The sequence below is a fragment of the Cheilinus undulatus genome, linkage group 16, assembly GCF_018320785.1.
Source record: "Cheilinus undulatus linkage group 16, ASM1832078v1, whole genome shotgun sequence".
Classification (NCBI taxonomy): Eukaryota; Metazoa; Chordata; class Actinopteri; order Labriformes; family Labridae; genus Cheilinus; species Cheilinus undulatus.
Window position 1 is genome coordinate 31764256 of NC_054880.1, and position 283825 is coordinate 32048080.

The 283825-nt window shown below is 38.4% G+C and overlaps 5 protein-coding genes across 8 annotated transcripts; 4 read left to right on the forward strand and 1 right to left on the reverse strand.

Moving 5' to 3' along the window:
• Positions 1–11864: 11864 nt before the first annotated feature.
• On the forward strand, positions 11865–24566 carry parp10 (poly(ADP-ribose) polymerase family member 10). The gene is made up of 11 exons (XM_041809391.1): positions 11865–11962; positions 14534–14709; positions 15206–15448; positions 16040–16270; positions 17192–18204; positions 18896–19108; positions 20417–20543; positions 20620–21636; positions 22083–22216; positions 22287–22461; positions 22544–24566. The coding sequence occupies exons 2-11, from the start codon at positions 14535–14537 to the stop codon at positions 22840–22842; spliced, it is 3627 nt and encodes a 1208-aa protein (XP_041665325.1). The 5' UTR covers positions 11865–11962; position 14534; the 3' UTR covers positions 22843–24566.
• Positions 24567–27370: 2804 nt separating this feature from the next.
• cpsf1 (cleavage and polyadenylation specific factor 1) lies at positions 27371–47867 on the forward strand. The gene is made up of 38 exons (XM_041809946.1): positions 27371–27530; positions 29921–30086; positions 30177–30204; positions 30312–30445; positions 30537–30617; positions 30704–30855; positions 31878–32024; positions 32171–32310; positions 32423–32533; positions 32645–32738; positions 32827–32914; positions 34058–34207; positions 34464–34515; positions 34619–34692; positions 34790–34864; positions 35544–35624; positions 36181–36276; positions 36397–36612; positions 36771–36912; positions 38404–38582; positions 38783–38922; positions 39024–39204; positions 39303–39509; positions 39928–40017; positions 40103–40249; positions 40386–40538; positions 41185–41301; positions 41596–41686; positions 42592–42676; positions 44120–44261; positions 44365–44517; positions 44726–44902; positions 45181–45247; positions 45339–45386; positions 45463–45618; positions 46423–46552; positions 47435–47573; positions 47662–47867. Exons 2-38 carry the CDS (start codon positions 29943–29945, stop codon positions 47707–47709), a joined length of 4455 nt encoding a protein of 1484 aa, XP_041665880.1. The 5' UTR covers positions 27371–27530; positions 29921–29942; the 3' UTR covers positions 47710–47867.
• Positions 47868–49519: 1652 nt separating this feature from the next.
• adck5 (aarF domain containing kinase 5) lies at positions 49520–61955 on the reverse strand. Of its 3 annotated transcripts, none has more exons than XM_041808048.1 (15): positions 61838–61955; positions 59538–59629; positions 59306–59455; positions 58426–58501; positions 57211–57411; positions 56992–57132; positions 56570–56683; positions 56340–56471; positions 54956–55039; positions 54782–54863; positions 52841–52919; positions 52670–52761; positions 51115–51367; positions 50889–51005; positions 49521–50490 (listed from the first exon to the last, which is right to left on the reverse strand). In XM_041808048.1, the coding sequence occupies exons 1-15, from the start codon at positions 61859–61861 to the stop codon at positions 50388–50390; spliced, it is 1740 nt and encodes a 579-aa protein (XP_041663982.1). In that variant the 5' UTR covers positions 61862–61955; the 3' UTR covers positions 49521–50387. The 3 variants fall into 3 exon arrangements, with proteins under 3 accessions (XP_041663983.1, XP_041663982.1, XP_041663981.1); XM_041808047.1 differs by having other exon boundaries at positions 59538–59624; positions 61838–61902; XM_041808049.1 differs by lacking the exons at positions 59538–59629; positions 61838–61955 and having other exon boundaries at positions 49520–50490; positions 57211–57406; positions 59306–59353.
• Positions 61956–65461: 3506 nt separating this feature from the next.
• ctdp1 (CTD (carboxy-terminal domain, RNA polymerase II, polypeptide A) phosphatase, subunit 1) lies at positions 65462–168075 on the forward strand. Of its 2 annotated transcripts, XM_041809297.1 has the most exons (13): positions 65462–65947; positions 67431–67514; positions 69259–69352; positions 70747–70875; positions 74796–74946; positions 75804–75894; positions 78032–78198; positions 84320–85357; positions 92377–92518; positions 92652–92882; positions 98400–98553; positions 120300–120511; positions 164918–168075. In XM_041809297.1, exons 1-13 carry the CDS (start codon positions 65652–65654, stop codon positions 165093–165095), a joined length of 2967 nt encoding a protein of 988 aa, XP_041665231.1. In that variant the 5' UTR covers positions 65462–65651; the 3' UTR covers positions 165096–168075. The 2 variants fall into 2 exon arrangements, with proteins under 2 accessions (XP_041665231.1, XP_041665232.1); XM_041809298.1 differs by lacking the exon at positions 120300–120511 and having other exon boundaries at positions 164918–165080.
• A 49036-nt stretch (positions 168076–217111) lies between these two features.
• Positions 217112–277602, forward strand: kcng2 (potassium voltage-gated channel, subfamily G, member 2). Its single transcript, XM_041809354.1, has 3 exons — positions 217112–217524; positions 235436–236336; positions 275221–277602. Exons 2-3 carry the CDS (start codon positions 235548–235550, stop codon positions 276046–276048), a joined length of 1617 nt encoding a protein of 538 aa, XP_041665288.1. The 5' UTR covers positions 217112–217524; positions 235436–235547; the 3' UTR covers positions 276049–277602.
• Positions 277603–283825: the final 6223 nt, after the last annotated feature.

Consider the following 283825-nt stretch of genomic DNA (forward strand, 5'->3'; position numbering starts at 1 on the left):
TGGCATGCTATTATAAGCATAATATTAGCGTATAGCTCAATAGCTCACCACTGTGCCTGAGTTCACAGAGCCACTAGCATGGCTAATTTAGCTTCAGCTAAAGTAGAGCAAGCAAACTGTAGCTGCAAGTATGCACAAAGGTCCTCATTCACCATTAACTTCCTTTGTTTCTTCTTAAATGTGTTCTAAATACATCATGAACAAGTTTTAAACTGCAGAACCGTTCACACCAATGTTCTAAAATTGATGGATGCCATGTCTTCATAAGGCTGCAACATCCAAGAGCAGTGGTTCTCAGCTGGTTGGACACAGGACCCATCACCACCCCTTTATGAGAAACTGTAAGAAACTGTAAACTAACTGAAACTGAAACTGAAAATTAAACAACACAAATGTATTTAATGGTACATGTTGCAGTTTGGACCCTGGATGGAACAAAACATGATGAGGTAAAGAAACAGAGCAAGAAAGGCATGCAGTTACAGATGGGCATGCATTCACTTAATGTTTACTTAGATGAGATGGGAGATACAAACAGAACCTTGAAGAAGACCTGTGTTTGAAACCTTGCTGGATTTAAACCATTACCACCTGTTGTTGTCTGTCATATGAAAAACTCTTAATCCACAAACCTGGAATATCTGCTCTCAGATGTTGAAGTATGTCCTTTAGTGTTCTTGCATTTTCTTCTGAGCTTAGAGAACATTTAAACAGATTTTTTTAAAACCTGTTGAATGTCAGAATCTTTTTAAGGGTGTGTAAGCAGGTTTTAAGAACAAGTTTCATCAGAGAACGGTTGGTGAATGAGGCCCAAAGTTTTCGACCTGTGTAAAGCTGAATTCACATATTCCATCTTCATGGCCTATAACAAAATGGACAGTCAATAATGACCACATTTTCTAGGGTTGATTTTCTTCTTTTGGCAAGTACTGTGGTAGCCCCCCACTATTGTAGTTGTGTTCATTAGGAACAACAGAAATGTTTGAGGTACTTTTGTTACGAAAAACCCACCAGCTTAATAATCAAGATAAGGACAATTATTTATTTGCCAAAATCAAACATTTGATACAGCCTATAGGGTGCCTTATCATTATAATCAATCATGTACTATCCGTTGTTATGTACATTGTAATTTGTATTTTTCAATTAAAAAGTAGGAGTTAAGTGCCTTTAATTTTTGTTCAGGAATTAATTTTAACATTACACTGTTCTACTTTGTAATTAATGCTACAAACTTTTTAAGCATTTTTCACATGTATAAATGTTATAACTGTGTATAAAGTGTTAATTTGAAAAATAATATGCATGGTACAAAAAGTGAAACCATCTTAGTTATTTATCAGTAATAATGGTTTTGTTAATGCCACAAAATAAACTGTTTAATGACAGGACAGTCTCATGGCTCTGAAGCTTTTATGAAACACAACCACTACAAAATCATCAGTGTAAATGTAGCTCCTATAGTCTTAAATTTAACACTTTCTGGGTTTAAATCATTCTCAAGGGTTCCAAGTTGAAATAACACTTTGGAAAGTGTTAATAGTTTTTTCTCTTAAAGTGAGCATTTTTAACATTCATAGTGTTTTTTTGACACATTTAAGTGTTTCTTTTAACACAATATTGTGTTATTTCCTTTCACTTTGGGTGTGAATTTGAGATATTTATAACTTCATAAAAATTACCACCTCACATTGAATACCTGCAAAGTCAGGTGTCTAATGACAAAGATGGAGCAAAAAGACAAATTTAAAATTCACCCTGACTTATAAGTCTGTACTTCACCCATTAAAGGGGACATATTTTACTCTTTAAGACAAGTTTATTTTGGTCTCAGAGGTCCCCAAAACATGCCTGTGAAGTCTGTTGGTGAAAAAACACTCCAATATAGGATTTTTGCATGTCTAAAAAGACTTCTGTGTCAGACCTGCTGAGAATGACCTTTTTCTGTGTCTGTGGCTTTAAATGCTACTGAGCTGTCTGACTCCGCCCCTCTTTGGAAATGGGTGTGGCTTAATGGAAAGGGTTCTCCTGAGAGGAAGATCAGGAGTGGAGGGTGGAACTTTGTTCCATGCAGGAAGGGCCAACCAAACCAGGGGGCAGTGGTAACACTCCACATGACATCATGAGTGGAAATCTGAGAATGGCTTCAGCACACATTTTCTGAAAGGTGGAGAAAGAGATGGTGTGGGGGAATGGATTTTTCTGGTACTTGAGGGGATTGTGGACAGGCCAGGGGTACATATTTTGTAAGAAAAGCCTTAAAAATTGATTTTTGCATAACACGTCCCCTTTAAAGTAGGCCATCCCCTGCAACAGGCAGGAAGTGAACAATATAGTTGATAATTTCACCCATGGTGCAAAAGAGTCTAACATCAAAAAACAGCAACAATCCACCTGAAACATGAGCAAAGGAATTAAACAATGATCACAGTGCATCATGAGCAAAAAATCTGCACATGATGGGAAAACTTCACCTGAATGGATTAACACTGTCAATCAACTCAAACACTGAAGGTCATTCACTAGAATGGAGTTACAATTGCAGAGTTAAAGTCAACTCTAAAATGTAGAACACTAAGGATTCAACACTTCAATTTCTTTGTATGTTTTTGTCAGCGTTTGAAATTCAAAACTCCGTTCTCTGAACTTTTAGTACATTTCTGTGTAGCTAAGTAATAAAGACACCCTCATAATACAGCTATATTACTGTACTCATCAATCAAACCTTTCGTCTAAACTCTTGTTTTATTTTAAAGAAATCAGGATTTTTCTCCATGGAACCTATCGAACAGGTGGGTTGCCTCATGTGCCTTGAAACATTATGATTCATTTTCCTGTTCATTGTTTTATTGAGAGTAGGGTGAGGAGAAGAAACCACATCATTTGTGCAATAAATTTCTGATGCACCTGAGAGTAAGAACAGAGGTGAACTCCAGTTCTGCAGGAGACACTGTCACCCAGTGGCCAAAAAACATCAGCACTAACTTCTCTTGATCTGTTCATTGCGTGACTGTGATGATTTAACAATGTGTTCATTTTTAAACTCCAAATAATAGTGTTAACACTTTATGTTTTAAACATGTCCACAAAGTCTTTCAAACCCCTTCGTTTACCTTTCATCTGTGGCAGGTATAGCCATTTATCCATTTTAAAATGGATATGAACAGGATATTAGGGCTGAAGTAAACGCAATTGTTCAGGTTAAAATTTGGGCAAAAAAAATCCAGTTGTTGGGCTTAATTTTTCATCCCAGCGAATAAAAATAGTCATTTTTGCCTCTAAATGCTTACCGCAGAGCATTCAAAATGTGTGCATGTCTGTGATTTAACTTTAAACTGTCCAAACGGTTAATTTGACCAATTTCCAAAAATTCCTCTGAAAAAACGTATGCTCCTTACCATACCATTCAATATTTATGAGTTATAGCTGCATTACTAAAATCTTGCAAGCATTTGTTTTCTATACAGGTCAAATAATATTTAGCCTGGTAGTTTTCTACTTAGTAATTTTGTTATTTAGCTTGTGAACTAGTAAGCTAGTAAATTTTCTGCTTAGTTATTTAGCTTGTTGGCTAGTTTGGTAGTTACAGTTGCAAGAAAAAAGTATGTGAACCCTTTGGGATTTCTTGGATTTCTGCATCAATTGGTCATAAAATGGGTTCTGATCTTCATCTAAGTCACAACAATAGACAAACACAGTCTGCTTAAACTAATACCGTACAAAAATGATAAGTTTTTATGTTTTTATTGAACAAAACATGTAAACATTCACAGTGCAGAGTGGAAAAAGTATGTGAACCCCTAGGCTAATGACTTCTCCAAGAGCTAATTGGAGCCAGGAGTCAGCCAACCTGGAGTCCAGTCAAAATCAGTTTTGAATTTGCTGTTCTCAAGAAGCATTACCTGATGTGAACCATGCCTCGCACAAAAGAGCTCTCAGAAGACCTACGATCAAGAATTGTTGACTTGCATGAAGCTGGAAAGGGTTACAAAAGTATCTCTAAAAGCCTTGATGTTCATGTGTCCACGGTAAGACAGACTGTCTACAAATGGAGAAAGTTCAGCACTGTTGTTACTCTCCCTAGGCGTGGTCGTCCTGTAAAGATGACTGCAAGAGCACAGCGCAGAATGCTCAATGAGGTGAAGAAGAATCCTAGTGTGTCAACTAAAGACTTACAGAAATCTCTGGCACATGCTAACATTTGTGTTGACAAATCTACAATAAGTAAAACATTAAACAAGAATGGAGTTCATGGGAGGACACCACAGAGGAAGCCACGTTTTGAAGCCAAGTTTGCAAAAGAGCACCTGGATGTTCCACAGCACTACTGGCAAAATATTCTGTCCATAGATGAAACCAAAATTGAATTGTCTGGAAGGAACACACAACGCTATGTGTGGAGAAAAAAAGGCACAGCACACCGACATCAAAACCTCATCCCAACTGTGAAATATGGTGAAGGGGGCCATCATGGTTTGGGGCTGCTTTGCTGCCTCAGGGCCTGGACGGATTGCTGTCATTGACAGAAAAATGAATTCCCAAGTTTATCAAGACATCTTGCAGGAAAACTTAAGACCATCTGTTCACCAACTGAAGCTCAACAGAGGACGGGTGATGCAACAGGACAACGACCCAAAGCGTAGAAGTAAATCAACAACAGAATGGCTTCAACAGAAGAAAATACGCCTTCTGGAGTGGCCCAGTCAGAATCCTGACCTCAACTCGATTGAGATGCTGTGGCATGACCTCAAGAGAGTGATTCACACCAGACATCCCAAGAATATTGCTGAACTGAAACAGTTTTGTGAAGAGGAAAGGTCCAAAATTCCTGACCGTTGTGCAGGTCTGATCTGCAACTACAGGAAACGTTTGGTTGAGGTTATTGCTGCCAAAGGAGGGTCAACCAGCTATTAAATCCAAAGGTTCACATACTTTTTCCACCCTGCACTGTGAATGTTTACATGTTTTGTTCAATAAAAATATGAAAACATATCACTTTTGTGCGGTATTAGTTTAAGCAGACTGTGTTTGTGTATTTTTGTGACTTAGATGAAGATCTGAACACATTTTATGACCAATTGATGCAGAAATCCAAGAAATCCCAAAGGGTTCACATACTTTTTCTTGCAACTGTAGTTTTCTACTTAGTTATTTAGCTTGTCAGCTAGCTAGTTGTTTAGTTATTTAGTGAGTTAGTAAGTGCCCTCGCTTGGAAGAAACACTCTGTCAAGCCTTGCTCTACTTATTCAGGCAAAACAAAATCTCTTGTCACCAGGCTCTTTCCCTTCTGTAAAAACAGACAATTTTTTTTCTTTTTTTTTCTTTTTTTTTTTTTACCAATTCTTTACTTAACTCATCTATTATTTTATAAACTTGGCCTCAGCAAAAGAAAGAAAAAGACTGTATGAGAAAAACATAAAGTTGTACCTTGATGTTCATGTTAGCTAGCTAACATAACAGAACAGCAATGTCAGCATTACCTTATGTTGACTTTACTGGCAATGATGGTAAGTTTACTCATAAGTAACATGATAGCTCCTTAACATTACCGGATATCATCATGTATCATCGGTATTAAAGATGTTGTCTCTTACCCTTATCCATATGTATGTTTGTGAGTGCTTATTGGTTGAACTGCCTTTCTCCAAAGAGTTGAGTCCAAAGAAGGGGTTCTGGGTTCTGGGTTCAGAAATAGGATTAATAATATCACAGATTAATGCTGCGTACTAAGTGTTGTGTACTGACTGTATTTTGTGACTCCTTAAATGCTGCTGACATTAATATATCTGAAGGCACTGTTAAATCATAATAGACAGTTAGAAAGCAGCAAAAATGATTTTTAAAGTATTTTGATAGGGTTCAAAATAAATTCTCCAAAGGTCAATACTTTGATGCAATGGTTGTATGCGGGTTTGGTGGGCCCCAAGAGAATTTCAGGACTCAAACTTGGCCCCAGTGAACTTCAGTTTTGGAAAGGCTGCAATAAATACCAAGTTGCTCTTGTGAACACCCCTAGCACACAGTTTAAAGTAACAAAATTAAGGTCTGGGTGAAAGTTTGTCCAGTGATGGTTGCCATGAGAGGAAGCTCTCTGTCTGGTGGGTCAAGAGACCAATCAGAGATCCAGCAAAAGGTCAGTTATTTGAGCAGAGGAGAGTACAGAAAGGAACCTTTTCTTCTGTCTCAGAAAAGCACAGAGGAGTAGAAATTCCTCAGATGCTTTGGCTTGTTCTGATAAACATTCCCTCAGTTCTTGCATGAGGCTATTGGTGATGTTTTGCCACTGGATTCATTGGCTTATGCTCGCTATCCACATGTGGGATGAGGTAAGGAAGAAATGTGTGATAAAAGGTCAGTGCATGACCTTAACAAATATGCTACTCAAATGTATTTTTAAAGTGGAAACATTTACAACCGTGTTTAACACTTTCACAAAATGATGTCACTGAATAAATGAGTATTTTTCTGAGCTTTAGATTAAGAAAATTCTTTAGATGACCATTTGTAATAGTAAAAAGCTGTTTTTTTTTTTATGTTTTACTGTACTGTTTGACACTTTTGTTCCAGCTCAGTGAGATCGGATCCAGTGTTCACCAGTATGGAAACTGGCACCATACTGGGAAGAGGACAATTTGGCCTGAGTACAAGATGGAGATAAATTCGTCCTGTGGCTGGCAAGCAAACACAAAATCTGAATGTTTTCTGGCTGATAATATCAAGCCCATATGTGCAGCAGGATAGCCACCAAATGAACCTAAAGCTGATCTTTTCTGCATCTCATGTGAACATGATGTCAGTTTCAAAGATAATCTGATATGAACTCTTGAACTCTGGTCAGTCTGCTCTCTTGCCCATCAATAAAAGTCTGTTTGGGAGATTACTTTTCATTTAGCATTGGCAAATTAACAGATTGTTGTTGTTTCTTCTGTTATTCCCAGTCTTTACATAAATATTCCTATTTCCCTTTTGCTATCTTTTTTCTATAAACGGCTTAGATTTGGCCTCTGAAAGGGTCAGAGTCACTCAGCCTCAGCCTTTTTCTGACTGAAGTATGGTACCCTTAGGGAGGACACTGCCACCCAGTGGAAGAGAAAGTACATCCAAAATGAACATCATCTGTCTGAGGGATTGGCAACTTTGGTCACCACAAGGGCCACATTAAGCTTATTCCAAATGCCAGAGGCCCAATTTTTCACAAATCTTTAGAAGCCCTTAATTAGAAAATTATTTCTTCTCATTTAACAAAGGAACAAATATGTAGCCTTCAGCAGAATACTGCCATTCATATTTTAATACTCCACTGTAATGGTATTATGCTTAATGATTTCAAATGATAATCAGAATTAAAGCTTAATTAAACTTCTTCTTAAATGCAATGAATGGAGCATTTAACTGACTATTATTTTCTTTTTTAAAATGCATGTAGAAGTTAATATTAAAGTATTTTAGAGCCAAGAACTAAAGTTTTACCAGTAAACAGAGTTTATTACAGATATATTTCCATTTTTCCATTACTTATGAAAACTCAATTTTTCTTCCTTTTAACATTTTATGATATTTCGACTTGGCTTGCAGGCCAAAATGAGAGTACAGAGAGGACGCTTGGGCCCTGGCCTGATCCTACTTGTCCTTTATTTGATTGATGTGATGACTTAATATTAACTGAATTCATTGGTCAATGTTAAGACATGATTTCAAAGTCCGTCATGCCTGTTGTGATCTTCTTTACATCCAACAGACGTCTTAATTGTTGTATATCCATCCATTATTCATACCGCTTCTCATTTTCAGGATCAGGCTGGAGCTGATAATAGTTGTTATTGGATGAGAGATGGGGTACACTCCGGACTATTCATCAGCCAGTCAGAGGGCAGACGAATATACAACGAACCAGGCACATTTACGTTCATATTTAAAGTCTCTGTAAAGTGATTTTTAAAAAGTCTTTATTTTAAGTTTGTTGTATGACAGGCCACTGTGTTATGAACCACCAGGCCAAATTTCAGTCATGAAAAACATCTTGGAGTTTATAAAATTAAGCTTCAAAGTCATGAAAAATGAGGCAGTAAAATCTGCTCTAGGATGGTGTAGGTGTGTCAGTTGAATGAGCTGAAGCCACGCCCACTCAGGAGAAATACGATCATCTCTAATATATAATTGCCTCTGGTCAAAGTGCAACTGCCTGGCTGTATTCCAGAACAGAGAGACAGGATTACTGTTTTCTGGCACAAATACTATTATGGTACTTTTAAAGACTTGTAGGCTACCATGGCTGATAGATTTTAGAAATTACCACACAATAAACAAAAACAGCATGTATCTGGCTGTTAACTTTCAATGAAGGTAGTAATATCAGCTAACAACAGACTGAATTTATATTCTGTTTGCTCTGCTCAATTAAACCAAGCACAAAGTTTGATTTTCACTTTACAGGGACTTTAAGTGCAATTTAGAGTGAGCAGTTAACCAGACAAGAGTGGTTTTGGATTTTTGGAGCAAACTGGACAACCCAAAGAGAATGTACACATGCAGGGAGAATGTGGAAATGCCACAAAGAAACTTTTTTAATGTTTTTAAAACAAATTATCACAGATGAATAATAAATCAATCCTTTAAATAAACATCCTTTGAATACAAATGTGGATGATTTGAGAAAAAACAGCCTTGTTGGAAAGACATGTTCAAAAAGTGTAATGAGTAAAAAATAACACAATAAACTTTTCTTGCTTTAAGTCAAACAAGTTGAATACATCCCATTTTTGTTTACAGTTAAATGATTTAAAGTTATAAATAAATGATTTCCTATTTTAAGAGAGATAGCATGGCAGTAAATGCTATGAGGAGAATACATTAAGTTGTATTTATAGTTCTAGTTTTACTGACTGTAATTGTAACATTAAAAATTAAAAATGCCTCCTTTGGTTAAGTGATTATCCATGTGTAATATCACGACAGGGATATGAAAAGACAGTATGCTGATAAATGCAGGGATTCAGGACATCAAGACATGCTCAAATTAACAATAAGACTGCTTGGAACCGTGCTCTGATCCACTTTTATTTGAACATCACATTTACATTTATGCCTCTTTACAAGCCGCATGGTTCTTTAAAACCTATCAGACTTAACGTGACTCTAACTTCATGTATTTTAGATGTATGTTTAAAACATCACCATAGTGCAACAGTCTCTTCTCTTCTTAGACTTAAAAGAAAGGCAGAATCTGACTCCAAAATTAAAACCCAGTTTCAGTTTTAGCCTTTTAACCAGCCGCTGAATGTGGAGAGTGAAAGAGAAAGATTCAAATATTGAAGATGTCTGTAACATGAAACAAGCTCGATCTGTGAACCCTGTGCAGTAGAGATCGATGGCAGGCTCAGCAACTTAGATTTAGCATGTGACATGAGCATGACTTTTGTTTTGTTTGATTTAAAACAAGTCTTAGGTCATAGAAATTTTGATTTGTAATTACCTTTCAGGAAAGAGAGATATTGAGATATATAGTGTATCACTATTCAGCTAAAAAATATTGAGGTATGATATTTGGTCCATATCCCACAACCCTACTCAGAATGGCAGACTCTCAAATACACTGCTTCCAATGAAAACATTCATCATTTGAAAGTTTTTAACATATTTAAAGATAGAGTCAATATAATGAATACAGGGATGTCAGTTGAACTTGCAGCCATTGCAACTTGGGCATTCACACCATTTAATATCTTACAGCTCTGTGCTGCATACTGATCAACCATCTAAGTTCATGATAAAGCACTCACTGAGCTATAACAGCATTTAATTAATTACAGCTGTCTGTGCTGCTACCATCAGGCCCTCTTAAATCCACCTACTATTTTGTTTAAAGTAGTTAATCAAATATTTATCAAATTATGACTTTATGATATACAGCCAAATTCCTATCCATGCTCTTCAGCCATGCGAAATCTCTCTGAATGCTTGAAATAGTACATGCAATGACATTTTCAAAAATCCATGTAAGTCTTGACCTACAATATGAAATAGTATCTTAAACTTCCATGAGGGAAAGGTATCACCATGTAAGAGAGATATCATGCAGTAGCAGTTAGAAATTATTTTAATCTTTAGTAATGATTTTTTTTTATTGAGTGCTCATGTGACAGCTTATTTCAGTCATTTCAGATGTACAGTCATATATGACATTATAATGTGTGCTGTATGTAGATCAGGCTACTTGAGTAAATGTAGCCTTCTTCTCTCCTTTGCCATTAATTTGAGTGAGAACACCAAGGAAATATTAACGCTAAGAGTGACTTAATCACAAGGTCAGTTTGATGTTTTGGTATGATCTTTATTAGTAGAATTAAATATACATAATGTTGGACTTAGAATGTGAAGGAGCATAAATTTAAACAACATGCTTTGATGTCATGTTGTCAGGGAACTTGTTCAACACGATCAGCCCAATTTAAAATCTATTTTTCTATTAAATATTTTTTCATACATGACATGTATCACTGTGTTTTTACTGTGGCACATCAGAGAAATACGTTGCTTCAATTCACTGTTAAAAGGAATGAGATTTCATATGAAATCACTGTAGACCCGTTTTACCTGAAAACTGTAGTTTAGCTCAAAAGTGGGCATCTTGATACTCAAGCTCTGATCATTCAAAATAATTTCATTTTCCCCACATTTTAACATATAATTATTCAAAACACCTGTGGCCATTAGTAAAAATATAGATTGTGCATGACATAGGGTAATAATTTACCAAAAATCTGGCCCATTCTAGCTGAATTCAATTCACACTTCAGTGGATTAAACAATTCACTGTCGGCACCCTTCCGGCATTATGTTGTCAAAAATGTAATCATTCCTCATGAAATGATGATCTCTTTACCAAATTATAGATTTTAAAATCCCACAGGCCATGCATTTACTGGTTCCAGGTCACAGTGTACCATTTTTTTTTTACAATATTTATTTTAAACATTATGCACAATATATTGTATAAGGTGCATTGTATCAGACATTATAGCGAGGGAATACAACATATGCAAAAGAAAAGTGAAGGGGCAATAAATCAAAAACAGATATTCAATGGTAAATAAAAGGGTTTGAGGCAGATGGAATCCTAATCATTGAACAAATCTTTAATCAGCTGTGAATAGATTTCTTACTACTGATCATTTTAATGTAACTTTTACCTTCAGAGTTGAATGCAATGAAATGTGGGTGAGTTTTCTGCATTTTAGGTCTATGGATGTGGAATTCACCGAGTAAAAGCATAAGGTTAATTGTTTGTTGTAGTAATTTGTTTTTGTTATCTGGTAAAATAATATATTTTGATGTTAAATTTAATTTGCAATTATTTGCAATTATTTTCCTATTATTTGTCCAAAAAATAAATAAATAAATAAAAACAGCCTTTCAAAATGTTTCGATTACTGGACAGTCGAAGAATAAGGGAATTTTATTGTCCTCTGTCTTCTTGCAGAAATCACAAATGTTACTAATCTCAGCAAATCTTGAAATGTACGAATTAGTGGGATAAACATTTATTTATTTATTTATTTTGCAGTGGAAGATTCGTAGGCCAAAAGTTATATATTTTGCCAAGTGATATCTGGGAAATAAGCATTCCAGAAGAATTTCCCTCTTGAAGTTGTTTTACATTATGTTTACGTTGTTGTTTTACATTGTAAAAGTAACTTCTGTCTGTTTGTACATTTGTAGCTTCATATATATCCTATTGGCAGAGACAACTGGCCCTTTCAAATTATCCCATTTCACCTGGAATAGCATTTCCAACCTTTAGGAATTCTGTATATGCTCGGTGTACTAAAGCCTGTGTGTTCCCCTTTAACACGTGCAGCTGATGACGCCACCTTCTGTTCAACGAGCAGCACAACAAGGAAGTGAGCCACCAGCCCAACCTGTCTGTACACAACGAGCTTTGGACAAATGTTTTTGTTGTAAGGTAAGAAATGCAGCTAGAAACTGTCACCTAGTCTTTCGTGGAAACTGTTTTCTCGTTCTTTCGTCTATATAAAAAGGGTTCGTCTTAAACTACAGCTTCAGTGTATAAACGGTGCGCAACTGTGACAACTGGTTTCACTTTCTAGCCGAAGAAATGGCAGCACGAATTGATATGAACTTCAAGTAAACTACGCAGAAAAGATAAAACACGACACCGTAACTTCTCCCCACTTTAAGTTAAAGTTTCTCTGAGATAGTAAACCGACATACGTTATCGCTCTTCAGTCATTACACCGAAAAGAACAAGCTTCCTGTTGGTTAGCTTTTCAGTTACAGTGTATGTAGGCCATGATCAGTATTGTGGTATGCATCTACTTCTTTTAAGGAAACCAAATTAGCTTCAGTAGTTGTGCTGCAAAGTTGAACACAGTAGTTAAATGCACTATTTTGGAATAGGCAGGTGAGTAAAGTAAACATGTTTGAGCTAAAGTTAGCTAACACCTGTTAAACACCAGTACAAAAGGAAGTTCTGCCTTTATTTAAAAAAAAAAAAATACGCACATTTATGTTTCGTTTGCCCTACAACTAATCAATATAAAGCAAACTAATTGTAATAGGGGTTATACTAGTCCATTAAAATATAAACAAATCACTCTCTTTGTAGTGTATATTATGTTAGCAAAATATATAAGCAGTTTTTGTTAGAGTACACATCATAACATTATCTCTTAACCAGTGTGCTGAGAAATTGTTAACATCTTAGAAACTACTTGCTTATTGTTCTGGTTCATTGCCATTGTTTGATTAATAAAATAGTGTATTTTTTTTTTTTAATAAGTGATGGTCTGGAGTAGAGATAAACAATTTTGGAAAAAGGTGACATTGAAATCTCCTTTCTGTCTGTTTCACTATAAGAACAAAAGTAAATGAACATATTTTAAATGGATGCACTGAGTTTCTATAGGCTTAAATATGGTTGATTAAAATCTTAATCTAAAAGTAATAGTTTCACTATGATGGAATTAAAGTCTGTTTATCTGTTTATCTTATGTGTAACAAGTCTATGTAATATAAACGAGTGACAAAAAATATTGAACTTTTTCATGATATTCTAATTTTTTGAGATGCACTAGTATTAATCTAAGGGAAGCTGATAGCAGGCTTGAGTTTCCTCTGACTGCATGGGTAAAAACATTGCTTGTTTCCTAAAATAATTCTCTTATTTAGTGTTATGAATTCAGATGCTTGCAATGAATTTATTGTAGAGCTTGTATTACACTAACAGTCAAAGTTGCAGTTTCTTATGCAGGCCTAGTCTGGAATATTGGATATCTTGTGCCCCAAAATCTTTTGAAGTTATTACAGTTTTGTAACTGAGTTTACTGAGTTTTGCTACATATAATGTAAACAGAAAACATTTGTAAGTATCACAAGTAGTATCTTTTTCAGTTTGAGTTTTGAGAAATTGAGCCACAGTTTCTGGTAATTTGTTTAAATATTTTGGGAAAATAGTAGTGTCACTGATGATATGTAAGAACTTTATTTCAACAAACATTTCAGTACCAACAGCATTTTTTTTGGCCAGTGGCATGATTTAACTACTGTCTTTGACCTGTCATGGCAGACAAACATAAAAAAATGTGGAGATATTCAATTAAATGTAGAAAAAGCCCAAAGAAACATAAAATACCTTTATAGGGAGGCTTTGTATTTTTAAAATAGTTGTAGGCTATATTATTTTCCTGTCTCAAAACCTTGTAGCCCCACACATTATGTGGGCCAGTTAAGAACAGTGATTTTAGCTGTTCAGCTGAACTGATCCTAAATCTTTAAATACTTCTTATGATTTCTCTGGTGATGGTTGGGTAAACTATGTCGTTTGAGTTTTTTGTTGTCTTGCTGTCAGGTTCACCTGTTGCTCCTTTTATGGTTGGACTGGACTTGTGCTGATATCTGATATCAAATATGTTTATATCTCCACTCTCATTTTAGCCCATATTGAAAGAGATACTCGCATTTTTTCCATGTAAAGTCTACCAAGTTTCTCTTGTATTAAAATCATCCTGTTACTCTCAATGGGCTAGGCTGGACAGGCTAGTTACATATTTTATAAGCAGACAAAAAAACAAGATGTACAATGTTTGTTTCCAGCATGAATAATACATAATCTATATTCAGATATACCCATTCATTTGGTAATGGTTACATGTACATTATATGCAAAATGTATGTCTAACAGTAACAGTAAACTGAAGGTTCATCTGCCTTTTTCGGAGCTAAACAGCTCTGTATAGATTTTGGTAGCCAACCTGGAGTCTTGTTGGGTACCAAACCTGGGCTCTGTCTGCTTGGTGGTTGTCATTATTTAATTTGCTTATATCAAAATAATTACAATGCTGCATCAATGGATAGGCCATCCAATGGGTTTGAAATAAGAAAATGTGTGTAAGGCCTATAATTTGGGAATTTTATTTGATTTGAGATATTTGGATTTTGGGGTTTATAAACAAAAACAGGTAAAGTTGATGCTAATTTTGACAACAGTAGATTGTGTTTTTCTTTTTTTTTTAAGGATGTCTGTTGAGAGCCTGGAGGAGAGGACGGTGGAGGTGCTGGCACTCCCTAAAGAGGTTGATGAGGAGCTGCTCCTTCTGTATTTTGAGAATAAACGGCGCTCAGGAGGAGGCCCACTAAGTTCTGTGGAGAACAAGGGGGACAGAGTTATACTCGTGTTTGAAGATGCACAAGGTTAGTAGTAACATAGGGTATTTGTAATTTGTTGACCTTGACATGAGATGCATACAAATTCTTTTGTACCCCTTTTTTTACATTACTTTTAAATGGTGACAATTAAAGGGACATAAAAACTTCAACCACATGATTTAACCCTGTTCTGTCCTTAAATTCAGCAGGTTAGGGAGAAATTAAATGTTCAAACTCTTTAGCTCTTTGTAAAATGACCCAGACCCCTTATTGTTTGAGTAGCATTTAAAAATCACTTCTTCCTTCCTCCAGAATCTGATGCAGTAAAGTGTAAACCAGGCTGTGCTCAACAAAGAAAAACTTCACATTGAGTTGTTTGTTAGCTCTACTCCTATTCTACCATGTATCTCTGTAGTTTTTCCAAACTTGTGTATGTATAACTTGTTTTAGTAATAACAGTATGAAAAAGTTGACTTTGTCTTTGGAATTAATTAAGTATATTTTCTTTTACTTCTCTTTCTTCTTCTTTGAAATTTTGCAGCTGCAGCTGGAGTGCTGGCTAAAGGCCCCCATGTTTTGCATAATGTAGAGCTGAGTGTTAGAAAGCCAGCCACAAAGGACCCATGTTTACTGCTGCTCCGGGGTATCAACCCTAACACCAACCCTGAGATGATAGAGCTTTTCGTGGAGAATATGATTGGCCTGGAACTACCTGAGTACCGTCTGCATCCCTCTCCAGGAAGAGATCTCATCCTTATTTTTCTCAGCCAACCCTTCTCTAGAGGTAATTTTAGGCAGGAACACTAGTGTTACACATTTAACAATTTTATTGCAAAATGGATGTACAGTTTTCCTTGGCAGAGGAGGCTCTGATTAAAAGATTATCCCTGGGTTAGTCAAGCAGCATGCTTTCACTTTTCAGGGAGCGCATAGCTAGAAACCCCCCATATGGTTAGAAACATCTATGACAATGCGTATTTGATACAATAAAATTGGTTTAAAAGCAATTAATCCATAGTAGTATGTATCTGAAGATAAGGGTGCAACAAGCTTCATGCTATAAAAGAGGCGGCTGCGGCGGAGGCTTTGGCAGCAACATGGTGCATCAGCATTAATGCATCAGGCACTAGTGTGAAGTGCGTCATGATTTTGATAAACCCCTGTATTGTGAGAACGAGCTTTGATTGACTGTTGGAGCTAGGAGGCGATAATTAGCCATCAGCTGATCCCGGCTGACCACCATGTCATGCATAAACTAATGCTAGGCTGTATGTATGGTTTGTTTTAAAATGTACTTATACTGAAAAAGAAATCCCAGTGTTTCAAGTTGTCATTTTTTGTGATACTTTTAAAATTTAATTTTTTTTCTTTGCAGATTTCCAAAGCATCAGTGAAAGAATTTCCAAGAGGGCACTTGATGGGGCCAAGGTAACTCTTGAACAGGTGGAGCATACGGACTCCATCTTGGTGAAGAACCTGCGACCTGGCACCAGTACAGATCTGCTCACGTTATATTTTGAGAATAAGGGAGGTGAAAATAGCGTGGTGAGGGAGGTCACAAGGCTTTCAGAGGGTACAGCCAAGGTGTCCTTCACACATTATGAAGGTAAGTTTTGTATTATACTACAGCCATTGCTCTGTGTACAGGTATTTTGTAGTGTTGTTGATCAGTTTGGGTCCAAATCTTTACATTTGAGTACAAAGCATTTAAATTCTACATTTTGTGTTGGAACAGGGGTGTCCAAACTATGGCTTGGGGGCAAATGTGGTCTGTAGTCCATTTTTTTGGGGGGGCGTTAACAGATTCTTAGCCTGGCATTCCAGATAGACTGTTCATATATCCAATGCATGTCATATATTTTACATTCATTGTGGCAACCTCTCATACAACGTGCTTGGGAAGGGCAGGACTTTTCAAAAAATTGTTGGAGGGTGATTCGATAAGCGTTCTGTCTGTCACATACATCAGGGGCCAACCAGAGCAACAAGAAAAAAAATAAGGTAGTAGGAATGTGCATCTTCGTTAAGTAATGTAAGCTTAACAGTAAGGTAATGTTGTAGCTTCCAAATGATGGCGCTTGTTGTTGGATAAAACCCATGTCGAGGCAGATAAGGAGAAGTGCAAAAACATTTTCCAGCCAAGAAAAGTATTTAGTGTCATTCTTTACTCCTCTTTCAATAAAGAAATGCTGTCCATATCTGATAAAAGCTATCGCTAAAGCTACATGTGAGCTAAAAGCTTAACTGGCAGCAGTCATTGCTACTGGCTTACAGCCCCACTAAACCCAACCCCTAACTATTGCAGAGGAGCGAAAATATCTACAACTAGTACATCTAAACCCTGCTTACAGCTACCACCGTGTTTTCCTCAAATGAGGCTAAGTGGTTCTAAGATCTGGCAAAATTGTTTCAGGTTGGAGCTTTGCAAGATGCAGTGCAAAACTATCATTATTATCTGCATTTTCTTTGATAACCAAGCAAGTAGTTAACCTTTGATAAACATAATGTTTTTCTTTTTTTCCGTAAGCTCTCCACTGGGTTTTGGCTCAGCAGCACAAACTGGATGGAGCTGATCTTGATGTTATACCATTTTACGACTTTCTTCAACCTGCACAAAGCTTAATGTCACAAGACTCTGGAGTTGGAGCCCGAGATACAGCTGAGAGAAACGAAGAGGATCTGGCTGATGTTCCTATGGAAACCAGTTCTTCTACTGTTGTTGGTGCAAGCAGCCAGTCCTCCTCTATGATGGCTTCAGAGCCCAGTGTAGCAGCAGAAGAGGATGCAGTGGAAGTCATGGAGGATGAGATCCAGGAAGAAGTACTACCCATTCATATCACTATTGCTGATCCATTAAAACTAGATTTGTTTCTACTCAGCAGCTTAAAACAGGACATTGAAAGAGCTAATCCAGATGTCACCATCCAAATCAAAGACAATGGTGTTCACATCGAATGTGCTGACAGGCACAAGATCAAGCAGACAGAACATACAATCTCAGACTGCTTTGGCAACATGGCTGAGAGTCATTTGACTGTTGAGCCAGAGGAAGCTAGTTTCCTTGCAAGAAAAGATGTTAAAGGTCATCTAGAGAAAAAGATTAATCAAAATGGGTCACCCTCTGTTTACACGGTTTCAGGCTGTAATGTTTTGGTATGCTCTCTAAATCAGAACTCTGCAAACCAGGCTTGCATCTTTTTAAAATCTCAGCTGTGTCACTTCAGTATACCTGTGGCTGCAGAATTTGAGTGCATGTTCTACTGCAAGGAATGGACCGAGTTCCTGCAGTCTCTGACTTTTGCCACTGTAAAGGTGTCAGAACAAGATAAGAATATGAATGTGTTAACTCTGAAAGAGATGGAGAGCGAGAAGCAGGCTGAAATCCTGGGGTTTCTTACTACACCTATTGAAAGGGAGACAGTAATCCCCATGGAACCAGGCATGCTGAAATACATCCAGAACCATTGTCACCAGCTACTGGCTGACATGGACCAAGTGTCCATTTTTCCACTAGAAGGGGAGGACGTTTGTGGGTTAAGGGTAAGTGATGCATCAGTGTTACGTGACTTTTTAGGTCTTAGATTGTTATTATTGTATGAGCTTTCACAATGAACCCAGTAAAAAATAAAATTAATTTCACAACAAATTAAACTCTGACCAAGCAGCTTCACTTTTTACACTCTCCCCATCCATTTGACTGCAATCAGATAAAACTCAAGCTAGCTACAGTCAGAGATGTTTTTTCTAATTTATTTTTTTAAATGGTTGATTTATTTGTATTCAACAGAAACATACTGCAAATAGCTGTAGCTAAAGCTCTAAAAAGGATTTTAGATGTTAGTTTATGTATCACGCTTCTTAATATTTACACAAGTAGTTTTTTTTTTAAATATTGTGCATCACATCTTTTCAACTTTTGGTAGGGGCATAAGATTAAAAAAGACTTAATGCCCATAATAATATAATTATGATTCAACCATTCAAATGTTGCTTGCACAAATTTGAGCAAGCAAGCTTTTATTTTGAATAACTTCCTGTATTTTTTCATGATACACTATCCATTACAGAAAGAAAACATATCACAGCATCTCTTGATCCAAGTATTGTTTAGCTCTAACATATATAGCTATCTTTATTTTTTAAATATGTATGCCACGTTGAAAATTGTTTTGAAAATCCTTGAATTATCAAACATTTCATTATTTATCACTCTTGTAAATGTGCTCAATAGATCCATGGTCCTGCTATTGCATGTCAGATGGCTGAAGAGGTGCTGCAAGGTATCGTTTCCTCCATCTGCACCAAAACCATCACCATTAATGCTCCTGGAGTGACCCGTTTTATACCTGAAGAGGAATGCAAGAGCATCCTGAAGGAGATGGAGAAAAAGTTCCAGGTCTATATCAGCCTCAACTATGTGCCCTGGGAACCCCTGGCTCATCAGGTACTAAAATAACAGAACATAGCTCTAGTTTTCACATTTCTTTTTTCATCTACAGTGTGTATTTGATGCTGCAGCTTTGTTGTACCTCACTTCCTCTCAGTTGGCCAGCTGTACAAGATGTCATTCATATTAAAGAGCTGTGCACCTTGAAGCCTTGTACAGTAATAGCCTCAGGCTAAGTTAACAAGAACACACAAGGCAGAAGGAAAACACAGAGGTTTGCTGCAGTGCTGAACAAGACTTGCCTGATAAATGTTTAAGCATCACTGTCCTTACTGCTGCTTTGTTGTCAACTTCAGAACACATGGGACAAAACAAAGTTCTAAACAATGCACAATTGGTAGAGAATACAAATTCAGGTTTACAGGCAGCTTGAAGAAATAATGACTACCAGAGGAAAACATTAATACTCTATTTACTGTGTCGAGCTATGAAAGACACGGTTTGCTTTTCCCCCTTATATACTGGCACTTATTTTCCCAAAGCATGCCAAAATTGGAGATAAATGAGTGCATTTTCAGACTACACTGTTTGAATTAATGCCTGTTTATTGGCAAAATCAAACTTTGGTGTAATTTTGTCAAGAAGACAAGATCATGAAGAAAGAACTGGAAATCCTTAATTGTTGGTTGATAAAAAAATCACAATAATCTGACACCTTTGAATGCAAATTGTACTATATTTATAGTATATTTTTTATTGCCTTTATTCTTCATTTGCTTGTCTTGTTGACATTGGGCCTCTTCCAAAGATTTTTTATGAAAATTGTTTTTCAACAATATTGCAGTTCTACCAATAACCTGATATTCCTGAAGTCTTTTTAGCCAATACCAATTTGATAAACACACATTTTTTGCATAAAACACTCCAGTGCAAAGAGAGGCATTCAAGTTGAGCAGAAAGAGAAAGGGGGAAGTAGAAAGTCTGGCAGTCACTGAACATTTGGGGCTTCAATCATAAAGTTCAAGGTTTCATTATAGTCCTCCTTGAGTGTGCAGCACCTGAGCACCACCTTTATCTGATGGAACAATTGTATATTTATACTGTTATTTAAGGCCAGTATATGACATATATTGCCAATATGTATGGCCAATATATTGGCTGCAATTTTTGGCAGAAATTTTCTTATCTGCCGATATCAATATTTTACTATCTAAACTAACATCTGCTAATACCAATATCATACCGATAATATTTTGTATTCCTAAAGAAAAGTGTTCTGTTAAGATCACACTATACAGTCTTTTTGTCTGTTCTGATGGATCAAAATCAGCTGTGTTCAGTGAGACTTTCTATGTCTTGTTTCAGGACGTTTTTGAAACTGCATGGATGCTGATGTCCCACAAAAACTTCCAGAGAGCGTCTTCAGCTGGTTATCCACGCGAGTTAAAATGTGACGCTATGCAGACTGATCAGAATGGAGCAGGAGACAAAGGTAATATCTATATCTTAAATGATCTTCTGTATTGTTTTTCAGTGTGGTCTCTAACATTATCTCTGTCTCTGTGTAGGTCTTTTAGAGGAAGCAAAGAGAATTGTCTCAAGAATTGATGAAAGACTTGAGGAGGGGGTTACCAACTCTAACAGATCACCTGATGAGATTGATGAGGATCTGTACACAGCAGAGGACCCAACCACACATGCAGACCAGGATCCCAGTGTGATGGTTGTTGATTCTTCTCTTCCCTCAGCTGAGGGGAATGCTGCTGCTGCTGGTGGGTTACTGCAGCAGCATGATAATGCTGGCCTTTCCATGGACCTTGAAGAAGAGGCTCAACTGTCTCTAGCCATCCAGTACTCTATGGAGTCAAGCCATTGGTCCCTAGAGGATGAGGAGGAACAGCTACAAAGAGCCTTAGAGCTGTCCAAGACAATGACCCAACATGATGCTTCCCCACGCAGCACTGAAAAAAGCCCCCAAGGAGACAAGATAAAACCGAACATTTATACTGCTACACAGGAAGCCATCAAGGCAGCCAGCACCATGCAGCTCGTTGTTTTTGCAAGTTACAACTCTGACCTGATCAGGGTGGAAATAGCCTTTGGGAAGAAGGTTTCTCAGAGACAGTCAGAGGAGAGGATAGAGAACCGGGCTGTGAAGAACATGTCTGAATACCACAGAAATTGTTTGGAAATGATCAAGAGAAAGCATGGAGTTGATATTCAGGTTCAGGGCACCATTATCACTGTTTCAGGCTTCAAGGATTATGTGTACGGGGGAGTTTGGGATACAAAACTGCTGCTTGAAAAAATGCCCAACCACGTATCTGACCGGGAAATCCTCAAAGCAGTCCAGTGGGTGCATCACAACCCAAATTCTTCGGACACGACTCCATACTCACGAGATGCTAACGTGTTCATTGAGAACATTTGGAGAAAGAAGCTGACAAAGGTTGATATCTTGCTAGACAATCAGCCTCACACCATAGACTTTGAGAAGATGCAGGAATTCAACAAAGCCTCGGGGAAATCTGTGAAAGTTACCAGAAGGGTGCTGGATTTGGAAGACGTGGAGGAGAACGTACCAGGTAAAGAGAATTTTTTTTATGTGTGACATTTAGGCAGAACAAGGCCGACATGGGAGAGCTCCAGTGCGTTTGAAGTAATGCTACAGCAGTACAAAGTTACCAAAAAAATTAAAAAATCAAAGTAAATTTCCCCAGAACTTCCTATAAAACTCACCAAAATTTACAAACATATCCCCTAAATTTCTATAAAAATACTTGAAAACTTTTTATACTTGAAAAAAAATTCCTTGAAATATCAGAACATCAAGTTCTCCCAAAATTTTATGCAAATAACTTCAACTTCAACAGATATTCCAGACAATTATTTCTTCTATTAAAGTTTTCTAGATGATTGCTATGTTGTAGGAAAGCAAAAATTCAGTGTTCTCATACATACATGCAGGTTCTGAGGAGCTTTTAAAAATCACAACCCTACATCAATGATTAAAAAACTGTATCCTTTTCAGAAGAGGAATACTCTCTGCTATCAAACCTGCCCGAGGCAAGCAAAGTGGACGAGGAATCTGATGAATTTCAGAATGTGGTGAAGAGTTTCTACGAGACCATACAGGAATACCACAGCAAAATCAGAATCATCCAGGTAAAAAAATATGGACACACATATTTCATCAAATTATTCAGGGCATTAATTCATTTGAACATTTTCCCAGGTGGAGAAGCTCATGAATCGACTCTTGTACAATCAGTACAAGTTGAAGAAGGCGAGCGTACTACAGCGTGCCACATATCCGGTTGTTGAACGGACTCTTTACCATGGCACAAGTGAACAAAGCGTGAAAGAGATCTGTGTCCATGGATTCAACAGAAGCTTCTGTGGAAAGAATGGTATGTTTTAAATACAGTTTCTCTTTTTGTCTGACTCAGTTTGTGTCATCTTAGGTGTTGACATCTTATCTCCTCCATGCAGCCACCATCTATGGTCAAGGGGTGTACTTTGCTGTCAACTCTGCACTATCAGTCCAGGATCAGTATTCACCTCCAAATGCAGACGGACACAAGTTTGTTTTTGTGTCAAAGGTTCTTACAGGTGACTACACAAAGGGCTGCCATTCGATGAAAACAGCCCCACTGAAGGAGACCGGAGATATTCCTATCAGATACGACAGCGTGACAGACAACATCACCAAGCCATCGATGTTTGTCATCTTCAACGACACACAAGCTTTCCCAGAATATCTCATCACATGCCAGAGAATTCACAGATGAGGAAGCAGATTGGTCCTATGATAATGAACATTAAAAATGGAGAATAAGAGCTGCTGTAGTTTCGATATTCTTGCCTTAAAAAGTGCATTTGATTCAGAAAGGGCTAATGTGTTGTATAGTGTTCATTTGGTATTTTGATCAAAATATAGATCATTTGTTGTCTGGTTTATCAGTTGCTTCACTTCTTTATTGACATCGAGACTGGTTAGAGAGAATATTTTAAAGCTGAACTGGATGTGGCCATTGTAACTTTCTTAAAGCATGCCTTTTAGGCACCAAATAGCGCACCCCTATGTGTTGAATGTATTACTCCTTAGCTCCATCGTGACATTTTGCTTTCAGTAGCCATATGATAGCTGCTGGAATTTTTCAGCTTGCAAGCATAATTGATCTGCTGCACAAAGCTTGAGACAGGTATTACAGGTAATAATATCAATGTGAATATATCTATATGAGAGCTTAAATCTGACATTCATGCATTGTTGAATACCAGTCTGTTGAACTCAAATGATGTATTTATGGAAATACTGATCCGACTTTGGACTATATAATGTAATGTTCTGTGTTATTATTTGCTTCCTGGTTCTGTATATTGGGTTCTTTTTGAAGTAATTGCAATGTTCTGGTTCTGCTGGGGTTTTTTTTCTCTATCCATGTGCGAGGAGTCCTAAATGTAGCTCCTGCAGCTCCCTTGAATGTCAGAGTAGCACCAGATCCAAGTCTGATGCTCTACTATGAAGAAAATGTTGTTCAAGAGTGATTGCCAGGATGACTAAACTCTTTTTTTTAAGTGGAAATTATTTTCAGCTCACTATTTTAAAAGGGGCTTGTACTGTTCCTTTACATCCAATCCACACAAAATATTTTTTATGAATTATGTGGTGTTGTTAGATCCACTGCATACCTAAGAGGAAAACTTACTGTTGTCTACATTAAACATAATAACCTGAAAGTTTAGTCCTTCGTAGCATGTTTAATGCTTAAGCCTCATGATTGTCTTTTTCAAGTTCGATTGAGTTACTGCCAAGCAAAATTACAGCCCCTGATTGGAGAAGCTTCTAATCAATGAAGTATTTAACATAAAATCTTAAGGTTTTGTTTGGTTTTGATTATTTTTATTTTATGTTTTAATTTCTGTGAATGTGTTTACCAAAGACATTTAAACTTGGATTTTGCTATCAAACCTTTTTTTTTTGAAAATTAAATTAGGAATTTCAATTATTTGTAAAGCTCATTATAATTTGTAAGTGTTGATTTTATTTTTTCTATTTTAAAGTATAGTTTAATATGTTCAGTAATTTTCTAAGAATTTCTATGATGAAGATGAGTACAATAACAAAAGCAAAAGAAATCATGCCCAATTATTGTCATATAATTCTTCAGGATTACTTCTATTCAAGTCAAAAACAACAAGGATGATGACTACAATTTGGACTGACTGACAGCATTAGTTCATATTAATTACATGAATCAAACTGTCATCTTATAATCTCATACCATTGATAAAATAGTGGGTTATTATGGTGATTAATTGATCATAAATCCTGTAAGAAATCGGATGGCTTAACTTCCTTGGGCAGTAGTTACAATTTGAAAGAATGACTGTCTGGAGAATTAAAAACAAAAAAATAAAATCAGATTGGTAATTTGTTAAATATTTGTCACAAGTGAATTAAGTCTCAACTTTGCACACAAATACAATTACCGTAAATAATACCCTACCCTGTATCTTTTCGCTTTCTGTTTAGTGGTTGTAAAAAATTTGAGTGGTGCTTTTTCATTGGTTTTTCAAAGTATAAAAACAAATGATGGGTAAAATGAAAAACAAGGATTTTTTTTCCATTTGAATGTTGTAGCTCTTTTCATTAGAACTGTCAACAGAGGTGACAGGATTTCAAATGGCTTGATAAAGCCAATCATTTGGTGCTACATATTTCTGGGATGAGTAGCAGAGCCGAGTATGTGGGTTGTGCATCATGAAAAATCTCCCAAATCTTCTCTGCCAATGCCAGACAGCTTGTTTTGCTGTTGCGATAGACTCTTGTTTTGAGGTATCTTCACCCTGTCAGCATGTAGGAACTGTACCCTGTCTTTCACAGATTTGCTATCGAAGTTTGCAGGACGATATAGCTGACGACTCTGCCCAGAAAATCAGACCAGACTGCACGCAGCCAATCTCCAGTCTCATAGAGCTGTCTGGAGGCCTGTCATGACTGCCCTTCACTGTCAGGCCTGTTTGTGCTGGCAACACGTGAACTGGAACCTGAGTTTGTCGGGGAACGTTATGTTGATGAGTGATGAGTCCAGATTCTGCCTGTGGAAGCTGGATCTTAGGGTCCAAGTGTGGAGAAGACACGGAGAATGCTGTGCTGATTGCTGCACCGATAAGAGTAACATCTTTTGGTGGAGGCAGTGTGATGGTGTGAGGCGGCATCTCCCTCACTGGAAAAACGAGGCTTGTCATCAGTGGAGGCAATCTCAATACAGAGAGATATGAAGATGAGATTCTACAGCCAGAGGCAATCTCATATCTCTATAGTCTGGGACCAACCAGCTCTACTGCTCATCCCACAAATGCATGTTCCTTATAAATGTGGCACCATTTTAAAGGGGAATAAACAGGTTTTTAACAGGATAAAATGTATTGTTAAAAAGCATTGTTACAACAAAGAAATCTACCAAACACTAATTTCCTTAAGATTTGTGCTAAGTTTACAGTGGTATCTATGCCTGAATTTACAATGGCTAACATATTTAACTTGACTGACTTAATTTCAACCAAATCTGTTTCAATGACAGTGTATCATGGCATGCCATAGAGCAGCGTTACTCAACCCCAGACAGCCAAGGAGACAAATTGTTGAAAAATACCTTTGCAAAAGCCACAATCTAAGTGGTGAAAAGTGGCAAAAATGGGTTAAAGTGGCAATAAAAATAAGTTCAAGGGGGCAAAATGGTCAAAAAGTGGCAAAAAGGGGTGAAAAAGGGAAATGTAGGCATAAAATGCCAAAAACTGGGTGAAAAGTGACAAAATGGGGAGAAAAGGTGGCACAAAGGGCAGAAAGTGGCAAAATTTGGGTGAGAAGTAACACAAAAATAGGTTGCAGTTGGCAAAAATTGTCCAAAATGTGGCACAAACATGACAAAAATGTGTGAAAAGTGACTTAAATGGGCAAAAAGAAGCAAAGATGGGAGAATGGACGAAAAGCAGCAAAGAGTGGCAAAAATTAGGGGGAAACAAACTGATTAATGTGACTTGCAACGGATAATTTCTGTGGTCAAAGTTTCCCTTTTTTTTTAGGTTTTCTGGGGAATAATATTTTAAATTTCAAATTAAGCCATGAAAGAGCTACAAATCATCACAAAAGAGCCACATGTTGCAGTTACTAAGTCAAATACTAAGTCCAAATATTTCAAGGCAATAAGAGCAAATTTAGATATTTGAACTTATTTACACACAGTATATTAGAGGAAGGAAACTTCTGTCTTAGGTTTTAGACTTTACATGAAGAGTTTCAATAAGGAGAGACTACTAAATGAATCAAAGCAAAATATATTCAATCTAGAAATGTGTCATATAGGAGTATGGTCAGTGAATCTTGAGTGTCTCACCTCAGCTATATTTCGCCCCCCATGCAGTCCAAACTCTGGTGGTGCAGATGGTTTCTGGTATGTTGAAGAAGTACTTACAGTTTTTCTTTGAATTGTTGATTACTTTATAAAAACAGCACAATTAAACAACTCGAAAACATGCATTTCTTTGGTCGTACTAGAAGTGATTTGTAGCCTACACAGCAAAACTAGAGTGTTGAATGTTAGTGTAATTCTAACACTCAGAGAGTAATTTTAACTCCACTCAGAGTAAATGGCTTTCAGTGTTGGAGTTATTTGACATTGTTAATGCACCAGTGTTAGAAACTGAAAGAAAAACAAAAAAACAAAAAAAAAACAAACAAAAAAAATAAAACATTGTTTTAGAAAATGAGTACAACATAGAATCATACCATATGCGCAGGATATATTCAATCTGTATATAATCTATTTTTATATAATTTCCTGACCAAAAAAGTTGGTAACACCAGTGACGCTACCTAGAAATTCACATGAGATCAATGGATAATTTTATATTTTAATTTTTAGTAAACAAAAATGAAGAATTTCTGGACTTGTCCTGGGCATTTCTGCATCAGAAAGAGGTGCAGGAAGTCAAAATAATTGCCTGTTTTAACACCAGTGACATTAAGGGGAAATTTACTTTCATGATCTGTTTTATAATATGGAGTTTACATTTTGTTGTCATATGTTTTTAGGACAATATATCTGAAGTTCGTGTATATATTAGTTTTTTCCCGTGTGAAATATTTTGTCAAAGACTAGATAAAAAAAAAAAAAGCACGTTCCTGTAGAACTGACCAAAACTCTTCTTCTATTCAAACTAACCAACATGTGCAGTGCAGCTCTCACGGACATTTGAAACATGGGGGGCAGCAATGCGTCTCATAGTAACGAGGCTACCGGAAAAGAACAAACGAAGAAGACAGCAGCGGCACCAACACAAAAACTTAATGCTAGCTTACCTAGCTCATAGAAAGCTGGTTAAAGTAAGAAATACACAAAATATGAAACCTCAAATGTAAAACGAATACAGACCATCAAAGCGACAGACTCCGATAACGTCTTTGACATAGGTAGGTTGACAAGTTTAATTCAGAATCCGCTAAAACATGTCAGGTGCAGGCACTGCGCTGTTCCATTGATGCTAGTTGCCTCTTTAGCACGTTGCTAACTTGGCTAACGCTACCGGACTTCTCATGCCTTGGGTAGGTGTAGCTAACTAATGGCAGAGAGCCCCACAAGTCAGAACAAAATTACTGAATAGGTTGTACTATATGTGTGTTTAATTAATTCAGTGTGAGGCTGTGGTGATAGCGGGATTTATTATGCTGGTTGCTGGAGCCTAATGCTATATTCAGTACAATATGTCAGTAAGCGTTTGTTAATCTTTTTTCCTCATCACATTCATGATATGTTTATATAAAATAATGCATAGCTGGTTGTTTAATAATGTCAAAGAGAAAAAATGCATTATGTAGCTTGTAATTGTAGAGTAAGAGAACTATGCGTTAAGACATTACCTGAATTCATAATGCCACAGTTTACCAAAACCAAAACTGCTATATGTTGCCAAGATATCAAATACAAATGATTTAGAGTTGAGTCTTTCTCTAAACAACCATTTATATAGCGCAAATTCATCTTTTGTGATAGCATACAGACCCAACACTACGGGCATAGTTCTTAACAACGTTTAGCAAAGGTACAGTGGAAGGAAACCCTCATTTAACAGGCAGAAACCAGACTGATACTGAGGAGTCTACCAGAGCTGTGTCTGGAGTCGAGATGGGTAGAGAAAAACAAAAAGCTAAATTTATGGCTTCTCATGAATTAATCCAAAGATGCAAATATTGTTTATTCCACTTTCCAGAAAGTAACCAGGTTCTACAACCACAATTCCAGAAAAGTTGGGGCACTGTGTAGAATATAAATAAAAACAGAATGCAATGATTTGCAAATCTTATAAACCCATATTTTATTCACAATAAAACGTAGCATAATCAGATGCCACTGAGACATTTAACCTTGTTAAATAAAAGTGTTAGCCCCTAAGGTTTGATGGTAGCAACACATCAAAAAAGTAGAGACAGGACCATGTTTACCATTGTGTAGCACCTTCTCTTTTTTGACAACAGTCTGTAAACATCTGGGAAGTGAGAAGACCCGTTGCTGGATGCCTGGGAGAAGAATGTTGTCCCATTCTTGTCTGATGTCAGACTCTTTGAAGGATTTTACTTTTGATGATACTCTAAATGGTTTCTGTTGGTAAAAGTTTTTTCTACTTTGAAGCCATGCTGTTGTGATGGATGTGGTATGTGGTTAACTATTGTTTTGCTGAAATATGCAAGGCCTTCCCTGAAAGAGATGTTATCTGAATGGGAGCATATGTTGCTCTAAAACCTCAATATACTTTTTAGAATTGACAGTGCTTTTCAAGACGTGTAAATTGCCCATGCCGTAGGCACTAATGCAACACCATACCATCAGAGGTGCAGGTTTAAACTGTGCAAAATTGGATGGTTCCTTTCCTCTTTAGTCTGCTGGACAAAATGACTAGTTTCCAAAAACGAATCTCACATTTTAACTCAGACCACAGAACAGTTTTCCATTTTGCCTCAGTCCATTTTAAATTAACTTTAGCCCAGAGGAGATGGCAGTGTTTCTGGATCATGTTCATATACGGATTCTTCTTTGTGTGGCACAGCTTTTACTTGCATTTGTGGATGGCATGGCAAGCTGTGTTGACAGACAGTGATTTCTGGAAGTGTTCCTGAGCCCATGCAGGGATCTCTAGCACAGAACCATGCCTGTTTGTAATGCAGTGCTACCTGAAAGCCCGAAGATCAGCATACAATATTGACCTGTGACCTTGCTCCTTGTTCACAGAGAATTCTCCATATTCTTTGAATCTTTTGAGAATATCATGTACTGTAGAAGGTGGGATATTCAAAGTATTTTGTATGTTGTGGAAGATTTTTCTGAAAATGTTCCACAATTTAAGACACATCACAGATCTGCAAACTCTCTGCATCTTTGCTTCTTAGAGACTCTGTCTCTCTGAAATGCTCCTTTTACACCCAGTCATGTTACTGACCTGTTGCCAGTCAACCTTTATTGGTTTCAAATTCTCCAGTTGTTTGTCTTACTTTTCCAACCTTTTATTGCCCTGTTCTTACTTTTTTGATATGTGTTGTTGCCATCAAATTCAAAATGAGCTTATATTTTTCATTAAATGGTAAAATGTCTCAGATTCAACATCTGATATGTTGTTTATGCTCTATTGTGAATAATATATGGATTAATGAGATTTGCAAATCCTTGCATTCTGTTTTTATTTACATTTTACACAATGCCCCAACTTTTTGGGAATTGGAATTTAGTTCGGCTGTGTTTCTGTTAATGCATGTTTCTTCCTGAAACAGAGTGCTTTAAAGAGAGCTTGAATGAATGCTTTTTTTTTCAGATGCTGAGGGAGTCCTTCCAGGATGTATGCTGTATACAGACAAGCTCACACACCCACTGCGGTGGAGTTTTCTGTCTACTGCAACTTTATTTCCAGCAAGGAGAAGAACTTGGTTGTTGCTGGAACATCTCAGCTGTTTGTCTACAGGATTATCCATGATGTGGAGGTAATTCTACTCTTCATGAAGTTTTGAAATACAAGTAGCAATGAAAATCTTTCTGTAATGTGTGTAACACTTTTGTTTTTTTCATTTAAGAGTTCATCAAAGGCTGATAAGTCTTCAGGTACGTCTAGAAGTCATACTCAAAGCGCATACTCTATTGTCTCTAAATCATACAAACTTAAGACATATGCATATGTGGTCAAACATCACTTGTTTTGTCATCTACAGATTCCAAATCCCGTAAGGAGAAACTGGAGCAAGTGGCATCTTTTTCTCTTTTTGGCAATGTCATGTCTATGGCCAGTGTGCAGCTTGTAGGAGCCAGTAGAGATGCACTTCTTCTCAGTTTCAAAGATGCCAAGGTATCATTGTTTCAGCTGTGCACAAGATTTCTTTATAATTGTCTATAGTAACTGTCGATCGATCATTGGTGTTGTTTTTTTCTTTCACCAGCTATCTGTAGTGGAGTATGATCCAGGGACACATGACCTTAAGACCCTGTCTCTCCATTTCTTCGAGGAACCAGAGCTCAGGGTATTTAGAAACAGTCAAAGAGCATTTTTGTATTAAAAAAAGTTTCCACAAACAAGCCTATAAATTGCTTTTCTTCATTATTTCAGGATGGTTTTGTACAGAATGTTCATATTCCCATCGTCCGTGTTGATCCAGAGAATCGCTGTGCTGTAATGCTCGTATATGGCACCAAGCTTGTGGTGCTGCCATTCAGGAAAGACACTCTGGCTGATGAACAGGAGGGTGGAGTTGGAGAAGGGTATGCTTTTGTAGCCCTTTGTATATCATTATCTTTTGTTTGTTTGGGTTTTTTTTAAGATTTCATTTTGGCCTATTATGCCTTTATCGATAGAGGAGGACAGTAGAGAGAATCGGAAAGGGGGTGAGAGAGAGTGGGGTAGAGACGTGCAGGAAAGGAGCAGCAGGCTGGGGTTGAACCTGGGCTGCTGCGTACATGGTGTGCAACCTAAACACTTGTCCACCTGAGCTCCATAAGTTGTGTTGCTGGTTTAACTGGCTATAACTGGCTTTAGTGCAGCTTCACAGCTTCAAACAGAATGGTCCATGTTAGAATTGGTAAACAACGTACAATGCTGTCAATATTCTTCACTGAAATTATATTTGCTATTCAGTTACTTTACAGTATCATGCTGGTAACTACATTGTAATTTTAACCAATTAGTTTGTCTTTATTTATACTGCTCTAATTCTTAATGTTTTCTCAAGACATTTAACTTACAGAGGAAGTATAGAATGTACTCTATGCTATATTATTTACAAAGCCCCAACACTGATCCACCATAAACAACAAACTCGGTTTCAGGGGCAAGGAAACCCCCATTTTACCAAGCAAAAAGGGAAAAAAATACTCAAACAGAACAGGCTCATGTTGAACAGTCATCTGCTGAAGATGCACTCCAGCAGATGAAGGGATTGAGAGAGATGCTGAAGAAGAGAGACTGTTAAAAGACAGTTAAACAGGGCAACAATGATAAATGTTATCTGAAGGTGTGTCTTTTTTACTAAGTGAAAATCTTACCATATCACAATATCATTAAACTGTTAACCCTTCAGTCTAAAATCTGTTTGGGGGTTTATCTCAGGCGGTCATCATTATTAGGTAAACAAAAACAAGAGTTAGAAAAGCTTTAATTGACAAAAATGATCTGACACTGGACACTTTACTTTCTATGTGAACAGATTTTGTTTAAAAGATGTGACACACAAGTAAGCTTTACTGTTTTGTTGTGAGCACATCCATGTCTTTTTCTCAATCCACAGGCCTAAATCCAGCTTCCTGCCCAGCTACATCATTGATGTCCGCGAGCTGGACGAGAAGCTGCTGAACATAATTGACATGAAGTTCCTCCATGGCTACTACGAACCAACATTACTTATTCTGTTTGAACCCAACCAGACATGGCCTGGGTGAGTCCACCAACAATATTATCCACTGATTTTTACAAACTAGTACATTTTGGAATATGTTCCTACTGAAAGTATTGTTATAGCTTTCTGCAGAAATAGACCTTATTCCTTTTACTCTTGTCAACTTTTTTGGATTCTACTGACAGGCGTGTGGCTGTGCGCCAGGACACTTGCAGTATAGTTGCCATCTCCCTCAACATAATGCAGAAGGTTCATCCTGTCATCTGGTCTCTGAGTAATCTGCCCTTTGACTGTACACAGGTCATGGCTGTTCCTAAACCCATTGGTAAGCTCAGTGAAAACTCTCCTTTGGGACCACTTATGGACAATTGTTATTGTTCAGTTGCCAGTTAAAAATAATGTCTTTTGAATGTATTGATTAACACTCTGTCTTTCAGGTGGTGTTGTGGTATTTGCTGTGAATTCATTGCTGTATCTCAACCAGAGTGTTCCACCGTATGGAGTTTCTCTGAATTCTCAGACAGTTGGGACCACGGCATTCCCTTTGCGTAAGCATATTCATCCTAAAACGCACACCTGTTCTTGTTTCTTTGATGTGGATTTAACATACTTTGGGCTTCATAGCTTTTGTCAGTGAATTGTATTATTTGGTTTACCAGGTGTGCAGGATGAAGTGAAGATCACACTGGACTGTTCACAGTCTGACTTCATTGCCTACGACAAAATGGTCATCTCTTTGAAGGGAGGAGAAATGTGAGTGCGTACGGTCTCCATCAGAAGTTCACAAAAATAAACAAAGGTGGGAGTTCATGAATTTTCACTGGCTGTTGTTGTCTTGCAGTTACGTGTTGACCCTCATAACTGACGGCATGAGGAGCGTCCGGGCTTTCCACTTTGACAAAGCTGCCGCCAGTGTCCTCACAACTTGTGTAAGTTCTGTGTAAAGCTTTGAGCAAGGATGCATCTTTATTTAACAATTGATCTTTTATTTGTTTTAGTGGATAAACACAACAGCCTGGAGAGAGTAGGTTTTCACAGGGGTGGATTTTAAGCTTTGTGTCAGAGCTTAAAATTTGAAGTGACTGAAAGGTAAACAAATTACCATCAAATCAAAATGTATTTTGCAGGGAAATTAAGCCAATTTGAATTAAACACAGGATACTTGTACAGGATTGAAAGGTGGACGCTCAGTTAAGAAACCCCTGAACCCAATTATACTTTTGATATTGGCCCCAAAACTCAACTGTGTAGACCAGTTGGCAGCAAAAAGTCAAAGCATCACCAGAGATTTCAAGTGACCTGCCTGACCTACTTTCACTCATGTTTCAACCAATGAGCCCCACCGCACCTCGATAAGGCAGGATAGTAAGCTCAGGCATCCTAGACCCGGTCCTTCCTGCTAGCTCACACTACCTACACACACTTTTGGGGCTTCTTTACAATGACTTTTGGCCACACCGATCCAATCCAAGCCGTGCTGATTTACTTTATCATCACCAGATTGGCTGCACTGGGCTACTCTGGTACGCCCAGGTTGGTTCTGCTCTGGAGCAAGGTCTAAGCATGCCTGCCCCCTCCAAGTATGCCATTTCTTTACTTAAGTGCCACTTGTTTAAGTAGCAACTGCTGCACCAAACTTTAAAATACCAGCCAGATTACAAATAGAAGAAGAAACTTTGAAGTAGAAACAATGGGTGCTTCTTCTTCTGATTGAACAAAACAAAGCTGACTGAAGTGCAGGTATTTTAACATCATCGACTCAAAACACTGCATCATCGGCCTAGACGGGCCCTCAAACAGGTAGCTCGGTTGTGGTGGAAATGCAAATCCCCTGCCGTGGGGCTGCCATGCCGATTCAAACCAAGCCACTCAATGTAATAGAAAACCCCCATTTATTTGACACAATCTCTACCACATGGCCATTATTGCCTAAACAGCATCACTGCACACATTCAAGCTCAAGTTAGTGACAATGCTGATACTTTCTACGATACCACCTGGGGCCTATTCGTCTGGATAACCTAATGCAACTATTGCATTACCTGAAGCTACTCTTGGCTTTCTGTCTCCAGATGGTGACAATGGAACCTGGCTACCTTTTCCTGGGTTCCCGCCTTGGTAATTCACTGCTTTTGAAATACACTGAGAAACTTCAGGAGACGCCAGCAGAAGAAGGCAGTGAAAAGCTGGACAAAGATAAAGAAAAAGAGAAAGAGAAACAGGTAAGTTTGCTACTGCGTAAAAGAAGAGTTTTATTTTATTTTTTAGATGCACCTAACAGTATAAATACTGGTGAAATAAACATGTTAATTCTTAGCTTTTTACTTTGATGATTGTGAAGTTGTATTTAGTTGAGATAAATTGGTTTGTGTCTTGTATAGTAAGGTTATGCAGCATGTACAGTCTGTGGGATGATTTTAGTTTTATGTTACATCCTGTCCTCAAAATAACACACAACTGTGTAATAACTAATTTTAGGAAGAACCTCCAAGCAAAAAGAAGCGTGTGGAATCCTCCACCAACTGGACAGGTATGCTAATACAGTATATTATTTTGTATGCCAATCTCTCTCTCTCTGTGATGTTTCACAATGTATTCCAATTATTTATTTATTTTACTTTTTTGTTTTCTAGATGAAGTGGATGAGATAGAAGTGTATGGAAGTGAGGCCCAGTCAGGCACTCAGCTGGCCACCTACTCCTTTGAGGTAAGAAAAATTTAAGCCCAACGGCTTAATAGCTTTTTGTGGAAGTTATGGTCTTCAGGAAGTTTACTGAGGGGTATTTTCCTTCTTCTTCATACAGGTGTGTGATAGCATTCTCAACATTGGACCTTGTGCAAATGCATCCATGGGTGAGCCTGCCTTCCTTTCTGAAGAGGTAAATGCATTAAAACAGTTGTTAAGTAGTTCATTTGGCAATATCTGGTTCCATTTTTTATATGAGTTGGAATTAATGTTGGTTTTCATCATAAACAATTTAATAATGATGCAGTTAAGGGCAGAAATTAATGCATTAATTTTTAAAATTACATTAATTGCATGCTATTTTGTTTGCTGGTGTTGCATGTATCCATTTGGATACTTTTAATTAGCATCTTTCTTTTTTTCTGTGGTTCAGCTAAATTTATTTGTCAGAGGTTCCTTATTGTCTTTAGAGAAAGCAGATTTTTTTCTCAACAAGAGGTAAACTACCTACCTAAGCCCTCCTAAAAAGTGCAGCAGTCACATTAACTGGGGGTCAGTCATTCTGTACATGCACTCCTACACACTTTTAACAGTGGTACACATTATGTTTCACAGAAGAACTTTGAGGTTCTCAGTCATGATTTCAGGCCACACTGGGGTAGCAGTGCAGTACTTACTTAAAAAATTAAAGTGAAAGCATTTATCTGATTCTTAAACCAGGACTCTAGAATTCCAACTTAAAAGTAAGTGTAATGCAAAATGACTGAATTAAACATCAGCTTAAAAAATATGATTATTTAGTTTTCTCAAGTTCAGTCTGTTGAAGGCCCTTATTTAGAGATTTTTTGACTTGGCTCTCGTTGTACCCACAGTTTCAGAGCAACCCGGAGCCTGACCTGGAAGTTGTGGTGTGCTCTGGCTACGGCAAGAATGGTGCACTGTCCGTACTCCAAGTAAATACTCCCTCCTCTGTTATTTATTACATTAATGGATGTGCTTTCATGTTTTACTGAAGCTCTGAGCAGCAAGCAAGAAAAAAAAGTTTGAGTGATTCTTCTCATCAAAATAGTTGCCTCTCATGTGTCTGTGCATGTGTACAAAAGCTCTGATACATTGAAGATATTTGTTGAATGTTTTTCGCTTTTTATTTAGATTTTTTTTAGATCTAATTTAGACCAGACTTGACAGACAATGGAGCACTTTTTTTTCCACTTGCCTCTCAGTGCTTTTGCATGTATGTGTCAGTGTATTGTCAGTGTTCGTGCACCATAACAGTAACCTGTGGTAGTGAGGGCCGTCTGCCACAGGTCCAGTGATGGTGCGACAGTAAAGTCTGGGTTTACCAGGGCTGCCTCAGAGATCGATGGAGTGGCCTGTAAACAACCCAGACACAATCTTGTCAGCATATGCTTTTATAGCTTCATACATGGAAGTTTGTTTTGCCAGAAAATATACAGTGTTCTGTCTCCAGCTTTATCTTCTGTTTATTCACTGTCATTGTGTTCTCAGAGAAGCATCCGGCCCCAAGTAGTAACTACATTTGAGTTGCCGGGTTGCCACGACATGTGGACAGTCATCTCAAGTGAAGTAAAGGAAGACAAAAAAGTATGTTTTTTTGGTCTGACTCTCAGCTTTCAGTTTTCATTGAAATTAATGTTGATGTGGTCTGTCACTCATGCTCAAAGCTTTTGATTTTTTTTCATTAAGGTGTTTTGTCTTTTTCAGCCTGTAAAAAGCTCTGATTCAGAAGAAGGGACAGAAACAGAGACTGGTGAGGATGGTGAAGAGGAAGAAAAGGACAAAGAGGAGAAGGAGGAGGAGACAGAGAAAGAGAAAGAAAAAGAAAAAGAGGAGAAAGAGGCAGAGAAGACAGAGGCTCCCTTGGAGGATGATACAAAGAAGCATGGCTTTCTCATCCTGAGCAGGGAGGATTCAACAATGGTAAAACTGCACCTCAGTGCATATTTGATGTATGGCAGATAAAAATAATACAGTTATATAGTAAGAAAAAATTGTACTCTGAAAATTTAGAAAAATCTAAACTTACCATCCTTTTATTTAGATTTTACCTTCAAGATCTTTGTTGTGTTTTTATATAGATCCTTCAAACGGGTCAGGAGATCATGGAGTTGGACACCAGTGGTTTTGCTACGCAGGGTCCCACTGTGTTTGCTGGAAACATTGGTAACAACAAGTACATCATCCAGGTCTCACCTATGGGTATTCGACTGCTGGAAGGAGGTAAGATTGGGGAGGGGACACTTTTGGTCAATGTAGTTGCCAGTAATGTTATGCTGTGGACCGATTTTTTTTCCCCAGATCTTGGGGTCTAGATGTCTTTCAATACAAAGTTTTAGAATTAATACATGTGAAGAAAAAATGCTGTATAAGCTAGAGTGTAATATGCCATGGAACCTGATCAAACAGAGAAATTTTTTTTTGTGTGATATCATTTTAATGTAAATTGCTCATGCACCCTTTTCCTTGTAGCCACCAGATATAATGATAACGTCAGTTCATCTGGCAGAACACAGGGGCTTCTGCTTTTCCATGATTTGTGAAGTAGAGTCAGGACTGGGCAATATGAACCAATAATCGTATCTCAATATATTTTAGCTAAATGGCGATACACAGTACACAGGGCATTCAGACCCCTTCCCTTTTTTCAATTCTGTTATGTTGTAGCCTGTTGCTAAAGTCGAAAAAAATCTATTTTTATTGTCATTAAAGAGCTGGTTGCCCAGCCAAACTGAGCAATCAGAAGAGAAGGCCCTTCGTAAAAGAGGTGATCAAGAGACAATCAAGAGATCCTGTGTGGAGATGGACAAAGTTCCAGGAGGACAACTTTCACTGCAGCCCTCCACTAATTTGGGCACTAAATCAGACAAATTGATTGGATATCAACCTACCTTTTAAAAGAGATCTCGATCTCAATGGGACGTATCTGGTTAAATAAAGGTTAAATAAATAAAATAAATATGATTTGGAGAGGCACAAAGGCCAAGTGGGCTTTCATGTGTTTTGCATTGAAGAGAGGCTTCCGTCCAGCCCCTCTGTCATTAGTCCAGATCAGTGGAGAGCTGCAGTGATGGTTGTCTTTCTGTAACTTTGTCCCATCTGCAAACAGGACCTCTTGATTACAGAGTGACCATGGGGTTCATGGTCACCTTACGAAGGGCCTTCTCCCCTTATTGCTCAGTTTGGCAGGGTGACCAGCACTTGGAAAAGTCCTGGTTGAGTTCTGGTCTTCTATTTGAGAATTATGGAGGCTGCTGTGCTCCTGGGATCCTTCAGTGCAACAGAACTTTTTTCTAGCCTTGCCCATATCATTGCCTGTCAACAATCCTGTCTCTGACCCCATGGCTTGGTTTTTGCTCTGATATGCATTGTCAGCTGTGAGGCCTTCTAGAGAGAGCTGTGTGCCTTTGTGCCTATGTCTAATCAATTTAATTTAAGGTGGACTCCAATCAAGGTGTAGAAACATCTCAGCTTTGATCCTGAGAAATGGGAGGAAGCTTAACTAAATTTCAAGTGTTGTTATAAAGGGTCTGAATACTTTAAGCAGTGTGATCTTTCAGTTTCTTCTTTTTTACAAGGTTACAAAACTTCTAAATACTTTCTGAATATACTGTACATTTCCCTAAATGAGTTTTTAAAAATAGTACAATTTTCCTCTTTAACATGATGCCAACCTTTTTTATTGACAAGTACTTTCTGTATTTATGCCTCTAGTGACACAGCTCCACTTCATCCCTGTGGATCTGGGCTCTCCCATAGTGCACTGCTCTGTGGCGGACCCTTATGTGGTCATCATGACAGCAGAGGGAGTGGTCACCATGTTTGTGCTAAAGACAGACACATATATGGGGAAGACACATCGCTTGGCTCTGCAGAAGCCACAGATCTCTACAGTGAGTAAAGCATCTAAATTCTTTAAGACAAACACGCCCCCTGCTGGCAGAACAGAAGCTCTCATTCACATGTTCTCCTGTCTCAGCAGTGTCACAAAACATGCAGATCCGCAACATCATTAAGCTTACTCTTTAAGATTAAATGGCTGAAATTGATCTTATTGTGCTAAACTTGTTTAAAACTGCTTCTTATTCAACAGCAATCTCGTGTGATAGCATTGTGTGCATACCGTGATGTAAGCGGGATGTTCACCACAGAAAACAGAGTGAGCTGCTCAGTCAAAGAGGACACAATCATCAGGAGTCAGTCTGAAGCAGAGACCATCATTCAGGACCTCAGGTAAACAGAATATACATTCATAATGCTGCCTGTCTCTTATTTACAATTAGTCAGAGACTTACTGTATGCTTTCTTCATTGACTTTAAATGTGTGTCTATAGCAACGCAGTGGATGACGAGGAGGAAATGCTGTATGGAGACTCAAATGCTAGCACAGCATCAGCAAAGGAGGAATTGATCCGCAGCTCTGGATTACCGGCCCCCTCTGGAAGTGAGGGCAGCTTGAGCAAAGCAGAGCCCAGCCATTGGTGCATGATCACCAGAGAGAATGGTGTAATGGAGGTATGGGGACGTATTTACATCACAATAATACATCTGATAATAAAATGCCTTTTTCAGAACTTTCCTCCAGTCACTCTCCTTTTTGGTAAATATTACAGATTTACCAGCTGCCAGACTGGCGCTTAGTGTTCCTGGTGAAGAACTTCCCGGTTGGTCAGAGAGTGCTGGTGGACAGTTCATCCGGCCAATCAGCAGCGCAGGGAGAGGGTAAAAAGGAGGAAGTGGCCCGTCAAGGAGAGATGCCACTGGTTAGAGAGGTGGCTTTGGTTTCACTAGGAAACAACCAGAGCAGACCGTATTTACTGGTGAGTTTTATCTTCAAGAAGCTCCTTGCTTATTTTATTAATGTGTTTGTGGCTAACTGGATTAATCCCCTGAAACTGAAGGGGATTGTGTCTTGAACAATCTTATTTAAACTGAATTAAGTGCAATTATACACCAAAAGCATATCCAAAAAACAAGAAAATTGTGAAGTTGTACTGGCTTTATATATATGAAGAATCTAAAGATGTCTCAGAAAGTAATAATCAATCACACTAAGCAGAAATAGTGTTAAAGCACCATATTTAAAAGTGGGCAAAACTATCAAAAGCCAACTTATTAGATGAAAAATAGGTATTAGAAATGCATCCTATAAACATTGTTTTATGGCATAAAAATAATATTTAAAAATATGTTTAACCAGAAACAAGATAATATAAATTGTGGTTTCTTGTTTTCCAGGTCCATGTGGAACATGAACTGCTTATATATGAAGCTTTCCCCTACGATCAGCAGCAGCCACAGAACAACCTGAAAGTGCGCTTCAAAAAAGTAAGAATGTAGTCTGATTCTTTTGAAAACATCAAGTCTAGTTTGAATGAAGTGAATCTTTATCAGTTTTCTGTATTCTGCACAGGTGCCCCACAACATTAACTTCAGAGAAAAGAAATCAAAGCTGAAGAGGGATAAGAAGGCAGAGAGCAGTGCATCAGAGGACAGTTCAACTGTGAAAAGTAGGATTGCCAGATTCAGATACTTCGAGGACATCTCTGGGTACTCAGGGGTAAGACGGTTAAATTGATTTTAGAACATTTTTCCCTTTCATATTGTAGAACCAGCATTGTCTTTTTAGAATAATTTTTACATGCTTTCATGTACTCTGACCTACAAATTCTCCTGCCCTCTTGCTTATTGTACAGGTGTTCATCTGTGGGCCGTCTCCACACTGGATGCTGGTCACCTCTCGAGGAGCTTTGAGGCTTCATCCTATGAGCATTGATGGCTCCATTGAGTCTTTCTCACCTTTTCATAACATCAACTGCCCCAAAGGTTTCCTCTACTTCAACAAACAGGTACACAAAGAACTAATTGTCACTTGGGTTGTGAGAATGTGTTCTGTCTTGCATTGTGTGATGAGCCATTTTCACTTGTAGCATCAGCACGCCCCTCACACTGATATCAACAGAAGCATATAAGTTATCAATGGTGAAGCTACGATTTTAGCTAGCAAACATATCAAGAGAAATGAATGCTTTTCGACTATTTCAGAAGAGCTTAGTATGGATCTAATTCACTTGGGGACAGTATAATTCAGAATAGCAAAAGTATAATCAAAATACAGGCTCATACTTGTACAAGAAAAGCTAATTATGGCAATCAGCAGCAAGTAGAATCATTTACACTGCTACAAAAAACATTTTTGTGAAAGTTTTTGTAACTTTTCCTCTGAAAATATTTCCTTTATCTAACTTTTTGGAATGACTATACACCACAGTTTTTGGACTACCCACCAGTCAGTGTATAAAATGAATGAGTTTTGCTTCAACTACAAGGGGAATTAATGAGGTCCTTGCACTTTGATTTGCTATTTGCAGTATTTAAGCTTTTTAAAGTCACTTAAACAAGGCATCCTAAAAGAACCATTTCTAATTCCTGTGATTGTAATTCAGTTTCTCAAGTTTTTGTTTTGTATTTTTGTCTATGTGTTTCTTTGCACAGGGTGAGCTGAGGATCAGCGTTCTGCCCACCTATCTGTCCTATGATGCTCCTTGGCCAGTCCGAAAAATCCCGCTTAGATGCACCGTCCACTACGTTTCTTACCACGTCGAATCCAAGGCAAGGCTCCTCTCACTCAACCCACACAGCACCAGAGGCACTGAAGTAGCGACGTTACACAAATTCAAGCTGTGAAAACTCATTCCCTGGACCAACACACCTCCTCTTGCATAAAGTGATGCAAAATGAAAGCATATCGATCAAGCAGCTTTGAAAAAGTTTGGGATGAAAGCCTTCTGGCCTTAAAGTTTTCCTTACTGCAAGAGAGAAAAATCAATGAGGGTGACTTTGAAGGGATTAGACTTTGATGTGAAGTTTACTGTCTGCTTTTGGCTCTCTGTCTCTCCCTCTTAGGTGTATGCTGTGTGCACAAGTGTGAAAGAACCCTGCACGCGCATCCCCAGGATGACTGGAGAGGAGAAGGAGTACGAAACCATTGACCGAGGTCAGACTTGAATATAAACACATCATTAGTTCCACCACTTCCTCACCTTTAATGTCCTGCCAGACCTACCAAATGAACTCAAGTACCCACTTATCAATAGTTGCCTTCAGTTAACATCAATGATATAATGACACAACTAATTCAAATATCTATATATTTGATTTAGCTGTCTACTGTATTTAAGTTGTTTGAGGTACACAACACACTTTATATGGCAAAAAATGATCATGGTATGTTTTAGTTTATTAGAATTTTTTTGGAAAATTTCTTTACAGTCTATTTTATTTTCTTCAACTACAGATCTATAACTCTGCAAAGCAGATGGATACGCCCGTTTCTTTGTTTCTCACTGGCGAATCCATCTTACAAAGCTCCCATCTGAACCGTTTGGGCCTGGTTAGAAAGTGACAGGACCATCAGCGACTAGGGGCAGTGCTTTCAAGCGCAGCAGAGTCATGACATAAACAAGCAGCAGCAAGAGCTGGTGCAGTTATTAAGGAAGAGATTAGTGTGGATGCTGCTAAAGCGCCAGTTTTATCTGAACTTGACAACATTTCTTCGTTTAAAGAAGAACAAAGAATAGCAGTGAGTTGTTTACTTTTTAAAAATGACAAAAGTCGAGTACTTACATGACTATAGTCGCCATGTTTCATGTTATTCCTCAGTAGCAGCGCACGAACAGCTCGATAGCGGCTACGTCACGTGTTTTGTTGCTCTGATTGGCCGGTAAAGATGTGACAGACAGAACGTTCACCCAATCACACTCCGAGTTTTTTCTGCCTTTTTCTGAAATGTTTCCTGTTGAGGCTTTCCCAGATGGATGTGTGAAACAAATCCATCTGGTGTGTCAGGCTAAGATCTGTAGGTATATATAGTTTTATTGTTTCTCCTCTGTCACTCTGCAGATGAACGTTACATTAACCCTCAGCAAGAGAAGTTCTCCATCCAACTCATCTCTCCTGTCAGCTGGGAGGCCATCCCCAACACAAGGTAAAAGAAGGTTTTTTTTCAGTATCAGTTGCGCTCCTGGGAATCATGAGTAGACATTTCTAACTCAGTAAGAAAGTTTTGTTTTAACAGTGCCTATTAAAAGTATTGGTTTATCCTTTCATTGATTTTATAAGTCATTCATGGTCAATATAATTTGGCTTTTTTGACAAAAACAAAAAGCCCTCTGTAATGTCAATGTGAAAACAGATTTCTACAAAGTAATGTCAACTAAACAAAAAATATAAGGTAAAATAAGCACTTACATAAATGTTCACGCTCTTTCAAGTGATTGACCTAATTCAGCAGAGGTCCAGCCAATTGGTGCTAGTCGTCTCACAATTAGTGAAATGAGGATCACCTGAGTGCAGTGAATGTGTCTCAAGTGACTGTAGTATAAAAGACACCTGTGTCTGGAAGGTCCAGTCACTGGCTAATCAGTATTCCTGGCTACCATTACACCATGAAGGCAAAAGGACACTCAAAGCAACTCAGAGAAAAGATCCTTGAAAAGTATAAGCCTGGGGATGGATACAAAAAAACAATCTAAGTAACTCCAAGGAGTTTATTGATTGCTCTTGTTCTGTGATTGCAGCCAAAGATGCATCAACTAAATACTGACTTGAAGGGGGTGAATATTTATGCAGTCACTAATTTTACATAACATATTTTTATTTAATTGACATTACTTTTTAGAAATCTGTTTTAACTTGATAGCATTAAAAATGTGTTTTTGCTTGTTTTACTTGTTGAAAAAGCCAAATTTTATAGAATGTGATTGATTTATAAATCAACAAAATAAATGACAAAACAATAAAATTCAGTAAAATGGTAAAACATCCAAGGAGGTGGGTATATGAAGAATCAAGTTGAAAACAGTCTCACATGGCTTAATTCTCTAATTTGATTTTTTTTTTTTATGAGAGTGTAGAGTTTTTATAATATCAGAGTTTTTCAATTTCATTACAAATTGTGTAAACATGAAACAATATTTTTGAACATTGCCAACAAAATATGTTTTAAGTATATGCCATTTTTGTGGTTTCTATTGTGGCGATAATGTCACTCTGTATCATCACACCAGGAAAACTTATGAAACCTATGTCTTTCCTGAAATGTTTTACAGCTTTATCTAAAAAAAAGGGGTCATGTGGTTTAAAGAAAAAAAGAAATCAGAAGAAAGAGAGGTTTTTATCTTTAAAAACTTATCCCTGTTGGTCATCAGATTGGATGCAGGCATTTGTTTAATTTTTCAACCGGGGGGCTACAAAATGTTGTATACACACATAATGATTTATAAAAGCATTTATAAGTTGAGAGTATTTGGCCCCTCAGAATGTGTCTGTATATTTCTTCATCAGAAACATACAAAGTGAACTGTTTGGCTTATTTCAAGGTGTTTGAATGTGCCCAGACTTCACTCTGACCCCTTTCTGTCCCTTTAAGGATCGACCTGGAGGAGTGGGAACATGTAACCTGTATGAAGACGGTTGCACTAAGGAGTCAGGAGACCGTGTCTGGACTGAAGGGCTACGTGGCAGCAGGGACCTGCCTGATGCAGGGAGAGGAGGTCACCTGCAGGGGCAGAGTAAGCAGCACAGCAGCGTGTTTTTCTTTTCAATGCACTGAAAAGATACAACTTTGAAAGGAAATAACATCCTGATGACTTTTTATTTGATGCTTGTGTTAAGATATTGATCCTGGATGTGATTGAAGTGGTGCCAGAGCCAGGTCAGCCCCTCACCAAGAACAAGTTCAAAGTGCTGTATGAGAAAGAACAGAAGGGGCCCGTGACAGCCATGTGTCACTGCAACGGATACCTGGTGTCGGCCATTGGACAGAAGGTTTGAGCCTCACTCATGTTACAACTCTAAAAAAGCTGTGAAAAATGAAATTTACTCCTATGCGTAAGAACTGGGTTTAAGATTAGATCTGAAGAGTGAATGGGGTATATTTGTAACGAAGAAATAGAGCTAGATAAAGCCAAATTAATCCAATGCTACATGTAAATGCGCAGTAATAAAGAGTATGACCTACGCTGTGATTTTGTAGATCTTCTTGTGGGTCTTGAAGGACAACGACCTGACGGGCATGGCCTTCATCGACACTCAGCTCTACATCCACCAGATGATCAGCATCAAGAATTTCATCCTTGCTGCCGATCTTATGAAGAGCATCTCACTGCTCCGCTACCAGGAGGAGAGCAAGACGCTGTCGCTGGTCAGCAGGGTGAGAAAGCGGCACCACTGCAGCCTTTCAGTTACTGCAAGGATTGAATTGTTTCCTCTATCTGAGATTAGCGCTGGAGTGTTGTTATTGAGCACTGATTAGCTGAACTACACACACAAGTGCTTACTAATTAGGATTTACAAGCGAGTATTGATGATGTGCCTCCTGTGGGTATTTGAATCCAATCATGCTTATCTAAAGAGAGCAGCTTTAAAAGGAGATAATTCAGTTGCTATTTTTTTTAGTAAGGTGTGACTTTTTTCTTTTTTTGGCTACAGGATGCAAAGCCCCTGGAGGTTTACAGCGTTGAATTCATGGTAGACAACAACCAGCTTGGGTTCCTGGGTAATGTCTTTTATTCCATTTGAAAGAAACATTATTTTAGCATGAAACATCCTTCTGTTCTCATTCATCTATTTCCTGCTTTTACTTTTAGTGTCTGATCGGGACAAGAACCTCTATGTTTATATGTATCTGCCTGAAGGTATGTTATTATTGAACAGAAAGATGAAGTTGTTGTATGCGTATCCACTGATGTAATGTACTTTGTGTTGTTGCAGCTAAAGAGAGCTTTGGAGGAATGCGCCTGCTGAGGCGAGCAGACTTTAATGCTGGAGCGAACATTAACACTTTCTGGAGGATGCCGTGCAGAGGAGCGCTCGATGCTGGCAGCAAAAAGTCTCTGACCTGGGACAACAAGCACATCACATGGTTTGGTAAGTGAAATGATGTTCATCTTTTAACTGATTACAAAAGGATGCAGGGGAACTAAAGCACTGTCTTTTAATGTTTAAACAGTGGTAAATAAAGCCAACATATGAAGGTAACTGTTTTTTGTACAGAGCATTTTAATGGCATATACAGTACTTTAAAAAGTATTCACCGCCTTGGATGTTTTACACTTTTACTGATTTGATAAACCAATCATGGCCAATATAATTTGGCTTTCATGACAAAAGAAACACCAAAAAAAAATCTTAAATGTCAAAGCAAAAACAGAGTTCTACAGAGTTATGTCAATTAAATAAAAATATGTAAGAAAAAAAGGGATTGCATAAATATTCATCCCTTTTGATGTGACTTTCAACCAACATCCCTCAGAGTTTAGTTAAATCCATCATTAAGAAACTGAAGGAATATGGCAAGTGTAAATCTGACTAGATCAGGCCATTCTTTCAAACTACGTGTAAGAAGGAGGAGAAGACTAGAGGCCCCCAAGACACCTATGACTACTCTGAAGGAGTTACAAGCTTCAGCAACTTACAATAAATAAACAATACAGACTGTTTTATCTTTAAACAGATGGAAGCTGTAAATTATAAATTGCTTTTGCTCCTCTATCACCTTTAGTAAATGAACACATCCTCACTGCACTGTTAATTTTAATCTATGGTCATGAGATCGTTCAACTTCACAGATGGGATGTATTATATTGTGTATCTTCAGGAGGGATGTCTTTATGCCCTGTGGATGACTTTATCTTCCTGCAATGAAGAAAAACTCTTTTTCTGTTCCAACAGCAACTCTAGATGGAGGAGTTGGCTTGCTCCTTCCCATGCAGGAGAAAACCTACCGACGTTTGCTCATGTTGCAAAATGCTCTGAACACAATGCTGCCTCATCATGCCGGTCTGAACCCAAAGGCCTTCAGGTTTGTCTTTTACTGTATATTATAAGCTGTTGTGGACAGTTACAAGGTACTTGAGTGCTATACCTAAGTACATTTTTGAATATGTGGACTTTACTTTTGTAACATTTTGGGGAAATTGAGTAGTTTTACTCCACGTACTTGAAAGACAAATATCGTACTTTTGACTCCACTTAATTTTCTTTAAACTTTTTACTCACTACTTGTGTTATAAGTCAGCCAATGAATTTAATTAAACCTGATCTGGAAGAATAAACTGTGTTTGTAGAATTGAGGTCGTACAGGCTTTGATAGAGTAGGGAACTGGAGGGAGTCCAGTTTGTTTGACCCGTGTGAGTGCACTATTACACGCTTGGGCGCAGCACACTTCCTGACCCTGGCACGGAAGGAAAAGGTGGGCCAAAGCATGGCATTAATACAAATGGGGGAGCACCGGGGCAGGAATGTGTGCAAGACCTTTGGGAAAAGCAGGACTATTTTGGAAAGTACTGATTTATAATATTTACAAATTAAAATATCTCTAATAAACATTTTCACCCATTTTTTATTAACTAGTTGTAATTGAAGCAAATGGGAAGGTTAATGTGATGCATTAAATAATTTAAATGAAGCCCATTGAACAATCTTTATGGCAAAGAGTAACACTGTTAAAAGGACGCACTTCCAAATGCACACCAGGCAGCTGCTGCATGCCCAGCAAACACAAGGAGCTGGTTGTTTACTTTGTCCACCACTTATCCACCATGACTGTTCAGATAGGGGTCTGTTTTCTTATACTGTGATTTACACAGAAAATATGCGAAGTTGTGTGTTTGTGTCTCAAGTGGTGAGACTGTGACAGCTGAAACTGGCTGTTTAACTGACCCTTCGGTATCTTGTATCCAGGATGCTGCACAGTGACAGGCGAGGCTTACAGAACGCTGTGAGAAACATCTTGGATGGAGAACTCTTAAACAAGTACTTGTACCTCAGCACAATGGAGCGCAGTGAGCTGGCAAAGAAGATTGGTACCACTCAGGACATAGTAAGTGTAAAAACAGGGAACAAAGTGGAAGGACTTTAGTTTTCCTTTTTCTAATTGACTTCTCTTTTAATCTTCTCTTCATCTCTAGATCCTGGATGACCTTTTGGAGATCGACAGAGTCACAGCTCATTTCTGAGATCTACATTCCCGTGGCCCTGTGCACTGAAAGCTGTTTTATACTGAAAGAAAAAAAAATTTTGTTGTGGCTTTCTTAGTTGTTAAAAAGAGAGCAGTCATGTTTTCTTAGGATATTTTGTATAAAAACAAAAAAATCTGTAAAAGTAATTTACCCAAGCCTTGTGTTTGTGTGGTTATTGTTTTTTTAAAGACAGCTGGTCTTGCCTCAGGACCCACCACCAAGAACAACACATTAGTGAAAAAGACAGAATGAAACAAATGTTAAAAAGCACATCATTACAGAAGCCCTGGGAGGATGTGAATATATGAATTTTACAGAATTTTATACCACCATCACTATCAGCATTTTATTGATAAAATAAATTATTTTAAAATTAGGCTATTTTGACTTTATGTGTGCCCCTCTGGCAGTTTTCACTCCTCACAGTTTCACCTAGTATCCCTCCAACAGCGCTATATGATTGGCTAGATGTCACATGAGCCAGCCAATTGACATTGAGGCCTGGGTGGCAAAGACAGAGTGTACAGCATTACTTTTTTAACTCATGTTGACGGCTCGTGTTAAATTGCTTCTTTTCTTTCTTTTTTTTTAATCATGAATTTTTTCTATCACATTAGGTACATTTTATTTACTTAAACAAATGCATTTCATTTGTCAACATCTAAAACCTCTAGCAGATGGTGCTAATACACGTCAAAGGAGATGCGAAAAACTCACCTATAGAACTATACACACATGTATACACAATAATAGGTATGAAAGAACAGTACAAAAATACCACATCACTGTTTAGACGAGGTAAAAAAAAAAAAGTTCAACTTGTAAAATACAGATAAGGGTTAGGGTTAGGGTCATTAATTCATTTTCTTTTGTCTGTCACTCTACCTTATGGAGGATGGGGTCAATGCAAATGGCTTGTAATGTTGCTGTTGTGGAGTTTAAGATGTTTTGCCATACGGTGGTTAACATTTCCAGTTCTGATTGAGCATTTGTGTTCCGCCCGTCTTTCCTCTAAATGTCTTTTTGTTCTGCCAATGCTTTGTAGCCAGGACACTGCAGCTCTCACTGACATTAGGCTAATCTTCACTCTATTAATGCCTTGCTGTTATCAACCTTGTCATTAGTGCATATGAGCTCTGCGCCTCTGCACACCAATGGGAATGTGTGGTGATAGGCCAACAACACACAAAGGGGAGCATTAAAGTTGACTTTTGTCTCATTTAAACAGTTTCAGTGCATGCAACTTTTTGTGCTTTAGCAAAGCATCACACAGCCCACCTGCCGCAGAAACAGCCCCATATATTTAAACACGGTCGTGCTGCACTGGCAACTACAGTTGACAAAACAGCAATTAAACCGTGATTTCTCTGTGGATGATTCTAAATGCAACATGTGAAACATCTCCTTTGTTACATTGTTTAATACGAGCATGGGGAAGTGCTTTAAAGAGAGCTTAATTTGATCAGGATCGTGGAGCGGTACATCATTCAGCTCACAGTGATGTCATTCCCAGCGCCAACATCCAACTTCTGAGGTAAATGGAGTAGAAGCCTTGGATGATGACTCGGTGCAACATTTTGGGCTTTTATAGAAAATCTGTACATATTTATGATTATTTTATTATGGCACCAGTTTCGAACCAGTACACCCAGGAACTCTTCTGTGAGGTATCAATGGAGCAGCAATGTGGCATGCAAATCAACACAAACACTGACACACCACAAATTATAACACTAAGATGTATGTATTTTCACCAGAGGCTTCCTTGCATCACAGACTTCTTGCCAGGTTATTTCTTTGTTTCAGGCTCACATCCAAGAGCCACACTTGGGTATTGACTCTCCAGTTGGGAACCACTCTTTTAATAAAGACAGGACTGCTGATTAAAAAAAATGATAAATATTTTATTAACAATGACATTAAATTAAAACCCTTTCTCTGGGCTGCTATTTTAATACTCTTGAAACTGAAAATGGGACAACACAGCATCACTGTAATCCAAGCTGCACTGATAAGAGATGCAAAACAAAGGTTGTTTTCTTGTTTCCCTGTAGACTTGACAGGGTTTATTTATTGCCATTATTAAAGCTGCTGTTTTTTATTGAAGCACTGAAATTTCAAGGCAACCCATGGTGTACCATTAAATATTTTAAATGTTGGTTGTGACTCTGCAGGTATGCAGATTTACAGTATTGTCTGTACATCAGTTTGGCATTATGTATCACAGAGTTCCATTTATAAGTATTGCTCCAATAAAAAGAAATATCTGCTACAAAATATTGTAGGACACAATTCATGTTTCCTGATAGTTAATAATAAACTGGCCTAAAATCATTAAAATGTCAATATGTTTGCTGTACAACAGTTTGAAGTATTAAAATACCAAAAAGATATAAAAAAATTAATTTAAATTAAAAAAATGAAAACACGATATTGAGTTCCGAGCCTTTAGGAGTTTAGACTGAAGAATGTTTGGTGCTTTTGGGTCCTGCAGGTCAAAACATTCTCTCGTGAAGGAGATGTCATGTCTGCCCACTAGTGTCCTGGATAATTTGGTGTGAAGTGCTCACCCTCGAGTAGTCCCAGTAGCTGAAGCTTTTCGAGATGCTACAGGAGAGAACAGCTGTTGGGTTGCATTAGGGTGTGCTTGGAATAGCTCCTCATGCTCATGTGAGCTATCTCAGGTACTCGTACATTTCTGCATCCAGAGACAGAAGACCTGCGTACGATAGCATGCTCACGAACCAGCGGGTCAGAGTCATTGATGCCATTTCCCATCTGTAAAGCAGTTATAAACATAACAGAATCAGAACTTAGAACAGGTTCCTAAACCTGCTGGGTCCTAAAAAATACAGTGGAGGCATGAAAATGGATTGGAAAATAGATTACAAGTACACAGCAGAACTCCAACCAAATATCTCAAATACAACCCAATTTCCTGAAAAGGTGGGATACTGCATAGTATATAGATGTTTTTTTAGGGATGCCCTTTTTCCATAATTTCAACTTCAGTGCTAAACTGAAAGATTTTACAGATCATTTTTTAATATGACAGAATCAGATGCAGAGTCACAATGTATATAATGAATAATGTATAATATATAATCTTACATTGAGGAAGTATAAAGTGACTACCAATAGAAATGATGTTGAGTTGTTGGATATTGAATTTTTACCTTAAGGCCAGCTCAAACTTAAAGCTCTCCCATGTTAACTTGGCCCAGCTGAAGATCCAGAGTCTGGTTAGCATCCCGGTCCTCTCCACCTGAATCTTCCCCCAGCCTCGCACCGCACTAAAAATGAGACATGCATTGTTTATTCTGAGCTTTAAGGTGATTTTATCCACTGACAACACTGTTCACTCAGGGACTTCTTTGCCTATGCTTCACTGACCGAACTTACCTCTTGGCCATGACAAAGTAGCGATCCACTGGTGCTCCCAGAGTGATGTTGATGCTGCGGACTGTGTTGATGTTCCTGAAGACGAGCAGCATGGGTCGAGGCATTGCCTTCAGCACCTGCATGATGCTTTCAAAGCGCTGCATGGCCATTTCACGCATGTAGGCTGTCTCCTCCCTGCTGAGGATGTTGGACAGACCCAGCTCGCGCATATTGATGGGTCGCTGCAGCAGCATCTCACAGAAGAGGAAGTATTCTGTAGTTTATTAGAAAGTTGATTTAGTTATAATTTCCAAATTAATTTATGGATCTGCTCAACACAGAAGCTACAACTACATTCACACTGCAGGCAAAAGTGGTCCAAATCATTTTTTGCCCAAATCTGAGGCAGAATCTTATCTGATCTGAATTTTTATTACAGTGTTAAAAGCACATGTCACAAAACATCTATTTTTTTCTCAACCAAATTTAGGCCATGCTAACCTCCTATGACCCAGCATCCTCATATGAGGACATTACATTTTGGGTTCCATTAGGTTTGGCTTCATTACTTTTTATTTTGCTGAACTTTGACCCATCCTTCATCCTTCTTGACACAAAACTGTTTACAGTACAAAAACTCTTTTGATACGGTTGCAGATTCAGCAAGTTTATTAATACTAACAAGCAGCAACACCGCTTAACAGCAAGTACTGGTATGAGGACAATTTACTGGTGAAAAGGATGGAAATAAAGCTTGGGCAGATTTTGGAAAAATTCCAACTGTTTACAAGTAAAACTAAGTATAAATGCTTATTGCATGTGGCATAAATTAGTCTACATTGATTTTTATTTGTATGCATACATTTCCAAAAAATATCGTAGAAAAAATTGTAAAAATGTGTACCTTGAATGTTTCTCAATATGTAGGCATAAAAATCTAATCGGTTTAACATTTTTTCTTTCAGGATATTTTCAACTCTTTTGTTGCATCAGTCTGGTAGAATTGCCCTTTCTGTAATGCACAATGCTGTCTTTACTGTGTTATACAGTAAAATTAACCGACTATTCTCATATAAGGACATTTTTTTCAAACTACCTGTTGAAATACATTTTTGAATTTCCCTCAGGATCTCTTGGCTTTCCCTCCATCGTTATTATACTTATCAGGTCCTACTAAACCAAGATAACTAGAAGACATAAAAAATGCATGCTAAATAAAAGCTCAGGTCTCATAACTCAAGTGTTGTGACAGTTGCGCACTGGCAGGACCGGTGGAGAATATGCTCTCACTCAATGAAAAAAAAAACATGGCAGACAGCTGACATGTACAGTGAGTTGCCTGACTAAAACTATCAGATCTGTGCAAAACAAATCAGAATGAAACATTCAGGCTTGCAGTGTGAACACAGCATATTTTTCCTTGAAAACCAGATCCCTAATTTGTATCTTATTTAGGCTTAGATATAAAAGTGACCCAATTCTGATCAGAAAAGTTAAGATTCTATTTGTCCTCTGCTGCGCAAACTGTCATACTTCAGGGGTGATATTCAGCATGCCCTACGTAAAGAAAATGTACCTTTGACACCAAGTGCATTGGAGTACTTCTGCATTGCAGCGTCATCTCGCAGGACTATGGACCTCCACAGCTTACAAAGGGCAACTCTGTCACTAAGGTAAAGGTCACATTTACAGGTGAGTAAAAAGTAAAGTACAGTCTGGAGTTCAAACAGACTCAGGTGAATCTTACCGTTGACTGAGGTATTCATACAAGCCGTGGTCCAGGAGCACCAACTCTGCCTTCTTATCAGGACCTGGTCTCACAAGAACTGCAATTGAAAAAATATAGAGTAACATATAATGATAGGAATATCCTCTCCCTAATATCTGGTTCTGGATGCTATGAAATGGAAATGATCATCAACATGATGTATGAGGTGAGGTTTAAGCAGATATCCAACTCCTTTAATCTGACATAAAAATGACATTGTATTAGAAACTGCTTGATGCTTATTATCAAAGAATATAAATTCAAATTCATTGCCAATCAGGCTTAACATGATATGAGAATTTTAAAGTTACATATTGGTAAAAACAAACAATATCAATACCTGTGTGACACTAGTGCAAAATGAATTCAAGTTTTAGGTACCAGGTACTGTGCTTTTGTTTTCTTTTTGGTGACCAACAAATGCAGGCAAACTGTTGGTGACACATTGGTGCATTTTAGACAGTGCTCTCTCAGTTTTGTGCCAAATACTACAGATTATTGAAATGATTAAATTAAAATAATGGCGATTGCAAAGTTTTAAACACATGGTATAGAGAAAGTAAGAAAGTATTGAAATTTTTGACACCCTTATAGCTAACCAACCTTTGTATTTGGAATTTTGTAGCCAGCCTATGTGCAGTGATGGGGCTAGCTATACGTATTTTATTTAAATTTTAAAAAGCATCTTTAAGACTTGTGCTTATATCCCATCTGCTGATATTCCCAAACTGATTTTATCTGTTACTGATATGAACAGTGCTTTCAGAAAGTATTCAGATCTCCTTCTCTTTTTCAGTTTTGGTTTGTTGCAGCCTGATGCTCACTCTTTTGTTTGAATTCAGTTTTTCTTATTAATTAATACTCAGTACCCCATAATGGCAAAGTGAAAACAGAATTTTAGACATTTTGCAAGTTAATGAAAATTAAGGCCTCACAACTGACAATGTATATCAGAGCAAAACCATGAGGTCAAAACTGCTGTAGAGCTCAGAGACAGGATTTCAAAAAAATTCTGCTCATTTGTCCAGAACATTGGAGGGCTGCAGTGATGGTTGTCCTTCAGTAACTTTGTCCCATATCTGCACATAGGATCATTGGAGCTAGGTCAGTGACCATAAGGTTCTTGGTCACCTCTCTTACAAAGGTCCTTCTCCCCTGATTGCTCAGTTTGCCTGGGCCACCAGCTCTTGGAAGAATCCTGGTTGTGTCAAAATTTTTCCATTTGAGAATTATCAAGGCCACTGTGCTCTTGGGAACCTTCAGTGCAACAGAATTTTTTGCAGCCCTTCCAAAATCTCTCCCTTGCAACAACCCCATCTCTGAGCTCTGCAGGCAGCTCGTTTGATCACATGCTTTGGTTCAGCTGACATAGCCAGCTGGTCCCTCTTAAAACTATGTATTCTATACATGCGGATAGTTATATTTCAGTTTTGAAGCTAATATCTGCCAGTACCAACATAATGCCAATTAAACTGTGCATCCCTATTTCTAATTTCATGCTCACTGTGCAGCTTTAATAATTCATTGTATCCTTAAGATGGACACAGTCATTAAGCATCACTAAGTTAAATGTCTAAAATGTACAGCACTGCACAACTTGGGTAACCTGGCCATTAAAGCTATACATCATTAATTATACATCATATAAAATTATGATGCCAAATTCCTCTCCAACTGATTGGCCACAGATGTCAGGATTTTACTGTACCAGTTTCCTGCTACATAAAGTTAGGCTTCTTTCATCCTGTGAGGGAACACTGTTTGAGCTGAATGCTAACTTCAGCATACTGTCACAAGAAACATGCACGTTATTATTCATAATCATATTCAGCAGGTAGAAAGCAACAGTTTAAAATGTTAAATACTGATACCGTTCAATCTCATTATTACATAGTATTTTACACACACAATGATACAAACCGTTTCCAGGATGAGGGTCAGCATGGATGAAACCCGTGTAGAATATTTGCTCAGCAAATGTTCGGATCAGTTTATCTGCGGTCTAGAAAACAAATATTAGTCGAGATCTTTCAGAAAGTGATTATATTCGATTCCACTTTGAATATAGTCTGCTGTGTAGAGTGCTTAACTCACATCTTTCAAACTTAATCCTTGTCTTTTAATTTCTTCCACATTGTTGATTTTGCAACCATGGCAAAACTCTGCTGTCAACACCCTCTTTGAATTGAAGAAAAACAGAGACAGAAATGTCAGAGGTCCAGTTAATATGGCTCAACAGTGACAGCCCATTTTTTCAGTGGCTCTGGTCCCAGAGATAAGTTTCCCATTCAGATTCTCCTTGAAACCCTCTGAGCCCTAATCTATTTTTTTAACCATTTTGTCTTGCATGGACTTTTTGTTTTAAGAAGCTTGTAAAACATCAACCCTGTGGTGCACAGTCAAGCTCTGACCATCATTTTCTTCAGGACAACCTGGGATTTAAAAATATGCCTGCTGCAGTAATGTCACATGAATTTTTAAAAAGTTATGGGACTATATAGACAAAAGAAAAAACTAAACTAAATTTTAAAAACAAAGATTTTTATTCATTAAACACAGTAAACATTAATCACTACTTTTTGCAGAAACTTGTTCTCCTATCTCTTTGTGGCCAAATAATTGAAAAAAAAAATAATAATTGTGTCATAAAGTCTTCAAGATAATAACATTTTTACAAAAACAAGTCCTTATGCTTTTGGGAATTTGAGTCATTATTTAAAGCAGTTCCTGTCTGCAGCAACTTGCAGGAACAAATTATAGCCTCTATGTGTCTCTTTCTCTATTATGAATAATTCAAGCTCTCTCCTCCGGTTTATAAATCTGTGCACATGGGCTGTTTGGCAAAGCATGGTGTGATGATGAAACAGCCTGTCATTGGTTGTCACCCAGTCATAATGTATTCTGGGATATAAACTGGCAATATGGCAGCGAACTAACCTGCTAACTGCAAAAATGATTTAAAAATGGATTACGGTATTAATGTCCAATATCGGAGTTACTGGTGTGGATTTAATCCTTAAAGACAAAGTAAAATACCTGAAGTCTCAGGCTTGATAGAAAACATTCTGTAAGAGCTACAAATGCGTGAATAGCGTCATTAGAATGGCACACTGGAGGGCTTTCAGAGTAAACTCTATGGTTCAAAATTTATTAAACTCTGGATAAAACATCTCTTCTTGTTGTATATGACAACACTGTCCTTGTAGGGTTAACATTTATGAAAATACTCAAATAAATGTTATGAATCCTAGAACCAAGCCAATCAGCAACCCTGATAACCATTACAATAAAAATGTTATCTGATGTAAAAACAACACTGGAAACTAAGATTAGGGTTAAGGCATAAGACTGAATACATAGTCTTTTCCACAGTTTCACAATCCAAGCCTACCTTGGATGGTTGTGACATCATGGCTAATAATCAAGTCCTTTATAAAGAAAAATTTGATCTTTACTTTCCATATTTATCATAGCTCACCTTACTAGTTTGCTCCCAGAAAACTTTGGGTACAACAACAAAACTGAAGTGCTTCAGCTCCTTTGCACACCTCTCAGAATTTCTGGCCTCATTTTCAAAGTCCAGCTCCTGTGCCAATGTGCCTTTTAGGTCCTAAAGAAAGTAAAACAAAAATCAATATTGACCTGCCATCTTCCTCAGAAAGATATTTAAAGCAGGTTAAAAAATATATCTAATATCTGTTCTCTGACCTTAAGAACCCATCGGAATCCAAAACTGGGGTGCATGAACTTCACAATATCCAGCAGGATCTCCAATGTTCTGATGTCACCATCAAAACGATCCCTGAGGTCAATGTACTGCACCTATAAGGGACAGAATATCAAAAATCAAGGATGAAAGATTAAGCTGAAGAATCAAACCATTGTTGGCTTATTGGCCCCACATAAAAAAAACAGGTAAACCCAAGATTTGCAATGAAAAATGCTGTCATCAAATTAGACTCAGCCGACCACCACAATGGCAATCAACCATCAGCAATCACAAAATATTCTTACATATGCTCTAAGGTAAGTTACTGCGCCCATTCAGCATCTACATCATATCAATTTTCAGTCTTTCAGTGCTGTGCTTGATTTTACAAGCCAAAAACTGATGTTCATTTTCATCTTACCTTCACAGCAACAGGAGTCCCATCAAAAAGCTCTGCCTTGTGAACCTGGGCCAGGCTGGCAGCAGCGATGGGATCATAGTCAAATGCTTTAAAAAGCTGATCTGGCGTTTTGTTGAAGTCTTCTTGGAAGAGAGCATCCACCTTTCACAGAGAAAAAACAAAATCCTAAGATGTCCTGTCTCACAGGATCATGTGCTTTATTTGTGCTGCAGTCCTCACCTCTTTGTACCTCCTGTTCAAGGCTTTGTCTTCAAGTATTTGTAAGGTTCGGATGTACTCAGGGGGTAAGAGGTGGTTGAAGGAGCACAGACCTTGGCCTAGTTTGATGTATATTCCGCCATTCCTTATGGCTCCTTCCACCATGCACTCTGCTGCCCTCTGGTGGCATGCTGACATCTCAGTGAGGTAGGATGGGCTGTTCTAGCAGGGGAGGACAGCAGTGAGACATGATTGCTCTTATAATATTAGACCTTGCACACCCATAGAAGTGATAGAACAGAGCAGCAACAACAGCTCAAGATGTAACCTTTTTAAAATGTTTGTTTTAGCATTCAGTGCTCAGTGGACTGTCACAGAGAAAATTAGGCTGTGTCCATTTAACTTAAACATGGCTCACACCAGCCTTGACCTTTGTGTGTTTTCTGAAATACACTGTAGTCCTTCTACTGCTGCACTGAAACTGAAAGCCATGGCTCTTGACGCTTTATTTACCTTTGAAGTGGATGTTAATTATTCCGTGTTTTCTTTGGTTTCATATACAGACCTCCTCTACAGGATTTGTGAAGGTCTCTTCAGAGCTGCTTTTACAACTTGAAATTAGGACAAAAAAATTGTCTTTTTTTTTTTTTTTTTCAAAATAAACCCTGTTTTCCTCTGCATTGTTGAAAAACCCTGGTTGAGGCAACTTTATTATCAGTGCTGGATTACGGTGATAGGACAGTAAGAGAAAAATTATTATGCAGATTCAATGTAGCCTGAATAAAATGTCATGTGTTCACATGTGACATCAAGGAAATGAAAATTCAGCTTTTAAAGAGAAACTTGAAGAAATCCAGTTGTGAGGACGAGAATTTCTCCCGCTATTTCAGCAATATAAAATAGATATAACAGGTAGAATCATGACTGTTTTAACTTCATCACTCAAAATCTACTCCTCTTATACCACTTCTGTTAAAAACAGACTGTCATTTGTCTTTACACTATACAACAGAAAAGTATAAGGAATCAGATAGCTAAGGAGCTTTGGATTGAAAAATATGACATATATCTGTTCTTCTTTGGTAACTTGTTACTTTTCTGTCCTATCAAATGTGCATTAACATGCACATTTGCTAAGATGTTTACTTTTAATGTTTACTGAATTTTTATACAAACAAGCGCATAGTTCCTGTGCTGCTAATTTGGTTTAAAGTTACTTTACAATATGAAACTTACCTCATCAACACCATGAAGAGACACATTGGTAGTCCACCAGTAATCCACAGAGATGAAGATTCCCACAGAGAGAGATCTAAGGACACATAAATGAAGCGGTTGCTTCTACCTTAATGGTTTGAAATGTACTTAAAAGACATCAACTATAATCACTGTCAAAAAGATATCACGATCAACAGAGAGGTCAGCAAACACTGGGATTCTGCTAAATGTTCATTTGAGAGATGAAGCATTGTGCAAGTCAAAATATAGGCCTAAAGTATAATGTGCTTCAAGAGAATGAATTAGCTAAACTTTTACATGTTTGACTAAAATATAAAAACTGGAAAACTGTCAGTCTTTCTCATTAAAGGCCCTGCTTATTGAAATCCCTGGTGAACTGTGTCCTCTCATTACAAATACATATTTTGTTATGTGGCATTTTAAATGAGTGCATCAAGAGATGCCCCGATTGTGTTGAACCAATCATTAATAGCCAATTTCTATAAAAAACATGAAATCAGCTGATTGCATTGATAATGAATGCAGTTTGTGCAATTTAATTAAATATAAAGCGAAACTGCCAATCCATTATTATTGACCACATTTTGAACCAAGTGAAGCGACCTCTATTGTTGGCTTTAAAATAACCATGTCAACTTTGCTGCTGCTGCAGGTAAATGATGTTCCACTTGAGACAGCCATAGCTTAATAAACCATGGCAGGCATCAAGAATGACTTTTGTGGTCCTGATGAGTGACCTCTTTTGAACTTTAATAGCTCACGATGGCTGATGTTAGCTTTGACAAATGTCATAAACATAAACACTTAACCTAATTTCTCTTTACTTTGACCTAATTCTATGAGCATACATTTGAATTCATGAGGTGTAAAAACACACCTGAGGAAGCGACCAAATCCCTCTATCACAATCCTCATCTTTCTTCTTCCTTTTTGATCTGAAGCTGCATATTTGACTCCTACTGCCACAGGTACGCCGATGGAGAGGCCAGCGAGTGTCTTCCAAAACAACCCTCTGTGCTTAGCTTCCCTGGAAAGAGGAACAGAACGTCCATTACATCAAAGAAGAAGTATTGCTCATCTGTGATTTTAGCCTGGGTGTTGTATTATACCTCAGTGAGCTGAAGGATCTTGTTGTTTGTAGAGAAGGGCCCGAATGTGGACATCTTCTAAGCAGAGCCATGTGACGGAAACACAACCTTAACTGAGGAGAAAAAGACATCTGTAGACAGAACTAAAAACATGGGAAGTTAACCATGAACCAAACTATTTTGGAAGATGATCTTATCTGCATTAACTTTAAACTGATGTGACAATAAAGGGGGTTTAAGGACACTACTCTAACAACATATCCATTATCATCTGACAGATAGAACAGTTATTGTACTTGCCAAATCTTTAGTAGGAATTTTTCAACAGAATAGCATTGGATTTTTGCAGCTAATCTACCAGATAAACAGTATCAGTGAAGCTCTGAGCAAAACATTTTGAGCACAAGGTCTAATTACAGTGCAGAAATGACAACACCATTGTATCCCTCTGGCATCTCACTGGAAAATGAGTTGACTTTCCTGGTTCCATCTGATCTAATCTGAACTTCCACTCCATGAAGCACAGAGCCACAAATTGGATTCAAGCTAGGGCTGCTCAATCATGACAAAAATCATGATCACTATTATTTTCACTGATGTCAAGATTATGATTATTGAACACAATTACATATATATCACTTTCAGTGTGAATTTCCAATAGCTCAGTAACTGGCTGTGCTGAACATCACAAGAGCACTCTGCTCAACGTTTTAGGTTGTCTGTCCATCCATCTGAGCTATTTTTATTCACACAATATCTTGAGAATGCTTCAAGGAATTTTCTTCAAACTGTGCACAACTTTAAAATAATTCCAGGATGAACTGATTTAGTTTTGGAGGCCAAAGTAACTGGACCTCATGTTCATCATTTTTTTGTGAACCTAATATCTCAACAATGTTTTGGGGGAATTTCTTCAAACTGTGTCCACACTGACCCAAGCTAAATTGAATACATTATGGAGGTACATCAAGGTCAAAACTACCTCAGTCCTTCTTCTTGACCTACCACTGTAACTTTATCTTCTTGCAAATGTTTACCTAGCAGAGGCATCGAACCACCAGGCAGTAATTTTATTTATTTATTTATTTATTTTGGTTGTTGTCAATGCTGATCTGGGACAATGATATCTCTCATATCAATGATGAGCATTCCACACAGCTGGAATGCCCAGCAATCCATATACTCCTGCTTTCTAGCAGATGAAGGGAATGTTTTTAGTTTGCTGGGTTGTTTTTCAAAAGAACACTTTACATTGTCTTAGGTTTGATTGAAAATTAGATATTTCTCTCAGTGTTTGTTTTTCAAATGGTGGCAGATTTTGACAAATTTTTGCATTCACAAGTATTTCATTTCATACTCCATCTTCTGCAGGCAGTTATTGACGATGCTTTCCTTCCAAAATATTCTCACGTACATATTTTTGTGTACTTACCAAAGGCAGTCCAGGGTCTCAACCTTGCCTGTTTCTACATTTCTTATTTTACCAGTTTTAATGTTTATATTCAAGCCCTGTGCGAATATTCTTATAACTTCCCCAGGTAGGATGCTGTATCTTTTTGAATAGCAACCATTTATTGATTATTTTCATTAACGACTACAATCTTGATTAATAATATGAGCCTAGACAGTGTGGTTGAGATATGCCGAGTGAGTGTTTATGTTTGTATATGCCTGCTGGGAAGGAAGCAGAAGGTTATGGGGGGATTCTAGATCAAGGTCAGTATGGTCAGCTGGGGTACTTAGTTGTTTTTGTTCCTTGTCTGCATCTGAGGGACAAAATGTCTCCAGTGCAGACAAATTGATGTACAGATAGCAGTAGTGTCAGGGACCTATGTACTAAAATATCAAACAAACTCTGACTATCACACAGTGCTAAACCAGTCTCAAAAACATGCCTCTTGTGTGGGATTAGAAGGAACAGTTAGATGTTGGCTATTTTTTTCTGTCTAATCTAATCAGCAGTGGTAATTACCAGTAAGACATTCACTGACAGGTTTCTTATTTGGGACTGCTGCTCTCACCTGTCAAACCACTAAAACACAGTGACAACAGAAATGGTGAAACAGTCAACCGACCTTGACATTTTTATGTTTTAAATATCAAAACGTAACATTAATATATCCAGTTTTTCTATAACAAACACAAAATGAAGTTTAAAGTCTTAAACAGGCTCTTTACATCGTTAGTATCTGTGGCTAACATAACTGGCTAGTTATTGTTGACGCTAACTTGGCTAGCTGTTGGTCAGTTAGCTAACTTTAGCTGCCCCGACTAACGTTGTAAAACCCAACCCGAAAATGATTAAAAGCTCGTTTATTTACCACTCTGTTGGTCTCTCCCTGCATGTTGTCATGGATAAAACTGAATCTGGTCAAATGGATGTGTCACTCTCAGGGTGTCTTTCTCAATGTGATAAACTGCAAGTACCACCTACTTCTGAATCGGGGCGGGCGACTAACTAGGAAGAGAGAACCCATAACAAGAGGAGTACGTCCACTGACTTCCGTTTTCGCTTAAAGCTTACTGTTTAAGATCCGCTGTTTGTAACAGTAAAGTTTCGACTTTTTTCTCGTCATTTCGATTTTGCTCTCGAAATGATATACCTACTTTATTATCGAAATTTCAACTTTACTCTCTACATTTCGACTTTAATCTCTAAATGTCCGGCATTGTTTTTTTTTATTTAACCTTCATGTGTGTCCCTAATCACTAATCGTCATCTGTAGAAAGGAATCGCCCTTCGTGGTTTTATGGGACACTGTCAAAGGCAGTTTAGCCTAGATTTATGAAATTTGGTGTGTGGATGCAGCTCGGGAGATCTACAAAAAACAGTGGGACCATAACCTAACACTCCAGATGGATTTGTTTCACACATCCATCTAGTAAACCTCTCATAGACAGCGTTTGGGAAAGGGCAGAGCCTTTGAAAAAAAAACTCGGAGGGTGACTGGATGAATGTTCTGTCTGTCACATCCTTTTGGGCCAATCAGAGCAAAAAAAAACATGTGACATAGCTGCAATCAAGCTGCGCCCCCATGCCAAGGAGTAAACTCCATAGAGAACTGCATAACGCGAACCATGGCGACTGTAGACATGTCAGTACACGACTTTTGTCGTTTTTGAAAAGAAAACACCTCACTGCTGTTCTTTGGTCTTTTAACAAAGAAACGTCATCAAGTTATGATAAAACTGGCGCTTTAGCAGCATCCACGCTAATGTCTTCTGCCATAACTACACCGGCGTCTTGTTGCTGCTTGCTTACGTCACGATTCCACCGCGCCTTAACGCTGATTGGTTCTGTCACTTCCTAACCAGGCCCAAACGGTTCAGATGGGAGCTTTGCAAGACAGATTGGCTGGTGAGAAACACAGAAATGGGCGCATCCATCTGCTTTGCAAGGTTAGTGGGACCATGTTTCCATCTCAAACAGGAAATGTGCTATTTTGAATAAACCAGCTAAAATTGGGCCTGTCCAAGTGTCCTACTTGATCTTACTCAATTTTTACTTTTTCCTGGAGATATATGAGACCTTGATGATGAAAAGTTCTTTAGGACTTTGTCATTAGTTGAAAGGCGGTGGCGAGCCCTCGAATTTGCATATTATTGACAAACAGGGAGTTGCTTACACGTCAGCTGTGCATTGTCCAATTGGACTCAGACTTCCTGTATTTATGAAGGATCCATAGCTGCACACATTAATATAGACAGATTCATCATACATCATAGGGCCTCCTATGGCAAGGTTTATGGTGCAAGCTGCTGTTTTAAGACAATCCATCAACGTCAAATTAGTGCCAGAGAGGCCTAAAGCCGTTGATCTATGCCGGTGCAAAAATGGACTTTCCATCAGAGGGTGTGGCCTTGGCGGCGTGACCTACAAAACAAATGCCATGATGTCATGTATTTTTAAACCTTAATAACTATATTATTGTACGTATACATTATTGTGACTGAACCAATTTTGTGTGCTTTAAACAGTTCAGGCCAGAACACATAAATGCTTGAAATATAGAAAAATATATAGCGCCAACCTCTGGCAACAGAAAGTCACTGCTCCTAAAATTTACCTGGCAGATCCTTATTGGTTGGCAAAATCATGCTATAATTTGCTCAGGTAGTTCCCAAGACATTGACCTTACCCATTTTTGATGGCCAAAAGTATATGTTTTACTTGGTACAAAAATTCTCAGTGGTATATTGAGATGATTAATATGATTTTTGTGGGTGGACGTGGCTTATTGGCTCAGTGGCGTTCCCTACAAAATAAAAAAAAAGAGCCCTTGGCACACATAACATTGGATTTTGAAACTTAATGGACTTGTAGATCATCTCTTTACAAAAAAAAAAAACCTTGGACTCAAGACAGATTGGCCAGTGAGAAACAAGGAAACCGGCGTATCCATCTGCTTTGCAAGGTTACCAAAATGTATCAATTACAGTGAAATGAGAAAAATAATATATATAGATGCATGCCGGCTCAGGGCTTCCATTTCATCATAAACTTCTGACCACAATTTTTTCAAGGCATACATTCATGCCCCACTTTTAGGTCCTGACCCACTTGTTGAGAACCACTGGCTCAAGAAATGGCCTGCCATAGAATTTACCGTTTGATATTTCAAATTTCGGTTTTTAATCTACTGTCTGTGCAAGAATGTAAAAATATTTTAACCACCAAAATAAAATAAAATACAGTACAATAAAATAATAAAAAAAAAGATACCTCGTGTAGTAGGCTTAAAACAAGATTTTTTCCACATGTAATTAGGAGCTCTTTACTAAACTTTAAAGATAATTATCAAAATTCTGAGATAAAGATCTCAAATCGACAAGATATGGGTAAAAGAAATGCGCGCCATTAAGACGTGTTCTTGTAGTTGTATCAGTTGACATCAACTGGATGTTGTAACAAATAATCAACAGTACGTTATTATTTAGGGCACAAAAATATTCCACTTAACCTCGACGTTTGCTTTAAGCCGAGTGTGCTTTAAAATGCACTTTTCAAGGTAGCCTACTCTATTACAGTGGTTCTCAACTTGTCCTTAGGACCTCATCTCCTAAAAGAGAAATTGTTTTCCAGATTTCAATATTTCAACAAAACGAATTTATTTAACGATAAAAGATGCAGCTTGGACTCTAAATGGAACAAAACTTGACAGAAAAACAAATCAGCAGGATAACGCAAACATGTTTGATAAGTGCATCATTAGTCGAGGGAAGCCCTGGGGAAATACATATTTTTAAACACCACTTCACTATATGATAACATGTAAATTTGGGCAATGTTGTAGAAATACTTTGACATTACCTCATTATCACAGGAAAAAAACAACATTGTTTTCCCATGTTGAACCATAGGCTGTAATAGTAATTGTTCACACTATGTGGAGCACCCAAAGACAATTAAGGACGCCGCAAGAGAGGTTGTTAGGTTATTATCTCTGCCTTGCATCATATTACATCACAGGCCTCTGGGGTCCCCACCTCAAGCTTAATAGAAAGTCTCAGCAGAAGAGACAGTCAAATTTTGCCCCACATCAAAGGAAGTTAAATCAAAATATAGTTTATTAAAGTTTCTTGCTGTACATGCATAGCTGTCACTGTGGAGTTTTTTAAATTACAAATATCATGCTAGCAAAACTTATCCAATACGACACCAGAAACACAGAATAGCCTTCAAAAGAAAGGGTATAATGTGATCTCTGATAAACAAAATAGGCTGCGTAAGGAATGATCATATCAGAAACACTCGGTACACTCTCGTAAAATTTCACAACGCATGCAACGAGATGACTGTTGTAAAACTTAACCACGTGGTGATAATATTTTATTAGATGTTTTATTTTGAAACCTGTGGAAAATTGATGTCATCTTGCTGTTTGCATCGTCCACCGGATGCTGTAGCGGCTCCTGTCGCTGCGGTATTGCGCTTTCCTGTTTACGGGCGGGAAGAGCGAACCAAGCTGACTGTGGAAGCTTCAGTGATCGAATTGGCCGCACATTTCTTCTAATTTCCTCTGCAGTTGGGAGTTTACATATTTAAATGCTAGACGGGACACTGCGAGGTCTAGTGCACAGGTTATAAGCGGTCCATTTAGGAACATTAACGGGATTTTTGTTAGTACAGGGCAGATGGAGGATCCTCCTGCAGATTCTGGCGGTGGTGACGGCGGTGCAGCAGCTGAGGGCCCCGTGGTGCAGGTGGCAGATATCTGCTGGCCAACCGGGGCTCTCCCTCTGCGACTTCTGGAGTGGAAAGTCAAACCCGGGGCTCTTGTTAATGTGGACTCTGTGCTTGCACTGTGTGCCCCCATACCTCAGGAGAGGGGGTCAGAGGCTCCCAGGCTGCCTGAGAAGAAGGTGAAATCGGACCGAGCTGGAGTAGTTAAGGAGCTATGTTGTCAACTTGGACAAGTCATACACCCGGGGTAAGTCGCCGTTCCCGGTATAAGGCATGCTTGCTGCTTGGGTAAACTAAAAGAAGCATGTCATTTGTGGTTTTCGCACCACTTTGCTAGTCACTGACTTCTCCCGCAGTGCAACGTTAGCTAGCTAACAAGCTAACATTGCTATATGTTTAGGTAAGTTAAGGTTAGCTTATTTGCTAGCCGATGTTACGGTATAAAGAGTGACCGTGTTGACTAGGGACTTTTAGCCGAACGTGTTTGTTGTTGTCGTCAGACGCTGAAGACACTCTGAAGTGCCCAAACGATTACATGTAGTTTAGATTTGTACTAGTGACATCTGATATTTTTACGTTATAAGTATGATTCATAAAATCGATGTTTCAGCATTCTACGACAACCACTGACAGATTCGGCTGATAGTCACCAGTTAGCACGGTCACTTGTTAAACTGTAACACCATGCTCCATCTAACGCTCACAGTACTTGCTTGTTTCACTATCAAGTTAGTCAAAATAAACAAAAAACTCTTGACCAGTGTTTGCCGTATTTCAAAATAAGTTTGTATTTATACAAAAATGGCCTCTCAAGCCTGAAGTTTAAATAATAATAGCATGGCTACAAGAAGAAAAACACATTTCTGAGCTTTTATTTTGAAGGCGAAGTCGAGCAAAGCGTCATCTGTTTTGATTGTGTTGATGGTGTTGACGCACCTTACACTCGCGTGCACATAATGTGAACAAGCCATGAAGGTTGGCTGCACTGACAGAGAGCTGCTATGAGTTAAAAGTGTTCCTTTACGTTGCCGTTGACCTCTTAACATGAGCCTGTCGTTGTTCATCCTACGTCTAAATTCCCGGTTATAATAAAAGACAAAGAAAAGAAACGGGTATTTACCTGCAAGAACGCCAAAACGAGCGATGTCACCAGCAAACATTTAAGTTCTAGCTTTTGAGTTCCACTTATTTCAGGCGCTTATAATCAAACCACTCCGTAGAGTGTACATTTCTGGCATTTTAATTTAAAGGGCTCGTTCCACTTTATTGCTAACTTTAAATTACTTAAATGTATTAGAATGTCTGAAGCTGCTTGTTTTGACAGTAGAGTACCCCGAGCTGAAAATAACAACTGGACAGTGCGTTAAAATGTATTACTACTGAAACCGGAATTTGGGTGTTTGAAGGAGAGCATTTGCAAAGGGAAAGCCCCAAAGGACCACGTATTAAAAGTTAGTTTATAATAATGTTGTTAAAAAGGCCTGTCACAGGTACGTGTGTAGTATACATATAAAACAAATATGTTGAGTGCAACTTGTTCTTTTGGAAATGAACCAGCATTTACCGTTTACTCACAGCAATACCATGGAATAATCTGTGAGAACCAATCTCTCAGTCATTGACGTTACTTTAATACTTTTCACCAAAATCTGTCTGACAAAAAGACCCTGCCTGTCAAATTAAAGCACATAAAGTATCATCACTAACATCATTGTCTTTCCTGTTTTTAGGGGTGTGATCATCAGAATCGAGGAATGCAACCATCCTATTGTCATGAAGGGTTTATGTGCTGAATGTGGTCAGGATCTGACTCAGTAAGAAATTACAAAATGTTAATTTTTCCCACTAATTAATGTTTTCTTTTTCTCTTCTCTTTGGTGGATATGTTTGACACTTTTGTTCACATTGTAACCCATATGGTTTATTAAGCTACACAAATCAGCCAAAAGAATGTAGAAGTTAATGCTTGAAAATTCTTTAATATATTTGTATTTTCATATTATTATGATAGTAGAAAAAGCTTATGAACATTTAAAAATGCACTGTACAGTGCAATGAAACTCACCTATTGTGATCCAGATATTTGTGGTTGATTATTTTTCATTTAATACCATCAGGGGGCACTACAGGTCACAAAAAGAAAGCTGAATACAACTCAGCCATTTCTCTTGCCCTGCAGTCTTTCAGTCATTTTTTATGCTGTTTGTATTGAAGGGCTATTGATTGAAAGTAAAACTTGTGAAAGTGTAGGTGTTATTAAAGGAACTTTGTTAGGGATTTGTAAGTGACATTGGTACCTTAAAGGTAACATTGGTAGTATACACAATGTTAAACCTGGTTACTTTGATATTAACAAACAAGGTATATTTTTAAACTCAAATATATGTTTCACTTTTTTGATGACTGAAACTAGGTATTTTGGATGACTAATCACCATTATTTGGATGACTTTTCATAATTTGGATGATGAAATATGGTCCCATATACCTATGAAATTTCTCAGGCTGGTCCCAATAGAATAAACCTCTGTGGTGGTACTCTGAACCCTTTTAGAAAGATTTTACCTGGGAATTAACATCTGCAACCATCTATAAATATCTTATCTTAAATACCCTCAAAGAGTTTCTTTTGAAAACTTTTATCTGGTACTTATTTTGCCTAAAGCAAATTCTCAAAAATCTATCGTGTGCTTTTGCATATTCTATCTATGAAACAATAGGAGTTTTATTAGGATACCTGCAAGATAACACATAGGGATTCCTGTTGAAAACCAAAATAAGGCATTGATCTTTACTTCCAGGTCTTACCTTAGGTTATCAATTAATTTCCACTCCTCTGACTCGTTTTTAAAATATAAGATTAAATTTAGTTCTCAAAAACATATTAACCCTCTCTAGATATTTACCAGGAACTGGTAAGGAACTTTGTTTTTAAGTCTACTATGTTCGATCCAAAAATGCATTTCTCAGGCATTCTCTACTGTTTTTAAATGTTTCTGTTTTTACATTGGTAGTTGTCATTCTTATTTATGTTCAAACTTTTAACAAATAGTAAATTATCAGATGCTTTTATTAACTGTCAGAGTTAGCAATGGACCTGTGTCCATACCAGTCTTGTACTGGTACATTCCTAGTAAGAGCACAGTAGTGCTACCCTGTGGACCAGCACAATCTTCACCCTTAAACATGCATTATTTGCACTATCTAATGCCATTATTTTGGTTTTTATTTTGCTCTGTAGAAAAACTAGATTTAAGTTTTTTGCATCATGCACTTGAAATTACATTAAAACAAAAACATACAATGTTGATCTGATACTTCGTGGACTACTGTCCCATGTCTCTTTGGCCCTTCTATAGCAAACAAACCTACTCACAGTGTATTAGAGCTGCATAGATATCAACTATATGGTAATATAAGAAAACTGAATGTTAAAATATACCTTCAAATTTGGTAAAATATCATTCTGTGTTTTTTCCTGAATCAGATTGCGTAAGAGGATGTAATAAATACAAAGTACAAACTGTATGACTCCCACTCTATTTTCTTTACTTCTCAGGCTGCAGAGCACAAATGGGAACCAGCAAACTCTCATCTCCACGGCAACAGTCTCCATGGTGCACAGTGTCCCTGAGCTCATGGTCAGCTCAGAGGTGAGTCATATGATGGAGATACCTGCAAGACAAGGCTAGTAGGGCGATGTTACATTTCCCACTGTAAGATCACTGTGCGTTTTCCTCTTGGAAGCATAGTACCCCAGATAATGCTGATGTCTGTGTGGGTTATCACCATTTTCGTCCCAATAAATGCTGATGAATTTTCAAATTTCATTTTGGAAAATCCTCTTAAAGTGTTAGGACCAGATTTATTTCAGCTGAAACAGATTTAAGTAGTAAAAATATACGTGAAAAAATATAGTCTGTGTTTGGTAGAATATATTTCTTTGTTGTAACAATGCTTCATGGCAGTAAATCATAGACTACTGGAAAGACTGTTTACCTCCCCTTTAAATTGTGCCACATTTTTAAGGAACATGCATTTGAAGGATGAGCAGCAGAGTGGAGTGTGTGGGTGGGTCGTGCCCATAAAAAATTTGCCAGATCCTTTCTGCCAATGCAGAACAGCTTATTCTACCACTGACCTTTGTTTTGTGTTTCTTGGTGAATTGGATATTTGAAGTCTGAATTTCAGCTCTGTGGGGGCAAGCGATGTAATCTTGGAGGATAGAATTTGGTCCCAGACTGTGGAGATATGCCTCCAATGATGACAAGCCTCATTTTTTTCCGGAGAGGGAGATGCCACCCTATACCATCACACTGCCTCAACCAAAAGATGGTGTCTGTGCAGCAACAACATAGCAATGCATTGCATTCAGCATAGTGTTCTCTGCGTCTGCTCCACGCTTTGACCCTACGATCCAGCTGCCGTCAGCAGTATCTGGACTCATGACTGAATGTAACATTCTTCCACATGTTCAGATTCTAGTGGATGTGTTGCCACATAGTATTTGCTAATCCCATCCATACCCATCCATACCCATTTACATGCCACTGACGAAGCAAGTGTCTTTTCCTCCTACAGTCACATGTTAATGTGACTGTAGGAGGTGGAGATTGAATCGAGATCCAATCGAACAAGTTGATTAGTCTGGGGAAAAACACACAACTGTTTCCAAAGGCACACTACCAAATAAAATATGATTTTAAGCTGATCTGAAGAAAACAAAACATTAATCCCTTTACTGTGAGGCACTAAATGCACTTGTCAAGAAGGAAAATGGCCAGTACCATGTTGTACAACACAAAAATGGAGTTTATTAGATTTAACTTTGTTAAACACTTTTGTTAAAGACTCAGTTTCCTCCAAAGAAGTCAGTTCATGAAAAGTAGACTGATATCAGCAACAGAGCAACATGGGAAGCTACCAGAAGAGATGATGTTGTCAGTAATAAACAGCTGAATAAATATGAACTGTTCATTAAATAAGTGTGTGCTGGCTCCTTGATATTTTCTGACTTCCATTTCATTATTTTCATTCACTCACATAGCAAGCTGAACAGCTCGGCCGAGAAGACCAGCAGAGACTCCATCGAAACAAAAAGCTGGTCCTGATGGTGGACCTTGACCAGACTCTTATCCACACTACTGAACAGCACTGCCAACGAATGTCAAACAAGGTATTATTTCATTATATCTCTGTTTCAGACAATGGTTTTCAAAATTTAAACACTTTGATACTTTTGCAATACAACTACTTGAAATGATAATATTTTTATTATTAAATCTAAAAGTACCGAATCCGTGAAAATAAAACCAACAGCTTAAGCTGGCCAAAACAGAAGTGACAGAAAGAATAAAATGAGAGAAAAGGCAACAACATTTTATCAATTATTTATTATTTAATGGCATACAGCTTTAAAATGATGCAATGGGACTACATTTATAGACGGCAGGGCAGTAGATACTAGGGGTGTAAAGGTACGTGTAATTGTACTGTACCGTTTGGTACAGGCCTCTTGGTACGGTACAGACGTGCTCCGAACAGATACATAAGAACAAAGCTCATACACAGATGGAAAACCAGAGAACAACTCACTGTCACACTGTCCTTGCAGCCACACAGCCACAGTAAACGACAGCAACAGCCTCTTTAGCCACCAAGATGGGCTGTGAAAGTTCTCCCAAACTTTGTAGTAGGTTAACCTGACATGCCAGATGGATTGGTTTCACACATCCATCTAGGAAAGCTTCAATAGGAAACATTTGAGAAAAGGCAGAGGCTTTGAAAAAAACTTGGAGTGCGATTGGATGAACGTTCTCTCTGTCACATCTCTGCGGGTCAATCAGAGCCACAAAACACGTGACGTAGCTGCTATAGAGCTGCGCGTGCGCAGCTACGGAGGAATAAGGCAAAACATGGTGACTATAGACATGTAAGTACTTGACTGTTGTCATTTTTGAAAAGTAAACAACTCACTGCTGTTCTTTGTTCTTCTTTTAATGAAGAAATGTTGTCAAGTTCTGATATAACTGGCGCTTTAGCAGCATTCATGCTGGCCTCTTGCTCCTGCTTGTTTACATCATGACTCTGCTGCTCCTGAAAGCACTGCCCCTCGTCGCTGATTGGTCCTGTCACTTTCTAACCGGCCCAAACGGTTCAAATGGGAGCTTTGCAAGATGGATTCGCCAGTGAAAAACAAGGATATTGGCGTATCCATCTGCTTTGCAAGGTTAGTAGTAGCTGCCATTGGTTAAAAACGTAATCCAGTGCTGAAGTCCGTGTTGAAATCAGCAGGATAGACGTTTATTGGCATGCTTAACAAGGTAACTTACGATTGTAAGATGATGTGTTCAAGTTAGCTGGAAATTTTAGCGTGTAAAGAATGGGTATGAATATGTCATTATATCAATTAAAATAACCTAGTAATTTAAAAATATATTTATCAATATTTTAATTTATTGGAGACCTTTTGGAAGGAGGTTGCAGCATTATTAATAATTTAATTGGGATTTTTTTCAGCCTATTTATTTTAATACGATTTAACAAAAACAAAAAACAATCTTTTCCATACCAAAAACGTACTGTACCGAGAATGTACCGTACTGTGACTTTAAAACCGAGGTATGTACCGAACTAGAATTTTTCCATGCCGTTACACTCGTAGTAGATACTGCAACCAGTTATACACAAAAACAGTGATCAGCTACATCTTTTAACAAAAATAAATAACATAATATGGTGCCAAAAAAAGTTACAATAACATTGATTAAACAGAAACAACATGCAAATGCACATTAAATAATACATGGACTTTGCAATGAACATATACACTTAAATGTAGAAGAATCAGGAATAATATCACGATCACTGACCCTCCACAAGGTACATGATAAACCCCTCATCCACCCACCCACACCAAAGCCCAAACAGACAGACAGATGGAGACACACACGCACACAAACACACCATTTGTGCCTCACTGTGAAGGAGCAGAAGTAATCAGGTACAGGATAAAACCTGAACAGTCCTATCTAAGCTAGCAGTACACTGATTAACTGGAAGGCAAGCAGTGCACAGCATTGAACTGGGATGTGAAGGGTTCCCATGAATGAAAATATTCCTCCCTTGAGCCCCTGACAGTATACTTTATTTTCTCCAGTTTGAGAAAAAAAGACCTCCCCAAGCCTATTGGATTTTTAAAAAGTTTTATAAAGAAAGGGTGAAGTTAAGTTTAGCTCCCTTTTATTTTGGAGCTTATGGGATTTCAATCATAAGCCTTTACAAATAAGAAGAAAAAGTGTCATGAGAGGCATTAGCTAAAAAAATACACAAATCATTAAATACTCTCAATCTTTCATTGTATAAGGAAAGTTATGAAAGCTTTCCCCTGTTATGTTTACTACTGTTGATCATAAGAAAATATAATTTTCTTCACAAGGGTGAAGCAGATCTACACAAAAACTCACCAATCTCAAAATGCAGCTGATGGCCAAAACACTGAAGTCTAGTCCATCCATTCAGGCTCACAGCTTTGATTACATTAGTCCCGTTATCTATAATGAGTTTCTGAACAGCTCCATGACATAAGAGCATCTTTCAGATCTTGTGCAAGGAGCTCTCCTGTGAGGTCATTGTGGAAAAAAATCATTTGGATGCATGAACTTTTTAACCCCCAGTTGACGATGTTATGGACTGTTGGACTGAGATAAGGCTCTGTAGTTGTGGGTCACATTAGTGAGCTGCTGGGCCACCTTTACTCTTACTGACATGTACAACTCTGGTAAGGATTTTTCAGCCAACATTTTGCACTCAAATCATACTTTGGGTTGAGTGTCTTAATGAGATTTGTAGATCCTGACTTTCAAAACTCTCTGGGGTCATGTCATTGGCAACTTGTTGTAACTGCTGCTTTTATCTTGTGGCATATTTTACAGGGTACCATGATTTGTTCGATGTCTACTTTTTTAAATCTGAACCACTGCCAGATGACAGATCAAGTGCTGTTTGTCTTTACCCCTGTCTTGACACCGCTAACTTGCTTTGGCGGCTTATATATATTCCCCCGCTTTCCCATGCTTCTCCCTCCTGCTGACACAAAGACACACCTGCATGGATGCGAGTTTTCTGGATTGGCAGGGGAATGTGCTTTCTGCTGTAAGAGAGAGGCGTTCTGAGACAATGGGAGAAGCAAAACTCCAGAGAGAACTGGATGCTGACAGCTTATACTGTCCATGTAATTTATACTCAATGGTTGCAATATAGTAATTTTATACATCTCACGTGGCAACGACTGCAGTACAGTGAGTATACTCGATAAATCACCCACCCCTAATTGTGGGTTTATATTAGTTATCTTATGTCCAAGTGTGAAATATAAAATAATTTAATCAGCCAGTTAAGGGGGACCAGGAGGTCAACTTTTTCTAGCTCTGGTATTGAAACAGGTATTGTTTGATATAGATTAACATCATATTGAAATTTAAAATTCTGGTCTCCTGACAACTTTGTTTGAAATATTACATACAGTCAGCCTTAGAGTCTAATGCCAGACTTTCATAACCGAAGCTTACATTTATCCACAAATGGACCCAGTTCCTTTTGACACAGATGTTTGTTGTTTATGGACTAATGCATACTTCTCATTTTGCCTTAAATGAATCTTGATTTCATGTACAAAAGATAAATGCCTGATCTTAAGCTGTTCAGATAAGATCCCTTGTATAAAATATGATGCAACATTATACATAACAGTGAAACAACCAGTCTTAAAGAAACATGGGAGGTTCCCTCAAGAGATTTCTGGTAAACAAACAAAAGTAAGACAGTATTTATATTTAGGGTGAAACAACTTCTCTAATACATTTATTTCTTTTAATAACATTTTTTAGGCAACAAAACATTTTATATGGTCTATTTTAATACATCCCTCTTTGTATCCCTGACTACTTCTTCACAGCTTTTGTTGAATTATTGTGGTATTGACTATTTCAGCACTGTCAATGACAGGATCAAGGTGGGAAGCAATCTCACAGAACTTGTGCTATCAGCTTTTAAAGTCGATTGTTTCATATTTAAATCTCTCGCTCTTTCTTGCAGGGCATTTTCCACTTTCAGTTGGGGCGAGGAGAACCAATGCTTCATACACGACTACGCCCACACTGCAAGGAATTCTTGGAGAAAATTGCCAAACTCTATGAGTTACACGTCTTCACATTTGGGAGCCGCCTTTACGCACACACCATTGCTGGTAATTGACTTGTTGTTTTACAGAACTTTTTCAGATTCTAGACACTGAATATTTTAATCCACATAATTTCACTGAGTTCAAAGCGCAATACCATACTTAAGTTTTAATATTGTAGAAAATCTCTCGTCTGCTACTTGCACTTCCTGGTTTTATCCAGAAGAGGGAAGTGTCTGCTTATGTTTTTCTCTTCCAGCTGATGTTGGTTCTCTAGTGTGCATCTAATGCCTTCATGAGTCATGTTAAATTGTAGAGCATGTAAAGCCATCTAATGTTTTGTGTTGAATATTTTGGAAGGTACCCAATCCCACCTTATTAGCCCACGTTTAGCAGAATTTGGCTGATATCTGATTGGGGTCTGTTTTAGTTTAGAATTCAAAGTAGTGTAGGCAGTATTTTCATGCATATATACTTGATCTTGTATTATGTATGCTTTTTCTTTGGTATTCAGGCAGCAATCTGTCATTGTACTGTATATAATTGAGGCAGTCCTTTTCCAGTACTGTTCTGCCTCCATATGATGAATGTTTAATGCATTTTGAATTGGATTTTACTATTGCCCTTGCTCTGTGGAGGTCAGTATATTTTAGAGAAGTGCTGCAGCCATGAGCAGCTTCTCCTCTGGTTAAATATGACTGGGCTGCCAGTCTGGTCAAGCCAGGATATCTCTCTCTTTCTATTGAAGATTTAATCAGATGTATAAGTCTTTTGTGGTGCAGTAGAGAAGCATGAGACAGTTCACTTATTCTTTGGGGAAATGGTGAAAAAAGTTATTAGAATTGCAGAAGTTTAGGCATTCAAATACAGTTGGACTGTTATGTAAAAACATTAATTACAGTTTTATATTTTCCCTTTTTTAGGTTTTCTGGACCCAGAAAAGAAGCTTTTCTCTCATCGGATTCTTTCAAGAGATGAATGCATTGATCCTTTCTCCAAGACAGGAAATCTAAGGTGGGAATTGGCTTCTTTGTAAAGATGGCAGCTACATGAATTGTGTGCAGTTATGTTTGTAATGCACCTGTCCTCTGTATAAAGTAAATAGAGCCAGTCTCCTGTTAACAGCGCTCTGGGCTTCATTTTCACACTGTAAATACCTACTGAGCCACAGTTGCCCCTGGTAAAACATGTACGCCTAACTCTTGCAACATGTTACGCCAGTAACACCACATCAATCATTCCAGATTATGAACCGACATGGTGCTGTAAGCCAGTTTTTCTTCCTATCAGCCTTAAGGTGTTTTCCCAGTGCATCTCTGCCACAGCACTGTCATGAAGCTGTGCTGTCATTACACCTTCAGACATTCATACTGATTCCACGACCATGTGCTATTGGTTTCCCTGTATGTAGACTCATATGGGGTTGTAGTGTTGCAGTAAAGCAAGGGGGCACCGCCTCTCCATGTACATACAGTCACACATGCTGGCTCTGCTGATCCCATTGTCACCTTTGTAACACCTCTGTTACTATCTCTGAGGCTGGCACAGACGGAGATCACTTTGCTTCCACTTTATGCCTCTGCAGTGATAACAGTGAAGGTGAAACATTCTTAGGAAAAGGCACAGTGAATCAAGTTACTGTTTTGTCTTGTATACAGGAAACAACACCTACCTTTAAGCCTATTCACTCTGCAGTTTTAAGGCATGATATTTACCCTCTGTGTTGTTTCATCCTTGCTATGGCTCACAGAGGCTTAAAGGAGGAATGAAGTGATCATTCCTCTGTGCTGGCTTTAGAGTAAGAGAGGCAGTAGTGGTGTTAAAGCGGCAAAAAAGGGATCAACAAAGCCAGTGCTGGAGCACAGCGATGTGTGTCTAATGTGAATTAACATACATCTTTATTATTTCATGTATTAGATTCACTGTACATCCCATTAGACTTTGTAACAATGTAATGATGGGGCTGGTTGTACCATCTAAGGTAGAGCTGGGTGATATGGCCTAAAATAAGTATTGCAATATTTTTAGGTTATATTGCGAAACACAATATTTACTGTGTTCCAAATTCCAAATCTTTTTTTTTCCTAATCTATATAATTGGCAGACAATCGGATTTTTCATTCCCTTTGAAAAAATAACCACTGATGACAATGGCATTTTTTGCAAAATAACTTGAAATGCTTATTATTATGCAAAACAGAGTTTCAAAGCACTCAGTAGTATCTAAATTATAGAAAATCAGTAATTTTTCTTGAATCAAAGTTATTTCAATCAAAAACATCTTTACAGATCAAGTTACAAACTAGCATAGGAACCCTTAACAACTCTCTCATCCATTGAACCTGTAAGTCCATGTGTAGTTTATGCCTGTATTTATTATATCACTCGCCAACTTGCTCTGGCGGTTTGCTTACTTTTTATGCTCTCTCATGCTTTCCTCCATCACATTCTAACACAAAAAACTTGGTGCGTGGAGGAGAGTTTTCTGGATTTACGGGGAGTATGCTGTCTTCTGAGAGAGGCGTTTGGAGACTGTGGGAATGCAAATCTCTGCAGAGAATTGCACACTGATGGCTTAAAACTTACACGTTAATTTATACTTGATGGTGGCGGTATATATATTGTCATTTTATACATCTAGCCTGGCAAAGGCCACAATACATCAAGTATACTCGATATATCGCCCACTCCTAATCTGCAGTAGTGCTAGACAATGAATCACAAAATTCTCATTAGAAATGAAATGACCAATATTAATGATAACTGTGATATAATTCCCCCATGGTTATCATACTGTTCATATTTTCATTATCATTTAAACTAGTGATAACTGCGCTTAGCCCTATTTGACAGTTTGTTTAGATTTTCAAGGACTATATATGATTCATAACAGTAAAGATCTTTTCTCTCTCAGTGTTACTTATGTATTGTAGTATCATTTTGTTCTTAAATCAAAACTTTGAAAACGAATGTAAGGTGATGAGGTAACTTTTGTTTTAACTCAAAGTAGCCTAAATCAAATTACATGTCACTGTGTCAATACAGCAAAAAGACAACACATAGAAAAACGGCTTTTTATCTGTTAAAGTTTATACATTTGTCGTATACCTAAGCTGTTTCACAAGTGCCCTCTGCACAATTTCCCTGACAGGAATCTTTTCCCCTGCGGAGACTCAATGGTCTGCATAATTGACGACCGTGAAGATGTGTGGAAGTTTGCACCAAATCTCATCACTGTGAAGAAATACATTTACTTCCAGGGCACAGGAGACATCAACGCTCCCCCTGGATCACGAGAAGCTCAGATGGCAAAGAAAGGTACTGTGCCTACGCGTCTTTGATAACATTACCTGAAGTTTCTGCAATAGTAAAGATCAAGTGGACAACCAAGAATGCTGTATCCACTGATTAGTTTCTGTTACTGTGCGCTTTTCCCTGAGAGAGGTGCTTTCTGCTGTATTTAACAAGCAAGTCAGACCAGTTTAGTCACTGATCCTCAACTGCCCTTCTGAGGTCAAAGTTCTGGTACTGAATGCTACGCAGTCCTTAACTTAAACTAAATTAAAGTTACAGAGTGAACTTCCAAAATCATTCAAAATGCCTCTCCCTCTCCCTCAGCCTCAGCCCTTATAGAAAAACTGACCTGGAATAGGAAGGCTTTTCCTTCTATAAAAGCTTTGAGAGTTAGTACACCAAGTCTTTGATTATTAGTATTTTAATGTTATGATGGGGAGTGCACTCTTTATTTATCTTATCAGATTTATGTATTCTATGATGTGTTGGCAAATCTCAGCTATGTTCTTTTATTGATTTTGTAACTAAAATATGTCTATTTTGCACAATTATCACTTTTCTCTTCAAGGAAATTTGCACTCTGCAAATGTTTCTGCCGTAGAATTTTAACCTAAAACAGTTGGGCTGTGGTGCCCGGATGGCCGAGCGATCTAATGTGCTACCCATGTGCACAGGCGGCCCGGGTTCGAATCTGGCCTGTGGTCCTTTGCCGCATGTCTCTCCCCACTTTCATCCCATTTCCAACTCAACCCACTCTTCCTTCTCTGTCCAATAAAGGCACTAAAAAGCCCAAAAATATATCTTAATGAATAAATAAACAGTCAGGCTGTGAGTTGTATCTTTTTTTTCTGGGACGGCCAGTTATAGTTACATTTGATTAACTGTGTTCTTGATGTTTATAGACACCTGATAGATCATCCTGGGATATACTCAATTATTCCAATATGAAAACAGGAAAAAACCTTGAGTTTAAAATTATAAAGCAAACAGCTATGTTTTAATTTAATCATGACACAAGATATTGAGGAATGAAAGGTAGATTGTTGTTTTACAACAGCCTTTAAAAACTCCTCTGTGTTTCTCCAGGCATAGAAGATACTTGGGCAGGCAGCCCCAGTATAATTGCAGATTGTTTTTAATGTTTTAACAGGTCTATCCTGTGTTGAAATGCATTGATTTAGGTGTAGTTATGTGGTCAGTACTCATAAGATAAGGCTGCTAAAGTCAATACCAGGTTTGTTTTGATTAATACTGAGATCATAACTGTTGACCAGGGTTGCTCATTAAACTTTACTTGATCTGCATCACATATATTTATCAAATTCAAACATTAAAATTTTAAAATGTATAAAGATGATAATATAAAATTACAATAAATAGACAAAATAATTACTTTAATGGCCAAAATATCACAACAAACACTGAAACATTTACCTCAAGACAAAACCTGTGCATAAAACTCAACAATTAAAACTTTATTACCTGCCCAGCACTACAATAGGGTATTTAAAGTACAAAGCAATTTAACTGAAGCCAATACCTGTTTTTTTCATTACTACTTTTGGTGCAAGTCTCCCACTATGCCACTATAACTTTTTTTTCCTTATGTATGATCATGAAAACAGACAAGGTTTGTCCAACACATGAGTTTGTCGGTCCCATTTTTGATGAGGCAATTTTGTGTTCTTGATGCAGTCTTTACATTAATTGGATCAACAGGTTAACATTGGCTACTGATAGCTGTTCATGCCACATTATTTGCCAGTGGCTGATTCTGGCCAGTAGGCCCAGTGTCAGCCAAAGTGTATGTTAAACTGGTGCATCCCTAGTCTTTAAAATTATTGTCACTTGGACAAAAAGAAGTCTGTTGGTTCATCCCTCTAGTAAAACCGCTGATTGAGTTGTGGTGTTAAAACTGAGGCTTCTTATGCCTTCGTTAAACATTTTTTCTACAACTACTTGTTGCCAGTGCTGTCCTGACCACACTCTAATCAAAGGCTATCTGTTGTAATACCTGTCATCATCAATAAGTCTTTCACATGTGCCATTTATCTATTGTAATAAGAGAATATCAAATAACCTCCCAAAAGCAGGCATGTCTTTAACATACTGCTGTTAAATACTGTCAAAAAAAAACAAAAAACACACAGATAAAAACAAACAGCAGACAACAGCGAACAAAAAGCTTCAGAATGAAGAATCAGGAAAAATGTTATTAATACGTGAACAAGCTTAAGTCATTTTTATAAGTTGCTCCAGTTTCACAGCATGCAACTTTCAAAGAGAATCTTCTCAGGCTTTGTTTTATAATACCCATCATTATCATTGCAGGAAACAAGCTGCTAGGAGTCAGCCAATGTTTCTCCCTGGGGGGCTTTTTGCAGAATCCTCCCTATTTACACCCACACTCGGGCTGTCACATCAATTAGTGATAACTCCTAGTTGTACTGATCCCATGTTACAACATCTGCCAGGCTCAGTAGTGGCTCTTATTGTTGATAAATTCTTAAATAGAAAAGGAGAATTTTAACAACATGTGCTACAGTTGGCCTACAGCAGACATCTATCAAATGCCAATACAAAAACACATTATATAGAAAGTGTCAGAAAAATGAACAAATCCTGCTTTTGCTATAACTACATTGTAGATGGCATACACTTATAATAGCATAACTAGACTGTTGTCTTTTAACAACAGCATTTTTCTGAAGAGTTTTAGAAATTCCAAAGGACATACATTTTTAATCAAGAATATTTTTGGTATCACATTAGACCAGAAGAAAATTTGTATGCCCTCTAATTTGGCAGAAAAGGCACCATTCAATGACGCAGTGTTACAAAATAACTGATTTAGGCCACATAAGGAGTTGTAAAGGCATAACATGAGAAATAAGCTTTGAAATAGGCAGGATAAGCTGAAAGGACAATACATGCCTCACAGAAATGGAGCAGAATGCAGAATACTGCTTTTTGGCTCAAATTTGAGGAGTTAAGTTCATGTTAAAACCCGTGAAAGTCCAGCAGTCCACCCCTGGGTTGTGCTTGTGTTTTCAGTCATTTAACTAGCCATGTGGAGCTCTTCTGTATTCTCCTGATCACAATATTAAAACAAAAATAGTCTTTCTGCATCAGAAAATGGTCCTCATGATCCATATTCAGTGAAAGTTTTAATCCAAACATATTACATCTACACAGAGCCACAGATTGCTTTAAATGTACAAGAAAACTTTTCTTATTCAGTATTTTTTAGCTTGGAAGTGCTAAAATACATGTAGGTGAAGCAGTATTTCATAATGAAAGCACTGGGGCATTTTGACTGGCTAAATTGAAAAATAGTTTAAAAACTTGATGTTGATAATTAACGATTAACAGATTAATGGACACATGTCAAGCGCTGGTTACCCACACTTCACAGAGGTACAAGACAATGAAATAACAGCAGCAAGGAAACAAGCTTGCAGACTAGGATACAAAAAGTTAAATATTTACATTTGATCAGGTCAAGAATGTAAAACTTATTTTATGTAGAACTGTTACTGTCCTTGTAATCACAGTGAGATAGGCTCTTATTAATTTGCAGACTTCTAGATATTAAGATGCTTCAAACGTTTAACACCTAAAAATGATCCTTTGTTTTTGTCAGTGTACCAAGAACTGTTTGAAAGTTTAGCCCTCACTCCTAATTCACTGCAACTATGTTCTGATGGATGTTGTCTGCTGGCTTGTGACTGCTCAAGCGTGCCCTGCTTCCTCAGATAATTTGGCTTTTCTTCCTATCCATCTAGTCCTTTGGCTCTTAACGGTGCAGTACACTTCTTTGGACAAAGTAAACTTAGAATCACCTCTGCTTAGAAGTAATCAAAAACAGGAACACCCTCACAAAAAACAACTAATATTGCCTCAAAGGTTATAGGCCTCCCCACTCCCAATCTCACTCAGTTAAATGCCAAAGCCATCACATGCATCACAAACATAATAATACAAGATCTCACTCACCCACTAAAACCAAAAGTGTTCAACCAAATAAGCTCTTTGTATTTTAAATTCTGTTTTCTCCCCATGACAAATTCTTCTACTAAAAAGTGTTTGGAAATTTGTCACTATGTGGTTCATTATCACAGTGTCACACACCCAACATCATTTATACATCGTCAAACGTGTTGAAAAAAGCCTTAAGCTAATCAGGTTGTATTATTTCCAGTTGTGCAGTAAAGTTCAGAACATAGTATTTTTAAATGGGGATGCACAATATTGGATTTTTGTCCAGAGATTATATGCCAACACTGGCGCATATTAAAATGAAGGCACAAAAGTCCCAAAATAGACCTAAAAAAATAAAAAACAGAAATTCAGTTCCAAGTCAAATCCACATGTGGGAAATGGTAGATGACTCTAGTGGTGGGTGGTAAACTGGTGTCAGTGCCGTTAAAAGTACCTACCATCTATCTACCATGGAATGGATTTCTGCAACACCATCATCAGTAGGGTTCAGTAATGTAAAAAAGTATGGTAAAAAGGCAGTGGGTGAATTAAAGATGTCTTGTAATCATTAAATGATTTAAAGAAATATCTTAAAAAGAAGCAAATAGAACATACAAGTAAAGTTGTAATTATCTTAATGTAAGAGGCTCAAACATTTTGCATTTTGTCCCTTTCATTTAGATTTTTGGAGGGCGATGTCAGGGTCGCAGGGTACCAAAATGAAGCACTGGATTCTGCTATTTGATTCAGTCAGAGGGAATCAGATGTGTTTGTATTGGTACCATATTGATACTGGATTTCAATACTTATCCCTAGTCATCACCAGTTAAAACACATATTGAGCTTTAGTATACATGTGAGGCATGACAGTTGGCATAGCGGAGTGTTACATAACAGACAACAGCTAAGTCTTACCCCTGCCATTATGAGCAGCTTAGCAACTAACAGGATGTCACCTACTTGTGCCATTGTAATTGAGCGCAGTGCACAGGTTAAACATGTTCTTTCGTTCTAAGTTTGATGTCTGTTATAACAGCAACATACAGCAAGTGCACTCGCTTTACAAAACGTCTCTGTCGGCCTGTCTGGGGCTGTCACACGCGTTGAGTGTGGCGTTGAACCGTCTTGAGCCTAGTACTCTAGTGATGAATTTTGTTATGGCTTAAACGACTGTTTAAAGGTGTGTTTTAACACATTACTCACTTTTTTAAATTCCATAATGAGTCAAAGACAAAGCCTGTGGCTTTAAATGAGGTCAGAGAGGCAACTATAAACTCTGTAGCTAAGTAAACTCACTGGCATCTTCGCTAAAGCTAATTTAGATTTAAGAAAACGAAGCTATTTCCATCAAGTTCTTCAGAATACAAGTCTGTAGTTTCTATTTCTCTCAGATGCCTTTATTGTGAATGCCAGAATCAGGACATATGCTTTAGTCAGTAGAAGCTTAGGACACCTTAGAAGGGAAGAGATGAAACGTAAAACTATGGGTGCATTTAGAAAGAAGTGAACACAGAGAGACTCAAAAATTTATTTTTCTATGTTATGCTCAGACATGAGTGCAGTTTACCATCACAGGCCTTACAGGGAAAATGGGGGCTGTAACACCTAAATATGCCTTTAAATACATTCTCTTTGTAATTTTTCTGTATGGTGATATAACACTGTTACCATGAAGGACAAGATAAACACTGTGATAGAATATTTAGGTCATATTCCCCAGGCCTAGATGACACAGAAGCACTTTTATTAACAGCCAGTTGCTCAACACTAAGATGTACATGAAAAATTATATTAAAATACTTTTGGGTAAAATAATATTAGATAAAAATGCTCAATAAATAAAAGATTAAAATGCTAATTTCTCATTAAGCCTAAAATTTCAATTAGATTAAATCATGGTCAGTAAATACTCTGACTGTAAACACACCATTATTTATGGCCATGTGAAATTAAAAGAGTCATAAAATGTTATTTTTATATGAAGTAAAATGGATGTAATTGATGTTTTCTTAACCTAGGTCTTAAAAGCGTGATAAATTGCCCAACCCTATCTTGATTGATACCAGAATCCATTAATCTTTGCCCTTCTCACAGCTACTTCAACCATGGATTCTTGATCAATTGTCCTTGAATACTAAACAGTCACCTTGTCTTGTTCCTGCAGGAGGCCCGTCAAGTCGGTCAGCAGAGAGCACAGAGCCTGGGGGGACCCTTGGTCCTGATGAGCTGAGCAATGGCCCCAGGAAAAGGGCTAAAGACCAAAACATTTCAGAAAAGGAAGAGTCCACAACATCACAGCCTTCTCAGGGACTTTCCACAAATGAACGGACACATCCCACAGGGGTCGTTGCAGATGAATCAGGTAAAGGGTCAGAAACTGAAGCAGAGTCTGGGCTGGGGTCAAAGGACTCTCTGGTAGATGACAGAACAAATGTTAAGGATGAAGAAAGTAACAAAACACCATCGACAGGAGAGGCACAAGGCGGTGCACACTCATCAGTACCAAGCCACGACTCCAATAATTTGGACTTTGACCTTTCCAGTGACAGTGATAATGACTCTCTTACAGAAAAGCCGCCCTCTTTAGAGAGTGATAGTGAAATCAAGTCGACAAAATCTGGACAGGAGGGAGTCATGCAAGAATCTGGTGATGGTGCTGGTGTGAAGGAAGCAGACAGTAAAGATGGCTGTGAGGGAGAAAACAGCAGTGACATAGCAGAGCAGTCGGGAGTTCTTCTCCCTGACCCTGAGCTGGGAAACGGCTGCCCAGACCGGAGAGAACCGGAAACAGAATCCCAGAATAGCGAACAATCTGGGGTCACAATGGGGGAGGAGTTGCTGGACCAGAGTATGGAAGATGAAGAGGAGGAGGAAGAGGTCGATACTGACCAAGATGATCACCTGATCTACCTTGAGGAAGTGCTGGAAAGGATCCATGCAGAGTACTACGCACGATACCAGGCCTACCTGAAGAAGGAGGCATCTGAAACACCAGATATCCGTAAGATTGTCCCAGAGCTGAAAAGCAAGACACTGGAGGGCACAATGATAGTGTTCAGCGGCCTGTACCCGACAAACTACCCCATGGAGAGGACTCGGGAGTTTTACCATGCCAAAGCACTTGGGGCTAAAATAGGCAAGAATCTGGTTCTTAGCTCCAAAGATCCAAGTCGGACAACGCATCTCATCGCAGCAAGAGCTGGTAAGTACAGATACATGAATTAGAATACAGCACTGGTATCAATGTTATTTTTGACAACTAATTATTTAGCCACTATAGTGCCAAGATTTGGAAATATGCCATGGTGTGGACTAGGGATGGCACGATTACCCGTTTTCACGATTAATTGCGGTATTAAACTTTAAGATTAGTTAATCGTAATGTTTCCTAAATACTATCAATTTACAGAAAAAATTACGCCGGGAACCATATTGGTACATCAGTGCAACTCGGTCGGAATGAAAACAAAACACACAACCGCATGTCACCACGTGTCCCCGCCTTATGTTGCTTGCGTGCAGTTGCAGGCGGAGGCGTGTCACAGTCCCAAACAAACTACAGCATGGAAGAGGAAGAGCTGTATCCTACGAATAAACTGTTGAAGTCAGCCGTGTGGGATTTTTTTGGATACAAAAAAATGACCAGAGTGTCACCGTGGAAGATGGCCAGCCTAAATGTAAAACATGCCACAAAAAAGTTGCTGTGAAATCAGGCAATACTTCAGCACCTGCGGGATAACCACCTGGCATTGTACACCGACGTAAAGGTAAATAGTAACTGGGTTGAGTCATGTTAATGTAAGGGATGGGGATCAAAACCCAGTTCCATAAGGACCCGGTTCTGTGTTTTTGAGATACCCGAAATCAATAACATTTTAGCTTATCGATACTGCTATTGAGTCTCACAGGCTCTGTGATGTAACGTCATTTTAAGATAAGACTGGTGTAGAAACATACATCAGTTCTTTCAAGGGGAACATAAACTGGAAGTGTCATGCATCACATCAAACAAGAATGTACCTTAAACTGTGGAAAAAAGACGCTGCCCATGAGTTGCATGCCATCATATCCAGTGCTTGGAGTAACAGGCTCATATCCCTCGCTTCAGCTGCTTCAGGACAATTTTCTTCTTCAGCTGCTCAGATAAATGCTGATAAATGCTCCAAAACTTTGAGCAAGTCCTGTTTGTCAACAATATTAATCCAGTGTCGAAATCTGTGGTGGAATCGGCAGAATTGGAGTTAAGTAGCGAACTTTATGAGCTGAAGACAGAAAATATGATGCGTTCAGGTAACCTCAGTAAATTAGACGACTGTTTTATATATGTTATGATGTGTTCAAATGCCACATAAAAATGGGAAAATTTAGTTTTTAACGAGAAACTTTAATAAATACAGTTGTGAATATGAAGAATGTGTTTTTATTTTAGGGATATAAAATAGATGTGACTGACTGAATTGTAGCTTTTTAACACAAACACTACTCAGCTAAGAACACTCGAGTGGTCCATCCAAATGGGATTATTATCATTTTTCTTGTAATTTTTGGTAACTTTACAATGTTGATATATTATTTTGTTTTGAGAGCATCCTAAGATGGAAATAAATTAAAACACAAGACCTATAAGGAGTGTTCATGTGATTTTACTTAATCATGGTAGTGTGAAATTAATTAATGCAAAAATAATCGTGATAATCGTAAAATCGCAATTATTTCTCTGACAATAATCGCACCAAGAAAATCTGTAATTGTGAAATCCCTACTCTTAACTTGCTGAGTGAGGAGGCTGAACTGTCAGGAATACACGTCTCCTGAGCCAAAACTAAGATCCAGGCATTTGGGGATGCCTTAGATGCTGCCATTGAATCTGTGTCTATGAATTGTAAAAATGTGTGAAAGTTGTAGAGCAGTCCACCTACCTTGGCAGTGTAATTCATCAATCTGCAGACTTGGACTCACGCATGGGGCAGTGGGTTGGCTGAGCAAGACAGTGTGGCGTACCCAGTATTTGAGCATGCAGACAAAAATCAGTGTCTTTTGGTCCCTGGTCCTTCAAGTCTAACTATACTCTCGTGAGGCCTGGACGTTGACTGAAGGCCAGAGGTGCCGACTGGACTCCTTTATGACGGCGCATCTTTGGGTATCGTGGGCAAGATCTTGAGTTTAATGCTGGGCCTAATGCTGGGCCTGTCCAGCTTATCGCATACTAGGTGCCCAGGACCCTGTGGGCTGGTTCAGACGCCGGGGTGACCGCATGGGTTGTGGAGGGGGCAGCTGGGAGGATACCTAGAGAGATGGGGCATGGGCCTTGCACAGGCTTGTAGGCTGGCCATCAGGAGGCCAGAGCAATACAGGACCAAGGTTGTTGCCGCAAAGTCCCGAACCAGCATATAATGCTCTTATACCTGACCTGACAACAGTAAACAGGCAAACAACATTTTGGAATATCAACTCCCATCAACATTTTTGTTATTTGCCTGCATAAACTGATATCTGAATAAAAGTGCTGTTTAAATGAATTATTAATCCAGCCTTTAAACTTGTACCATAGGATATTGTGTGGTGAAATCCAATCAGAGTTAAGATTTTGCCATGACCTTAAACCGTCAGGAGTACTCAATCTGACCTCTTCTCCTAAGGATATTATATGCATATATAATCTGTCAGATGAGGATAGTGGGATTAGAGAAGGTTTTGAGATTGTAGTGCAACTAGTCCTGTTTGAGGTTGCACTATAGTGAAGTGGTTGTTCCTGGTTCAGTTCTGGCTTCTCTGTATGGAGTTTGCATGTTCTCCCTGTGCATGTGTGGCTTCTCTCCAGCACTCTAGCCTTCTTCCCGCAGCTCAGACACACTAATTAGGTTAATTACAGACTTTAAATTCCACATAGGTATTAATGTGAGTGTGCCTGCTTTTTTGTCTCTATGTCAGGCCTGTGATTGGCTGTCAACCACTCCAGGGTATATCCCCTGCTCACTAACAGCAAGCATCAGCTCCAGCACATGCAACCCCGAGCGGGACAAGCATTATTGATATCGGATGTATAATCCTGTTTGACACAGGTGTACTCATGCAGTTGAATTTTTTATGGTTATATATTTTAGAGGAGTGGTTTCTTCACTTATTCTTATTCTTATGCCCTTATTCTTTCATTAGAGCATTATCTTGCATTTATTTCAAATTCTCTGATTCTAGCCACAGTTAGTCTGTTATTGTGTGAGAAACATTCATAGATTTGAATTTAAGATTGACCTGTTGGCTAAGGCGTGCAGCTGCAAGGCACGTGTCTGGTTTGGATTTGTTTAAACAAGTATTTTAAAAAGACTGACTGGTGCTGAGTTCTGATGATTGAAAGTTGTATAAATATGTCTTCATGGAAATGTTTCTCATATTGTCTCCGTTGCTGGATATAATGGAGGTAATTTCAGTAGCTGGAACATTTTGTAATTAAGGAACGCAATCTTCTGCTAATGAGGCAGGATTCATGAGGGGTCATGCAAGGCTTGTTTAAATGCCAGTTACTGACATTTTGGCAGAGTTGTGGGTCTGAGTCTTGTCAAAACTTGGACCATGTAGAACAAATACGCTGTCTTCAAAATTAATAAATCTCAAATATTTAAAGGACTTGAACTAAAACAAGGGGATTGAGGCGGGGGAAGCTTCTGTTCATAGTTTTTTCTTTTCTCTGCATTTTAAAGTTAAAGATTCAAAGATTGGCAGATGTGGACCGATTTGCCTTCAAAGTTGTTATCATTTTGTGTCGGTTACCATTTCATTCAGCCAGTAGATCTGGACTCTGTTCTCCTTACATGTCACTTTCTTTTGTGCTTTTTTCACAAGCTTGCAGTCAAAAATCAATGTTTGCAGTTATAAATAATGGAAAGCTAATTTTCCCAAAGGGATGAATTAAGTTATTCTTTAAGATTGATCCCTGCAAAGGTCCTTGAAAATGCCCTCTTACTGTTTAAAGGCCCATTTGATTGACAGAAAACACAGCTCACCACAACAGTACACACTTCAAATTCAAAGCTGACTACAGATGCATTGTATGGATCTGGTTTTCCATTTCTTTGAACAGTATTATGCTGATGCTAAATGTAATGTATTAACTTGACTGATTTTTTGCAAATGATGTTAACATGATTTTACTGTGGCTGATGATCAGATGTTTTTTATTAAATACTCTTCACATACTATAGTCATAATAACGGATGTCAGTATAACTGTGTGGTTGTATATTTTTTGGCAGTTCATAAGATACAAAATTTCCTGCCTGAAGAGCAACTAAAGAAGATTCTAGTGTTTATTGAAACCAATTTTAGTTTACTGGTCGAAAACAAGCAGGAAAGTGAAAGTATTGCTGTGAGATACAGTCTTGCTGAGAGAGGCACTTGTCAACCTCTTATTTTGTTCCCTGGTAGGAGAGAAAAGTCATCCAAAGATAGGATCAGGGGGACATGCTCACATACAAGCTGGAAAGTATGACAGAAAATACAAAAATGACCATGTTATTGCACATTGAAAGAATTCTAAAGTATGTTTCCCTATTTTTATTTTTTTCATACATTTCAGGGAGAAAACTGTCGACTTGCTGAAGTTCAGTGTACCAGTCTTGTGGGTTTGTAGATCAAAAGAGTCAAAATTTATGAAAATGTTATCTTAAAACAAGTTTGTCTTGTAGTAATTAGATCAGAGGTTTACTGATTATGATTTGATTTGATTGGCCCATTTCCAGTTTTCAGTTTTTCCTTGTCTGAACTGAGGATAAAGATTTTGGATGACCCCCCCCCAAAAAAAAAAAAAAATCTGTTACTCGCATCTTACAGTTACTTTTTACCTCCTCTTTAATGGAATTTTATTTTTATTTTTATAAAAGAAACGTCCATCTTCAAACCTGCAGCAGGTCACATGACCATCTCTAAGTTTAATGATAACTAATCTCCACCAAAAAACTGTATCACAGCCTTTATTTCCTACATTAGTGTTCTTTTTTATTACTTAATTTATGGTGGGAATGATATTTTATGTTTGTTAGCCTAAATAAAACAAAATCTATTTAAATGATTCATTGATTTAGTTTCTGTGTATAGTTCACATGATAGAGAGAAATAATCTGTGGTTATTGGCTCTCTGTTCCTGCTCGTTGATGTAACTCAAAAATTAATGAAATCACAGAAAGAGCGACGTTGACAGCAGCTGTATTCTCTTTAACTCCTGACGGAATTATGAATAATCCAACAAATAACTCAGCTAGAGAAAAATCTTTTACCTGACTGCCAATTTTTATATCCGCTATAAATACTCTAATCACTCCCTGTAAAGCGATACCTCTGACTGAAGTTCAGTCTTACCAGTCATTCCCTCACACGCTGAGGTTTCGTCACATAAGATGAAAATATCACCGGAATATTTACTGATTTAGACATTAAGGTAGTGTATTGCGCAGTCCTCATGTGTTTGAGATAGGCACAGTGGTGCAAATCCATATTGATATGCACATCCTACATGATTGTATGGTGAAGAGGAACAAGTGTTTCACCTGAAATGTTTTAAGGCTTTGTCTCCTGAGTGTCTGAAGCTTAGTCACATAGTGCAGGGCTTTTTTCATCTGTGCCACAGTCTGTGCATGCAGCATGGCTCATGTGTATGCAGGGGTTCACTGCTGAGCAGGCCAATGGGATATTGGCTTTATGAAACGTAACATTTGTGGAGAAAATTAGACTATGGGGATAAAAAGCACCATGGTCTAGGTAATTGATGGAAAACACTGCATTTATTGAGAAGTGGGAGCACAAGATTTTCTTGAAGAGTTTTTCCAAGATGATTGTCCTAAATGATTGATCTTTCTACCTTTTTAGACTTTACTACATAGTACAATGAAAACATTGTTAAACAATGAAATATGGCTGTTATGATCAGTTCCTGAATACTGGGGCATCTCAGGCCTTGAGTTCCATCTTACTTCTTTGCTGACCTTGTGGTTGTGTTTTTGCATAAGGACTGACCAAAATATCCTACTGCTTTATTTGCCAGGTGATCGATCCTTCATTGTGAATACTTTATGTGGAAATGTTCCCCCTCTGAGTTCTGATACTGACTGTTGGCTGCCCTGATAGATATTAAGAAGAAGTATAAAGATTTAATGCATCTTTTGCCTCATAGTCTTGATTTTGATTATCATCATGGGTAAAAAAATATTTTGAGTTATATCAGTCATGCAGATTAGCACTATGTTAACAAGTCTAACAGCGGGAGCAGTAACATTTCCAACTGTACCTCTAGGAAACTGTATATTTTCTAAGTTTGTTTACGCAATGTAAACATCTTCCCTCCACTGCCCTCATCAACATTTACCAAGGCTAGAACCAAAGATATGCTACCAAAAAACATTCATTGAGTCTTTACCAGCCCCACTTTTTGTGGAGTTTGCACTTTTAAAGCATTGTTTCGTAGATTTTAGCACAGAAAAGTATCAGTATACTTACATTATCAATAAGTTAAAGCACATCTGAAAATGGACATAAGCGCTGGCCTGGCAGTAGGAGTGGTCCATAGCTTTTTCTTTAGCTAAGTGTAGCATATCAGGCATCTGTATTGCATGATCAATAAATGACATGGCGAGGTTTAATTATAAGCCCACCTCAGGTTTCCTTACCTCACCTGCACAAACTCACTTATGTACTTTCCTTGTGAAAGTTATGCTCATTACAATTGTAATTTTTCAACATTTTGTCTGTGTCAGTGGAGGTGGCATTTTAAAAAATCCTTTTAATGACCAACTCATCAAAAATCAAGAACTTGTTAGTGTACACTAACTGAATATTTGTCCATATAGTGGTAGTAGTCAAATGTAAGCAAGCATTGTGTTTTAAGGCAATTATGACTAAAATAACCTGGTTTAAGGAGGTTCAAGTCAGTCTTTGTGTACAACATCAATGAAGGTTATTCAAGAAGAAACACTCCTCTCTGTGGATTTAACTGGACAAAGCATGACTTTTTAGAGAATTACTGAACTGACAAATGAAAGGACAAATGCTCCAATAGCGCCAATTAAAAAAACAAATCTTCCTTTGTATTGCATTGAACTGGAAATGATTTCTACTATTATCTTGTCATTGATTGAAATTGTTCAGCTGATCCACATTGTTCGTATTGTCTAACAGCCTTCGATAGTGAAGTCAAAACCTGTTCACCTTTCCCTCTTTTGTTCTGGTTCCCCAGGCACAGAGAAGGTCCGCCAAGCACAAGGCTGCAAGCATCTCCATGTAGTCAACCCTGACTGGCTGTGGAGCTGTCTGGAGCGCTGGGAGAGGGTGGAGGAGCAGCTGTACCCCCTCAAAGAGGACTATTCCAGAACACCAAGGTAAGCCAACAGCTTACTGAGATGGTGTCTGACAAGCTTTCCAGAATCAGAAGATGTTAACATTAACCATGATAAATAAACATTTTTTTGAAGAAGGCTTGAGATTTGAGATTTCTTTCTTGTTTTTTTTTAGGAGTAATAGTCCAGCAGCATTTTCTGATAATCCCGGCTTCCTGCAGAAGCCTGTTTTCCAACCCTCAGCCATTCATCAAAGACCTCCAGCTCCAGCCCCTGAGGTCCGAACCTATGACCCTGTAACCGGGAAGTTGATCCGCAGGGGCCCTCAGGTGTCACGGTTATCACCCTACCTCCAAACATCAGGGTCTTTGTTGCTCTCTGATCAAAGGGAGCAGTCTTGTCTCAGGTGAGAACAACTTTAAAGCAGTGTGGTTTGAAATTGTATTCAAATATTGATGCACTGATATGAAGTCATACTCTATGTTTTAACATTTTAGCAGTTAACTAAGGGGATCTATAAACAGTACATATTGATTTTTGTATCTCTTTATAGGGCTGAATAATTCAATGAAATTTAGATTAAATCGCAATATGTCCCACTGCAATTTAAAATCACAGAGGGAGCAATATTTCTTTGACATTAAATGTGTGTCAAAGTACCAGTTTTAGACAATTTTCGAGGCAGATATGTTATGCTCTACACACCATGCAGACATTCAAATGTGATTTATTTTCTAGAATAATTTGCAAAAAAATTCAACTTTTATTGTTGTTTGTAAATGTTTATCTTAAAGACACAAAATCATCTTTCACTTCAATACAGAAATTCATATCAGATTTGCAATGAGTCAAAATAATTTTTAGAATTGTTCAGGCTTAGTTTAATCAACCAAATATTGCAGTCTTTATAATACAGAATGGTGTATTTCTTGTTTGTTAAAAAAAATACACAAGATGAGAAACCTAAAAATAAATTGCATATTAAATCACAATTGCAATAATGGGGAAAAATATTGCAATAAGTTTATATCCTCAAATCATTCAGCCTTATTTTCTTATTGAAAATCAGCTCTAATTGGTGCTATAAACTCAATCCAGTGTTCTATTAAAAACAAAAACAAATGTTGCACACAGACCTACTGGTGACCTGTTATGTTTTCTGTGGTGTGCTGCTGTCAGTACTTCAAATCACAGGTCGGAATTCAATAAAACGCACACCCTCCATATCAACCAAAACAAAATTTACACAAATTTCAATCCAGAAGTGAAAACCTTGCCAAATTAAAAAATTATACTTAAATCTAAAATTAAAAATTGTATTATACCTGAAAGTAAAATAAGAAATTTAAAGTGGAAAAAATTAAAAAGCCTTTGCAGAAGATCGAAAATGAACCTTCATACAATTTAAAGGAAAAAATATGTTATAGCCTGTACAAGAACAAAAGTTAAAGCGAAGAAAGCAGTGTTTTATAAAAAAAAAAAAAAGATTTAAGTACGTACAAGCTTATGTTAGTATTTTTCTAGTATATTAAAATCTGTGTGCATTGATAGTATGATGGCCACATGCAGTAGTAAAGCAGTAGTTCACAACTGGTCAGGCATCAGGACCCAAGACCTTCCCCTTGAGAGAAATCATGACCCAAATTTAAAAAAAAAAAAAAAAAGAAATAATAATAATTTTTTCATGAATGTTGGTTAATTGGTATTCTTGGATACCACTACACTATGAAGACAAAAGAACACTCCAAAAAAATGGTGACATTAGGACCCTAAATAGAAAAACTTATTAAACAAATAGATGGGACAAAACAAGCACGTTAGAAAAGCACATCATTACAGAAGGATGTGCATGCGTACATCCTATTTTACTCCATTTTCCCGAGATAGCATGGAAGTGTGGTAATTTCTCTTTTAATTTCCTTGTTAAGTTGGATAAACCAGCTTTCTTTCCCCAAAACAGGGAGATAAATAGGTAGAAATCTTGAGAAACATACTGAATTTTACTTTGAATCATAGGAAAACCCAACAAAAAATAGAAGTCTGAAATAACTGTATGTCCACCTAGTGCTTCCGTAGATGGAGTTTTTGTGATTTACAATACTCAACTTTCTATATTGTGAATGTCAAGAGATGCCTAAATGACAGTATGTAGTGGTCTGATAAACACCTTTGATTAATAAGGGCCTTTCTCTGCTTTGAACATGTGCAGGTGGCACAGCACCAGAACTTAGTAGATGCTAACCTTACCTTGTTTATTCTAGCACGTATATGAGGGCATGTCTGTGCTTTTAACCTGTGTCATGATGGTTAACTGTTTTGGTAAATTAAAAATTGCTAGGCTGTGTCCTGACATTTAGTCTTAAAAGAGACTGAGCTGTAGACATGTAGATAAAGAGGTGAAGTTATTTTATTCTCTATTGTTTCTCTATTGAATGTAGAATCAGTTACAACTTCTTAAATGGACTACTTTTTCCCCTTGGACTCATTTTCATGCATCTGCTCTCTTTAAACCATAACAGATGGTGGTGTAGTGCTGCACTACTTTCAGTTTAAAAGACTTACCCTCAATGCAGACATGCCTCAACTCCTCAGCTATCAACTGATGCACCATAAACCCAAACAACAGACCTGTTATTGAAGGGATTGTTTACAGTATTTGGTAGCAGGGGAATCCTGTCAAACACAGTGTATATGTATAGAAAGCCTCCAGACACCTGTTGTTATTTTTATTTTTATCTGTATGCTTTACCATAGAAAGGCCCAATAGAATTCAGGCCACTTTGATAGTACTAGGCAAAGAAGTCTTTCCGTGTGAAATTCTAATCTTCTGGGATGTTTTTTTAGTCATCCAGACATAAATATTTTATTTTCAGTCTTGTCCTCATTTAATTTCCACCTACACTTTGACTGGAAGGATTTGGCAGGTAAAGGAAAGCTTCACACCTCTTCAAAGTCACCTCTATGATCTTTGACTCTGTTTGTCATTCATCCATCAGTTACGGATGCTAATGAGGAGTTTGTACTCTGTTTGAGTGGGTGTGTGTCTGTGTTTGTGCCCTCTCTATGTGTATGTCTGTCATTGGGGTGTCAGAACGATCTTGACAGTTTTTCGTACCGTTTAAAAGGGATGAAAACGTTAGCCGTCTTTTTACAGGCGAGACATGGTGGTTAAATCATTAGAATTGAATAAGGAGATGATGATGATACTCTTAATTATTAATCACAAGCATGAAATTGTCCCATATAACTCATAGATTAGAGGCAGTGTGGTGTTTTCAGGGAGTTGCATTAACTAAAATTAAATCATCAAAGGAGATCTGTTTAATTAAGCACTGCCAACAGGAAATACGGAAACTTCCTCTTGCCAATTAAGTTCAACATCAAAAACTGTTTTAATTTTAGAGAGGAAGCTTATGTTCAATTCACTGTTGTTTTCCAGCTACAAACAAGCACTTTTTCACTTTGAGTTTTTGTGCAAGTTAACTGTGTTGTAAAATGAAATGTGCTGAAATCAGCAAGCACCAAGTTGGGAAATGAATGCAGCTAGCTGGCAAGTCATGAAGATTACTGCTGTATAACAAGAACAAAACAACAAGAAACATGAGGAACTAAAAAGCGCAGACGTCCACCATTAGCCCTATCTACCAATAGTGAAGAATGCTTAAAAAAAATTCCCAGATCCAGATGCTGATCCAGATCACTCCCCAAATCTAATCAGTTCTTCCTTAAGCCATTTCTGACATTTACTGAAAATTTCATCAAAATCTGTCCATAACTTTTTGAGTTATGTTGCTAACAAACTAAAAAACAAACCCTGCCGATCATATAACCTCCTTGGCAGAGGAAATTATGTCTTACCTCTTTTATAGATAATAACATGTGGTGTCTGATTATATGTGGTTATCCTGGCCATGGTAGTTCAGTCTATATCTAGAAGGCAGCTGGCCTTGGTTGAAAGTCTTGTAGACCTTTCATCTCTCCTCTGAAAGGCTGGCATTTTCTAGCTACATCTCCCAGGCTGTTTTAGAATTGAAGAAGCCTTTCAGAGAAGAGACAAGATGTCCTCAAGAATTTCACCCAAGTCCATTTTCTTAGCTTAGCACAAAAGCATTACAAGTTTGATGACGGAAGAAAGATTTCTCTTAAGTTTGTTTAAGTTTAAGTTTAAGTTGATAAATACAGCTTAATCCGAGGTATATGATACAGATATTAACTATGGTATTGATTAGGGATGCTGATGGTTAGCTGGCTAAATAGTTAAACTAAGATATCAGAACTACAGTAAGCATGATATTAATCTGCAAAGAGGAACACACTCTGGTGGAGCTAACCATTTACTTTAGCCACACTCTACTCAGCGTAACAGCTTCACATCATTTACCCACTGGCACAGTAACCTTGTGATGAGTTTGAATGTTTCCTGAGCATTTTTTTCCTCTTAAGACTTGTCTTTTAAACGCAATTTAAACACACATTTATCCAGATGAGAAAATAATTGTCCAGGAGCATCACTAGTACTTATTAAACATATATATGATTTATATGGATGTTCTGAAAAAAGAGGAACTAATGGGGTGCTTTTTATTATTGGAATAATATTAGTATTGGCGCATAATTGCTTGATAAGTAAATTATCAGTATCGCCAGGGTATGAAAATGTCTGCCAATGCCAGCTGAATGCACGGTTGATGATGGTTTCATACATGTTACCTTATGAAGTGAAACATTTTTGAGGCTTATTTGCAGAACCAGTAGACCTTTCTTGGCTGAAGTGTTTAATAAATTTTGTCCTGAAAGCATTTTCTACTGACTTAATTTTTATGTCTGAACAACATAAAATAGGGCTGCTTGATTATGGCAAAAATAACAATCACAAAGATATTGATTGGTATTCAGATCACAGTTATTAAACAATTCCTCTTCGATTGTAAAATATCTGAATCACATGCATTTATTTGACTTTAATTCTCTGATTACTTGGAAAACAAGAAATAAATGAACATGAGTGGTTAAAAAATCCCACATTTAAATTTAAACCCAAAATAACTATGTATAATAAAAAAATGTATAGTTTTAAGGCCAGAATATCAAAGCACATTCTGAACCATGACAAGTCCTACGGACAGAATGAGTTTGGCACGGTAATCTTTAATTTTGATTATCTTGTTTCCATGATCTTGGGAAACCAAAACTGTGATTGAAATTGACATTTTATGTAGTTTTAAGTATTTCTTTTAAGTATTTTAAACATAATGGAGCCTTTTCTTTGTGTTGCAGGAGTTGTACTCCTGCAACACTGTTAACCCATTAAATCTCTAAAAATTGCATCCCTGTTGTCTCTCTTCACCCACGTGATGGCTTCATTAACAGTTGGAAAGGAGGGTTTCACACACAAAAACATACTAAACCTCTGATTGCCACATAAACATGCTGTAGGAAGTGCTATCTTATCAGTGTGACCACAGAGCTGAGAACAACAAACCCAGACGGAGTTTAAATTCACTCTATATAGGAAGTTATTTTGCCCAAGATATAATTATCTCAGATTTTTTTTTTTAACATATACTCATTTTTTATGGGTGGAGATGACTTGCACCAAAATGGATGAGGCAAAGAGCTGAGCCAACATGAAGGAGATTTACTCTTTGGGCATCTGCTTTACCAGCTGAGTCAATCCATACACGCTTCACTTTTATCAGTATAACTCTTAACCAGAGCTTGTACCAAAGGATGCTAAAATGAAATACAAATTTATTGGGAGTGGTGTGTTCTTTTTTTCATAGATGAGAACAAGATGTCAATATCCATTTCATTTTAATCCCCTCTAATATCTTTTTTAAGTTAATTTTTTGTTTCACTCTGTCTTGTTGTCGTGGTTTACCTTCTTGATGTTTAAGCCTGTTATTTTGTTGTCATACATCAGGGGAACTTCACAGAGTCAGCAAGATGACACAGCAGGACCCAGCCAAGACGACGAGCAGCCGGGACCGTCACGTCGGAAACGACAGCCGAGCATGTCAGAAACTATGCCTCTGTACACTCTGTGCAAAGAAGACCTAGAGAGCATGGACAAAGAGGTAAGAAAGAGGGGAAGGGAGGTTATTCACTTTATGACATATTGTTTTCTTAATTTGAAAAAGTAAGAAAATAAATGTCAAAAGAGTTCTGGAAATTTATGTCAGCTGTGAGAGACAGGAAAATACCAGTGTCAGTGATACCAGTGTCAGTGATGCAATACATTGACTGTTCATTCATATGGACATCGTGTCTCCATCTCCCTCTGTTGTACAAAATGAAGCCAAACTATCTCCACAACGGACACCGACATATTGTGGTGGTGAAATAACTTGGCCTTTTGCACAGAAGGGACCTGATCTGGTGGGATAGAGCCTTGGCTCTCAGCTGGTGGGTTGGGACCCAAAAGGGGGTCGCAAAGCCATTCTCAGTGGGTCGCAGAAGAAGAAAAAATATGTTGCAATCAGTGTATGATGCGCTTTTATCTTGAAGGATTTGTCCTCATCTCTTAAGCCCAGTTCAGACTAAAGATTTGCAGTGTGACAAGTTGCAGATCTGCTTGAGACGGGCCACTCTGCCATGTTTTAAAAGCCTCCCAGTTCACACCACTGCAACTGAAGGAGACGATGCATCATTTTCATAGCAATGTCTCTCACAGTCAGTTTAAAGTCACTTTTTTTCTGAAGTCACTTCACAATGAACCTGTCTCTTCAAGAAGTGCAGTATTGCATAGCTCTGTCTGCAGCTGTGTGGAAGCGTTTGAAAGACAATTATCATCAGACTCCAGCTTCCTCATCTGCTCAGATGTCCTGTGAAAAGTGCCCCCAAACTTTGCAGTAGGATCTGTTGGTTAAAAAGTAATGCAAGGCTGAAGTCTATGTCAAAATCGGGAGGATAGACGTTAATTAGTTCACTTAACGAGCTCACTAATGGTTATATCATGATGCTTTCAAGGTCAGCTGGGAAATTAGAGGATTGGGGTGGGTATCAATATGTCAATAAAATAAATATCAGACTATGTGCATTATTTATTTATCTATATTTATACATGCATTCAGACCCTCTTTACTTTTTTCAATTTTGTCATGACGCAGCCTGATGCTACAGTAAAAAAAAGAAAGAAGAATTTCTCATTAATCTACACTCAGTACCCTTTATTGACCCTTAAGTCACCCTTAAATGAATTTCAACTGTGATGATGGCAGGCCCCTTAATTTAATTGAATCAAAGCAGTATTTTGTCAGACTTTGTGATATCTGCAAATTTTCTTTTGTTTAAAGAATCGATAGCATCTCATATAGTGATGATTTATACCCCTTATAATAACCAATTTTACTTCCAATTGTGGGTTAATAAAATGTTTTTTAACATTCAGTTTGACTTTTGCCATATTTTCCCATGGAGAAAAAAGGTTTATGACCTTTACTGCAGCTAGTCAGGAGGAGCGTGTATAAATATTTTGGCTTCACTCCCACACGGATGTTGCTTGGTCCATTTTAATAACTAGTCTAAAGACTAACCAACAGTTTTTGTTTTTTTTAAACCACTTGTTGTTTTGGCTCTCCTTTTACATCTACTGTACTTACTACTACAATAAAGCTTTCAGTAACATATACACTACACAATAAAAAGGCTCTTACCAGTAAACTACTGAAGGCTGCAGGATGAATTCACCAAGGTTTGCTGCCACTTGTTATATAGAAGAACTTTTAAAAAAAAGTTGCTTTGATATTTATGTTTTCTAACAAGACAGGACCTTAATAGCATTCGGCAGGTATTAATTGACAGTTCTTTGTATTTAGATCTATAGATGGTAGGGAAACAATTAGAGAAGCACATCCCTAAGTGTTGCTTTTATCTTACTTGCCATCTATTCAGATATTCAAACCCTTACATGCCTGTTCTCTGCTTCTTCTGTTTTTTTTTCATCCTTACAAAGCAGGTTTGGTGATTACAAACGTCTGGGAGCTCTGCACCTCCTGCTTGAATAGTACTCAGTAATGGAGTCTGAATACTGCTAAATCTATAGTAGGAGAAAATGTGCAAAAGCAGATACTTCAGATCTTTCAAGAGCCTCTCAGCAGGTTATTATTGCTACAAAAAGAGCCCTGGAGCATGTTCACATGGGATGAAACATGTGACTGGCTATGTCTGAAGTAAGGTCACATGTTGCTAGTGGTTATTTTTTCTTTTCTTAATGTAATAGGAGCATTTTTTTTTTGGAAACTGGTTTTGGTCACCCAGGCATTTCCTGCACAGTAAAATTCATCAAAGCCTTGGGCTTTCATGAAGAACGCTTTTCAAACAACAGATTTGTAGGAATTTGTCATTTCAAACAGTAACAACTGTACATAACACCAATGTGGTATTAACCTTGCGAAGCACCCTGTCATCGCTTCAGGGCCCAACTTTGGGAATCACTGCGTTATTATGAGCTATGGTGATTGTCAGATTTGTAGAAAGTGGCTGTGACAGGCCAAAGGCACCGTTAAACTTAAATTTGTGTTGGCACTTTACATCATGGCGTCTCAGCTTCTTGGAAGGACTAATTAAAAGACTCAAAGTGTTGTAGCTTAATTTCATGATTTTACAACCCACAGCTTTATTGTTGTGGTTCATTCCCTCACAGCATATCAAACGTGTTAAAACAGTGGGCTAGATTGTGTTCTTTTTTTATATGGCAAAAACATCACAATACTGCACAGTATGCTTGGCTTTTTTCAAATAAAGCAACCATTTTGTTTAGGTTATTACATGTTTTCTTTCTGTATCCATCAATTCAGGGTGATTACATGATGGATTATTCTTTAACGTTATTGTTACTACAGGTATGCCAAGCCAAGGATGTGCACCTGATTTTTAATGGTGTGGCGAGTATTCTTAAAGGAAGTAATAATACTAAAATTTATTGTAGGCACTGGGCATGTCAGATAGAATAAACCCAAACCCCTGGAAAGTAAACATGCTGAACACTAAACAGCTTACACATATGATTTATACATGAAGCAACATGCATGTATATATTGTGGTTCCTCTATTCAACAAGAACACAAAGAACAAGTTTCTTCTTTTTGGAGACAGTTAAATTTGATTTTGAGTATTCAGTTTTCCCTTCTGTCATGATGCCTTGCTCAAGGACACCTGTACTGTTCAGAAAGTGATCTAGCTCCAGGTACAGGTCTTATTGACTTCAACTGGCAACCTTCTGGTTCTCAACCCTACAGACTGAGCTACTGCCACCCCCGATTCTGTATTATTTTGTTCTATATGTGGTTTTCTCCATGTTAACCTTTAAACACATATTATAGATCCTGCAAGGCAGGGAATGGAATTTGATTTAGCCAAATGTAATTAAACGATCTGGATGTCAGTGTGATTGGTCATACTTGAAATGATGAACAGACTCCTGTTGATGAGATGCAAAACAGACTGCCCAATTATTAGCACAATTTGATTCATATGTTAAGTAACCCAGTAGCTGCAGGCAACAGCTTAATGGGAAAACTGCTGTGCTATGCCTTTCTGGGCTAGACTTCCTTTTCTGTCTTTCACAACACTGAGGCTACAAGTTTGAAAGAAAATGAAGGGCTGCATTCCATATCCTCTAAAAATACTGGTCAACAATATTTTTAAAGCCAGCAGCTCTTTGACATTAATTTTCCTATTTTGAATCCACGTCATCATGCTCTCTTTGAGAATGAAGCCTTGAAAAATTTTTGTTATTCATATGACCAACTCCTTCAGAGAGAAATATAATTGTTATTGAAGCTTTAAAAGTTAACACAGGTTTTTCTCATATTTTCTCATGATGTAGGAGTGTTGTCTTTCAAGAATGTATGTAGGGTATGAAGAATGTGGCTCCTCTGATATATGACAACAGAAGTCCAGCCACTCACTCTACAGGAGAGGAAATAGTCCTCCTAAAGGTAATTGTTTCAGGTCCAGCACAATTTGTCCTCGATATACAGCAGTCATGGCAAAAGCTGGGCATGTTTGAAAGATCATGTCTGTGTTTGTGCCCATTAGACATCATGATGACTGTTAGGGGAAGTAAAGTGGAGATTGTGGTTCTGTTATTAGTCTGGAAATGGTACATCATTTCAGCAGCAGGGTCAGGCCTTTTCTATGATTATGTCTGAGGCAGAGTGATCAGACTGGAAAATATTTCCTCTGGCTCCTTTACTGGAGAAAATGAGGTATTTTCATAGAATACGTTTTATAATTTATTCATTTCTTGAATGAATTCAAATGTTAACAATGTGGTGACAACTGGATGTTTTTTATTCAGTTTAAAATGAATGGATTAATTTCAGGTATTAGGGTTTTCCATCAGTGAAGAGCTTTAGCAAAAAAAAAACATGTTGCACTAAGATAAATGGATCTCAAATAGATTTATAGATAGATTTTTTTGGAAGAAATGTTGTTTGTTAAAATAATGGCAGTGTCCTAGCTGTATGATCTAGTATTAAAAGTAACTAAAATATTCACATTGATGCAATTAATATCATGATAATTGATCTGTTGTATACAAAGACAGACACCAGACTTTCCAATGCTTGATGGCCAATCAAGTATTAGGCAATGTTAGCTATGCTTCACAAGTTACTTTTTTTTTGTCTCTAAAATCGTGTGATGTAGGATAGATTGAATCTTGATTAAAGGTCAACTTCACACTATTGTAGCACTATCTTAGTTAAAGTTATTAATGAAGCTTTCAGTGCTTCTACCAAGCATTCAGTCCAAACCACCAGCACCACTTATTGTGCAAATGTGACATTTAGAATGATGGAGCATAAAGCTGAGTGAAGCGTGGGGTGTATTTGGTCATACTTTGTCTAATATGGTTGTTTTCGTTGTAAAAAAGAGACAATGACCCCTTTGTTGCTTCAGGCAAATCTCATTTATTTTATGTTGAAGGCTTAAAACACTTTCATTGTGTATTATATTTAAACAAAATGTCAGGAATTTTTGAATCTCATTAGAACTGTGTTGTTTTTGAGTTTTTGCATGGGTCAGAGAGTGAGACTCGTACTTGCACTTGACCCTACCCGAGTTAGGCCAAGCCCAGAGGTCGGTACAAGAACAGCAACTATGTAAATCATAGGCCTAACTCTTAAATGAAACTGAAGGTCAGCAGAGTGTTTTGGCTGCATTTTGGAATGACAGGATAAACTAGCATGTAACCACATGACTGGAGCTACGTTTTACCACATTAACCACAGACATGGATGTTAACCTGCAAGGGGGAGTGATGACTAGTGCTGTCAGAATTGCTAACCGTAGTCACAATCTTCAAACCAGCTGAATTTTGTTTACCCTCAGAGTAATGCATAATACATATTTTAGCTCAAACCAAAATAGACATCATTCACTTAACTGAAAAATGTGATGAAATGTTTGAAATAAATAACAAACAGGATGGAAGTCGGTGTATATTTGAAAATTGTTCTCTGTGTTTAGTTTAGTGATTTTTTTCTTACTTTTGAAACCATTGACAAGTCTTAGCTTAAATTTACTGACAAATTAGTCCAACTACACAATGATTTCTGCCAAAAATGAATATTCTCTGGTGTTTTGGCTGTTTTTTCACACACCAGCGGTGTTTTGGGTCCCAAAACAAAAAAAAACAAAAAAAACAAAAAAACAGAAAATTGTGATAGTGGGTTTCAGAGTGCAAACTTTTGAGCAGCTTTGATTCCATCATCATGTAAACTGCCAATATGCAGCTTCTTTTAAAACAGAGACTTAACACAAATGCCCTGTATGTTTCAAGCTAATTGCCATGCACCAATAGGCTCTTCTCACATGCGAATTATGAATCAAGATGCTTGATGTTGTGTGCATCATGTGGGTATCAGCCAGGTCTTGACATTGACTCCCAACAACTAGCCAAATGTGGGTGGATTTCGGCCATGGTGGGTAGCAGCGTGACTCTAACTAGCCACGATGGCGGGTGGAATTCATCAGTGTCACAACAAATGCTTCACTCTGACCATGCTTGGCTGTTAGCCGTTGTGATTTAGGCTTGTTACAGAGAGGCCGTTCAGCAGAAAAAGGCTCAAATTTCCCTCCAAAATAACTGGAAAGTGGCTGGTCTTTTCATCCATTTGTGCGTTTTTATGCAGCACCAAGGGCTTTGATGCTGTATGACACACACAAACGCGACACTCACACACATTTAATGACACACACGCTAACGTGCTGGTAACATAGACCGAAGGTTTCTATCTGTTTAGGGAAAATGTTTCAGAATCTTGGAGGATAAACTCAGATCTGAACTTTCTCCTTCTGCTTTAAAGTGCCTCTTTGTCCATGGAGTATCACTGTGTCTGTGCCGTTTGTGTGTGTGCTCCCACTGTGTGTCTCTGTCGCTCCTGTCTGAATACTCCATTTATATTCTTTCTTTGTTGAGGACAATCTAAACAAAAAAACCTCTGCAAATACGTGCATAATCGAAATTTTATTAAAACCTGTGATATGTTTGTATTATGATTTACCATATATCGATTATTAACTAAATATCCATATGGATATTGGCGAATGTGAATCTATGAATATCAGAATATCGGGATATCGGATATCAGCAAATATCCAATATTGTGCGTCCATAATTCAAGGAATAAGCTAAATTAGTAGATAAACTACAACAACAATGGTGGACTCACAAACTGTGTTTGTGCTGGCTCACTGATGTAATTAACTTAAAATGTACTTGCTTGTAGTGTAGTATCACTTGAAGTGTTCATGCCTTGGCTGTTTTTCTTTGTTTACACCTCATGCTCAATTGAAGGAAGAGTTTTTGCACATGCATGTGTTTTTCATTACAAATTCACACCACAGACTATTGTTCTGGTCTATAAGCAACAGCATTTTTAGTCATTTTTGCACATCAATTTGCAGAAAAATTGCAATCAAAATGTCTAATGGAACTTTTTGAAAATGTATGACAAGTTTTCATTGGATTAATTTGGGTTGACATGGCCTTACTGGCTAGGGACATCTCTAATTAAAAACAGTAAATATCATTGCTAAATCATTTTTCAGCATATCTAAACACATTTTAATCACTCAGTATCAAGTTATCAAAGAAGTCAGTGACAGTTTTGATGGTGGGCTAGGGAACTTCTATCTTCATACATCAAATTCATGGTAGGACTGTTTACGCCTCTGTTCTATAAAAAAAAAAGTTGTGTGGAGGGGTGTAACTGGAAGGAAGGGTCCTTTGTAGATACACCGTCTTTTAAATGTCATCCTTTTCTGGCTGCTATAGCTAAAGGGCAGCCTGTGACGTTCTTAAACACTCTACATCTGCAGGGCAAAGGGAGAGAACCAATCTTAATTGGCTGAGACAAGGTCCACGTGTGAGTCAGAGGGACAGTGTTGCATTTAAATGTCACCGGTAGTTACATGAAGGTAGGTGTGAGTTTACCTGGATCATCAGTCGTGGAGTTGTCCAGCACAGAATCACAGCAGTGTGCTAGCTGACCTTTCTTTGAAAGCACTGTACCTTTGATGTCAATGTGATGGCCAAGGAGGAGCTGGATTACTTTTCTACTAATTTAACTTACACTATGCACTGTGTTGAGTCTTCAGCCTTTTCCTCTATATTATTTGGTATGAACAGTTCCTCCTATATAACTCCTGTAGGAACAGACATGAACTAAAGCTGGCCACACGCTAGAGCCGAGTTGACTGTCTGGCGAACCATGGTCTAGATTGGACCCAGTTACCAGCCAGTCTGTACCCTTGCGCACCTGATATATCATTCTGATGAGCGCTTCTGTCTCAACCTGTGCAGCTTTTTCACATTTACAGTAATCTATTTTGACCTGCACAGCTTCTCATCTCAACAGTAGCTGCACAGGAAGGTAGAGACCCTGTGTTTTTAAATAAGAAAAGACAACAACAAAAAGACTTTTATTTGAGAATGGACAGACTTAAATGTTCATTCATCCCACGGACAGAATAATACTAAAATGCCTCATCTGTTTGAGTATGTCTGTGATCATTTTAGGGCTGCAGTAATGGATTTTTTTTTTTAGTCGAGTCGATTCATCGATTCTTCTGGCAATTAAACGAGTTCTCTAATAAGAAATATTGCATTTTTATATATTTTACAAAATGCAGTGAAGTTCTGATGACGGTTTACATTTCTTAAAGTTACAAGGGAAGGAAGTTAAATAATTACATTAAATTATGCCATATTTGGGATGTTAGGGATGCTCTTTCAGGAAATGTTTGGTGCCAGCACTTTATTTCTTTCAATGTAATTTATATTTTTTTTCCAATTTGCCATTAAAGTAAAGGGACACTTAATCATTTTAATATCCTCTACTTTATGCATGAATTTAATATTTCACATTCTAGCCAGGATAAAGCTTCATCATTCACACAGTGGTCTGATGATGTCTGAAAGGTGAACCATTAGATTACAGGAATATGGTCTATTTTTTCAAAGGGTGTTCACTTTTAATTTTTGCACATTTTTGTTTGTGAGTTCATCAACCATAAAAATATAACCTTTTAAGACCATCCACTGACATGGAGGACACATTTTAAGATAACGCTGCTTCTATGACCTGTTGAATCCTGACTATATGATGATGAACTTTAACCTACTTAGTCTCTGTCTCAGTCGCTGTCTGGGGCAATAGTGTGTTTCTATTCAATTGGTGTCAATTCATTATCAATACAAGTCTTATCAAATCCTTCAGGATGCTAAAACATTTTGAAAAATACGCTGTAATCAAGACGTCAGTGTGCTGAATTTTAGATCATTTATAATTAAATGTATAACGTGCAAATGCGGAAGAGAGAGAGAGAGAGAGAGAGAGGGAGAGAGAGAGAAAGAGAAAGTACCAAGACTGGACTTGAATCGTGAAGCCTGACTGTCTTCTGTGAAACCGTCGGGTCAATCGGAGAAGTTTTTGAAATCTCCTGAAGTCTGCTGACACAAACTAAGCACTGTCTCACACCAACGAGTCATGCAAGCAGCACGTAAACTCAGAGATCTGCATAGGTTCACCGGTGCAGGTATAGTGCCATATCTGCCAAGGAGCGACAGGTGGTGGATGCTTAAAAACATATGATTTTAACGCCTTGTATCATACATGTTATAGTAACAGCGAAAACAAGTGCATTGTGTCACATAAATAGCCATCCATGTGAAACACAGCACACCGTGCAACACATGGCGTGATGTCAAAGCTTACGGCATGGACGTATATGGATACATGACTGATTTAAGCAAAGCTTCGAGGCAGATAATTTGCCTCGAGGAATTTGGTGAATCGAATCACTCGGGTAATTCGAGGAATCGTTTCAGCCCTGGATCATTTATTGTGGTTATGTCAAACATCATGAGTCAAAGTACACGTCTTTGAGCGACCACACTTACTAACATCTGATCTGAGGACAGAAAATAAGTGGATTTATAGCCCAACATGATCAATGTTGCAATCATTCTCCACCAGCAATGTTCACTTAAAGTTGTTTTGGCCAAGCACCAAAAAAATGTCTAAAAGTTTTATGAGCGCCAGTGGCCCATCAGTTGGGTTGTGCCCCATGTGCGCTAGTAAAATGGGGAAAAATATTTTTAAGTGCCGGCCCCAAAAAGGAAAAGGAAAACTCTTTTGTTTCTTCTTGCATCGGGAAATGAAATATTCAGCATTATTACGTAAGCTTAGAGACTCGTAAGCATTAAAGGCAATATCTAGCTCAGCAGAAATGATCTACTTCACATCCATTAATAGTGCAAGAAATCAATAACTATAGTAATTATGAGCATAACTAGAGCTACCATTAAACTGCTCTTATTCCAGAATCTAGATAAGTGATCGACAACTTCTACGTCTTATGGCTCACAAATTGAATTTAACCTGAAGGAGTTAAGGCAACATAAGTACATGAGAAGTGATATATTATAGAGAGTAAGGTGAAGATTTAGACATGTGTGGCACTATAGGAGCCCTCTGAGACATGGCTCATTAAGTCTGGGATCATAGGAGAGCTAACACAGTCATCAGTCACACTGAGCCCGGCTCTCATTCCACCCTGCAGATATCGATCTTGCACATCCTTGGTGAGATATAATCTTTGGGAGTACTGAGGAGGACAAGGTTTTGTGAGAGTCTGCAGAATGTAGAGGCTGATTAGTGAATATATTATTAAGACCGATAGAGTATCACAGACAACTTTTATCTCTGTCTGTGGTCTACCCACCACTTGATAGAATAGTGCTGTTCTGCAGCTGATATTCAGATAAATAATGCTCTGAGGGTTAAAACTTGTCCCCAAGGAAGTCCGGGAACTGTAAGTTTAAATATGCTGTGTATTACTAGATTTAAAGACAAGCTAGAGTGCTCCAAGATTTCGTTTTTCTTTTAGCAACATATTTGAAGTCTTAAAAGATGTGGTTTATGTTTGAAACCCCATGCATGATGACACATATTGATAGATTTAGCAAGTTTTGTTCCTGTAGCAATGATATGGCTTAAACAGCTCTCCACACATAAACAGATTCTATTCACAAACCAACATGAGTCTGACTGTAAAAGCAGGGAGTGTAACAAATATCTTGACTTTTGAGTAAACAACCAATCAGGAAACTAGGCAGGAATAACCCATTATAGTTTCTGGATGTGTTTTTAAGGATTTAAAAAAGAAATAAAATAATAGATGAGAAAAAAATGATTTACTATGGTTGTTGTGCAGGCTCCGGTCATACTACTGAATATGTTTTACTATTTGAAATTAAAGTCAATTATTGCAGCTCAGACCGCAACATTCTCAGCCCCGATATGTAGGTGCACTCAGACTTGAACTGTATTCTCCCAGTGGTATAAATTACATTTTTTAATAAGACAAAGAAATGACCAATGATAAATGTGTATTTTAAGCTTTCAACTATGCAGTTTTATTTCTTTTTCTTATTTGGATATTTGAGTCATATTCTGATATCAAATCTAGACCCCCTCCTTTTTTCCATCACCCACCATGGCTTGCCTCGGTTTTTACAAAATGAAATAAAACTTTGCAGATAAAACTCAACCAGAACTGAAGTTTTGTTTTTGGTTACGAGAAGTGACAGGATGAAAACGATGGCCTAGGGCTGTCAGGCACTAAAAATCTTTGATTTTTTTTCCCCTTTGAGTGTCATATGTCCATCCCAATTCCAGCAGGAGAGAGGAGAGATGTCTAGAGGAACCTTAGGAGCAATCCCTCGTGCACACATGTGGGTGTGTGTGTGTGCATCAGTGAATAAGAGCTGACACAACAATAAGCTTTAATTAACAAGCTAACGATAGCCTGGTCAAGCACTGAGAGACAAATGTCTCAAATGGTTATAATATCAATAACCTTTAGAGGCTTCCCAGTATGAAGATTTATAAGAGCTGTTTGATTGGTTTAATCTGTCCTTCTACAGTGATGGAGTGTATGTCAGAGATAGTAGTAAAAGGATTCTTACAGGTATCCCCCATAAGTCTGAGTTAAAGCTCTTCTTTCTGAGGATATCAGTGTTGACATCAGTACAATCTTTAATTGTTTATTTATTAGTGAGGTTAAAAAATCTTTTACAAACACTGTGAAGCATTTGATTTTATGGGGTTTTTTGTATTGGTTTTATTTGTCTTAGTTTTGTTTTTTTATTAGTTTTAGTGTTTTTTTTATTTATTTATTTTTTTTTTTGATAGATATCAGGGCTGAGTGAACATCATACATTTTTAAAAACATTCAAAGAGCTACTCTTCACTTATCATTTTATCTGATGTTTGACTACATCTCCAGACATAAAACTACCACTGGGTGAAGTCTTAACAGATCATTTCAGGTAATTTTACATTCCCCGGGCTTGGGTGTAGGTGCCAGTCAGTACGGTTGTGTCAAAGGCTAAAACCAAGGATATTTTGTCTCTATTTTTTATTTTATTTTAGTTAGTTTTGTTCATGTATTATACAGTTTTAGTTTTTTTTTCTTTGCAAAGCTTGGCTTTTATTTAGTTTCATTTGGCTAAAAATATTTTTGAGTTTTAGTTTTTTCTCATTTTTTCCATATTCTTTTAATGCTTATTTGCATGTAACTTAAACCTGCTCAAGTTGACTCTCCTCCTGCAAGCGCACAAACACACTAACATTGCAAATCAGATAGATTTGCCAGCCTCCATCTTTGTCATCAGGCAAATCCATTTCGAAAAGATCCAATCCACACCATTTTTGCTGCACCAAACATGGTTCAGACCAATCAGTGTTATTTGAGAAGAATGAGGTGGTAGCTAAGGGCACGGTTTAGTTGGACTCAAAGATGTTGGGAATGGTTTCCGGCAGTGTAACAGCTAGCTTGGATGTAGCTATCGTGTAGCACCAGCTTTATCAGAACTGGACCATTTATCTTTATCAAATAAAGAGCAAAGACCAGCACTGAAAGCTTTGCATGGTGGCTGCTGTTATCGGATTTGTGCCACATTAGTTTTTTTTAAATGTTCTGTCCTTCCCAAACGCTCTCTATGGGAGCTTTCCCAGATTATTATGCAATATATCCATGCAATGGATATAACAATCTATTTGGTGTGTCAGGTTACAACACACACCAGTTTGTACCTCAAGCACAGGCTTTTCCTGCCTTTCTTTTTCTCTTTACATGGACACTGCATTGGTGGCGTAACTCATCAGCTACACAGATTTTCAAACACCACAACTCACATCTGAGCAGGTTCACTCATGATTCCATTATACCAAATGATCCACTTGACATCAGACATTAGTTTTGTTTCTTTTGCTGTAGTTAAGCTACTGCCATAACATAAAGGAAAGTGTTTTCCTAAACAGTAAGTAAAGTACCCCTAGCATAGGATGGTACAAAAGTCATAAATAAGATATGCCAGACAAATAGTTCTCCTTAAATTTTTGGGGCTTTATCATTAACATTAACTGAATCATTTGAAAAGCACACATATTTAGCTGTAATATTTAATAACATTTAAAATAATTGCATTTTTAGATGAGGATTAATAATAAACACTGGGTCTCATTCTTTGAAATTCACTTCTTACTGAGCCTACTTTTGAATAAGTATAATGCATAGCTCAGCATTGAAGTGGTGGATGTATTTAGGGGCCACTGCTGTCTCATATTTAACCAATTGTTCAGGACTGGTGTGGGCCAAAGACCCACGGGAGAATCTTTGTCTCAGTCTAGCCCTTGAAGCAGTTTAGTAGCAGGTCTTTCAAACTAAAGACTAACCAAAGAAGAAACAGCCCCCTTAATAAAAAAAAGAAAAAGAAAAAAAGATTTATAATAGTGATTATCATTTAGGCCAAAATGGTACAGCCCTAATATCATCTTACCTCAACAGCTATGGGCCGTTTGTGGTCAGTTTGTTAGCAAAGGGGGGAAAGAAGTACCTGAGCGATTGATTAATCATAACATTAACCAGCCTATTCATCAATTCTTAACATACAAGCTAGTTTCACCCCTTTTTAGCTATACAAAGTAATTGCATCATTTGCTTAATACAACACAGAATCTGGAAACTTAGACCTGATTTGTCTTTGTGCTATTTTTGCATCTACTGTATCAGGACTTACGCCAACAGTAACTTGTTTTATTAACTAATGACTTGATTCTCACATTCATACTTTTTTTCAATAAAATATCAGAATGTAATTCAGTGCCAATTTTGGAAATGCTATGGTGACATACTTTGCTTGTTTTGTCATTTTAAATCCAACTAAATTTAAAATCTGACCAAAAATATTCATGAGACGCTGCTGCATGTTTGTGTGTTTGTTCTATTGTTTGTTGGGTTTTTTTTGCATTTTTGCCACACGTTAAATACAACTTTAATAATTAGATTGTCATTAATATGAAATAACCCTCAGAGCTGCAGTTACTGTGACCTCATATGTTGCTTTGTGTGGGATGCTGCCTGTGGTCTGGAAAATGTCCATGCATTTGACAGCCACACTTTACATAACAGCAGAAAGTTGCATCATACCAACACAATGAGCAAAGTGTTGTTCCCAGACAAGCCGCTCAATCATGCAAACCAGACTTCACCGTCTGTCCCCAAACCTTGAGCACTATGAATACTCCCTCTGCTCCACTTTCAATTTGCACAGTCCTTGGCAGCCAAACAGAAATACCTCAATCACCTCACTGTGGAAAGATGTCCAGTTTTAATCTATGCTACAAAAAAAAGAGGTTATTTGGTGTTGAAATGTTTCTGAAGCATACAGATTAAAAAGTGCATCATTGATATAAAAACTCTGTGAAATCCAAGGTCTCTGAATGAACTCTGAAGTATTTTAATGTTTGAAGCTGTGCCATTCCAAAGTAATGTTTTCAGTTCAGCCTTATGTAACTACCCTCGACTAACCTCAGCTGCAGTCTTGCAAGTTTTTCTGATATGATGGTGAAAAGAGGCCATATCATCCTGTTTGCAGAGCTGCTTCAGTATTCTTGCTTTGAAAATATAGTTGTATTCACATTTCGGCTCATGTAGGAGAAGGTATGGATAGAGTTAAGATTTGTATTATTCCTAGAGGAACTCTGCAACTGTGCAGCATTTTGCCTTCAATGTGACCCTGAGCTAATGAGCGTATAAAAGCATAATTAGTAGAGTGGTGTGTAAGGTCTTCCCTCATCAGTTTCACCTGGTATTACTTCTTAACTTGTACTAACACATCTTGTCCTTGGTTTACCTCTCCTCTTGCACATTTGCATTCATTTTGTCCTCCTTTAGGCTGTAGGGGCTTTCCTCCATATATATTCTATCCTCTTTTGTACCTAAAAAAAATAACCCGTCAGCGGTCTAACTCCATTCAACAATCAGCTGTCTGTCCCGTTGCCACCTCTGACTTCCTTCTGCTGGTGAAGTCAAGAATTTTGGCAGAGAATGAAGCTTGTAATAAACCCCCTTCAGTGGGAATTTGCTATGTAAATTTCTCTCCATGCAGCCTTCAGTCAGCCAAAGACATAAGCTCCCATAAAAATAACACAGCAGTAGCAGAAATTGGTCAGGACAACGAGTTCTGATTGACTATCTGCATAGAAATGTGTCAAGCTCTCACTGCTGGTTCCTGCTTCACATTTTCTGCTCCTGATTTGTCTTAGCAGGTATATTGTTTCTCTGAGGAAATGTAAATGTACTGAGATGCTGGTGTTTTTCATTTAAAGTCAGTCCTGAAGTGAACCTATTTTCTTTAAAAACTCTGTTCTTCATTCTTTGATTTTCATTTAAACTTGGTGGCCTCCCTTGAATTTGAAACTTTGCAAATGTGTTTAATTAGATAAGATGGTAACAATAATGTATGTTCAATTATTACAGTTCTGTAGAAATTAACAGAGTACAGCTGTGCTGCCATTTTGACAGTCAGTAGTTTCTTGATGAAAATATTTTTGTTTATTTGTAAGGTAACTTTATTAGTTTTGATGATTTCCTGAAGATTTTTTGATCTTGTAAAAATGGCTTTGGTGAGGCTGTCCTGATAAAATAAGAACTATAAAATCTGGGATTTCACTAAAAACTGCTTTCCGGGGAGCAGGTGGCCTAGTGGTTAAAGGCGCTCCCCATGTACGCGGGCGGGCCAGGTTCCAATCCAGCCTGAGGCCCTTTACCGCATGTCTCTCCCCACTCTTGACCCTGTTTCCGACTCTATCCACTGTCCTCCTCTATCTAATAAAGGCACAAAAATGCCCAAAAGTAAATTTAAAAAAAAAAAAAAAAAAAAACTGCTTTCCTACTTTCTCCTTGTGAGTGCACACAGGTAACAGAACAGTTATCAACAAGATGTTGTAATGTTATACCACATCCAGGAGTAGCATTACCCATACACACTAATTTAGTAAAGTTCTCTAAGATTAAGCCCTTAAACACGTGCTCCTCACTCTTTGTTAATTATTTTACACAGTAGGGGATACAGGGGCAGCCAGTGACATGCACACATGAGCTTAATCACAGATACATTAATGAAGGGATGGGCAACTGGCAGCACAAGGGCCATATGCAGCCCCTGTCCTCACTCAGAGCAGCCCTCGAGATTTTTTGAAATATTAAAAACAAAAAACAAATGTATATATATTTATATATATATAGGGATGCACCGATCCACCTTTTCTGGTCCCGATACCGATTCTGATACCTGGGCTTTGGGTATCGACCGATACTGATCCGATACCAGTGTTAAAAGAATAACCTGCATGCCCTACTGTATGATAAGACTGGTAATTGTTTTGGGTAAAAGGCAAAAAATGAGTACATATAGATTACTGAAGTTGATATTTATTTAAACTATAAAGTGTTTGAATGTTTACCAGCAGTTTGGTAGAAGCAATGCTTCAGGACTTAGAGAAATTACTATTCAATTGTGAACTTTTATACCCTGTAGACTGGTAATGCAGCAAATAACAAAGAAAGTGCATCAGAGGTAACATTCCGGTATAAATTGATAAAACTGTATTACACAAGTGTTTTTAACTGCATACTGTAAACAAAGTAACAATTCTGTGAGAAAATAGGGCAAACAACCTTGTAAAAAAGGCTTAGAGCTGGTTGCCTGGATCGGCACCACGGATCGGCCCTTTCCTACCGATACCCGATCCAGGTTTGAGGGGCTGGATCAGGCCGATACCCGATACCAGGATCGGTATCGGTGCATCCCTATATATATATATATATATATATATATATATATATAATAGTAAAGCACATTATCATTTCTTGATTAAAAAATTTATTAGAAAATTTATTAGACCACCTGTCTCAGAGACCATCCAGCATCATGAAGTGCTTTGATGCGGACTCTTTCATTTTCAGTGAGCTTTCCGCGTTTTACCATTTTGAACAGGAATGAGGGATTTCAAACTGAATTCACCCAAATTTGAGCTGGCTCACTGGGCTTCTCTGAGAAGTCAGAAATTAATCAAGCATAACATTCAACCACTAAAACTAATTTTTCTCTTCAGGAATGCAAATAAATAAGTATAACTTGACATATTAATCAAGAAATGATAATGTGCTTTACTATTTTTTTCATTTTTTTTGTAAATCAATAAATTTGAAAATTCATGGATAATAATAATAATAATTAAATTTTAGCATTAAAAATATCATTTGAGTTAAAGAACTTCTACATATTGGTGTATTAACCATTGCAGAAACATAGAAAATGACACCCACGATCATTTGGATTATATTTAGGATGAAAGCTGATTGGCGCGTCTCATTTGATTGACAGATAGCTCAGCAGGCAGAGGCTCCATTTCTGTCAACCAGAATGCTAGCAAGCAGGCTGACAGGAAGTGGCGCTTACTGGGCGGGCCGTTAGGTTGATCCAAAGTTCAGTTGAGACTGCGATTTCGATATGGAAGCCTCCACGGATTGGCTTCAAGAGCCATTTGAGTCTGCCTATTGTAAGCAGATGACTGATGTCACACGGGTTTGTCCAATTCTTTCTACAGTCTATGATAGAAACACACCAAAAACTGCTGCTGGGATTGAAGTTACTCATGTCCGCCATCTCCTGGTGTAAAGTAGTAACAGCACAGACCTCCGCCATTAGCCCTATCTCCCAATAATACAGAATCCTTTAAAAAAATTCCTGGATCCAGACGCTGATCCGGATCAGTCCCAGAATCTAATCAGTTCTTCCTTATGCCATTTCTGACATTTCCTGAAAATTTCATGAAAATCCGTCCATGACTTTTTGAGTTATGTTGCTAACAAACTAACGAACAAACCCACCCAATCACATAACCTCCTTGGCGGAGGTAATGATAGTCAATCATTGCATTTGAACTGTGGTACAGCAGAATTTGAAAAAAATAAAAAAATAAAATAATGAAACTGGCCTGGACAAAAAGATGGAACCCTAGAAAAGACTAATAATTACACATATTATTCAGAAGTATAAGGACTGCAGCCAACCTCCCTGGACATGGCCACAAGAGGTCAATGGAAGACAACAGAAGAAGACTCCACTGTTGAAAGCAAATTATAAAAAAGCCAGTCTGGAATTTGCCGAAATGCATACTGACAAACATCAAAGCTTCTGGGAGAATGTCCTTTGGACAGATGAGACAAATCTGGAGATTTTCAGCAAGTCACATCAGCTCTATGTTCACAGATGCAAAATTTAAGCATGCAAAGAAAATAATGCTGTAGCTACTGTGAAACATGGAGGAGGTTTGGTTGTGTTCTAGGGTTACTTTGCTGCATCTGACACAGGGTGTCCTGAATCTGTGCAGCGTACATTGAAATCTCAAGATTATCAAGGCATTCTGGAGTGAAATGTTCTACCCAGTGTCAGAAAGCTTGGGTCCTCTAACAGGATAATGACCCAAAACACAGCTAAAAACACCCAAAAACGGCTACGAACAAAACACTGGACTATTCTGAAGTGGCCTTTTGTGAGGCCTGATCTAAATCCTTTAATAGAATTTAGAAGAAGGAGCTGAAAGATGCGGTCTGGAGAAGGCAGCCTTCAAAGTTGAGACAGCTGGAGCAGTTTGCTCATAAGGAGTGGGCCAAAATACCTGTGGACAGGTGCAAAAGTCCCACTGAGAGTTACGGATATGGCTTACTTGCAGTGATTGCCTCGAAAGGTTGTGCAACAGAGCAGCAAATTAAAGGTATGGTCATTTTGGTCCAGGTCAGTTTCATTAGTTTGCTTTTTTAGATGATTCTGTTGAACCACAATTCAAAAACAATGTCTAATTTTCATTAGTTTTTTTCTGTAAATTTAATTTTATCATAAGTTTCAAGTTATATCAGTGACCACTGTGTGTTTTTCTTTCTTTAACAGAAGGTTACCAACTCTTTTATCCACGTGTATATTGATCATGAGAGTATGATGAATGCAGCCAACTTTTTTATGAACACTAGGTTATTAAATCGGTGTATCTTATACACTGGATCTTATGGTAGTGTCACTGTTTTGGAGAATTGTCTCTAGACACAAATGTACACTGTAGGTATTTCCAGTTCTTTAACTACTTCATTGTTATTCATCCTAGAAATTTGGGAAAACTTTACCTGCAACCTTCAGGTTAGTTATCCTGTCAGGTATGAAGATTTCCTGTTTTTCACCATCTATACATAATAGTGATTTAATACTTTTCTGGAGTTGACTGACGTCTACCACTGTGAGGAAAATATCATTTTGTCGGGTAAAGTGATTACAGATTAGGCAACAGTCAAGATAAATGTATATTGTAGCTCTTTTAACACAAACCCACATTCAATCTCAGCAACTGCTTTTGCGACCAATTTAGGCATTTCTACACAAGTATTGACTATCCTGGGCTGATTTATATCAGTTGTGATAAGATTTATCCTGCAGAGCTTTCATACAAAGCAACACAGCAGCTGCAGCCATCATCAGTTCTCCAAAATTAAGCCTCTGCTGAGCTCCATGTGTGTAAGGGATGGCCCATCAATATCCACTAATGCATTAGATAGATAACTAATACTGTCCAGTACTAAATCAGTAGTAACAGATATAAAGTAACATCTAAGGTTTAACTGTTTGAACTTAATCAAATCCCTGTGTAATGGCTGCTCTTTTTCTAAATGTTGGCCTCAGCCTTTCTCTGGGTAACAGCTGTTCACTGCTCCAAATGTTAAAGCTATTCCTAATTGCTGTGTTGCATTTTTAAATAAATAACTGTTGCCTTCTTTTGCCACACGTTAAGCTTCTGAAGGTGGAAAAACTCTGGCTTGTTTGAGCCTGATATCAAGACATGATGAGTTTAAAACTGAATTTAAGAATAATCCAACCATTTTTCACATTTTTGGGTTGCAACAGGGTTAAGACCAACCACCAGTCATTTCTCTTAACCATACACAAAAAACTATTTAAAACTCTTTATTTCACCTCTCTTTTTTTTTTTTTTTTTTTTTTGCTCTTCCAATCTCTACATCTTCCATGTTCTTCCAAACAGAAATATCATAACTCCTTTTGTTGCAAGTACAGCAGTGTAGCAACTGAAGCTTTTAGCCAAAAATAAATTCTTTGCCCTGAAATCTCAGCTGTAGTGTATCATCTCAGAGTGATCAGACCAGTAGCCTGACTACTCAGAGAGGTTACCATGCTGTGCTAAGAAAACTTTTACCGGGGCCCTTTGTCTGGCCTTGAAGCATACTGAGGAAAAAGGAAGCCAAAGGAAGTTTTACACTAGACCATGACCAGTTTGGCTGTTTCTAGTTGAGCTAAGCTTTTAGTGATTGATTTCAGCTCTTGAAATCTGGATTTTTTGTCCCAGCTCAGTGGGCTTCAGCTCTCAAACGACTCTTCATTTGGTACATTTTTGTTTTATTCAGCCAAATTAAGCAGTCTTTTGACCTATGACTTTAAACAATTTGGGAAAATAATTAATTTGCAACTTTTTTTGTTTTTGTTTTATTTTTTTTCTCAGTTTTGCAGTCACAATTTAATCTGAGGTTATTTCAGTATCAGAATCAGCTTTAGTGGCAAACAAGGGACTTGACTCTGGTTAGCTTTGCTCTCAGTGTATAGGAATTAAACACTACATACAAAAAATAAACTGAAAAAATATTTCGAAAACTGAAGATTTAAATATGTACCAGCTCTTATTTAGTATATCCATGTCTGTGTACATTGATAGTATGGTTGTGAGATGTGCAAAGGGTGCAAGGATACTGACTGGAAATGATCAGAGTATAAAACATGCAAGGATGTAGGCAGATTTACATGAAGTAGATAAGATAATTTGATATAGTTGATCGGTGCAATGGGCATATGAAATGAGGCATTTTACCACAGAGTGCCTTCTTACATTATTTGAGATACAGTGAATAGATAAATGCATGTTAACTAAAAGTTTTCTTTAAAATAAAACAAAATCATACAATTCTTGGTTCCAGTTTGGTACACAAACTTAATGTTATCACTGAAATATCATTGAGTAATAGGTGTGCATGTGGCCAAGCAGTTTGTAGCAAAGATTATCCCTTTTTTCTGTTGTGAATTTGATATCAACAAAACAAGGGAAAACAGCGCTGAAACGAGAGCCGGGCCATTCAGCCTCCTAGAGCTGTGACAGTTTTGATGTTATTTCTAAGCATGAAAGCCAGTAAGAAAACAAAAAATTAAATGTTGTCTAAACATACCAAATCATTATCTAACATATATTATGTTGTTTTTTGATTAAAAAGGATTATTAGTTTGTATTCCATCAGGTTAGTTTGAGGTCTTAAACATCGTACTGCATAGCAGTGAAATTCTTCATCTTTTTGTCTTTTGTTACTGAAATGGCTCTCCTAATCAGGCCCCAAGATTACAGTACAATATGCAACCAATTATTTCTAGGAGAAAAAACACTTTCCAGGAATAATTAGATGCATACATGGAATTCTACAATGCATTAAGGTAATTATTTATGAGAATAGTTTCTCTTGTGTGAAACATAAAGGAGACATCAGTTTCATATTATCACAGTCATTAAATACCAAAATAAACTGTCATTCTTTGTCTCTGATTTAGTGGATGTCTTAAATTTGGTGGTCTGCAACTAACTAGCATTCATTTGCTGAAGGAAATGTAATGAATCTTATGCATGTGAGAGTATCTCGCATTTAGATTGCTAGGTTATTTTTGGTGGTATGTTATGGATATATGCTGAAAATTGTGCTACACAGATTAAAATCAAAACTAAAGAAGAGAGAGGAATTGGCTGTTTTTTTCCGTGAGTAATGTGTTGTGGTGGCACAGTACCAAGTCCTGTCTAAAGCTTTTTTTTTTTTTTTTTTTTTTTTTTTATAATTCACAAAAGCTCCTTTCTCTAATAAATAGGTGGACGACATCTTAGGCGAGGAGAGCGACAATGAAAGTGAGGGCAAAGGGAAGGAGAAGCCAGGCAATGAGGAGGTGGATGAAGAAGAGGAGCAGCAGCGGCAGCCAGGAGTTGGAGAGATAGCAGGAAGAGGGCCCGATCCTAAGGTGCTGGGCATGGAGGAAAGCATGCAGACACAGTTTCCGGCCAGACTGCAGGACAGTGTTCCAAGGTGAGGCACAGGACTTTATTGAAAAATCCACCTTTTTGTGTAATGTAATATTGCATTTCTTTTTTTTTCTTTTTTTTTGCTGCTTTAGTGACCCATTTTCACTGCTACGCTAGCCCGTCTTAGGTTAAATGTGATAATTGATTTTCTTCTTTATCTCTAAAGCCCAAATATGTACCATACAATTTGTTTAACCAACTTAAGTTTTAAAGTGATATAGAGAAACTCTTTGAGGCAGATGTATGGGTAAGGTTTATATATCAGTTTGCAGCTACTGTCTCATCTCATGAACTGAAATGCTATTAATTTTAGGGGAGAACAAACACACACTAGCTTCAAAAAAGTAATAATAAAATAATATAAATGTGTTCAAAAGGACTGAGTCGAGAGATAACACTGCAAGTTTTGATTCAGTTTGATTGCATGTTTGTTTTCTTTGTGAATCAATGATGCAAGTTCTCAAAGTACAACTCAAACATAATTAAAATTCACCACCAGACACTAAGAAATTAAGCCCAAACTCTTATTTGATCCAGCCTTTTTGTTATTCAAGCAAACAGCTTTGAATACTCTCTCCGGCAACCTTTTGTCAACAAACAGCATTCTTCTCCTCCAGTGTTGATTTTCTACATCTTGCATAAACACCTCCAGGTGAGAAGAGTTCTGACCTACATTGCAGTTGGCAAGAATTTATCCATTCAGAGATCTTGCAAATGTACTGTATATTTTCAGACCATACTTCATGCTGGCTGTAGTCATAACGCACCACTTAATCAGCGTGGACATGCTGAAGCCAGACAGTCTGGTCCGTTTCCATGGAGACCAATTTCAAACAGACAGCAGGCAGTCGAAGAGTTTCGATGAGAGCCTCATATTGCTGAAGGACAGGATTGAGTTCAGTCAGGCTAGTAGATTCAGTCTCTCCCTGAGGGTTATTCAGCCTTCTCCTTTTATCTTGTATTAGCGTGTGCTGTTTTCAATTTTACACTAAGAAAATGGTTTAATTTAGTTTAGAGTTCAGTAACAAACCTGTAACTGTACATCAAATAGTCATAGGGATGAGTCTAAAAACACCAGACCCACTCACAGCTGTCTGTGGCTGCATTCACTTTGCTCTTAAATGCAACTTGTACATCTAATCATTAGTTTTCTAACTGTTTTGGTGCAAAAGTGCAATATTTTGTGATGTTTTATGATCACTCAGTTTTTATAATAACAGTACTCATTAGGGATGTCCATGTTGCATGATTTTAATTGACCCTTCTTTGGTTTTTGTCCTCAGTTGTCAAATTTGCAACAGCATTTTGTCATTATCAATGACACTTAAAGTGTCTTTATCGTAGGGGTGGAAAAAAAATTGGATTCTCAGTTTTAAAAATCTATTTTTTAATGTAGAAGGTACAGACTGACACATCTCGGTCTTTACCATTCAGAAAGATACTGATATCACAGCTTCAGTAAACCAGTTGTATAGTAGGTATGGTGTCCTGTACAAAAAGAGGAAAATGCTCATCAGATGATTTCAGAAAAGGGAATTTGTGGGAGCAAATCATCTGGAAGCTGCAGCTCAGGGATACTCTGTATGCATGTGTACATGCATATACTTTGAAAATAATGTTGTCTAGATGCAGATGTTCGAGTAATCTAGTGATTCCAAAATGATGTGCTGATCCACAGTTTAGCTGCATTGAAAATATTATTAACGCAGTCAGTTTTTAAAGGTGTGCCTTAAGCTGAATGGTTTTTGGCAGACTTTGAAAGTGGAAAACATTATTCTTATTACCAGTGATTTTTTTATTTGTATGTGAATAAACCACTTCAGACATGTAAGCCGTAAGTAGCTAAAATGTTCCTTTTCCTCCCAGTCAATACCCGGCCTTGTGCATTATGTCGTTTTGGTCTATGAATGCCTTTTGTCAACTTATTTGTAAGACATCCTTGCTAGCATCAGAGTACTCTTGTTTCTTTATTGTTCATAAATGAATCAGATTTTGAAGATGCATCAAAAAGCACTCCTCCACAGTCACGCTGTTATTATTCCCAGGGTGATAGACACTCTATAATTTATTCCTCATGGGTGTAAAATTAAGCTTTTAGGCTTATGATTTGTCATTTGCACTGTCAAACAATTAGATAATATCAACATCTATTAAACTTAATGCACTGCATTATGTGACAGTTGAAAATAGTATACATGCAAGTTCAAATATATGCAAGTAGTGTTCATGAGGCTCATTTAGCTCGTAAAGTTTCTAGTTGCGTGACTATATGCCAGTTTTCAACCTCACAGCTGTTACTGTCCAGGCTTTAAAAAGATGATCCTTTCTTTACTGTGTTTTCCCCACCAGTCAGTATGAGTAGAAAACTCTTACTTATCTGGAACTTCTGGTTGTGGCCCAGTATCCATGACTACCTGGACTTCAGCAGGCAGCAAAGTAGTGATTTTCTTCCTCCCTGCACTCTTTGTGACACTTGAGTCTGTCTGTCACTTAGCACCTTTCCTTACTGTTAATGAGTCAAGCCTGAAATCACCGTCCACTGAGTTGTGAAGTCAGTGCAGTGGTGGAGTGGAGAGAGGCGCACGATTTGCCTGACTGCCACACAAGGGTGAGAGCATATGTAGGATTTTAAAAGACATAATGCTTCCTCTTCCTCCCTTTATGAGCAACAAAAAAATTGGAATTAAAGATTTACATTTTTCACTCCATTTTGGAGCTAAATGTTTCTGATATTTAACTAAGTCAAACTTCATAAAGTCTGAGTAACACACTTAGATGATGGAATTGGACACTGATTTACTCTTAAATGTATGCACCTCAACCAGTGGCAGCCTTGACTAGTCATTTTATGCATGACCCTGGCTTTGTCTTTAAAATCAAACAGCATAAATGCTATGCATAAAATAAGTTGTGTTGTTTCCCTTTCGGATACCACCATAAAGTGGGGGATAACGTGCACAACATTTTACTAAAATAAACTGTGAGGCATGTTAAAATGTTCATGTTTGCGCCATTCAACAAACAACTGCTTAGCTGCTTGCTAACGTTACCAAGGACAACCAGCACTCCAGCAGTAACTAGCTGAAGTGGGAATTATGGCCCTCATTTATCAGACTTTCATATAAACCAGTGCAGATTTGAGTGTAGAAATCATCTTACGACAAGGTCCATGTTTGATTTATGAAACCTGCGTATCTGACCAATCACAGCGTCATTTAAATAACACACCCTCAGATATTCATGGTTATGCCGGCCAGAGTTTACAACATGAAGATATGGAATACGGCAAAAATACTTGCTCCCTTTATTATGGATTCAGCCTTCATGTCAGAGAAGTAAAGACAATTTAAAAATGTGTTGTTTTCTGCCTAAAAGGTGGCATTTAAGTGAATAAGAAACACTGTGTGTGGAAGGGAATCACTGCTGAAGAACAGCATTGTTACAGTAAACTAATCTCAAACTGACTTATTTGGATATGAGGTGGAGAGCAAGAGGAACATTAGGAACTACAAATGCACCAGGAGAGCGCAGACCTCCGCCATTAGCCCTATCTCCCAATAGTAAAGAATCCTTTAAAAAAGACGATGATCTGGATCCCTCCCAAAATCTAATTAGTTCTTCCTTATGCTATTTCTGACATTTCCTGAAAATTTCATGAAAATCCATCCATAACTTTTTGAGTTATGTTGCTAACAAACAAACTAACAAACCCTGCCAATCACATAACCTCCTTGGCGGAGGTGAAAATCTGTTTTACCTGAAGTTTCAAGGCTGTGTCTCCTCTGAAACTCAGTCACAGTGCAGAGCATTCATTGTGCCACATATTTGAGGTGCTGTTTGCTGTGTGCAAAGCACAGCTCATACGCATGTACACTACGCGGGTTCACTGTCGAGCAGGCCAATGGGATGTCAGCTATTTAAAGGTGCAGTGTGTAATATTTAGCCTATTAGCATTTAGCAAAACAAGCTTGGTTAAAATGAAACATAACATTTATAAGTAGATTGATCTAAATTAGTGTTGACATCTGGTAACACATTTTTTAAATTTATGTTTTAAATTAACTCAGAATAAGCCTTTTATTCATACATAGGAAGGGTCCCCTCCAAGGATGCTGCCATCTTGGATTTTTGCATTTTGCCTGTTTCTATGGCACCATAGAAGGAACCAAATAACAGTTAAGCATGTATTGATTTTTAAACTTAACTGGTTCCCACAGTTATCACCAGAGAAATGAGCATCACACTCCAGAATTGACTTTTAGATGTTGATAGTCCCAATTTTACACACTGCACCTTTAATATCTGTAGTTGGTGGGGCAAATTAGACTATAATGGAGCGCCATCGTTTCAGTAATTGATAGGAAACACTGTGCCATATGTGAAAATTCATACTTTTTATAATCCGGGTGTGGCAGCTATATAAAAGGTGAAGTAGTCTACAGCTGCCTGTGTCTGCTATCCTGTATTACTGTAATTTCTTGTCTGACAGTGTCGGACTCTGACTGAATTGTTCAATTAGAGGTAATTGAAGATTTATAAAACAAGTCTTACAGCCTCTTCTTGAGTTAGACTGAGGGACCTCCATTCCCTTAAGAGCCAGCTTAATAGTTGACATTCTGTCAGTTGCCTTTCCTGGCTTCACCACTTTCGGATATTTGGCACAAAAAAGACTTACATCTGTTGCTAAGAAACTGTTTTGTTCAGAGAATTGCGGAGTATCTGCTCCTGCCTTTCTTTTATGTTTCTGTCGAAAGAAGCAACTTGCTTCTTTTTCTTCTCTTTTCATGCAATCTGCTGTAATTCATTTACAAACTGCACTATAATCCATTTACAATAGTACTGAAAATAAAGTCATTACTGCATCTGCTTTATTTATCATGGGAGTTTTTTAGATGCAGGTTATTGACTAACTGCATTTAAGTAATTATGTCTGGCTGAGGCACCACTGGCTGAGCAGTTGGGTTGCACCTCATGTACAGAGAAATAAAGCTCATTGAAGTTCAAGTTCAACCTGCTGCTCTTCTCCTGTGGATCAGTACTCACTCTCTTTCCCTGAGTCACACAAAAAAATTAATGTCATACCAAAGTATGGCCTCTATGTATTATCATATTCAGTTCTAGTTGAGAACATGGATATGTTGAGTCTTGTAGAGCAGAGTTGAAGCAGTTAAAAATCTTCTTTGGTAGAAAGTTAGCAGGGCAGCATGCAGTGTCTTGCAACTTTACACAGTAAATTAACTTTTAGCTGCAATGAGAGTACATGTCCAGGATTTGTAATTCTAAATTCACAATGTAGAGCTCTGTGTTGGACCTTTGCAAAGTTTAGCTCAGGAGTCATGGATGAAGAAATCATGTGAGGGCTGTAATGTTTATCATTTTTGTGTCACAAGGAGAAGAAAATCCAAATGGACCATATGATTTTGTGTTATCAGACATAGGAAGGCCATGAACATAGGCTGTGTTTTTTTTTAATAAATGCCTCTTTTGAAGAAATTTGCAACAAGATGATTCAGATTCATTGCTACTGAAATTCTTCTCAACCTTGAAAATCTTTTCACAGTGCTGTTTAAAGTCCAACAACTCTTTCCACTCAGATAATTATAGGCTGTCTTTTTCAAATCCTTTAAAGGATGATGGGCTTGCAGGAATCTGCATTTGAATAATTACATGTTGAATATTTTGTTCAAAGTCTTTTATTTTGAATCACTTTTCAGGCTCATTTTGCATTCAGTGCAGCTATGACGGAGTTAATGACAGGGTATGTGCTGATGATTTAAAAGCTTAAAAGATCTTGAATTTGATTTTTAAATTTTAAGGGACAGGCACCCATTCAGAGGTTTGAAACTGAGATTTGTATTTTTCCTGTTTTCTCCAAATAAATCAGAACTCACAGCCTATCTTGGTATACAAGTATCAACTTGTTTATATTTTAACAGTTCTGAAAACAACCTGTAAAAATCAGTCTACTTACTGTGTGCATGAAGGAATTTAAGGTGAATTACCGCAATTTCAAGTCCTCCTTTTATTGATTCCCTTGGTTGTCTTGTAGTTGTTATTATAAAGTCGTTTTCGTTCCTTTCCCCTATCTTGATTTGTTGAAGAATTTAAGATTGCATGATTACTGAGGAATACTCAGATTTCTTTTTCAGGGTCAGGTCTGAATGTGCCTTGAGTGGATAAATCCTTGGCATGACTGTCAGATAAAGAAAATGAGCCCACATGGGAATGGGATGTAATGTTGTGCGGAGACATTGCCGACGTGTTTTGAGCATAACCCCTTCCATTACTGTCTCCTCTAATCAGCTTCTCAGCAAAGGGATGAGTTTACAGACCTTTTACAGTCTAAATCAGCCTTGAACCGGTCTAACCTTGACATTCTTAGCATTTTGTCTTCTAGTTGTGCTCCTGCCCTCCACTTTGATTCATTTATTCAAATTAAAAACATCTCCATGCTTCAGAAAGGAAGAGAATACTGTATCTAGCAAGCTAGAATTTCAGTTCACATGTGGGGTGTTGGTAGTCATTAGCTGGATTGATGTGAATGATTAATGATGAGCAGTGGCACTCAGGGCTCTGACAGTTCAGATTTAACAAGGAAGTTTCAGGATGGTTGAAAAAGGTTGTATAATTCTTATCTCCAGCCAGTTTATAGAAACCTGACAATTCAGACAACAATCCAGGACATTGCTTTTGTGATTGCTTGGATGAAGGGATGTTGTTTTGTTTTATTTTAATGTATTTAAGTTTGGTTTTTTTAATTGATTACACTAAAATGTTGTTAAAACATTTAAGAATCAAGCAGAACTGTCTTAACTAAGGTCTTGTCATGTGTCTCAATTATCACTGGAAATGTAACTTAATTTTGAAGTCTTGAAGCAGAGGGCATTTTAAATTAAGTTATCCTTAAGGTTGTGAGCTGTGTGAATAATTGATATTGCTCCCTTGTAGAGACTAAAACACTGAATGCTTAATCTAACGAGGCGTATGTAGGCATGTTAATGGACGCTGACTCTAATTTTATCCCCTTACCTGTTTTTTTTTTTTTTTTTTTAAGATTCCCCTTCCTTCAGACTCTACTTGTCTACATTTTTAAAATTTTTTCTTACCTTGTAGCAGGGTGTCTGTCTTAAAAAGTATTAAAAATTGATAAATTAATTAAGCCTGAATTAAGGCTTTTTAAAAAGTAAAGTCCTAAATGCAAGACTGTAAGGTTTTAAATGTGGTTGTGTGTTTTATTTTTATAAGTAATTTAAAGGGGTTTTAGGCTTTAAGTGCTTAAAATCGGAGTTCAAGAGAATTGTAATTATCCTAAAATGGGTTATTATACCTTGTTTTTTTTTTCCAAGCCTAAAGTTATGCTTTCTTTACTTTGTAGCTTGAATTTCAATGCATGACTTGGAAATAGATACTTCTAGATTTTGGTATAACTACTCTTAATTTAAGACCTTCCTTTCAGCTACTTTATGGTATCAGTTTTTTTCCTCACAGTATAATCTCAAAATTTTCCTATAAATTTCCCTACAATAGCAAATACTACCAGCACTTTCTTTTCTTTGTCACATTTTTGTCATACTATCGGCATGACATATACATAACAGTGTAATAGGCCAGAAAGTGAAGATGTGATGGTCTTAAAATGTATGAAGAGGGTCTTGAAAAAGGTCTTAACAGTATTAAACTTATGACATTTTTTCTGTACACCATGTATAAACTCATGGCAGATTTATACAAATATTAAATAGATATATATTTCTCTTTTTAAAGGCATTTTTATCCCCTGTTGGCTGTTGTTATGTCTTAGTAATTTACTCTTTTTTGTTTTTTTATGAAGTATTGGTTGGAAATATTCTGTAAAATTGCAAAAGTATTTAGCAGATGTTGGGACATCATTTTAAAGTCTTTTATATTGCATCTATTGGCCAGTTGTACACAAGAAATGGACATAATGTTACAGTTGATAAGAAATAAGCTCCCTCCTGTTAAGAGCTATCAAAAGTTGTTGCTTATAAATACCTCTCCCATGTATAACACACTGGACCAGTTTTCAGAAATCTAATGGCCTTATCAGCACCATATTTTACTTTCATATTTCTCTTTAACGCAAACATTGTAACCTATAATTTTCCAGAAATACATACAGTATCCACTGGAGAGTGATATCTGTTTGTAAAGCTCAGCTCTCTTGATATTTGGTATCTCTGAAAACCATGCCATCTGAAAACAGTTGTTCAAAGTAGGAGTTCCTAAGTTTAGCTTTAATCTCTTGAGTTTCCTCTGGAAAGTAACTGTCTGAAATCCACATCAATTGTATTCCTCACACAAAACCTTATATCTAATTGCTGTAATGCACTTCTGCCTTTTGAAATGCAGGCAAAAGTGCGTACTGCTTCCTGTTCTCATGCTTGTAAAACTTAGTTTTGGGATCTATTGGCTGTGCATCCCACCATAGAGAAGCTGCAATACCTCTTTGTTGTTGTTATTGTTGCTTACTAGCAAAGAAAAGTCAAAGAGGCAATGTCATGTCATACACAACATTTTTTCTACTTTATTGGTCAAAACTTTGTGCTTTACACATGTAGAGACAGTGCAGTATTTTTCAGATACTGTACATGCGTGCAGTGTTGCTATTTCATTGTGTATGGCTGCTTTGTTTGAGACAGTATATTATCTTTTTTCTCTCACTGTCAGTCCAGAAATGATCAGATCTGTGACCCCAAACCATGACACATTCCAGACTCTGAGTTTTGTGCTTTTTACTTTAAAAGATCCTTATTTAGTGTGATGACTTTATGGGGCAAACCTCTCTACTCTGTTTTTAACAAAGGCTTGAGTCTGATTAGAGAGCTGAAGTCAGTTGAGGATTAGTGAGGCAAGCTTTAGGTGCCAACCAAGTGATGCACGTCCTCAGGATTTACTTCTTGCTTTAACAACACTTTACTACCAAGACTCAACAGTAAAATGTGTCCATGAATGTGTCTGCAGATGCACTCTTGTAAGGCCAGTCAGTGTCATAGTTGAGGGATTCATTTGATTGAGGGATGTTTGTTTGGAGGAGATTTCAGCCTAATCTTTTCCAAAGAACAACTTGTGTAGTTGTTGCTGTCATGTTGCTGTGTCTTTGGGAATAGTTAGACCCTGTAGAAAAACAGTTCCTTTAGCAAAGCACTCTGTCATTTAATAACCTGACTGGAAAACCACTCATACACAACGTTTGGAAAAGGGCAGAGCCTTTGGTCCTGTCGCTTTCTAACTGGGCCTAAACGGTTCAGACGGGAGCTTTGCAAGATGGATTCGCCCATGATAAAGCCCAGAAACAAGCGGATCCATCTGCTTTTCAAGGTTAATAATTTAATGGAGTTTGGTGCTGTAGAAGACTGCAGGCTTTTTCAGTCCAGACTTTCAGCTGAGGCAATGGCTACTTGCTGAAATTGCATTTATTTACGATAGAACATGAATCACAGAGTTATTTTTTCCATTTCATTAAAAATATGAGTTCATGTTGAATTTAACAGTGGCAACTAGGGGTGTAAAGATATATGTATTCGTACCATATCTGTTCGGTATGGGCCTCTCAGTATGGTACAGATGTATACCAAACAGATACATGTGGAACAAAGCTCAAACACAGATGGAAAACCAGAGAACAACTCACTGTCACCCTATGCTGGCAACTACACAACCACAGCAAACAACAGCAACAGCCTGAATATTCACTGATAAAAGTGTCCTGTTTAGGAACAAAAAAAACCTACTAATTAAAAAATGTATTTATATATTACTTTTTTTATTCATTGAAGACCTTTAGGAAGGATGTTGTAGCATTATTAGTAATGTAAATGTAATTTTTTTTCAGCCTGTTTTAATGCATTTTAATTTTTAAAAAGTTTTTAAAAATGCAGTTATTTTATGTGCTATTTTTCCATACCGTTACACCCCTCATGGCAACCATTAAATTCAAAATGAACTCCTCAACCTAAACATCAGGGAAGTGAGGAGACTGGTTGCTAGAGTTTTGGGAGTGGAATGTTGTCCCATTCTTGTCTGATGTAGGATTCTAGCTGCTCAATAGTCCTGGGTCTTCTTTGTCTGATTTTTTATTTAATTATGCCCAAAATGTTTTCTATTGGTGAAAGTCTGGATAGCAGGCATGCCAGTTCACCCAGACTCTTCTACTGGGAAGCCATGCTGTTGTGATGGATGCGGTATGTGGTTTAGCATTGTTGTGCTGAAATATGTAAGCTGCCAACACTGTAGGCACTAACACTGCTTATATTAGCCTTGGAATTGGTTTGGATTTTGGAACTGGGAATAACGTCAACCCCGATTCGAATGTGTTTCATTTGCCACATGCTCGTAACTTGGGGTAATCAGGGTTGCTCTGACTTACAGTCCAGAAGTACGAGTTCAGGGCGCATTTTTGATGATGTCAGCTGAGAATTTTCAAGCTCTGAGATCAAATGGAATGCAACATATCACAACCCCATACCATCAAAGATAAAGGCTTTTGAACTATGTAATGATGACAAGCTGGATGGTTCTTCTTCTCTTTAGTCACCAGGACATAGTGTCTGAGGTTTCCTAAAAGATTTTTAAATTCTATTCATCTGACCACAGAATAGTTTTACATTTTGCCTCAGTCCATTTTAAATGAGGTTTGGCTCTGTGAAGATGGTGGCGTTTCTGGATCGTGTTTACATATGGCTTCTTCTTTGCATGATTCAGCTTTATCTTGCATTTGTGGATGGCATGGCAAACTGTCTTGACAGACGATGATTTCTGAAAGAGTTCTTGAGCCCATGTAATGATTTCCAGTACAGGATCATGCCTGTTTTTAAAGAGTGTTGCCTGAGGGCCCGAAGATCATGAACATCCAATACTAACCTTCTACCTTGTGCCTTGCACACAGAAATTTCTTCAGAATCTCTGATTCTTTTGTTATTATGTAGATGATGGGATATTGAAAGTCTTTGCAAGTCTGTTGGTAAAAGAAGAGGGGATGCTACATAATAGTTAACATTAGAGCCCAACTGATTGATCGGCGGGCCAAATAATCAGGCAGATTATAGCGTATCACGGATTAATCAACATCGGCCTAATATGTAGCCGATATATTAACTTTTTTGCTGTGCGGAGATTCTGTCGTTCTGCTCCTGTGCGTCCCTGCTGGCCCCTCCCCCTCACACACCAGAGTGCAGCAGCTCTCCCCAACTCAGTGTTGCCAACTTAGCGACTTTGTCGCTATTTTAGTGAGTTTTCAGACCCCTCTAGCGATTCTTTTTCAAAAAAGCAACTAGCGACTTTTTCTGGTATTATTGAAGAGTTTTGGAGACTCTGACGTGAAAGCACGTATCGTTGTTGCTCTTCTCAGTGAGCAGTGGGTGCTGCCGTGGGCGCCTCTCCATCCCTAAGCACTCAGAGGCAGCCCAGTCCTCGCGCAGCAGTCCCTCTCAGCTGCAGTCGAACTCACTCGGCTGCAACAGAGAAGAGGAGTAAGACCAGAGAAACGGCAAGAGAAACTGCATTTTTTTACTCCATGGTAAGCTGTGACTTTATAAAATAATATAACACTACACTTTAGAGCCCCATGACAATAGTGTCCCCGCGGGAACACGCTGTTAGGGCACATCAAGGAGAGCATGCTAGTTTTTTTCACTGAGGTTTTAGAGAGCATATTACAGCTTTTTAACGTCATTTAAGTTGCATCTTTGTGAAATAAACAAAGATAAATGCAACTGTTAATTCACATGTCTACATTTGTGTTGATGTACAGTATATATCCTGTGTATATCAATGTTCTTATTTCATATATTGGCCGATATATCGGTTATCGGCCAATATATGTTGGATATCAGCCAATATATCAGTTATCGGCTCTTTTTAGCCCCCCGTATCAGTATCAGCATCGGCCCCAAAAATTCAATATCGGTCGGGCTCTAGTTAACATAGCTCTGTCCCTACTTTCTTGAGATGTGTTGCTGCAATCAAATTCAATATGAGGTAATATTTTCGTGAAATGGTAAAAAGACTCAGTTTCAACATCTGACATGTTATTTAGGTTTTACTGTGAATAAAATATGGGTTTATAAGATTCCTATTAATCTTGTACCAAGTCTGTGAAATCAGCAATAAAGTTTACATTATTCTCTGCGACCCTACCACCTTAATTTAATGATGACAGTGATAAACAGAATATTTCATGTTTTTTCACCTGGCTATGAGGTCAGTGGTAATTTGCAAGCTTAAATTAATAACCATCTTTCTATCATTAAACATTATCACTTCCGTCCAATATTTTCTCTTTTGATTGCTAACTGCATTACATCCAACAATTTCTATTACGACTCCATACAGCAATCAGACTCATTCACTGCACACACATCAGCTGCTATCAGTTCCCTCACTTTTAATTTCCTGTCTCCCTTAAAGTGATATGCATTCACTCAGGGTCTCCATGGCTTCTTTTTTTCCTGCACTGTGTACCTCTGGAGTGTGTTTATTTTGGAGCTAAAATGAAAGTGTGGAACTTGTCTGCTTGAGGTAGCGTGTTATTACAGCATTGCCAGAGCAGAGGTGATGGAGGAGGACAAATGGGTTTTATAATTTTCCATTCATGTCAGACAGCAAAGTGTGAAATTCAAAATGTTCTTCATTTCTGAGCCTCTCTATCTTAAAATTGTTTTGAACCTAAAGGTCATCTTTTTTCCTGTTTTGGCTAGTCTTTCAATGAAACTGTCTCTATTCGTTGTGATGTACTTTACACCTCTGTATCTAGATTTCCCTGATTTTGGTTGCTGAAGTCCAAGACAAGAATAATGCACTGATACACTTGGAATGTAAGGTGACTTGACATCGTTACAAACCAATTTGAATTCAGCTCCAATCCTCTGGTTCCTCAAAGTGAGGAACATAATGATTCAAAATCACTTATTTTTCTAACCACTCTGTGGGATTTCAAAACTGGCCCTTTGTGGATTTCAAGAGCTTCATCACTGACAACAAGCACGACAATCAAATTTACACAATGAGATTGTCATGCTGAGTGGGACAAACTTGACTGAAACTTGCTGCAGGTTTTAGTTTGACTTCCTATTTGTGCCATCACTAACAGTTACTTTTCATAATCCATTATTTTGTCATATTTCTTAATAAAAGATTACAAAATATACATTTTTTTCTTGTAATTCCAGTACAAACTTGATATTCTTTTGCATGGGTTAAATACACTACACAAGTGTTTCTTAAACAGTGCTTTGTTTTATGAAATGTTTAAACAGCACCTTTCAGGTGAGACAGGCGTCCCAGAGCTCAACTTGTCAAATTTCCTGAGGGGATGGTGATTAAGTTGTACTCTTTTATTAATCACAGGATAAAAGTACAGCATGGATGCAGAGCAAGAAGTGATGTCTTCTTTTTGACTGCACCTAAAAGCTTTAGTGAATGAAACAGCGCAGCAAAATGACCCAGACCTACCCTCAGACTCAGACATTACTTCCCTGCCTCCTTACCCTCACACCGTCACTCACTCAGTGTCCATCTTTCCTGTCGCTAGCTAGACAGAAGGATAATCCATGTTGTGAATTGATTTTTGACTGCACCAAAGGATAAAAGCTGATGATGCTCTACTTCTCTCACATTTTGAGGATTTATACTTTGATCCCCATGCTTTTTACCATCCTCCTCATAAAAAGTTTAGTTTTTGTGTCAGCCTGGGGTGGCTGTCTGCCAGTGGTTTGAGTGGGCCAAGGCTACGGATCATAAGAGAAGGGGGTTTTATTGTCACTCATTTTATCTTTTACAGCACAGTCAGGGATCTGTAGGCTGCTGGACAAGCCATTTTTGCTACTCATGATGAATCAAGCCCTGTCCTCCTTACTTGAAGTAATTTGATGTCTGTTGAAATATCTCTCTTATTCTTTATCTTTTGCTGCTGCTGAACCCCCAGACTTCCCTGAAGGATTACTGAAGTTTAAATGGCCTAAATTCACATCTCAAATACTCATCTGTCAGATGTAGTGAATTCCTTGTTGTTTTTTGCTTGTAAGCTTTGGTCTAGCAGGACTGAATGACATGAAATATATCAGTTTATTTAGATTATTTAATCAGATGGACACATAAAATTAATGAATTGTCACATTGTGTGGATTTGTCCAGTTCTGCTCTGTTGAACAAAGCAAGTGTAAGCGTGTTGAATGAATAATGATGACTTTTTATCAGGAGAGAAAGAATAATTACTGCCCTGCTTTGCAACTCTAGACTGAAACTCAACATTATCACTCATCAATATTAATATTTTTATTCTCGTTCATCCGGTTCAAGGCAAGGCTTCATGAGACTCAAAGAAAAGCTGAGAAGATGAGGGTCTTTGCAGAGACCACATTTCTCAATGACCTTTCACTGTCATTAATGTAAGCGCCTTTCACAGTAGGTGCTTATCAGCTTGTGCCTCTACAAATAGACATGGAGGCTGTTCTTGGAAAAAATGTTTTCTTCTAACAGAACATTGGAAAATGTTACATGTAATGGTGCATGTCCACTTTTTCTCAATGGATGTTCTTAATGCTGCTGTAGTATACCTGGCTGCAGCCACTGCTGTTGAACAAAAGAGAACATGGCATGGTATGGAACGTTTTCTGCCTCAGGCACTGTAACTGGCTATACAGCACGTCCTTATGTACTGACTTTTGCTGATTTAGCAGCATCTGTTTTCTAGCAGGCTCCTGTGAAGTATCAAAGCCTTTTACATCAGTGTTTCCACATAAGGGTTTTCCTTATGCATTCAGAAGTAGTCATGAGATTTCTTGGTCTCAAGGGCACTGTGCTATTTCTTTGTTCAAATGCCTTTAGTAGACACACTAACCTCCTTGGGAGGAAACAACAGTTCTCAGCATTTTTATTCAGGGAAAATGTTGAGATGTTAAGACATTTATTTGTTAAACTCAGTGATTGGGAAGTGCACTTCATGTTAAGTTTACAATACAATTTTTGTTCCTGCCATATGAGTTTGCACATTCGACCAACACAGTGATATCTTTTTTTTTAAAGTCCAGATTGAAATGTCTTCCTTGTTTGAATTTGCTGCAGGTATGACACTGATTTGCATTTGGTAGCCAAAGGGTGGATAAACACTCTGGTCAATACTCCTCAGTCTTCCTGGGATTGCCCTCAGAGCTATAAAAATACTGCCATCCATGCACCTGCTATTTTTAGGAATTTATAAACAGAGTTGGAAGCACTGAATATTAAAGTACTGTATGATTTTACTTTATAATGCTGTGTAATTCCTGCTGGCTATAGGTTTTGTACCAATTAAAGCCATGGGGCACTGGAACGTTATCTAAGTCTTAGATTTTATTGTAATGAAATGAGACTTGATTAGGGTTTTCAGTGCATTAATATTGATCTGAACATAAATGTGCTATCTATTTAAAATGTTATGGAGGCTTATTAAAGTTTGCTGCCGTATACTATTAAAGCTGCCAGTCATTCAAAGTACACAGCTTAATTCATCAAGCCTCCTGAAGTTCAGGATATTCTGGATTTCTTTGCTCTGATGTAAATTGGTTGGCTAATATTTCTTCTTGCACAAAGTCAATTTGAGTTTGAAGATATTACAAGCTGTGTAATTCAGTACACCTCTTTTATTAAGGAACCCTCACGTGTTGTAGCAGACTTTCTATTATGTATCTATTTTTCACCCTCCATTGCTTCCACGGTTTATTTGTCATTCTAACAATGCACGTCGAGGGAAGGATGCATTTCTCATAGCAAGTACAATCTGTGTTCTTGGCAGCTAACATTCCCTAGAGTAAAAACTGCATGTAACGTTAGGCAGTTTGTCAAGAATATGAAAAGATATCCCACTGGTTACAGAAAATTTAAGCGAAAAGAGAACAGTCATATCAAAACCAACAACAGACCGTCTGTTACTTACTGAACCTCATTTATACCCAAATCCATCTTATCCCCACATTTCAACTCTGCTTTCAGATGTATAGTGCTCCAAGAGAAGGCCAATTCATTATGCACACATCACTTGGCACAAAATGTTGGTCTTTCTGTGATAAAATGTAGAATGTTTTTTTTTCCTGGGGGGAATTTGATTTGGAAAATGTTTAATTTCTACTTTTCTTGACAGCTTAGGGTCTTCAGAGCAGTACTGGGTTATTTACACGTGTGCTGTAGTTTGTCATTTCTTTGCTTTGAGTCACTGAAACATAAATGTATCACTTTTTTAATGACCAAACTGATATTTATTATCTATGAATGAGCTTGGCTGGTACTTATGATATTTTATGTTTTGTCATAGCAGGCTTAGTGGTTCGTCATTTTTCCTAACTTGTTAATGTACTGTGACCTCCTACAGAGTACTACAGTAGAGGTCTACAGTGTGTAGACCCTGATAGCTATCCAGGCTCACATTAATCAAGTCAACTTTACTTGATAATTAAGTATATGCCACTTCCTTTTTTGAACAGAGCAGTATGAAAACCTTCCTAGGAGCAATGCAGAGTATCCTACAGTAAGGATGACTGAATTAAATAATTCATTTTTTTACATTTGTTAATTCATGTGAATTAATTGACACATCTGAACAGACTGACAGAAGGGATTAAGTCTATTCAATTGGCTGAACACTTCAAATAATTATACAGATTAAAGGCAATACATCTCAGAACACAGACTCAGCTGCATTATGCAACTGATGCATTTATTTTAGACTGGGAAGGAAGCAAGGTTCACCTCTGAACAGTTTCAGCTACCTTTGCCTGCTCATCATTTTACCAACCCAAACTGAAACATACTAATGTAATGTTTTGTCACCTAGCTTAGTTAGTTGACTTGCTTTTATCCTGTCTGTTTCAATACAAACTTCAACTTTTGGTTCCTATTCTGAAGTAGGAGGACTCACAAAAAAAAGCCTTTGCATTCATACATGGCTGCTTTGAGTAGTGGAGGGTGACTGCCCCACAACAGACGAGCTGTCATTTCAGCAGCAGACACCAGAATATTAAACCTCAGGTGATCAGTTTTGGTGATCTGCAACCTCTCCAAGGTTTCATTCTGGTCTACTGATGATGTATTTTAATGAAAACAGGCTGACTATGATTGGCTGCCGATTACTAAAGGCATCTGTAGTTATTAGTACTTGGTATAAAGTTATAAACACATTACTTATGGTAATACCTAAGCATTATCTTTATTTTAAATAGGTTAAACTGATGTAACACACTGAGTAAATGTAGCATCATGCTCCCTCCTCTTTTTTAACTTTTTCCTGTTGTTTAAAGCTGTGCTGACCTTTGACACACACATAATCTTACATTAGCCTTCAGTACAAAAAAACGACACTCTTTTCTTGTTAAAGTAACTCATTGTTACTTGGATTAGGAAAGTTATGATTAGTTGGTAAATTAAAAGCCTTCTTGTTACTGGGGAGAACTTGTAGCATTACCGCCCGCCTCGTAATTAAACTTCACGCTTCCACTCTGGCGAAGCACTGGACTGGAAGCACTGGGTGATTGCACCATTGTCTCATCTGGTCATTTTACTTCGGTCCCCAATAAAAACTGATGTGCAGAGACTTTTAAAAGGCAAATTCAGTCCACAATCTTTTCACTCTTCAAAGAGTTGTTCTTTGAAAAAGTTTCACTTCATTTCCAAAATCACCCAGTATGACGTCAGTAAGCTGGAAATGGCGTGCTCGTGTCTGCCAACCCTGGCAGTCTGTGATGCTTTATGCAAAACAACCACAGGGAAAAGAGAGGCAAAAGATCTGACAGCCTAACTGGATAGAGCTCCCTCTTTTTTCTTTGTTCAGTAGACAGTTTGTGTTTTACTCATGAGGTTGTTATTCTCTAGTGTGCTCATAGAGAGATTTCAGACAAACAAAGAAAAATTAGAGAAATCCCACAAAGTTGAAACTAAAAATTTAAAGAAAGATTTTATGTATGGGGGCTTACACTATTGATGCCTTCCTTGCCTCCTTTTCCTGCTGAATTCATGAAACTTAAAGCTACTTACCCAGTTACCCCTGTTCTCTCATTGTCATAATGTTTAATTAGCCTTTCAGGCTGGCATTCCTTCCTGGTACAGCAGTGCGGTTTATTATCTCTGGGCATTTTGAAGTCTAGGGGAAAAGAGCACACATACACCCCTCTGAAAGTGTCCATCAAAAAATGTTAAAGCTAGTTTAAGCTCCTGGGAGGAGTTTTTAATTATCAGGAAATACACTGGAATCAAAACCACTTCATCCATGTGAATACAAAAGCAAACAACATCACCAAAGATGAGTCACATTTTAAGTAATTTAATACCTGAACCTGCTGCCTTGGTGGTGTTTTAATGTGAGGAATTGCTGTCACACAAAACCAGCAGACATTTGTAGTTTAAGTGTGGGCAACGGTAAAGTTTGGTAAAACTTCAGGTCATGTAAGGTGAAGGACTGTTCTCATTTGACAACCCTGGCAAAGTGGTGGCTTTTTGTAGCCCATCAGTCTACACCAGTGATCATCAACAGGCGGCCAGGGGGCCACATCAGGCCCTGCAAAAGTCCCCGTCCGGCCCCCAACTTTTCCCTTAAGGTTCTTGGAGAATGGGATTCTCCTGCCTGAGAATAAAAACAAAAGACCTTTTTCTTCTGTTTGTTTTTCTCCAGTTAGGACATATTAGTGATGAACAACATGGCTGTCCTAGAAATATGTAGCTAAAATATTTCAATTGCTTATAGACGATAGAGACTGATCTTTCTGTCAATGCTTAAAAATGACTTACATTTCGAAAGAAAATACAAGTACTTATACTTTTTTTTTTTTTTTTTTTTTGACTAAAATATTTGTATTATTTTAGTTTATTTGAAAGTCAGGCCCACAAAGAGCCTGTAAAAACAAAATCTGGCACTTGTACAAATGAATTTGAACACCCCTGGTCAACAAAGTTGACTTGGGGTGTAGATAATACGAGCTGAAATGGATATAGGGATTTCTTTCCTGAGGGCTTATTCTTTCTGTAGGGTGAAAGTATCTTGTGTTAATTTCACAGAAGTTGCTCACTGGCGGCCTTAAGTCTGATTCATGCTATCATGTCGGATCTTACAGTAGCAAAGGTCCATGAAGCCCTGAACCCTACACAGAGGCACCTCCTCAAAAATGTAACATCGAATCAAAACACAAAAAACCATGTGGTTGGTCCACCAGGTAGCACCAGGTGAGTCACTGTGTACATCTACAGGCAAATTGTGTGAACTGAAGAGTGAGTTATTCCAACTAGTGGTGAGCTGAGTACAGAAAAATCCCCTATCCTCTGTCTCTGCTGATTCAGCAGCCCGACATTCATTCTGGTCTGATGCCTCCTCTCTGTTCTACTTTGTAATAACTGCAGAATAATCAACCACTGCTCAATATTTATCAGCTCCATACATTTGAGTTAAGTTGTGATGATTTCCTGTGAACAACAAGCAGGAGATGTAGAGCCAGGGCTGGGACCTGGCTTTAAAATCATAATGCTGAGTAGCACAGACAGTGTTGCAGAGTGACAGTTACACTACTGTTCATGTATGTAGTGCTCATGTATGCTTGTAGGCCACTATAGTGAAGCTAACTACAAGCTTGGCCAGTTGGTATGTTAAACATATGCTGTCATACTTTCTGAAAGCCTGTTGGAGTACATTTCATGATGAAGCTGTATGACTCCGCCTAGATGTAAGCACCACAACTGGCGGCCAATGCTGGGTTGGGTTTTGATAGTATGAAATGGCTTTTATGAGTAAAAATGAGCCCTCCTCTTTAGTTGATACGTTGTATGTCAATGCATCACAGTTGGTATTATGTCACCTATTTAACAGCCATTTAAATATCCATCAACTGAGGCTTTCAGCCTATATGGTCATGAGACACACTCCCTATGTTGCTCCGCTAAGCTGCTGTCAACTGTTTTCTGTTGGTGTCAGTTTGAAGGGAACCCTCACCACCCATCACAACTCAATTACCCATGTTGAATAATAGACTGGATGCCTTCACACTGTGAAAGAATCAACTTTATTCAAAAAACTGTTTATGCAGCGACAGTAAATTACCATACTTGACATTCATCACCTCATCAAATTGCACTGCTTCTGCCCCCTCACAGCTTTGCCAGTATGACTTCAGCTATTTTTTTCTTTTTTATGGCTCGTATAGAAGTGGCACTTAGAAAAATAAGAAAAAATGAGCTCTTAACATTGGGCTCACGATGTTATGTTTAAGAATTCATTACAAAAGGGGTTGTTAGAGACCGCTTTGCTTTGTCAAAACATCTAAGGCTTGGAAAAGGAATGGTTAAATATCATGTGTTATGATGATCTTAAACATTTTCCTTTTCAATAGGACCAAATTCTGTATACTGCGGAAACAGATGATTATCTGAATCCCTCTGCTTATCTTCCTCTTCTTCAAACATCAGAGCAGAAACAACTAGCTCAGGCTGGTTGGTCTCATCAGCCTTTGCTGTCTTTTGTTCAGCGTGTGCTTTAACAGAGATGAAAGGGAAAAATAAAAATACAGCCCATCTTGGCGTTCTCTGATTTGCATTGCCTCGCTTTCTTGTTTTGATCTTTTCTCCAACCTCAGTTTGGTTTCATTGTACTTCTTCAGGCTACAGTTGTTTGTAGAAGCAGCCATTTAGTCTGCCAAACTGTGCTTGCATTGAGGTTTAACAGAAAGCCTTGTGTACAGATGTATAATCTCATATAATGTGTGCTCTGGTCAGACGGCATTTAATCATTCAGTGTGAAATCTCAATTCCTTCACAGGGCCTATTATGTAATGGTAGTCTTAATTATTCATGTCTTGATCGGGTTATTTGTGGGGATTATACTTAAAACAGTGTAAAACCAATCATCTGTCTGCAGGAGTAGGTTAAATAGGAATCTTTTTGTCCTCAGTACTCTAACAACTGGCTTTTGCTAAGGTTTTTTTTTCTCCACCTAAGATATTGGATGAAGCAGCAAAAACCTGCACAGCTTGTCTTGTGTTTGTGTGTTTTTAAAATAAATTATAAAGAACTTGTTTTTTCAAAGTCCAGTAAAATATTAAGTCAAGAATGACTGATTCATTTCAAGTAGAACTTTATACAGATAAACAGCAGGAACCTCTGCCAGTAAACATTGGAGCTGAAAGCACGTTGGATGAACCACACAGTTGTGCTGCATGTTGTCTGTGCCTGCTGTGACTGCTTTCATCCCTGACTGAATATGTTTTGGCCTTAACGTGGCATTTTAGTCATTAAAGGCATCCTGAGATTTATGTAAACAAACAAACATTTATATATATATTTCTTATCCTTGCTCACCTGCTACCAGACATCATCACTGTCTTTGTTGCATTACTGCAGTTTAATTTTTTGATAGTTTAAAATGGCAATCATGCTTCTTTTAGACCTGATAGCAGCAGCACATCTCATAAAAGTAGGGACAGAGCAACAAAAGGATGGAAAAGAAAGTGGTTTTAATGAAAAACAGCTGGAGGGGCATTAGATTAGTTGGCAACAGGTCAGTAACATGACTGGGTGTAGGAGAAGCATTGTAGTGGGGCAGAGTCTCTCATAAGTAAAGATGGGCAGAGGTTTACCAAAGACTTTAAATATTCCACCATCGACTGTACGTAACATCATTATCTAAAGGTGCAAGAAAATCAACTGAGACTTTAAGCATTGTCATTTGGAATTAATAAGGATTCACTCTATACTAGCCATGCATTCATGCATTGTCCAAAGTAAGATGCAGCAGTGCACAAAAGATGAAAACATACTGAACACAGCCAGTTAAACTCGTTAACAGGGTTTTTCCTGCATTCAAAACCTTAGTGGCCTCCACCTTTAGAAAAAGAAAGCACACCTGTATTTGGCATAATTGGATGTCTGTTTTTAGAAAGAACAGCCTTTCCTAAAGTAGCATTTGATGAATTTGTCATTTCTAAGTTCAACTACAATTACACCTATATGCCAGTGTGGTATAGTAAGCATTGTAATAGTCAGTAGTCAGTATTGTAAGCAGTCAGTGAGCCGAGATGCACTGCCAAAATACCACTGAAGAAGAAAAGTGAACAGAGAAGTGAAAGTTTCTCAACAGAAGGCATCCATTTATCTCTGCAGAAATATATGTAAATATCTAGCCACCAAAGAAAAATCTCTTCCAACAATTTTGTCAAAAATTAAAACAAGCTATGCACATTTCCTAATGCATGTTTAGCCTGCTGTTCATTTTTGACATTTTCACTATCGTTTACTTTTAATAGAGTCTCCAGACTACAGTGATTTTCGTACTTCACTTAATGGCATTGTAATTATACAGAGCAACAGTAGAATTTTATTAAATGTCCTGTTTTTGTTTTGCACAAGTTCTTCTGATCATGTGCAAATGCTGTCTTTCTGTCTACCTGTCTTTCTTCCCCACCATCAGTTTTATTTGAATGTCATTATTTGATATTCATGGCCCTCAACACTTGGCTACAGCACTGCTGTGTGAACTACAACATACAAGAGAAATATCAAAAACACATATAACCGTGACAATAATTAGATGGGAATTTTAAAACTCACAGTATTTTGCAAAGAAGTAATAGAAATAGCTTAAGATTTTAAAATACTTGCCTAGGAATTAAGGCTGAACGATTTTGGAAAATAATGTAATTGCGATTTTTATCCCCAATATTGCAATTGCCATTTGTCATGCCATTATTCCTTTACTTTATTTTGTTCCTGAACAAGGGCTGAACAATTCTTTAAAAGTGTCTAATTCTGATGATTTTGTCTCATATTGCAAATTGAATATGAATTGTTGCATTGAAGGGGTTTTTGATAAGAAAAAAGTGAAAGAAATGAAGAAGGTAGGATTTTTTGTAGACTGTTCTAAAATTAATGGCACCTGAATGATTGTATGATATGCCATGCATAACATCTCTGCTGCAAAAAACAAGTTTAAAACTGGTATTTTGACAAAAAATTTCAGGCCAAAGAAATATTGCACCTTTTGCAATTTGAAAATTGCAGCAGGCCAAAATGTGATTAATCTAATTTTTGATCAGTTGCCCAGCCCTGCTGGAAATGAGTTTGAAAACAGTTTATGAAGGAAAAAGTTGAAAAATAATATCTTCAATATCTGCAATAAAAGAGTAGCTTTGAAAATTAATTCTGCTTAGAATTGCTTGCTCTGTAAAAGGAGATTTCAGCTTTGGTGCTTCAGCAAACTTTTCTTTGCCTTTACATTTCACCAGCTTTATGCTAACTCATAATGGAAATTGTCATTAATGAGCTAACACGTAGCATTGTGTTTGCAGTAAATTTCTTTTGACTTGACAATTCCATGTATAAAAGATTCTCTGATTGATCATTTATTTTACAATGTTTGATAAAAGCACCTCTGTTGTGTCATCAGACATTACTGCTTTCTCTTTTGTTAGTTAATGCTGGAAAGCCAACAGCTTTTAGATGCGCCACAGTCATTCTCAGGTAATAGTACCACATTTCAACCAGGTGTAGGTGAGAGAAAAAAATTAGTGATGGATTGTTGAATATTGGATATTTGATAATCATCCCCCATTTCTAACATGAACACGGGGAAAAAGGTCCAACCACCGCCTCCTTCTGAACCAAGAGTAACACTGAGTTAATATTGCTTGATGTTAACAAATTGCTATTAAACACTGAAATTCCTCACGATGTTCAGTCCATTTGAGAAGGTAGAGTTTGGTACGATTTACTCTTCATTTTCTAATAAAGCAGATCATGTGGGTGTAAAGGGAAATAAGGCTGTTATCTCTGTGCTTGTATTGTAAGTTAGACTCCATGAGCTTTCCAATTAGAATGCCAGCACCCCAGGGTCCTGTTGTGTATAATTGTTTTTAAGGATTGGCTGATGCCCTGAAGACTTTAATAATGGGGTTGTATTTCTCCAGTATATGCTCTGTTTAATCTATTTGCACTCATAATGCTTTTTCTCTCTAACTTATACAAAGATGTAGCTTTGATGATGAACCAGAGCTGTTTTTTTTTTTCCTTCATATTGCTCCTCTGCTGCAGGGCATGCTGATGCTTGTTGCAGATTAATTAGATGTCTACTGTTACAGCACAAATTTCTGCAGGTGTCTGACATTTAGGATGATAAAGAAAGGGAAAAAAAATATAATTGAATTTAGCCTGTCGGTTAAAACATTTTTCTCCCCCTGCACCCGATTTATATCTAAACACAGCTGTCTGCAGTATTTCTGTTCCTTTTTTTTGCAGCGTGCAGTCTGAGCTGCTTCTTTCTGGGTGGGTTCTGTGATTATGTGATTTGTCTGACACAAACACTCCTCTGCAGCCTTTGAGGGAACACGTTCCTTCCGACATGCTGTGTAGAGTTTGTGTTCAGACAAACAACTGTTGGATAGATGATTGGGAGTTTGTTGAAGCTTTCAAAAAGTCAGTTGCTGGATTAGTTTATGAGAATGTGTGCTGTGTTTACCTGTAGTTTCATGCTTCGAAAGGAGCATTCGCTACTGAACAGCAGGACTGCAGATGGGCACTAGTAGAGAAGTACTAAAGCCTTTCTTATGATGCCACTACTTCAGTAATTTTACATTGCTCACACAAGGTGCACTTCCTGTTTTAGCAGTTCTCAGACGGTCTAGCCTCTGGACCCCCATCATTACTTGAGTAATGTTTAATTACTCACACACTAAGAACAAGCTGTTTAAGGGCACAGTGGGTAAAATTGGGAATATTAGCCATATCAGGAGACTGAACATTAATTTAGACCAGTGGTTCTCAAGTGGTGGGTAAGTACCTAGAATTGTGTCACGGAGCTTTTTCCAGTGAGTCATAAACAGGTGCCCAGAAGAAGTTAGTGGCAAAGAGTCTATAATATATGGAAGCCCTGAGTGGACAAACATTATACATATTTTACTTTACATTTCAGTCTCCAATCTCATTTTCACTTGGGATAACAAAGCTGATTTTCCCAAGATAACAAAGTAATTCCTCACTAATTTACTAAAATTGTATGCTGTCCAGGGAAAAGGGAGTAAAAATAAAATGTATGCATGCACGATGCATGCTTTTGTATCAGTGCACTTTTCTACATGTTTGAGTTGTCCTGTGTCTTAGTTTAGTCATGTTTAAGACCCGAACTGCAACATTTCTCATAAATAAATTGAAGCAGTTGAAAATTTTAAAACATTTTGGTTGCAATTTCTGACAAGGAGGTAGTGGTGGGTCCTGATGCCAAACCAGTTACAAACCACTGATTTAGATAGGCCTTCTTAGAAATAATTTTTTTTGTACCAAGTTTGTTCTTCTGAATGCTACTAAAGCTAGATTTTACACACTGCACCTTTAAGCTGCAATATTTTGACTGATCTATTATTAAATGTTACTTGAACTCTCCTGGTTTGTCTCTCAGAATATACTTGGGATTAGAGCTGGACTGATAGTTCTTTTTGTAGTCGAGTACTCTATTGATTCTTCTGACTATTAATCGAGTAGTCTAATAAGAAATATTTTATTTTTAATCTGCCCCTTTTGCTTTTTCAGGAGATGTAGTACTAGACAAATGAGAAAAGAAGCTGGGTCCCTCAAATAAACTACTTCTACATTAAGAAATGGTATTTACAAGTTATCTAAAGAAAATATATTTTACAAAGTGCAATGAAGTTCTGATGGCACTTTACATTTCTTAAAGTTACAAGTACAGGAAGTTAAATAATTGCATAAGATTATGCCATATTTAGGGTTCCTCTCCCAGGAAATGTTTGGTGCCAACACTTAATTTCTTTCATTGTAGTTTATATTTATTTTCCAATTTGCCATTAAAGTAAAGGGACACTTAATCATTTCAATATCCTCTGCTTTATGCAGGAATGTAATATTTCACATTCTAGCAGGAATAGAGTTTTATTATTCACACAGTGGTCTGATGATGTCTGAAAGGTGAACCTTTAGATTACATTTTTCAACAGGTATTCACTTTTAATTTTTGCACATTTTTATTTTTGAGTTCATCCACCATAAAAATATAACCTTTTAAGGCCAATTCACTGACCTAGTGAACACATTTTAAGGGATAAAGCTGCTTCTATGACCTGTTGAATCCTGACTATATGATGATGAACTTTGACCTTCTTAGTCTCCCTCAGTCACTGTCTGCGGCAATAGCCTGTTTCTATTTAATTGGTGTTAATTTATTATCAATATAAGTCTTATCAAATCATTCAGGATGCTGTAACTTTTTCAAAAATACGCTGTAATCAAGACGTCAGTGCGCTGAATTGTAGATAATTTGTAATTAAATGTGTAATGTGTGCATGCAAAAGAGAGAGAGAGAGAGAGAGAGAGAGAGGGAAAGCACCAAAGCAGGACTTGAATCGTGAAGCCTGACTATCTTCTGTGAAACCGTCGGGTCAATCACAGAAGTCTGTAGACACAAACTGAGCGCTGTCTCACACCAGCGAGCCATGCAGGCAGCGCGTAAACTTGGCGACCTGCTTAGGTTCACCAGTGCAGGCATAGTGCCATATCTGCCATGGAGCCACAGCCAGTGGATGCATAAAAACACAGGACGTGTGCATCAGGCATGTTACATTATAATTACAGCGAACACAAGTGCATTGTGAACCACAAATAGCAGTCCGTGCAAAACAGCTATGTCCAAGCTTACAGTGTGGACGTATATGGATACATGACTGATATAAGCAAAGCCTTGGGGCAGATAATTTCCCTCAAGGATTTTTTTTAATCGAATCACTTGGATAATTCAAGGAATCATTTCAGCCCTACTTGGGATGAAATAATAAATAATAAGAAAATAATAAGCAGCAACATTTGAAGCAGTGATGAGCAGCACACCACAAAATAACATAGTTGGCAACTGGCAGGTCCGTGTCAGCCTTTTTTTTTTTTTATATAAACATAAAATTAGTGAGGTGCTTGTTCATAAGGTAGTGTGTGTTCTTATGAACTGAAAATACTACATCCATCCATCCATTTTCTATACCGCTTATCCCATTGAGGGTTGCGGGGAGCTGGCGCCTATCCCAGCTGTCACTGGGCCAGAGGCGGGGTACACCCTGGACTGGTCACCAGTCAACTGCTGGGCTGAAATTACTACATGTTGATTTTATTAATTACCTCCCCCAAGGAGGTTATGTGATCGGCAGGGTTTGTTAGTTAGTTAGTTTGTTTGGTGGTTAGCAACATAACTCAAAAAGTTATGGATGGATTTTGATGAAATTTTTTGCAAAGGTCAGATACTTCATAAGGAAGAACTGATTAGATTTTGGGAGTGATCCGGATCACCATCTGGATCCAGAAATGTTTTAAAGGATTCTTTACTATTGGGAGATAGGGCTAATGGTGGAGGTCTGTGCTCTCCGAGTGCTTTTCTAGTTTTATTTATTTATTTATTCTATGTAAAAAAGTATCACCATTTTTTTTTTTTTTTTTTCTTGATTTTATCATGATTGTTCATGATAAAACATTCTGATTTTGAAGACTGATTTCACCGACCAAATCCCAAACTTATTTAATATATAAAAAAATTTTAATGTGCAAAGTCTTTTCTTCTGCAACAGCATGTTGGTAAATGCATGAGAAGGATAATAAAACAATCTGTCATCTTATATTTGGCACCATCAGGTAGAGGGGGCCTGGCAGTTCTCCCAGAATATTTTTAGCATTAAACATTAGGGATGTAGGGGAGCAGGTGACCTAGTGTTTAAAGGTGCTCCCCATGTACGCGGGTGGCCCAGGTTCGAATCCAGCCTGAGGCCCTTTACCGCATGTCTCTCGCCCACTGTTGACCCTGTTTCTGACTCTATCCACTGTCCTCCTCTATCTAATAAAGGCACAAAAATGCCCAAAAATAATCTTAAAAAAAAAAAAAAAGAAAAAACATTAGGGATGTAACGGTATTGTAAATATCGCGGTATCTCTGTTTCAAAATACTCGCAATAATGCCGTGGCATGTGACAGTATTAAACAACAACTCGGAGTACTCCTGCTAGTCTCCCTAGTTAATATTTAATATGTGTTATGTACCTAGAACAAGGGGCTTTGGTTCACACTCCAGCATAGTAGGTGGCGGTAATGCACCTGAACGATGGTTGCCACCCACCATTAAACCACAAGAAGAAGAAGAAGAAGAAGAAGACTCCCGCCAGTGAGTAGTTTTTTCTGGCCGCTATTGAGTGGGCTGGTCTGAGAAGCAAACCACGTCTCCCATGATCCCCTGCACAGTGCAGGAAAAGCATGAGCAAAGGATGGCAGAAAACACAGAGGAGGAGCAGAGCGGAAAACTTAAACCAGGGGAACCTCCTGCGAAGTTTAAATCAGAAGTATGTACGCATTTTGGTTTTGCGGTAAACAAAAACAACCGAGGAGAAAACAGGACGGACATGAAAAAAAACTGTTTGCAGACACTGCCAGCCCACGATCATATACAAGTCGGAGAATACAAGTAATATGAGAAGCCACTTGATGAACCATCACCCGGAAAAGATTCTTGATGTGAAACCAAGAAGCAAACGAGCCCAAACATCAATTTGTGAGGCATTTCAACCAGGTTTTCCTCATGACAGCACGAGAGCTAAACTAAGAGTGAGTGAGTGAATAAGGGAGCTGACAAACAATGTCAGGATGTTGTGTTATTTATTTTTTGTTTGTTTTCAAGATTTGTGATTGCAGAAGCAAAGAGGGTGGGTCTTAAAATGTGACCCCATAACCTGTCTGATTGCACAAGTTCCAGTTTTTGTTATTACAATTTGAAAGACACTAAACTGAAAATGGCACTTAATTTTCCACACTGCAGCATTTTTTCAAGTCATCTTTTTTTTTTTTTTTTTGACAATAACGCATTAATACCATACTGTGGCCTTAATACCGTGATATCGTACCGTGAGATTTTGATATCGTTGCATCCCTATTAAACATTTTATCTCCCTGCATACTGATGTGTTTTATGGAACCAATTTTTGCATTTTCTGCACCACTTTGTAATTACCTACTTGTGCATCCTCTTTGGTGATTTTGAATCTAATTTAATGTTCATCAGGTACTTTTTTACAAAGTGACATTCATCTTAAACATGTGAACTATTGGCATATTTCATACAGCTGTAACTTTATACGAAAGTAAATGTTCATACATGAAGTTATATGACAGCTTTGTTCATTGACTGTTAAAAAAAATAACAAAAAGAGAAATTTTAGACCTAACCAGAATGGGATTAATTTCTGTGACACAACATGTGGTGAAGAAGTTACCAAATGGTATGTTTAGTGTAATCTTGACACTTTAAACCTGAAACCTCAAATAATAGCCAGAAAAATCAAATGTGTTGGAACTGAGATGTTTTTTTAACCTCCTACCAAAATCCAAAAAAAGAAAAAATTGCCATAAAACCTCTTTTTTGAATCACATTTAATGCATTAGAAATTTCTGGCACTCGACAGTCCATTGGAGGGCATTTTTATCATTTATCAGGTTGTATACAAGAGGTTATCAAGGAAATTACTGATCATGTTGGTTGGACAGAGGTCTCACAAAAGTGTGTTTTAATGTGCTTCAGTTGGCTTTAACAGGTTAAAGGGTTTGTTAAAGGGCATGGAGTAGTGTTATACTCAATCCTGATTGCTGCTCACTGACAATGGGAGGAGAGAGAGAGAGCTGCAGGCTTCAAGTTCTTTGGGTAGTGTATGTCTTCATAAATGCATTGAAATCAATTACCCTTTCTAAAAAATGCTTACTTAATTGTCAATGTCTGGACGTTGCTGAATCACGGCCTCCCTATTAAAAACTAAGAGACTGTGGTATTAAAACGTTTACTTGGTGATTCCATCTTCACACGAAAGGTAACACAGAAAAAACACCAGCAGTCTATTTATTTAGCACTCTGATCTTATCTCACCTTGACTCTAAGGAGGCAATTTAGGATGCTCTTTTGTGATTTTTCAGAAGTTGGTGCAGATTGCACAAATAAATATTTTTTGTCCCCAGAAGGTTCAGAAAACCATGGAGCATTTCTCTATAGGCCAGTCAGAGTTCTTTTTAAGGAATAGATCTTACATTTTGTTTCTAATTTTAGCTATGAATCCTCTCTGTTGGGAAGCAAAAGGGGAAGAGTGAGTGACCGTAGAGCTGCAAAGCTAGAACATGCAGTAGGGTGATTTCTGTGCTTTGGTAGATCTTTAGTACATTTTCTTCAAGATCTAAGATCATCCTGTCACACTCCTCCTAATTAAAGCACATTGTAAGACTAAACCCATCATGACAGTTTAAAAGATAATAATTTTGAATCCAATCTCTGTCATTTGGGAGGTTCAAACCATTTTCTGCACAGCCAGAGAAACATGAAGTGCACTTCCTGCTCATATGCAGTCATAAGAATCACAGTATATGTCACATTTCTTCTGCCAGGCTGCTGACACCATTGGCAGCCTGACCAGCAGTCAGAGTGTCAGAAGCCATCAGATTGGACTTGTATCACACTTTCTCCTGCTGTCCAGTATCACGCTGCTTTCTGCCCAGACTAGCTATCTCCTCCATCACTGTTACTTTTATGGTTTATGCTCCTTTTAAGACTCAGTTCAAAGGTTTTACACATAATTCAGTGGACCATGCCAAACACCAGTCTTCATTAAGAAAGTGCCCATGTTTGTCATGTTTACTCAGTGGCACAGACTTTAAAGCCATCCAGGCATTAGGATGTATTACTGTGCACTGCCGTGTGAAGGGGTTGTAAAGGATCACTTCAAAGCCATGTCTCGCTTCACAGAGTCAATCAATTTCGCCTGAAAGACATTTTGTCAAGTGACACCAAGCTGTCCTGTTAGTGTGACAATAAAGTTTGACACCTGAGTCCCAGCGGAGCATGCAGGAAGAAGGATTATGAAAGGAACGCAGGTTAAAAAGACACTGACAGCTATCCGCCTTGCTCGGCTGCCCCCTGAGAGCACAGAGAATCCAGCTGTATGTATTTCTCAGCAGAGATTGCAAAGACACTTCTCAATGAATGGTCCCCCACACTCCCTGTCCTTGATAAACAAAGCTCAGCAGTGCGAGAAAGAGGGCAAGCTGTAAGGAATAGGAATGCTTACTCAGGCTTTTCACATGTATGAAAAGAGGATGAAGGAGGAATATGTAAGTAGGAGCAACCAAAACTGCAAGTAATCTGACCCAGTTTTTTCCTTGCAGCTCGTGACAAAGCTGGTGATGCAAGCAGTTTTTCTATTTATGCTCTTGGTTTGGCTTGATCTCACTGTGAAGCAGGGAGGTGCATCTCAGGGGAAGGCAGGTCTGTTAATAACCATTGTTTATCGTCAGCCATACGCACAAGCATAAGTCATTTCCCCTCAGTATAGACGTTGTGTTTTTCTGTTGGGGAAAGTGTTTTTCTATGGATCTGAGGTCTTACCTAAGACTTTATCTTCATATTCTAAGCTTAAACACCACTTCATATAGCTTTTGTCCTCTTTAACTTGCCTGCCATTGATACACAGCTGTTATAAAGTCTCAATGTGATAAAAGGTCGTCTTTTTTTTTTTTTTTTAGTTTTTTTTATGTGCATGTGTTTTTTTGTTGTTGTCAACCTGCTCACCATACTTTCACTTTAGAAATCATGATTGACAAGATACCCAGAATAACAATCAGTATCCTCACAGTGCCTGCTGCTTTCAGCTATTCAGTTTATCTCTGCGGAAAGAACAATAGCGATCATATGAGTGCAATTTTGTTCCCGATCAAGACAAAGCCAAAGAAGATCCCCAAAATGTTGTCTAAAGCTGCAACTTCAAAAGCAACAGGGCTTGCTACAGCTTCTTGAAGATGTTTTGCCTTTCATCTGAAGAGCCTCTGACTGACTGGTGAAAAGTCCCTGGCCGAGATAAACCATGACTAAGCGGCTTCAAAGACAAGTGACTAAGGTAAAGGTCCTGAGGGCAGTCAGACTGAAAATAGCATTGTTTAAAACAACTTAAGAGGACTGTGATTGTGCAAGCCTGTTGCTATAAGTCTGTCACGCCAAACCCACAGCTCTCAGGCCACATATGGCTACTTGAAAAAAATAAACACCTGCGAGAAAATATTTTAAAAGGGAAACATTATCAGCAGAACTGATAACTGATTTTTCCCACATCTTGGGCTCTGCATTTTTCAAAACCTGGAAATCAATAACATATTAGCTTTGAATGCCCCTATGGAGTCTCATGTAGCATAGTGTAATACCTCCATTTATGTCAAACGTGAGTCCTTGTACATGGGAACACAACCTCCAAGCCTATCAGCTTTGTGCACCAAATTAAAACAAAATGTGGTATTTTTAACTCCATTACCTCTGGCTGTTGCTCTCTGTAGTGTTCAGATTGATATTAGCTGCTGCTGCGAAAGGATGATGTTCTCCTCCACTCAGAGCAGCTATGGTAAGCACGTCCCCTTAGATAAAAATACTGATCCAGTGTTTACACCTGTGTTAAAATTGGCTATTAAAGCTGAGTAGCAAATTAAGCATGTTGTTAAAGTTAGATTAGGGCGTGTTAACAGATCAGCTTAGTAAAAAGAAAATGTTGGTTTAGTTTGGCCTGCTTCAAGACTTCACATTTTGGTCGCCAGTTGCTGTTCTCAATAAAACCAAACTTGAGATAGCTGTCATCATATTTTCTCACTTTAGCTGGTTTGGGCCTAGCATCACTTGATCAAGTGGACACGCTTAAGTATTTATCCATTGTTGCTAGCTGGACCTGCACACCAAATGTGTCCTGAGCAAAAGTGACTGATACATGACGAGTGCTAGATTTACGTGATATCTCACAATCATATCTGAGTTTTTATTGGCCCAAAGCTGACTTTTGTGGGAATCATTGGTTTAGTATGGTTGTTTTATGGCGCTGTGGTCCCTATATGTATTTATTTGCATTTTCATGACATAGCATAAATTAAAAAATTTATTTTGAATTATTTTACGGACTCCAAGCTGTGGCTCGCTAACCCCCAGGGGTCCCCAGTGATAGGCCAACAACACAATAAGAGAAGCATTAAGACTGTACCTTTTGACTTATTTACAAAGTTTTTAGTGAATGCACTTTTTTGTGGAGATTTTACAAAGCATCACATGGCCAGTCTGCCTTGTGATGCTGACTACGCTAAGAGGGACCCATATTGAAACACGTTTACAGGGATTTTTCAGTAAATAATTCTAACACAAACGTGTGACACATCTCCTATATTCTCTTGTTTAATATGAGCATGGAGAAGTGTTTTAAAGAGCTGGATGAGGTGTATAATCTCTTCTAAAAACCTTGCCTTGTGGGCGTGTTTCAGTGAAGTCCAGCAGTTTTCTGGCTCTGTCACTTACTCTTACAAGCTCAAAGGAAATGGAACACATTTAGCTCAGGTGTATTATTCCCCAACTCCAGCATTGAACTTCCAAGATAAATATTCTTATTGACAATCAAATGTAGGATACTAATCACAAAGTTACAACTTCCCAAGATCATTTTTGTCTAACCTTCTTCCAAAAGCCAATTACATCCTGTTCCAGTCTGAAACATGCCTCTTATGTGAGGACCAGCCAAGCAACCCAATTTAACATGAAAAAGTCTCATTCTGAATGCCAGAAATCCAAATCTTAACCACCACTAATGCAACTACTGACTGAGAACCTAGGAGTGGTCTCTAAATAGAGCTCAATATTATGAGATAGATGGCAATTATGCTGGTCAGTAGACAGCTGCCAGCAATGGAGGTGTGAAGAGTTCCTCATTAGGAGCCACCTCGTCATACTGTGGCAATTAGTCAGTTTGGGAGGAATACTTTGAGCTCAGACACTGCTCAGCGCTATCCGCCCACAGCATGACTTGACGGGGAGAGCATGAATGGTGGGAGTATCAAAGTAGACTTGGTTTTAAGGCTGTTCTGCTGCTTTGCTCAACCTCACTGTAAGTGTTCAAAAGTCAATTTCAGTTCAATTATGATTTTATCTTTAGATTTTATTAGGGCTGTTTGCATTGATGCATTTATGATACAAAGTATGGTCTGAAAATATGCATTAAAGAATTGTAATTCCATCATTTATATACAATTATATCCTTTAAAGTGCACCTTAATTAGGCTGCTGTACTAACTTACAGTTGCGCCTTTATGATGTCACAGTAGTAAAAGAAAAAAACACCTCTGCACCTTTGAATGTCTAATTTCACAAAGATCAAAATCACAGGCAGCTCAGCGGACAAGTGAAAAGTTTGATTTTTTTACAGTTCCCTTTAGATATTTCTATTTTATTTTAGTCTTCATGTGTTCACAGTATAATGCACATTTAATTACAATTAGCCCAATTGATTTAAACCTTTTTCCTGTCGTGTCTTTACCTTGTCCTGTTTTACACTGACTTCAGTTTGCGAAGTTTAAAAATTCTGTTTAATGCCCAGTCAAACCACATCAAACCAATTTTCATGTCCCAGGAGGAATCCTTTTTCTGAGTCAAGTTAAACTTGGTGCTTGAGCTAAAATACAACACATTTTTAACTTCATACCCACTTTATGAATTAGAAGAGAGAGTTTAACATTTCACAACAAACTGCAGACTTCAAAAAAGACTAGATGGGATTATTAATTTAGTGCATACATGGATTTTTAATGCAACTAGTTTGGTTGATGTTAGGTTTTTGAACAAAGGCTTCTTTTTACCCCTAAAATAGCAAATGCGCAATAATATTTACTTGTGAGTGTAGTGCGTAGTGTAGTGCTAATCTTTTAAAACAGAATTGATTTTGCATAAAGCATGTTTTTGGGCAGTGGCATTCAATGTTAAACACATTCTGGCCTGAGTTTAATTTTAAGCCAACGCTCATTAATTTTGTATACATTGTCTGATCTTACCATAAGGTTGTCCCTTAAAATAACTCCTTATTAGCAAGTGTCTATAAACCAGACGGAGAGGATAAGCTTTTTCACATTAATATATTTCTTATTATTTAGTGCTATTATCTATCTACTTACTTTGCTATATATCTTAAGCTCAGAATACATTTTTTCAAGAATATCAAAAGTCAGGATTGGGGCATTTGAAATTGGTAGACTGTGACCATGTGAGAATAATCTGAGTAATGATTCAGTTGAGTTGCTTGAATGGAATTATATAATTCAGAGTGTCTGCATGTGGATGCCTGTAAATGTGTTGTCGCTTAATTTATCTAATCACTTATTCCAGCAATCAGTTTTTCAGTTTCCACAAAGTTTTGTTAGCCCTGCTTACATGACCCTAGTCAGTTCAACTGAACATCCATTTACTCATAATCATAAAACTTCCCAGTTAAAGCTCTGAATCAAAGGATTCTCTCTACTGAGTGTAATTTAGTGTTTTTGTGCAGTTATACTCCTAGAGTTAAATTGGTCTATTTCTAAATTTTCTTCTCTCCTTTTTTAGATATCATTTCTCGGTTCATTTTTCTTTTCTCACTTGCCATTCTGACTTTTTTGAGAGGTCTTTAATATTTTTCAGATATGACAGAAAATGCAGACAGTGTGAGCAAGAGGGTTGTTTGCATAACTCTTGTAGAGTGTAGAGATGGAAAACCTTAAAGCAGAAGCACAGCTCAAATATTTTATGAACAGAGACACTCAGAGCTTATGAATGAATTAAACTGCTTTGGAGTTGTTTCAAATTTACTTAAAAAAGCACTCATACAATAACCCTGTCTTTGGTATTTTATGACCACAGAGTTTGTCTTTTGAAAGGCTTTCTTTCCTTCCGGAGGAACAGGGTGACATTTGATGGTTGTTTATTTGTATACGTACTGTCACAAGGACAGACCTGAGGCCTCTCTTTAGTTGGATGGGGACTAATAACATATGTCCTACCTCTCTGATCCGTAAAAAGTCAAGACATCATTTTGTCCTTTGGAGTTGGCACTGGTTACAGAACCCACAAGCTCTGAGAGAAAGATGCATACAGCCTTGTCAAAACTGGTGCAGAGCAGAGAAGTTTCTTGTTTGAAAAGACACCTGGGGCCATAAATGTGATTCTGCTGCCTGTGGCTTAGCCGAAGATAGACCTGGTTTGATGCAGACATGGATGACTGGGGAGATATAAATGAAGCTGACAGTGAATCACACAGTTGACAGGCTGCATCACACCTCTGCCACACTTGTTGGTTTGGGATGTTACTGTTAGGATGCTATTTATCTTCATGTAGAGTTCATGGTCCAGAGAATCTTTCTGAGAGAAAACCCTGATTTACATGTATGCTGCTGTGTGAGCCATTGACCAAAAAAGTCTACTTGTTTATTTGAGATGACATTTAGATCATCAGTTTAGTATCGTTGGTTTCAAGTATTGACTGTTTGAAGCTTAAAGTAAGCCACAAGAGTAAAGCCTCATGTGTGATTAAAAATTAATCACAATCATCTAAATCATGTATTTATTCCTTTATAGGTCATAGCCAATGTCCAACACAGTGCCTATAAAGAGTATTCATGCCCTTAGATTTGAATTTTACTCTTTCATTGATTTCATAAATCCATCATGGTGAGTGTATTTTTGGCTTTTTTGGCAAAAAAATAATTGATGTCAAAGTGGAAACAGATTTCTACGATACAATGTCAAATAAAAAGTCAGTCAGTATTTAGTAGATGCATCTTTGGCTGCAATCACAGCAATGAGACTGTGGATAGGTGTCAGTCAGGCTTGCACCTCTGGACACTGCATTTTGACTCCATTGTAAAACAGGTCCAGTCCAGTCCCAAATTCTCTATTGGACTGAAGTCTGGGGTTTGACTCGGCTAGTCCAGAGCATTCACTTTGTTGACTTTAAACCATTTCTGTGTAGCTTTCGCTGTATGCTTTGGCTCATTGTCCTGCTGGAAATAAATCTTCTCACAAGCTGTAGTTTTCATGCAGACTGAATAAGATTGTCCTCCAGGAATTTGCTGTATTTTGCAGCATTCATTTTACCTTCTACTTTTTATAAGTCTTCAAGGACCAGTAGCTGAGAAGCATCCCCACAGCATGATGCTGCCACCACCGTGCTTCACAGAGGGGATGGTGGGTTTGTGGTGATGTCCAGTGTTTGGTATCTAGTCTGATGGCCAAGAAGCGTTTTTGTCTCATTAGACCAAAGAACTTTCTTCCACTTGACCATGGAGTCTCCAACATGCCTTTTGGTGAACTCTAGTCCAGATTTAATCTGAGTTTCCTTCAACAGTGGCTTTGTCTTTGCTACTCTCCCACAGAGCTTTGACTGGGGAAGAACCCGGCCAACAGTTGTTGTATGCAGAGTCTCTCCCATCTCAGTTGCTGAAGCTTGTAACTCCTTCCAAGTATTCATAGGTGTCTTGGTGACCTCTCTCACTAGTCTCCGTCTAACACCGTCACTCAGTTTGTGAGGACGGCCTGATGTAGGCAGATTTACACATGTGCCATATTCCTTCCATTTCTTGATGATGGATTCAGCTGTGATATTCAGTGCCTTGGATTTTTTTGTATCCACCCCCTGACTTATACTTTTCAGTAGCGTGTTGTGTGAGTTGCTTTGAGTGTTCTTTTGTCTTCATGGTGTAATGGTAGCCAGGAATACTGATTAACCAGTGACTGGACCTTCCAGACATTTGCGTCTACATATGTGAGAGCTTCTGATCATGACTTTGTTGATAATGCTTTGCCTGAGCTTAATATTCTCAAAAGCATCACATCTACATTTGTCAACATTTTTAAGTCTGAAAAGTTTGCAGCTTGTGAAATCTTAGTCATAGTATGACATGATTTGCACTTTATGCACTTTTGTTTCTTATTTCCTTGTAAAACTAAAATTTAGTTTTTTGAAGCAAAGCTATGCAGATCTCCTCCCCCACAGCATCGCTCGTCCTTTTATCCTCCTGTTCGTCAGTTTTGTTTGTAAGATCATAAAGTGAGGGACAGGAAGATAAAGCCTTTATAAAACAATCGTTTAACTCTTCTGCTTATCAGCTCACTGCACATGGAGCTGTTGGATGCATTGGGGACGGGGAGTGAAAATATCTCATCATCTGCATTTGACACATCTGCTGTAAATGATATGGGATTGTGGAGGATGTGTAGTGATATGATAAAAAAAAAATAGAGGTAAGCAGCATCACTGAATGGCATCCATTCTGCCCTTGTAAGCCTTTTTTGTCCCTGACAATAACTTGGCGGTAGAATCTATGGCAGTAGAATAGATTCAGCCTATACAAGCAAGATATTTGCTAAAGAAAGCAGCGAGTGTTGACGCGCTGTTTTTCGCCCTGCACACTAAGGACTGAAAAATCAGGTCTAATAACTTGTCTTTTCACACATTATGCACAATAGGAAATTGGGAGTGTCGGATGACTGGATGTACTTGGTTAGGCTGAGGCAAAGGGTCATGCTGTTGTACCCAATTATTTCAGGCACTTGCGTTCTCAATGCAGCCCCTCTAGGCTCTATCTGAAACAGTTTATGTGTCAGGGGAGCTTAACTAATCATTTCACATGGAAAAAGATTGAGCGGTGTTAGCGGATACTCCATTGGTCTGTTGTTTGGGTCGTTTTTCTTTTGTCAAGATGTGTAGTTGTTGACCGTCTGATACCAAATGAATCTATGCAAGTGGAGTGGGTATGTGTCCTAAAAGTCTAGTTCATTATTTAGTTCATTACCTCCATCCTCTCTATTCCGTGCTCTGCTTCCTCCTCTTTCACACTCCATTTGCCTTTTTGCTCTCTCTTTCCCTCAACTCCTCTTAGCAGAGTTGTCAGAAGTATTTTAAGTTTTTTCCTTTTTACATGGCCTCCTCCTTTTCCTTTTATTTCTCTGCCTTCCCTCTCACAATTCTGGATTGGGATGCCTTGGATAGAGTCTACAGCCCCTGAGTTCAGTAAGAGATTACTTCTTAAACAGCAGTGATAGTTTCCCTGCTTCACAGGATTAAGCTGTAGGCAAGCCTATTCTGTAAAGGGTCTCCCACGCTAAATCTTCCCTTAGGCAGCGCTCATGCTGCTGGACTTAAACTCACAGTTCTATAAAATGTATCTCAAGGGGCAGATGCAGTTTCCCTAACTTTAATTAGCCTTTTTATATCACTTATGTATCTCTAATTATGCTAAGAGGATTATGTAGCTGCAGGCTGTTTATCCACCAGCGTGTCCTCTTAACATCCCTGATTTAATCATACTCCCATGGTGCAAAGAGAAAACAACACCTCCAAGTAATCACCTCAGCATCTGTGTTTCTTATCAAAACACATCATACACCCCTTATTTCCAGCGCTAGACTGGGAAGAAAATTCAGCCAGGCATTTCTTTGCTCAAACCAGCCCTTTCCTGCTAGCCGAACACGACAGAAATGTTCACACTATCCCTTTGTCCCCTTTAATGAGTCTACCAGGTTATTCACCCAAACTCTTACAAAGCTGAGAAGTACCATAGACACATGTAATGGCTGACTCTGTTTACAACTTTGTTTTCACAGAGTCTGGTGTGGAAACCAGCACATATTTAGGTAGGGTCCATGTGTGATTTATGGAAATCACTTTTTTACATTCAGGTTATAACATCAGAACAAATCCCCACATTTAGGTTATAATCTGATCATAGTTTCATAGCAGTTTTCCCCGATGTGATGATGGATTGTCCTTTGCAGACATATCTCTGGCTTTACTGGCCAATATGAGTCCCAGTTATAACATTTAGAATAAAACAACTTTCATAAGATCCTTTTATAGCACGCGGACTATGTTAAAAACAGAAGAAAATAATTGGGATACATTCAATTAGTGAGCAAACCTGCTTGTGGAAGTGTTCCATTTTGCTTATTTTGGAAATCCTTGTCACCTTCATGTTTACCAATTTGGCTCGTGATCCTCGCCTTGGATAACTGGCTCTTCCCTCAATTTTTCAAGGAAACAATTTCAAACATAAACTGCAGTCCTCTAGAAGAGGATTAACAGTTTTGTGGTTACATTTTAAGCCCAATAACCCCTCAAGGCTTTTTAAGTTTGAGTCAGTAATAGGGATGCCCCAAGTGATAAGAAGCCAGTTATGATTGGCTGAAATTTATGAAAAAAACATGATGGAAATATATCAAACATAATGCTGGGAGTAACCAACCTGGTCATTACTCTGGTGTCTGTGGCTTCTGTTGCTGTTGATGCAACCATTGCTGCTTGTGCTGCACAGTTAATCTAATTTTAATCACTTGAGGCTGTGCAATTATGTAATCGCATGAAAGGATGCAATTATTTTTGTATTAAGTAGCACTTGAAAGGTTTACAGAAATACCTGCAAAAAGGCCTTTAAATTTGCAGTAGTGCTATTTTCTATTTTTGTGCTATTTAATATTTATATAATTTGAGCTGGGAAAGACACTTCAAAACGATCAAAAATGTCTTTATTTTCCTTAATAACCAGGCAAGAAGACTCATGATCCTATTTATGTATTATATTTTAATTGCAAATCACAATAGTGTCCAGTATAATTGCAACTGCACATTATTATCAAATCATGTTACACTTGTTTGCTGCTCAGTCCTCCACTTGAAGCAAATGTATTAAAATCCTCCATAATTTATGTTGAGTCCCTTCTGTTCAAAAAATATTGGTCAATGTTGCAATCAGCAGATTATGCGTGTTGGCTTGCTCATGTTAGTTGTTGATTTATCATATATTATAGACTGTATAGTTAGACTGAACAATATTTCGTTCGACAATCACAATGTAGCATAGAAGTCACATTGCAGGATGTGCAGGTAATCACATGACTTAAAACACAACATGCTGCCACTCCTCTGGTGTTGGATGTAAACAAAAACTACACATTTTCTTGTTTCCTTGACTAATCTACATCAAAATCCTCTGATATCACCATAAGAAGCCAAAGAACTGAGCGCTGTGCATGCAGTCTGTCCGGTGATGCTAGTGTCATCACAGATAAACCAGCGGATGCTTTTTTGCACCTGGTCGATTTTACACGAGTATATTCCCCTCTAAAAGTTATACCTTGTCCCAGTGCTCGTTGATAGATGGTCTGTTAACGACGCAGGGAATTCTGCACTGTGTGAGAATGACAGCTTTGTACACTGTGAACTTTTGTTTAATCATAAGTTGCAATAATGGGGCTGGTCAGGTCGGCTAAACGTGACTTTTACTGTCATTAAAATGGCTGATACATTTAAATAACACATTTGTGAGTTTAATTGCACAGTTTATGAAGAAATCAACCCCAACTCCTCTGTATGTGAGTGTGTGTTTGAAATCTGAAAATGACTTAACAAAAATTAAACAATTGTTGATGTAGAATTTAATCGGTGTGCAGAGACGGCACCCCATTTACCTGCGATTTAAATCACAAAGACAAATATTACTGTAATGTTGTTTTTCCTGATATGATTCCTCTATAGTGGATATACAATATTTTCAGTACATTTTGTTCACATATTCATGATCCCCAGCAGATGAAGCCTACAGTTTTGTGTCATCAGTAGTGTATTTGTTATACCACCTTAAATGTAAGTAAAGGTGTTTACTGCCAGAAGCTCCCTTTGGTGCTATGGCAGTTTTAACAGCATGTGACACCAACTGAAGTCCCTAATAGTTGGATTACATTTGAGGCCCATTTTAAAAGCTGACATGACTGAACGTGGTGGGAGTTGTGCTTCTGTGAGACTGTGGGTGGTTGGATTAATAGACAAGGATTTAGATTGGATGTAATGATGCGGTACAGGAAGCAATGGAGGAAGTCATCCTCTCCAACCCCCACTGTTTTAACTGTTAATACTTGGAGATGTGGGAGATGGATGGGGATGGTTGGGTAGTGAAATATAATCATACAGTTTTTACTCATCCTACCCATGTGGACAGATGTACACACCCACTTAAGTGTCTCACACCATGCAACCAGCCAGCCTAGAACCATATTACTGGTTGTGGAGCATTGGGAATTACTACTTTTTCCATGGTAACACAAAAAGCTTTATTTGTTTTGTCATTCCTTGCCCTCATTGCACAACATCACTGACCACTGACCTTAACCCTAATGATCTAACAATGTATCTTACTGTCAATTTAGAGGATCACAGTTTGCTGTTGTCACAAACACCTTCCCTCCCTCTCACAAACACCGCGCTGTCAGCTGGAGTCCACTGTAAATGTCTTGTCGTCGAGCCTCTCTGCTGATATTAGCCGACATCTGACCTTTAATGAGCACACAACCAGAGCCCTGCTGTTGTGGGAGGTTAGCGAGACTGTCTGACAGCGATGTGGTCTAATGAGAGGGACCCTCTCAGCAGAGTCTGTCAGTCCTCCATAAAAACCATAACAAAACCCCTACACACCTCATTAGCATCATGTTAATAGGCCGCTCTACGGCAGAAGAACATGGGAAGCTGGAGTATGGTGGAAAGAGGGGTTGCATGTTTACAGTTGTATCAAAAGATTCTCAGGTAATAGCACGTTTATTTGCATGGCTCTTTGAGACTCTTACTGCTAGATGCAGATGGCGATGCAAACATTAAAGCATACAGGTGCATATGATGATGGCAAACAGAAACATTAGAAGTCAAGGTACAAATAAAACTGCATAAAAACAACATAGGAGTAGACGGTTACGTAAAACAAGGGATATAACAGGCAAGTCGAGTTTAATTTATTTATAAAGCCCATTTTTTAAAAGCAGCTGAAGTGCAGTACAATGAATTAAAAACAAGCTTAAATTTAGTTAAAAGGTATATTATTATTATTATATATTATATATTATTATTTAACTTTGTTGTGATTTCTTACCCATCCTCCTCTCTCTGTAACCTTATAAACGTCTCCCGATCTCCATATCCATGGTTACAGATGTTCTGAATCCCTTATCAGCACAAAGCCCCTTGTGCTTTAACGTTTAAACAGCTTTACATCTCCCAGCCCCTCTCTTCAGTCATTAAGTGATTTTCTTTAGCTTGGCGTGAAAAGGCTGCACAGTGGATACAGTCTATATGAAGAACAATCTCTTGTTAGCTGCATTCTTAAAAGCATATGCTTTACTGAATAAGCAGTAGAGCAAATTATTCCTTTTCTTTCTCGGTTTTCTTGTTAAGTTGAAAGCACTGTTTACCAAATTGCTTTCATATTTTCAAAGAAACAACTGCCTCTGGTTTAATCATTTTAATTTTTCATTATTAAGAAGCAATTTACACATGCTGAGTTTTTGCTACTTGATGGAAATATCTACTAAGTTCAGAGACTGTGCTAACCATTACTAAACATTATTGGTGCTTCTGAGGACCCCTGAACAATTCTTAAAGCTCTTCCTTTGTAGTCCAAATATCACAACCCTCTTTTTAGCTAGAAAATTGCAAACAAGAGTGTGAACTACTGGTAAGGTTGTATTGATCAATTTTAGAACAGGCTCATTTCTAAAAGAAAAAAAAAATATTTTTTTTTGGGCCTTCTTATTCTTACATAATGTGATCTGTTAGGCCAGTGGTTCATGTGAAGTACTGTACTTGCTTTATGCGGTTTGTCTCGTCAGTCCACATAATAATAATATTTTCCCAATTGGAATCATCAAGATGTTTTTTTGTTTGTTTGTTTGTTTGTTTGTTTTTTTTTGCAAATGTAAGACGAGTCTTTGTGCTCTTTTTGATCAGCAGAGGTTTGGCTTTGGGACTCTCCCATGCATGCCATTTTTGCCCAGTCTCTTTCTTATTGTTGACCTCCTGGATGATCTATCAGTGTACTCTTGGGGTACTTTAGGTAGTCCAGCCACCATGGTGTTCCAAGTTTTCTCCCTTTGTGTATAATGGCTCTCACTGTGGTTCACTGAAGTCCTAAAGCCTTAGAAATGGCTTTGTAGTCCTTTCATTTTGTCTGACATGTTCTGTCTAAGTGATTTCCTGATTCAGCAGCTGTGGCAGTAATCAGGCCTGTGGCTAATTCATGATTTAAAAAGGGGAGGGGGAATTATTATTTCTCATAGGGCCAGGTAGGTTTGGGTGGCTTTTTCCCTTAATAAATAAAAGAATCATTAAAAACTTCATTTTGTATTTACTCAGGTTATCTTTGTCTACTATTAAAACTGGTTAGATGATTTGAAACATTTGTCTGACAAATATAAAAAATTTTGGCAACACATCCCCTCTGTCATTATTCACATTCCTGCTGGTCATGTGTCTAATGGATCTTTAGTGGCATTCATTATTAAGGACAAGTACAGCTAAAAGATAAAGGCCATGCAACCTCATGGACAGCCCTTGCTTATAGCATTTGTCCCACAGACAGCATGCTTGCCCTTCCCAGTGCTCAGTTTTAGACAAAAGGACAATTTCCTATATCTATTCTTTTGAAACAGAGTTACTAACAGATCACACCATCAGCTATCATCTACCAGTGACAAGTTCAAAAAGTGCTCTTTCTAAATCACCTTTTCGTGTTTCCCTAGGGGCCACAAACGCAAGCTTGATGACTCCAGGGAGGAGGAGGACGATGACAGGAAAGAGGTAGCAGTGGAATCTGCTGATGAGTCTTCTAGAGACTCCAACGAGGAAGAGGGTGGCAGCAGCTCGGAGGCAGATGAGATGGCAGCCGCCTTGGAGGCAGAATTAAATGACTTCATGTGACATAGAAGAAGAAGAAGAAGAAGGAAGAAGAAGAAGGAAGAAGAAGGAAGAAGAAGAAGAAGAAGAAGAAGAAGAAGAAGAAGAAGAAGAAGAAGGGACTCGGTCATAGAGATGAGTCCCAGTCACCCGAGCAAATGGTACATGAAGATCCTATTTTTCTGGTTCCGTGTCTGTGTGAGTTGGGTGTATGAGCCATGAGTGTGTGTTGTGATAAAAATGAATGTCCTGTACAGATTTAACTTTGTCGCTGTGTAAATAAAGGTTTAATTTTTTTGTAGCATTGATATTTGGCCTTTTTGGCTTAAAACAGTTTGACATTAACATTTTATTGTAAAATAACAAAAACCACAGGAGACATGGAATTTGATACTCTTTTGTTTTACTTTTTTCTATTTCAATTTTTTATATTGATGAGATGAAGCTTAATGAAATTTTTGTGGTCGTACATGCCAAAGAGTTTGGAAAAGGTATGCCAAGGCGTGTAGCTAATTGTTTTACTCTGGACTTCCAGTTTTACTTTTCTTTTGACCTGAGCAGTTTTTTCAGGTCATAAATGCAACCAGCGGATCTAGACGTTTGAATGTGATTTTTCAAGTCATTTATTCTCCTCATGGTGTTTGTACTTTTGATAACATAAGATTCTGATTCTGTTGGAACCAGCCCCTTGATGCACTATCACCTGAACTGAACCCAACATAAATCAAAGTTTGTCTTTTTTATGTGTTTAATAAGTGTTAGCTTACATTTACCCTTGTCAGCCTAGTTTTACTTTCTGTTTTATACAATTCAAAACAGCAGGCACTCTCACAAGGTCACAACCAATGTTCACTGCAGTTTCTAACTTGTAAAGACATTATTCACTCAGAAATGTGTATTGCTGTGTTGCACACAGATAATTGTTTTTGGCCCCATTTGTGAAGCAAAGATTGAATACATTTCTACCTCCAACCCAAGCATGGTATGGAGGGACCAGCAGGTTTCAGAAGAAAAAAACTGATGGGGCAATCGTTGGAAATGGAATAAAAGGGGTTGCAGAGTGTAACATCTCTCTCAAGAATAATTGTTTTCATGTTCACAGCCTGCACCTTTTAGCGCTGGCAGCAGCTTCAGAGAGCTTTTCACCAGCATTTATTGTTAGGTTACAAAAGATGACTTCTGCTTTCCTCTGTATTATCTAAAAAAGCCTGGCCTAGACTAAAAGATTTTTAAAATCCTAACTGATTTTATACATGCAAAACCCCACAAATGGTGGCAAATGACAGATTTAACCATTTTGATTTATAGTGTGTCCATTTAAGAAGATGACCACAACAATACGCCATACACTAACAAATTTATTCCCTATCAACCAGAGTCTCCACTCTAGAAACTCCAAATTTTGCGAAGTAGGTGTCAGACTTAATAACAACAATCTAAATGTGTCATCAAGTTGGTCTTCCATTTCTGACATCCATCAAACTAAATGCTTCAGTTTTACCATCATTGTCATGGCTGTGTTCGTTGTGCTTCCTCCTTCTGTCAGCTTACATCCTGATTGGCTGTTACAATTTAAAAAATCCTGCCCATGGCTTCTTGAATATCTTTTGTGTTCCCCTATTTAATAGGTTTCTGATTGTAAATATTTAACTTCAATAAGTAGATCTCAAATTGGAGCATTTCCAATCAGATTGGAGAGGGTAAAAACACTTTAAATACACCACAGGAAATTCTGGCAAGAAAATCTTTAAAACCATCCAATAATCAGGTCTTTGCTGACTTTGGTTGTAAGGGAGAAATCAGGCCAAAAATTAGCATGATTATCTAGTAGTGTGTGTCGGGCTTAATGTTTCTAAAAAGCTCTGCATGCTGAATATTTCCTTTACTCAAGGACATGTCACCAAGGAAACTATTTGTCTTGACCTGGCTTTAGCAGCAGCTGAAGATCTGGAAATTTAAATCCTGGACAAGATGTGTCAGATTAGTCTCACCTCTGCTGTTGTTGACAAAGCCAGTATCATAAGTCCTGTCCCTTCGTGATTTTACGCGGTCATTGAGGGAGAATTGGCATAGGTGAGGGGGACACTGTCTTAGAAGTTAAACTATTTTCAACTTAGAGCACAGTGAGTGCAGAAAAAAATTGCTCACCTGATGCTGAGAACACTGATAGCTGAAAAAACATTGTACAACATTAGCTTTGTATTAAGATGAGTGCTGCCAGCACCAAAAGAAATGGCTATGGACACAAGCCCTTATTTCAGGGTACTGTTATGAATGCTGTCAACAATTTAGAACAATTCATGGGCAGAAAGTTTCCTGTGGAAAGCAGCAGCCTACAAGGATTTTTAAGAATAACATGGGCATTTATTGGGAAGAGAAGAACCTGAGCAAAAAAGATTTTTTTTTAACCTGCCTGTCAAAAATAATGAATGCCTCATAGTCAAAAGTAGTCATAACAGCGGAGGGTTCACCAGCATCGAATCTGTTTGTTGCTCTTTGGTTCTTACCAGCGTGTTTGCAGAACATAACTACTCTGTGTGCGCTTCATTCACATCACACTTTACGGGATTTCATTTTTTAAGATCAAATGCCTCAATATCACTGTCTTTTTGAACCACTGTCATGCAAAGTTGCCTAGTGTGACTCATAGAGTACATAGTGTCAAGGTTGCTTTCATTCTGCTTGTATAAATGTTTTCCTATCTATTAAGAGTGAAACCCACAGCACTGAGTTTTTGTTTCTGTCTCTACTTCACAAGTGGGAAATCTGTAATATGCATTTAGTCTATAGAAGTAAAAAAGTGTCCAGAGGCAGAGATGTCTGGGTCTCTGCTGGATAAATTATTTACCCTCACCTTCACCTAAAACACCCAACAAAACATTAAGATGTTCCTTTCACAGTACGAGTTGTTTTGTTTGTGTTGGTGGTGGTGATATTTTATTAAAAATTTCTGTGAAACAGCTGACATGTAAAGTATTTGTAAAGTCTATTTCCTACTTGACCCCGAGAGAAAAGATAATTTCATTAAATAAAGATGTTTATAATGAACACAACAGTATTTGGTGTTGTTCTGTTTTTGCACATCACATTCATAAAATAAAACACACTCCTAGTACACAAGAAAACTCATTGTTCAGATGAAAACCCTGTGAGTAGTGCATGCCTCTGAGATTTTTTGTGCCAATTTTCAAAACTCTAAGTGTTTTAGCCCAGCTTCCTGTTTCATGGCTACAACATATTGCCATGGCAACCATGTCAGAGGCAGATCAGTAAGCTTGGCAGAGGTGACTACTCTGATGTGGGGACATAAAGGTGGGCAATAAGAGTTTTGAGTTGCAGCAAGACTGCCGAAATTGTAATTCTCTGCACCGTCATAGCCCCACCCTTCAATGAAAATTGACATATTAAATACTGGCATGTTATATGTTACACCAAATTATCTCAATGTAGGTCAAACTGCTTTTTGACAGTGCTCCATAAAACTGTCTAGGTGTGTACCAATTGTGCATTTTTGAGCATGTTCACTGCCCCCCCCAAAAAACTTGACTGATTTTCACTGGGCTTTTGAATCACTCTGTGCTTGAGCCCTAAAGAGGATGGCATTATTGATAGCTACATGGAACAGAAAGATGTCTCACACACTGCAGGGCTCCAAAAATATTATTTATTGCACCAACGTAGTGCAATACCTGCCCACCTAGGTTTGGATGTGCGTGTAGACTTTTTTCTTATTATTTCAACAATCCCCCCCATCCCTACCTGTCCACTCCCACCTTTATTCCACAAGAAGCCAAAGCTGAAGGCCCATGGGGTCAAGTCTGGCCACAATAGCAAATTTTTGCCCAGACTTGAAAAGGGCTGTGCCCACCCGATCCCCCATACCTGACTGAGCTTGAAAAGTTTTGCAAAAAAGAATGGAGTGGGGTTTTTTTAGGTCAAAAAGGCCAAATTATAATGACCATGATTTATTTATAAAATCAATAAAATGGTAAAGCGTCCAAGGGGATGAATACTTTTTATAGGCACTGTTATTGGGCCTGTAGTGGCATTTGTCCGAAAGGGGAAATCTGGCCAAGAATCTACTTGAATATCTTGTCATGTGTAGTGTCCCATATCAGAAAAAGTGAGGCGCCAGGACCCTTAAAAATATTTTGCTGTCCCAAATTACCATCAGTTCTAATTGATTTTATTAGCTATGTTCACTGGGACTAACCTTGCAAAGCAGATGATTTGCCCATTTCCGTGTTTCTAACTGACTAATCCATCTTGCAGAGCTCCAATCTGAACAGATTGTGCAGCACTTTTCTGGCATGGTGGAGTGGTAAAATAAGCAAGCAGCGACAAGAGGCTGGAGCGGAAGAGATTAGCATGGATGCTGCGATAGCGTTAGTTTTATCAGGACTTGAAAACATTTCTTCGTTTAAAGAAGAACAAAGAACAGCATTGAGTTCTTTTCAAAAATGACAAAAGTGGTGTACTGACACATCTGCATTCACCGTGGTTTGTGTTATGCAGTTCTCTATGGAGTGTACTCCTCTGTAGCACCGCACACCTATGACGTCATGTGTTTTGTTTCTCTGATTGGCCCGTAAAGAAGTGACAGACAGAACGTTTTCCAATCACCCCCCCAAGTTTTTTCTCAAAGGCTCTGCCCTTTCCCAAACACAGTCTATGGGAGGTTTTGCAGACCTATCTGGCCTGTCAGGTTACACTGGGGCTGGGTTTTTCCCACAACCTTACAAAGATCATTCAGAGGCCAAGATACTGTACATGATATTGCAACTTTTGATATTGAGAAGGTCTTACACAGAATTCATCACAACAGCTGTTCTTTATTGTGGAGAATCACAGCAAAGGCAACATTTAAGGGTTCCTACAGCTTAAAACACAAAAATATGATCCTCAGAGATCCTAGAGGGAAAGTTAGTATAATAATTTAATGTTAAAGCTATTGATAAATGCTTACACAAAATCATAATAGGCCCTTTGTTGTTTCGGTGATATAAAAATGTTCTGGTTTAACTTTGCAGTTTTCTCTGCGCACAACTTAGACACTGCATTTTCTGCAACAAATAAATGAGTGAGATTACATCACACATGGCTCACTCATTAAACAACTGCTTGAAGCCTTTGTTATTAAAGACACTGTACGGGTACAAGTCTTCACAAATGAAGCATAAAAGTGCTTTTGTGATCCTCTGATCCTGCTCAGAAGTTGAGGATAATTTAAACTTCAAAGTATCATTCAGTGTTATGGTTGGGAGTACACACACCAACCCAACAGCGAGCCTCGCTGTCGTTGCTCCTGGGTTGTTGTTTGTAGATGGAGATTGGTCGTATTGCTTTAGTATTAACCTTGTTTTTGCCAAGTTTGCATATTGTATAATTCATGTTCAACTTTCTGATGTTTGCAAAGCTCCAAAATGTGCCCATAACCTTGACGGTGCATAAAGTTTCTCATCCAAACTTATTTTTCTTTATTCAGAACATGAGCTGCTTGTGTTGCTTGGCTTTTAACACTGCCGCTAGGCTTTACAGTGAACTGCACTATCAGACATGTGTCTTTCAAAAGTGAAATCACAGCATTTGTGGCCATATTGATTCTGTAACATCTGCATTTGTGCACGTGTTTGCAGTGTATAGCCATTGGACTTTTTTTTAGCACATTTACATGCACATACATGTTAGGAATAAAGTCTGATCGGAATAAACATACATGATGTAAATACATCAATCTGTAGATTCAGAGCTTAAGAGGTCTATTTGTAATGATATTGCAGTTTGGAAGAGAGGGGTTGGTTACACTGATTTGGTGTCCATGTACAAACTTCTTACAAACATGTCTTCATATTTGGAGTAAACTGTTCTTGGAGTATGTCCTCTCTTCATCTGTTCATGTATGATCCAGCGGACATGAACTATCCCTGTATATCAACTGTAGGACAAGTTCTTGCTTACGAAGAACATCAGAAAAAGACTTGTTTGAAGTTCATGATGTGGGTTTTTGACCATTTTTGCCACTTGTAAGTTACTTTGTTGTCACTTTTCACCCATTTTTGCCACTTTCTGCCCTTTTCTTGCCACTTTCTCTCCCCATATTTGCCAGTTTTACACAGTTTTAGTGTGCCTGTCTGATTGCAAAGGCAGGACAATATTTTGGTTGCAGAGCATGACATGGTGCTAGTGCAAAAAAAGTGTGATCAAGCTTTAACTTAATGTTACTTTATCAATACCAAAGCTTATCAGTGGCTGCTGCCACTGTCCACTTTGTTGATAAGTAAATGCTAAACAGAGATAAATTTCATACAGGCTAAAGTACTTTTTTAAAAAGAGTTTAATTTGAAAAACAGCTTCTGTTGTTTTGTTTCTGGCAGATTACACTGGTGAGACAGCTCTGCTTGAGTCTAAACAGTGGCATACACGGACTTTTTCAAAGGCAGGGGCGAAAAGAAAAAAAGGGCTCATACAGCGCATTCTCGCCACTGAAGAGGGCACTTTAGACATGTTTATGTGTTATACAAATGGCACATTATATAGCCTCAAAACAGACTAACTAGACAGACTACTCAAGTTAGTTTGTAGTTAGGATCAGCATCCACAAGAACTGTGTAGATTCAACGCTGGACTGTGAAGAACACGGAAATAAATACATAAATCCCTAGGGGGTCTGGGGGTCTTACCCCAGATCATTTTCAATTAAGTAGATGCCATTTCCTGTATTCTGGTGGTAATGGTCTTCCGGAGTTTAGTGTGTTTTCTTTACCCAAGAGGGCACTTTATCATGTTTTAACCAGCCAAGAGGGCAATTAAGTGTTTTTTTTCACCCAAGAGGGCAGTTTAGTGTGTTTTGCCAATGAGGAGGGTACTTAAACGCGCCTTTTTGCCACCCAAGTGGCGGTTTATCATGTTTTACAATAGAAACACACCCAAAAATGCTGCTGGGATTGAAGTTACTCATGTCCACCATCTCCTGGTGTAAAGCCCTCAACCATTAGCCCTATCTCCCTATAGTACAGAGTCCTTTAAAAAATCCTGGATCCAGACAGTGATCCAGATCACTCCCAAAATCAGTTCTTCCTTATGCTATTTCTGACATTTCCTGAAAATTTCATTAAAATCCGTTCATGACTTTTTGAGTTATGTTGCTAACAAACAAATGAACAAACCCACCCAATCACATAACCTTCTTGGCGGAGGTAAAAATGTTTGTCAACAACCTTTTTTCCATGACAGAAACTAGACTAAGACTAACAAAAATAGATATTTGACGGCAAAAAGTAAGTTTAGTTTTTGTCAAGATGACCAAAACTAGACTAACATAAGGGAGGGGAAACTAAGACTGGCTAGAAACAGTACAATAAGGAGAGACTTACTTTGAGTTATTAATGACTTATTTTACACATTTTGATGATAGAAATATGCAAAGTCTTTGGTGTCGATGAGGGATGTAGACTTCTGAGAATCTGGATCTCAGGATGAGATGAGCAGAAAACCTGTAAGGGTCTGGGCTAGATGCTGATGAACAGAATGGTGGCTGGGGTGGAGGAGGGTTGCAGTGTCCACGCTGAAACGACTGTGAAAGAGAAGACAATAGATTTAAATTACGACAGGTGCATGATGATTGGTCAAACAAAGATTATGGCAGAATCTGATTGGCTTAGTATTTAAGAGCGTGAGCGCCCATAATCAGCTGATCACCAGAGTGAGAAGAGAGAATGAAAGGAAGAAGGGAGAGATATGAACAAGTGGTGACGATAAACGAGCAAAAAACAGTCATCCTGCTTGAACTTTAGCTGAGCTCCATATCTCTGGTGATAAAAACTCGGACCAAATGTAACTTTGTTACAGACTAAAATGATTGTACTGGACTGCTAGACATTCAAAATCCATTATATTCTCTGCAGTGCACATATGGTATGTCAATATTTTCATCAGTATATTTTAAATCAGTTAAAGTATTTAGTGCATTATTTTAGTGTTTTACATTTAGATTGATTTGAAATTTGGTTAACTAAATTAGTTTAAAGAGAAAAAAGTTGTAACTAAAGTAAAGATAAGGACTTTTTAGTGACTTAAACTGCACTAAAATAATTTCAGTTTTTGTCAACTAAAACTAAATTAAAATTCTAAAGGTTAGAACTGATTCAAATAAAACTAATGCTAAAAATATTTTAATCTAGAGACTAAGGCCAAGAGTAAGTTGACGATAGCTTAAAAGAAACAGGTAGACTTGTCTCCTGCAAACTTTGGTAAAGCAGCACACCTGGAAAAAACAGTAATCCTTCATTGAAGACATGGACAGGGTTTATTCGAGAGGCCATATGTATTCTTTCAAATAAACAAAATAAGGTTTACATCAAGCAGCAGCTTCCAGCCTTGAACAATGAAGCCAAGATGAAGGCCCAAAAACTGCAGTTCCTCAAGTGTACACTTGAGGCTCTGTCCAAAAACAAAGAAATCTACACATTCCAATATAAAATGCACAAATATATTCCAGCATCATAAAAAAAAAACCTGAAAAAAATCTTTTTTATTTTTGTTGCCTGTTTAAAATTGCAAACTCAATCTTCTGTAAATGGCATGATTATTCATTTAGTAATATAAACACAGCAGGTCAGACCATTATGCTTGGCCAGGTAGCTAGTTCTAGTGCTACTGATCCTAAATACATACCTTAATATTATTACTTTGTTCTTACAGGGGCCCGGGTGGGTTTCAGTGAAAGGGCAAGCACAAAAAAAAAACGAGAAGCATGCATAAGAGTTCATCATAACAGTATACATAACAGCATACATAACTGTAATGTGTCAGTTTGTTGGGAGCATCAATAGCTGAAGGATCAAAGCTCTTTTTGAAGTTTGCCCTTTTCCAGGTGAGGAACCTGTATCTGTGAAACACCACAGCCCAGGAGTGGAGCTCTGGGCTGTGGTGAGTGCTCTGTGTGTCCCACTCAAGCAGTGTTATCCCTGCAGAGCATGCACCATTCAACGGCATCGATATTAATATAGTCCAAGTGTGGCTGTACCTAGGGCAGACCCAGCTGATTGATTAAAAAAACAAGTCAAACCAAGATGGGCAGGTGTTGAGCTGAAATAAAGAATGTCAAAATAATAATTATTAAAAAAAAAAAATCTAACACACTGCAGGGCTCCCAAAGTCCAAATTATTTATTGTGCCAAGTAAATACAAATGCATTTTATAAATGATGATTTCGTTTATCAAGGGGAAAAAAGCCATCCTAACTAATCTGGCCCTATGTGAAAAAATAACGACACCCCTTTGTTAAATCATGAATGAACTGTGATTAACCACATTTTTGGAAAGCTGAGTTCAGTGTCATTAGCCACAGCCAGGCAGACCTCTTGAATTAAGAAATCACTTAAATAGAGCCTGTCTGACAAAGTGAAGTAGGCAAAAAGATCTGAAAAAGCAACACATCATGCCATGATCTAAAAAATGTCAAGAATATTTGAGAAACAAAGTCTTTGACATCCATCGGTCTGGAAAGGCTTACAAAACCATTCTAAGGCTTTGGGACTCCAGTGAATCATGGTTTAGCGCCATTATCCACAAATGGAGAAAACTTAGCACATTGGTGAACTCCAAGAGCGCATCAACAACTCATCCAGGAGGTTCCAAAAGAACCCAGAACAAAATCTAAAGACCAGCAGGCCTCCCTGGCCTCAGTTCAGGTTTGTGTTCATGATTCAAAAATAAGAAAGAGACTGGGCAAAAATGGCATCCATGGGAGAGTTCCGAGGCCAAAATCACTGCTGACTAAAAAGTACAGAAAGGCTTGTCTCACATTTACCAAAATCCTCCAAGACATTCTATAAAGTATTCTGTGGACTGATGAGACAAAAGTTGAGCTTTTACAAGGTGTGCGTCACTTTACATGTGGTGTAAAACTAACACAGCATTTCATAAAAAGAACATCAAACATCTGGACAGTCTGGACCCACATCTGATTGAGATGCTGTGGCATGACCTTAAACAGGCTGTTCATGCTTGACAACCCTCCAATATGGCTGAATTAAAACAATTCTGTAAAGAAGAGTGGGCCAAAATTCCTCCACAGTAATGTGAAATATTTATTGCCAGTTATTGTAAAAGCTTGCTTGCAGTTGTTGTCAGCGAGGGGAGGCAAAACCAGTTATTAGGTTTAGGGGGGAAAGACTTTCACATAGGGCCAGGTAGATTTGGAAGGCTTTTTACCCTTTATAAATGAAACGACAATTTGAAAAAACTTAATTTGCTACTAACTTGGGTTCTTTGTATCATATTAAAATTGGTTTGATGATTTGAAACATTTAAGGGATAAAAATATGAAATCCCTTACATCAGTGGTATGTGGAAATCTAATTTTTAACAACCTCACATCACTTTGTTTTTCTCCTTCTTTAATGTTGTTTCTCCCAATTTGGATATTTTTCATGAAATATCTTTAGGTGGTGGAATTTTTTAAAAATCTGGCTCCTGATCTCCAACCATCTGAGAACCACTGCTCTAGAGTTTCTGACCCTTTCTATTATCCTGTCTGAAAAAAGACAGCCCTAAATTAATCATTCTTTCACCGATGCAAGTCACATTAGGTTTTTTCTTCACTTATCATACTTGGCACGTATAACTTTTATAACTTTTATCTGCTAGCAAATAATCTTGTGATCCCTGCTATTAGTTGAAAATGTTTTTGCTGGTTTGGTCAGACTTTCAAAGATGAAGCTCTAAAAAGGCTTGTACAGGGGGTTCTGATAATTTTGTCATACCTATTTGAAGCTCTGTGTGTTAATTCCTAGTAAGATAGCTTCAGATAGATCCAGCTGCTTAGCAAGACTTTGATGTATGTGAGGCTGCAACTCATGCCTCCTTTCATCAGTCTTTCCTCAAAGATGTCCTATTCCACAGAAAAACGCATAAGCAGGAGCTCTCACTGGCATAATCCCAAGGATACACTTTCATATCTCTCATCCTCTTCGCCCAGTTTTCTTCTTTTGTCTTTGTCCTGAAGGTGGTCAGTCACGGATGTGATTGATTGGCCGTGGAGCCAATGAGGGGCTTTGTTCTGATTGGCACTTGAGGTCAGATCTCAGTGAGTAGTTCTGCTCAGGGTTGACAGACTGAGTCAGTGTGAAGAGAAAAACTGAAAAGTGAACTCGTAATGAACGCAGCTTTTCTTTGAAGCAAGAACTAGAGAGAAACCCTCAAGGATGTTTTAGCCATTACATTTATTTTTACTGGATCCTGCCTTATCATAAGTGTTAGATTTGAGGTTTTGGATTTGTTGTACTCCGGCATGACTCTGCAAGATGTAGGGATATTTTTATTGTCCTGACAGCTGAGGGTATGTGCAAAGCCAAGGGCAGAACAACACAAAACAAAAACCTATAGAGATCTTAATTAAAAACAGGAAAGATAAAAACAGAATAAAAGTGCAAATGTGTTTATGAGGTTGTTTATTGTCTCTGTTTCTCTGCGTGTGTGTGTGTGTAGTAAATGGTGCTGTTAGTAAGCTGCCCTCGGGTGATAAGAAATCTGCTCATCTCTCAGTGTGAATTGGGCACAGACTTCAAAAAACAGAGAGAAGGAGTTTTCTACCTTTGCTCTCTGCTCCCTACCACAGACCACCCACTCCTACCCACCCACTTGCACAAATCCCCTCAGGTTCAGTCACATACAGGTGCAATCTCATTTGCTGTGCTCTGAAAGGTCAGTGGAAACCAAGGTCAACAAAAGTTCAACACAGGTAGATGGGTGCCGCAGCTCAAATAATGGCATGGAGCGGGTTGCTGCTGATCATGTGACGGCTGTTTTAATGTGTTCTATATGTACTGTAGCACCCAGCTCACACAGAATTATCAAAGACCAGGAATACTGCAGTCATGTCACAGTTAAAAAAAAAAAAAACATAACTTCCTTGCCATAATATTTGTTGTTACTTTAAAAACACTGATGTGAAGTATGCAGCCCTTGGGGGCTCTTGGTCAAAACAATAACAAAATAAGAGGAATGGAGACCAGCTCTGCTCAGCTCCACTGTTTACTTCTTGTTTTGAACTGAGGACTTTGTTCAACAAAAACTGCACTCCGTACAGTTTATTAACCTTTCAGAAGGGATGCAACTATGCTACTTTTTCCAGACAGAGTATGAGTACATTTGGGTTCTCACCAATACCAAGTGCAGATATGAGTACTTAATAATACCGTAAATGTTCTTCATCCCTCCACTTAAGAATACTAAAGGTCACTTATTATGCAAAATACACTTTTTCAGGCATTTCTAGCAAAAATATGTGCCCCTTGCCTGTCCACAATCCCCCCGAGAATCTGAATAATCCAAAACCTGTTACTTGTTGGTACAGTAATAATTTTGAACAAAAGACGAAGGCAATGGATGACAGTTCAGGGGCAAAGTCTGTATGTTAACTTTGCAAGTTAACCTTGCAAAGCAGATGGATTCGGCCGTTTCTGTGTTTCTCACTGGTGAATCCACCTTGTAAAGCTCCCGTCTGAAGTGTTTGGGCTCGGTTAGAAAGTGACAGGACCAATCAGCGACGAGGGGCAGTTTTTTTGGGCGCAGCGGGGTCATGATGTAAGCAAGCAGCAACAAGAGGCCGGTGCAGTTATGACGGAAGAGATTAACGTGGATGCTGCTTAAGCACCAGTTTTATCAGAACTTGACGACATTTCTTTGTGAAAAGAAGAACAAAGAACAGCAGTGAGTTGTTTTCTTTTCAAAAAAAGACAAAAGTTGTGCACTCACATGTCTACAGTTGCCATGGTTCGCGTTATGCAGTTTTGTATGAAGTTTACTCCTTCAGCAGAGGGGCATGTTGGTAGCATCTATATCAAATGTTTTGTTGCTCTGATTGGCCTGTAAAGATGTGGCAGACAGAACTTTCATCCAATCTCCTCCAAGTTTTTTTCAAAGGCTTTGCCCTTTCCCATTGCTGTCTATGAGAGGTTTTCCAGATGGGTGTGTGAAACACATCCATCTGACATGTCAGGTTAGGAATAAGTATGATGTTAAGAAAAGTATTGTCTCCTCTTCTGTCCACAAGTACCACACCATGCTGTCTCGGAGTGAACTAGTCATGTGACACTGTATGTCATGTCCTGTGATGTGTAAATGTGGAAAAGGTGTTTCCACTGCACTTTTGCGATATATTTCTAGATCTAAACGTCTGAAAAACCTCCTCATGAGAGCTTAAAAACATTTTTGCAATATTCGAGAGGTTTTTGAAATTCCAGTGTTTCCATTACTAGTTTTTCATTGCCCTATTTAGATTTTACACATTTCCAAGGGTAATGGAATCACAGCTACTGATGAATTTCACAAAATGAAGGAGAAAAGCTGTTAAACATACATCCCCTGGTTTGTTTTGCAAGCTACTGGCAAATCATTCTGGGATCACAACCTCCATTTAGCTGAATACTCCAAAAATACAAGATTTTTGATGTTCAAACAGATCAACTTTATTATATTTTAAAATTTACACATATTCTGAATTTAATGCCTGAAAATTTTTCCAAAACCTTTTCATCTAACACACTGCAAGTGTCTGGGGACTGAAAACACAAATTATGCAAGTAAGGGGAATTCTTTCCCATGTTTGCTTGATGCCCATCTTCAGTTCCTCAGCTGTATGGGGTTTCCATTGTCATGTTTTGCATCTCATAATACGCCAAATATTTTCAATCAGAGACAGGTCTGGAATCCATACACGCCGGTCTGGTACCCCCATTTTTTACCTGTGAAGCCATGCCTCTAACTCATGCAAGATGAGGCTTGTCATTGTCTTGCTGAATTAAGAAGGGGCATTCTTTTAGAAGATGTCTGGATGTTAGCATATATTTCTCCAAAACATGTATGTACCTTTCAGTATTGATGGTGCCTTTACAGATGTGCAAGTTACCCATGCCATGGACACTAATAAACCCTCACACCATCACAGATGTTTGCTTTTGAACTTTGTGTAGCTAACAATCTGGATTGTCCTTTCCTTCTTGAGAGGTCGGTGGCTGATATTTGACTGCAGCTTTGCATGGTAGTGTCAGTTTATCACTGCATTAGTAAATGCAGCGACATACTGTTATAACTGACAATGGTTTTTCTAAGTGTTCCCGAACTCATGTTGGCATATTCTTCACAGAATGACTCTGGTTTGGATGATATTATAGACTGTTGATGGTGACATCTCTTTATTCCTTGCATTTGCATGGTGAAGAACTGAAACTGTTGGACTATTTGCCCACGCAGACTTTCCCAAACTGGAGCTCCTCATGCCATTGTTGATAATGAATGACTGAAAAAAAGGTACATAGTTCAATACATCAGATAGTTTAGTTCTTTTAGAATTTGCAGTTACAAAATTGTGCTGAAAGAGAAATGTATGTAAAGATGCTCTTGGAGGTCTTTTGGAAGACATGACCACTGATATCACTTTTCTTTGATCAAAAATCATGCGTTTGATTGTATATTTGTACTTCTTGAGTCATGTAGACCCATCTCAAAGAAGGTGATGAATAATAACTGAGTTCAGATCAAAGGATCACAACACCATTTACACCTTTGATTGCCACAGCGCCGACATGCAGCAGCTGTTACAGAACAGTATGTAGGGCAGCCTGGGGAGGTGGAAGGGACTGTAAATCGATGAACACTTCCATTAATAAGTGAAAAAAGGACTGATTACTCTGATTTTAGCAAGCAATTACAGGATCCTGTATCCACAGTTATTGAGTCTATCTGTTATATAAGGGTTATTTGTCTTTAAAATACACAGTCTTTGTCAAATATTACAGATTATAGTGTCATTCATCTTATTTTAAACACTTAATCCTGTTTAGGCGTATTGCTGTGCACTGTGAGCTTCAGCAGCAGCACCAGCTGTGTGAGCAGTGGCAGTTTGACTGCTTCTTAAATTATGATCCATGATCTGAATGAGACATGGTCCAGCTATAGAATCTTTCAAGATATTTTAACACTTTCACTGGAAAGTCCTTTGACTTTCTTTGAGCGTGATCACCAATCATCTCTTTTAAGTTAACGAGACAGACAACAGCATGAGCTCAAAGCTGCACAATTACACATCAACTTACATCTGATGGTGCTTGGGGGCATTATCAGAGTGAGTGTTGTGTTTCTTTTCTAAATTAGAATATGTTAAGACTGACCCAGACTGAGGCACACTTTTAAAGCAGGACAGTAAAGGTTGTACTAAACATAGTTTTTAAACGGTTTCTGAAATAAATGACAAAAAAGTTACAAAAAGTGCACCAGGTCAGGTCAACATCCTGCACATCTTTCCATTATAATGGAATTAAATCCCACTAAACACTGCTGGGGATCCATGCTGGTAATAAACTTAGACATCTTCAGGGTGCCTGATACAGGTGGTCTGGCAGCTGTGATACACGCCACCTGGACAGAGGTTGTTGTCTTTGCACTTTACCCCCCCCCCCTTCATCCCCCACTCTCAACAGTTCCTCTCTCTTCAGCTGTCTTCCCCAATAAAAACAAAATTGGCCCAGAAAATAACCCCCTTCTCCCCTCCTCATCCACAGCATCCTCAAAGTATGACTTTTCTCCAAACAAGATATATCCCATAATTCTGTGTTGCACAAAAAACATACATGCCATGGGACATTATAAAAAACAGATACAGACCTTTTAATGACTATAAGTGCCCCCTTTAAATTGACTGACCTAATTCAACATAGGTCCAGTCAATTGGTGCTTGTAGTGTTACATTTAGTGAAACAGGGATCCCCTGAGTGCAGTGAATTTTCTGAAGTGATTGCAGAAGAAAGACACCTGTGTCTGGAAGGTCCAGTTACCGGTTAATCAGTATTCCTGGCAACAAATTCATCATGAAGACAAAAAAAAAAAACCCAAGCAACTCAGAGAAAAGGTTATTGAAAAGTATATGTCAGCGGATGGATACATAAAAATTTCCATGACTAATTTATATAAAATCTAAGGCTAAGTAGGAATAAGATAAAAATAAAAGGGTCAAACATCCAAGGGGATAAATACTTTTGACAGGCACTGCATACTGGACATAATCCATATGGGATAAAATACAATGAAAGGAAAAACAACAATAAACAAAACAAGCAGACAAACAAAAAACATAACAATACACCATGATGCTTCTGAAAAACCCTTACAGCCTTCATTTGGCACTGAAGGACTCTGTGTCTTCTGCCAGATGGTAAGAGCCCATACTTGCAGTGGGAGCAGGAGCGGTCACATTACACTATCTGTGCTTGCCTGAGAACAGACTGGAGTTTATACATAACAATACATCCATTCAATAATTCTTTATCTACACCAGTGGTTCTCAACTGGTAGGGGTCTGAGGTCCAAAATGTTACAATGTTACAATGTTACAATGTCATTTAGCAGACGCTTTTCTTCTAATTCTTCTGTTCTTCATTTAATGAATTCAGAGGTTGAACAATATTAGAATTTCAGTTGTAGTTTCTCAGTAAGGGTGTGGGTCCTGAGGCTAAACCAGTTGAGAACCACTGATCTACATCACTTATCCTGTTAGGGGTCACAAGGGTGCTGGAGCCAATCCCAGCTGTAATTGGGTGAGAGATGGGGTTACACCCTGGAGTGGTTGCCAGTCAATTACAGGGCTGAAATATAGAGACAAACACTGTGACACACTCACACCTACGGGCAATTTAGTGACACCGAACAGCCTAATGAGCATGTCTTTGGATCTAGGGAGGAAGCCAGAGTTCCCACAGTAATACAACACTAAACAAGAAGAAAAAAAAGAAACAATCTCAAAAAACATAACCGTTTAGAAAATATTTACACATTGAATATTGTTAAATGTTGGATAACATTTGTTTGCAACCAGTGTTAATCCTACCAATTCCCGCAAGCTTTCTCATGATAATGTTTCCTTCCAGTGTGGTAAGTTATTTAGAGTTTGAGTTTGAAGTTATTTTGAGTAAAGCTGGTCAAAACTAGATAACAAGCAGTGTTTAGACTGGCGCAGCTGCTAACATGTAACTAGCAAGTTTCTCTTTGTTTGGAAGCAGAGGATCCTTTGCAGAATGCTCTCTATAACTCTGACATGATTGGAAGATGCTGGAGGACATGATTGAAAGACCTCGGTGACGGTGATACATAAGAATAGTTTTATTAAGAGGTAAAGTCTTCTGATGTGTACCTGCATGTCAAAAGATGTTCCATTAATAATGGCATGGGTGAATGCAATGAAGCTGGAGAGAGTCTGGACATTCAGAGATGGGAATGAAGGCTGTGTAAGGCTTTGAAGCTGTTCCATGTGGTCAGGCATGATAAGAGTGAAGATTGGGTCCTGAATAGTGATGAATACATGTACTCACTGTTGAGCCAGGATAAAAAAGATGCAGAAATAGAACAAAATCATTGTGAGGAGTTCAAGGCCGGAGCCATTTGTCAAACCCTGTAAAAGAAAGTCAAAATGGTGAGTCAGCTATTGAGTTTTTGTGCATGGGGATGTGTGAGGCCTGCATGAACGGATGCTTGGCAAAAATCTCTGCAAGAAATGTATTAACTGGACATTGTGTCCATCCTTTGTTAGTAAGCACTGTCTTCACAGTATTGTGGTGGTTTTCTTTGCAGAAAGAATGGCTGCGATGATGGCTGGGTACATTCTGGAAAAATTGGAGAGAAAAGTTACAAATCAGAATCTGGGCAGTCGTCTGAATAAGGCTGGCTACATAACTAGAGGATTTTCAAATCTTAACTGATTTTAAAACATGGCAGACCATAGACAACACAGACTTAAGAATGAGTTTTACAGGTTTTTACCATTATAATCCACCCTAAAACACTTCCTAGATCAGCCTTTCCCAAACTTCAATATGCCACGGCCCAATTTGAAGCCTGTAAACTTTTTGGGGCTCAGTAAACCCTCTTACAACCAAAACATGATGTTCTCATTGCCTTGTGATGATGAAACTTGTTGGAAGTGAGCTATGGAATTTGGTATATCAGTTTGGCACACCAGTTTCGTATATCAGACAAAATAAATGACAAAATGGTGACACGTAAGTTCAATCTTCAGGAGGATTTTTTTTAATTATTATTTCTTGGTTTTAGTTTAAAAATATCAACACATAATCAAGTATTACATGATAATCTTAAATGTAATTTTAATTGAAACATTTTTGCATTTTATTTTTTTTGTAATTAACCTCTAACGGCCCATATGCAGTACCTCAGCCCAGCCCACACTTTGTGAAGCACTACCCCAGACGATTCAGCCAGACCATGAGACCACAGTTTTTATGCTGGGTGTCAGAACAAGGCTTACACTCAGGGGTGCCTGTGGCTCAGTTGGATGTGTTGATTGTCTAGCGACCGGAGGTTGGGGGTCTCTCCCCAGCCTCCTCCAGTCATATGTTGATGTGTCCATGGGCAAGACACTCAGTTTTCCCACTGCTGCACAAGTTGCATGTACATATGTATGGGTATGTGTGAATGAGATTACCTAGTACTGATAGCCAATCTCCATAGCAACATTTGTGAATATGAAGTGAATGGGTAAGTGTGACCTGTGGGGAGAAAGTGTTTTGAATAGACAGGTGACTAGAAAAAGCACTGTACAAGCTCAAGTCCACAAAAGGGCGCTTTGTGCAGTTTTAGCTCTGTCTTTTATGCTTTGCCCAGCATTCAGCTATCATACAGAGATGGAATAGAGGTTGCAATTGCAAAGAGGACTGATACTGATGGCATAGTTGAGGTGCTTTACCAGCCGCAAGAGTATTTGATATTGTGTGCATGTGTGGGCTAAAAGAAATAAATGAAATTACTTAGGAAATCAGGAGGATTTTTCTCAGTCAGCACGGATGTTTGGAATGAGACGAGGTTGAGTACAAAGCCAAGAAATTCAAAGGATGCGCTGGCTTCTTTTATAATCTCTTCAGACTATCTTTATGAGAGAGGAACAGCGAGTCCTGGAAATTTGCAAGTCAAAATGTTGAGACTGTGTGATACCATTGAAGATGATTGATGGTGAGAAATGTTGGAATTTATACTTGTTTATAGGAATCCAGCAGAGAGACATTTGGCTAACAAGCCGATGTTTCCTGTCAGTATCATGCACTGTAAAAAAGTATGCTCACTCAGAAACAGCAAGCAAAGGTTCCAGTTGTGGCTTTTTTGTAGATTTGGCCATGTCTGAACTGGAAGAAGGGTTTGATCTCCTGTAGTCACATTTCGATGACAAGACCCTGAACCCAAAATTGCTCCCACTGCTGCATCAGCGTGAGAACACATATAAATAGGATTAATTAATATTGATGGACACTTTGCATAGCAGCCTGTGCTATCAGCATGTGGATGTGGTGTGATGTGGAGCGTGCAACCTGCAGTGTAAAAAGTACATTTGAGTAGATATAAAAGCATGATAAAAGCCCAGGCTTATGTGCCATTTTCCAGTGTTTGGTGGGACTTGTAGCTACCTGTCACTGTTGCTTGTGTTGGTAGGTGATATGATCCGTAGAGATGGTTGGAGTCTGCAGATTTCAGCTGTTTAGAGCCGAGGCTTTAGGCAGGGGAGAGCTGAGGGTTAACGCTTTGATTTTATTGGATGTTGCTCTACACAATACACATCTGAAGAGTATTTGCAATTAGAAAAGCACTCAGAGAGTGCAGACCTCAGTCATTAGACCTATCTCCTAATAGTGAAGAATCCTTTTGAAAACATTCCTGGATCCAGACAGTGATCCAGATCACTCCCGAAATCTGATTTGCCAATTACTCCCTCCCCGGTGGGGTGGAGACATGGTGAGGCAAAGCATTGGCTTCGCTATGTGTGGACTGTCATGGTGGAAGCATTGCCTGCTAGTCCAAACAGATGAACTGACAGTCTCACCCATGGTCTCAACGGATGACTGAAAGTCATGGCAGAGGGTGAATATTCCTCTATTCCTCCCAGCATTGTGAGTATTCTCGCTACAATTTGCTGTCTTTCTCTCTGTTACGCTCCAACTTGTCTCCTCGACCAGGCACGCGTCTTTCAAACTCTATAAACTCCAAAACTTTGAATAGAAACACACCAAAAAATGCTGCTGGGATTGAAGTTACTCATGTCTGCCATTTCCTGGTGTGAAGTGGTAACAGTGCAGACCTCCGCCCTTTAGCCCTATCTCCCAATAATAAAGAATCCTTTAAAAAAATTCCTGGATCCAGACAGTGATCCGGATCGGTCCCAAAATCTAATCAGTTCTTCCTTATGCCATTTCTGACATTTCCTGAAAATTTCATGAAAATCCGTCCATGACTTTTTGAGTTATGTTGCTAACAAACTAACAAACAAACTACCAAACTAACAAACAACCAAACCCACCTGATCACATAACCTTCTTGGCGGAGGTAATAATGTAGTCATACAACTCAGCATCTTGTTTCCCAGTAAAGGCTATGCTCCTTTTATTGCTACAGCTGTTTGCTTGATATTGTCATTCATTCACAGCTTCTTTAAAAGTACAGAAAATGTTAAAAAGTGACAGATCTTCAACAATGACAGAGAAAGCAGCTGTTTGTCAGCGGCCCAAAGACAAGGTGAAGACAGAGAGTGTCATGAGTGAAATAAAACAGACGAAAAATACTTTATTTTCAGACGGTTTCAGTACGGTTATGCTCCACAGGACTTCTAAACAAGCCCACATGTTGGAACAAATGGGCAAGAAGGTGCTGAATTTTGGCATCCAAAGCCTAGCTCCATGCTGTGCTCTGTGTCTCTGCTTCACCCTTGGTCACACCTCAGCTCTTACAAAGTCCAGACTCAGAGAGACTGTCTTCACTCACAGGTCTGCTATAACCCACTTTGTTAAGTCCTTTTGTCATCTTAAATAGATATACAAGCTTTTAGTGACAGTTGCAGACAGACAAAGAAGCAGAGGAGGGAAGAAAGCATTGCTATCTGGCTGATATGTTTTCATTGAGTTCATAACTGCACAGTGACTGCTCTGAGCCCCGCACCACTGCACAATGTTCGACTACCCAAAGTGTCTCATACACAGTGGCACAACAAAATCCAAAAATACACAGCAATCTCTAAAGATGCAGACATCCATGTCTTCTTTATCTGGGTGTGAGCAGCACTGGGCCAGTTACTTGAAAAAGTAATGCATTGCAAACAGGGTCCATGGCCAAAGTGAGGCCCTAAGCAGACCGTGCTATGAGGCCCCCCCAACACTACTGAGGTGTCAAATAAACCTGTCATAAAAAGTAGGAAATTTATGTTTAGTACATTATTTCTTTGTTGTTATACTTCTTCTGGGTAATAAATCTTATATCTGGAAAGCCTGTATATTTCCCTTTTAAATGGTGCCACATGTGTAAGGAACATGCATTTGTGAGATGAGCAGCAGAGCTGAGTATGTGGGTTGCACTCGTGAAAAATATGCCGAATCTTCTCTATCAAAACCAAACAGCTTACTCTGCTGTTGACTCTGTTTGGTGTTGTTTGGCGGATTGGATGATTGAAGACTGAAGAAAAAGAAATATTGGCAAACTGACAATTTATTAATTCAACCAACAGGAGCCTCAATAGTGTGTGGAAGAACCATAGACAGCAACAACAGCCTGGTCATTAAATCTTGTCCACTCCCAAATTCTGGAGGTAGTCTGTGATAAACCCTCTGTTGGAGCGAGCATTTTCATCTTGGAGGATATAGTTGTGGAGATATGTGATTCTCCACAACTATTCTGGTCACAGAATCACATCTTGATATATCTCTGCATTGAGATTGCCAATCAGGCACCTGACTGTCAGCACATGGGGGTACCAGAAAATCAAAACAAGAGTCAACAGCAACAACAGAATAAGCTGTTTGGCATTGGCAGAGAAGATTTGGCAAATTTTCAATGGGCGCAACCCACATACTCAGCTCTGCTGCTCACCCCACAAATGCATCTTCCCTACACATGTTGCACCATTTAAAAGGGGAATAAACAGGCTTTCCAGCAGTATATATATATATCAGGTGGTGGACAAAGTCATCTTGTTCCAAACATGCAGTTCTTCTTACAAAGAGCTGCATCTTCAAATAGACAGTTACTGTTACATAAACCTCCCTGTTTCACATTTTGCATCATCAGTCTTCAAGGATTTGTCATGAAACAGACAACTTCTTTTGACTGCAGGCTAGATCCTATTTCTTGGGAATAACTCTTTTCTGCGGTCTAAGTTCAACTCTGTTGTTTGCTGTCATATTACTGCTTTCAACATGTCTCTTAAAAGATTTGAAGTCAATACAAGATACTTGTGTCCTACAGAAAGGATAAGCGCTCTGCAAAGATGTCCTCAAACCCTGTTAACTCCTTACTAATTGCCTCCTCAAGGCTAACACATGCTGACCAATGGGTAGCAAGAGGCCAACACTACTCTGCCAGGGTTGTCCAATGGGAACCCCCCTTCTTGGATGTTTCTTTCAGGTAGTCCCACAACACTTTCAGACTTACCTACCTTACCACATGGCCATCACAGCCCAAACAGCACTGCCAACTTTAACAGTCCCAGGCACTGTACAGGCAAGGTCCAAGGTTGTGACAATGCTGATACTACCTAAGCATAACTCATAATTACAGCTCAAACAAGACAACTACTCCTTATGGAAACCGTTTTCTGCCATTTTAAAAAAGAAATGTTAAAGGATGGCAATTCTAGAAAAAAAAAAGAAAAGTAGGTAATAATGAGATAAAAAGTTGAAATTATGAGATAAAAAGTCATCTAATAATGTTAACTATTTATCTCACAATTATGGCTTTTTATCTAATCATTTTGACTTTTTATCTGATAATTTTGACTTTTTGCCACACAAGTAGGCCTTTTATCTCATAATTTCAACCTTTTATCTCACAATTATGACTTTTTATCTCATAATTATGACTTCTTATCTCACAATTATGACTTTTCGCCATACATTACTTTTTATCTCATAATTTTGATATCTAAAAACGATGACTTTTTAACCTCACAATTATGACTCAACTCACAATTTTAACTTATCTTATAATTTTCCCTTTTAATCTTAAAATTATGACTTTTTATCTCATAACTATCTATCTCATAATTATGTCTTTTTTCTCAGAATTTTCAACCTTTTTTCTCAGAATTTTGACTTTTTATCTCATAACTTTGACTTTTCACATTACAATTACAACTTAGGATTCTTTTTTTGTTTTTGTTTTGTTTCTTTAGAATTGCCTAATTTTCATATTTTTCTTTTTAAAGTGGCAGAAGTGGGCTTCCATAATTCCTAGCATCAACATTACAAAAAAAACTGCAAAAAGTACACATGAAAAAAAATGAGGCAAGAGAGAGCTTAGGGGGAGGGTGGGGGAGCAGAGCAGGCCTGGACCTGGTGTGTAGCCAAAGAGTTCAGACTTGATGGTAAATAAAGGTACAAAGTTCTTTAAACTATATGGTCACTAATGACAGAAGAATTCTTAATTTAACAAAGGTGAATGTAATATTTTATTCATTTTTAAGCTGTTATGCCTTTGTTCATACATGTCAATGACAAACCTAACTGTGGAGTACTATTGGAATATATGATTAAAGAAAAATATTATATCTTATGTACTGGCTCTCTTTCCTTATGGATGGAGCCATGGGTTTATGTTTATTAAAATGTTGAACATGTATTTAAATAAAGAACGTCAGATCCCAGCTCACAGGTCGCTCAGAACTGAATGATGGACTGAATTCTTTTACTTGGTGTGAACTGCTGTACTCTAAACTGTTTACTCAGATCAGTCATCCCAGACTCATGTTTATACCAGGTCTAAACACGATCTAAGTGGTTCCATCCTTAGTCAGTAGCTGTTTAACGAAGCTTAGCGAAAAGACCGGAAACAGATGAGGGGAAACAGCTTGCCTGGCTCTTCCCAAAGGTGCAGAGAGGGAAGTCTTGTGTAAGCGCCTCCATATTGTGGTAGCTACTCTGTTTAATCTAATTTCTCCTGCTGTTAGAAAACCAATCCAATGTTGTTTAACCGATAAGGTCTATGAATTTAACAAAGAAAAAGAAAATGACAAACTCAGCCATGCTAACATAATGCCTTGCTATAGTAGCATTCTGCCCATGTAATGAAGAGGTCTTAATTCCTGTTAGAGTGGTAACTGTGTCAGATTAGATGATCACAGAGCTCTAAATACTACACAAAAATACCAGACCAATCATCATGACTGCTGGGGTGACTGTATTTGTTTGTCCTTTAAAACAATATAATGAATGATGCTAGCTTCATGCTAATCCTGGCAACTGGGTTACTCACCGGGTTGCTTAAGCATGTCCACTATTTCTCACCAACATCTCTCTTTTTTCCCTTTCAGTCCATCATGGTTTTCCCTCTGTGACCCAGCATAGAGACAGAGATGTTATTGCCAGAGCTGGGTGAATGTTTTCCCTGTCCCATAATTCCACCCTGAAGCCCCAACTTTATCATTCTTTGGTTGCTTGGCCTTTTGATTTATTTACGCTTGTGATTTTTTGCACACACACGGTTCTGTGTTCTCATCAGTCATCGCTGACATGATGGGACGATCGTAAAGGGCAGAAAGAGAAATCAAACATGCTAGACTTTGTGTCTGGGGATTTTAATGCACCCCGGATTTGGTTTGATTGTTGCTCACTGCGACACACAACATGGGATAAAACAACCGAATGGCTGACAGACCCTGAACCCTACAATGTTCAATGTACCTTAAAACTGGATATTTTATTCTTTTATTGATTTTATAGATCAATTATGGTCAATATAATTTGCCTTTTTTGACAACAAAAGACATAAACCTCGGGATCTCTCCTACTCAAAACTTTCAAATGAAGTTTCTTTGCTCTCTCTTTCAGCCTGCTGACTCTCCATCTGTTTAAGTTCTTCAGTGTACTCCAGTTTTTTACAAATATCTTCTTGTATCCACAGTAAACAGCACATCATCATCATTTATTATCTTAGTTTTAGCTTGGTGTGGTGTTGCTGATCAGAGGATAACAGTGCATGGCGGAAAAAGACAAAATGCCAAAAGCAAAAGTAAATTAGTGCCTGACACGGAGGAGGTTTTTGGGAGAAACGAAGTGCTTTGTAGGTTTTCGACAGCGTACAGGCAAGCCAACATATTTTCTTGGCCCATTTTTTTCGTAAAACATGTTAAACTACGCGGATAAAACATTCCCATCTACATCCACTACGCTACAGATCTCTCTGAGCTCGTAATAACCACAGGATCAACTTTCACAGAAATCACTGGAAGCTAATGCCACTACTCTAGCCAAGAACCTCATACGACCCAACTTCAAAAATCACGAAATATCCCTTTAACCTCATTCTGTGTGACTTCTGTCACAGTCTGTCTTGATTTCACTTGTACAGTGAGCACTATGGTGGTGGCTGACCTAGAGACACATATGGCTGACCATAGCACATGGATTGTGATCATTTCTTGTGTAATGTAAAGCTGACCAAACCACAACAGTAACAGAGTCAGTTTGAAATTTCACAGCGGTCTCAGGCTTAAGCAAATTCCCTCTTAGGTCTGAGGTCTCTTTGCGTAAAACATGAGTTATATCAATAATATCTGAGACTCCATAAAGTTAGCAGCTGTATCTCCCCAAATAGCAAACATTTGCCTTCTTTCCTTGAATGCTTTGATAAATTGTTGTCACAAAAGGGAAATAAATGATGAGTCTGTAACAAATCATAAGAGTGATTTCTCCCTCTATCCAGATCCTATGCCTCTCATAGGGAAATCCAGCTATTATCAGCCAATAGATCTCTGGTTCTGAGTCATTAGAGACTGAGAATATTAATCAAAATCCCACACCTCAGCTAATTTCCGTTCCTCCAGAAATACAGCCCTCACTAATACCCGTGGTATTTTTGTCCATTGCCATGAACGCCAGTTGATTTTTCCATCTTCTTTTTGAAAACATTAAAGACCCTTAAAGATGATGTTTTTATTCTGGCAGACTTATTCATGGCTCTGTGGGCTATTATGTGCTGTTTATGTAATAGGGATTTTCAAGACACCACTGGAGCTTTGCAAAAGCTTGACAGACCTTCTAAGAGAGAGAGAAATATCTATCATAGCATTTTTATTTATTTATTAATGAGTCACTGAATTTTATTCTACGAAAACATGAATGATGTTTATGATTGGATCTGTTATTTCAGCTGTTTATAGGGAAACTTGAGAGGGAATTTCTTCATTATGCCCCAGAAGCTAGAGAGGACCTCTCTGTGTATCTGCATTAGCAAAGACTATTGTAATTAAAACTGCTGAGCTCATTTGATTCAAGTCATAAAACTCATTTTCATTTTATGCCTTGACAACAATCAATGGCTTCGGCTTTCAGATTTCTCAAAAAGACTACACTTTCTGCAACAGATGGAGCTGAATGTTATGTTTATTCTTGAATAAACAGATATGAAGAAGCAGGGCGTAGGAGGCAAGACAAAAACAATGGCAACAGCAAGTGCACACTTCCTATCAACTATCCAAAGAAAGCCTTCTGTGTAAAGGCTCAATCATACTTGTTGTTCCCAAAGAGAAACATTCTTTTCAATATCCCCAAGCATGAAGCTCGTCCCTGGTAGCTGTCTAAGAGCATTAATGGCTGCTGTGTTATTTGTGGCAGTGAAATGTTACTGTGTTTGCTGATCTGGAAAACTGGGTTGCTTGACGGCTTTATCATGAGCCAATTGTGTCTTCAGCTTCTCTCTGCTGCTGAAGGATATGAGGCTCAGTCCGGGATCACTGACTTACGGCTTTTTCACAGGCTTTTACACATCACTTCCAGGTGACCTTTAGATCCAGGATATATATGGGGCACCAACCATACCGGGGGCTTTAATACTACAGTAGCATCTGCACCTATGTATGATACTCTTCTCTCGATGTTCCCATCCTTCAAAGATGAAGAGTTTGACAGTGAAGGATTACTGAATAAGAACACTTGTTTTCTAAGCCCTGCGATTGACTGGCGACCAGTCCAGGGTGTACCCTGCCTCTCGCCCAGTGACAGCTGGGATAGGCTCCAGCCACCCTGCGACCCCGAACGGGATAAGCGGTGTAGAAAACGGATGTAGGAATGGCATTTGTTTTCTAAATTAATGTTAATTGTGCCTCCATGACTTTCCTGGTGTCAGAGGAGTTCATGTCAACAGTACATGAGTTATGCTTTAACCATAAAAACAGATTTTGTCTTTAAATGTCAAGGTCAGATTAAACAACCACTTTGTCTGTAAGAGCTACACTATATGGACAAAAGTATTTGGCCACCTGACCATTACACCAACAAGGTCTGCAATGACAGCCTATTCAACATGTACTTTATTATGGATTTGGCTTCCCTTTCATAGTTATAACAGCCTCAATTTTTCTTGGATGGCTTTCCAGAAGATTTTGGAGCCTTTCTGTGGGAATTTTTGTCCATTAATCTATTAATTTAGAGCATTTATGAGGTCAGGCACTGATAGGGAGAGGGCCTGGCTCGCAATCTCCGTTCCAGTTCATCCCTAACGTGCTCAGTGGGGTTGAGGCCACAGTGCTGTGTGGGCCAGTCAAGTTTCTCCACACTACACTCATCAAACCATGTCTTTATAGTCCCTGCTTTTGTGTCTTAGTCCACTGAAGCATTAAGATTGGCCTTTACTGAAAATAAGGGGCCTAGCCCAAACCCTGAAAAACAGCCCCATACTGTTATCCCTCCTCCACTAAACTTCAGTTTACCCAATGCAGTTAGGCATGTAACGTTCTCCCAGCACCGCCAAACCCAGACTCGCCCATCTGACTGCCAAACAGAACATATGTCCACTGCTCCACAGTCCAGTGCCGTTGCACTTCACTCCACTCTATCCGGCATTTGACTTGGTGATGTGAGGCTTGCAGCTGCTTGGCCATTGAATCCCATTCCATGAAGTTCCTGCCACACTGTTTTTGTGGTGACATTAATTCAGCAGAGCATTGGTGACTTTTACCCGCCATACACCTTAGCAGTCGTTGACCCCACTCTGTGATCTTAAATGGTCTTCTGCTTTGTGGCTGAGTTGCTGTTGTTCCTAAATGCTTCCACTTTCTAATAATGTCACTCATAGTTGACTGTGGCATATCCAGCATGGATGAAATTTTACAAACCGCAAAGGTGGCATCCATCACAGTACCGCACTTGAAGTCATTGTTCCAGGAATTAATATTTGAAGACCAAGAGACACATTTATCTTTCAGGAATTATCAATAGCAATTTTCAATTTAAAACATTATTATGAAATTAAAATTATCTGTATTTTCACATATTTGTTATGTTTTTCTTTTATTTTAATCTGTGGAATGAAGAGCCATTCTTAATGTTCCAAACAGAGCACAGTTGGATGACCCTTCTGGCATTTGCCCAAATTTCAGACTTATAGGCAGAGTACTGATGGGATAGAAAAACATTAAAGAAGGAAAAATCAAACATGCAAGCCTCTCGGTTGGGAACTGTCCCAGAAGTGGTCTTGATTGTGGTTCACCATGACACAGTACACACAAACAATTTCTGGCTGTTTTTGCTGAGCATAAAGGCCCTGAACTCTTCAGCTATGTGACTATAACTATAATCATGTTGATGACTTGAAGTCTGACCTGATATTAGTCGTCAAGCATCAGCAGGAATCCCTCATTCATAACAAAGTGAATGACTTAATCTGAATAAAAATGTTCAGACAGAGAAGTTTGCATTTTATTTTCATTCATTCGTCACCAAAAGGAGCAGCCAGGAATCCACCAAACGATCCATCCACCTGATTGAATAAAAACACAACTCTGTGAGTTCGTTAAAAATTACATATCTGTGCCATTTTGATATACAGTCCTCATAAAGCCAGTGGCCTCAGGCTTCAGTGGGAGCCACAGTTCACTTTCTCATGTCACAGTGTAAGATAGAAAAGTGCAGACCAGGGTTAATTAAACAGAGAGGGGCTTCACTGCAGCAGAGGCTGCTCTTTACCACGTTATTATTACTCCAGCATCTCAAACCACCCAGACCAGGTTACCTGAATGTCTGCAGGGCTTGTTTGCTTTTAAAGAGCACTGACTCTTAAGTACACAGTATCAAACCTGCAGTTTCCTTACAAAAGATCTATATCAATTTACTTGATAAAAACAAACTGCATTAGTGGACTTTTTTGACAATCCAGCCTTCAGAGATTCCACAGGTGAAACATAGAGAGAAGAGGACAAACACTTAGCAGAGTTTTTTTCTGCTTTTAGCGCCAACAGGAATAACTGCACATCTTCTTTTTCAGTGAAGCTCAGTGTATTTCTGAAAGCACTGCAGGCTCAAGGTCATTTGCCATGACATCATCTCTGTAGAAAGTGTTAAATAAAAAGGAAATGAGTGTTCAGCTGTGTTTGCAGATCTGTGAGATTTAACAGTGGTGTGTTGAGCTGAATGTGAATGTCAGCGTGCTAAAGTTTGCATGGAGGCAATGCTAATACAATGATGTTACAGGCAGATGAGTTAACCATGTATCTTGTTTTCTTGAGGTAATCTTGAGGTAATTTTTCATTGTGATTAATTGAACAAATTTCATAGTTAACTCATAGTTAACCAAACATTCCTTAACATTGTTTCTTATGTTGCCTCTGGGAGGAGGGGAGGGCAGAGTGTGTGTGTTAGATGGATAGGAAAAAAGAGAGGAACTTCTTTTGTGCTCTGCTCACGCGCAAACAAGTGCTTGTAAAACATCTTTTTTTAACACCTGGCAGTAACACTGTATACTCTGGTAAAATTTTGGGAAGGTATGATGGTATTAAAAAATGTATTCTATCTTAGAGGAGATCAAGTCTCCAGTGAGAGCATACATGAAGACAAGAGAGCCTTTTAGCGTTTTATTTAAAATAATGGCGCTTGAAGAAAGTTTAAAGGTGCAGCCGGTGGATGTGAATTATTTCTATTAGAACCTCATCCTCCACAGTATCAATGTGCAGCCACCCATTTAGCAGACACTGTTGAAAGTTTGTTGCTTGCAGAGATGTCTTAGCATCTCTGTTGTAAACAATCCAGCGTGGTCTGCCTTTGGCTAGGGGAGCAGCTCTCTCAGTTCATGTTGACAGTAAGTACACATAACTGAAATCACATCTGGCATGATCTTAAAGCTGAATCTGCCATCCATCTCTGCTCACTTGTGATGCATCACTAGAGCTCCACTTCCTCATCTACAGGATGGTCAAGGGTAATACAGAACATGTTATTAACATGTTAACTTTGACTTCCTAGTTTTAAAGCGTGCAAACCCTTTCTAAATTGGCTCTACAGATATATCAGCACTGCAACACAGAAGATCAGTGGATAGCCAGAAATCTGATGGGCCACCTCTGAAATATTCAAATCTTTTGTTGTATATGTATGCACTTTGTCAAAGTTGAAACTTAGAAGTCCTAAGTAATGATATTTGTGTTGATTTAAGACATCCTGGTTACCTTTTCATAAAGGTTTTGAATTTATGTGCAGAGAAGAATTTAAATTCAGCCTCTGAGAAGGAACTGCAGTCTCTCTGTTTCCTAAGCTCATTAGTAATTAAAATTTGAGTGGGTGGGTATGCTATGATAATGAGGTCTTCGCTGACTGGCTACCTGCATGTTGATGCAGGGATGCAGGGATCCAGAATGGTGCAGAGGAGCCGGCTGCTGGGAAGCAAATTCAAACAAAAACGGCTGGCTCCAAAAGCCATGCACCACACATATGACATGGAAGCTGACCCCAAATCCAAGGAGAAAAAGCCAGTATGTGGGCTGTTTCAAAAAGCTCTGAGAGACTTTCTTCATTTTTCCATATCTCTTTTTGGGGGTGCAAACATCTTTGGGCACACAGCTTTAAAAGGTATAACAAAGACTAGTATTAGAGTGCAGCACTAGCAACGTTTAGCCCTGATTCAGTGGTGACAGAAACCTTCCCTTAAGGGTGAGGAATGCCAACAGCTCTCTGCTGTAGCTGCACAGAGGTTGGAAAAGGGCAAATAGGAGGCGCAGGGGTGTGAAAAAATTTAATATTTGGAGTAAATGCACAAGCTTGTGGGTCATGGGAAATTATACTTTAGGGGTAATTGTCCTATTTTGGAAGGTATCCAGTTACAAACAAATAAACTTGAGAAATGTGTTTTCTTCGTGTTCTTTTAGACAGTGATGGTTAAGGATGAAATGTTGGAAGGTCACCAAAGCATTTTATCTTGCAGTGAACACTGATCATTTTGTAAACTATGTTCAAAGCCCTCATTATTATTTGTTTAGATCTTTTATCCAAAATCACAACCATACATATCCTGCAGTAACCCAAGGAAGCCAAAAGAATGTTAATGAAGGTGCATGTATTTTAGAATTTTATTGTAGTGCATCATCAGCTTGTGACAACATGTCAGACTGGACCATAATTGTGAGCTGGCTGGTGAACAATCAAACTGTGACCCCTGATTGGCCTTACCTGAAGAGGTGGTGGCTATATCAGTCTGAAATGTTAACATTCCTTAGGTTAAGCTGGTAAAGGTCCGAGGAATGCTATCCAATAATGATATTTTGCAGCTGAAGATCAGTGACTGGAAGGTATCTCCACATGCTGAATCTATCTTCTATCCTGGTCACCATATACACGCATACCTGTGAGCATTTGTACAAGAAAATCCTATGGGCCATGGAGAATGCCATGAGATTGCAGGTTAGGGGTCATCAAGTTATGAGAAAACTTTGCATAATAAGCTGGGGTTAAATGTCAACAGAGCACCACTGGTTTTACAATTTGTCCTCAGTGGGCTTTCAGAGTCTGTGGGAATCCATCAAACACATCAGTCCACCAAAAACCATAAATGTCAACATCATGCTGGCTGGACAAAAACAAACAGCAAAGTCAGTGGGATTTATCTTCTCTGTATGATGTCTGCCTAAAACTTCCTGATTTCAGGTGTGTTACACCAGTCCACATTAAAGTTTTGACCAACCACCACTGGTGTCCCTGGAGTTACACTGGCAGTGTGGCAAAGAATAAATAAATATATTCTATGAAATCTAATTACTTTAACTTCCCTCGGGTGGTGGATGAAGCTGCAGCAAACAGCTGGAAGGCATCAGCACAGCACTTGCTAAGGATAATAGAGGCTGCTCTAATAATTCTAGTTTAACTAGAATTTAGAGGGAAGCACATCGCCAAGGAGGGGATGAATTAGCCATCGATGGTGAAACTTGATTTTTTCTTTGACACAACATGACATCAGAACCGTAACCCTTTATGGGGCAAGGAACCATATATGGTCACTTCAGTTGACTTCCTTCATAGCTTCCCCACAACTCCCCACGACGGCTGACGTCACACGGGGTTTGTTCAATTCTTTCTTCAGTCTATGGTGCCAAACAAATGGTCGCAAAGTCATAATCAAACATGATAAGTTGATTAACTCACACATTATTAAGGGGAACAGTAGTGCTAAAAGTCATGATAGGATTTGTGTGAGGGGGAATTCTAGCAATTACTGAATTTTTAGTGTGAAAAATGGAGGAGGCATATTTGGACATTCAGCCAGTTAGTGGTGTAAAATGCTAAAAAAAAGTCATTATAATGCAGGGTAACAGTAGTCCATGGTGTAGTCTATAGTCGTTGCCACAGGCTTATAAATTATTAAAGAGTGGTCCGGGGTAAATTCTACTACTTCAGAAATTTTCAGGGTATAAATACTGAAATAGCTGTCATTTTTTGGTTATTATTATAACTTTTTAACAGTCTTATCATACCTATGTGGTTTATATCAGTGTTAATTTTACCCTGATTTATGCTTAAACTAATTTTGACACTAAATTTTTGTGATTTTTTTCATGTTTTCTTTTAGAGAAATAACAAAAAATAAGTTGTATAAATAGTGAAAATAGTTTATATCAGTTTTAATTTTACCCTAATTTATGCTTAAACTAATTTTGACACTAAATTTTTGTTATTTTTTTCATGTTTTCTTTTAGAGAAATAACAAAAAATAAGTGGTAAAAATAGTGAAAAATATGGGATTTTAATCAGTTTTACAATAATACAACAGTTTTATTTTACTTAGCATTTCTTTTTTTTTAACTTCATAACTGCTAAACTTCACTTAGTTATTCAACATTTGTGATTATTATAGGCCTTCTGTTGGAATCATAAGATGACGCTGGATATATCACTGTACTCTGAAGCCTGTCTTGCCTTGCCTCTAAAAGACGTCAGACTCATGCATAGGGGAGTCCACCAATGATATTCTAGGGCTTGAATTTTAAATTTTCAAGTATTTTGATGAGTGCCCAATAAAGGGTTAATTGACAATGACAAGAGCAGGCAGAAGACCCCTAACATTGGTTGACTGGGAGCAAGCTGGTTGCTTTATGGGTGGAGCCTAGAGGTGGAAAGTCATCTACACACACAAAGTTTTTACACTCACTAAGGGAAATTCAAGTAACAAGTACAGGTAAAATGCACCACTTAGGGAAAAGCACTAGGTTAGCCCTGCTAGCCCTGGAGTTGGCTAGACTGTGTCTGGGGTTAGCTTAGCACCATAACACTGGAAAAATGTGACACAGGGCCTCCCCAAAACTATATTGGGGGATGGGCTTAAACTCAGCCACTCCAGAATACTCAGCTTGTTGTCTTAAACCATTTCTGTGTGGGCTTATCATATCATGAGCCGCTGTTAGACAAATAAATGCATTTCAGTTCTATTCAGTTGCAGCAGGCTTTAGTGGCATAGAAAAGAACAGCTAACACAAACACTCAGCCAAAAATCTTGAACCCTTACTCCTAATGCAGTCATTTACTAGAGTCTGAGATTTCATCTTTCCTCCACAAAGAAAGTCTAATCCAAAGATGAAGTCCTTTAACTCTTTTTTTTTTCTAAACTAACCAGTGTATTAAAAGGCATCAATAGGATTGGTGTTGATATCTGCCTTATTTTATCTTGTGAAAATTCAATTATCTCACTTGTAATCTATTTTTCTTTCTGCAAAAATCAGTGTTGAGAACTCTGTGTGAGAACTGCAAAGACAGATATTTTTTCCAGTGTATAGATTTCCTCTCAATTAGCTCTTCAGCTGCCAGGGAAGTGTGTGAAACAGAATAATTCAGCCAGGTTGTCAGCGGTCAGAGGTTCAGTGAGAGCTCCAGCTGCTGTTGAGTCTGCTCTGTGAAGCTGGCAGGGCTCCTCCTTTGTGCTCACCGTCTGACAAGAGATGTCAGATTCTGCTCGCAGTTCCTTTTTCATCCCTGACTCATGGGACTGTTGCAAGCTGAAGACGTGCTGGTAGAACAGCTGATGTAAACTGCACAGTAAGTGCTGTGTTTCTCCGCTCCTCAGATGCAGGAGCTGTTTTGTATCCTGGTGGACGATTTGACATTTTCCGCTCCTGCTTGTTTCCCTCCAAATCAAATCAAAACATGATCAAATCTAATTCAAATTCCTTTCTACTTCCCCACAAATCAAATCACACGCATGTTACTGCGCACGTGCACTAAATACACACTAATGCACATTCAGACTTCATTAAGACAGCCTTGAGGGTTTTCTGTCTCTGAGGTGGATGGATGAATTGTTTCATCTCCTGTCAGCTCAGCTCCAGGCTTAGTTAAGATGTGATTTTTTTTTGTTCTTAAGTAGATGTGATGTAAAAGATGTGACTAAAGAAAAAAAGATGTCACAGTAGGATGGCAGTTGGTGTGGGAATTACTTCCCCCTCTTTCCCTCTCTTCTCTTCAATATTGCACCACAGCAGCCGAGCACTTGTCAACCCGATGTGGCCAATAAAGAAAGAAAGACCTGTGTTCTGAGGAGATAAGATACCAAAAAGAAAACTCGCCAGGAGGCTCTACATTATTTACTTTTTTCAAAACTCTCATCTCTGTACTCCAAACGAAACTATCGACAACACTAAGGCTACTGTGATGTGGAGAACATTTCTATCTCCTTGTAATCCATCTTTTCCTTCACCAGCAAACCTCAGAACTACACAGACAACCACATTTTTTATTTTGCATCATTTTCAGCAATGTACTCCTCTTGAATTATATGAATTAACTAAGAAAATCAAGACAGAGAGCTACCATCAGTTCTCTTATTTGTGAAGACACTATTTGAACAATCTTTTTTTTTATGATGGAAGGACGATGATGATGTCTATAGGCAATGCTGCAAGATTTATGGACAAGCAAGCATTCATGCTTGTCTGGTTTAATGTGAAGATGTCTGTTTAAAATGCATCATGCACCTTTGTATACTGCACACTTCTGGACAAACCAAGAAATCAAGTATGCAGAGGCTACAAGTAGCCTATAATGATACGCTGAAGTTACAATTTATTTTTAAAAGAAGGCATGTGGGAGACTCCATGGTCAAGTGGAAGAAAGTTCTTTGGTGTTTTTTAGCCATCAGACACCAAACACTGCACATCACCCCAAACACATCCTCCCCACTGTGAGGCACAGAGGTGGCAGCATCATGCTGTGGGGATGCTTCTCTGGAAGGCTTGTAAAGGTAGAGGGTAAAATAAATATGGCAAAACATAGGAAAATCCTGGAGGACAATCTTATTCAGTCTGCACGAGAACTGCAGCTTGGGAGAAGAGTTATTTTGCAACAAGACAATGACCTTAAACATACAACGAAAGCTACACAGAGATGGTTAAAAGACAACAGAGGGAATTTTTTAGTAGCCGAGTCACAGCCCAGACCTGTATGCAGTAGAGAATTTGTGGCTGGACTTGAAATAGGCTGTTCACGTCTGATCCCCATGCAGCCTAACAGAGCTTTAGCAGTTTAGCAATGACAAATGGAGTAAAATTGCAGTGTCCAGGTCTGAAGGCCTGATTGAGACCTATCCACAAAGACCCAGTGCTGTGATTGCAGGAGTTATACTCTACATGATGCATTAAACTAAAATCTATCAGCTGAATTGATTCCCCCAGGAACAAAATCACATTGGCCTTGATTGTCATCAGTATCTGTTAGATACATGTCACTATCATGGAAACACTGGTACAGAAGACTTTTAAAGTGTAAACACATTTTTATAGTTTTTTTTTGTATACCACATTGAAATAATGAACATTTGTTGTGCCTTTATAAAAACATGTGCATTGTGCTTTCCTTTTTTGTGTTCTGTTGTCTCTTTATCTCAAGTTTGTATCAAAGTTTTAACTCAACTGAGCCAAGTTGAATTGATTTCAAAAGAATGAATTACAAAGAAAGATTTTTTTCTCTGGTCTGGGAATGAATAATTCTTCTTTAAAAGATCTTTCATGATCATGAAAGTGAGGCAACACTTAAATTCTTTCACTGGTGGTGGCACGGGGTTGAAGCAGAATCTTAAGACTTCTAATATTCCAACAAAAAACATCCTGCTGTATTTCAAAGCATCCCCATGATCCAAATATTGTATATAACATTACATCCATAAAGATCCAGGAATTGCCTTAAATATACAAATATTAGATTTATTTTTGCTAGCTGTAGTGAGTGCAGTTATGAGCACAGTCTTAAGGGGAAAGCGTGCAATTTTAGGGTAACTATTTCTCCATTCTAAGGTTTGGAGGGTAATACAATAATTCAGTATCCCTGGGTAGTTAAAAACAGCCATGGTTTTGCTTTAATTACCATCATGAAGATGATGCTGTGTAATGAGCTCATGCTGAGAAATGCTTTAGAGTATGTGTCTGTTTCCACCACTGCCTGCTTTTGAAGATGTTATTTCAGTGATAACAGAACTCCTGTACATGATATAGGCCTCAGTTGTCAAATAACAAACATGTTGAAAAAATGACTTACTACTAGACTAATTCACACACAGCATATTCATGACACCACACAACGGTCTTCACCAAAATCTAACTGTTAAATGTGCCCCACTGGCCACAACTCACTGCAATGTAAGCTTGAAACTTTTCACTTTTCTTTCAAGGGATGAATCAGATTGCAGAAATGATCTGAAGTGTATTCTTTATAATCATACATACTGCAGCAGAAACACAAGGAACAATGAAAACCATCAAGAGTTTGAAAAAAACGTTTCAGCTTATATTAACCCTGTTTAAAGGTTTACGTAGATGAAATAGACCGGTACTTGTTGGTTATTTTAAGCTCTTACTTCGTCTTTAACTCCTTGTAACTTTCTTGGAGGGTGAAGTTAAAACCGAATGAAGCTCGCCATTGTTGTGCAATGTTAAAATGAAAAATACTTATGGCTTTAGCTTTATTTTGTACAAGACAGACAATTTTTCAGATACTGCATAATGTCTGATCTATCTAACTTTTTTCACTAAATTTTAATTCTTTTTTTTTCATCATTTTTTCACTTTTCATTTTTTTTTTTCTTTTTTTTTTGGGTAATTTTTGGTGATCTTTTTCACCTTTTCTTGTCCATTTTATTGTCTTTTTTTTCTTTTTTGTGGTCATTTTTCGCTATCTTTTCTTGTTATTCTTTTTATCACTTTTTTGTCAACTTCTTTCTGATCATTTCTTTTCTGGCTTTTTTATCTTCATTTTTTGCCAGTCCTTTTGTAATTTTTTTTGTCTTTTTCATTATTTTTGTCATTTTTAAAAATTCATCATTCTTTGTCTTTTTTGTCATTTAAAAAAAAATCATCATTTTCTTGTCAATGTTTTCATTAATATTTTCTACATTATTTTTTTCCGTTCTTTTTTTTCCCTTTTTTAATTTTTTGGTCATTTTTGTCAGTCTTTTTGTCATTTTCTTGTCATTTTTTGTCATTTTGGTCATTTTTTTCATTATTTTTCATGATTTTTTTGTCATTTAAAAAAAAATTGTCGTATTCTTGTCCTTTTATTCATCATCAGCTCTTAGCCAATGATGTACATTCCTTTATTTATTGCTTTAGGTTCTTTAAGAAATTTACTTTTCATGCAAGAACTTTTTAGGGCTTCATTCTACTTTTCCAAGGTGGAGTCTCCAGAAAATAAAGAAATAAAAAACGCAGTTAATCTCTTGCTAAAATGTTTTTTTGCGTAGTCTTGTCTCAGTTCTGATTTGTTCTATTAGTTATTGCTTGTTTTGCTAAAATATAAAATTCAATAAAATTAGATTGGCCTCTCTTTACATCTGTCACCAGGTTTTACAAATTTTAAACCAATAAAAAGTGTCAAAAAAGTTTCTTATTTTACCATTTAGAGTTAAATTGTTTATAAAACTGCTTTTCCACTTCCCTAAAAAGTGATGATTTTGGAAATAGGCCGTTGTGGCCCTACAGTAGTAATATCTCATTGAGCCTGGGGAGCCCTTGGAATCCCCCAGGAAGAGCTGGAGAGTGTGTCTTTGGAGAGAGATGTTTGAATCGATTTGCTTAACCTGCTGCCACCTCAGCCCAACCCGGATAAGCAGAAGATGGATGGATGGATGGATCCATGCATGCATGCCATGTTTTAAAATGTAAAAACTCTGTGTGACTGAGGGGTCACAATCTGGAAAGGCTGAGAGTATCGACTTCTTGTGCTCATGTGCTTTTTTGAATTTACTCTCTTGCCAACAGGACATTGTCATGTTTTATTTGTTACAAACCACAATTTGTCATTCCCTATAAAATCAGAGTACTCAGTGCTCCCTAGGTTTAACATTTAGTATAGTTTTTTTAATCCATTTACCCTTTGTATCCTTTTATGAGACTAATCTGTATTGTTCTTAGTCTGTTTATTCATTTGTCAGCCTAATTTGTATCAGTCTTTATTTTCAGTCTTGTGTTTTTAGCTTACATACCAGTGCTGTCTGTGCCACTGTGTTTTTATCCATGTTTTTATGTATAAGCAGCTCTGATCCAATTGCCCCCTGAGGGATTAATAAAGTTGTCTGAAACTGAATTGAATTTAAAGTGACATTGGTGCAACCCTCTATTTGATGTTAAGCTAACACAGTTAACACAGACCCAGTTCAATCCTGCTAGCCTGTATGGAGGTTTTAATAGTTAATGCAGTCATACCTTTTTGCCTCATGCAGAAATGTCCAGCACATCTTTGTATGATCATTATTTTTCTCATGTTTTTGGAGTCGTGGGAATGCATTAGCAAAATTTTACTTTAATCCACCTTCAACATACTTCACAGTGTCCTGTGTATAACCTGTGTGCTCAAAGGAACAATGAATGGAGAGAAGTTTAATAGGCAGGCTGGAGTTTAGTCATTTTAAGAATAAAGACTCAACAACCCAGTCTGCAGGATCACCTTCCTGTTATAGGGAATGATCAGAGCTCACAATCTGATTGGTTTAGTTTATATTATGCCCAAAAACACACCTAACAGATCTTTGTACCCAGATTGTATGCTGATCACAAGCACTATGGATAGACATACTCCATACCACTTGGCTCCACAGGCTTTAGACACTGTGCCTTACACCATCAAAATAATGCCCTACGAGCTTCCCCGCTTTTGTTTGGGTGCAGCTTTGAATTTTGCATATGAAAGAAACACGATTATTTTCGTAAACATATACAACCTTTGCTGCAGAGAGGGATTCAGCACCTTTTTCTTTGTGCTTCTGTAAAGCTATGAGGTCTGGCCCTTTGATGATACTGTCAAACCCACCCTTTGTTCAAAATGAGTGACATTTAAGAAGTCTATAAAAGTGAGAAGAAGTGCTCACAATGAAATGCATTGATGTAATTTATTCATCTCTAAAGTGCCTTTTCTCTGAATCGATTGACCATTATGACTCATTATCTCATAATGATTGCCGGATGTTGGAGAGCTTCGCCTTTCCACAAGGGGGGAGGAGGAGAAATATGTCTTTTCACTTAAAGGAAAAATTCGTGACAAAGGAAAATTGCTGCAGGGTTACTGGATGGGAACAAATGCCATTCAATGGTGACATTTGGCTTTTATCCCCTCTGAACAAGCATTTATTTTACAGCTTTATTCCTGCTCACATCCCCGTTAGCCGTTGCCCCAGCGACTACTAGTCTCGCTATGGTGTTCAGAATGAAACAGTAATGGAACAGCCCTCTTCCATTATGTTTGACAAATTATCTACATGTCTGTTTGTATTTAGATCTCTGTCTCTCCTTTCGGCTGCACTGGACCATCCAAATGTGTTCTGTGAGCCTGGGAATGGAAATAAAAGTGCACTGTAAGGTAGATTACACAGACAAGTCTGTGTCTTGCCAAGAATCTGATGAGAAGATGTCTTTGTTATCAGTTTGCTAACTATGACACAACTGTCAACAGCAGGTAAGGTTAAAAACATAATTTTATCAGGTGGACTGTTACTGTTATATGCTTTATACAACAACAGTTTTATATGTATTTGCTATCTACCTCCTCTCTTGATACATGAACACCAAACATGAGTCAACTTCTAGGAGCACCGCCCCTCATCTTTGTCGTTTTTGTCGTCAGCTAGTCTGTCACCTCCTCCTCCCTCATACTTTCCCTGCAGAGGCTGACAGCCCTGGACTGATCAAACCCCTGGCGATAGTAATAAAAATACATTGTTGAAGCAGTATTGACAGACTTTATTTACATCTCAAGTAATATGGAGGTAAAACTGCTTCCCTGATCACTGGAAAGTTTGCATGTCGTTAATACTGTAGCACAGTAACCACTTGCTTTTGCAGACAGTATTTTTCTATTTTATTGAACCTTGCTGTCTCTGCTCTTGTCTGTAAATTTGAAACTTTACACAATATTGACAATTTGCATGGCAAGGGGGTGATTTTTCTGCAATAACTTCATAATGGCTCATCATCTCTGTGCATCAGTATGTCTGTGTGCACCAGGATGCACCAGTGGAGATACTATAGACCTGAAATGCAATAAGGAGAGCATTAAAGCTTGGATATTATGAACATGATGGTGCCTTTTTGACTCATTTACACAGGTTTAGTGCAAGCAATATTTGTGGGGTGCTTTTACAAAGCATCACACTGTTCAGTTGCAGTGGAGCTGACAGATATTAGGTAAAGTCGACAATCTTGCAACCAGAAGATTGAGGTTTTTAACCCCAGCTCTTGCATACATACCTAGATACCTACTACTGCAACAGAGAACGTGTAAGGGTGCATATGAATGAGATTAGTTAATACTTGGGGAGGTTTAGGGTATGGGTTTGGCTCAAATAAACTCAACTAGATATCAACAAAATAGTGGCCTCCTTGTGTGATACCATATTTGTAGTTTACATCCCACACATAAGGCAGGTATACACAAACTGAGCTCTGCAGTGTGACCTCAAGAGGTACTCTTCAGTAACAGCATATTTACAAGTATGCTCATGGTGCAGATGAACACAAACATGATTCTGGCCTCACTTCTAAACAGTCTGGTAGTTCTTCGAAAAAATAAACAAGAAGAAACACAGGAAAACTAGAGCTCCTGTTTGATTGTTCTTTTATTGGCTCTTCTTCCATAACTGACTTTATCTGAGTTCAAATTCAGTTTATATTCTTTGACATAAACATACTTTTTTTCCCTTCTTTTTGACCTAAAACCAGATCCATGTAGTCTAAAGCACTTAACTGGACAACATTTTTTTTTCCTCAGACACTGAGCCCATTCTTCGTGCCCAAGCTGTGAGCTCACACATGGGGTATTGACAGAAAGATACACATCAAAATCTAGTGTCATGAATGTTGAAGCCCCCCTGGCCCTGGGTCATGACGAGCTCTTTCACACAGTAAGCATCTCATTATAACAGCAGGTCATAACCATAAAGCTAAACCTGGGATTAGGTGATTTATTATTTACTCTGTGTAGGAAGGCTAGACGTGTAGTCTCAGATAGAGCTGCTGTGCCCTTGAAAAAGAACAGTATGTCTTGGGAAAATCAATCAACATCTTTATTTGGTAAAACCTTTACAAACTTCAACAGATAAGACAACTAATATCAATCTGTCAGCAGTGAAATGATTTGCTAAAAACTAAGGGATGAATTGTAAGAACATTTGCCATCACTAACAGCTGAAATAGAGTGTATTTGTAAATCAAAATGACCTGATGACAAAAAAGTGAAAAATTGTTATGTGCTTTTTGTGATATGCTTCATAAGACAGACCAGAAGCAACCACAATGGCAAAGTACACATATGAGGAGTTTAGTCTCAGCTAGAGCTACCATTTCAGCTGTTCATGAATCTCTGACTGCTCATGCCACTGCTTTTTTTCCTTCAGTCTGCTTTGAATTCTGACCAATAGTGTTTTATTGTTGGAGCTGAATGAGAAATGAGAAGTAGCTCTAAATGTCTACTGCAAAGAATGGAATCTGAAATAGTTATGCAAGCTTTAATCTAAACCTAAACAGAGAATAGAAAAGGGCCAGGGACTGAACCTTGAGGCACTATTGGAAAGGAGATGGGTACTGAGAGCCCCAAGTGGCCAAAATAGAACTTAAAATTCCCTAGCAGGGACCACACCATCAACTGAATGTGACTTGACAATTATTTATTGATGATTTGGAATAAATCTAATGAGACTTTTGCTGGCGATAGTTTGGGGAAGCCTAGGGAATCTGCCATAGCTCCCAGGCACAGCAAATTCCCTTTAAAGGACCCTATGGATAAGGAGAGAAATAGAGGAAAGGGGTGGGAGGGAGGGGTGTGGAATATGACAACAAGAGGGGAGGAGATGGGCAGGTTTGAGTTTATAGAAGTGCAGGAAGAGGCGGGGTTTAGGTGTGGCCCTGCTCCTGAAACTTTGCTAGGGCAATTCCATTTGTAAAACTGTTGTCAGACAACCCCCATGCACTGAATTCAGTATAGCATGGTGGTACAAGCATCATGATATGGGGATGTTTTTCTCATACTATGGTGGTGGGCCTATGTATGGCATACCAGGAATCATGAATCAGTTTAAATACAACAAAATTCTTGAAGAGGTCATGCTGCCTAATGCTGAAGAGAAAATGGTCTTGAAATGGTTGTTTCAACAAGTCAGCAACCCCAAACACACCAGTCTTGGTTCCAAACCAACAAGGTTGACATAGAGTGGTCAGCCCAATCCCCGAACTTTAATCCAATAGAAAACTTGTGGGGCGACACCAAAAATGCTGTTTCTGAGGCAAAACCAAGAAAAACAGAGGGATTGTGGAAATCATTCATGGGCTGGGATACCTGGTCACAGGGACCAGAAGTTAGTCAACTCCATGAAACACAGATGTAAAGCAGTTCTCAGAAACAGTGCTTATCCAAATTGAAATAAAAGCGATCATAAGGATTCTGAGCTTTACTCACTTTTTTAAACACATTGCTATTATTTTGAACACAACTGTACATGTACTTGGGTTTTCCTTTTCATTGATGTACTTCAACTTGGCTGTTGTGAATCTAACATAAGTGAAGCCTGTTGTGTTGTTTTCTATGCTTATAAATCAAGGTTCTGAATGAGAGAGACGTTTATTTTCATAAAGTAGTTTGATTTTGTAAGGTAGGGGTAGGACTAGATGAGCTTTTGGCTTCATTTTGCCCCTACTGGGATGGAATTTGTGCTTTTCCAAATGTTTAATGCATGATGCACTGACTTTCAAGATAATGTTGCAATTTCTGCAAACGGTTTCTTCAATCAAATCTAAGCTGCAGAATAAACTTGCCATAGTAGCTGCTATCGCTGCTAGGTAATATTGGAACCAGTTGGTGAATCAAACTAATGCAGAGTCAGTCAAAAGAAGAGCATAACAACTCATCCAGTACAGAAAAAAATGACAGCTACATTTGAGCTAATTGCCACTGTAGCCATCATATACTGGCTCGGTACATCTAAACTCTGCCTTTACCTATCACACACTCATGAGAAAAAACTTTTTTTCATTAAGAAGAGCTTTCAGTGCTGTTCTTTGCTCTTCTTGTAAAAATGAAATGGTTCCAGTTGTGATTGCCTCTGTGCTGTAGCTACATCCAAGCTAACACTACACTGGTAGCAGCTGGATACTAGCTTACCATATCTATAGTCTCTTGGCACACTGGCACAATCCCTTCAGATCAGAACTTCGCAATATGGATCTGCTTGACACACGTGGAATCTGGCAGCTCCATTATAACTGCTTTATATGGTAAATGTTGAATATAAGGAACAGATTAGAATGAGTAAATGGGAGACAAAAAGGTGAGAAATCATTGGTAATTCAATGAAAACAGCCTGGCTGATAATTTTTCAGCTTCATGGAAAATGATCCAAGACAAAGGGAACACTATTTTTATGTGCATGAGCAGTAACTACCATCATCAGCCAACTGCAAATCCTGCCTGGCCTCATATTATTCATCTCTTCCTCCAGGACAGTCCTAGGCTCGAGGACACAAGGCTAGAAGATGTTGCAATCGTAGTCTCAGGTTTAGCTGTTGGTTTCTCATCATGTATGTTCTTCAGGCGATGAGAGATAAGAAAACCAGGGAGATGATGAAGTCAATATTTATTATGTTTCACATGGCTGAAGTGGCTTATTCAGAGCAGGGTTATTCATCAATGTCAGACACGTGCAGAGAAGCTAATAGCTGTGTCACTAGTTATCTCACTGACTGTACATGCCTCATGTAAATGTTATTTGTTGTTTTTTGTCTGTCATGAATATGCATGTCTGAGAAAGCTTTCCATGTAACAGCTAAAAACCTAAAATAGCTTCCTGACCTAGAACGGTTTAATTAAATATGATTTTACACAACAACAACAAACTTCCATTTTCCTTTCATCAAGAGAACTGAAAGTGAAGTTCATACACTGGCACAGGAAAATCTCCACTCTGGGCGGTGAGAGAGAATACATTCAAGGTAACTGATGACAGATTAATAAAGTCTGTCGGTGCAATGAGAGACCTGGGAGGATTTCTTACCTTGATGTGAGCTTGAATTAACTGTAAAAAACACACCAGTTAAAGTGAGAGACACAAACAAAAAGAGGAATTGACTTGCAGATTTAATAATTCCCAGGGGAGACTACTAAAGTGTTCTTTTTTGGCTGACATTGAAGTTTCCCCAACTCCATTAAGAAGTCCCATTAACTTTTCTAAATAAAAAGGGTGTCTCACTTTCAAATCTCTATTGCATTTCTCCACCAAAGTCATATCAGTGGTTTATTTTGACTCAAAGACGGCCATTTTTCAAACAGAACTGCCTTGCAGATAGAGCAGGATGAAACATCTTTCTTGGTGGATGATTTTGAAATGAAGGCTGATACTGTCTGCAGTTCCTCTTCAAAGTCAGGAGAGGAGTGGCACTATAAAGAGAAGTATCATTCCCTTGGAAAATAAAGTAATATGCATCATACAATATGAACTGGTTTGTTTACATGGTTGCTCATTTCCACTCATGCTAAAACAAAAGGGCTTTCAGATCAGATGTAGTGCTGCATGCTGCTGTCAAACCCATTCATTGTGCATTTGTTGTGCACAGGTGCTGCATGTGCAACCTGTGGGCACTGAGCAGAAGTTACAAAAAACAAATCTAACTAGAAAAGCACTCAGAGAGCGCAGACCTCCGCCATCAGCCCTATCTCCCAATAGTGAAGAATCCTTTAAAAACATTCCTGGATCCAGACGGTGATCTGGAACAGTCCTAAAATCTAATCAGTTCTTCCTTATGCCATTTCTGACTTTTTCTGAAAATTTCATGAAAATCCAACCATGACTTTTTGAGTTATGTTGCTAACAAAAGAACAAACAAACAAACAAACAAACAAACCCGATCACATAACCTCCTTGGCGCAGGTAAAAATCTCAGGCAGTGCTCTGTGATGATACCTTGATGTTCCCACAGGGGTGAAGGATTTGCTCCTTCTCTCTGACAAGTGGACAAATAAGTTGCACATCAATAGAACAAAAATAAAAAAAGACATTTTTGAATACAACCACTGTGATGATTGAGTGGTTTTAAGGTTGGCCGCTAGGGTCAGTATTAGTTCATGTTGAGCAATATAAGACAGGTTGACAATAAAGCAGGAACTAGAAGAAGCAGAGCAATGTTTAAGATATGGAGACAAACAAACACCTGCATGAAGAAACAACAGACTAAGCCATTGTTTGCACAATAACCAAACAAAACAATGACCACTACTTCCTGACCTTTATTTTGGTCGCCTAGAATCTCCAAGAAGTTTAGGCCTCTCTCAGATGCCTGCTCTGCAGACCACTGATGTCAGACACCACCACTGTCAGGACAGAAATACATGCAAAAACTTTGAAAATAAAATTGAATTAAACCTCTTATTAGAGTTAGGACACTAAAAGTTAAAAAACCTTGGCCTGCAAAAACCTTATGACATAATGTTTAATATAGCAACTAACAGTCTGCTGACAAGAAAACAGCTTGTCTTTCATGAAAACACTAAAACAACTAATGTAGCTAAAGAAACTATGTAAGCTTATATCACTGAAGCTAACATTGCTAACATAGCTACCTAGCTAAGTTACCTACTAAGCTTACAGACAGGTACCATATGTTAAGCATATCCAAAGCTAACTAAGGTCTATTTTAGCCTCTGATATGTTTGCATAAGCTAACGTAGCTAATGTAGCTTAAACTATAGCTATTGTTGCTACATTGAATAACTACATAGTTATCATAGCTAGTTTTGCTGTGGCTACTGTATGTAGCCATGTAGCTAAAGCTAACAGAGCCATCTTCTGCTTAACTACTTCTTAAACAGGAAATAGGTTGTGCCATCGAATGATGCCACTTCAGTCCTGTGGTGCATCTCACAGTAGTGGTGTGAGAATCTTGTGCAGAAGACTTAAACATGTGGATGCTACTCCCTTACTCTTTGCTTAACTCCTGCAGTGAGCAGGGTGCACTCCCCATGCTAGGTGAAATGCAGTGATTCCCAACCTGAAGTCTGGGAATGTTATTCACAAGCCTCCACTGTTTACACTATGATAGCCAACATGCTGAGCTTACACTACTTACCTGAGCTGCACATGCCTATCACCTCAACATTTTATCTTGTTGCTCTGATTGGTCCATAAAGTATACTGAACATTCATCCAATCACCTCTGAGGATTTTTTGAAAAGTCCTGCCCTTCCTCAGCACTTTCTATGTGAGCTTTCCCAGATGAATGTGAAATAGATCCTGTGCAATGCATATATAAACCAGTCTGTCTGGCTTGTCGGGTTGACAGCGAATGTTACACATAAATACTAAAATATTTCAAAACATGTTCAGTTAAGCTACTGAGTTATAACCCAACAAAAAAGTTTGGAACAACATAGTAGCATGGATTTAGGTAGACAGATTTTACTCATTATCTTATATCATTTAGAACAGAATTAGTGTTTCCATTTACTCTCTCTAATAAGTATTGGACACTATCCCTCATGCCTTTGTTGTTAGTCAATGAAAATTATGAGCTGTAAGATTAGTAATAAGGTTGTGATGTGTTCATTTGTCACTCCAAGTCTGCTCCATGTGAAGAATGTGGGCCATGTGGGACAACCCCTAGACCAGATGGGATGAACTGTAAGAATTTTAAAGACCAAGCAAGTTCAGAGTGAAACAGTCAAAAGATGGACACAGCACTTCTCTGTTTTAGTACCACTACTAATTTAACGATGCCACATTACATCCAACATTTGGTGTTTGCTGTTGCATTGCATCTTAAGTAATAAAGGTGTTTGTGTAATTAAACAACCTGGTTTGAGATTCAAACTCTTGTACTTTTTGCACAACTTAGAAAAATGTGCTCAAACCCGCATGCAGTGTCCTGTGAGTCTCTAAAAGGAGCCTACTGCTACATGTTTGATATTTACGATTCGAGGTTAGATTGCCTCGGACAGAAAACCCACAACCAATGATAATGAGCAGACAGGGTAATGTCACCGGCTGGAGGTTTTGTGGTTTTAAAGTCCACAAAATTAGCTCAACTATACCATCATCTCAGCCAGGATTTCACTTACATACTTTTCCTCATTCTTTGAATTTTTGCTGCAACTGTAGCTCACCCAATAATAGGCTGCTGTGGATTTCGACTGTCCCTCATGTTTGATGTCATATCTCTCAATGGGAGTTTCTTTGAGATCTCATGCATGGGGAATCTTCATTATGATCTTGCTGCTACAGGTGGCAGGCGTGTGGTCTCACAGTGTGGCTGAGTTTTCTAGTGCAGTGGTTCTCACGTGGTCTAGAGTCTGGACTCACCACCACTTTCTCATCAACAAATTGTGACCCAAGTTTCCTAAACTTTTCAATCCTAACCAAATGTTTCAAATGAAAATCAGGCAGTTTGAAACTGAGGTAGAACAAAAGACGTGATGAAACTAAGAGATGGAGACGTGTCCTACAAAATAAAAGCCCATCAAAGACTTTTGCCACATATTTTTTCCAGGCACATCGGCGGCCGACTGAAAATGGCTACACAACCCACTTTTGGGTCCTATCCTACCAGTTAGAACCAAGTTTCTAGTGTGTGCATTCAGAATATTATAAGATGAGAAATCACTTGAAACTCTCCCATGTTTTTAAAGTTGAATACAATTTTAAAAATCATCTGTTGTGAGGCCAGCCTAACCTGGCTCTTGGAGGGAGCTAATACTCTGGTTTGATAATGTTATTTCTAAAACACACCTATGTAGGATCAAGCATGTCATACTTGTTCGGTTGATTTGTGACTCTTAATTGTCTGTATGTGTGATTGGAGTGTTTGTCGTTGCAACCCTGAACAGGAATAAAGGTACTGATCATGGATGGGTGGATGGATGTTTAGGTTTTGTTTATTCTTTAAACTTTCTTCTGAAAGCCTTAGTTATGAAGAAGGAAGACTCAAGCGCTAGAACATAATTTACAAAGAAAGATATACCTTTAATAAATGCTTATCACCTTTTGATTAGAAATGATATTTTATATTTTTCCAGACAATAAAGTCATTTTATTTCTGCTGGGCTCATTTCTAGCTTGTGTGTTAAGAGAGAGAAGCTCAAAAACAATAGAGCAGCATTTCTAGGACTGCTTTGATTTGAGTTCCCTGCTCAAGGACCTTAAACATGTGTTGGAGGGATTATTTCTCTGCAGACCATAAGACCACTTAAAAATTCACTGGCTCTTGGTACTAATTATAAATAATCTATTATCATTATTTATAAATCTGACAGTCTTTTTATGTCACTTTATTGGCAGTTATTACTCTGAGCTTTTAGGGGGCATTTAGCAAACCAGATACGCTGCAAACGAAGGCTTCTACTGCCATCACCACTGTTTACTTTGGCATCAATCAGACTGCTGCAATCATTGTCTCTCTGCTGTCTCTCATTGTGAGTACACTCAGCAGATCTGACATTATGTTGACAGACCAGGCTGAAATTACAGCGAGAGTCCAGCTAGTGTGATAGGCTGTCAGCTGGTCTGCAAAGACACACCTACTGTACGACCTGGGTGTGCCTCTGACCACAGTATCAACCCTCACTCATTTGCAGAGGTGGTTTTAGTCATTTGAAATCCAGGCAAAGAGCAACATTGGACTCTGCTCCATGATGGGAATGCAGTCAAAGCAAGAGAAGGAAAATATCTGGAGGTACTTCTTTTCAGAGACCGAAGCCACAAAACTACAACATACCCAACTGTAAAAGAAACACACAAATGCCTAGCAGTACAGTTCATCACCTTTCACTGAAGTAACAAAGGAGTGAAAGTCTTCATCTTCAGGGTTTAACATGGCTCCAGGCAAGATGTAACAACAATAATGACTAAACAATATCACCACCACAGTTGTTAAATCCCTTTTTCTGTCACAAATCAGGGATCTTTACATTTATTTTAAGCTATTTTACCACAAAGTCAGCCCCCCATGTGACTGGTTTGATATTTCCATATACAGTGCCTACAAAAAGTATTTACCCCTCACATGTTTTAACCTTTCCTTACTTTTCTAAATCAATCATAGTCAATATAATTTGACTTTTATATTGAAAAAAAATCTAAAATCAAATCAAATCAAAACAAAAAAACAAACAAACGAAACTAAAAACAAAAACAAACTCATATGTCAAAGTGAAAACAGATTTCTGAAAAGTAAAGCCAACTTAACAAAAATATGTAAGGTAAAATATTCCACTGCATAAATATTTATCCCTTTTAAAGGGACTGACCTATTTCAACAGAGGTAGAGCCAACTGGTGCCTGTAGTCCCACAAATGATGAAACAGAGATCACCTGAGTGCAGTAAATGTGTCTGAAGTGATTGTAGTATAAAGGCACCTGTGTCTGGAAGGTCCGTCATTAGTTAGTCAGTATTCCTGGCTACCATTGCACCAGGAAGACCAAAGAACGCTCCAAGCAACTCAAAAAAAGGTTGTTGAAAAGTATAAGTCAGGGGATACAAAAAAATTCCAAGTCACTGAACACCCCTTGAAGTTCAATTAGATGATCAAGAAATGGAAGGAATATGGCACATGTGTAAATCTGCCTAGATCAGGCCGTCCTCACAAAGTGAGTCACCATGCAAGAAGAAGAAGAATAGTGAGAGAGGCCCCAGAAACACCTATGACTACTCTGAAGGAGTTTCAAGCTTCAGCAGCTGAGATGGGAGAGACCCTGCAATTGCATGAGTTCTTCAACAGTCAAAGCTTTATGGTAGAGTGGCACAGAGAAAGCCACTGTTGAAGAAAACTTGGATTAAATCTCTAGTACAGTTTGCCAAAAGGCATGTGGGAGACTGTGGTCAAGTGGGAGAAAGTTATTTGGTCCGGTGAGACCAAAACGATGCTTTCTGGCCATCAGACAAGATTCTGTGTTTGGCAGACACTGAACACAGCGCATCATCACAAACACATCATCCCTACTGTGAAGCACAGTGGTGGCAGCATCATGCTGTTGGGATGTATCTCGGCAGCTGACCCTGGGAGGCTTGTAAAGGTGGAGGGTAAAATGAGTGAGGCAAAATATTGGAAAATCCTGAAGGACAATTTTATACAGTCTGCACTAGAACTACGGAGGGGAGAAAATGATTCAAAGCATACAGCTAAAGCTACACAGAAATGGTTTAAAGACAATGGTGAATGTTCTGGCTGGACTTGAAAATGGGCTGTTCGAGCCTGATCCCAGTGCAACCTGACAGAGCTTGAGCAGTTCTGCAAAGAAGAATGAAGAATAATTGCAGTGTCCAGATGTGCAAACCTGATAGAGACCTATCCACACAGACTCAATGCTGTGATTGCAGCCAAAGATGCATGTATTAAACACTGACTTGAAGGGGTGACTATTTATGCAGTCACTCATTTTACTTTACATATTTCTACTCAATTGACATCACTTTGTAGAAATCTGTTTTCACTTTGACATTAAATCAAATGTATTGGTCAAAAAAGCCAAATTACGTTGACCATGATAGATTTATTATGTCAATAAAACATCCAAGGGGGTGAACATTTTTATAGAAACTGATCTACCTTGGTATAATTTGGGTGATACAAAGAATTCATGAGGCTGTTTGAGGGATTACACCTTAGTAGAGCAGAAAGAGACCCTTGCCAGGTAAATTTTCGGACAATCAAACAGTTTAATGCTATTTTATGCACCGGGACACACTTTTTTTCTTCCTGAATACTGGTTATGATTACTGGAATAACTTTTGATACATAGACTACCTCTGAGTCACACATTTGCTTATTCCCTGGTGCCCCTTGGTGTGAGGTCTGGGCAGTTGCCTACATTTGCCTAATGGTTAAACCACCTTTGCTCATTTGCCATCATGGCTCTCAGTGTGCAGACACTTTCCAGTGTCCTGTTGGTTTGGAAATATGTGAAAAGATTGTATTTGAGTGCAAAATGATGACCAAAGCGTCCCAGATACGAATTTGTGGTCTGTATCAGATTTAAGTTGACTAATATTGAGACTGGGCTGAGCTTCGACCTATATTAGCGTCAATCATTTTCACTAAAAATCATTGAGAGAAGCATTTTTTGTGCCAGCTGACACAAATGATGAGGACAATATGGTTGCTGACGGCAAGGAACATTGAGAGTCCGTTCTTTGTCCTCGCGGTGAGCAGACATGTATACAAACACTCCCCCTGACGCTGTGAAATTGTACTGAGGCACTTGGTGGTTTCCCAGAGACAGTTGGGCAGAGCGCAGCGCGCAGCGGAGCTCCGGACGCACCTGAACAGTGAGAGCGAGCGAGAGTGACCATCAGAGAGCAGGAAACAGCCTCCAACCTGCTCACGGCCACACACACTCCTCTGCAAACATCTGCCACGTCGTCTGTGGCACAGAGAGGAGCAGTCTGACGGAGTCTTCACTGCTGTGGAGTTCCATGCCTACCTCTCTCGCTTCTACCACGCACAGCACTGTTTGGCGTTTAACCGCGAGACGTTTTTAAGGCGACTTTCTTTAAAACTCCGCGTGACATGTGAGTGCTACAAATGGAGCTCAGAGTGAATTGTTCGACGATGTCCCAGAGCATCTGCGCGGAAAACTTAAAGACATGCTGCAGATCCACAGTTGTGAGCGCGTGAGCGAGCCGAAGCAGATGGACACAACAACACAGTGGGTAAGTCTGGCGAGTACAGTTGTTTGTTTCACATCGCAGCTTCGATTCAGCCACAAAAATGGAAACTGTCGAATAAGTTTGGAGCCACATCATTATGAATAACTACACATTTGATCCTAGTCGAAGTTATCACGATATTTGCCAAATTTTGCCCATGTTTCATCAATGTGACAAACTTTTCATTTATGTGATCTCGTTCTGTGGTGTTAGAAATCAAATGGTTCTCAATGAATGCTCTGTCCTATAATGCCTTTAGAAACATTATATACATTATCTAATTCATTTCATACTGCAGTATGATGAAAATTATCATGAAATTAACATGAAAATCAGCAGGACGTTGTTCCAAATAAATGCAGCTCATTTATATAGGGTTAAATATAGGCGATCAACATTTGAATCTTACAATCATGACTGCATTATTGAAGACTTTCAATCTAATCTACGTCAGGCCAGCATTTTATCAGAAAATGATGTGATGTGAAGTGCTGTTTTTGTTCAAATAAAGTCACATGAATGATCTATATTTTTTGAAAGGATCTTTATTAGTTTTATTTGCTAGACATTTTGGTAACACTTCCCATGCCCCCATCTCTATAATAAATTATAACTGTAAGTATACTTATAACTATGGTGGTGGACGCTTATGACTTTTTTTAATGCTTTCAAACAGTAATCATAACTAATTGTAATGCCAGAGTCTATAATGACTTATAATATCTTATATTGCATTTAGTTATAAGTCATTATGGACACTGGCATTATAATTTCTTATTCTTACTGTTATAAGGCATTATAAATAGTCATGAATGCTAATAACAATGGTTTTACAGCATTGAAGGTGCATTATAAGACATTATAAGAATACTTAAAATATGCTATAATGCATAATGGAGCTGAGGCATGGAAAGTATTACTGATATGTCTTATGATCTGGAATAAACCAAGCATCTACTTCTAGATTTGCAACAATTAAGTTGAGGGTAGATCATGTGACTGCATGCTAGAGGTTTAAATGTTACATTTTTACATGCTCAGTGAGAATTAGTTTTATTATTATTATTTCTGTCTCAGAGTCAAACTTCTGCAATGACTTTATTGTTATAATGCTAAAATAGTGAATTTTTGTGCAGCCCTTAATCCTGCTTTGAATGTGTGGTCTGATTTGTATATGGAAATCTTATTGTGTAAAAGAGCTCCTGACATCACATGCTCCCGATATGACGACTTCCAATGAGTGCTGCTCTACTGCTGCAGAAATGATAGTCCCTATTATTTTGATAGAGAATGAGATCATGATAATTCACCCAGTAACTCACTGATTACACAACATCAGCATCACATGCATTTATTAAACTCTCTAACACTTTGACAAAGAAGTATCATAAACATTGATATGTTAAGAATAAGAATAAATAAACAAAAATAATTGATTTCATGGCCAAACATCACAATTAAGTCTGAAACATTTCCCACATGACTAAACCTTTGGACAGAATGAGCGTAACTCAGCATGTGTCACAGTAGTTTTTAATCATGATTATCTTGTTTTCATGATCATTGGAAGCAAAAATTGTGACTGGAATTGAAAATCAATAAATTTCCCAGCACTGCTTTTGACTTCCAAGCTGTTCAAGTCCCTGGTGCATTCTCCATGATTTATCCTATTTTTCAGAATTTGAATAAAGATGTCACAACATAAGATGCGAACCCTTAAAACACCCACCTTCCCCCTTTTACTCTCTCCTATTGATTGTCCATATATACATGTCAGTGCCTTCCCGTGTGGGATCATTAACCTGTTAATGTGAGGAGACAAATGCTCCTGTCTCCCCTTCACAATATATCCTCCCATCAAAGTACACACTGGTGGGCCCTTAGAACCATTGAGAACAGACTAATGAGAACAGATGCACAAAATATGACAGCCTGCGCTGTGTCGTGGCGTAAGTCAGCATCAGATTTACCCTGCAGCCAAATAAACTGCAGCTCTTTTCACTCATTAGTCCCCTTGCTCTGGAGCTGCAGATGAGTTAATGGACCCAAAGTGTTTTTGGGCAGAGGCACCTGCTCATAATGAGAAGGTGAAACAGGGAAAAAGAGAGGGGAGATGTGGCACAGCTTCATGTGCTTGTAAGCAGGCGGCTGTTGTTCTTTTTCTATTTTCCTGTGATCTCTCAACTCTGTGTCCTAATGGCTGCACTTCCATACAAACATCACATTTCCCGCTCTCAGTCTCACCATCAAATAGATGCTTTTCCTTTTAGCAATTTACTCATCCCATTATCTCCTCCTCCCTGTCTCATGCTTTGTGAAATCCAGCCCTTTGAATTGCCTGATTGACGCTGACAGTCAGGCTCAGCCTGCAGGTTTAATTTTCAATAAGAGATTTTTAGGGTTCTCATGAAATTTCAGAAAGCAGCACTGATGTAAATGGTGATAGACTGGCAATGAAGTTATGGAGTCTCAAGCTGTGGCACTGGATGATTTTGTATTTTGGTTGGACGCATTCAAAACAGAGTGGGCTAGCTATTCCCAGAGAAAGAAGTGACTGAAAGAACTTTTAGTTGGATTAAGAAACGGTCAGATAAAGTGAGCATCAGTAACAGCTAGAAAATATGAAAAAGAAACAGCAGGAGTTCTGTTCATTTATTGAAGATGAGACACAGGGACTTAAGGTGAAAGAGCACTCTTTATTTCACACTTCCAGGCAAAAGTAATCCCTTCTTTCAACTCTTGGTGGTGAATGTTCCCGGAGTGGTTGGCTGCACACTAGATGATTTTCTCACAGATCAAATGTGACTTCACTGAAAAACAAATATGGATGCTGAAAGCAGTGTGCTTTCTGTTTCATTGGTTTTCTTTTTCAATATTCCACTGAGCTGAGGTCAAAGTTCACTGACATGTATGTGAGCTGTTAAAGGACCTTACATCTGCTGCTCAGTTTCCTGGCCCTCATTGGCTGTTAAGGTTTTAACAGACAGAGCTACTGGTACTCCAAATATTAAATATGTTTTATATGTAGGATTCATAATTTAAAAGGCTCCAAATCAATCAAAAGCTGTCCAATAATGGTATCGATATTACACATTACACTGTAAACCCTGATAGTGACTTGACCCTGACTTTTGTGCTTCTCTGTTAGAGTTTTTGGTATTATAGGTGAAGGCCAAGGTATAATAAGGACTAAGGATGTTCACAGGCATATTTTTCCACATTTGGCTAAATGCTCATTTAAATTGTGTTTAACTAGCCGGTCTGGAGAAGGTACTTAGAAAACAGTACTATCTCACAGGGCCATCATGTCAGCAGCTATTATGTGAGCCTGATTTGTACAGTGTGGCTAACATTAGCAGCCAGCCGTCGTTCCTCTTTGCAGATTAATATGGTGCTTTGATATGTGGCATCTTTTCACTTCCATTGAGAAGTTATATGTGAATTCAGTCTTCAACAGCCTACATACCGCTTTATTTGCATATACTTCTTTAAAAACTGTCATACCACGCTGTTCCTACTACAGGCTAACTGCTAAGCTTGTCATATTTACGTCCAGTGTAGTGCCCAGACAGGAAAGCAGCGGCCATTAACTGATTTTACAGTGGCCTCTAGTGACAGGAGGTTCATTACGGTTTAAAAGAGCATTATAGACTGGGATTTTAAGCCCATGTTTGTAAAAAATGATGATGAGCACAGGCTAAATTGATAAATGAATTTAACAGCTTAATTGCGTCCGTAATAAGGACTAGAATGTTGTAAGAAGTTTGCAGCTTTGTAATAATGTGCAAATCCTAAAATAGTGTGTTTATCTTTGCACACATGTGGGCAGAGCATGGCAAACTTTTTCTTATTTTGGCTGTTCTTGATAGAGCAGTAGAGAGGAGAAACCAAGCATCCAACTAAAGTAACTTGTACTCAAGAAACCACACTGTGCTGTTAGACCAAACAGTTGAAAAAGAATTAGTTGTGTTAACTTAAAAATCCAAAATAGCTATTTCAGCTAAATTTTTCTGAATTAAAAGAACACGTTTTTATTTTAAAGCTGTTTTTTGTGTTCCCAGAATGCCTTTGAGCATGAGACACTTTTGCACCATGAGTGAAGTTACTGACTCAGTTAGAGAAGTCACTCTGTGGGGGGCAACCACTATGCATGATGGATGGTACTGAGCATGATGGACGCAGTAGGTCAGAGTGCACCTTTCAGCCATTGTTACTTGTAGTCACTTAATCTGGCTTACCTTCAGCGGCATAAATGCTCAAAACTGAAGTGTTGGATAGGAAGAGGGAAAAATCATTGTCAATGAAAAACATGAAGCTTTATGAAAACACTTAAACATATGGTTTTGAGTTGGATTTAAACAGAATTAGGCTTCATCGTTTTCAATATGGCAGGATCCTTAAAACTTTTTAACCTAAACATTACTGACAATAAGAGCAAGTGATGCTAACAGCACAGCCAACTAACACAGCAGAGACGACGCGTGGAGAAAATACCAACAGCGGTTTTGCTGTGCTCAAATTGTCTGCTGTTGAAAACGTACTCAGGATGTAATAAAGTACATCTAAAAATATTGATTCGCTGAGATTCTGAATCAATTTAAAATCATCGAGATTAATATTCAAAATTCTTGTGTGAAGGGATTTTTTCCAGGCACCTTTAGTATTCATAGTTTTAAGAAACAGCTAGATGTTTCCTGCGGGGCTCCAGCAAAACCTCCTCAGATTCACACCTGGTTTGCTTCCTGGTCAGGGCCTTTTTGTGAGGAGTTTGCATGCTCTCCCTGTGCATGTGTGGGTTCTCTCCAGGTCCTCCAGCTTCCTCCCACCAACAAAAACATGCTTGTTAGGCTAATTAGTAACTCTACGCTGGCAGTAGGTGTGAGGTGCCCGGTTGTTTGTGTCCATATGTCAGCCCTGCGATTGACAGGCGACCAATGTGTACCCCGCCTCTTGCCCAATAACAGCTGGGATTGGCTCCAGCTCCCCTGCGACCCCAAATGGAATAAGTGTGTAGAAAATGAATGGATGGTCCAGTTTGTGTTGTTCTCTCAGTTGTTCTCGAACAGTGGCTACTATTTTGGCAATGGAGATTTTTAAGTAGATTGATATGATCCATTGAGAGCTGAAATTTCTTTCAAACTCTGTTACACTGCTAATACTTCATTGCTTGTTTGTGCATTTTGTTTATTAGCAAGTTTTCTATCCAAGTTGTTCTATCTTTTAACCATGGATGGAAAAAGTGTATTTGTCACTGGCTTGAGTTTTAATGGCACCCAACCTGCACTTCAAATGATCAAATCTTGTGCTTACTCCAGTCAGAATGGCATCCTGTGAACTTGTTAACATAGATATCAAGGGATTACAGTGTCCATCTCTAATATTTTCTATAGATCCAGCTCAAACATGAATGCATTTACCCCTACTTCTCTTTTTCTTTTTAGAGAATTGTCACTGATTTGAAAATTATTTGGGGCTGCATGGTGGTGCATCGGTTAGCACTGTTGCCTTACAGCAAGAAGGTTTCTGGTATGGTAAACTAAACCATAATCATGGTTGTGTCACATCATTAAAAGTATATTTATTGCAACAGTGATATCTCTTTTTCGAAGGCAATGAGCCACGATATCTAGCAGAAGATGCAGAAGACAGTTCAGCCTCAGACGTGAATGAAACTCCTCATCCTTGTGTTTTCTTCTCTCATGAAAGGCATCTTAACTTGCTTTTTTAATTGGTCACAGGAGCACTTTCAAATGAACGGGCTTCATCGATTGCACAGAAATTGCATAAGAGAAATGGCTACTGTAATGAGAAGTCACAGCAAGCAGCCGCATGTTAATTTCATTGTGAGCCAAATAACCTGAAAGGGTTGGCTGGGAGGACTTGGTTTACTGTAGAAGTGTTATTCCCTCTTCCCTAACCCAGGGGTTCTCAGATGTTTCAGCCAAAAGGTGGTTGAGGCATAGTTGAACACGGCCATGCACATTCAAGAATAGCAAAAATGCAGACTTACAGTCTAAGGATTTTCTAATCTTTATTTTGATTTCAGTATAAATCACACCAAATGACCATGTTTTTATTTTACATTTAACTTATTCAATGCAAATATTCTTTGTTTTTTGGAAGGCATCTGGCAACCCCTATCCCAAGGGGGTCCCAACCCGCATGCTAAGAACCACTGCACTAAGCTGATTGATTTCGGAACAGTTCCGTAATTCTGTTTAGCATTTAGGAAATACATTGCATCATTTCAAACACTAGGTTTCAGATTATCTGTTGGCATTTAAAGAAACTCTTATGTTCTAAATTCCCAGTCATACGCTTGCAATGCTTTTACAGTAGGTAAATTTGTGGTAAGGAAAAAATCCTGCCAACCCTATTAGCCTATTTATAATTCATATTGTAAGAGGTAGATGTTTATCTTTGGCAATTTTCATTAATGGCATTACAGTTTGAATCATTAATGATGAAGCATTCCAAAAAATATGTGCTTCCTGTGACTCAGAATTTAAAATTTGCCTTGCGTGTCTTCCCCTCAGACTCCTATGATTAAGTTGTGAGAAGTACTTTTTCTATGATGAGTCAAGAAGGAGAGAGAGAGAGAGAGATCTGGCGTCATACTAGGTTATAAAACAGTTTTCTCTCTGCTAATTGCTGCTCTGCCTCCTTGGGCAAAGAACATAATTGTCCTTGTATTTTTGGGCACAGATTGTCACCAATAAAAAAAATCCCATTGAGAAGGTGCAATCAGTCTGACTTAGCAGCAGGTCAGGTGATGGTTCAGCGTCATTCAAGATGTCTTTGTCCCAAAATAGACTTCTGCTTGAGGCCGGCTATCAGATGAAGATTGAGGGGATGTGGGAAGGCAGATGTATCAGTGATGCATGGGCTGCAGATTTATGCAGACAGGCATGTAAATTATATTTGCATGAGCAACTAGTGGTAAAAGAACAAGGCATAGTCTGAAAGTGCTTCATCTTTTTGAGGTCATAGTGGTGAAGAAGGACAAAAGAAAGACTTGCATTTGAAGTGCATCCTAAAAAGCTTCTTTCATCTTTCATCAGCGTAGAAGAAGGAAGAGATTTGGTATTTGGTAGTGCTTTAATTGACTAATTTATCCCACATTCAGATTATTATCTGAAACACATGCACAAATGCCTTTAAGGTCACAGGAAAGAGCCTCTTATGTTGAGGATAAAGGGAAAATGGATGTCCTCACCAGCTGTACTCGACCAGCCTAATGAAGATAAGAGGGATGTGAAGTGCTTGAAATGAAAGCCATTTTTTACTCAAAATCACATGTAATAGATACATGATGAATTAACAGTTTTTACAACATCAAAAAATGTGTTTCTTTGCTAAAGCTTTGCTTGTGTTTACTTTCAAGTCCCTTCTTGGTGTTAATGTGAAGGCAAAACTAAACAAAAGAAGTACTATCGTTTGTTGGGTAATTTTCCATTCTTTCTAAAAACATAACTGACTTATATTTCAAGTTAAATAAACTGATCTTGTGTCTTAAGAAATCAGGTTTTTTTGGTCAATCTTGATGAGATTTACGTTCAAAATTGCCCTTTTTTTCACTTAAGCTAGTACAGCAGGGCAGCAGCTGAATACTACTCACTTTAGCGTCTTTCTGCTTTCACAGTGTTGGAAACTGGAGACTGAATGGTACACAGAGCCCTGAGCAATGTCATCCCCCCTCCCTTTCTGCCCAAACATAGACACGCCAACCACAGCGCTAATGTTGGAAGAATGGTGAAGAGGAAATATCCTCCCTTTAGTTTGTGCTGTTTTGTACGGGGAGGGGTCACATTGCTACAAGAGACTCGCAAAACATCTTCTATGCCAAGACAAGCCTTCAGTGTGCCTCTTTGCTCAGGTTTTAAAAAGAAAAGTGGTCCAGGTGTTTGCTAACGCACTAGCAGGCCCCGTACATACCGGACAAGCATATCGTAATGATCAGAAACCTATATCAAAGCAGACCGGAAGCAGAGTGAAAACATCTTTTCTGTCATGGAAAGCTTTCAGTTTTGCTCTCTGCGTGTGTTTTAACAAAGAGACAATGTCAAGTTCAGACAAAACTGCTGCTGCAGCTAAGTCCAAGCTAAGAACTCAACTAGCAGGCCTTGTGCACAATAACTCACAACAACTAACCCTTTTCCTGTTACTGTACTAATTATATACTCATTAATAGGTTGGCAGAAGAGTCACCACATTGTTTTATGTTGCTTTAATAAATAGCAAAAGTGCTACTGTGGCTAATTTTTCACTAATTGCTCCACTAGCAGGCCTTGTATACAAGCATTCACACAAGTAACCCCTCCCTCTTGACTATCACATAGGCTACTCATGCTGAAACAGGTCAGCAGAAGAGCGAGAAAACCTTATCTGTCATGGAAAGCTGTCAGTGGTGCTCTCTGCGCTATTTTTTTTTTTCAAGAAATGTCCAATTTTGACAAAAGTGCAGCTGTAGCTAATTGTATTCTTTATGTCATGCAGAAACGTGGTCCAGTTCTTGTAAAAAGGACACATTGCTAATATCTGAGGTATTTCCAGCAGTGGAGGCAGCCATTGCAGTCCAACTAAACCCCACCCATAGCATAACTGTATGTATAACTCTGTTTACCACAGTGGAGGTAGCTATCACAGACAGCCTTCAGTTCAAGCAAACCCAACTCTGTATGGTATGACTCTGAAAGTAGGATCACTCAGTCAGTCACTCAGACATAGACAGAGCCATTTGTAGTGCTGACCTCAGCAGTCAGCCAAAAAGACATCAGATGATGTAAGTCTGTTGCTCCAGCCTGAAACTGCCCTAACTTATTTGTTCCAGTATTTAGAGCTGATACAGGCTGATTTTTATACACAGAAATACAGATATTATACATGATACAGATATCATGCCAATGATATCGTGCATCCCTGCTTATTTCAATAAAAAAATCTCCCTGACAGTCCAGAGGACAAGCCAAAAGAAATCTGCACCTATCAAACATTTCAGTTTTTTGTGTTTCTCTTAGCCATTTTTATGAGTTGTTCTCTCTGCAGCAGTTATTTTTTCTGGGGTTAAGCTAATTTTGCAACTTTCTGTAAAGTAGGTGTTCCTTTTTTCTAAATAGAAGAAAATAAGGTGCAACTGTGGCTCAGTAGGTAGGGTCAGTTGTCTCAGATTGGAAGGTCATGAGTAATGATCCGCATCTCCTGCAGTCACATGTTGATGTGTCCCTGGGAAAGAGACCCTGTGGCGTGAAAATGTGTATGGATGTGTTTGGATGGGATTTTTCACATTTGCTAATACCAACGGCCAAGCTTTGTCATTGGTTTGTAAATGTGGAGTGAATGGGTTGGTGTGACCTGCACTGTAAAAGCACTGGGAGTTGTCAGGTGACTAGAAAAGCACTATACAAGCTCAGGTCCATTTACTATTTACTACAAACTGCTTGAGAACACCTCTTTAAATCTCACTACATTTTCAGCCTTAACTGGGTTTCTTACAAAACTCCTGAAAAGTGTTAAAATGATCCCATTAACCAGGGGTTGTTGCGTGTAAGTCTGCCATTTTGTGTGCAGTCTTTCATAGATCCTGTGTTAAACCTGGAATTTTACATACTATAACTAAGGGCTGAAAGATTTGGGAAAATAATGTAATTCCTCTGTTTTCCCCCATTATTGCGATCGCGATTTGAAGTTCCTCAGCTTATGTATTTTCCAACAAACAAAAGCGATAAATCATTCTATGTTAAAACCAACTCAATAATAGATTAAACAAGGGCTGAACAGTTTTGAAAATGTATCATATTGTGATGATTTTGACCCATATAGCAGATTGGATATGAATTGTTGTATTGAAGGGGATGATGATTTTTATGCCATTCTCATATTTAATAACAGAAAACTAAAAACTGAAGAAAATAGGATCTTTGTAGAGTATACTAAAGAATGGCAATGAATGCTTGATATGTAATGCGTAAGATCTCGGCTGCTGCAAAAAGTTATAAATCAGTTTCAGGCTTAAGAAATATGGCACCTTCTGCAATTTGAAAATTGCAGCAGGCCATATTGCGATTTAATCTAATTTTTCGATTAATTGCCCAGCCCTGCTATAGCTACTGGAAAGCTGTCTTCTACCTTTAAGTCATAATTTTAAACCACACTGGTTTGGCAGGGCAGCAGTCATTTAAATAGTAGATCTGAAAGTCATGATCAGAAAAACATGTATTTGCATTTGTTTGACTCCCAAATCAGAGCTGAGAATGGCTTCACTTTGTCAATTTGTACTTAAAAATGTGTTTTTTTACATGCAAAATAACAGAATTATAAGCATGTGATTAAGAGTGAGTAACTTTTAAAAATCAGCTTTGTCCATTAAAGCATTTAACCATTTGACAGCTCTAGTTTTAAGTGAATTACTGGTGTGTGGGAGAGACAGAGAATCTGCAGCTGGGGATGGTTGTTCTATATATCCATGCCTGTTTGTGCAAATGAGCATGTGCATCTATTTGTGGCAAAGGGGTTGGCAAAAAATGTATTTGCACCAGGATATGTCACTCTACTGGTATGGGCTTTGCAGATTTTTATGCTGATATATATTTTACACTCTCCTGCTGCGCTTGTTAAAACCTAACAACCTATGGCAACCTTACACTGACCATTTTTAAGCAACTTCACCATCCCTGGCATAGTTACAGTGTTAAACTGAAATAATGGAGTTAAGTGAGCCAGTTACTTTAACTATGCACTGTTCAAGTTGTCCTAAGTCTGTCTTTTTCTTTTCTTTAGCTTATTTTAACTACAAATGTGCTTTCTTTTGGCATCAAGCTAGAAGCAGCACACGGAATAGAGAGTAAACATGGATTTGAAATACCATGCATGACATACACAGGATCCTATGGGTCCTGTGTAAAGAAAGACTAAGGTGTAGTGGAGGGAAATGCTTTGTTGGCAGCCTGCTAGTTTGCTTTGCAAAACTAAGTTACTTAAAAGCTCAACAACCCTTAGACAAAGCAAATAACTGCTCTCATAAGGATAGTTGTGGTGAAAACTGCCCTGATTACACAAGTAGCACAATGGGAAATGATCTCATCAGTCTTAGAAAAAAATACCCAGACTCAGGCCTGGTGTTCTTGCTAATCCCGAGAAAACTGTCAACAAGCAAAAGTTAAAATCATGCTCTCTAAACAAGAAATTTAGCCTGCCAAACCTTTTCTCTGATGAAGACTAAACATAACTGTTAAGGGTTCTTTAAACGCATCATGATCTGCTGAAACAACCTTAATGCTATTAATCATTTGAACTTTAATGTGAGACTTCAATAGGCCATATTTGACTTGTTGCCATTCTCCTCCTATATAATTGAATTAATTCTCGTGGTGCCTCTGAAGCCACCTCTGGGTGCAGTGTCATGCTCAATAAACTGCTGCTGTCTGAGGCATTTTGCAGAGTTGTTGTAGAGGTGCTGCACTCTGCCCCTCTCCCTGGAGAGAGTGGCCTGTCTCTAAAATGATTGGCCTCACAGCAGAGGAGCAAACTCCGAGGATAGCTAGAGGGACCCTACTATTAATTTGTTGTGATGATGTGGTGAGCCTCCTTACATCATCGCCACAGCTTCAGGACCAGTACAGTCATCCTTAGTGACTAAAGGATCAGTGGCATGTTGCTACATTTTCATCCTGTGTTTTCTGGATGGTGGTTCCAGATGGCAATGTTTAATAAAACAAAAAATGTCTCAGCTTGTTAAGACAGCTTGGCTTCACAAACATATAATAAGGTGTAAATGTCTTTTTTTTAAAGAAGATGTGAAAATCATTAATCTTATCTGACTGACACATTTTACTGTTTGGTTAGGGAGTGATAAAGTTGGTGATTCATAGAAGAGCAGGGAAATGCAAACCACTGTCATGATGCCAGAATCTTCAAAAGTAGCCTGTTTCTTCATCATTGTTTCTTCTGATTTATCTTGTTTTTGGCTGTGTTTCCAATTCAACAGTAACCGAACCCTGGGGCTCAAGTGCATCTACAGACTTTTCTCATCCAGTCTCCTGTAGACCAAGATCAAAGCAGTCCAGAGCTTAATCAGTTCGAACCGTTAGCACAGGCAGTGACTGCTGAGACAGCTGATGTCAAATGAAGGGGCAGGGACGATGGCCTGAGCTATACAGCCGATATGGCAGAGCTTGTCTGGCTACAAGAAATGTGGTCCAGTTCTGATAAAACCGTCACTATTATATAGCTGCATCCAAGCTAAACACAAATACGGGTCACAGTAGAACTAATACTCCACCCATAGCTTCTGCCCCATTCCTCAAATGATGCTGATTGGTCTGAACCGTCTCTGGCTCAGCACAAATGTTGATTGGAACTTTGCAAGATGGATTTGCCTGATGACAGTCTGGCAGATCCGTCTGCTGTCCAGCACCTTCCAAAAAGTTCCAAGAGGGTCTGGCTGCAGCCCTCAAGCAGACCTCTACACTGGGGCGTTCAGCTGGAGACCTCTACGGTGGGGCGTGACATACATTGCCCAAGCCTACGCTGGGGCGTGCAGCGTGTTAGCTGTTGTTAGCATGACCTAGCTGTTGTTAGCATGACTACACCGCTGTGCTTATGACACATTAGCATAGCCCCGTACGCTGGGGCTTCGGCGCTTCGCTGGGGCTATATTTGGGCGTGCAACAGCACACCCCAACCCCTACGCTGGGGCCCCAGCGTAGAGGTCCGCCGGCTCGGCCAATATATTTAATGCCCCAGCGTAGAGGTCCATGGCTTGGGCAATGTACATCACGCCCCAGCGGAGAGGTTTCGCCCCAGTGGAGAGGTCTCCAGCTGAACGCCCCAACATAGAGGTTTGCCCGAGGGCTGCAGCCAGTTGCCTCTCGAAAGTTCAGCCTTTGTCTCATCAGCCCACATAATATTTTCCTTAAAGTCTTAGGGATCATCAAGATGTAGTTTTTTTTTTTTTTCTCCAAATGTGAGACAAGTGTCTCAATGTGTTTGCCATTTTTGCCCCCCCCCCCCCCCCCATGGATGCCATTTCTTCCCGTCTTTTTCTTATTGTTGAATCATGACCACAAACCTTAACTGAGTCAAGTGAGGTCTGCCAGTTTTTAGATGTTGATCTGGATTCTTTTGTGACCTCCTGGATGAGTCGACATTTTGATAGGCTGGCTACTCCTGGGAAGGTTCACCACTGTTTAGGGGTGGGACAAAAAGTCGATACAGCATAGCATCGCATATTTTGTCTGGTGATATATCGTATCATCTCGTCCATCAAGTATCGACTTTTTTTTCAAATTAATTACTAATATGAACTGAAGTCTATGATAATGGAAAATTAAAATCAATTGTTTGTCCAGGGAGGTCAACAGAGGTGACAGTCATAGAGCAGGAGAAAGTTAGTACAACAAACGTGCCAGCACCAGGGGAAGGATATTAGAATGAAAGCAGGGAATGAATGAGATGGACATGACACGAGGTTAGCAGGAAGTGCTACATGAAAATAAAATACTGTGGAAATATGACAAACATGAGGGCAAGACTAATGCTAAATCAGCGAAATAGTTGGAAAAAGTGCTATAGATCGCGATATATTGCGATATATCGCAATATATCGTATCGCAATACTCACTGTATTGCAAAATGTTTAAAAATCACAATAATATTGAATCGTGACTCAAGTATCGTGATGATATTGTATCGCGGAGCCACTAGTGATTCCCACCCCTACTACCGTTTCAAGTTTTCTCCATTTGTGGATAATGGCTCTCATGGCTCTCTAATGGTAGTTCACTGGAGTCCCAAAGCCTTAAAATGACTTTGTTACCTTTTCCAGACTGGCGGATTTCAGTGACCGTTTCTCATCTATTCAGGGTGTGGCTACTGAAATTGAACTCCAAAGAATGTGATTAATCAGTTATTTTATGATTTATGTTTGAGGATCTGAAACATTAGTTTGACATTGTGCACACATATTTCTCCTTTTGTTTTTTTCTGGGAAAATGTACATTACAGCAGTTAATATACACATTAAAATGTGTCAGCTTAGTAATTTTTTATGATCAGACCTTCATTGGCAAGTCATAAAATATGATATTGATGATATTGTGTGGTGTTGCTTTAAATAATCATCTTTCACAAGCAGCCAGAACTTTGCAGCGTTGATGGTAGATGTCCAATAGATGTTGCATTTGACCTCCTGAGTCTGAGACCAAAACAAAACTTTTCTTTGGCCATGTTTTCTCTGTTCCTCAGCTCACCCTTTCTCCCTCTGTATCACTGTGTGCAGCCCTTTTTTGGACTGATCTATTAAAGTTCAAACACTCAGCCTTTCTCAGATCATTTAATATGTCTCCTTGTGTCCCTTATGTTTGTTGTTTTCTGGTGCCACTGCTCCTCTCAGAGAGGATTAAAAGGATGCAAGGGAGAGACACAAGGACAGAAGAGGCCAGTTTACCTAATAAGAAATCTGTTACAGAATCAGTTTTACAAACGTCAACTACTGATGACCTGCACAGCTGATTCACCTAAATCCCACTTTACAAAGGTTTTTGGTGAAAGTGAAAAAAGTCACTTGCGGATTTTTTTTTTTAACCACACACTTCAAACTCATTGTCCACTTCAACACAGAATTTAAAGGAAACTTTTAATTTGGTATAGGATTGTACATTGTGGAGAGAAACTGGCTGGTCGCACCATTAAGTCAGCAATCCATACAGAAGTTGCACTTTTGATCTTCAGAATAAAGACAATTTTTCATGTTGACAGGAACGCCTGGTGTGAATTATACATTGTTAGAGAGGCTGCGTGTTCATATGAAATGAAAAATGAATAAACCATTACCACATACATTAAACATTTAACATTTGTTTACTTCACATGTGTGCTTTATAACATTTGATACTTGACTTTCATTTACACTGCCCTTTGATGCTGGGATCAGACCAAAATTGGGTTGATGTTCTGAAGTATCTGACACAATCAATGTCTTATTTAAGATTCTATAATTGAATACTTCTTTGTTGAAATGGTTTCTTCTTGGTCATGCTGAAAAAGGGTTTGCATTGCTGTGTTAAGTTTTTAGACTAACAAGAAGAAACAAGTAGGATCAGCACCAGTCTTCCTATAAGGAAAGCCTAAGGCAGGGAGACAAGCAGGAATAAACCCCAGAGCAGAGCAGGCATCAGTGACAACAGGATGACATTGATTAAGTTAGGCGCAGAATAAAGGAGAAGCTGGGGTGGAGGAAGGTTGCAAGAGCAGCTTGCAGAGAGAGCCACAAAGGGTGGCCAGGCAAGGGCAATTTAAATAGGGCAGCATGAGAGCGATTAGCCAATAGTGTGCTTGGAGCAAATCAGCTGGCTGCCAGCTAATTAGGGCTTGCATGAGATCAGCTGCCCTCAATAATAGTAATGCTTGGCCTGCCTGAACTAACACTATATGTTTGTTTTAATAGCTGACAAGGCAAATGGACAATCAATTCCAGGTTTTTGGGTATGCCAATTAGATTTCAAGGGGCCGTGTTTGGTCCTAGCTGTCTTAGCTCTTGGAATATTGTTGGTACTGCTATTTGCTGTCGTAACCCATCAGGGAGTTAGAAAACAAGATGTTATCATTTGGGTGGCAAATATGTTTACCATGTATGGTGTCGTCTCAATTTAGTCACAAAAAACACATCAATAAATCCTTTGCGTCAAGATGTTTGTTTACAGGATTAGCATGATAGCACCGCGTGATGCTGAAACAATGGAGTAACATACATACATACATACATACATACATACATACATACATACATACATTCAATGTGGACCAAAATGTTTTGTTTTAGAATTTGCTGGGGGCCAATCATAATTGGACCATGGGCCACATTTGGTCTACGGGCCATAGTATTGACAGCCCTGCCTTAAGTCATAGTGTTGTTTAATCATTAAAAATTCATGGCAACATAGAGTCTTACCCCGAATTTCTATATACAGCATGCACGATGCGCACCGAAGTGCCGACCGAAAGGCGAGCAACCTCACCCACTGGACGGAGTCTAGAGCTCTGCGCCGTGGCGCGCAAGCCCTGATCAGCAGGAAGAGATCACTGCAAGTTCACGCAGGAATAGCATGTCAACAGCGGACTATTTTACCTTTTGGGGTTAATTTATCATCCTTTCCAGTATAAGTCCATGATGTTATTGCGCCCTCCATTGAGTGAGTACATTCGGAAGTTAAAAGGTTCATTTTTGCTTAAAGGATCTGTGGTTTTATGCAAAATTCTTTGGCTAAATATCCCTAAAAGTTAACTTTTCCTCGTCAATGGCGCCACTGTAGCTCTGTGACCCACTGACCTCTTGGTGACCCTTTGCTCTCGCTGCAGGATGAGATGTAATGTTGATATAGTGATGATTTACGATCGGGAGTCTGTGCATTGTGTTTTATTTTGAAAGAACTGGATGTTCTTCGCTTGTGACTTCCATGGCGGGTGCTTTCTGAACGACAGTGAATTTACGAGGTTTGGCAGCGGCCGGCACTGAAATAAACCTGCAGCGTATCTGAAGCGAAGTGGAGCGAAGTGCCACTCCAGGCACACGCCGCTGCCGGTCTGGAGCGCCAGCTATGGAAATGCTCTGATAGACTAGAGAGGGAGCAGTATGATTCGCCGGCGTTCCGCAGCGTGCATGCTGTATATGGAAATTGGGGGTTATGATTACATTTAGGGATGCACCAATCCACCTTTTCTGGTCCTGATACCGATTCTGATACCTGGGCTTTGGGTATCGACTGATATCGATACTGATCCGATACCAGTTTTAAAAGGATAACCTGCATGCCCTGCTGTATGATAAGACTGGTAATTGTTTTGGGTAAAAGGCAAAAAACGAGTAAGTATAGATTACTGAAGTTGATATTTATTTAAACTATAAAGTGTTTAAATGTTCACCAGCAGTTTGGTAAAAGCAATGCTTCAGAACTTAAAGAAATTACTATTCAGTTGTAAACTTTTATACCCTGTAGACTGGTAATGCAGCAAATAACAAAGAAAGTGCATCAGAAGTAACATTCCAGTATATATTGACAAAACTGTATTACACAAGTGTTTTTAACCACATACTGTAAACAAAGTAACAATTCTGTAAGAAAATAGTGCAAACAACCTTGTAAAAAAGGCTTAGAGCTGGTTGCCTGGATCGGCACCACGGATCGGCCCTTTCCCACCGATACCCGATCCAGGTTTGAGGGGCTGGATCAGGCCGATACCCAATACCAGGATCGATATCGGTGCATCCCTAATTACATTGTGCAACCTGGGTTCAATTCTCACTTTTAACACTTTGCTGGATGTCATATCTCACTCTCTCATCCTTCCTTCTCTAGCCACTGTCCTCTCCTCTGAATGAAGGGGAGGAAACCTAAAAATTAAAACCTTCATTTTTTACAGTAATATGTAGCTCAGCATCTTGAAACACTTCAGTGAAGTTCATGAACTCTGCCTTTACCACATTGAGACTTCATGAAAGGGTTACTGTGTAAGTTTGGAGGATGATGTTTGACCTGTAGCTTGTATTACAGGCATATTGCATCATTCCAAACGCTTACAGTTTTTGACTTTGAGCGCCAAAATAAATCATTTGTCAAAAGAAATTTGAAAATATTAAAAACAACATTCAGGAAATTGATCAGAAACATAGAGTGACTCTAAAAGGTCTGCACAACCCTGTTCAAATGCCATATTTGTGTGATGGAAAATAAGGCACAGATTTTACTTGAGAACCTTTTCCACCTTCAATTTAACTTGTAACGAAATCAAATTGTTAAAATGACCAGGATCTTCCAGAAGAAACCATTGACTGGATGTTTTGTTCAAAAAAGACTGTGTCATTCGTGTTTTCATAAAAAAAGACACTCATTAAAAGTAACTTGTCTTTTTTGTCCAACAGAGTCGTGCTTTGTTGCTGAATGGGTGACAAACTACCAGTCACCTCACAAACCTTGTGAAGCTTTCTTCCATCGCACCGTGCAGAACAGGGTCTACCCAGCAGAGACGCAGGGATGTACCAGGAAGTGGCATTCCTAGCTGGGAGCACTGAGCACCAGTTCACTCCCTATCGCTTCAATCGTGTGGAAAACCCGCTGGAGGTCACCTCCAAGAAGGGTCTGTTCTACAAGCGAGCCCAGCTTTTACTTCAGCCCCAGCCTCGGCAGCAGGATGGAGATGAGATCGGCCTGGCCGATGGGGCAGCCATTATCAATGTAGGTGGCATCAAGTACCGCATTCCCTGGTCCACGTTGGATGAGTTCCCCCTGACACGACTGGGCAAACTGCGCAGCTGTAGCAACGAGGCCGAGATCATGGATGTGTGCGACGACTATGACGGCAGTCGAAATGAGTATTTCTTCGACAGAAGCCCGTCTGCTTTCCGCACCATTGTCACTTTCTTGGCAGCAGGAAAATTACGGCTGCTGAGGGAGATGTGCGCCCTGTCTTTCCAGGAGGAGCTGCTGTACTGGGGGGTGGAGGAGAACAACCTGGACTGGTGCTGCCTAAGGAAGCTGCGGCTCAGGCAGGAGGAGTACAAGGAGCAGCAGAGGCTAGAGGAGGAGGAGGCCGAGCTCACCTCTCCGCATTCCTGTGAAGAAAGCCAGCAGCTTCCTGGAGTGATGGTGCAGGAGGAGACCCGTACAGGAGGGTGCATGCGAAGACTGCGGGACATGGTGGAGAATCCCCACTCTGGACTGCCAGGGAAGATCTTCGCCTGTCTGTCAGTGATATTTGTAGCAATCACTGCTGTGACGCTGTGTGTCAGCACCATGCCTGACCTCAGAGAGGAGGAGGAGAGGGTAAGTTCACTCACTCTCTTCACTGATCTTCAGAAAAAAACTTTTCCATTCATTTTCTCATCCTTTTGTTCAGTCTCTGGGATGATCTTACAGTTACTGCACTTTATTCAGCAAACACAGTAGCAGAAGAATCATTTATTATCCACTTTCACTTTGACAGAAGTTTCAAAGCAAGTCAACTCTGATAAGACAGGATCGAATTACTACTTTTATAGAAGTTAAATAATATCTAATTTTCTTTCTCCTATTGGCTCTCTGTGGCTGCCAACTTTAAAAAACAAGTCCAGGACATGATCAGATTTTGAAAATAAACACTATAGTTGTGGCGTTACACAACACACATAACTATGAACTAAAGGAACCGCGGTCCCAGGATTCCTTTTCCCTGCTACAGCCTCAGGGATGTGAATGCTTTACAGCTGCTACAGTAGGATTCAGATTATGTTGATGCAGCAGCCCACATACAGAGTCTTCCTGGGCTTTATTGTAAATCATCGTGACAGAGGGGAAGGCTCAGGGACATTGAGGCTTCCACTCTTTTCACCTGAATACCAGATTATTGTGAAGCTCCTCTCGCTGTTCCTGCAGCATTAAAGTCCTTCATTGCAATCCAAATCCTTGCTCTCCCAGATGTATGAAGCAACTGACGGTGAAAAACAACACCAAGATGAGGAAAAGGCTGTTTATTCTTAAAATGAATAATGTTTTTGGTGTTGAGCTTCGGTTCTGCAAAATCCTCCAGATATTCTCCCCATTCTGTTGATTTGACTTGACCTGCTTCCAAAAATGAATGTGAAATAAGCTCAAATGAATATGAAATAGGTTCTCATTTGTTATGTAACGATGCAATGATTATGCAAATTATAACCATGAAGCCTCAATCCGTACAGTATAGGGCTTGTTTACCCAAACCTTATCTAGACCAGCTGACCGGTAAACAAATTAAGTGCTGCAATGGAATTCATTCATTCATATTTTGTGGATGATTTTTTACAGTAATGCTTCAGATTCATGCTAAATACTTGCATATGCCCTTCAATGTTCCGTGCTACAGATTACATGCATATGCACATCTAAAGAGGTCCTTGGCAATGTGGTTGTCAAAGTACCAGTTTTTAAAATCTTAGTTAAACAGCAAAAAAGCTATTTTGAAATGGAGGCAACAAAAATAAAGTCATAGGCACCCAATATGTAATGTTACAAAGCAGATAGACTGGCTAGATTTCATCAGGCAGATCCATCTTGCAAGGCTTTAATCTGAAACGGTTGTGCCCAGTCTGGGACTGGACCAGCATAATTTAAAGGAGAATGAGGCGGTAGATATGGGCGGGGTTTAGTTGTACTGAAAACTGGCAGTAATGGTTTCCTCTGGTGAAGTGAATAGCTTGGATATAGCTATAGTGTAGCTTCAGTTTTACCAGAACTGGACCAGCAAAGAAATGCACTGAAAGCTTTTTGGTGCTTTCGATATTTAACTCTTCTCCCAACCTGCTAAGGTTTGGTTGTACTGTAAATTGGTATATACAGTGGTTGCTGCTGTAGGGATTGGCTCAAATGTTGCTACAGCACCATTTTTATCTGACCTAGGTGGCACTGCTTTACTAAAACAGATGCAAAGAACCACACTGAAAGCCTTTCTTGGCCGATAAGATGTTTTGCTGTTCTGACAGCTGTCCTCGGCATGAGTTATAGCCACCAACAAGCTCCACAGTCCATAAGCTACGACAGCACCTGCCTGCCAAGACTTGAGTTACTTACCGGAACTGCGCTTCCCTTCTTCCTCGTTTTGTCTTGTCATTCTGATTGGCCTTGAATAAGTGTGAAAGACAGAAGGTTCATCCAGTCCTCTTTTGGGAGTTATTTTTAGAAGTCCTGCCCTTTTAATGGGAGGTTTCTCAGACAAATGTGAAATATGTCCTATGCAATGGTCTATCCGGCTTGTCAGGTTACCCTTTATTGGGTAAATATATAAAAACAGTGTTAAAATGCAGGCACACCTGCACACTGTGGATGTCTGAATTGTTAATATACATTACATTAAAGAGTAACTAAAGACCACCCTTTTTCAGATGCAAACTTATAAGTATTGGTCATTTAGAGTCTAAATCTTGACAGTGTAGCAGGACTGAAAACCAGCAAATACAAATTTTTATCTGACCGGGTGCTAGACAGACAGCTAAGTCTGTCATTAAATATCTGAGGGAAGCAATACATTTGAAGCCTTAAGTTATGCTGGCCACACAATAGATGACTTTCAAATCCTAAAGACATGGATTGAGCTGGGCAGCACTATTGTTTTGGCTGAGAGTCCCCTGGTGACCCTATCTACTGGGGACTTTCAACCAATTAAAACAGAGAGAGCACTCAAAGATGCCTCTTTGTATAGTTTATTTTTCATTAAATGCATGTCTCATGAGCATATTTTAACATTGTAATGAAAAACAAAATCATAGAAGGTATCCATGAGGACAGCTATTTAGGCATTAGGCTTTTGTTTGCTTTAAGATCGCTGTCTGAATGTGGAGACACTGTTTAAATTTGGTAGGCTATGAGCTTTAACTACATAAAGACCTCAGGAGGCAGGAAGCACAGATTCTCTTCAGTCTGCTCTTTACAAGATTCTCTGCTTGGTCTGTGAGAGCCCTGGAGGTGACTCAACTCGTTTGACAGTTACTGACATTTGTGTTAAGTAGGCTTATTCTGTTATTCTTTCTGTTACTTTTATGGCTCTGAAATTCACTGTACAAACTAAAGTGCATTTTATCAGCACTAGTACTCCGGCTGTAGTGAGTGATGTAATAGTAGGATGACCATACGTCCTGATTTAACAGGGACCGTCCTGTCATCAGACTCCGTCCTGTGCATTGACAAAAATCTGTGAAACACTAAAAATGATCTATAACAAACCCTGTCCCAATTTTACCCAGTTGAGTTACCAGAGCAATGCACCATGGATACAAGACTGCCTGTGTTTGTCTGTTTGGGCCAATCAGTGTTGTTGCCAAGGCTGCTGATATTCAGCCAATAGAAAAACATCATTTACACCAAATCAAAGCTCATTACTGATTTTTAGATACATGTGACTGGACCTGCTGTGAAACGTCAGGTAGACTAGCTGTTATGCCAAAACAGGAAGTCAGTTTTTAAACACAGAGCTCTGGGAAAGTTACAACTTTGTTCAAAGAGTACCAGGTAATAAATATGCTGAAAAATTTCCGTTTTCAGTTACAAGGGTGGAAGTAGCACTGTTACTTCAGTGAAGCAAACATTAGAGACAACCAACTTAACGGAACAAGTATGGTCTAATACACTCAAGAGACCCTTAAATGTTGTTTACTGGTAGTATTTAGTTAAACTGTGGGAATAAAAGTTGAGTTGTATTTGGGAGATATGATTTTTCATCTGCTGAGGAACTGTCCATGGTGCTGAAAGGCACACTGGTGAGTAAATCACATTATACCATGAGCTCAAACATGTAGATTTGTGATGAAATAAAAACTTTTACTTATTTTAAGGGTTAAATTTGTGGTCAAAATGCATACAAAAGGAGTACACTCCAAACAACAAAAGATTTCCAGGTTTACAACAAAGAGTACAAAAAAACTGAACAGTCACCTCACAAAAATGCTCATCTTTTAAGCCTCTTTTATTCTGGGCAGTGGCAGCAAATAGACCAAGAGCTGAAGAAGACACATTGTTTGTTCTCATACTTCTCTTTAAGTGAGACTGACCTAAAAAAAAACAAAAAAACGAAAGTATGTAATGAATGAAAATACATAAAATTTAATAAATAAACAAATAAAGTTTTGGTTAATCTTTGGAGGCTTGCTTTTTCATCTACTTGGGTATACTTTTCATGGTGCTGAAAGGTCTACTAATTAAAAATCACATCATACCATGAACTCATACATGAGGGTTATGCAACAAAATTAAGATGTCACCATGAAAATATATGCCATGGTCATCGTATGACTACCAGGGGTCAACAGAATCTAGGTGAAAGGGGCATATTCCCACCTAGCAGTGTGATTTGACATGTTTCAGTCAATAAATCAATGTGTTTATATATTGGGACAAGGACAGTAATTCATGTTAATACCCTATCAAGCTGTAACCAAAGCTCAATGCAACTGTGCATGTGAATGTACTGATTAGAGATTGGTAATCAAGGCTTAACATAAAGACTCAAAGTAAGGGAACTATCTAGAATGGGTCTATAAACTTAAGATAGATGCCATAACACCAAAGAACAAAGTTTGTGTCATATAAATAAAGGAACACATAAATAAACTGTTGGCCACCGTACTAATCTCAGGGACTGACGCTGTAGACCAGCAGTACTCAATCTTTTTCTACCCATCCACCCCTTTTTGTTTTAAAAATGCTTTTGGGAGAGCCACAATCCAAAAGTGAGGATGCAGAGTAGATCCATAGATCAATCAGTTCATAGTTGAAATAATATTAAGATTGTAGATGATAGATTAAAATTAAATTAAGATGGTGGATTATTGTGTGGTTAAATGGAATGTAATAGGTTACAGAGAAAATGATTTGTCGCTGATAATAAGAATATATATTTTTATTTATATACTGTAAGTTCCACCTGACCTTAAGACCTTTTCATTTGTCAGAATGTGCTAAGTTTGAGCTATGAGATGCCTTTTTTAAAGAGCAGATGAATTATGGTTGGCTATTTGGGTATTTATTCCTCACATTTGGACATTAACTGTAGCTCATTGGCTCTGTTTTACTTGCTTTTGATTTTTCACACTCATTATTAATGCTTTTTGCCAAAGGGTAAGGTATGTCATATTGATCTTTGCCTTGGGCCTCCGAATAACTAAAACCAGCCCTGCCTCACACCTGCAGCTATCCCAGACAGTATTCCACCTGCCTCATTATGTAGCTTTGGTTTTCTGTTTCTGCTCATTTGACAGTATTTATTATCAATGGCACATTAAAGGTCAAATAAAACACTCATGTGTGGACAAGTTTCACTAGCTATTATGTCCTCTCAAAATCTAGGCTGACACCTTGTAAATGATTATCATGCCATTATCATGGAAATCATATGCATAAAGGAGGAATCAGTTGTTTTTTCAGTGTTCATAATGAGGTTAAAAATGACTAAATGCTGCAGAAAAGTTGTTTCATTCATTTTAAGTTGCTTTAGATTACAGGAGGGCACACTGAGGAACCTGTCACTTATTAGATATATTGATTGATGGACTGGAGAGACATTAATGAACATAAGCATTAAAGGCACATGTCAACATGCTGGAGTTAGCAAAACTGCTAATTTACATCCGTAGTTACTTGACAGGGACAACATATTAAGAGACAGATCAACAATAATAGTGTGAAAACATGCAGTAACAGGGACAGTCTAAACTGTGCTGAAAAAAGTGACCTGTCTAAATGCATGTTATAAATTTGCTATTTTAGCATGCAGAGTTTAAACCCCAGTGGCCAGTTGTTTTGTTGGTGTGTGAGTGTATAGTAGGCCAACCAGGTTTTTATTTGGTTGACCACAGGTTGAAAAAAATAATGATAAACTCTTATAAATAATTTCAAACAAACGTATTTTTGAAAGAAAACCACATGTAGGCCAATTTCTACTTAGCATTTTAAAATTAATTTTTATTTTTGACAGCAATGTGTCACTATTTATGTGGGTTTTTGTTCTTTCTAAAGAAACACTTAAATTGATGAAGACGCTTGTAATATTTATTTAAATTCACTGTTGTCCAATGAGTGTAAATGAGGCTGTATAAAACCCTGATATAAATTCTTAATTCCTCCTATTCGTTACCTGTGGCTTGTTTTGAGAGTAAGCCATGTCTGCTCAAAAATAGTTTTACCATAAGGCACTTGTTTTCTTGTTTTTGTCAAAAAAGTACAAACAAACAAAATAACCGAGTAGCAATGAATGTTTTAATTCAGTAGTTCTTAAGTGGTTACCACCTTTACCTTTGAGGAAACAATCGCGACCCAAATTTCCTCCAAAAATATCAACAATGCACGTTTGGTAAATACAAATGTTGAACTTAAGCTCTTGGAGGAACAGAATCTATGACAGGAAAAAGACACAGGACAAGACGTTTTACACCCCCATCTACCTATTTTCCAGAGATCTTGAGAAATCACTTTATTGTCTTGGTAAAAGCAACTTTTTATTGCAAGAAAAGGAGATAGATGAGTCTAAATGTTAATGAAACATTTACATTTACCCATTATCCCAATAAAACAGAGTAAAGTTAAAGGTATGGATACATGTTCTTTGCCACCATTTTTTTTCCAGACACAGGGTCGCAACTTTTTTCATGAGCCAGGAAAAACTGCCCAGTGACCCACTTTTGGGTCCCGACCCACCAGTTGAGAACCACTGTTTTAATTGACACCATGTGGAAAACTTCCTGTTATTGGTTCATTAAAGTTAGGGGTTTTCGTAAGCTTCAGCCCTACCATGTCCACAGGAACAAAAACCGGGGGTCAATAGTCTGTGCCATACCATGTTTGGTTTCTCTTCAGGCTATAAAAAAAGGAAACCCAGGCTCCTTTATTGCTTAAAGCTGTTTCTCACCCACCTTTTTTGATTATTTTTACACTTTCACGGGTTAATAAAAGGGAATTCCCTAAACATCTGATAGTATGCCAAGGCTACAACTTTTCAGTTTAAATGAAAACAAACAGACAGACATGCTCACAACTAACAGTCTCAGGTTGCTAATTAGGTCTGAAAGAGAGTGAAAGCTTGGCTCATCCACTTGTTGCTGCCATGAGCTTTCATCTCTAAGAAGGAGAAATATCTCTACCTCATGCTTTTGTTCCCACTAACTACACATGTTGTCACCAGCCGTGACAAGCTGAGCAGAAAAGCGTATTAAAGCTGACGATGTCTTCCTCCACAGCCTATTCATGTCCTCTTTTGCCTTGGAGACTTCAGAAGACCTCAGAGATGTGGCTCCAGAATGTCTTTGTGTTGCACTAATTCACATCTTGGATGACATCAGCAGACCAGAGTATGATTAAAGAAAAACCCCACAGTTTCCTCTGGCTAAGATATGTCTTCATCAGTAGCGGGGGGGGGGGGGGGGGTTATTAGCACCAAGTTCTTCAAAGGGAAAATCAATCAGAACAACAAAGCGACTGCAGGCTGAGTAAAGACCAGCTGCAACATAAGCTCATTTTCTATCTTTAATTAAGTCTCATATGTCTTTACTGGCCTCTATGAATCTGCAGCTTTAAATATATAAATGTTGACAGAAACAGGTGCCACATTTGAAAACAATGAAACCTCACTGTGGACCTGTTAACTACCCAGACACACCTTTACAAAGATCTACTTATCCCTCCCTAGATCTCATGGGTCGTAGTCACAAAGCTCCCTGAGTACAAAGGGTTGCTTCTAGTGATGAAACTCCAAGAACAATTCTTAGAATCAGGACATTTTCTAGGGGTTTTCCCTGAAAGTTAAGATTCTTGTAAAGATAAAAAAGTTATTAAGAAAGCTTCAGTCCTTAAGAGAGCTACTAAGGTGAAAACTTTTAAGAGTAGTGCGGATGACTTTTGGGAGACTTGAGTTTCTGAAGCAGAGTAGAAAAAAGGAGAAATGTTATCAAACTACTAAAAGAATAATATTCTTATTTAATCATTAACAGACAAAAGTTGATTAGTTAGACATTTTCAGTCAATTTCAGGCTCTTTATATGCCGATGCAGGAGTCAGAATGTGATAAGGCTTAAGGTTGGCTGCTTACGAGACAACTCTAAGGCTGGCCACACTCAAGACAATTTTAACTTAGGGTTCAATATACCCCCCTGAAAAATAAGTCAAATATGTTTTATATTTATGATTCTAGGCCTGACTGTCTCTGACAGGATACCAGCAATACAGTATGTGTTGAGAGTGAACAGACCGGGTAGCATCACCAACTGGATGCAGCAGGATTTTATGGCACACAAACATAAACACAACTGCCTTTCTGGATTTTTGCTGCATCTGTAAAGCACACCAGATGGCCAGCCTAGGATTTTAATCGTTCTCCATGTTTTTTTTATGTTTTTTGTTTTTTGTTTTTTAGTTATTTTTGATCATGCAAGTTTCTGAGAAATCTTGTGTGTGAGGAATCTTCACTGTGGGATTGTTCCCATACATGGCTAGTGTATGGTCTCAGTATTGCCGAGTCTTCCTGTGTTTTTGTGTTCAAAGAATTATACAATGAAAATTTAGAAACTGTCCTTAAATTCTCTGGTTTCTCACACTTTTAAGATTGTATAAGATTTGACTTTTTTTAGCCAGCCGTAGCTTAAAAAAAAAAAAAAAAAAAAGGAATTACGATTATCATAAATCTCTGAACACACACTAGATGACTCTAAGACCACTCCTGCCATAGCACTGATTTCACAGTGACCATTCCTCAGATATGAGATCACACTGAAACTGGCATGATCAAATGTGACCTATGAAGGAAAACAAATATGGAGGACGACAAATGTCATTGTCCCTATTATTGCCCATCTTGCACAAGACATTATAAAGGCTCTTGTGTTGTCACCATGACTCCACAGGCTGGTCTTCATTTCAGTATACCACTTGGTTCAAAGCACATTTGTGTTTATCTTTTCACCCATTGGCTAATGTTGATAATCCATTGAAAACAGATTTAGAACATGCTTGATACTTACAGTCAAACATGGATGAGGCTGTGATGTAATCATAATGACACCACACATTTGAAGATTATCTGAGGAATGATCTGTTGCGAAAAGCCTAAAATCAGGCCTTTCACCTGTAGTCTTTGGAGAGGGGCTCATGCTGCAGACAGCTTCTCTCACTGACCATTCATCAATGTATCTCAGAACGGAAATATAAAACTAAATCCTTTGAAATAAAATGTGACTAAACTTCTGTTAAAGGTTAACCTTGCCAAGCCGATGGATTGGCCAGTCTTCATGTCTGTCATCAGGCAAATCCATCTTGCAAAGCTCTGATCTGCAGCGTTTGTGGCGAACAAGTTGTAGTTTGGACCAATCAGCATCATTTGAGGAGAACAAGAGTAGCTATGGGCGGGTTAAGTTGTACTCTGAGCGGAAAGCAACTTCTGTGTTACTCATGGTTAGCTTGGTGGAGTATAGCAGCAGTTTTATTGCAACTGGACCACATTTATTTATACAATAAAGAGCAAGAAACAGTACTGGAAGCTATTCATGGCAGAAAAGATGTTCCTGCCCTTCTGCTGACCTGCTTCCGCATGAGTTTACGAGTTACGAGGGAAGGGGGGCTGGGGAGTGTAGTTTTGATCTGTATATACAATGGGAGCTGGTGGTGATGAATATGACAGACAGAACATTCAATCCCCTTCCAGAAATTTTTAAATAGTCCTGCCCTTCCCAAATGCCTTGATGGCAAGCTTTCCCAGATGAATGTGAAATATCCACGCAATGGATATGAAACAGTTCATCTTTGCGTGTCAGGTCAGTTTAAGTTTAGGGTAAGGGTTAAGATAATGGTTAGGAAAACAACAATTAAAAGTTGAAAACCTGACTTGTAAAACCTGATTATGAAATGTTAATTTAGCAGAGTAAACAGTGTGGTTACGGGATAAAGCTCAACCTCCATGAAAAAAATTTTAAACAATAAATATAGGTCACGTAACTACCATCGCAAGGTAGCTAATGCTAAATTGTAGCTTAATTATCTTTAGCTACATAGCTAAAGCTTACTTAGCTACATTGGCTTAGGTATTAACATTATGTAACCAGCGTAGCCATGTTGATTTTAGATAAGCTATCCAAGCTTAAATGAGCCAGCATTCATTTAACTACTTCTTAAACCGATCTATACATAACTTAATTCCTGATTAGACCCCTGATTTGATCTTTTTCTCTGTTTTATTCAGGAATTGTTGCTTACTCTGTAATGTTTGTAATGTGCTTATTTCATGAATATTAGACTTTATTCAATTTTGTTTAATAAAAAACTACATTAATTCTAATTGGAAATGTGTTGCACTGGCAAACTGTGGCAGACATTGTCAGATGAATGTGTGTGAGATCTGTGTGAGTGGCCATCAGAGATCAGCAGTCTGCAGCCAGACTGTCTAAAATCCCCCAAACAGGACAAAAACTGAATAGTGTAGTCAGCCTAAAGAAGTCTGATGACTTTTCCTTCCTTTGGACCAACACAGCATCACACCTAGTGATGGGATCAACCCTGCATTCTCATTTTGCCTTCTCTCTTGTTTTAAGCGAAGTAGGAAACTACTTTAAGGAAACTACTTTGAAGAATCTCCACGTTTTTGTACTCTGGTGTAGTTAGAATCTGATCCCGATGGTTATATTCATAAACACAAAGATTAATAAGACTAATAAGGAGGTTGTATCACCTTTGGAAGATTTACAAACAAAGGGAGCCAAACCACAGTCTTCTTTCTCTTCACATAGTCTTAACTGCCATTAAGAGAGGGTAAATTAAAACAAAGTGGTAACTGCAGATAACAAGTGGGGAAAAAACATTGCTTTGCATGAAAAGAATCATGAGTGCACTTACAGCCTCAGGCTGTGTTTCTGTGTGCTTGTAAATGAATAAAGCATAACAAAAGAGCAAAGTGAACTTTCTCACGATGGTTGAATACAAAAAAAGTGTGAAAGCACTCATGTCAGCTGTTATAATCCAGCAGTCATGGTATGTAACACTGTGCCAGTGGAGTGTCTCCTCTGTTCATTGCCATGTTAGGAGTTTGTCCGAGCTGATATGTGCTCTGTGAGTGGGCCTTGCTTTCTGTATTGTCTTTATTCATGGTTATGTCAAGCCAAGCATTTAAAAAGCAGAACAGTTTCATGAATCCAGCTCAACTTGGTGAATTGCTAACGCTAATTACCACATCTCTTTCAGTGGAGTCCACCCACTCATCCCCCTCCATTACACAGCTGCCTAATATCCATTAGCTTTGATAGCCAGTCATTTACATCTGCTCAGATCTCCCTATGCTTATGAAAGTAATGAAATTAACATTTACTCAGATACCAATTTATACATTCTCATATATTGTCTGTCTGACATGTTCAATGTTATGGAAGTTTCAGTTATGACTCCAGTGTTACTGAATGCAGCAGTACTCCTGAGTTCTTGTCTCTGATATCATACTAGTACAATTGCATTTTTTAAGCCTCCAATTTAACATTTAATGAAACTAAAAGCATTAACCTTTATATTGAGTTAAACTTGAAGTAATAGCCTACTTTTTGGCTTGTACCAAGCAGTAAAAAGAACATGTACCATTAGAGGTGCTGGAAAACATTGATTCACATCAGAATCACAAATTTTGAAAAAAAAAAAACCCTTTTCAACAGCAACCAGTCTGTTTTTTTTTTGTGCACCAAGCAAGGTACTGAAGAGGATCCATGATCTGCTGCTGCTCCAACACCAGTGGCCTAAACAGTCGGGCTTTTGGAGGTCTGCACCCTGGCACTTCAGGTCCTCACTTAGTGCTTTTAGTCCTGATCTGGACTTTGCTGATGATGCTGTGATCCTTGCGGAGACTGTAGATGTCCTAGTGGGGGACCCCTGGACTGTGATGTTTTTGGGATGAACACGTTTACTGTTACATCCTTACTAAATATCAATTATGTTTGATACTTGGAATCCTAGCTGCCTCCACCTGCCTGCAACAGCCAGGGAGAACAAGCAGAGTCCAGCCTGATGTTGTGAGCTTTAAAAGCTCACAAACATAGCAGGGAATGTACACAAAACTGCCCTGAGCCAAGACAAGTTTTGAAAAAGAAGACCAGCCTGTGTAATTATGGCAACAACAAGAGTGCTCGGCCAAGTAAATACACTGATCATCCTCCACTTTTGTGTTTTGTTCATCTAAAGTCATGTTTGAAGATGTGAGCTTATGGTTTGTGGTCACAGTCTGGCCAAATTGTCCACTGTTTTGTTTATAATGTTGAAATTCATCTGAAACGTTCCTTAATTCACAGATCTTCCATTTTTTAAAAATCTATATTGATTTAGGAATATTTTGTCCAAAAATCTACTTCCAAAATCCTTTCCTATCCACTTTTCTTTGACCACAACAAAAATGCCACAAGGTCAAGGAAAGGTGTAAGTAAGAGGACAGGTAAGGAGAACCACCGTAGCTGTGTTTACATGGACCACTTGTAATCGGAATAAGTGCCTGATCTGAATGATGGCTCCTCTGTCTGCCTCTAAACTCTTCCACCATAGGCAACTAGTGTTTTCAGTGGTTAGATGCAGTGAAACTTTGACAAAATGAAGGCCAGACAATTAATCTCAAATTAGATTAAATCGTAATATGACTGCAATTTTCAAATTACAGACAGAACAATATTTCTCTGACCAGAAATATGTCATACCAGTTTGATACAGTTTTTGTAAGGAGAAATTTTATGCTGTACACATTATGCAAACATTCAAGTGTCTTTTTTATACTAAAAATCATACTTTTCTTGTTAATGTATATGTTTTTCTTGATCAGAACCAGAACAAAATAAAAATGATCATCCCCTTTAGTATAGCAATTAATTTCAAATTTGCTATATCAGCCAAAATTGCAATTAGATGTTTCTTTTAAAATGGTTCACCCCTCGCTAATTCATCTAATATTGTGCTGAGTATAATATAGAATTATTAATTGTTTGTATTTATTGAACAATGCAAAAAATGAGGAACCTAAAAATAATTGCATATTGAATTACAATCCCAATATTGGTAAGGAAAAATTGAAATTAGATTATTTTTGTAAATTGTTCAGCCAACAAAATAATCAAACGTGGTTTGAAAAAATATCAGCTGCAATCGGGGGCCTAGATGGCCTAGTGGTTTAGTGGTGGTAAGGCAGGGGTTCTCAACCTTTTCAGCCCTCAACCCCAAAATAAAGGTGCCAGAGACCAGGGACCCCCACTGTACCTGAAGGTGGTTGAACACAGGCATGCACAATTAAGAATAGTCACGTGCAGACAAGGCCGTCTATAAGGGGGAATAAATGGGAGAGCTTTCTGGCACCCAGCCAAACTGGGGGCCCATGGAGGACAACAAAACCATGGTCCATTCTCCGTGTTGTTTAATGCCACAAATGCAACATGATGAACACAATGTAACACCTCAGGGAGAAATAACTTTTACAAACTTCTCCTTAGAATGAGCAACTTCTGACAACACCAGTCAGGTTTAATATCTTTTCATTTGAACTGTCTCAATAAGTAAGCTACAGTTCAATTATTTTTATGTCATATTTGTTTACTGTATTTGTGTGTTAAAATGATCTTTTTTTATCTCTATATTAATTTTTTCTCTTTTTTTTCAAGATGTTTACTATTTTCAAAGTCTACAGTTTCTTGTGTATTCCAGCTGCTGCACTGTGAAGCACTTGAACTGCAGATAGAAAGACTTCACCTCTATAAATGAATTATTTCTTTATCTTGCTTTTATTAAATTGAATGGAAAAATAGCTAATGATCATGCTTCAGCCACTTTAAATGAAGGTGCCGCAAAGAACTGTGGGTCATGTTTATCCTATGCAAAAGCAGATGATAAAGGAAGCAGAGAAGCTCTTTACCCTGTCATTTAGGGAATTATAACAGCCCTTATCATGGCTGACACTCAGATACTTCTGGGTCATTTCACTCTGTTAGGAACCTTCCTAAGGGACCCAGTGTGTTGCCAGCCTAACTCTGCTGTCTGCTTTGTTGATAGGCAGTTAGCATAGAATCAGTTACAGCTGCCTGCTGGGGGAGAAAACAAGCTGTGTGGGCTGTCAGAGAACCAAAACAGCAAAATTGGTGTCCAGAAAACCGAGAAAATGAAAAAAGAGACGGTAGCACAGTTTTCAGAGTAGAGGGGAGCAGAGTCAGGTGCTGATGATTCTCTATTAGTCTGTCAGTATGAGGGATCCCATTTACATACAAAGTCGAGGAAGCCATTAAAAACACTCCAAGCACTCAACATTTTTATTTGCCAGTAAATTTAATATTTTTATGAAGTTGTCAGAGACGTGGATTCCAGTCTAAATTAAATTGCACTGTGAAACAGGAGGGCAGAGCAACCTAAATCCAGGAAGTGGACAGGTTTATGAACTCAGTCTTCTGTGCTGGAGTAGGGAGTTTGGTCAGAAACTGGAGTTTTTAAAAAGCTGACTGCAAAAGAAAGCACTTAGTCTGGCTGTCTAATCTAATGTGGCTTTTAGAAAGGCATTCAGTGGCTGGGAGACCTTTCTGTTCCTCCCTCTCTGCACAAACACCAGAGAAAAAGAAGCTATAATGCATTTCACATTTCATGGTCCTTCTTCCACACCCTCTGAATGAATAGAGGATTAAATATCAAGTGTTTTTGATTATCTCTTCAGAATTGCAAACTCTGTTCACATAAGCATCTTGAAAACTGTGTTCTTGTCCCATTTATAACTCGAAAGAGCCCGACTGTGGATCTAACCTTTCCCTGACTCTGCTCGTGCCCCAGAGCTCTCTACACTCCATTCTTATGTAAATCCTTGCCACTTTAAAGTACGACCCTACCCCGGTAATATATCACCATGGATGAAAGCTGCAGCTGAGAGTGTGGAGAGGTAGAAGACAAATACGTGCAAAAGCAGAAGGAAAATAGAGAGAATTTTGTCTGTGCCGAAAATATGAGGTGCAGATCACTCACGCTTGGTCTGTGTGTAAAAATACTGCTGCTCAGACAGAATACTTTGCTATCTATCATGGTGCAGAAGATTTATGTTTCTCAGCCAATGTTTGCTGGATAATTTTTGCTGAGTAGGGGAGTGATTTCTTTCTAAGCACAAAGTGTAAATCACCACAAGAATATTGCCATGAAAGTTAGTCCTTCAGAATCCCCCTTCACTGTCCACTTCATAATATCGAAGATGATATAAAGAGAAAACTACCTGTGTATTTGTTTGGAAATATACCACTATATAGAGTTGTTCTTCAAGCTGCTTTGCAAAAGTACTTTCTGCTTTACATAAGGCTGAGGCTTTGCCATTTTGGAATAGTACTGTAAAGGAATTTTAGCTGGTTATAAACAGTGAGTGTTGGTGATATGGAGGCCCCTGAGCAAGGCTTAATCTGAGGTCTTACCTATGTAACAGTGGCAAGTGAGCACAATCTTTGGGGCATCCTTTTCCAAGTACCCCGTAAGGTTAGTTTGACCAGTGTGAGTGCTCTGTACTGCACTGTAGCATGGTACACCTCCCCTGTCCTGGCATGGTTGCTGGGATTCAGCACAGTGCAATTGAAAAATGCATGCACACAAGTACAGTAGAGGTCAGATTCTTTCCTGAGCCTGAGTTCGGATCAACATGGGCTGGACTCACAATTGGATCAAATCCTTTCATTGTCATTGACAACAAAATTACAAAGAAGGGGTGATATTGCTTAGGCCTCGTCCACACGGTAACGAAAACGATATATTGCCGTTTCGTTTTGAAAAAGTTTTCCGTAAAGACTGGACCATTTCAGGAAATATCCTTGTAAGCACAGAACCACTGAAACAACTGAAAACGCTGTAGTGCATATGCTAAGTCTGTACGTGGCGCTGTAATGCTGCCACGGAAATGCACCAAAAGAGAGAAGAAGATCACAGAAAACTGACACAAACTTTCTTCTAGTCTGCCCTTCTGGTTGTTCGCCGTGGTGGATTTAAGAACATATGGTGTATGCATTTCACGGTGGTGGTAAAGGAGTATCAGATTTTACTGTAAAAGCCATAACAAGCTCAGTAGCTTCTGCAGCACGAACACAACCCTGTAATCAGCCATTGTTGTTTTGGCCGGACCCATGCAGGTGTCTTAAGAGAGCTACGCTATGTGTGATGTAATTGTTTGAAGAAAGATGCGGTTGGTCATCCACATGGAGATGAAACGGTAGTCCTTAATGGATTTGTGCACTCTGGGACCCCTTTTCAAAAAGTATCGTTTACAGTCACCCAAAATGCCGTTTCCATGTGTATGAAACGCAGATACGACAGAAAACTTTTGCATATACTCCTGAATTCGTCTCCGTGTGGACGGGGCCTTAGTGGTTAGATCATCCCCCACACCAGTCCGGCCTATGGCTTTATTCCATGTCAGTCTCTGCTTTGTCATTCTTGTTTCTGACTCTGTCAGCTTTCCAATCCCTCCAAAATAAATCTTTAAAAAACAAACCTAAAAAACAGAGAAGCCACATGGGGCATACAGTAAAATAAACTAATTTAAAATAAGAATAGCTATACCTAGCACATTAAAAAACATACCATAAAGTTAAAAATCGAACACTACATACCCAGATCTTTCGGCCTAAATGTACAGTACAAAGTGCTGTTTGCAGTGCAGCATTTCTGGAACCGGGCCAGGTCAGGACCCCCATCCCTCCCCTCAGGCCCTGAACAGGTTGGGCTTGAGAGAAGTCAAAGGCTTATCTGAACAACTGAGGAGCTAAGGGGAGCTCGACTCCCCTGAAAAGAACGTGAGCTACAATGAAAACCTCATGTGAGATGTTTAGGGGAGCTCTAAAAAGTTTGTCATCATGAAGGCTATTTTTTATCTTATACACATTAAGTTTCCTGAAATATTAAACCAATAGTATAAATATCTCAATTTTGTTTGTTCACTTGTTTGTTACATAATAGATTACAATTTTCGACCATCTGTCCCCAAAAATCAACGAAAATTCTGCGTCTTCCTGCCGGGGTTCATTAGTACGTGGCAGCGCTTCACTGAAATAAGGCCCAGAATTACATGTGAACTTATCAGTGTAATGGCGTTTTCTTGGAGGGATTTTGACAGTATAACAATGTGCTTCCTGGAAATGTCAGTTTTTTTTTTTTGTTTTTTTTTTTGCTTGGATTTTCTCTGATTTAACTTGTTGCGCGATAGTTATTATTGTGCCTAAATGGCAGGTTACTGACGGCAGTAACTCCCTGATGCAGAGGCAGCAGAATGACTGTTAACTCTGATGTTGACAGCGCTGCACGTACTGTATATATGTACATGCAGTGCATGTGACTTAGAACGCCATGGTGTACATCTGAAAATGGGGCATAACCGTACAAACTACTTTACCATTCAAACAACTCAGTGTTGCAGTTCAAAACTGAAGTTATGAAAGCCCACTTAGTCCAAAATTGTTGGGTTCAAATCAGGACTGATCCTGTACAGTAACTAGGACAGGCCAAGCCAGGCTGGAGAGAATTAGCTATGGCAGAGAGAACATTTGGGCCTGATCTAAGCTCTCAACTTCAGGTGTGCAGCATGGATGTGATGTATATAATCAATTTGACTGTTCTAGAGGCCTTTACACACTCCAGGTCATTTAAATGCGTGACTGACGATTAAAAACTGCCAGCTGCTTCCTCCTCACATGCTCTTTTTTTTTGGTAAAAACCAGACTGGAATTTGCCCAAAAGCATTGAGTGAAGTTAAAAAGTAGTGAGCTGTTCGGCCTCCACTCTAAAACTTTTGAAATTAAGGGGAATTTATAAATTGGCCTGGTTTTAGAGACAGAAGGGTCCAGTAGCAAATAGAAAAAGACCTATTGTTTACATACTTTATTATATTTTAACAATAAGTGCTTGAAATTATTTGCCTTGTCTTTACTTAAGTTTTTGTTTTGAAGCTGAATCACAGCCATGACTCTGAGTCAGAGACATAGTCAGGCTCCTTTTTCTTTCTCACTGAGTTTTTCATTAATGCCTTTAGACAGTTGTGTTTTGCATTTTTCCAGTGTGGACTGTGCATCTGAGTTGTTTTGAACTCTTCATGCCTCGTGCGGAAGAAAAACGTTTAATGCAGCAGTTAGTAATTATTGATAAAGGTCTGGAGAAGCTGAAAAAGCTGGTGTCTACATTCGTTTGTGTTTAACCATGAGAGCAAGAGCTGTAGCAAACAACTATTTTTATATTTTTGAAAGTTTACTAAAACTTTAACATGCCAGAGCGTTCTCTCTGGGTGTTTAAGGGTGTTTATTATTTGTGTCTTGAGACAACTACAGTTATGAACTTGGTACTTCACAAACAGACTGACTGATTGACAGATGTAACTCTGATGGACAGTAGCATGCCTTATAAAAGGTTTGTTTCAGGGTGTTTTACTTCTTCTTAAGCAAGTTTTAACCACAGTAACTTTCCTTTGACTTGATAATATGTTTGGTAGTTTTTTCACATCTTTAGCACATAGAAAATGATGTAAAGGAAAAAAATGGATTGCTGATATCTCAGGGTTAAGCATTTCAGGGTGTAATTTTTACTCTTTTCTGAGAGAAATGGTCTTAAGTGTTGGAGTTAATGGGTCAGTGTCAATCCACCAGGGTTGGTTCCACTCTGTAGAGTCAACTGATCTAAGTTATGCCAACTGTGATTTAAAGTCTGGTGTTTGTGTGGGCAAAGTCTTACATCATGCCATTGGACAGCATGTTTTGTTGTGTTTGCCTGTTTCCTGTTGTACAGTCATCCATGCTGGGGTTCTTTTGCTCATGTTTCCATTTTATTGTTGTTTTTGATGTGAGATGCATTCGCACCATGAGTGAAGTTATACACTAAGTTAGGGTTCCCACCTGTGACTTTGGGTGCTTCTGAAGGACACATAGCGCGTATTCCTAATTAGCATATGTTGCTCCTATGAAGATGACTCCTTGCTTTGTTGTTGTCAGAGGAGACCCACCTTACCACAGCTTTTCTAGAGCACTGGTCATCAACTGAAGGCCCAGGGGCCACATCAGGCCAAAGTGCTGAGGGAAAAAAATATTGCCATATTCAGGGTATCTTTTCTTTATCTCCTTTTATAATCCCTACAGATATTTAAGATAGATAAGTGACATTGAAACATTTCTTTCAATGATTTGCTTAATATTTGATCAATTTAACAAAGCTCTAACTATTGATAACCATTATTATCAAATAAGATGCATGGCAAACTGACTAATAACACCATTCTTGACAAATATGTGACTGTAGTTGGAAAAATGTCGTTCAAATATCTCAATTGCCCCCTTGTGGCTTGCTGCAGTATAGGGATTGAACTGTGTGATTTAGGAGTTCACTGTTAAAGGCTAAAAATAAGGTCTATTTAAAAGAAAATACAATTATTTAGACAAAAAATGTTTCTTTTATTTAATTCATATAACACGCCGGCCCTCACAGTATCTGCATTGACATGAGCTGGCCCCTGTACAAATGTAGTTGATGACCCCTGTTCTAGAGTAACTGCAGCTCTGTCATACTGTGAAATATTTAACACCTAAAAGTGTAGTTTAAGTTTTTTTAGTGTGGACCAATATAGTTATTTTTGAAGGGTTAAATTTAGCTCTTTATGAGTTTTATTAACACTGTCAATTTTGCTGTGGATTTTATTTTATTGTAGAGGTGTGATTTTATTTGAGCAACCTGGTTGGAGATCTATTCTCTTATCCTTGCACATGAAGAAAGATTATATTTTACTGTACAGCTCCTCAGTAGCTACTTCTGCTAGAGTGCAATATTGTTGTACTTTTTCCACCTCTGACTGGAGGTGAATAGACTTTGGCATTTCACTTTTGATTACAATTCACTGCAACCGCCATAATGCAGTGTGTCAATCCTTTCAACCCGCCCGTCTTTCCCTCATGTGTTTTAGCAGGCTCATGCATTGCAGTTGACAAACAAAAAGCTTAAAAAAAGTATGTAAAATGGTTGAAAATGTATTTCGTCACCCCCTTTGGTTATGTACTGTTAACCGAAAATGCTTCAGTTGAACCTGCTCTAATTGCTCCTCCCTGCAGAGCTGCAAGCACACCCAGCTGAACAGCCTCTCGACACATGAAGAGGGAATGTCATTGACTTTAAGTATTAGAAAATCTCTCTTTTGTTACCATAGAAGCTTTTGCATTGGTAAACATTGCAGCTGGAGCTTTCTCTCTGCCAATGAATCAATGCCCTGTAATGCCCAATGTTTTTTCAAAGATTTCTTTTAGTCAAAGCACCAACAAAGCACTTTGCTGGATAAGCTGAGGCCTGTTGAATAATGGTCACCTGGGGACAGGGAAGGTGCAGTTGTTGAAATCTGATGGAAACATGGAGAGGTTTTTGAGTCTCAAGTGATTAGAGTTGTGTCTAAATGCCCTGCCATGAGGAATAATGATCGATATATTTTCAATGAATCATTTTCAGCTTTGGGTGACTTTAGCTCAGTAAGTCGAGTTGGTAGTCCCTCAACCGGAAGGGTTAGAACCAGTGGGGTTCGATGACTAGCTCCTGCAGTCACTTGTCAATGTGTCCTCTGGCAAGACACTTAACCCCAAATTGCTCTCACTGCTGTTTCAGTGGCGTGTGAATGTGTATGAATGCAAACGAAAGGTCGATGCTGAAGTCACCGTTACATAGCGACCTTTGCCATTGACGCAGGAGCTTTGAGTGAATTGGAGTGAGTGGGTAGGTGTGATGTAGAAAGCACTTTGGATTTCAGATGACAAGAAAAGCACCACAAAGCTCAAGTCCAAGTATATTCCCATTAAAGTCGGCCTGGAAACACAATAAACAATTTGATATCTAAACTGATTATTAAAAACATGGAAGACCATAGGATAAGTGAAAATAAGATAATGTTATGATGCTGTTTGAAGGGATTAATGTGGTGTTAGTTTATGGCTGTAGGTCTGGTTCGTATTCAGAGGAAGTTGGGCCAGGACAGATGTCACACGATGGATGTGGTGGCCCTGACTGATCAGCCTTTATGGGCTGCACCTGTGGATGTGGTTGCTCATCTTAACCCAAGCAAACAACGAGAGTGGGCTAGCTGCAGGAAACTGCTGACATTGGTCCAAGAGACAGCTGGTCGCAGTATTAGCAGAGCTTTTTGGCAGTAAGTGGTCCGCACACACAGGGAGTTTTACAAGGGAAAATTTAATACGTAAGAAGCATCTCATAGGTAGAGGCACTAGGTTAAGGGTAGCCCTAGCCCTGGAGTTAGGTGACAACTGTAGCTGGGGTTAGTGTAGCAGCGTAACAATTGGGGGCTCGTCCTGGATGTGGAGTGTAGCCTTTGAAGTGTTATTTTGTGGTTTGTTTGGTCCCATCAGCTGATCAAGTGTGAATTTATTCAGTTGGTTAGCTTTGTTAAGGTAGGCATGGAAAATATTGCAATTTTGGATTGGGATTAAGATATAATACATAAATGGTATCATGACTCTAGTTCAGTGGTTTTCAACCTTTTGTTGCCCGAGGCACACCTAAGATCAAGCCAAAACTTCAATGCACACAAAATCCATATTGAAACGAAATTGCCTATTTAAAACATGTTGTAGTAAATCCAGTGTATAGCATTCGTTTAGGCAGGCCACGGAGTCAAGCACTGCTATATAATTGAGATCAGCTGACGCAAGCCCTCATCCGCTGACGGCCAGCTGATTTGCTTTTAAGCACACTGTTGGCTTACTGCACTCATGCTGCCATATTTAAACTGCTCTAACCTGGCTACCCTTCGCTACTCCAACTCCAAGCCACTTTTACAACCGTCCCCCACCCTAGCTCCTCCTTCCCAGAGCAGCCACATATGAATAATTGGAATAAGTGCAAATTTACAACTGCTAACAAAGAAAAATCATTTATGAGCGCAAATCATATAAGTTTCTTGATGAAGTGGTCTTGACTGAACTTAGTTTATTGTATAGTTGCATTAATCATTTATGATTGTAGAAATTCTTAACCTGGCATGCCAGATGGATTTGTTTCACACAGCCATCTGGTAAACCACTCATAGACAGCATTTGGGAAAGGGCAGAGCCCTTGAAAAAAACCCAGAGGGTGATTGGATGAACCTTCCGTCTGTCACATCTTTACCGGCCAATCAGAGCAACAAAATACATGACGCAGCCGCTACCGAGCTGCGCCCCTACCAAAGGAGTAAACTACATAGAAAACTGCATAACGTGAACCATGATGACTGTAGACATGTCAGTACACAGCTTTTGTTGTTTTTGAAAAGAAAACAACTCAGTGCTGTTCTTCGTTCTTCTTTTAGCAAAGAAATGTTGTCAAGTTCTGATAAAACTGGCATTTTAGCAGCATCCACGCTAATGTCTTCTGCCATAATTGCACCGGCCTCTTGTTGCTGCTTGTTTACGTCATGACTCCACCGTGCCCAAAAAAGTGCCGCCCCTCATTGCCGATTGGTTCTTTCACTTTCTAACCGGCCCCAAACGGCTCAGACGGGAGCTTTGCAAGATGGCTTCGCCAATGAAAAACAAGGAAACAGGCATATCCATCTGTTTTGCAAGGTTAACAAATTGCTATGCCACACCAAGACTCGGCTCAAGGCACATAAGTGTGTCTTGGCATACCGTTTGAGAACCACTGATGTAGTTGCTTGGTTATCAAGGAAAATGCAGGTAATATTGGTAGTTTGAACGTGTGATATTCTCAACTCAAAACATACAAATATTAAGTAGCATTAGAAAACCCTTTTTAAAGTTTTTACAGTACTGTCTCAAAATAACTTAATATTTTCTAACTTTTTCCCCTTTTTGAAAATAAAGGTGCATCTACAAAGTGCAAAAGTGACCATTGTAAACTTAAAAGCATTTCTGCAGACATGCTGAAAACCTTTAAGTACATGTTAATACAAAACATAATTGCACAGCCTTTTAGGTGGTTATGTAATTGCACAGCCTGACATCACGATTGTGATTGCTGTTAAAATAATTGTGCAGAACTAGTGCTCTGTAATTTTAAATCTCAAACATGATATGTAGGATTCAAGACACCACACACCCAATGATTCTTTTTTTTACCAGTAATTGGATGAAACAAGCCTTATATTGGTCCACAGACTTTACTTAGGAGCACAACAACTGAGCCACCCTTGCCTTCAGAAATATTTGAAAACAAATCTTGCTGAGACTCAGTTGTTGACATCATCACAGTAAACTAATAACACACTTCAGCTGTAAGGAAGCAACACTAGGCATAACTACTGAACCCCTTTAAAAATACACCACTCCCCTACCGCCTCTGCCTTCTGTTAATCGGATATAATGATGCATTAGTAGAACTGCACGCTTGTCAAGCTTCAGCCATCAATTTCAGTGATACTTTAGATTAGGTTGCATCAAATGAAACTATAATGACCCCCATGGGGAATATGTGCTGTCAAAGCAGCAGTGAACATGATATAAATAACAGTGTATGAGCTTACAGTGTGCACACACTGTGGTTCTATTGTACAGAGAGGAGTGGATGACCAGCTATTCATCCTTACTATTATCTGGTGTATAGAAGGACCAGTGCATTAATGTGCTCAGAGGTGGACATATGTTATACAAGTAGCACAGAGCTAAATGCAGGTGACACATACATTAATGTGCGTTTGTGGCTTAGGAGGGGGAGCATTATACTAATATTAGACTGAAAACAGCAAAACATCCAGGTTTGCAGGTTGAAAGAGATAAAATATCCTGGTCCGGGGAGAACAGAAAGCAGCCATTAAGGCCATAAACCTCCTCTGGCCTCCCCAAAGAACCGACCGCAATAAATACATATTGACAAGCAACCAAACTACTTGAGTTGAAGCCAATGTGCTGTGTTTCTGAGTTATAGCAGTGGTCGCAGGCCATTGATAAACATATAAATTTCCTACATTATAAAGGGAGATTGATTACCCTCTGTGATGGCAGAGGATAAGATCTTCTCATCTTGCCAAAGACGGTGTTTATTGAAATCTTTATAAAGTTCCAGAAATTATGTGATTATTGAATCTGGGTTTGAGCAGAATTATCTGAGCTTCTGCTCCATAATCATGCAGACAACCCCCCAGACACTCTGAGGACATTCATTTAACCAGTACTCACAGCCAAGTTTGGATTATTATTATTTGGTTATTGTAAGAAATGATTGGATGCGTAACAGGTCACTAATCTATTAGCTTAGGGGATTCACTGGTCTTATTGTTATAATTTGTGTGAAATTACTAGTGCAAGCTCCAGATACCTCCCTGAGGCATGTTTCTCTGTACCGTCCGGCCCTTCACACAAATGGCGTCTCCACTTCCACACTCATCCATGTTTTATTTTTTTTAATTCTTTTATGGTTTAAAACTAATATTCAATGTCACAGGGGTAATGTTGAATAAATATCACATATTGTGGGTGAAAACTCCTGAAAATTTAGAAACTAAACTTAACTGAAGTGTATTTTCTGACAGAAGACAGGCATGAGTCTCTGTGCTGACAGTGAAATGTAGAAGGCTAAATAAGCACTAATGGTCATCGCATCTATTGCTAACTGTGTGTGTTGCTCTCCCAGCATGCACCAGGTGAGTGACAGGGTATTTTGGACAGGTTGTCCAAACATTTCCTTATTCATACATATTCCTTATTGGGCGATCCAACCAGAGTTTCCACTCCACGTAAACTGCAACAAAAACAGACCAAAATTCTTACAGTGGGAACCTTGAAACAACTTATCAGATATTTAAATATACAGTGCTTAACAAATTTATTAGACCATCCTAACCCTAACCAAAGTAAGATTTATGCCACAGCTGCCCTAAATTAACAGCATTTCTAATTACCAAAATCATTTTTTAGGTTTCTGCGATTGGTAATACACCAATATGTAGAAGCTCTTTAACCCAAATGATATTTTTAATGCTAAAATATAATTATTATTGTTATCCATGGATTTTCAAATTTACTGATTTACAAAAAAAAAAAAACTGAAAAAATAGTAAAGCACATTTTTATTTCTTGATTAATATGTCAAATTATAGTTATTTACTTGCATTCCTGAACAGAAAAAAATAGTTTTAGTGGTTGAATGTTATGCTTGATTAATTTCTGACTTCTCAGAGAAGCCCAGTGAGCCGGCTCAAATTTGGGTGAATTCGGTTTGAAATCCCTCATTCCTGTTCAAAATGGTAAAACGCGGAGAGCTCACTGAAAATGAAAGAGTCCGCATTAAAGCACTTCATGATGCTGGATGGTCTCTGAGACAAATATGACAGGTGGTCTAATAAATTTGTTAAGCACTGTAGACACTCTACCATTCAGAGAAATATATGAGATCATTTTGAATCTAATGGCAGCCACACATCTCAGAAAGTAGGGACTGTGTAGCCTCCCCTCTTCTGTTAACAACATTTTGTAAACATCTGGGGAGTCAGGAGTTACTGCAGTTTTTTGTTGGCCCATTCTTGTCTGATAAGATTCTCGCTGCTCAACAGTCCTGGGTCTTCTTTGCTGTTTTTTTTTTGTTCAATGATGCACAAAATGTTCCCACTGGTGAAAGGTCTGGACTGCAGGCAGGTCCGGTCAGCACCTGGACTCTTCTACTGTGAAGCCATCCTGTTGTGATGTGGTTTAGCATTGTCTTGCTGAGTAATGCAAGGCCTTCTCTGAAAGAGATGTTGTCTGGATGGGAGCCAATATAGCTCCACAGCCTCTATATACCTTTCAGCATTGATAGTGCTTTTCCGATATGTGAGCTGCCCACGCCATAGGCATTAATGCAACACCATCTCATCAGAGATGCAGGCTTTTGATAACAAGCCGGATGGTCCTTCTCCTCTTTAGTCTGCAGGACATGGTATCAGTGGTTTCCATAAAGAATTTTAAAATTTTTGACTCATCTGATCACAGAACAGTTTTCCATTTTGCCTCAGTCCATTTTAAATGAGCTTTGGCCCAGAGAATACTCCAACATTTCTGGATTGTGCCTACTTGGCTTTTTTCTATTATACAGCTTTGACTTTCATTTGTGGATGGCACGGTGAACTGTGTTGAGAGACAATGATTTCTGGAAGTGTTCCTGTGGCCATGCGTTGATTTCCAGTTCAGAATCCTGCCTGTTTTTAATGCAGTGCCCCCTGAGGCCCTGAAGATCACCAGCAAGCAATACTGACCTTTAACCTTGTCTCTTGTGTACAGAGATTTCTCCTGATTCTCTGAATCTTCTGATGATATTTTGTACTGTAAAGGGTGAGGTATTCAAAGTTTTCCAATTTTACGTTTGGGAACATTTTCAGATTGTTGAACCTCTACCCATTTTTATTTCTGAGAGTCCCGCCTCTCTAGAATGCTCCCCAGTCATGCTACTGACCCAATTAACCAAATTAGTCGCAAAAGTGCTCCTCGAGCTTGTTTTCATAATTGCCCGTTATCTTTCCAGCTTTCTGTTGCCCTGCCCAACTTTCTTGAGATGTGTAGCTGCCATCAAATTGAAAATGAGCTATCTGTAAATGTTGGGGAAGTAAGACGACTAGTTACTGGAGTTTTGGGAGAGGAACACTGTCCCATTCTTGTCTGACAGGCTAAAGAGTCCACTTCCATGGTTTCCAAAGATAATCTCAAATTTTGACTCATCTGACCAAAGAACAGTTTTCCTCATTCAATTTAAAAGGCACAGAGAAAACGGTTGCATTTCTGGATTGTGTTCACACATGGCTTCTTCTTTGCATGAAACAGCTTTAACTTGACTTTGTGGAAGGCATTGTTGACAGAGATTGATTTCTGGAAGCGTTCCTGAGCCTTTGCAGTGACTTCCAGTACAGAATTGTGTCTGTTTTTAATGCAGTGAACAGAAAAAAATATTTCGCACACTGCAGGACTGAAAAAGTGTGAGTTATGTATTGCACCAAAGTAATAACATTTTGAGCTCAAAGGGTCAAAATAATTCAAAATAAACCAGTATTTTTTATTCATGGTCAAATGTCTTAGTTTAAACACGACTTGTTATTTATGCTCTATTGTGAATAGAATACGGGTTTAAGAGATTTACAGTTCTTTTTATTCACATTTTTACACAGCAACTCAACTTTTTGGGGAATTTGGCCTTGACTTGAGCCTAAATTATTACTGGCTGTATATAGAGCTCTGCAGTACTGGTCAGTCTAAAGCAGTTATTCTTTTACAATCACTCCACATAGAGAATAGTCCAGTCTAGACAGTACATTTTTCTTTTTAAGATTCGATTTAAGATTTATTAAATTTTGTTGAAATTTATACATAGTCTAGCTTTGCTTCATATGTCAGAACTTAAAACTGTAAAGTTTCTCAGAGACGCTCAAAGAAACAGAGAATCAGAGGTTGTACATAGTTGATCCAGGCATAAAACAAAAGGGGATTTGCCTTTGCTCTATTAGCTCCAACACTGTGGATCAAACACCCACTCAATACCAGATCAGCCGAGTCAGTGTCCCGGTTTAGATTTAAAAACTTAGTTGCACAGGCTGGGTCTTCTATTATATTCTTGTCTTATCAAAATGACATTTTTTTTGTTCCATTACTTTAACCCCTTTTTTTCTTTTATGAAATTGTCTTTTTTTTAATATTTCTAAGTTTTAGCTCTTTGTTGCTGCAGTGTTGTGTATTCTCTGAGGCACTGGTTTTGTTCAGCATTAAACAATCCTTTCTCTCTCATTGACACTGTAAGAGATCAATGGAGAATTAGGACATTAAATGATGCGTAGCTTTGTATTCAGGAAAGTTATCTTGGCCTGTGTTAGTCAGACCATTATTGTCTATATTTCTTTGTTAAACCAAAACATATTAAAACGGTCAGTGCTACATTCAGGAATCCATGAAATGTAGCCATAAAAACAATGTTTCTACGTCTCATTTTCAGCTTCACAACCAAGAAGATTTCCATCACCGAGTTGGTTCACTGAAGGGATTTTTAGTATTCTGTTTAACCTCATCTCCTTCTGTCCCGGTCAGAGATATACTATAGAGATGTTTAAGTTGTTGCCAATGTTTTCTGTCAAAGATGAAAAATCTCTTTATTTTCTGGCACTGGCTCTGTGATTTGACATGTACAATTAAGAGGCTTAATGGCTAATTAGCTAAGAAGAAAAAATAAACAGCAAATATGGCAACTCAAAATTTGAATGCTGTCATGAACGAACATTTATTTTAGTGTTTGCCTGAATTTTAAATCAGAAAGAATAAGGAGAAAGAATGAAGAATAGAATTCTGAAACCACATTTTAATAGACCTTATGTGTATACAACACATAATGTGTTCTAGATGAATGTTATTATGCCATAAGCAACATGGCTACATGACAGACACAGTAGAGCGTTGCTGGTAGAGCAAGCAACAAATTAGGGTGACCATCTGTGACTAGAATTCAACAACAACAAGCATACAGTACAGATGTCTAATTTGCTAAAACAGGACTAAAAGTCTGAGTTTGGGTTGAGAAAGATTAAAAGGGTAAACATGACAAAAAATTGTTTTGAAAAACAAACCTGCAAATTCCACATACTCCATGTCTGCATTGTTGCTTGTGCACTGTTTGGGTCAGACCCTCACCCTCTACTGCAGTTAACCCTTGTAGTAGACTGCAGTAGAGTACATATGAGCAGCTGGAGACAAGAGAGCACAAAACCATGAGAGAACCATGAGTTCATGCAGGCATTGCAGGATCATGCAATATCAAGTCCAATGTGAGAGTGACGTGCACATAACAGATTACTTCATCTTTCTGAGGTTAATTTGATATTCACGTCAGTATCTGTATTTATTCTAGGTGAGTACATTAGAAAATTTAGAAAGGAATGTGTGGTGTTATTTAAAATGTGATCTACCTCCATCATTAACTTTTCTACATCCATGGTGTCATGTTACACCTGTGACCCACTGTCGACCCAGGATGGGTCCTGTCTCATCTACAGGATGAGACAGGATGTTGGGAAAAAGATTTACCATGAAGAGTCTATGCATTGTGTTGTATTTTGAAGTTGACTGGATGCTTTACATGTTCTCGTTCCTGTTTGGGTCAATCTGCTGTAAGCCAATTGATGCATTTTGGCAGCAGCCTCCGTTGAAAATAGATTTAATGTGAGCGGAGCACAGCAATCACAGCAGAGATGAACCAGAACCAACATGCTCTGGAATTGCAAAGATTGAGTAGAATAGGAGCGATGTGCTATGGCGTGCACTTCGTGTTATACGTTGGTTCTTTGAAGACATGAGATTCTGATGACGCACTGGGAGTCAGGAAGTCTTATGGAACAAATGGGAATGGAAGAAAGTTAGTACTTCAAAGCTCTAAGTAGACCAGTGTGATTCAATTATCATCAGAAAAATTCTACATACATCATGCAAGATCCCTACACTTTACAAAGCAGTGTTTTTTTCCACAGTTTAACTGATTTACCAGGTTTGAAGGTGATCAATATCACAATTTACTCAGTCCTGCAGACCTCCTGGCATTTGGTGTTGTCTAGCCAGATGAAGGGAGAGTTTAGAAGAGGCTTGCTGAGCCCCTTTAACACATAAAGAAATCCTCATTTTGTCACAAACATGCGTTCAACTGAAATAGAGATGTACTACCAACCGAATAAGCCATTCACAAATATGTAATGGCTCTTTAAACATGAGCCCGTTTTAGCCAGCTCCCGTTTGAGTGCCAGTTTTCTTTCCTCCATTGTTTTTTGTTATTTAATCCACATTTGAAAGCCAAACTGTGACCAAATGAGGCACTGACAGAAATCAGCTAGAGAAACAAGGGCAGGATCTGAGTCTTATGTGCTAAACCACAACAAAACTGTGGAAACAGACCATACATGAACACGGTGTAACATTGCTCCTCCAGGCTTTAGATGGAGGCTTTTTTAATTCCTGCCTGGCCCTTTTTCACCATTAGTTTTTTAACTTTTTTTTTGCCTGAATATTTCACTACTTTCGTGACACAAAAGGAGCTTAAGAATAAAGAATGTTAGCATCGCACTTTGAAAGCTTTGCATAGATGTGAACAGCTCAAAACATGGCCTTTTGGTAGCATTTTCCAATGCAGAAATCACCGCTTGCCCCCTAAGGGGAGTTCATGCTACTGCATGACAACATCTGCAAAAAAAACCCCTATTGATTCCAGCACATACAATGAAAAATGGAGTGTGTGACAGATGACTAAATCTAAAATAGATGCCAAAATTAAAGCTGTTTGTACATAAAATCATTTGAGACAAAGAAAAAGTAAACTTTTGCTACTTTTATGCCTCCTGTAGCAACACCTGCTAGCAATGCAGCTTCTCTCATCCTGATTGAATGCTACCATTCTCAGTCTGTTTTAATATTTATGAATGTACTTGCCTGGCAGCTGATCATTTCATGTGTGAGATCAAATTACGTCAGCAGGGAAAAACACTTTTTTCTCACAAATGTATCTTTTTATCTGCTTTTGCATCAGTGTTGCCTGCAAACATTACAAAACCTGGCAGTGCTACCCCGATGTGGAGCCTATTACCATAAATCTCCCATCTGTTCTCATAGATAGAAAAGCACTTACTTGACCATAAAATTGGGTGGATTTGCACACAATCAAGTTATTGTTTGAAATAGGATTCTTGCTTTTGAAGATGCGTGTACAGATGGTATCTGGAAGACATAGAAAGTGTTGAAACTAAATCTGGCCGGCGGAATAAACACACTCAGTCCACAGAGCAGAGCTCAGTGAGGTGGATAAATGAGAGTGGTAAATAAATCCATTAAAAGCATGGGTGTGCCAAAGACACAACCAGCTTGATGTCAGCCTGTTTGTGAATCACACCTACTCCGACTTATGTGTGGGGATCAGAGGTGAGGCGTCGCTTCCTGCATGTGCGGTCTTGTAGCTGTGACAGGGTCATAGTCCCATGATCGCTCAAACGGATAATTATGTGTTTTTAATTCAATCCTTTGCACACACATCAGAGGCTCTCAGAGTGGAAGTGGAAAATGCACTCAACCAGAAACAATGCAAATAAGCAGCCCGAACTGAAGAAAGGGAGAATTTCAGTCGCACCGTGTCCAATGACAGAGGAAGTGTTGAACATGCATGAACAGGTGTAGAATTGGGCAGAAGTGTGTTTTGTTGGTCCTTACTTACATTTCCTTGGATGTAAAATGATAGCATGTGGTCAGAGGGAGGATTCCAGTGCAAAATTTGAATATCTCCTGCTGTGGTGGAGCTTTAAGACTGCGGTCTTCTTCTTTCATTTGAGGAAATTGGTGTAAGGGAGAAAACGCATAAGCACTTCTCCGCAGGGAGTGATAACTACATCTGAAGTTATAAAAAAAGAGAAACAGAAGATAAGATTGATGATATCATATCACTGAAAAGTGAATCTTACCCTTGTCTTACCTGAACTAAGAAGCAGTTTTAGTGAAAACAGTCATATTTAGCCAAACACTGCTGCCTCTGTAATCAGTCCAACTGCTTTGGCATTTTAAACAGGGAAATTTCAGCAGGAGGTGTTTTGTTTTCAACTTTCTCTTCCAGTTTGGCTTAAAATCCCCCCAACTGAAGCTGAAAATCTGTGCTCTTCACCCCACAGTTATTTCATCATTTCACATTTCAAAATAAGAGTGTGAAGGCTTGTTAGCAGCTGGCCAGGGACTGGAGCTGTGCTGAGGCAGAGAGCTGAATCCCTGCTGTTTATTTTAATCTCGGTATGGAGCTCAACAAGATCCTCTCAGGTGATGCTCACTAACAAAAATAATATTCCCTTTCCCCATGCTCTGATTTGACTTCTAGCAAAACAAACACTACATTTAAATTTTTATTTAATACAAAATACATTCATATAAGAATCAAGAACCATTAAAGAAATGTGTTCATGATGCTCAACGCCATCAAAGTCAGACAGTTGTGTTTTTTATGTGTTTGTATTTATTTTCTAATGAGTGAAACCCATTTAAACAAAGGATTGAGTCTTGCTACTATTACCAAGCAAGCAGCTTGATGCTTAGCATGCACAGTATATTAACATGTTTATTATATTGATTATGGGCTGCATGGTGGTGCAGGGGTTAGCGCTGTTGCCTCAGGACCCTGCTTTGCTTCCTGGTCAGGGCCTTTCTGTGTGGGTTCTCTTCGGGTACCTCGGTTTCCTACCACCACCAAAAACGTGCTCATTAGGCCAATTGGTGGCTCTAAATTGGCCCGTAGGTGTGAATGCAAGCGTGCCTGGTTGTCTGTCTCTATATGTCAGTCCTGTGATTGACTCGCGACCAGTCCAGGGTGTACCCCGCCTCTCACCAAATGACAGCTGGGATAGGCTCCAACCCCCACCCTGACCCCCAACGGGAAAAGCGATATAGAAAATGGATGGATTATACTGGTTTTGCATGATTGCTTGCAAATCTGTCCTGTGTTAAAGTCAGAGGCTCACGTGAGAACTGTGAGAATACTACAAGACCATAAAAGTGTGAAAAGATTTGACATTAAGTGACATGTTATGTGTGACCAGTAAATGTTTCAGTGTCTGCTGTGATATTTTGGCAATTAAAGTTATTATTTTTCTTTTATTCATTATTATGTAGCACTATTTTTATATCAATATGTTTTTCACTCAATAATTTTCGTTAATCACTTGTTTAAAGAGTGTCTAAACACAATAAATGTGTGTAAAGCTGATAGTAAAATCTGTGAGTGATTGAGTTTAATAATCATGATCTTAATACAAATTAAAATAATCATGGTCATGATTTTTTCCATACTTGAGCAGCTCTGCTTCAGCCTCAGATCAAACACTGCTACCAGTTAATAACACTGTGGATAATAAATCAACTGTAGACTAAAAATATATTTATTATACAAATGAGCAACAAATAATTAAAGAACAAGAATTCACAGCAGCTAGTTAAAACAAACATACTTAATCTCATGCCTTCATTATTAAACAATCCATCTGCTAATATGGTCAAGGGTGAAGGCATCAATGGTTTTACATACTGCCAGGTCCTTGTTCTTTCTGTGTTGATTCCTAACAGAGCCAGGTTACTGATTATTGGTGAAACACAATCCACCTTGTCACTGTTGTTTCCTCAGAAACTAAATAACAGGGGTCGTAAATTGGGCAAACTTACAAAAGACTGCACAGTGAACAAAACAAAAATGGATTTCTGAAAGGTAGCAGGGGATTATAGTTCCCTTCTACCACCCATTAACTCTGTCAAAATGATAGACAAAGGAAATATTACCCAAAACAAGAAGAAGTGAGAGTCACCAGCCAAGGGGTCGATAAAATAGTCAAAAGAGAGAATTTTGTTTTCCTGCAAACACTCAAACTTGAATAATCATTTAAAACACTCAAAGAAAGCCAACTGAAGGAGCTGGCATCACCAGCCCCCTGTCGATAACATCTCAGCCCTGCTGATTACCAACAACAGGCAGCTGGGAGAAACCATCACAGGTGCACCAGATCATGACCTGACCTAGTGCTGGTTTGTTGGAATATCTATCCATATCTATTCATACGACATCATCTATGCTGAACTTGTTAACACTTCTGTTACGGCTAAAGGGAAATTGTAACGGGGAAAAAAAAATTATATGCATGCTTTGCCATTGCCTGAATTACATCACCTGCATGATTTTGCTATTTATTTTTCATTTGAAATATCATGCTTCTTTATTGATGTCATCACTTGAATTGAAATGTATCTAACATGTAAATGAAATTAACTCAGAACATAAAAATCAAAACACAAAAATAATATAAAATAAAATAATAAAAATAAACAGAATATATATATTTTTTTTTTCTTTTATTATTATTATTATTTTTTTTTAATCACATGACATCACATGACATACACTGATGTTGCACCAGTGTCTCATCATAAGTCTTAATCAAGTCTTAAATGGTAAAACTTTCCACACCATTTGAACAGATTTATGTCAAAAACACTATATTCAAATGTTAATTGCTAACTCCATAAGTCTCTAAAACATCAGTCTCTTAGGCTTTAATACTCTTCTACATTATGTGATAAAAATGCAAGACATGCAATCTCAGAATTCTGATTAAAACCTTGAAAGGAATTCTGCTGGAACAACACAGCACATTCAGAGAAGTGTTTTTGTCAGAACCTTTTTCAAACTGTTAGTCTGAGAAAATTCTTCCTTAATCTGTCAGAGAAGATAATTTGTGAAAACATGATCATCTCAACATCTGTGCTTCTTTTGTTTGTGGATCATAGATATTTGCCATCACAGTAATGACTTCACTAATGAACACTAGACCAGCAAACACATCTGACTCACTTTTGATCATGATGGCTGTTTGTGCTCAATGGTAATATTTTTTTCACTTATAAAACATTATCAAGGAGCTTCACTATGCACTGCTGCTGCAGCTGCTGTGTGAAAACTGCGACTCCAGCTTTGCAGATCGGTGATACATGGTCCTTAATGGGTTTAGTGGTTTGATGTCTCAAGGGCAAAAAAAAAATTGCTATAAGCAAAACGAAATGCGTTCCCTGAAAAATGTATGAGGTTCAATCTGAGAGGACTGTGTGGGGAGTTAATAAAGTCTCAATGGTACGGATCTGTTGACCAAGCAAGTGCATAGTGAGAGGGTTTGCCAGTGGTGTGCTCTGATACGTTTATTTTGCTGCCACTGATCATCTATAATCATCTATAAATGAAAAGGACCGATACCAATTGATCATATTTTTGTTTGATACATACATAGCAGGTGGTTTTGAGGTGGTCAGCCTACTTAGTCTTGTAGTGTACTGGGACCTCATATAGGTGGCAGTATTGCCTGATAAAAGCAAGAAAGTCCAGCTGCAGACAGCAGATCTCAGATGTCCCCCTTTGCAAACCACTACAGTGAGACATCTGTCAGGAGAGAAATACAGGAAAATAGCTTATCCTCCATAAAAACACGCTGAAGTAGCTAATGTAGCTAAGGCTAAATCTAACAAAACTACAGTAGATATGTTGATAACGTAAATACATGGATAATGTAGCTAAATCCAGAGCTAACAAAGCTATGTGAGCTACACAAGTAATGTAGTTGCATACAGGAAAAAAGCCTTTCCTCTATGAAAACACTCTAATGAAGCTACTCTAATGTAGCTAAGACTAAATCCTACAAAGCTACAGTAGATATGTAGATAAGGTAGATACATGTTTAATGCAGCTAAATCTAGAGCTAACAAAGCTAACTGAGCTATGTAAGTAATGTAGTTGCGTAATGTAGCTTACAGGAAAAGGGCTTGTCCTCCATGAAAACACTCTAATGAAGCTACTCTAATGTAGCTAAGGCTAAATCTTACAAAGCTACAGTAGATATGTAGATAAGGTAGATACATATTTAATGCAGCTAAATCTAGAGCTAACAAAGCTAACTGAGCTATGTAAGTAATGTAGTTGCGTAATGTAGCTTACAGGAAAAGGGCTTGTCCTCCATGAAAACACTCTAATGAAGCTACTCTAAGGTAGCTAAGGCTAAATCATACAAAGCTACAGTAGATGCATCTATAGATAACCCAGCTACATATTTAAGCAAAAGCAAAAAAGCTGCATTTGCTACATTATGCTACGTTTGCTAGAGCTCGAAGTAGTTATGCAAATGATGATTCGCCTTAGCTTTGTTAGCCCAGCCAAGGCTAACATAGCTACATTGGCTTGCATAGTAATGTTAACTACATAGCTGGTAAGGCTATGTTAGCTTTAGCTAAAGCTCACAGAGCTAAGGTAAACCATAACTACCTCTAAAACAGGTCTATAAGTACCAGGTTGCTTTGTTGCTTTGTCTGTTATGTTTGCAGTGTTACTGCCTACAAAGGTTACTGCCAGACTTTGTTTATGAATAAAGTTGAATATATTAAAGACACCATTATTGCTTGATTTACATCTGAAGTTGATCAGCAGTGCAGGGATGCCATTGTTGTGTTCTGTGCCTCATAGTGCCATACATTTTAGTGGGAGACAAGTCTTGACTGTATGCAGGCCAGTCTAGTACCAGCAGACCTTTAATAAAAGTCATGCTGTTGTAATTCATGCAGAGTGTGTCTGGGAATTGTCTTGCTGAAATAAGCAGGGGCATCCCTGAAAAAGATTTCGTCTGGATGGAAGCATTTGTTGCTCCCGAAACCTGTATTTACCTCTACAGATGTGCAAGTTACCTGTGCCATGGGCACTAAAACACCCTCACACCAACACAGATGCTGGCTTTTGAACTTTGCATGGGTAACAATCTGGATAGTCCTTTTCCGCTTTAGCCACTGAGTTAGGAAAACTCAGTGGTCATTATTTCCAAAAAACAATCTGTGATGTGGACTCATCAGACCACAGCAGACTTTTCCACTTTAGGTCAGCCCATCTCAGATGTGCACTGACCCAGAGAAGTCAGCAGCACTTCTGGATGTTGATGATGTATGGATTTTGTTTTGCATGGCAGAGTCTTAACTTTCATTTGTGGATTTAGTGATGTACTGTATTAACCGACAATGGATTTCCAAAGTGTTCCCAAGCCCACATTGTTATATCCATTACAGAATGATGCTGGTTTTTAATGCAGTGCCGCCTGAGGGATCAAAGGTCACTGGCTTTCATGATGGTTTTTGTCCCTGTCCCTTGTGTACAGAGATTTCTCTACATTCTCAGGATAGTTTGATCTTATAATGGACTGTAGATGGTAAAATCTCTGAATTATTTGCAGTTGCATCTTGAGGAACATTGTTCATAAACTGTTGGAATATTTATCCTCACAAACTTTCACAAATTGGTGAACCATGCACCATCACTGACTGTGAATGACTGAGCCTATCAGGAGTGCTCCTTATATACCCACTCATGGTTCACTCTCCATTTACTGAATAACCTACTTACCTGTTAAATGTTCCAGGTGTTTTTGTCCAGAACTTTGCTCATCTTCTCTTCCCTGTTACAGTTATTTTGGAATATTTGTGGGAATCAAATTCACGATGAGCATATATTAATAAAAAAATTTGGTTTTTAAAGTAGGTATGGACAATGTTATAGGTATGATATCAGTTTCACAAATATAAACATAAAAATTTCTAACCGATATCTGCTGTAGTTACATTCAGATAAGTTTGTGAAGTTTAAAGGTCTTTGCACACTGAGTCAGTTATTTTTGGATGCATTTTTTTGGATCCCTAATCCGAAAAAACGTCACCCACTCAAACCTTGCACTGAGTCCATTGCATTTAATTTTTATTCACTGCCAAAAAGTGTAGAGTCTGGCATACTGCTTCATACTACAACAAAAATCTGCAGTGAGGATGAGCCTGTGTCTCTGTCACTCCTGAAAAAGAAGGGAGCAGCAGGCACTGTTTTGAATCATCAATCATCCATTCAAATTACTTGGACTGATGTGAAAATTCTCAAAAAATCGAATCTGTTCTGAAAAAAAAAGCAGACAGTGTCAGTGTGAAAATATGATCAGAACAACAAGAGATCAATTTTTCAATTTTAACATGCAAAAAATTCAGAAAAATGAAACGGAATCAATAGCTATGTTTACATGGACCACTTGTAATTGGAATAAATGCCTAATCTGAATAAAAATGCTTCATATAAACTCTTCATTTGGACTAAAATCCTCTGATTCGACCCATTTGGAAAGAAATTTCATTTCAATATCAAACGTGTTTGATATTGTCGTAAGTCTTAAGTCTGGTCATATGCAAATTGTGTTTCTCAGTGACGCGACCGTCGTCCATGACCGGTGGGAACCAGTATTGTGCGTAAGCACATTTATTCACTTTATTCTTCAAAATATGAATGTGAGCATAGATCAGTGACTTAACTTTCCTTTTGTTTCTACTCAATATAAATGATTTAATAACATCAGATTATAAGAGATATTGAGTCAAATGCGATCTCTGTCTCCTTCTACATCTTGTTCTCTTCTCAGAAATTGTTGTTGTGAATTTCCAACAGATGCATGATGGGAAATAATCTCAAAAGGAATCATATTATAGTCTTGTAGTTGGTGACCACCAGTCTTTGCAAAATGTCAGTCTGAGACTGAAAAACTCAAAGGCTTGCTGACACATTGTCTTTAGATATGAGAGGGTCTCAGACGTCAGTCTTTTTAGAGTCTTTCAAGAGTTTTTGTAAAGTCCTCTGGTGTAAGGCCGGCTTAATGTGTAAATGCCTTAAGACTGGACCAACAGATCTCCGTCTGATGTAGTCTTTTTCTTTGTTCGTCATCAAAATAAGTCTTTGTGCTTTATTCATTTCAATAAGGTTGGAAAGTATTTGCAAGTCACTCTGTTCTATTTTTGTCCACATTTTGCACAATATCCCACCTTTTTTCAAATTTGGGTTTGTAGCTGTTACTCTAATTGTTTTGAATGATTTAAATACCTGAGCCGCTGAACTACAAATGTCTCTGGGGAATAGTTATAAAGCTGCAGATATCTGTTTGACAGTATTACTCCACATTTCAAAGAGGGACGATTGATAAGCTCAGAGGAGTGTTTCCCGATGTCTCCACATATCCTTTTACTATCATCAGTCTGCTTATGATTAACTGACACTGATAAAGCAGAGATTATGTTTTCATCATTATTAGAACAAAGTGGATGCAGAAAAATTAACGCAATTTTCTGTTTCCCCCAGGGGTGACTTTTACACAATAACTAAGTAATCTCTTATAATTATATTTTCAAATATTTATGAACATTATTCCAGCAGTCCTGAGAAAAATGATCATCAAAAGAGAGTAGAACATTTCAGCTTTGGTTGCTTTAAAAATCCATAAACTTGACTTATTTAGGTGTAACAGTTAAACTACCTGTTCACGTATGCCTCTTCCAGCTTTCACCCCTGCATCACCCATGTTTGACAGAAACTCTGTGAAGTTTCTTGATAACAAACTCAAAGCCTTAGTTTAACACTCCATGAATCTTTCAGCGCCTTCTCTGCTGTGTTTTGTTCTGTGAAATAACAGAACAACCTTTTTGTTGTGAGATCAAACACATCAGCCTCTACTATCAATGACAACTCAAACTGCTGGCTGTGAAATAGATTTTTAATTACTGAGTCTGATCCTTCGTCTTTGCGTCAGCACTCCTCTGAAGCGCTCTCATGCTGAGTGTTAATGCAGGTATCATGTATCATCGCCCCTGATGTCTGTCTTTGTTTTTCCTTTTTGTCTTCACAGGGTGAGTGCTCCCAGAGGTGCTACAACATCTTTGTGCTGGAGACGGTGTGTGTTGCCTGGTTCTCACTGGAGTTCCTCCTGCGCTTTATCCAGACACAGAGCAAGTGTATGTTTCTTCGTACTCCTCTAAACGTCATTGATGTGGTGGCCATTCTCCCTTACTACATCACTCTCATTGTGGACTCTCTGTCAGTGGGAGGGAAACCTACCGGTTCTGGGAACAACTACCTGGAAAAGGTGGGGTTGGTTCTCCGAGTCCTGAGAGCTCTACGGATCTTTTATGTGATGAGGTTGGCTCGTCACTCCTTAGGCCTGCAGACACTGGGTTTGACGGTGAGAAGGTGTACACGTGAGTTTGGACTGTTGCTGCTGTTCCTTTGTGTGGCCATGGCTCTTTTCGCCCCATTGGTGTTTTTGGCTGAGAGCGAGATGGGAGCCAAGCAGGAGTTCACAAGCATCCCAGGTAGCTACTGGTGGGCTGTAATCTCCATGACGACAGTGGGATATGGAGACATGGTGCCTAGGAGCATCCCCGGCCAGGTCGTGGCCCTCAGCAGCATCCTGAGCGGCATCCTTCTCATGGCCTTCCCCGTCACCTCCATCTTTCACACCTTCTCTCGCTCGTACTTGGAGCTGAAGGAGGAACAGAGCCGGGCGTTGAGGCAGAAGTTGGACTCGCAGGACAGCACCAAGTCCCAGAACAGTGAAGACTCTCAGGAGACTGACAGCTACCACGGCATCACAGAGGCCACAGCCTCATCCATACAGCGGAGGAAGGCGATGGCTGCACAGAGGGCTGCTGAAATTAGAGCCACCACGCGAACGTAGCTGATCTCTCCGTCTGTGTCAAGTAACAGCCTGGGAGGCTGTGACACTGAGCACCAGGACTTCAAAGTTGACAAGCTGCAGGATTGTGAGCAGGGAGGAGATTTTCCTCTCCGGAGCTTGAGGTCTCTACTTTGATCATGTAAAGCGCCTGTGCACCAGAGTGTGTCTGAATATGTTAAGTTTTACAGAGGAAATACAGGAGTCTGTTTTGCTCCCAAATTTGACTTGAAAACACAAGTGATGGAGGATGTTTGTGTTAAAACAACTGAATTAATATTAGATTCAAAACCTCTCACTGACTGCAGTTCAGAGTTGAGTAAGTATGTGCAAAGGGAATTTTAATTCTCACAGTATTCAGTCTTTAACTTCACAATAAAACTTCCTCTTGTAGCTGCATTTTAGAGGATTTTCTGAAAAGAAAATGCAAGACATAAAGTTTAATAATACAATGTAACATCATCTCCATTTATTTCTGCATCTTATTCTAAGTCAGTGGTTAAAAATGTTAAAATTAAGTTATCTGCTTGTTATGATTCTCATTTTTGCACTTTTTCTTACTTTTTGTTTAACGTCTACACAGTGGAACTTAGGCATGGTTTCATTTTTGTGTCATATTTTTCCTGCACAAAGCAATAAGAATAATTTATACAATAAAACAAATATAATCTCACAGGGGATTCACAAAACATGCACTGACAGCCAAGCCTCCCCTACCCACCGTGGTATGTTGATGAATAGTGTTTGATCTTTAATTGGGTATCGCATGCCAGGTAATTTGCATAGGGAAATCCCCAAATAAACCCATTTAAGGGGAGCACGGTCAATTTATAGGTGCAAACCAAAAAGCCACTGACATCAGGCAGTTAAACTCACATTTAATAGTAAAGATAATGCACCACTGAGCAATGATGACTTAATTAAAATGTGCAAATGTTCAAAGGTAAATGTGCATACTCGTGGAAATTGTATAATCCTAACACTTACCATTAAGCTGCCTACGTTTAGCAGCACCTTCATAAAAATTCAGGGGTCTTGTTCATCACATATTATTCAGATAATGATAGAATTTCATTTTTTTTTTTTCTGTCAGCTGAAAAAAAAATAATTTAAGACAGGGCCTTGATTGGGCCCTATGCTGCCTATTGTTCCATATAATCTCTAGACTACTTTCAGTCCTTTAATCAGTGTTGGGTGACTTTTAAACATTACTTTACAAGAACCCTGCCATTAGAAAATAACATGTTAAAGCACTTCTGCATTACCAAAAATCTGAACCCTTTAACGTGTCATTCACATTAAACAGGAAGTATGTCTGCCTGTGAATGTACTGACTATTGTCACTCTATAGCCTAGATTGTGAGTCATTATCTGTAACACCAACAATATGAGATCAAACTGGGAAAAGGTGTGTACTGTAGTGTTATGTGCAGCTGTTTCAATGAAAACAATACAACACCGGCTCTTGAACTCTACTATACATGTCGTGTCTTTCTTTGCCTTTTTTGTCTGACAATACTACAGAATGTGGATATTTCCTGTTATAATCCTGTCCTCCATGACACCTTGAATTCCTGAGCTATGAGTGGACCTGACATTCGACCGCACTGGGCAGAGATGGAAAAAGTACAGGACTAGTCATTCTTGTTAAAATTGACTTAAGTTAAAGTTAAGGAACTGGTCTATAACATACTCAAGTAAAAGTATTTAATTTAAAGTTTACTTTAAGTACTGAGTAGCTGTACTGTAAAACCTGATTTTCCCTTTATTGCAATAAAAACAAGAGAATAGATCTCCAGGTTGTTCAGGTAAAATCCCACTTCTTAAATACACAGCAAAATAACCAATGTACACTTAACTAAAATTTAGAACTTCAAAAGAGTCTATGTTTGTCCACACTCAGTAAAGTTAAAGTACGTTTAAAGTGTTAACTTTTAACAATATGACAGGGCTGCAGTAAGTCTTGAAAATCAAGAAGCAAGTACAAAGCAGAGATAACCTCACAGAATTTGCTGTAGGTGTCCTAAAGTCACAGTGCTAACTCAGTGGGTAACTTCACTCATGGTGCAAATGTGTTTAACATAAAAAACAACAACAATCCACCAGAAACATGAGCTTAATAAGCAGGGATCACTGTACAACAAGTAACATCAAAACACAACTTAACACGTGGTAAACAAATCTAGATACACAGCCCAAGGGCAAATGATCGGAAAGTCTGGTCACACACACGCACACAGCTATTTTGAAGCTATTTATTTATTTATTTTTATTTTTTTATGAGAAGTGGGATCATTCTCTCAATATGTGCTGAAGTCGAAAAAGTACAAGAGTATTGTACTCAAGTAAAGTACAGCTGTTCTGTGCTCTGGTCAAGACTGATTTCAAAATGTACTCAAGGAAGTACGAGTACCCAAAAACACTACTCAATTAGTAGTAATTAGTAGTAATTAGTAGTAATTGAGTAAATTGAGTAAATGTATTAAGTCACTTACTTAGGCATTTATGAGCCCAAAGAAGGAGAGAAACAGGAGTGTTTCAGATGCTTTGGGTATTTCAGTTTTTGTGGCGACAGATGTATTTGAGGCCTGTTGTATTGTCCAAGTAGTCCTCAAGAAAAGGGTGTCAATCACCGCTCTTGATCAAGTCTCCCCTATCTGGAATCCTAAATATTGAACATGCTTGATATGTATGATTCTTGGTTGGATTGCTTTCGGTGGAATACCTATGTAGACTACTGTCACAGAGATTCTTCAGTCTTTTGCATGCACTGATTTGTTCCAGTCAGTGTGCAGAATTCATGCATGAGGCTCAATGTGCTCTACATCTAGACCTAATGTCCTGACTTTTGAATGGCATCTGTAATAACTTAACATCCCTCATACTAAAAGTAGAGTGCAGTTACAGCAGTGCAGATTGTCATGTCAAATATTAAGGTGAAGCAAAAGTAATCCAAAATTCCTTTAAGTGATAATGTTAATGAAACAGAAGCAAATATTCCACAGTTCTCTTTAAAACCATCGTGTTATGCATATATTTCACATCCATAATCAAGCAATTAAAACAGAACCCAATTTTAACAGCCTTAAACCATTACAGATATTGCAAACAATTTCCCCTTTTGCAGGGTTTCCTCTTATTATTGCATATACAGTACCTTTTTTCTTTGACTTGAGTGCCTTGTGCTTTGAAGTAACACATTAAAAAACCATTTCATAGAATTGTTGTCAAGTTGGATCCCATCAAAGCAGTAAGTGCTTTAGAGTGCAAATAAGGTTTAGATATTTTTAATATGCCGAAAGTTGGCGATGCCAAGCCTACCAACTCTGAATTGCAGTCTTTGGATTGACTGAATCATTCAGCATGAAAACTTACAGCTATCCTATACACAATATCTATTTTTAACAAATAAACCCATTGTTTCCATAAGAAGTGAATAGGACAATAATACATCACTGATGAAGACCCTACTTTAATGGATTTGTGCTTTGCATCCTAAATCCATGAAATAAAGATGATAATGAACACTGTCCTATGTGGAGAGGCTTTGATTTAACAACTTAGCAGGGTGCTCTCAAATTTAAAAATACTGTGTGATGCACTTAGAACATCCTAAATTGGTTTGTTCGTGGTTTGTTTTTGTTTTTTCCACACATCCGTTATCAATAATAAATGAATTCTGTTTCCAGGAGTGATGTTAGCTCTGCACTGTTAATTTCATTCATAGTAACAGTGCTTTTTGAAATGTTCAGCTCAGACTAAATAAACTCTCAACTCACTCAGTTCACGCTCTAAGGTCAAGCTAGAGAGAAAATAAGAGCCTGGACTTTTATCTCATGGCCATGAGCTCTAGCAGTTCACTATAAAGTCTAATACTCCAGTGGAAGTTTCAAAGCTGTATGTGAAAAACAAGTCAATGTGGCTTTATTTGAAGGTTTTATAGACCGGAGATGTCAGTTTATTATTTCAGATTTGAAAGCATTAGATAGTGGGGCCACCCTCAGGGAGGATGTGGACACATAATAGGAGGTTTCTGGTTGCCAAAGGCTGGCTAAGCTCCCCCTGAAATTTCATTGGCTGCTCCAGGTGCTCAACCAACATATAACACAAGATACAGCTCAATCAGGAGATACTTAATCTGAGTTCTTCTGTACTTCAAGGGGAAGTGAGGCAAACGGCAGGAATAGGATACCCCCTATGGCGTCTTGACACTGGTGGTGCTGATGAGGATTCAGATGAGGAGTAGACTTCTGAGAAGCTGGACCAGGAACCAATGAGGTGGCTGGGAGGAGGAGACTGACTTATGCAGGATGAGATAAGCAGGAGACATGTGAGGACCTGGACTAGATGCTGATGAACTGAAAGGAGGTGGCTGGGGTGGAGGAGGGTCCACACTGAAATGACAAACTGACAGAAAAAAACAGATTTAAATTATCACAGGTGCATGATGATTGGTAAAACAAGGCTGTGGAAAAGTCTGATCAAGGTTGGCACAGCCTCGTGTTTAAAATGGTTTAGTTTATAAAATCCCAAACTACAGTTGAATATTGCCTTGTCAAGGGCCAGAGTTAAATTCAACTGGGCTCTGGAGAAGCTGCTTGTTTTCTTTTGAGGTAGCACGCTGGTGCAGTGGGTAGCACTTTGCTCTTACAGTAAGAGGGTTTTGGTTTGAATATCCATTACTCAGCAGAACTGTAGAGAGCTGAGTTTCCTGCATCATTAACACATTAATATATCTACAACATTAATATCTAAAATAATGCATCAGTGCATCTTATGGATGCATCCCGTCCATCTCTCCCTTAATCATCCATTATGAACATCAATCATGTTAAATCAGCAGATTGCGTCTCTTAGAGTTCATACTCTAAGCTTTCAGCAAAATCTGACACATGTGGAACACGTTTTCAAAGACATCACTCGGTAAATGTGTCGTTTTTTTACTGCAATCTCAGCAGTACGCTGGTGTAAGGGCAGCACTGTGTTGTGATCAAAATAGAAAATAAATAAATACATTTTTTTATTGCCACCAACATTGACTAAGGCAAAGAAAGATAAAGAGGTTAGAGTTCATAAACTTTCAGTCTTGTTTCTATCAGCAGGCCATACAAATAAGATAGCTTTAATTACACCATTACCAAATGTCCATTTGACCCATTTGGTTTCCATGGGACCCACAGAGATCACCACATGTGGATCCTGGGGACTCACAGCATTGAAAACCTGTCAGCATCACAGACCCTGTGCTATGTTGGTTTTGTCTGCTCTGACTTCCTCCCATGCAGAAAAGACTAGCTCATTAGGTTAATTGGATGCTCTTAATTGTCTGTATGTGTGAGAATGACTGGTCTTAATGCCAGTGTTCCCTCTCTAAGCAAACGATAGCTGGGATCAGCTCCAGCGCCCCTGCAACTCCACAGGATAAACTGTTGACATCTCCATTTGTTTGTTTGAATTTTGATGCAGAACACATTCTTCTTTTTTTAGTCCTGATACAACATCAAAAATAAACTTTATTTCCTCAAATGGAAATTTGTTGTGCAGCCAGCTTTGAATAAAATCAAGAAAAAGCATCAAGTCTCATTGACAAGACAAGCACTGAAATACTAACACAATGAGCACACATCAAGATAGAAAGGGCAGACATGATTCTGTTTGGAGGCGAATGCTACTTTAAATCTCATCCTACACTCAGGCAGAGGATATGTGTAACTAGATGGCAGCAGATTGTACTTTGCATATACTGTAAGAGCATGCAGAGTTCAAGCTGAGCTTTGCATAAGCTTTTTATCCACACTTACCCATAAGTGTGGTTGGAAAGTGTTAATAATCACTATGCAGTTGTGTGACTGCAGACAGATCCTGGTGAAATGAATGTTTACAATCTTGATGGTATTTTAATGAAGCTAAACTTGGGCGGGCAATTTTATTCCCTTGAAGGAAGGTGGAATAACAGAAAACATGAGAGAAATTGGTCTAAATGTTGATTTATTAGCCAACATCTGCATGCATACCCACTGGGTGGTAAAAAGGCATTATTACAGACAGATTTTTCACAGTAGTTTCTTCCCCAGCACCAGACTGGGTTATTTAAAGCAGGATAAACACTTAATAAAGCAGACTACATTAAAATTGCTATCTCTTTAATACTCTGTTCTGAAGCTTTAGAGACTGCCAGCTTAGCTGCTGCTAACTTCAGCTAGTATCTGACTGAATTCGTGCCTCTATGCTACTGTACAATTTAAACTGAATGTGAAATCATTCTAAATACCAAAGATGTAACTATAACTCTTATCATGTCCCACCAAGTCACAAACCAGAACGATGCAAAACCTCAAATATTAGTCAGTGTATTTGTTTAGTTTCTAGACAGATACACTTGATATCAGTCAGTCAATAAAACTTAACAAAAGGAGGAAATGCTGGATGATATTTACAGGATTTTACTCATGCCTGCATATGCCATTCAATTAAACATGTTGACTGGCTGGCTTGTGATTTCTCTGTGATCTGATCAGATTATCTGCAACAGTGCACTTGAGTTCAGACTCTCACAATGTACAGTGTTACACAGTCACACAAGCAGGCTTGTGTTCTACTTGAAGTGTATACCCAAATGTATTTGTGATATACTCAAAATTTACAGGAAAGTGATTTCCTTTATAGCAGTGATCATCAACTGGCAGCCCAAGGGCCACATCAGGCCCCTTCCCATCCTCCCCTGAGAACATTATCAAATTCAGAGCAATTTAAAAAAACAACTTCCTATTTCCTTTTAAATAACACCAAAAACGATTGCGATTAAAACATTTTCATCAGGAATGACTTCATGTTTCATCCATTTTTCAGAAATCCACTCGTCAGCTGGTGCTAGCAAATATGATGCATATTAAACACAGATTTATCAGTTTATTCCTGAAAAAACTGCTGTTTTAAGTCTCAAGTCTCAAACCCAGTGATTGAAAACAGCCACAGAAATATTCTGCTAAAATATCTCAGTTGCCCCCTTGTGGCTGGCTGCAATACAGGGACTTATCTCACTGTTAGAGCCAAGACAATTACACACATTTGACAGAAATAAAGATATTTAAATAAAAATGTTAATTAGACCATTTTAATGTCGAGGAAAAAGCTGGCCCTTGTCCAAATGGGGTTGATGATCACCGCTTTATTGTATGTCCCCTTTACACCTAAAATGTAAGATAGTTTTGCCTCTTGTTGGGAAAACCTTTCATTACTGTTTGGCTATGGAAGTGCTACTGTCTATACTGCATCACTTGTGATTATAAATTAGTATTCATGCGATGATAAAACATAGAAACATCATAATAAAAAAAAAAAACGTAACAAAAATGTATTCAAGTCTACTCTACAGAAGTCATGCATGCCTTTTGAGGGGTTAACAAAACAATACATGACCTTGCTCTTACATAAACTTAGAACAAAAGTAAGGTAAGAATTGTTAGGTAGATTATATCTTTTTTTGTAACAATGCTTCTTGACAATTTATCTTATACTGTTGGAAAGCCTGTTTCCTTCCCTTTTAAATGGTGCCACATTTGTAAGGAACAAGCATTTGTGGGATGAGCAGCAGAGCTGAGTATATGAGTTGCACCCATGAAAAATTTGCCAAATCTTCTCCCCAATTCCAAAATTTTGCTGTTGCTATTGCTCTGCTGCTCATCCCACAAATGCATACTCCTTACAAAACCATTTAAAAGGGAAATAGGCTTTCCAATGGTATAAGATACTTGCCAAGACCAATGTTACAACAAGTTTC

Coding starts and splice junctions, on each gene's coding strand:
- cpsf1 (XM_041809946.1), top strand. CDS start 29,943: ATGTATGCTGTATACAGACAAGCTCACACACCCACTGCGGTGGAGTTT. Junction 32,739..32,826: donor TCTTTGAAGGGAGGAGAAAT/GTGAGTGCGTAC, acceptor GTTGTCTTGCAG/TTACGTGTTGACCCTCATAA. Junction 38,923..39,023: donor ACCATCATTCAGGACCTCAG/GTAAACAGAATA, acceptor GTGTGTCTATAG/CAACGCAGTGGATGACGAGG.
- kcng2 (XM_041809354.1), top strand. CDS start 235,548: ATGTACCAGGAAGTGGCATTCCTAGCTGGGAGCACTGAGCACCAGTTC. Junction 236,337..275,220: donor TCAGAGAGGAGGAGGAGAGG/GTAAGTTCACTC, acceptor TTGTCTTCACAG/GGTGAGTGCTCCCAGAGGTG.
- adck5 (XM_041808047.1), bottom strand. CDS start 61,869: ATGACAACATGCAGGGAGAGACCAACAGAGTG. Junction 56,472..56,569: donor GATTCCGATGGGTTCTTAAG/GTCAGAGAACAG, acceptor TACTTTCTTTAG/GACCTAAAAGGCACATTGGC. Junction 54,864..54,955: donor AAGGATTAAGTTTGAAAGAT/GTGAGTTAAGCA, acceptor TTTGTTTTCTAG/ACCGCAGATAAACTGATCCG.
- ctdp1 (XM_041809297.1), top strand. CDS start 65,652: ATGGAGGATCCTCCTGCAGATTCTGGCGGTGGTGACGGCGGTGCAGCA. Junction 67,515..69,258: donor TGTGGTCAGGATCTGACTCA/GTAAGAAATTAC, acceptor TTTACTTCTCAG/GCTGCAGAGCACAAATGGGA. Junction 78,199..84,319: donor AGCTCAGATGGCAAAGAAAG/GTACTGTGCCTA, acceptor TTGTTCCTGCAG/GAGGCCCGTCAAGTCGGTCA.
- parp10 (XM_041809391.1), top strand. CDS start 14,535: ATGTCTGTTGAGAGCCTGGAGGAGAGGACGGTGGAGGTGCTGGCACTC. Junction 18,205..18,895: donor AGGACGTTTGTGGGTTAAGG/GTAAGTGATGCA, acceptor TGTGCTCAATAG/ATCCATGGTCCTGCTATTGC. Junction 22,217..22,286: donor GCAAAATCAGAATCATCCAG/GTAAAAAAATAT, acceptor ACATTTTCCCAG/GTGGAGAAGCTCATGAATCG.